This window comes from Saccoglossus kowalevskii, chromosome 3 (assembly GCF_978046115.1).
Source record: "Saccoglossus kowalevskii chromosome 3, keSacKowa6.1, whole genome shotgun sequence".
In the NCBI taxonomy this organism is placed as follows: domain Eukaryota; kingdom Metazoa; phylum Hemichordata; class Enteropneusta; family Harrimaniidae; genus Saccoglossus; species Saccoglossus kowalevskii.
Genome location: NC_140643.1, coordinates 18,511,205 through 18,747,790, shown reverse-complemented (window position 1 = coordinate 18,747,790; position 236,586 = coordinate 18,511,205). Strand labels below are relative to the sequence as shown.

Sequence of the window (236,586 nt, the reverse complement as noted above, 5' to 3'; positions counted from 1 at the left end):
TGATAAGACCCAATGATTATTCTAGCTAGAATATATACCAAATGATTATACTAGCTAGAATATATACCAAATGATTATACGAGCTAGAATATATACCAAATGATTATACTAGCTAGAATATATGCCAAATGATTATACGAGCTAGAATATATACCAAATGATTATACTAGCTAGAATATATACCAAATGATTATACGAGCTAGAATATATACCAAATGATTATACTAGCTAGAATATATACCAAATGATTATACGAGCTAGAATATATACCAAATGATTATACTAGCTAGAATATATACCAAATGATTATACGAGCTAGAATATATACCAAATGATTATACGAGCTAGAATATATACCAAATGATTATACGAGCTAGAATATATACCAAATGATTATACTAGCTAGAATATATACCAAATGATTATACTAGCTAGAATATATGCCAAATGATTATACTAGCTAGAATATATACCAAATGATTATACTAGCTAGAATATATACCAAATGATTATACTAGCTAGAATATATGCCAAATGATTATACTAGCTAGAATATATACCAAATGATTATACTAGCTAGAATATATGCCAAATGATTATACTAGCTAGAATATATGCCAAATGATTATACTAGCTAGAATATATGCCAAATGATTATACTAGCTAGAATATATGCCAAATGATTATACTAGCTAGAATATATACCAAATGATTATACTAGCTAGAATATATGCCAAATGATTATACTAGCTAGAATATATGCCAAATGATTATACTAGCTAGAATATATACCAAATGATTATACTAGCTAGAATATATGCCAAATGATTATACTAGCTAGAATATATACCAAATGATTATACTAGCTAGAATATATACCAGATGATTATACTAGCTAGAATATATACCAAATGATTATACTAGCTAGAGTATATGCCAAATGATTATACTAGCTAGAATATATACCAATTGATTATACTAGCTAGAATATATACCAGATGATTATACTAGCTAGAATATATACCAAATGATTATACTAGCTAGAATATATGCCAAATGATTATACTAGCTAGAATATATACCAGATGATTATACTAGCTAGAATATATACCAAATGATTATACTAGCTAGAATATATGCCAAATGATTATACTAGCTAGAATATATACCAAATGATTATACTAGCTAGAATATATGCCAAATGATTATACTAGCTAGAATATATACCAAATGATTATACTAGCTAAAATATATACCAGATGATTTTACTACCTAGAATATATACCAAATGATTATACTAGCTAGAATATATGCCAAATGATTATACTAGCTAGAATATATACCAAATGATTATACTAGCTAGAATATATATCAAATGATTATACTAGCTAGAATATATACCAAATGATTATACGAGCTAGAATATATACCAAATGATTATACTAGCTAGAATATATACCAAATGATTATACTAGCTCTATAGACCCAATGAACTATTTTATTTAGCTCTGCTGTCTTTGGAATAAGTCAACTAAAAAATAACTCACAACGTGACATTACTCGTAAAAGATTGAAATAAGCACAAAAAAAACGTTTATATTGAATGTCATTTTGAGGTACATTTTTAAGAAACATCATAGAAGTTTTGTAGTGGGAGTCAAAAATATGAGTTATTGAACCAACGAAGACACAAATGTTCATTAAAAATAAATTTGATAATGATAAACGAGAATATTTGCATTAAATTTAAGGGAGAAATAACTATATCCCTGTCATCTAGTGCAATATTTTTACAGTTTGATGTGTTATTGGCGTCAACTTTAACATCCAGTGATGGTAGCTGACTATAACAATGTTCATTAGAATATTGGCCTGTCTTGAAAAGATTGACAATATCAAATTAATAGCTATTGAAATAGCATTTGCAAATTAATCAAAGAACAAATTGATTTTACTATGATGTAGACCCAATGATATAGCTAGCTCAAAAATACTCAACAAAAATTCAAAAGTTCTGTACATGACACAAGAGCAGATGCAGCTCGTGACCATAATCTCGTCATGGCCAAAGTGAGACTGAATTTAAACAAGATCGGACAAAAGAACAAAACTGCGTTTAGATACGAAGTGAACAAACTGAAAGTACCAGAAATCCAGCAGATGTTTGAATTGAGAAAAAAAAAACGAAGAAAGTGATGAGAAATTAGAAATCAGAGATGAAAAACATGAGTTAGAAACAAAGTGGGAGAATGTGAAGAGCTGTTACAACGAAACTACTAAAGGGGTGCGGTTAAATAGAGAGGATCTGGAGAGAATTGCAGAAATTGGTGAAGGGTAAGAGATTGTAGAGGACATAAATACAGAACCACTCACACAAGCTGAAATAAAGGAAGCATTACAAGATATGAAGACAGGAAAAGCACCAGGAATTGGCAGCATCAATGTTGGACTACTTAGGGTTATGAAGAAAACAGCTGGGAGAAATGGGATCAGATGGAACTTTATGGAGAAATCAGACGACCTAGACTTCACCGACGACATTGCTCTGCTATCCAACACAAGAAGCCAGATGCAAGAGCAACTAGATCATTTAAATATGCATGCAAAATCAACTGGGCTGAAAATTAACATAGACAAAACTAAAGTGATGAGACTGAATCCAAAGAGCAGGGAGCCAATTATCGTAGAGCAGAAGGAAATACAGGAGGTTGAAAAGTTCACTTACCTTGGAGCAACAGTCAGCAGAACTGGTGGTGCAGGAGAGGATATGAAACAAAAGATTGGAAAAGCCTGGGGTGCCGTAAACAAGCTATCAAAGATATGGAGGAGTGGACAATTAACACATAAAATCAAAAGCAAAATTTTCAAGAATATAGACCCAATGATTATACTAGTTAGGATATAGACCCAATGATTATTCTAGCTAGAATATAGACCTGATGATTAAACTAGATATGATATAGACCCAATGATTATACTAGTTAGGATATAGACCCAGTGATTACTCTAGCTAGAATATAGACCTGATGATTGAACTAGATATGATATAGACCCAATGATTATACTAGTTAGGATATAGACCCAATGATTATTCTAGCTATGATATAGACCCAATGATTATACTAGTTAGGATATAGACCCAATGATTATACTAGTTAGGATATAGACCCAATGATTATACTAGATATGATATAGACCCAATGATTACTGTATTCTAGCTATGATATAGACCCAATGCTTATACTAGCTAGAATATAGACCCAATGATCATTCTAGCTATGATATTGACCCACTGAATATACAAGCTAGAATATAACCCCAATTATATTACTAGCTAGAATGTAGACCAAGTGATTATACTAGATAGAATATAGACTCATTGATTATTCAAGCTATGATAAAAACCCAATGATTATACTAGCTAGGAAGTAGACCTATTACTTATACTAACTGGGATATAGACCCATTAATTATACTAGCTTGGATCTAGACCTAATGATTAAACTACGTGTAGCTAGGATATACACCCATTGTTTGTACTCTCTACAATTTAGATGCATTTTATAGTAGCCAAATATCGTTATGATTATATATATATATGGATCCGTTGAATATGCTATCTACAATGCATTGGAGCCTCACAAAGTGGTAAAACTGGCTTTAGATCTTGTTGACCTACGACGTTGGCCTCAGGTAACCCATTAGACACGTTGATGCGGTATATGCGCTAATGTGTTCGCCTATATCTAAGCTGTCAGATGTATACGTTGGTATAGTAGCATGTTTGATGACTTTTATTGTTAATTCCCATTATTCGGTTGTTGTCAATGCAATAATGGATGGCACATCAACTCATCAATATTGCCAGCTAATCGGTTAACCAATCAGCTGAGCGTTTGAATGCGCAATTCTCTGGTGACAGTGGCGGATCCAGCAAAATGTATTGGGGGGGGGGGGGGTTTCAAGCTACGCTTAAGATATACAGACCGTAAATCGCAGAGAAGCAATGCGTAATCAAGATGATACGAATCGTCATGCGTTTGGTGCCCCCCCCCCCCTCTGGATCCGCCACTGTCTGGTGAAGCAACATTGTGGAAGGAACACTTGGTTTGGTAGGAGCAATTGTTTACATATCAACATTCCAATTTTGTGTGGAATTCTATATTGATCATTTGAAACCAGTCGCTAGCTCATCTTGCAAGATGCCCGTCACAAGAAAACCTAAACCTAGTCAGGAAACTCATCCGTTCGTAATACTTTCCCCAAGCACCTCTGTCTAAAACAATATTTCGGTAAGATTTGGTCTTATGTGAATGTTTTTAAATAAACAAAAATTGATCGAAATTGCTTTAACAGACTGAATGCGTGTGATACATATCTTAATTTCGTTCATTTCCGTCAACGATCTGAAACCACAACCCTGAAAACAACAGATTTCACTGAATAAACGTAAGAAGATCTAATTATGAGTACATGTATGTTGTTTCTTAGAGTAACACTGTTAAATCGTTTCTCTATATTTTAGCTGAAACTGGTACGTAATGTCGGCTGAAGCCACTTTTGCATACACAGAACAGGGTGAGGAACTTTATCTATTTATTGTATCTAGACCATGTAGTCTATTACTGTACACGTGATTTTTTTATAAATGGAATAGAAAAAAAAGAAATTATAATAAAATTTAAGTATGAAATTTAAAAAAAAATAGAATGTTTCCCTCGCATAAATTATAAATGCTTCCTCTTGGTAATGACCCAAAATAGAATGGTGAGAAAATTAGCCGGCAATATAGCTGATGTATTGTTCCATACATTATTCGATGATAGTAACGCACTTGTAGGGGTACGATAACCGATAGTTCTGGGTGCGACTAGAATGCCGCTATTGTTAATTAATGGATCGTTTTGGGGCTATGGTCATAATAATAATATATTGCTGTGTGTTTATTTTTACACAATGTATCTATGATTTGCGTAAACTATTGAAAATGCATCACTAGAAACAGTAACATCAATGCACTGATGCTGATGTTTCGGCACATCGCGGCTTGGTGCGCCCTCTTTCGGTCATTTATTTGATTGTTTCGATGATATTTGTTGCCAGCAAAGTATAGCAAGAGCAACGTCATTGGACAAACTGTCAGTTGTGATTATAATACGATGAATGCTATAAAATATTCCACAACATGTGATATTGTAATCGGGTGGGAACCGGTGAATTTTACGAGGTATTGTCGGTCGTACCACATTGAGTATGTCTTGTACTGATATGGTGTTCACACAAACAACAGCTGGTCAAGACCAGGAATGAGTTCATTTTGTACCCACCCCTAATACTAACGCACCCCTCCGCAGCATTCCCTAATTTAATTGCATATGCCCCTCCCAACACCTATCTAGGGGAGACAGACAATTGAATTGTGGGGCTAGGAGAGATGGTTAAAGGGCGGTAACGTCTAATAAAGTTTGTATTCGTTGATCTTTGTTTATATGAGACCCACATTACTAGCGCATGCGCGGCGCGACGACTACCGCACTTTAAAGTTAGAGCACCGTCCCTCTGAGGGACAGTGGTTAGAGTTAAGGGTGGGGTTCAAAAAGAACCCAGTGATGTGAATGCAAATATTCACAACTAAAACATTGTGTTTTTTACTTTTTTTGCTTCGTTTTACAGAGATGCTGAATTGTGTGAGTTATGGACATCGAGTTACGAAAATGACCACGCCCTCGCTTACGGTCGGTTATTATCTCCTGCCAAATATGCTAATTTCCCCAGAGAAACTTTATATACGCCACTAAATACCCTCGCTTGCTGTTTATGACCTCTAAATCTAAAATGACGATGAGCCATCCCAAAATCTACAAACCTGGTAGTAGAGGGACTGTACAGAAGTAGTTGCACATTATTCAGTAGCATTTGTTTTTAACAGAATAAAACCGTATGTGTACTTACGTGTACTTCGTCTTGTCTAGGTTGGCGATAAGCCAAATCACCATATGTAGTTTAGTGTCATTTTTTTCATTACCAATGCTAATTTCCAGTTTAAAGGAATCACTCACAGTGAACGTCTTTTTACTTTACATGTTACTTATTTTTGTTTAATTACCTCGACCGACTTTCCCGTGAAAGAGGTATGATTATTAACCACAACAACAAAGTACGTAGCCTACGTGAGTGAATCTCTTAGATTGTTATTATTTTACGGTTTCAAAATCACAGCCCCCTTTGAGATTCAACAGATACTTGCCTTATTCACTCTTTTATATTACTATATTCTATTTATAATCTCAGTCAACATTTTCTTGGAAGTGCGCTCTTTTATACTACCACTACCGAGTATCCGGTGGCAGTATCCGGTACGTCTTTTTTTCGAAAGAAGACGCGCGCCATCTATTAATACTGTATTGATTTTCCTGGGGTGGCCATATCTACGCCATGGTGCTATATTTATTGAGCTGTGTATTGATGACAACACCGCGATGTGTTGATTGCATCATATCGCCAACGATTGAATTATGAAATCATTCATTACCAATAGGCGACGACGTTTTGAAAACAGGAAATGCGAAGTACGACAAAGCTGCGAACTGGGGCAAGGTATACGAGTGAACATTGACAGTTTCACAACTACTAGGTTACGGGTGTAGTATAGCCATTTACATCCGTGGTAACGGTAGCGCTCTTGAATCGGGGAAATCAATACTAAATAGTACTGATCGATTTATTTGAATGTTCAGCCCTCAGGTGGTTGTGTGCAGAATATATGACTGTCAGGAATATCATCGAAACTATTTGTACATTTATGCACCGAGTTTTGTAAATTATATGCCACGCGCAGTCGGGACCAGCAATTTTGAATAACTCGTACTGCGGTAATTATTCACCAATCACGGCAGTTGAATATGCAAATTAACTTGCAAACGATTACCGGAATCTGAACAGGGGATTTGCACAGTGACGTCATTGTTTTAGGTGTGCTACTTGTGAATTTCACTTCCGGCTGCAGTCCATTTTGACGATGGCGGCGAGTTTGAGCAGGTCCGCTCGCGACACAGGTGAGTGATAAGTTTGATTTTACCAACGATTTGCATCCCGAGTCCCACAGTCTTGCTACTTACAATATATCTTATAAGTTTAGTCCATGGCAGTGCCTGTCACTCGTCAGATATTGAAAACAAGGTAGGACTTGAAAAGTTTCAAAGTTCGATAGTCGTCGTGATGCGATGGTGACAATTGTGCCCGCAATCGCCGGATTATATGTGCGTTTCAGTGTAACTCTACTAGTCTTATTATTACTACTCTCTACATCAAGTCCATAGGTCATTTATTTTGATTGTCAATATTGGGTGTTGACATCCCGGTATTATTATTATATATAGGAGCTGTACACATTGCGATGTTTATTATTATTACACACACAGTCCCTCAGATAGACACAGTATCCTGTTTTCCGGGTAATGCCATCGGCACTCCTGTGTCCCATTTCTTTATTTACAAATACTCCTCGCGTTGCTTGAACAGATATGTCGTGAATAGAATCACGAATGCAATCTAATAGTCGCGATTCCACGCTTGATCGGAAAGTGTATAACCTAACAATCAGCGGCAACTTCATAGTACTAGTAATCCACATAACGCTCTCCCTCTCACTCTCCAGTGTGGATGTGAACGCCCGGGGTGTCTTCTGTGCTGATGACGTTTCCAAGGATACCGTTTCGGAATAGAGTATGACCCATATATATCAAAATATTATTTTTATTTCCTTGCTCTAGTGATTGCCATTAAACGGAATTGTGTATCGATCGTTAAATCAAATGATTCTTTGACACGTTTACTAGTGATGTGAAGTGAATTCAAGATAGTTTTTTTTATTGTGGGAGATCCTTCCTCAGTGTACACTGTTTTATCACAAGACCACGCAATTCGATAAAATTATAGACATTTACAAGCTGAGATTAAATGTAGTATTTCTATTTTATTCTATTCTATTCTATTCTATTCTATTCTATTCTATTCTATTCTATTCTATTCTATTCAAACATTTATTTATCTCTAATTTAGATGTCATGATTACTAATATCAAGGACTTATACTCTTGATATGTATTACTCGGTATGCAGTGGGGTTACAATGTAAATGCAATGAAAATATCTTGGGTGAATATTATATAAGGTCATACAAATTGTGAGATCATTAGACAAATGTACATTTCTAGAAATATTTTTGAAAATGAATGTTTCTGTGAAAAAAATGGGTAGTGTCCGTCCTGAGCTGTTTCTGCTAATGTCCTAGCTTGTTCGCATATATATAGCATCATGCATGCATTATATGTGATTTTCATAATCTAATGGCTAACATTTAGACTGATCATAAAATTGTGCTGTTTCTGGTTCTCCAAGATTTTGTTTTCACCTCAGATTTTTTGTTGTTGGTCCAATGGTTCCACACTATTATATAAATGAGATCAAACAAGTTGTATACCCTGGTTCCTTATTAATTAATTCTTGCTAATATCTTTGTTTTTACCACACAGGAAACTTTTGAATATTAAGCTGAATGGTGCTCTTTATTTTTGTATTCTATATTTTAAAACGAGGATCATGACGTTAAGTATGGTCAAATATCTGTTTGAACTTTTATTACTTGCGACTGCGCTGACGTTACAAAATATCTATGGACAGAGCTACATTCCGAGTTATGGAATATATAATTTCACTTCGCCAGAAGGATGGGAGCTTCAGCATCTGATAGTACATAACAACACGGGTGAAGTTTACGTAGGAGCGACCAACAACATTTATCATCTCACTCCCGAGCTGCAGATGAAGTTAGAGCATGTGACTGGTCCAGCAATTGACAATCCAAGATGCCTTCCAGAGGGCCAGTGCGATTACTACAAAGGACAAATACATAACAATAATAAAATATTGCTGATTGATTACCAGATCAATAAGCTGCTCACATGCGGGGATGCATATCAGGGGACTTGCGAGCTCCACAACATCAATCGAATATCACCGTCTGAGGGAAGAATATACGATTCTAGCAACGTCAATAATGACTTTGTCGCCACAACTGGTTCGACCGTTGCATTTTTCGCACCGGGTCCTCCAAATAATGCTACTGCTCTTTATGTTGGTGCTACTTATAACTCTGGGAGGCCAGAAAGCCTCGCAACGCAGTACGCGGTGTCTACAAAGCGATTTGAATTTCTGTTCGGTCAGTGGGCATTCCATTTAGCAGTCGATGACGATTATGATTATGAACGACACACCTCGATAAATATCAGGCACGAGTACAGAGACTCTTACAAAGTTAAATACATTTACGGATTCAGTAGCGGAGGCTTTAGTTATTTTGTAACGGTTCAAAGGATAAACGTTGATGTCGCCAGTTATCACACAAGACTTATAAGAATATGTAACCAAGACAAAGGTAAGAGACACAAAATTTGTGTTGAATCTAATAAAATAATTGTTCGATATACTAGGTGTAATTTCTCCTAAATGAAACTTACAATGACATACAACAATACACCCTTCCTGGGACTTAAAATACTAGAAACCTGACATGATGATCTTATAAGTAATTACCGGTATGCAAATTAGAGCTGATTTATTTGTGGTACATATTATTTGAAATAGAAAGGTAGAATTTCAAGAAAATTGATTCTTCCAAGTCGACTCTTATAACCCAATTAATACCCAAACCCAAGCATTTACGTTAACAACTAACAGGATTAAATACCAAGAACAAAACTGGATTTTTAATTCCATATTTTGCATTTTTCCAACTCTTCAATATTACACCTTGATTAATCGTTACAGTATAAGTGTCCCGGTAATTTGATAGCCATTGAATAATTATGAATGAAATTCACGCTGGTGTATAACATATACTATATTTAATCAAATTAAAAAAAAGCGCAGGTTACTGACTGGATGGTTGTATTGTTTTGTAATCTACTTTGATATAGCTATTTGATTGACAGAATCTTTGAATTTAATTAAATTGCTGAGTTTGTATTTGTCTTTACAATTCAGGAAGTTTTTAAATTAAATTTTTTTTTTATTTGGTACTATAATTAATTTAAAAGATATATCGTGTGCTAATTACTATTCACTGAAGTTAATGAACTCTTAATTAATTTTGCGGACTCTGTCTAGTCGCTGTTTCTGTGTGTAGTCAGTAGAAATAATACAGTAATGGTGAACAGTCCACAATGCTTACTTGACCCAGATTTCATAGTGTACATTTCATCAGCACGTGGATCAAATTAGTGATGGACTAAACATATCCCATATTATATCCATTTGTACTGGTTAAAAATACATAGTAAAATTACACACATATCCGGAAGATTATCAAATATCAGTTTTCCTGTTTGTATGATTTTTTTCCTTATAAGGAATAGACTTTTTGCTGTCCAGACCCACCTGTGTAAATGCCCCCTTAGTCAACTGAGTGGGTGGGTGTCATTTTGTTTTGGTAATCTCCACTACTTTACTAGGTTTGTCGATACTAAACACCGGAAGGTGATCAGAAATAGAAATACAGTCAGTGTAATCCTTGTAGTTGACGTCCAACACGGTTGTTATTCATGAACTTAAAAGGTTAAGTTTACAATGTGTGTGTGTGAAAGTGGGCGTGTCATCTTGCAGTATTGGTAACTACATGTATTGAAAGCGAAAATGTTGACGTGGGCTTGAGTACCTAACACCAAATAAACACTATTCTAAAATACAACAATTGGCTGTCCTCTACAATTGGCTGTTCCTGTGAAGGTAAAATTAATTGAAAATATATAAATACCAGGTGGCTTTGATAATTTCTATCAAAATTAAATGATTGTTGTTTCTTTCACTTAGTTTACAATTTAAAAAATAATCATACATATGCAAATGGGTCTTGTAAAATAATTAAATTCTCCTTATATGAAAAACTTAAAGCAGGGTTATTTCATAGATTTAGAACCAATAAGCTGAATTCCCTCTTTGAGAAAAAAAAAATAGCTATAGTAAACAGTGTCATCACTTCAGTTGAAAGTCCTAAAGATGGTGCCAATTCAACTTAGAACTACATGTACATGTACACTTTGTTCTGACAATACTATTAGAAAAGTTGGGTACTCCCTAAAAATGAGCCAGTTTTTGCTTAAATTTCATTCCCAAATAAAAAGTTTTGTTTTTTATCATGTATTTCAGCTTGCATTGTTTCACTGATTTAAAATTGCAATTTACTACATTGTAACAGTCTGAAAAACGCAAGTGAGATTTGTCTCCCATGAAACTGACGACGTTTGCATCATATGTATGTAACTAAATATAGGTACTTTTAATCTAAGTTTCGCAGATTTCATGAAGAAATTTTGAAATGATTTATAATCCATTTCAAGCAAGTAATAAATAAGAAATAACTAGCACAACACACTCATTGCATCAACCTATGATATTACAACATTACAATTTATTTTCTCTCCTTGTACCTTTTATTTCAAAAAATGAAAATGGCAAGCGATGAACTGTTTACTCAATAAACATGTAACCACTCAGAGACCTTATTTATTTATTCAATATTGTTGCTCTCATTTTACTGAAAGTTAAATCACACATGTGATCTGCACATGTAATTTTCAAATCTTTCTTGAGCATAGTCTTGCATGCAAGTTGTGATAGAGGTCAGTTTCTACTGACTCAGACAATATGTGGTGTACTTGTTCCAACCAGTATTGAGAATACATGTACTTGTTTTTTGTATTTGAGCGAAATTTGCTTCCGATATTCAATCATGTGTTACATCACGCATACTAAAAAAAACTGGTTGCATGAATTATATAGGTATATATTTTTTTAACTGTTTGACGTTGCCCTTGAGTAACCTCCAATTTTTATCCTTTGTACTGACCTGTCTCCTTAGAATTGTAACAGAACAGGAGCAAAATATGTAATAAGATAACAATGTTTCTATTATATTACCAGTATTTCAAGAAACAAAAAACTTCCAGCATGACAATTATCCATGTTTATGCATAATTATTAAATACAAAACCCAGTACAGAACACACAGAATCACAACCTGACTGATTTATGAAAATTGTCAACACTGATACATTATTAATGTTAGTCCATGAAGCGTGAAACACGCTCGATATCTGCACGATCACTATCTGAAAGTATAATTAACTATAACTGCTCGTCAGTCAGTTAGTCGTCTAGCAATGCATATGGATGTGATGACACTGGGAAACATTTAATGCTTGCTATTTGCCCAGCCAGAAAAAGAGACAAAATGTCCTATTTACTGCTATTTACTGTTAATATAATCAGACATTGTGTTAACTTCATCTGATGGTTACAAATTAATTTGTTATGTTTCAGTTACGCTCTTGCTAATCATTCTTGTGGGGTCCGATTATGTATAATTTAAAATTCACCCTAGAGTGCTTCGGGCATTAATCAAAAGGGCATTCAGGTTTTTATTCCGGCTTGCTAAATCCGGTGGATGGCAATTGTAAAATTGAATACTGTAGAAAAGATTTAAGGCATCAAACACTTTGATTGGCTGGATTCTTTACTATGATTACACAGTGTTCTCCGTGGTTTACTGGCTGGCAGTTTTAGTTTGATGTCTACTTGTTATGACCCCCTTTAGACTAGATAAATACTTGATTTACATGGCTTTTGTGTTTAACTGATGGGGATCAAGATACTGCGACCTTCTGTTTTTGTACCCAAATTGTGGACAATAGTTCAATGCATCTACCAGTATGGGTGCTTCATTACACTTAAAGATACACTGACTGTATGTTGGTGATAAAATCAAAAAGTATGAAGTCGCATAAGTCAATATAGTTTAAACGTTATATCACTATGGCAATTATGGAGCAATATCAATGCATGAATAAATTGAAAAAGCAGAAACTACTTCTGTCAATAATACAATGTTGCATCTTGTTATGTACTGTCTTTGCTTTATTTGTACCGGTAGTGCCAGTGCTTAGGAAATATTCTGTTATTCAAAATAAGTAATATCAGTATAAAACAAATGTTATTATTGGTTTATATGGGATTGTGTTGGAGATGCACATCTAATACATGACCATAATTTATTAATAAAATCATAGAATCTTTTTGAATTCAGAATCTCAATCCTTTGATCTAAACTTTGACCCACCATGAACTTCATAACCTTCCATTAGAATGTGAATGTTAATTGTCACTCAGCCGTGATTACTTAAGCTCATTGTAATTTAAATTAAATTAACAGTTTATAATTGTAATAGACATTATAGGTAAACAATTTTGTAGATGATGATGTCCCATGATGCAATGGGGGTAATCCCAGATCAATATGCAAAATTGGTAACTTGTGTTAAAAACATATTTATACGGTGCAAATTTTACACTTTTTAAATTGAATTGAAATTGAGCAAAGGAAAAGAAAATATCTTTTTGAAAGTTCACTCATAAAATTCAAAGTCTTGTGTAATATGTATTTAAAACCGGCATGGCATGGCTGTGAAAATTATGCACATATTACTGTACAGTGAATTTCTAATAATTCTTGTCAGAACTCCAACCAACCATACAATTCTTTTTATATATGTACATTTAGTGGTTATTCTGAACACTGGTAATACTTTAATTGCATAGAAATCATTGTACCCCATAGCAGTGAAAATTTCTTTAAGGTTGTAATCATTGCTTAGCAGCAAAACAACTGTTCATTGTCAAGTCAGTACAGTAACTGTAAACCCCTCCTCATACAGTGTAAAGGGTACATAGACATGTATCCTTCCTGATATCAATTCTATGACAACAAATATTGTATATTGTATTGAATATCATCCACCTGTAATTAAAGATTGAAAGCTCCATTCAGTATGGCGGAGATAAAGTAATTTGAACACTGGTAATACTTTAATTGCATAGAAATCATTGTACCATAGCAGTGAAAATTTCTTTAAGGTTGTAAAGAATGTCATTAAATCATTGCTTAGCAGCAAAACAACTGTTCATTGTCAAGTCAGTACAGTAACTGTAAACCCCTCCTCATACAGTGTAAAGGGTACATAGACGTGTATCCTTCCTGATATCAATTCTATGACAACAAATATTGTATATTGTATTGAATAGCATCCACCTGTAATTAAAGATTGAAAGCTCCATTCAGTATGGCGGACATAAAGTAATTTGAGTATTTAGTGTCTGCTTGGAAGAAAAAATCCATTGCTCTCCAGTTGTTGTAGCTTTTCTGACATTTGGATTTACAATCACAAGTACAGAAGGCAGAACAATGATATTTTATTTTTCATAGTTAATTAAACTTATTAATTAATAAATTAATTAATTTTAGATCCACTTAAATATTAATTTTCAAGATAAAAAATCACCATATATGCAAAGAGTTTTAATTTTTACTATACAACAATATACATTAACCTGCAAAAATTGGTGGATTGATATTTTCTAAAAATTCCCTCAATTTGGTCATTACAATTACACTCAATGGAGAGGATCAATTATCCTGTTATAATAATGCTTACACGGCTGGTTTGCACGGAAAATTAATGAATGAGTCATCAAGGAATGCTTACAGACTTACAGTAAATTGTTTAAACGTTTCCTGTGTGTATAAGGATGATAGCTCGTAATTTAAATAAACGAGATATCCAAGCTGTGTGTAGGTGAGAGTCATTGATAAGTAGGGAAATTCATTGACGGCTCTGAAACGTATTGCGAAAGCAGGCGTCTGGCACATGGCGTTAATGTCGTCTGATGTAAATTAATTGAAACTTCACGTTATAATAATGTTGGGAATCTCATCTGATATATTTATTACCGATTAAATATTCGGCATCGATATCCAAATTGATTGGCAGCTGCGCTAAATTGTTTTAATGTTGGCATTTGTTGCTGGACTTAACGCCGTTGAAAATACTAGGTCGGTAGAAGTTTGATGGGCATTATTGCCCGTTACACATCTGGGTGGTATATTTTAGTATCTGGTTAAATGGGTGCTCTTTTTATGAGAATTGTAAATTTTAAATTTTTTATCATCTGCAGAATTATTCTAATTTATTGCGTTATTTTTGATCTCAAATATGTAACCATAAAATTTCATTTTCTTGCAACATGTTTATGTTCAAATAATTTTGTGAGGGAAAATGCTTAATACAATGTATGTTATTGCTCAAATGTACATTTTTTTACTGTCATAACCTCATAAACAATTTAATATGCTCCATTGTGTAGAATTTTTTAAGCCTCACCTCCCTCAAATTTTCACATAAAACAAAATCAATAAGGAAATTTTGACAATATAAATTTAATATAGAAATTTGTGTCTCTGTCCGAATACTGCTGTGCTTCAGAACATGTCCCTCCAAAAAGCCAGAAACTTTCTGTAAATATCTGTTATTTAATTTTAAGGTCAAAAAAACATAAAGCACGGGCTTCTACAATAACATTTTTTCCTTCATTCAGATTTTCATAATTAATTTTTGTGGACACAATTTTAATGTACCGGTACACCAGTCCTTTGATCACCAAAGTCAACTGGTCACTTTTCACAAAATGTTAAGTCTATATGACTTCTTCTATATTTTATTTTCAAAAATGAGCCATTAGCACAATTTGATCTAAAATTAATAAAAAAATATTGTAAAATGTAAAATTTTACCATCATGAATTTTGAAAAAGTCTACATTATGGCATTCTGAGATTAATACTATTCTGAAATTAGGACAAGCAAGTCTGCGTGCTATTTCAAATTAAATTGATATTGAAACAGAATCTGACTGATTATTGTATCAGTGCATAGTTCTAATTTTGTAACGGTAATTGTTATGGAGATAAATAATGAATTCTAGTTATTTTAAGGTGAGGTGGGATCAGGTAACGTCATACAATTTAATAGTAAAGATTATTATCTGTACATAAAGGTCATACACTTGTAGGTCAAATGATATTAAATTTTTATTAATTCTGAGAACTCTCCTCATTTGGCCAGAAATTTACATTGAAAGTGCTCTGTACTGCTACTGCTAGATTTGTATATGGAGTTGTTAGTTAAAACTGTTGTCCACAGTTAATAATCATTTGATAAGTAATTCAAATGTTTTGTCAGCGTTTTCACTGTAGATGCATGCCACAACTACTGTGGCAGTTTATTGTGCACATTCGAACAGTTCTACAAAATGCAGTTATTGCGTTTGTGTATTGGTATTAAACGCAAGTGAAGAAACAAGGTAGGCTCTAATGGCTGTAACTTAATACGCCGTTAATTCGGTGCACTACAATGTAGTCAAGATACTACCGGTACAAAAGTACAAACATAACACACATTAAAAATAAAATATTTACCTGGAAGAAAACATGTGAACAAATTGTGATCAGGTCAGGTTTCACATTTACCTGAATAAAAAAGTTCCATCAAGGGTGGATGGAATTAACAAAAAAGGGTATGCAATTGTGGTGATACAAAATCTTACAGTATACCAATATTTTGTATACTATTCACGAAATATCTGACTCATCATTTTAGTTTCTACAATCAGAACTTAGTTTTCATATTTGTTGGTCGATCAGTTCAAGTTTGGTTGATGAATGTTGGACTTGCACTGAAGTATGAATTCCTTCGTATATTAGTGGGATTTCAATGGGATCTTCATCCCACCTCAGAACGCTCCATGCATGACAGTTGTGTATGCTCTTATCTCTTATATTACCCTGTGTGTTTTATAAGTAAAACCTGTCCAAAAACGCACACACCTAAGGGAATAAGTTAATTGTTTGGTTTATAGACTGATATCGAGAAGTGACTGAAAAGGTTAACTACTGTAAGTTGTTTCGCTGCTAAGAAATTGCAACCGCTACAAAATGTCATAGTTTTCAATGACTCACAAAATTTGTCTCCCATCAAAAAGCAGTAAACATTTTTTTTATATGATACTGTACCTTCAAGAAGGATTTTGGTTTTGATATGAAATTACCCGGACTGGTCTATTCTGCTGTGCCCCTCTAGTTGTGGCAAATGTTTACACGCAAGTATTTATGGTAATAATTAGCGAGATTGTCAGCTGCCGAACAATGAGAATGCCGCTTTGACGTGTTGGATTTTTTTGCAAAAACACACCTACTTTCCTCTTTCTAGCTCCGCTGTTGACGAAGTCAAGACAGCAGAGCTTATTCATATTACTGATTGTCCGTCGTCATCAACTTTACAATTTCAACTTCTTCTTCAAAACTGCAGGTCATAATGTTTTCAAATTTGATATGCAAGTACCTTGGATGTTTTATTCTCGGATTTTTTAATTTCATGTCAAAATCCCAAATTCTCTATTTTTCATGAATATTTTTGTTATTTTTGGTAAAAAGTGATATTTTCGACTTCTTGTTGAAAACTGCAGATTTGATTGCTTTGATACTATATATATATATATATATATATATATATATATATATATATATATATATATATATATATAGGTACTACAGGTCGACCTCTTTCAGATTTGTTCATTTTGTGATGATATTTTTAATTCTCTAATTTTGATGAATATTTTTGTCTTTTTTGGTAAAAAGTGATATTTTCGACTTGTTAAAAACCGAATGTCTGATGCTTTTAAGTTATGCATATAGGTACTACAGGTAGACCTCTCTCAGATTTGTTAATTTTGTGATGATATCTTCAATTCTCTAATTTTGATGAATATTTTTGTCATTTTTGGTAAAAAGTGATATTTTCGACTTCTTGTTAAAAAGTCTGATTGCTTTGAAATTACATATATAGGTACTACATGTGAACCTCTCTCAGATTTGTTCATTTCATGATGATATTTTCAATTATCTAATTTTGATGAATATTTTTGATATAAAGTTATATTTTCGAATTTTTGATGAAAACAGCAAGTCCAATTGCTTTGATACTATATATATTATTCATTTTCTAATGAGATCTTCAGTTTTTAATTGAAATGTGCATTGCTAACAGCAGAGCTATCTCAGCCAACAGGCTGCTAGTTTGGAATTATTGCAAACTTGAGTTCAATAATATCAGCATATATTATTATAGAGTAAAATAATTGACAAGTCGTTAAAATTTCGTGTCAAAACTGATAAAATACAAACAATAAAATGGCCACAGCTGGGCCAGTGTGTTAAATATTGCACAAACATTTTAGTGAGAAAAAAAAAGCCACCCAGTTGGGTGACACATAATAAAAATTTATGCTTCCACATGTACATTTTAGTACATGCCGTTGCTTTTCTACGAAAAATGCCCTATGGATAAACTGAAATGTTTGTCTTTGTCAAATTTTTTATAGTTCAATAGAAAAAACAGCTTTTCCTTAATTGTTGTTAGGAATGTGTAACCAAAATTTGTATACACGCTGTGTGTAATGTCAAATGTGCGATGTCGGATTGTTAAAGGGAAGACCAGCTACTTTGCCCGCTGTAACGTCATAAAGTCTTAGTTTTTAGTACATGTAATATGATATGGCACGATATGTGCCCATTAACGATAAACTTGGATAGTATCCAAATTGCTTTTGAACTTGAGGTGTTAATTTAAACCTGCCACACTCAATTTGATTTTAACACATGCTACAATAAAGTTTATCCAACTGGGAAATCGTCCATTAATTGTCAAATCGTGTATTTGACTTACGGCTTCAACCTCCCAGTAGATAACCTGAGGTTACTAATGGCCACTACGTAATTCTCTCGGTAGCCGTAAATTCACCGGATCAAGTACACTTCGAAATTCCCTGATGCCTACTACGACACATAATATTTATTCACTATTAGTTTACTTGAAATTGAATATTGCCTCCTCTTTAATTTACTCATTCACCTTTCAGCGTTATCTGATTACCCCCTGTGGAATTTGTAATTTCCAGAAAGTTTAGCTTTTGCACCTGCTTTTGAATAACATGGTCAAAATTGTTTCTCGCTCCCCTGAGATGCTTGTGTTCTTTTCAGCAAACCCATTTCTCTCAAATTGTTAAAAAAAAAGTGAATGAATACACAACTTAAGAGATTCTGTCAGTTATTGGAAAGTGCTTTGTTGAGTGATGTTTAAGTGTGGTTGTTCTGTCAGAATGGATCAAAATCTACACACAGTGATTTGTTTTGAAAATACTGTAATTTATTCAAATAAATCTGAGATTTTTATTTTAATATTTTAATACATTTACTTTGGCCTTAGAGAAATTCCTGATATATTAATTGCTTTATACTTTTATTCCTTCCTTCCGACTGAACCATGACATTATAAAAAATCTAATCTTTAACATACATTTTTGTAATCTGAGTTCTTGACATATCCATTTTACATAAAAATATCAATTACCAGGAGTATGCTTAATTCATAATTGTTTATATATAGACTCACTAATTAACTTCTAAAGATCACTCTACTAATGTACATTTGTAATTTAAATTTTTTACAAAATTTGAAATTGTTTAGAATTTGTCAAAAACACATTTATTTACATGTATTAATATTTTCTGTCTTAATTTGTGAATAATTTGTTTTAAATTTGAAATATGAATATGAACTCTATTGATGCTTTATAAATTTATTTTCCTATTAACATAGACAAAATCACTCATAATTTTCAAACTTGTAATGCAACATGAATGTAAAATGTAATATTTTTGTATAAAACTACAAAACAGTTTCATTTTTATGCCAGAAATTTCACAGCTGCACATCCTTTTTGTTTCATTTTCTGTCCAGGCCAGACTTAAAATAAATATAAGCGAAATGTACACATGTAAATGATGCAATGAGAGAAGTGATGCTTACAATTGTACGTTATGTCCTGTAATCAAATATTGTTGAAGTTTTAAATTAAAATGTGGTTTGTGTTGCAATATTTCCGCTTGATACATATGAAAACTTTTTTTTTTTTTAAATTCATTTATTTCTAATATTAGAAGTGCACCTCCAGTAGACACACATATCGTTCACCTCAAATTGCATTTATTAAATGGTAGATTATTAAAATACATGTTTGACTCATTTTCTCCATAGACATAAATGTACCTCTATAATTTATGTAAGCTTCTATGTGTGCTACTAAAAGAGCAAAGTTGCATGTGTTTACAAAATCAATAGACATTACCTGTAATAGTAATTGCACACTCTGAATTTTAAGATCTCACCTACATCATGATGTTATCAATAATGTAAAAAATAAAGCTACTTTCGAAAAGCATATCAGTACCGTCAATCTTTAAGCTGTCGGCATTCATTCAATATTAATAAACAAAATAAAAATCACAATAGTTGCGTTCACGCACAGCTCTTTTAGCAGGGGCTAAGAGGTCAAATTTCTTAGCCCTTGTGAAAGCTTAGCACGGGCTAAGGAATGCTAAGTAAAATCTGATCAGATTTTAAGACGCAGTCCAGACCCTAAGCATGGGCTAATGAAGTGTGCGCAAGCACTTAGCCAAGGGCTAAGAGCCCTCTTTGGCGACCTTTGGGTATGAATATTATGCACGTGATCAAATATATGCAACTTTTTCATTTCCAAATGACAACCGAGCTCAGACGTAACAAAGACACAACCTAGAAGACGAATGATTTGAAGAAAAAAAAAAAGTTCAAATCTAAGAACAAAAATTGATTAGTTAAACAAATCTGAAGTTTTAGAGGAATGTTGCTTTGTCCCATGTTCATATAACGACTCTATATTAGACTTTCCCGGAAGTAGCAAGACTAGGGTGCAAAAACCGTCAACCCCACCAGTCATTACTCCGCACACACTTCCACACTGATCAGGTCACTGTAGTAGAACATACAGCAGCTCCAACCGTAGACAAAATAAATTTGCATGTCGCCTCAAAATTAGAACAAAACATGTAAGCAGCAGAAATTTTGTGTTTGTAAACAGCGGCTTAACAAAGGTCACCGACTGTTGGCGCTCCTTAGTCTGTGCCAAGGACTGACCCTCCCAGTGTGTGGACATAATTGGGTCTAGCCAAAATGCAAACATGTGAGATAAGCCTAAATCAGCTTGAATCTTGACCTGTACTTGAACACTACTCATATTTATCAAAATCGAGATTGAAACTCATATTTGTGTGACAATCTAAGGATGAAATTCACATTGGTAAAATGAAAGTACGATAGTTTCAAAAATGATGTTTTATGATGATGAGTTGAGGGTCGTTGAGATGAAACTTTTAAGTTCAAGTGTAATCTGTTTTTTGTTTTTTCAATTTCTGTTTTATATAGTTGTCAGACTCACTAGTGACAATTTCAGACATTGAATATTTAAGCAATAACCCCCGCCGAAGGCGGGTATACCCTGAGATATTGCACAATTCACGACATGTATGCACGAGCCGCAGGCGAGTGCATATATGGAGTGAATTGTGCAATATCAAGTGGTATACCCAACTTTGGCGGGGGTTATTGCTATTATATTATACCAGTATATTGACAATTCGATAAAATTAGTAAAAAAAGAGTTTACTTTCATCTACTAAAAGATCATGATTATGGCCCTTGAACATGAATATTTATAAGAATAGTATGTAGTTGTACGCTGAATGCATACAAAAATTACATGCGCAACACAGTTCAAATTGAATACAAACTAATTTTTATTCCACATGAAAAAGAAACATATCGACGTTGATTAGAGCAGCGTAAACACACAAATTAGCGTAACAAAAAATAACCTTTCTGACCTTTTACTAACGCACAACGCGATTTGAAATACAGGGTCGTGTACAGTTTGGATCATTTAAACAACGGATTTTCCACGTTTTCATTCCGGTTTTTGTACAATTTGGACTGTAATTTGCCCATTGAAAGTACAGTTGTGAAATAAACCGGTTTTGTGACTCATCATACTACTTGTAACTGTGGATATTTGACGTTCAGCAGTACTTGGTTTGACCAAAATTTGAGACGCGGCGGGACGCGGTGTATCATGTACGGCGACCGGCACAGCGACCTCAGTTCCAACATCTGACGTGGATACCTTTGGTATAACCAAAGTTTTGTGACAGTATGACTGACAAGTTTTGTCGTTGTTCTGGAGTAAGTTTGATGGTGTAAGATCGGATTTTCGCATCGTTTTTGTGACACGTACATGATATGCCTTGTCTCAACTCCAGCCGAAAGACTTTGCACGCCGTTGCTCTAATACAGTGGTTGGTATACACTTGTCACAAATCTGTAGCTTTCGAAATTACCTTCATCATCTCCTGTATTTATTTATCCATAGTGGAGAATTACAATACCATATATCGTCGTCGAATCCTGCGTTGTCCTGTGTTTTTTTGAAACAGATGGCAATTACCCGGGTGCACTGCAATTTTGTCAGCTGCCGCTACCGGACACTGGTTGTTATTGGTGGCATACGTTTTTGCCTGTGACTCATAGTTTTTTGCATTTTTATGTCATTAAATCCCTCAATTATATCTTGTATTTAAAGATCATGTTTTCTTTGTTGGAAGTTCGCAATCCATCTCAAAGTAACAACACTGAGAACACAGCGTTCTGGCGTTCGTGTAGGCACCTCACGGTGTTGAGGGACGGTGGTTTAGGTTTGTGTGGCGAACGACAATCACCCAACAATCGACGCTCACAACTTGGATCCCACCATTAACAAAAAGCAATATTATATTTATATAACTTTTCAGATTTTTTAATTCAGTATTTTTAGCTCCGCTGTCGACTTTGTCGAGCGGAGCTTATCATATGAGTGATTGTCCGTCCGTCGTCGTCCGTGTCAATGTTTTACTTTTTCGACTTCTTCTTGAAAACTACAAGCCTAAATGCTTTGATACTTGGTGTATATGTACCTTGGGTAGACCTCTCTTAGGTTTGTTCATTTCATGTTGATATCTTTAATTCTCTAATTTTGGTGAATATTTTTGTCATTTTTGGTAAAAACTGATATTTTCGACTTCTTGTTAAAAACCGCAAGTGCAATTGCTTTGATATTACATCTATAGGTACTACATGTGGACCTCTCTCAGATTTGTTAATTTTGTAATGATATCTTTAATTCTTTAATTTTGGTGATTATTTTTGTCATTTTTGGTAAAAACTGATATTTTCGACTTCTTGTTAAAAACCGCAAGTCCAATTGCTTTGATACTACATATATAGGTACTACATGTGGACCTCTCTCAGATTTGTTCATTTCGTGATGATATCTTCAATTCTCTAATTTTGGTGAATATTTTTGTCATTTTTGGTAAAAACTGATATTTTCGACTTCTTGTTAAAAACCGCAAGTGCAATTGCTTTGATATTACATATATAGGTACTACATGTGGACCTCTCTCAGATTTGTTCATTTTGTAATGATATCTTTAATTCTCTAATTTTGGTGAATATTTTTGTAATTTTTGGTAAAAAGTGATATTTTCGACTTCTTGTTAAAAACCAATAGTTCAATTGCTTTGATATTACATATATAGATACTACATGTAGACCTTTCTCAGATTTGTTCATTTTGTGATGATATCTTCAGTTCTCTAATTTTGGTGAATATTTTTGTCATTTTTGGTAAAAAGTGATATTTTCGACTTCTTGTTGAAAACTGTAAGTCTGATTGCTTTGATATTACATATATAGGTACTACATGTGGACCTCTCTCAGATTTGTTCGTTTTGTGATGATATCTTCAATTCTCTAATTAATTTATTTTGGTGAATATTTTTGTAATTTTTTGGTAAAAAGTGATATTTTCGACTTCTTGTTAAAAACTGTAAGTCTGATTGCTTTGATACTATTCATATTGTTCATTTTCTAATCATGTCTTCAGTTCTTTAATTGAAATGTGCATTGCTAACAGCGGAGCTATCTCAGCCGATAGGCTGCTTGTTTTCAATATTCTTCCAAAATTCAACCACTATATTTCCCTAAAAATCAAATAATACCGGTTTTATGTATTTCCGTATTAAACCTGTAGTCAATTCATGTTCCAGGGCCACTTGGTTTAGCCGTGCATTATCAGCCAATATACCATGGATTGCATATGCAAATTTTGTGTTTGGACCAATCAAATCAATGGATTAACACCATCAATATACTGGTATAATATAATATTGAATATGCCTCTTGAATTTCTTATGTGCTATTTGCATGTACTAGTGCTGGCATTTAGTGCATTTTGCCCCAGAGACCATATTCCAGTTCTGGACTACTGTACAATCTGTATTAGAAGTCGCATTCCTGATATAAGTCGCACCCATCTTTTTGAACAATTGAGAACGAAAAATTCATTTCTCATATGTGTAAATGCTCTAATAGAGCTACATCCCCTCTGTTGCATTGTACCATTTTAATAGAAGCTGCAGTTTCTAATACAGATTTTACAGGACTGTGTGACCATCTTCCTATCATTATGGCATTATGGCTCATTGTGTGCTCTTCTGGTGTCAAACATTAATCACCTGCGGAACTTACTAGTAACCATGGTTCCCCCAAAGTTGCATTTGTTAGTGAATGAATCTTGGCCAGTGGATTTGGCCTTCCCATTGTGTAGATCTGCTGGCACACTCGCTCAGGGTAGGGAGTCAATCCTTCTTTTAGCTCCACTGTCGACTTAGTCAAGCCAAATGCTTTGATACTTTGTGTGTATGATGTACCTTGGGTAGACCTCTCTTAGATTTGTTCATTTCATGATGATATCTTCAATTCTCTAATTTTGGTGAATGTTTTTGTGATTTTTGGTAAAAAGTGATATTTTTCGACTTCTTTTAGAAAACCTGATTACTTTGATATTAGATATATAGGTAGGTACTACAGGTTGACCTCTCGCAAATTTGTTCATTTCGTGATGATATCTTCAGTTGTCTAATTTAAAGAATATTTTTGTTAACAGCCGAGAGGCTGCTTGTTTAACGTTCTACCTAAGCTTAACTGTTCATGTATCCAATGCAACAACCACTACATGTACCGTGACAAGTCAAGCTCCATTTGTGCTTTATGCACATGTTAGAATGGCTAATACCTTACACATACATTATACATGTATACTAGTATGTTGCACAAAGTGTGCTTTTATTCATTATGGGTTGGCAGATCGTCTGTTATGGTTCAAATAATAAATCACAATCGTATATCAACACAAGCTCTTTTAGGTACATAACAAAGTAGAAATCACCATGGTTTTTTTTTGCTGCATATTTGCAACTCGATATTGCACTACAAGAAATTTTGTACGCACATGTTGCTCAAACATTTAAATTGCATGTAATGTTCTTCAACTTAAGTATATTTGAGACATTTGTTTTTTTGAGAAAAATCTTATGTATTTTCAGTGGTTACCATCATTTGCATCTCATTAATCGTCCAAGACTATGAAATTACTAGACATTCTATGTAGTTCATTATATTTGCATGTTAAAATTTTTGGAAAATCTGTCAAACTTTGTTGCGAATGCTCAGGCTAAAGATGTAATAACATATAGTATTATACATCTGTCACTGTAACGCCATAAGTTACAGCATGCTGTAATTTTGCTGTATTTTCATCCTACCATATAAGAAAATGTGAATTCCAAATGTGGAATGATTATGCGCGTAAGCGTCCTCTAATAGTAAAAACAAACATGGCTGCCACCAGGGTTTGACCGGACTCCTGCAAAGAAGTTCGCTGATTCTGTTCTAAACTTTTTGAATTTCGGCATTCCTATGATGTATCTTTGGAAGGAAAAGATGTATAATAATAAGGTTTTTACGAGGATACCTCAAAGTATGCACTCAGACAGTATGCACTCAGATACTCAGGAAGTATTGACCTCCGCTACGCGTCTGTGGATACCTGCTGTACTGTCTTCATGCATATAAGATATATTGAGGTATTTTCGTAATAACATCATGATGTTATACATCTGTCACTCTGATGCCATAAATTACATTCCACCATATTAGGAAATGTAAGCGCCAAATATGGAATGATTACACATGGCAGCCTCTAGGGTTTGATCGGACTCCAAACAAAGAAGTACACTCAATCTGTTCTAAACTTTTCGAATCTCGGCATTCCCATGATGCATTCTTGGGAGACAAAGCATTATAATACATGTAATAATGTTATTACGAGAAAACCGCAAAGTGTTTACTCAGACAGTATGTGGTTGCATTGACCTCTTCTGCACATTGGTCTATACTCTCCCTGTACTGTCTTCGTGCATACTTTGAGTATCCACGTAATAATCTCATATTGTTTAATATTCTAGTTTACAAGTTGAACAATTTAAGTAGTAGACTTATTGTATATATGGTAAGGGCCACCTTAGTTGTTTGATACATCATACTGTATGTGATTTCTCATAAACTAATAATGTTGTGTTTGGACAACACATAACGGTATCCGTTGAATAAAAAAAAAAACCAAACCACCAATACCGTTATTGTAATCTCTGATAGAAAAAAATATATCACTGAAAAAAATACTACTGTTAAATTAAAATTTTGTGATACAAAATTTGTTTCATCCAATGTATCCTCTCATGTGTGCTCTAAAAACATTGTTTTCTGTTCATAATAAACCTTACTCCAATGTATTCATCAACATACAGTATGTACCTGGTAACTACAATATGAAAATGTGCATGTTCTCATCTAGATTGCACCTTCAAGGTTTCTGAGGTCAAAGGTTAATCATTTTTGTTTCATACAAATACCGGTAATCGCATTAAATGGATATTATGTACAATGTACCATCACATTTAAGTTTTTAAATCACCAGTCACCAGTCATCGGACTCATGATCGGTAAACCAAGTTCAAATCCTACCCAGGGCGAGTATGTGTGCCAACACAGACTCAATAGGGAAGACTAACTCATTCACTAATGAATGTGATTTTGGGAGAACCCTGGTTAAGGTTCATAGGTTAACACCAGGATAGTGCATTAAATTGCCATCATGTCATATAAGATATGAAGATGGTCACACTGCCCTGTCAAGAAGTCCCATACTGGAATATGTGGCAAAATGTACCGGTACTACTGTAAAATACTTTATTTTTGCTTGGAATTAATTTACGCTATTTGCGCTGAAGGAGTGATTCAGTGAAAATAAAATCCAGCGAATATACCTTTTTTTCCTATATTTTACATTCAACTCACCAAAAATCGGTGAAAATAAATTCTACACAAAATACCCGAAAAGTCTTTTCAGCTAAAATTAATTCCAGTGAAAAAAATTATTTCACAGTATATGTCAGCACTCACAAATTACACATGAAAACAAATTCAGAGGAGACAACAGTAACATTTGTCTGGCACTGTCACCTGATACAAAAAAAAATTAAAATTGCCGTAACTTTGTCTCACAAATTTCTATTCCAATAGTAGCATTTTTTTTTTCAGTGACATTATTTATAAATCCTTGATTTTTACAGTTTCTGCGGTACTTTGACTAAAAATTGGTAATGTTAAAATTTGGTGAAAACCACTTTGATGAACAAGAATTATTTTAAGAGATTCAATACTTGGATTGCTCTAGGACTAGTATAAATTATTTATTATATTACCATTTCAAGATTGTTTCAGACGTGCTTTTCCCTCATTGCTTCAATCTTCTCTGATTAAATTTTGCTTCTGTACATGTAACTCCTAATCATCATTGACTAGAGCTAACTTCAGTCTCATGTACAAATCATTGGTGGAAATAATTTTGTTTGTTCCCCTGGTTACCATTGACTGCCTCACTGACGACTGGCTGACATGATATTACAGGCACTTGTCTGTCACTGATGCGTGGGTTAAAGCACTTGGTGTAATCAGTAGTCGTATTTCACTGATTCTATTGCACCACAAAAATAATTTTTTTTATTGCTGTGCAGATTAATATATTTGATTTTACTGATTGCAAAGTATTTATGCCTGTGCCATACATATACACGACGTAATGCATTAAAAATACACCTGTATGTATTTCATGGGAAAAAAAGTAAGCGATTTGTAGGTATATAAAATGCTGCTCTTCATCAAGCACCCTCGGGCCCGGATAAATTTATTGCATGGTACAGTAAAACCGTGCACAGGGTCAAGATTCGTTAATTCCATTGCCAGCAGGTATGATAAACGACCATCAGAATCACTGCGGATAATTCGATGCAACTAGAATATTCCCACAATAAGATGTTTTATGACTGTCTGATCTTCTAAAATTTCTAGCTCATCGAAAAACATGGATTATTCGGTGACCGGGTACATGAGATTACCAACCATTAGGTAATTGGTCATTATCTTGAAATAAAAAAAAAACATCTTGGGGTAATAAAAGATTCATATACAATGTGTACATTGGACATTATATACAGATTGAATTAATTAACGAAACATGCAAATTTGAAATAAAATGTATGAATTAACTGTAGTAGGTTTTTTAGGTAATCGTCTTAATTGCAATAACATGTGCATACAGTACATTAAATTATTTCAGAGGATTATTTAGATTTATTGTGGCTTATTGCATGGACTTCTCATTCAGGTCTATGTTTTATTGTTCAATGAATGATTACTAAATACATATATATGTATCACTTAATGTAATTATTCATGATGTTATTCAGACTAACTGAATTACATATTTACTGCAGACTGGCTGCATCACCCATACATTGCAGACAGACTTGCATCACCTGTGGACTGCAGACTGACTGCATCACCCATGCACTGCCACTGACTGCATCAGCTGTGCACTGCCACTGACTGCATCACCAATGCACTGCAGACTGACTGCATCACCACACATTGCAAACTGACTGCTTGCTTCACCACACACTGCATACTGACTGCTTCACCACACACTGCAGACTGACTGCATCACCAACACACTGCAGACAGACTGCATCACCACACACTGCAGACTGACTGCATCACCACACATTGCAGACTGACTGCTTCACCACACACTGCAGACTGACTGCATCCCCACACACTGCAGACTGACTGCATCACCACACACTGCAGACTGACTGCATCACCACACACTGTAGACTGACTGCTTCACCACACACTGCAGACTGACTGCATCACCACACACTGCAGACTGACTGCATCACCCACACACACTGAAAACTGACTGCATCACCTGTGCACTACAGACTGACTGCATCACTCGCACTGTAGACTGATTGCATCACCCATGCACTGCAGACTGACTGCATCATCCACACACACTGCAGACTGATGGCATCACCCACACACACTGCAGACTGACTGCATCACCTGTGGACTGCAGGCTGACAGCATCACCCATGCGCGGCATACTGACTGCATCACCCGTACACTGCAGACTGACCGCATCACCCGTGCACTGCAGACTGACAGCATCACCCGTGCACTACAGACTGACAGCATCACCCGTGCACTACAGACTTACAGCATCACCTGTGGAGTGCAGGCTGACTGCATCACCCGTACACTGCACACTGGCTGCAGACTGACTGCATCCCCATACATACACTGCGGTCTGAGTGCATCATGGGTTGTGTACTCACTGTGCCATCCTGCATACTGTAACCTACATGAACTGCATACTCTGGAGTACACTGTACACATACACTGAGTGCAACACATTCACATACATCGACTGTACTGACTGTATTTCATTTTAAAGCCAGACTGTCTGGACACTGAGCAAGCACATTAATTCACAGGAATTCTTAAGCTTTCCTGCAAGGCTGTTACATGTACATCTACATGTAGATATGCTATCTCAGCAGAGGAACCACCCAGATTGACAGATCTGTATCAGCTGCTTCTACCTGACACATGTCTCCTTCAGATTGAGAAAAATAAAACACTTCACCACGCATGTATTTATTCAGTCAAATGTTTAATTTCAAAACCATCAATCACCTTGGTGAATAATTTGATGTGACAGCGATGTACACACTTCACAAGTATACATGTACATGTTTTCAACAATTGTTGACAGATAGAAAGTGATCTATTTCGACCTTAAATTCACTTTCCCATCCTAGCTGTATTGTTCAAAACTGCTTATATTATTTACCAAATTACCGAACTCATACAGCGGAATTTACAGAGAGGCTAGCATTACACTATTGCCCATTTGGTTTCTCAGGCATTATTTGCTAAAATATTACCCAGGAAGTGACCATATTGGAGGCTTGCTGGTGCGTATGTAAAGGGTCTATGATCTATAGCTCCAAAATATATGTATTATAATATTTATTTTGTATTTAAAGCTTATGAAAATACAGCAACTTTCTCTATGAATTATTCTGCATATTTGCCCAAGGCTCACCAACGATATTCTCAGTGGGTTCAGATTTTAAGGTCAACATTGTGCAGTACATCACACTGCTTATCAGGAATAATAATTCAGAAACATTGCAATTAGTTTGAGTGTTTTTTCCCAGAAGCTAAAAAAATATATACTTTTTAATTAACATTTATTAATTTGCTTGATAATATATGTCATAATGTGCATTATGAATATTTACAACCAGTTATTAATAATATGCTAATATGCATACATGTATTGAAAATAGATTTTACTGTGGAATATTTATATATTAAAAGCTCCAGCTTCAAATTAATATTGTTATAAGTGTATTATGTTCAATAACTAATATTTGTCAGTTTTCATTTACAAATTACTATTTTTATATATAATCCCAAGTTATTTTCTCTTACATGTAGGTTAAATATTATGTCGTCAGTGTTTTGTATTCAAGAATGTCCACAGGGACAGGCTTTCCTGAGAACCGCTGTGACTTCATTTCTTACTGACCCCAACGAAATGTTTCACTACCACAAAATGTTGCGTTTTTCCACTACCATGTACTCGCAAAATGTTGGCAAATTTGATCTCGCAAATTTGTTATCACAATTATTAGCATTTCATAGAAAAAATGTTGTGTTTTTCAATTCTGCAAAACTCAAAATGGAATTTGGATACATCTCTTTTCTCTGCAGCTCTTTTCTCAAACAAATCAAGTTATTTGAAATTAAATGAAAGCAGTGTAAAACAAAGAGTGGAATTAGTCACTGATGTTTTGCTCCATAGATACCAATTGATCATTTCTAAATGCCCTATGTAGTTACAACAATTAATATTTATGCCTATAGGGAATGATTTCCCATCAATCTTTAAAAATTGACAGTTCTAATCTAGTGAGTTTTGAAAATCTATATTTTGTATAATACCTTGTTAATTACTCATTACATTCTGCAGAAGACAATGTCATTAATGTGATCACAATTCCCAAATTTAATTTTTTACGATGATGATTTACGATTCTATGCCTTTGACCTTTTGCTGCCAAAGTCAAGTACATGTAAATGTACACCTTTTACATAATAATCCTGCTAAACTTGTTTGTATATATTTTTTTCCAAAATGGGAAATTACGTTTATTTAATGCCTAAATTAACAATAAAATTACATCTGGAATTTTTTAGTTTTTTGCTTTGTTCTATTTTTCTCATTTATAATCATTTTTATTCCTCTCGGAGGTTGTTATGCGATATTAGTTAAAGACAAAGTCATGTGCCTTAATGTTCCACCAAAATTTTGTTGGGAAAAATGATGGTGTTCAATTAGCAGTTTATAACACTGCTTTCCAACAACCTTACATGTACAAATGTACCTTCCTTGGATTATAATGTTACTTAGACTGCTCCTGAAAAAACTCGTAAAAAACTGTAATTTGGGATAGTTGTTGCAACTCCCCTGCACAGTGTAACTTGATTCACCATACATGTGCAACATATGTAAATTTGGTTGCTCAGGTTTCCTTCAAAGTTGAGTTTGTGCTGTGTCACCAGCGTTGAACATCAGCTCGCTCAGAGCCCATAAAAAAACATGGTATAGTGATGCACTTCTTGTACGTTCAGTGATATAGCTCCACCCCAAGAGTGTCTTATCGAGAGTACTCGATATATTAGATGATTATTCTTCATTGTAGCTTAAATTTACTATAATAAGTACATTTGTTTTGTTTCAGGATACTACTCCTATACTGAGCTTCCACTACGTTGTACCAACGACATGGGCATGGAATATAACCTCGCGCAAGACGCATACGTCAGCAAAGTTGGCGAAGACTTGTCTGAGACAATGGGCATTGGTTCCAAGGATGATGTTTTATTTGTAGTTTTTGCTAAAAGTAATAGAGACAGTACTGTACCGACCAATGAGTCTGCTTTGTGTTTCTATACTCTCAAGAAGATCATTAGGAAATTCACCAGCGGTATACAGCAGTGTTTCAATGGTGTTGGCACCCAGGGTCTCAGATTCATGTCCGACGATTTACCATGTTCCTACATAAATGTAAGTATTAAATGTTAAGCATTTCCTCACTATTAACATATTCAAAGGTTGATAAAAAGATAAGGGTTGGCACGCAACTGTTATAACCATGTATTGTAGTATGCAAAGAAGCTCAAACGATGCAAAATAATTCGTATACCTAATACACTATGTAATTTACATTTACGCACAATTCCCATGCAAGCGTTAATTGTTGTAACTTGCTCTGCCCAAAAGCATCTCAAGATACCATGGAAACTGTTGGTAACCATGAAAACCTTGATCGTGAAAACAAAAATTTATAAGTTTTCTGAATTGAAATGTGATTGTATTCTAGCCAGGCAAAAACATGTACTACATTGTCTGCGATTAGACAATGGCACATTCTTAGACTAAACTTATAAACATTTGTGCACAGACTGCCCACTTTAAATGCATTTACATGTATAAGTGGAAGGCACTCTTAGACAACCTCGGCCACAGCAGCAATATACTTATCTTTACTACCGGTAATACCTTTATTCTATTCTCTATTCTATATATATAAACACTTTTATCATATCGACATAAGCTTCCAATTCCTTTTTCAAAAGAAAAACCAAATTGAGTAAATGAATTAGATATGTACCCTACATTTGACAATGGTGAAGAATCCTTCGAAAATTGTCATCTCCATGGCATCCATCGCTTGGTTTATGTTAGCAGAAAAAGCTCTCAAAAATAAATTCACCATTAACTGTCCGGCAATGCATAATCATTGTAAACTGTCTTGTTTCCATGACAACACAATCCATCACCTGATTCGTCTTTGTTTCAACCCCTTCAAAGAATTTCATGAAAATTCATTCTCATTCATTCAAAAAATAATTAAAATGCTGCACCAATATTTTGGTGAAAAAAAAGTTTAAAAATTTGAAGGAATATTTGTTGAGTACCGATATTTTTCGTCTGAAATAGTGTAATGCACATTATATATGTTAATTGTTGATTAATTATGGAAATTTCGGTTTTGTGAATGAAATTTTCTCTATAAAATTATATCCTTGTCCTAGTTTAATCATTTGATAGTGGAACAAATAAAAAAAAAAGACAGATTAATTTCTTGCCAATTTGTTAATAGGTTTTAGATTTAATTCTGTGTGGTTGTTAATGGTTTTTTCTTCAAACCTGTCATGACATGTGTTACGGTTTAAGGTTTCTCAACTCTTTTGTCTCCCATGCATGCTTGTCGTTTCCCACGAGTGCACAGCGTTTCCCACGAGCGTACACATTGAGTGTCGCGTCAGCAGGTGTGAATTACTGATTGGGGATCATTAAAAAAAAATTCAATTCTTGAGAGAGTTATATCGTCAGTCCTGCACCACGTCAAATTGTTTGATTGCGCTGATAAAATATCAAATAATCATGACAGGTATTCCCGCTGTGATCAGCTAACTTACTCGATCACTTCCTGTATCCGTAATTATTGTCTTTCCTTTAACTGTCTAAGAAATATTCAGGGTGATTTTGAGGGATTTATAAAATGTCATATATACCTGTTTATCTTTTTTTATTACAGCAATTGTTTGTTTTTTTAATTTCTATTTAGAAATTTGTGTCTTTGTTTTGTGTGTTGTATTAATGGCTAGTCGTTATTGGTACATGTGAACGTAGTAAAAATGTACTTATAGTATTAAACTCTGTTTTTTCATGCTGAATTATTAATGCCTTGATTTTCACGCATGTACAATTTGTTTAAATTTATTGTCGCTGCCATTATTAGGAACAAGCGCTGAAAAAGGTAAGTATGATTGGCCGCGTAATGAGATTGCGTTGAATTATTTCAGTTCATTTCATGTCATTTCCCGTACTCCAGAAAATAAAAGTACTACTACCTGAGATTTATTTTTGCTTCAAGTAATAAACCACTGATACATGTATCGTTTGAAATTAGATCCCAGTTACTGTAAACACATTAATTATTCACTGGGTTTTAATTTGACTATATTTCCCGATAAATGAAATTCGCTAAATTAAATCTATGAAAACATGAAAAAAAAACAGTAGAACTCATTGTTTCCTAGCAAAGTTTGTGAAATTGCTGAAAACACCAAAATAGTGTAATGCGAGTGAAAATAAATGATTTTACAGTAATAATATGTTAACCATAGATTATACCGTACTGTTCCCTTCACAACACTGAATTGAAAAACCTATATTGAATTATTCCTGCAACATCAAATCTACTAAAAATTACACATACATACTTTTTGATGCAAACCCGCAACTGCATTTGGCCTGGCCAAATTAAAAAAATTGGCGGGTGAAATTTTTCACACACAGTAGAAAAGTCTGCGGTCAATAATTCATTATGGCTAACTGGCCTACAGATGTCTTCTAAGAAAACCCTTAAACAAACGGGTACTTACAAACATTAACAACAAATATAGTGGTATTACCGGATTAACCTCTTGAAATTCCAAAGTTAACTATTGGCATACAATGAAATTGCATCCATTTATCGCATTTCGTACTGTAGTCAATTGGGAATGTATCTTCATTTGATCCAAAAAATAAGGAATAAATTTATATACAGAGAAAAGTACACAAACACACAAAAATTGTGTATAACATAACCCACATTTTGGTTGGGACAAATAGTGATAAGTGATTATAAATTTTATATAAAAACATATACACTAGGGAAGTGCACGTTTGCTTACAATGATGAAGCACTTTGATGTGATCATCAGTTCAAATCTTGTGTACATGTATATACGATTGTTCATTATATTATGTCTGTACTGGTAATTTAATTATACTTAATGTCATTTCTTAAAAGAAAGATGCACATATATAAAGTGCATGTCTGCGTATATAATTCATGAGTTTAAATATAAAAATCGGTGGAAATAGAATACAGGGAAAAAAATGTTTTCTTAATAGACCATTTTCCGTTCACTGCGAGAATCACGCGTTATGCGTGAAATCGAACATAAAAACAGAACAAACAAAGGTCATAGCGTCGTAGTGACGTCAAACATTGCGTGGGATTCGACAAACGCAAAGTATTTTGGGGAACATTTCCATGCTTAATAATGTGCTGTCCACATTTGATGATAGGCAATTTTGATTAAGTAAGGGTATTCGGAAGCAATATTCCTCTGTCGAAGATCGGCCGGTCGATGTGAGTTACGAAATAAAGAAATTCTCGTTCAAAATCAAATCGTTCGATTTTTGTGGCAGACGTTCGACGTGCGTTTTTCATACATCTCGCGAGATCTCGCAATTGTACGGAAAATCCCCTATTAATATTCACCTTGACTTTATGACAATTTATATGTGTCAACCCAATTTATGGTTTTCAGAAAAAAATAAATTCTGGCTAAATTAAACCACCAGCAAACTACATTATTATACATCTGTCACCGTAACGTCATAGGTTACAGCGTGCCGTAATTTTGTGGTATTTTATGGGGGTGAATTCCAAATATGGAATGATTATGCGCGTAAGTGTCCTCTAATAATACAAACAAACATGGTTGCCACCAAAGTTTGACCGGGCTACACAGTCGGTCGATACTCCATCTGTACTGTCTTCGTGCATACTTTGAGGTATTCTCGTAATAACCTCATATTATTGGTGGGTTTAAAACATCTCTCTTGTCTGTTACATTTGAAAATATGTCAACACTAACCCTTTATGTGTTATAATTATTTCCTTCAAGATTTTAACGTAATATTTTCGGAAATTTTTCTATAGTTCCTTTGTTAAGTTAACAAACCTTTACTTTCCTATTCTAAGGTTTTGATATTCAAAGCGATGGACTTTTATCTTGTCAATTACAATGTATATTAATTATATATTAATTTACTTGTATGTTCATGCACTTGATGGGAAAACGTGTACTGTTTTATATAGGGCTTATTCAGACAAATTCGGGCTTCTTACTTAGAAACCATTGCTTGGGTGTATAAAATATATTTTAGATCAGAGGAGTACAGGCTAAGTTATACTGATTCTCTAAAATATGTTTTTGCTACCTCTGAAAATTAAGATGTTTTATTGTTTAAATCCTAGAAGATTTCCCAGAATCATCTCTACTGATTGCATTCACATCTTGTCTATATGTGTGTCACGGGTCACATGTGCCCTTTCACTCCTGTATGTCACGATAAAAACATGTAGGAACCAAGTCATTCTATGACTTGTCTTATTTGATTTCAGTTACACAGTGCTGTCATTTTGCAAGAAAAATACAAAACTTTCAAATATGCTTAATCTGAATAATTTCTTCGCTTGTTGTCTCTGCGCTTCAAAGAATAGATAAACTTGCTTTCGTGTCACTTGTTATACATACAGAACTCATTCATTTAATGTGTAAATATCGTCTGTGTAGTTTCATGGAGCCGAAAATGCATTAAATGCACAGTTTGGTTGACTGCATGGGAATTGACTCACAAGATTGGAATTCTCAATGATAGATAGCTTTCATCTACATCCTCATAAGTAGAAGTCCGGGAAGCCGAATTTTATGATGTAAATGTAATCATAGATGAGTTAATGAACTGGGAGTGCGATATATATCTGACTGGAGAAATACACATTCCTTGAAATGAGAAAATAGGCAAAAATATCGGGAGATTATAAGAATGTTGTGTGCAGCTTCATTAATAACCTACTAGTTACACACATATCAATCTTTTTTCAACTTTCTGCTTATCGCAGCATCCATCAAAGACTATAATGAGTTTTAAAACTACCATTTGAGTTTGCTATCATTGAATAAGGTCTTAATACCATGCTAGGTAATCATAATTTCCCGTTGCTGATATTCTAATCCCTATTGTCTCTTATAACCGCCGCCGTATTTATCACCGATAATATTCCATAAAGACTGATTGGCTCCTTCACTAATGATTCGTGGTACGGAGGTGGGGGGGGGGGTCATATATAAATAAATAAATAAGCTGGTTTTACAGAAATGCATTTATTTTTGTTATCTGTAGAGGCTTTTTTTGGATTACATCAAAGGTATAAAGTGGGCAACAATGTTCAATATTTGAGTGTCATTTGTTGTCATTTATAAACTTATTATCAGTACCGCAGGGTATCATATTCACTATAGTTGGTGGTAATGTGTTTCTCTGTAAAATGTTTTGCCAAAAATTGTGTTATTATGAGCATATCATGTGAAAACGTATATAATATCTTCAGTTGAAATATTATTGCAATGTACATATATGTAATGAATACACTAGGTGGGTGTAACTTTCTAAAATGCAATCAGGAATGTAATCCCATCGCTGTCAGCATTGTGAACTGCATTAAATGATGCAGATTCACAACTTTCACAATAATACAAAGCGTTTCCACTGCCACACAGTTACCATGTATACTACATACGTGTAACACTATTCAGTACAACAATGTATGGCCTATGATTGTCCTTAGGTTTCAATCTATTTCTCATGATTCTAAATTACATGTACAGTATTAGAGAGAATATTGATTTCGCCCTAGGCAATGTAGATAATTCTCTAATTACTCCAATCCCTTCCCCCTCTAGTGAATTGAAATGTAACGAGTATAAAGTGATGTCCATGCACCAATAGTGAAATGTGACATACGTCTTTACTCTAGATGGATATGCAAGCACTTGCACTGCTGTTGGTAATCAAGTAAAATTAGAGACGCACAGTGCTCGAAATGATTTCAAACTGGGATGGTGATTGACCCAATCAGGACATTGATGAGAGCATCTCATCAGTGTTCTGCCAGCGCACTCACAGACTGTCTGCTATGCTTGGCAGTTACATGTATATGCAATTTCATGTGATATCTTGTTTTTTACTTAATCTCTTTCATGGTATTTGCATTTAACATCATAAATAACCATTACTGCATGTTTATTTCTTTAAACCTCTTTTTTTTAAAGGTCGAGTCTAAAAATTCTTGATTGCAGTCGCCGTATAGACTCTTACTTAAGTTTCATAAAATTTATGGTCTTTGTTGATCCTTTACTCAGTTAATTCTCCAAAGTGCAGTATATTCTCTTTTATTTTTACTTTGGCTCGTTTCAATTTTATAGATTTTTACGATATCATGTAACATGCAGTACCATTCAATTTGTTACTATTACTGCTAGAAGTGCCTCTCCAATAGAAGCAATGCATACCCAAAATAACATTTGCTGATTTACGTAAGTCCATGCATGACTTAAGGAGCAAATACAGTGTTTATAAAATACTTAATGATTTTCAGTGTCTGTATCTTGCATACAGTGTATTACGTACCGTATACAATTTGGACAGAACAGAAATAATTCATAATTTGGGATATTTAAAGATCGTTTGAATTCTGATCAACCTTAGTTTATTCTAAAACTGCTTTAATTTCAGGAAAAAATATACATTTTTACAATTAATTAAAAAAGAAATGCTCAATATTGTAGCAGTTAGTGCATGTACATTTCACTGGCTGAGTATCATTTTTTAAACATCATGGAATCGCATGCTGTGACAGCTCCGTCAAATGCCCTTATAATGATAAAATCTGGAACATTGCATATTAAACAGCAGATTGTCCAGACTGCAGAAGTACTCATACTGTAGCAGTTTACAAAAATTATCCATTTCCCAGATGTGTTGCAAAAAAGTAATTTGCAAATGTGTGGTTCTGACACAGGTGTCTCGTATCTCAGCAACATCTAATGGTATTAAATAATCAATATTATGTGAACAAATGAAATACCTCTAAATCTTTCTATTATCTCTAATTTTATGACGTAAACAAAATCTGTTATCTTACTTGCATACTATAAGTAGATATTGAGAGATGAACGTCTGGGACTTGTTGTTAAACTATGACTAATTTAAATCGAGGGGAAATCAGATTGCTTGAATCAGTAAACTATTCAGAAAGTCAGATTAGGAAGATTCCGCTGCCTTTGGAGTACCATGGAGTTAAGATCGCTTAACTTCATACAGACAGGTGTCAAATTAAATACTCGACTGTGTAAAGAATCTCACTTGTTCATGTTTTTCGTGCATGTGCCCAGCGACTGGTTGGCGCGAACCAGTCCGGGGAACCAGTCGTTCGCACCTGAGGAAATAAAATATAGTGTCATTGGCTACTGTTGATGTTATCAAATATACATGTTCATATTAATAAAACAGCTTGTGGGCACAGCAGATCTGGAGTTTATATAGTGCTGATCAGCCAGCAGCAGTATTATTGTTGTTGTTATACCATATGGTATCACTGATGGTACAGTTGTGTAATAAAGATTATTTTGTTATCAGACATTCCCAGCCTGGTTGGCAAAAATGTAAACAAATCACCATGGAATGGTCTGTGCTCTTCAGTAGTATTTATATGTGAGATGCATCATACACATGTAGTGGTTACTGTACTTTCTATAAGTTCATTTAGTGTGATGTTGCATTTTACTGGCCTGTATGGTTAAAGCGATGGAGTCGACACCTGCGCATGCGTCAGATGGCCATAGCGTGTTATTGTTTACAAATAAGCATCTACCCATGAGCCTTTGCATTTTTAGCATGTGGTGTTAGCATGCGCAGGTGATGATCCTACCGCTTTAAATTGTACCTTCAGGTCGCAGATATGCATCAACATTGTTTCAAAGTATTATGGGCTCCTCATAATCCCTTTACCAGTTAAAAAGTTCTAAAGAGTATTCCTAATTAATTGATATATAAGTACAATTTGTAATATTTATGGTTTTTTACATTTATCCAAACAGTTTAGATGGGATGGATACATAATGTATATATATATATATATATATATATATATATCAAGTATTTGTATTTTTTGGAGTGTACTACATGTGTACTACCGTACTATGCGTCTCCTTTTAGAGTGTGTATAGGCATTTTGTTATTCAATAAATAGCAAACAGTTCACATGCTTCTTTGTAATGTTACACAATAGTACTAGGTCATTCACACTCAATTGTCCATCATTATTTATACCCAAGGCTATTTTACTGCTGTTTTTATTACCACAGCCCTCCTGGGGGGTCTATTGTGGTAAGAGATAGGATGTTCACAACAACAGTCACATTCTCTTTAAACGTGGTATCCTGACACATGGCAACATGTAGTTATTGGAAGTATTATTTGATCACAAATCTTTGAAACCATAATGCAGTTATGTAATTATAAGCAAGGAAATAAATAGCTATTTTTTATGTTATTATTATCGCTGTTGCCAAATGATGTCTCTCTTAACAAAATTAACTATATTCTGAATAATGCTTGTGGGAAAGAGATGTCTTTGTCTATTGCAGCCCATATGATTCTAAAAGTTAAAAATATAACAAATAGAATTGATTTATGTCAAAAGTTTAAACAACTTTGAGTGAAATTTCTAATTTAATTTATCCCCTTTTCAGTAAAAAAGGAAATAACTGTATAATTTCTTTTTTTTTTTCACTGCATATTAAACTTGCTGAATATCCACGTTCAGCGATGACAAAATAAATAACAGGTCAGCTGACCACAATTTATTATCACTACTCTGTGTGTGTGTAACTTATGAAAATTAAAACAAAATGGGCCACACAATCTTTGTTGTCATGCAAATTACTAAGGTCATCTGAGATCCAACGATGGCAAATTAGAATCAAAACGATACAAATAGTCTTTGACATTCTATTCCTGTCTTGTTTTCCTCCATAATAATATTTTTGTTCATATTTGTTTATATTTTACAAGTTTCAATCACTATTTTCGTCTTTAAAAACATTTTTTTTGAGACAGCTTGTGTCTCTTTAAAGAGTAACTGACTGACTGGTGGTTTGAATAAACCTTGTGATGTTTGATAACTTTGGTTAAAAAAAAAATATACAAGCTTTGTTTTCTAACAATATCCTATTGTAATTTTTTGTTTTCAGTACAGAGAAATACAAGATGACTTTTGTGGTTCAGGTATTCTTCATCCGATACAGATTCAGCGCTCACTAACGGCTCAGGATTTCTTATGGTATTCGGGTCATGGTAGTATCTTCACATCAGTGCTAGTGAATATTTATGATAGGCACACTATTGTGTTGATTGGTACAGATGCAGGCGTTCTCATGAAAGTAGGTATCTTTATAGTACTTAGTTTTGTTAGTTGTTAATTATTGACTCCCATGTGCGAAGCACAAAATGAGAGTCTTTGCAGTTAGTGTGTCTGTATGTGTGTGTGTGTGTGTGTGTGTGTGTGTGTGTATGTGTGTATGTGTGTCCGACTGTTCCACTGCTATCTCAAGAACCATACATCGGTTTTTGATGAAACTTGGTGCATAGATGCTCTGGGCCAATGCGCAGATTTGATTAGGTTTCGGTAAAATTCCATGCTCTTTAATTACCTAATTTGCATGATAATTAGCTAATTTTTAGCTGTTCTATGACTGTTCCACTGATATCTAAAGAACCACTCATTGGATTTTGATGAAACTTGGTACATAGATGCTCTGAACATATGCGCAGATTTGATTAGTTTTTGGTAAAATCTGTGCATATTAATTACCTAATTTGCATGATAATTAGCTATTTTTTAGTGGTTCCATGACAGTTCCACTGATATCTAAACAACCACTCATTGGATTTTGATGAAACTTGGTACATAGATGCTCTGAACTAATGCTAGGTTTTGATTAGTTTTTGGTAATAATCCGTGGATACTAATTACCTAATTTGCATAATGATTAGTCAATTTTCGGTTTTTCCACTGATATCTCAAGTACTAATCATCACATTTCAATGAAAATTGGTACATAGATGTCATATGACACTGCACAGACCTGATAGTTTTTATGGTAATATCAGTACATATAATTACCTAATTTGCATAATTAATTAATTTTCAGCTTTTGATATAAGTAGTGAGCATTACATTTCAATGAAACTTAGTACTTACATACTCAAGGACTATGGAGAGATTGATTTTTTCGGATAAATATTTGTGAATATTAATCACCTAATTTGCATAATTAGTTAATTTTCAGCTTTTCCACGGGTATCTCAAGTACTAATCATCGCATTTCAATGAAACTTGGTACATAGATCCTTTAGGACTATGCAGAGACCTGATTAGTTTCAGGGTAAATAATTGTGCATATTAATTACCTAATTTGCATAATTAATTTTCAGCTTTTCTACTGATATCTAAATTACTAATCATCACATTTCAATGAATCTAGAATTATGCAGAGACCCAATTAGTTTTTGGTAAATATTTGTGCATATTAATCACCTAATTTGCATAATTAACCAATTTCCAACTTTCACACTGATATCTCAGGTACTAATCATCACATATCAATGAATGTTTATACATGGATGCTGTAGGACAATAGACAGACCTGAATAATTGTGGGTTAAAATCTGTACATATTAATTACCCAATTTGCATAATTAACCAATTTTAAGCTTTCACACTGATATCTAAAGTACTAATTTCCATTTTAATGAAACTTAGTACAAAGATGCTCTAGGACAATGTACAAACCTAATTAGTTTGGGGTAAAACTCTGTTCATATTATTTCCCTAATTAGCATAATAATTCATAATTTTTTGGTTCTAATCGCATTTCAATTAAACTTGGTACATAGAGTTTTTGTTACATTGCGCAGACCTCATTAGTTTTACAATCAAATCTGTTCATGTTAATTTTCTGATTTGCATATTAATTAGTTTTCAGCTAAGTAATATCAAATTCTATTTAATGTGTCTCCAATACTCTCAGCACATGGGAGTTCTTTCTAAGCTTTCTTTGATTAAATCCATGGGAACATGCAAAATAGTGATAGAACTCACTGCCAAGTTCAGGAACCCAGTAAATTTGCTCAAAACATCAAAATAGTGAAATTAAATGCCAGTGTAAATAAATGGTTTAACATTAACTATTTTTCAAAAACCTATATAATATCGCATAATATGACTGAAGTGGAATTGTTGCTAGCTCTGAACTATATAGTCTAGTGCCTTTGGGCTTTTCCTGCCTTGCAGTGTTTTGAGGTGATGATCAACATCTCTGCATGGAGCTAAATACCGGTAATCATATTACCATGAAATACCAATAAATGTTTTTAGTCTGGGGACTATTTATTTGGGCTTCTTGTATACAGTGATATAGCATGCATTCTATTAAACTTGGTACAAAGGTACAGCATAGTATTATCGAGCTGATTATTATTTATGAGCTGGTCAAAAATCATCGACTTGTGGCCTACCGATACTTACGTATTCCTTTTGTTATAATATTTCTAGAGTTTTCTTTTATCTACCCAGTACTTCAATTCTGTAGATCAGGTAGCATTTCAAAGAGCATTAAAGGCTATATTTATGTACATCAGCCGATGAGTCATTTTGGGTAAAAATTGATATTTTGGACTTCTCTTCTAAAACCACTAATGAAAATGCTTTTCTCTCAGATTTGTTCATTTTGTGTCAATATTACAAATTTTGTATTTTTGGTGAATGTTTTGATTAATATTTAGTTAAAAATTGACTTCTTTAAAACTACAAGCCCAATTATTTTGATACTTGATAAGCAAGGACCTTGGATCTGTCAGATTTGGTTATTTTGTTTTTAATTTGCTATTTTTACTGAATATTTTCAGCATTTTGGTAAAGAAAAAATAACATTTTAAACTTCTCCATAAAAACCTCCAGCCCATTTGCTTTGATATCAGGCTTTGATATTTGATGTGTGCCTGTTTCTGATTGGGGGGTGGGGGGGGGGCATATGTGACACATTTGACCTTATTGTTCGATGAAGTTTGGTTGGCATGTCACTTTGAGCCAGAATCAGAATTTGTATTGTGGGTGTGTATTAGTTGGCTACCACATGTTCTGACAAGTCAGAACTGTTTCGACCATCAGGTAACAGGTTTTGATGACCTTTTACCAATTAGCAATTAGTGCCTATTTGCTTTACTTAATTGACTACATTATGTATATTTCTTTTGTCGATGTTTGTTTCTCTATTAAATACTTAAATGTACTACACCCACAACAATTTTCTGTGTGGACGGGACCAGTTTAAATTAAATTTTAGGGTGCTCACATTCATGCATTGAGTTACAGATGCACTATATCTATGTAATATGGTAAGATCCAATTCTGTATTTATACATAGACCCTCCAGTAGAGTCTGTGATTTATGTCAAAATTAGACTGTTTTAAACATATTTGATACATTTTTCAAAAATGATATATATGGCGATTGTGGACTTGTTAATGCACCCCAATGATTATACATAATATAACGTGATCCACTAACAGATGTCGCTGTGAACGTTTGTTCTATTTCCTTTAATGTTTGTGGCATTTGATTGTACCAGTACTTGTATTCTAGTGTCTAATGAGTAGATCACTGGCTATAAGGCAATCATTGCTGCTTGCAGCTATATTGTTAATTAGCAAGTCACCCTCTAGAATCAGTCTGTCTTACAGCATAAGAAACTGAGTGGCATATCTGGTTATACTGTCTCTCACCTTACAAATTTGATTGGACTGTTTGAACGTGTGACATTGTACATCGCACAATTGACTTTACCATTGTTAAGATGCCACCACAGTTAGTGGCGTATTTCTTAGAAAATTACTACGTGGCTAATTTTGATATTCACTGGCTCCGTATTCACCACACAATTCTGAATGTACCTAATAATTGCTGACCAAGTTCGTCTGATTACATAAGGCACAATCAGTGATTTGATTCAACAAACCGACTCTTCGTGCCCGCATATACTCCTCTCAATCGATGGAACAATTTTCAATTCCCTAGGGGAGGTAATCACTGACAATAGCCCCCAATTGGTAGAGAACAATATGACGCATGTGCATATGTACTGAGTGTGTACCAATTGTTGAAAGGTTGAATAAATTTATCTCTGCAGTGGGTCATATAAATGGTTTCTCTAATTTCTCAGATGTTTAAAGACAAATCTACAATACTCTCTCCAGACTTTAATGTGATTTATTTATTTCATGAATTATTCTTACTTTTAGAATCAGGCTTTGCTGCGTAATGGATTTAATCACTCAAAATGTCTCAATTTGAATTGTCATCATTTTATATAATACATGTAAAAGCAAAACTGATTAATTAAATGAAATATTGCTTAATTATCTCATTATGAATCTGTCTGAAGTAAAAGTAGAACCAAAAGAATTCTGGACTGTAACAGAGTCTTGAAGTCTGTCAGTTAACATTAATTAAGTTTTACTTTGTTTAGCATAAGGCATGTTGGAGATGCTATCATAGATAGGCAATTAGAGTGGATGTTCTGCAGTCATTTGTATTATACTTGCAACGATATTGCTACTTAAGGTAACTGTCTGTCATGTATGATACAGCATTGTGGGCTAGTGATTGATGTGCTTGAGGGTGGAGGGGCACATCGATTCTACAAATCTGTTGCAATGCATGCTGGGATTTTTAAAAGAAGTTAATTGTTTAAAACCAGACATTTTCTCTATGTCCAGATCTGTTACGTTCGTTTTATTAAAATTGACGTTCACTACTGGATTGTAAAAGTATGATTTTTGTTGTTAGCCGATTTCTGAATTGAATTTTATTTCTCTGTAGGTTATTGTTAATGCCGAGGGGGAAAATTCACCGCACGAATTGCGTAAGCCATATCAGAATATAACATTGACAAATAACTCACCAATTAAACAAGATATGGTAATGGACAACAGTAACCAGTACATATTTGTCATGTCAGACCAACAGGTACGATAAATAAAAAAAAAATAATTCATGTCTTTGTGTCAGCAACTCCTGAATCAATTGCGTCGCATAATTGTCAGCGAAAGACTGACTTGAGTCATTGTTCTTAATTCTATATTCTGACATGTTCATTTACACACTAAGGGTGTATGGCTCAAATCTCTTGGGATTTTTTTCTAACAGCCACATCGCTGCGGCATTTGTAGTGGGACCTGCTCGATGTGAGCTCATAAAAGTATTTAACGTTCAATACATGTAGTATGATATTTATGAGTGGTTGGGACGATTTTAAAATCTATTATCATTCAGTCTAAGTGATTTCCTTCTCTCCTTCAAGAATGAAGTAAATATAAAAAAAAACATATTTCGCCAATTTCATGCATGAACAGAGACAGATTTTGATCAAACATGGTACATGATTGGACTCAAAATGGCCGACTGGTGGCCATTTTTTTTAGTGCAGTTTTGGAGCCATAGCTCTGACATTCTCTTATTGTTCATTTTCAAACTTTATATATTTCTTAAACTTAAGAAGTCACAGGGACTGTGTAATGCAATTTATTCTCACTTTATATTTACTTTTGTAGGTTTTCAAAGTGCCGGTTCATACATGCAGTTTGTACACTGACTGTTCAGTGTGTGTTACAACTCCCGATCCGGTGGAGTGTGGTTGGTGTGAAGGAAAGTCAGAATGTTCAACCAGACAAGACTGTGTTGGTAACGGTGTTCTATGGGGCAGATCAACATGTCCGCCAACTATTCATACGGTAAGACTTGTACTCAACGGTGTGGTATATAAATAAGCCAGAATTTGATCCATTTTTGTAGATAGTATATTATGTTGATTTCATACATGTATTCAAGAGATTGTCTACAATATTGAATTCAGCTGAGAAGATTTGTGTAGATTTTTGTTTAAAACTTGTTTCATCAGCTTTAGTATTGGGAATTTATTATCGTTCTGATGTTGTACCATTCTGATGTTGATGGCAGTACAGCCATGCTTGAATTTTCAAGTAAACTGTAGAACTTATGTAAGATTAATGAGCATATACCATTCACTGTGAGATCCCACTTCATGCGTGAAATCGAGCGTAACGGCAAACAACGATCATAGCATTGGAACAGCATACTACCCAGTAGTAGTGGTATTTCAAAAAAATATTTTGGAGATATTTCAACACATAATAATTTCTTTTGATGATGATCAATTTTGATGAAGTAATAATAATAATAATAAACTTTATTGATATTGTTTCCTTTATAGGATCTTGAGTTAAATTACAATAAAGTGTGGATGAAAGAAAAAACAAGAAAGATAATAAAATAAAATAACATAAAAATGATGATAACAGAAAAAAAAAAAAAAAAAAAAAACTTGCAGATATGCCTTGATATAAATATTGTTGTTTATTTGGATGAGAATGAAGGCTTTTTCATGTTATTTTCTCTAATTTTGAAACATTCGTATATGTATTTAGCTAGTTTTATAATTGTTTTATTTTCATTGTTGTTCATCATAGCTATCATTTTTTCTTCATCTGTCATGTTTGGGAGTGACATTTTTGACTTAGTGTTTAGTTGGTTTCTTTCATTTTCATATAGTTTGCAGTTAAGCAGAAAAAGTAAGTGTATCTCAGCGCAATGTTTAAAATAAAATCATTTTTTGCAGCAGTCGTTCAGTTTGCACCTTTCACACAATACGCAGTGAATTGTAATAAAGATTATCATTCATACATATGCTGATTAGTCACTATTGATATGCAAATTAGCTGCACTGCTGGTAACACTGATGCATACTGGGAAATTTACATATCCACGATTCCTAATTATATGCTTACAATGGCTATAATTAACATTTGTTCTTTCCAAGAATTCAGCAGATACTGCCATGCTTAAAAGGATCAATGTACATGACCATTATTCATTTTGTCATACTGCAAACCACTTCAATTTCATGAGAAACACATTTTAACGAATCAGTGGAAATCACAGAATTTTAAATCAGCGGAAATTACTTTCACAAAATTTTATCATCAAATTGTGAAAATTTCTATCAGCAAAAATTATTCAGTTATCAATCTTGCATCATTTAGGGTCAGAATCACTTTAATATTAAAATTTCTTGAATGAAATAAAAATTTGTAAAATCTAAATTTGACACTTAGTAGCAGAAAAAAATGACAAGTGAAAATACATTATTGTGCAACATTCAGTTTGAGATGTGTTTCTAAATGAAAACATAATTGGTATCGAGCAGGGTCTGCAGTGAATTAAAATTAAATTCCTTGTGTTTAATGAAATCATATCAACACAGTCATCCGTGATGTCATGTCGTGAAACGTTGCAACATACATTGTATATGTATAATACAATTTGGTACTATAAGTATCACTGTTTTGGTGTTATGATCTTAAATATTATGCCAGCAGGCTTTCAGCCAACCCTCTGTCTACTTGTCATTTTATTAGCCTCTCAGAATTTTACACAGTCACAACTTTTATTATTATTAATTTCTACAAACCTGTCAACTTATGATTGTAAATTCTCAGTTTTACTAGGAAGATAGCCATAAATAATCAAAAACCAGCCAATTACTATTTCCATTTCAATATAGATTTTAGACATGCACTTTTCTGTTTCTTGCTTTAATATAACCCCACATGCAGTATAAAGAAAGCATGTGTAGGTTACATGAATTTAAAGTATTCAAAGAAAAGTAGCAAAAACATTAGAAGCTTTGTTGTGTTAACCATTTGTTTTTAATATTTCCTGCTAAATTTTTGGTTCAACATATTATACCAATTTTTATGAATTTTTCTACATTTTTTATGATATTTTTTGATAAAATGAAAATAATTTCCCTTTGGTTACATAGAAAATATGCTAAAATTTTGAATTTTACGTGATAGGTGACATTTTAGACATGGCTTTATTACTACATGTATCATTGACAGACAGGCATAGGTAATATTAAAGATGAAATTAAATGTTTAGTGATGTAATTTATTTATTAAAGATGATCTAGCTTCAAAAATGATATGGCAATGACTCTCCCTGGATACACTCTACAATTGTTTCAGAGTAATTGTGATAATTAAAAACAAACAAACAAAACAAGAAATGCAAACATTCCCCATAAACTTCATAATGTGATTTTACTAAATCATCTCAAGATATTTAGTAAATTTTGAAGAACAAATAAATCTCAATTTACTACTGATAGAGTTGGGAGAGCATCGGTTTTTCTACCTGCATGAATAGGTATGTTTTCTGCTTCATTATGCAATCTTCACTCAAGCAACATGTTGATTACAAAATTAGAATTTAATATCCTACCATAGTGGTAAAAAATCCAACGATAAATATGTTGAAAAAAAAATTATATTATCTATTTAGTGACAGAAAATAGTTTTCATGTAATGGAATGATATCATCAGAACTCCCGGTAATGTGATAAATTACTTTCTATCTTTATATCCCTTTATAAATAATTATACAGGTCTCCACTTGCTGCTCAGTATCGCCACACTGATGCATCAGTGATCTGACTTACTATATGCACTGATGTATTCATGCAACGAAGGCAGTCACATTTTGCTCACATCAAACGCAGAATGAGTGTAAAACAATTTTTAGAAGAGTTTTTATCTTTATGAAGTAAATAATCGGTTATACACATGTATCCGTAGATATGGTTTGCCTCTATGTTTCTGGAGATGATGACAGTTTAGATGAACTATCTCTTTGTATTTTGTGCTAGAAATGTTGCCTTATCGCATAATTAGACATCATCTTCTCGTACAATTATCAAACAACAGACGATAGGCAAGTTGTTTGTTGATTGGTTTGCAGGATGGGTATTTTTGTTGCTCAACCAGTGAATGCCTTTCTTAAAGATTCTTTCATGAATAGTATTAATTGGAAGACATTTCAAATATGTCATGTTTTATTTTTCTGTAGGTTGCCACTCGAGAAGGTCCAATTGAAGGTGGTACATTGGTCACTATCAGCGGCGATAACTTAGGAGTTGGCATTGGTCAGAATACGCATCAAGTGACGGTAGCAGGTCAGTTTTGTGAACCTCTACCAGAGCAAAGCAGTGTACATGAGTAAGTGTGGATTCTGACTAAGTCGCGTGTGATAGACTTCTAGGAATTTGCAATCGTTTTTCATTAAAGGGTCATTAGCTGTATTTTCTCTTGTAATCTTGTATTTAATCAGGGGTAAAGTTAAAGACAGGGTAATTTGTATATGTCAGCTTGTGCATGCCTTAATATATCTAGCAGCCTGTGCAAGTAACCACACCTGTGTTTCATTCAACTAATTATTTAATTACTGTGTGGGTTTTGATGCTGGTGAATGTATATGTCAAGTCTATACTTACTGTAAACCACTCACTTTTCACTGCCAGGAATATTCTCAGTTTGATGATTTCATGGTATTTGTGAAGAAAACATTTTTCGAAAGTCGTTGTCACTCTATGCTTCATCACAGTGAATTTTTCACTGCTACAAAAAAAAATTTCAAATATGCAGTTAACCCTTGCCACGCGTACCACATGACTTTCTTTGGCACAAATTTTTTCCCACTTTTTTCTTATAGTTCTTCAATATTTCTGGAAATTAATCCTAATTTTGAAGCCAACAGACAAAATTGGAGTAAATTTTTATTTTTTTATACTGAAAAAAAAAATGGCTCTGAAGGAAAGTGCAAACTATAAACAGGACTATTTTGTGAATTTATAATGAAATGAGGCAACTGGTGGTAAAAAGGTTAAAGCAGTCATGGACACTCCACCTTCAAGAGAAAGTTTCTGTCTAATTGTTCAGTAATAAGTACTACTGTAAAATCTGTATTAGAAACCGCGGCTTCTATTAAATTGGTGCAGGTACGGTTTCTATTAGAGCACCTACACATATGGGAAATGATGAATTTTTGGTTTTCAATTATTCAGAAATAATTGGTGCGAATAACAATATTGTGAATTTTTTATGTACATTGAGAAACAGCACACTGGTTCTAACAGCTTTACATTCCCATTTGACTGGATGACTTAATGCTGTGACTCTTGTTAGAGGGCAGAAATTCCTTTTTTTTTTGTGACTGTTAATTAAGCAGCAAATCTTGAGCTGGTACTCTTCCTGATGCTGGCAAAACATGTGTAACCATTGTGCTACCCATCAATTAGACGATTGTAAAACAAACCTGTTAATATAATACTGTAAAATGACTAATTTTCACTGGTTTTAAATTTCACTGATTTACCATTTCAGGCATATTCAGTGGGTTTTAAATTCACGGTTTTATCAATTAGAAAATGTGTTCTACGCTAAATTTTACATATTCACTGGGTTTTTAATTTAGCGCATTTTCCAGTCAGCGAAATAAGCAAAATTAAAAACCCAGTGAATAATTAACCCATTTACAGTAGATATTGGAGGAACTTGAATGCATATATATAATTTGTAATGTGTTTATACAGTGCCTAGTTTAGATCGATAAAAGTCCTAGATCAGAAGTAAAAATAACATTGCTGCCTGTCGGCCATCTTTGATCAGATAGCAAAAGAAAATTACATGTGCCTTAGGTTTTAATCCGATTTATCACTAAATATCTGAGCAAATGGAAGTGCACTTTCACGTAGACAGAATGTGTGAATTCTTTCATGGAACATAACCTCATAGAAAATCAGCCAAGGAATCCTAAATTGACTTGTACTGAAAGTGTTCTGTTATTAGCGAGACAAAGTACATAATATAGCACTGCTTGGCCTTTAAGCTTCTACTTTTCAGAATCTAGCTAATAAGTAGTATGGCTGATACAGACTAGATTGATTGTGTACATATTAATCAGTTTTGTAGAGTGTCTCACTACAAACCATGTTATTTTGTATAGGACAGCTGTGTACAGACTGCATCTGTCGCAATCTCAGTTTAACCTTTTTACCACTAAATCCCTCTTTTCATCACTATTTCAAAAATAATCCCATTTCTGCACTTTCCTTCTGAAGATTGGGACTAAAATAGCCAAATTTTTTGAGTAAAAACTCAAATTAGGGTTCATTTAAAGAAAAATTTAAGAATATAACAAAAAAGTTAATGCAGAGTGTGTTGTTTTTATTTTAGATTAGTATGTAGAACTAAACCTAATCCGCATGGACGTGGTCCCGTCTCGGTTACCATTCACCATGCTAGTGACGATGCATCACTGGGTTATATCGTAGATGGTACTACCGTGTCAAATTATGAAAACTCTTTTTCATACGTGGTAAGATTTTTGAAGTGATTTCATTGCATTTCTATATTAAAAAATAATTCTGTGAGGCACAAAAAAATACTGTGATGTTTTGTTGGTACTAGAATTCTAGCTGTAAGTAGTTTACTTGAATTGTCTGCATGTATTGAAACAACCTTCATTCATTACCAACAACAACAATTTTTTCAAGACTTTTTAGCAATGGAAGAATTATGATCATTTTACCGAAAATTAGCAAAACAAATTATACAATGAATGTGAGGTCCTTATGGAAGAAGTCACATGACTTTAATTAAATCAAGGCTATCATCCTCTCAAATGCTCTTATAATTGACCAATTCCATGAGGCCAGAGTTTCTGTTTTTTTAACAGTATTTGGTTGTCACTTTATCCCAAACTTTTTTTTTCTAGGATCCTGTTATAAACAATTTTACCCCCAAATTTGGTGCTCAGTCAGGCGGAACCAAAGTTGTTGTGACTGGGAAATATCTGGATGTTGGAACTGATAGAGCGGTTATGGTTGCCGGCGAACCATGTCAGATTACCAAGTAAGTAGAATGAAGTCTTTTAAAGTTATTTTGTCTTAATACTGCATATGCATAATTAATTTTGACTTCCTTGTTCACAGTTGGTTAACTTAAGATTATCCTCCAAATATCCATTTGATGTAACATCAAGGATTTACAGCTTACTCTTTTGAAATATGGTATTGCAAACTCCTTGAAGTGTACGGTCGCTTCATACAAATTTGGGTCAATATGAGCTAATGATGATGCGCGTCATGCACGAACTTTGAACGAGTCTGCAGCATTACTGATGTATCATGTGCACTTTCAACCTGTATGTCATTTATTGTTAAAAATGCTTAGATCTCCATTTCTGGACACTTTTTAGGATTTAGAAATTTGATATGGAATTCTGTATTGTTTTTGTCAATCTCAAGAGAGAAAAAGTGTGTTATTGATATATTCACATATAACCTCTCTCCACAGGGCTATGTTTGGTCAAGTTCACTGTACAACCTCGGCAACAGCTGAGATGTCATATGGACCACTTGTAATCACCATTGACAATGCTGTTAGAACTAGTGATGAGAACTACAATTATACGACTGATCCCCAGATTTACGATATCAACCCAAAAAAAGGCTTCCTCAGGTGAGCATGTGTGTTACCCAGAAAGCGATACGTGGAATTGTGTACAGTGGTTTGATTATATAGACTGGTGTTTTATATATGCAAGTCTATGATGAGATGGACTATAGCTGATTGCTTTACTGCCTGAGGATATCTTCTTTTTGAAAAATACTCAAAGAGCTTATATGTGTTGTTGTACGCGATTTTCTAGAAGTTGCCGTCATGAAAATTCAGATAATAGGTTATTCAAGACTCATATGTATCAAAAAATACTTGGTAAAATAAAAATTTGGTAATATAAGTGTTTCATTTTGCTTTAATTTTTAATACCTAAAATGATGATTTATTAATATTTCAAGATAACTAAAGTTTACTAGTGGAACTTATTTTGATTTTAACAGTGTATTAGTGACTGGAAGATTGCTCTTCAAATAGTCAGGTTGAGAATGTTATACCGTATCATGTATTGATTTCATTGTTGTCTGAGATACCCAATTCTAGTATTATTATTATTGTTAGGAGATATTACCCTGTTATTAGACTGAAATTGTGTAAAATTAAAGTTTACATATGATGGCTAAAAATGTTGAGTAACCTAAGAAAATGATAGAAAACTAAAGTTCCTGTCTTTTCACTATTCGTAGTGTTCAGGCCTGTTTACATTATTGTTTGACTCTATTGGGAATTGCCTGCTACCACAAATATACCATATTTGTCCTATTAGAAGCATATCTCTGATATAAATGCACAATAATCTAAACATTGCCATTATTTATATACTGGATCATTAAAAATAGTTATATGATGATTCTAGCCACACTTTTGGCAATTTCTAAGTACACATGCTACTATTAATCTAGCAAGTATGGAATTTAATGATTTTCAATTCAGTCTACACATTTTTTACAATTTATAATTATGTTTTATTTCAGTGGTGGGGCGATGCTGGTAGTCAAAGGTCATAATTTACATATTGTAACAGAGAGTATACTTGAAGCGACTGTCATGACAAGTAGTGGACCTGATACACTGAGAGAGGTTGGTATTATATATAATTGTATGAGTAGTCTTTCATCCCCTCTCACAATATTTTTAAAGTAGCATTCATCATGGACCAGTCTATGTATAAACTCACACAAACAATTATTATAACAATTCTTACTTATTTTTTTTTTCGCAAGTGCAATTTTTTCACAAAATTTGCAAATTCAGGGAAAGTATGAAGTTACTTTGAAAGGGAGTTTTATGCCGCAGATATGCATGTATTAAAATTGTTGACTTTTGACAAATTTCATCTAAATTCTAGTTTCAAATCACATCAAAGAAACCGACTATGATAATTGATAAACAAAAATGAAATGGATGAAGAAATCTTGACATATTTTAATATATTATCAATATTTAATAACCTTAGGGTATATTTTAAAATTTATGTACCAATCCGAAATGCCATCAATCACTTTTAAAAGGCTAGGTCTCGTTCATAGATGACAGATATGGTGTGATGGCAAAGTGGATATTTTCAAATTCCTTTCGACTGTTAATTTTTTTTTTTCGAATGTCTATGCATTCAGAATTGCCAACTAGTTTTACATTATGACTTTCTTTTTTATAGTTGAGTGCATGTACCGGTATCTTTACTGTGACATGTAATTTGATTGATTGTTCTTTTGTAGAATAGAATAGAATAGAATAAAATAGAATAGTATAGAATAGAATAGAATAGAATAGAATAGAATAGAATAGAATAGAATAGAATAGAATGGTTCAATTTTAGGAGAGACAAATTATAGAAAGTCAAGAAACTTCAGAAAATGTATCGTTGTGAATTTTGAAAAATTTGTAGTAAGTCTTGAATTGCAAAAACCTTGGATGGATAAAATACTTTATTTTCACTTGGAATTTATTTTCACTTTAACCCTGATGGAATGATTCAGTGACAATACTTTTTTCCTAAATTTTACATTCAACTCAACAAACAGTGAAGATAATCTCCATACAAAACATGCAAAATGTCTTTTCAGCAAAAATTTGTATTTTACAATAGTGAGAAATCAACATGAACATGAATAAAAACAAAATAGCCACCAGTCAGCCATTTTTTGTTTCGAATTTCGCATCCAATATGCATGATATGAACTATATTAAAAAAAAAAAGGTCACATTTTATGTAAACAATGCAATTTTGAGCACTTAATTCTACCTCTTTTTTTTGAAAGGTATGTGAAGCAGCAAAGGATGGTTTGTCAATGTCATGTAAAACACCAAACATTGGAGTTACTGGTTTAACTGCATCAAAGGATGAACCAGTTGAAGCCGTGATAGCATTTCATCTAGATGGTGTGGTGGCACCATTGGCTGATGAGAGTCCAAGCTGGGGAACTTTCTCTTATTATCCCGACCCAGTATATTTTAAGTTCCCAGAACCAAGTTATATCAGGCAGTTGACTGACGATAAGATTCCACTGTATATTGATGTGAGTATAGATCTTGGGTCACACATCCTGGTTCTTCTGGGGGTTTGTCAAATCATGGGTCACACATCTTGGTTCTTCTGGGGGTTTGTTAAATCATGGGTACCACATCCTGGTTCTTCTGGGGTTTGTTAAATCATGGGTCACACATCCTGATTTTTCTGTGGGATGTTAAAACTTGGATCACACATCCTGGTTCTTCTGGGGGTTTGTTAAAACTTGGGTCACACATCCTGGTTCTTCTGGGGGTTTGTTAAAACTTGGGTCACACATCCTGGTTCTTCTGGGGGTTGTTAAGATCTTAGGTCACACATACTGATTCTTCTGGGGGTTTGTTAAAACTTAGGTCACACATACTGATTCTTCTGGGGGTTTGTTAAAACTTGGGTCACACATCCTGGTTCTTTTGGGGGTTTGTTAAAACCTGGGTCACACATCCTGGTTCTTCTGGAGTTTGTTACATCTTTCTAAAACCTGCATACAATTTTCTCCTAATTTTAAATAATTGATTATATAAAATTGTGGTGTCAAATTCTTTTCCAATTGTGTTGTTTTGTATTAGAATATGCATCTTGCCTTAAAGTGCCTGTGAAATGGCTGCTATTTTCACGCCTACAATTATCAATTGATACATAAATATTATTAATTTTTATGTTTCTAAGCATGAATTATTTTTTTAAGTGAAAAAATGTGTTTTAAACCTAGTCTACGGCAACTTTATTTTTGTGTATTTTAAAACGAGGCTCCTCATTAGTTTCTCATTTGCATACAGAAATTCCCCTTATGACGTCAGAAGGGGAAGTCGCATGGCAGCTTGCATTGCCGATACGTGTAAATAAGGCAAAGTTCTTGTGCAGTTTTCTCGTCTTTGACTATATTGTCACTTATGTACTTGTTCGTCGAGGAAGAATGGACCATAATGAACACATAGTATCAATTTTTGTTGCATGGGGTTGAGTTAGATGCGAAATATGTCCGTTTTGGTGTAGCTGGTCACCGTGATCGTCACCGACACCGGCGCACGTTTGTACACTGTTGCTGTACAAAATAGAATTTGACGTCGGAATTATCTCATTATTTAGCAGGTTACTAGGCACGTCACTACACTGTTTTATTTCATCGATCGTCTGAGTAAAACTTTCAAATTAAAATAAAAGAGAACATATTTTGACATTCTAAACATAGTGATCACTATAAAATAATTAAAAAAACGACAAATCACAGTTACTAAATGAATGACAGCCGCGTGGAAATAAATTGACATTTTGTTGAAATAGGTGAACGCGTCGGGTCACGGCGAGGGCAAGTGCGTTAAAAGCGGCGTTTAATTGGATAACAAAAATAATCGATATCAACACACATACAGATAAATTCAGAGTGGATTCGAGTTACCTTGATCCATGGCGTGATTGTCATAATTATAACATCGTATTAAAACTTTATTTGGTGGAAAGACATTGACCAAGCCCGGATTCTTATTTCATAAATTATTACGCAGATCAAGCTGCAGGCATGGAGGTAAAAAAGAACAGAGGTGTGAATTCGACATTCAACACCAATCACCAAACAATTCAGAAACTTTTAGCCTTCGAAAATGAAAACAGTTAGCAGTGTGTAAGGGCTGTGTAATTTCCTGTTTGTCCGACGCTTCGCTTTCGTGTCACTGTCAAAATTATTGCTACCTTTTACTTAACAGGGACTAAATGGTCTCTATAAAACGATAATCAGGATCGCAAAAAAAGTCAACTGATTTGAAACACTTGCCGGATGTCTCTCTCTCTTCAGAAATCCGCCTCGGTGATCATGGGCTGGTCCGGAATCTATTTCTTTCAAAAGTGTTGCGCCAGGTTTACGTTGTCGGCGTTTCTCTTTAAACCTAGTCGTTTTTTTTATGGACGAGGACAGTTGAATGAATCTAAGGTTAAGTGATGTCGCACCTTCGGATCGATTAGAAACGTGTGAATACATACACTATGGCTATACGTGACACTGCAACTGCCTACAACACAACATCTAAAAACTCTCTCTCAAAAAAAAAAAATAGAAAAAAAAAAAACGCCGACCGAAAAATGTATATCGTTTAAAAGTATACTGAACGACCAGTGTTATTACGGCTCAGGCGTATGACTTCCTCTCACATTTTGTCATTTGGTGGCATACTTTCGGCGAGAGTCGGAAATCCGGAAACAGTCGACCATTTCACGATAGGTGGGCGTGGCTACAACACGAGAAATATCCCAAATTTACTTGGATACGAGTAATCATTTTCAGCAAAAAAATCAATAACTACCTTTTTCAGTGGGACACAGATCTAAAATGGGAAACGTGAGGGTGGGCATTGCACAGGCACTTTAATACAAAATTTTGTGTGTCTTTTCTTTTTATTTTAGCCATAATTCATTTTTTAATTTTTGCTATTTCAGGGAATTCATTTGAATTTATCAAGCACAGTTTCTGATGTGACGGTTGTCGTTGGTAACGATAACTGCAACGTGACCCACTTGCTGTATGATACATGTATCTGTATTCCACCACTGCGACAGAATGACACCAAGTTGAATGAGCCAAGGCGGAAAGTTGAGGTAGTTATCTGCCAACATAATATACTGATTTAAAGATGTATTAGTCTCAATTTATGTTATAGGTTAATTAATCTTTTAAAAACTAAACTTTTTTCATCTTTCACAAAATAATTTTAACAATTTTGATGATGGGCAAATGAGAAATTTTCGAAAAATTCTTAAAAATTTTGTTGCACCAACAAATTTATGGATTTTAATTTTAATAGGATTAAGGATAATTAACTTTTTGATAATTAAACATTCCTTTTTCCATTTTGAAAATTAGCAAAGTAAAAATACATAACCAAACTTGTTTCCATGTAAAAATCTGTTCCACTCCTTGCCTCCCATCATGCTTTGCTACACTTAGTTGAACCGTTGAGTTTAAACAAATACAGATTGAAAAAAAAAACTAAATGTTCTTTTTCTTCAGGTGTTTGTCGGAAACTTGGAGTTCTTCATTGGATATTTGCAGTACGTGGATAAGGTTGAGAAAAGTAGCAGCTGGAAACTCATTGTGTCGGTTATGATGGGCCTTTTACTTATCATCGTCCTTGGTATATTATACTGGCGATATCGACTGATGAAGAGGCAGAAAAAAAAGGATTTGTATGTGAAAGAGGATATTGAAAATGATTTCAGAGTGATATACCGAGCTCATAGTGGTTCGCCTTACCGTAGCAGTAGAGTGGCCCGAAATAGTAGGTGATATTGTTTTTAAACTCAGATTAATATGGTACATTGTACATAGTATTAAAGTTAGTAGATTTATATTATAACTACAGTGAAGAAGAATTTTGAAAATAGTAGATCAAATAAACCTAACCAAAGATGTATATATAATAGTGGTTTTAATACACTTACCTTAATACGATGTTTTATGCATAAACCTTATTAATCTCCCATGGTCGGATTTCTAAACAGATGTGTAGACTGTTTCTGTGGTATTAAAATTATAGTTGTATATGGATCAAAATTGTAAAATGCTTTATTTTCGCTTGGAATTTATTTGTGTTATTTTTTCTGAAGGGTTGATTCATTGAAAATAAAAGCTAGTGAATATACCTTTTATCCTATACTTTACATTCAACTTGTTAAAAATCAGTGAAAATAAATTCTATACACAACCACCAAAACCGTCTTTTCAGCGAAAATTAATTCCAGCTAAAATAAATTATTTTACTGTAGGCTGATTTATTTTTTCAGCTTATCTTTCTGACAATGGTGCTTGTGGAAGTGCCGAAGAACATGCTTCATTGTTATCTCAAATAGATAAAGATTTAGCTTTGAATATCAGCGACGTATTGATAGAAAGGCGAAATCTGGAATTGTGCGAATTGATTGGACGAGGTGAGATAAGGGTAAAACCTGCCATAATTGCCTTTTTCACATATCACTAATCCACTGTACTAAATTAATCTCAAGGGTGTATGTGAAGTTTCACTATTTTGGTGGAAGTGCGAACGTAAATCCGAATGTTCAGTCCATTTAAAGGCCCTAGAAAAAAAATGAATGAAATAAAAGATGATGTACCCAAACTCGTTTCCATGGAAATAATGACTTTGTGATTGCCTTTGTAGTGTTAAGCCATAGTCTGGTGACCATGTTGAATTTAAACAAAGATTTCTAAAAATAGTTTAGTTACCAGAAGTTTTCTCTTCTAAGTTTCGAAGAGCCACCAGTTCATTAGGAAATAACTTGATAAGATAAAGAAATTGTAGTGCCGTGTTAGCTGCATGTGAGAGAAAACCATGCGCAGAAAATAATCCCTCTTGTTTGGTTTTGAGTGTTTGTATTGAGTCGTAGTATCCTACTAGCACTGTGCCTTCTAACTGAACTGATTTTGTAGTATTCAGAAACAAAACAGAATCCCCAAAAATCAAGTTGAACCACTTTGTTGATTCTTCAAGAGAAAAAAAAAGAAAAATTGTATTTGAGGCACAAATAAAGATCCCATTTCTTTTGTCTTTAGACATATTTTGTTTGTAAAATGTGATTTACATTTTATTAATATATGTTACTATAGTAAGATGTTTTTCAAGATCATTTTTGTTATTTTATTTTATTTTGTCTGAAGATGGCATTTCATTTCATTCACTTGTTTCCATGGTAATATCATGTTGTGCATCGAATTTATATTTATTGAATAACTAATTAAAAAGATTTAAACCAATCTAAACTGAGCTCAGGGTATCCTGGAAATCTGTTTCTATTTGTTGCATTATAATAATTTGTCTTTACATGTTTTAACTATTCTATTCATATCTTTCATACTTACAAACTTTTCCTTTTCCTTCTTTTATTTTTTTTTTTTTTTTTTTTTATTTTAACCAGAGGCACATTTTTTTGATCATTATTGCTCTCTAGGTCATTTCGGTTTAGTCTATCGTGGCGTGTTGAAAACTGACGACGGTGTGGAAATGGAAGTGGCTATAAAAACACTACATGAGGGAAGTAGTATCAAGGACAGTATACCTTTTCTGAGAGAGGGTGTCTTCATGAAAGACTTCAAACATAAAAACGTTTTGCGTTTAATCGGTGTGTGTCTTCATCAGAAAGAATGTCCATTGGTTATTCTTCCGTATATGAAAAATGGCAATTTGTTGGGGTACATACGAAACCCTGAGAAGGTAAGGAGGCTGTAAACTTTCAGGTTAGATGATTGTCAGAAAACATGAATCTTTTTCAGTAGTTTTCTCTTTTCATGCTGAAAATCAATATTAAAATTGCAAAAGGGTTACCGTAGTGTTGCTTTTTTACCTCATTTGTAGACCATTATTTGTGAGTTTTCCAACTTACTCTGATCTCCAAGATAAGTGCTGTGAACTTATGTTATATGTTTTTTATATATAATTTTTATGAATATTGTACTTTTCTGCCAAATCTGGCTAGTATTTTTGTTGTTTATGTATATTAGTGCACTATTATTTTGGAACCTTATACAATTGATATTATATTATTCTATAATGGGCATTGAGATTAATATAGAATACAAGAACATAGTATTAATAAAGGAACATAAAAATTAATTAATTTTTTTTAAATGTTTAGATATATTAATTGTTATATTGTTTTGTTATGCAAAAAAAAGATTGTGCATCATTAGTTTGTATCCATCTATCCATTTGTTACTGTAGAATACTTTATTTTCGCTTGGAATTTATTTTCACTATTTTCACTGAAGGGATGATTCCGAGAAAATAAAATCCAGCGAATATATTTTTTCCCCTATATTTCACATTAAAATCAGTGAAAATAAATTCCATACAAAACACCCAAAAAACCTTTTCAGCGAAAATTAATTCCAGCGAAAATAAAGTATTTCACAGTATTTAATCTTGTTTCAATTCTCAGGCAAGGTTTTAATAGTTATGCTATGTTTTTGGAAATGTTTGACCGAAACCTTTAGCAGATAGGAAATTATCTCTTGTAATCCCAAAAAAACTATAATACATAAAATGTGATGATTGTATAATGCTTCAACAAAACTAATATTTAGCTCTACTTACTTGGATAAAATTTACAAACCTGCCTCGAGGTCACAGTAACCTAATTTTTTTATGACATTAAATCATGCTTGCGTATATGTATTTAAATAAATGAAATAGGTCAGCTAATACTCACCTGGAGTTCATTCAACGTATCAGTATGGTCGTTACTAACTAGCTGTCTGAAATGTAACATTATTTCATAATCAATCTTATTTCTTAATTATTTATATTATTATTCCTTTTGTAGGAGCCGACTGTTAGGGATCTCATTACGTTCGGTTTACAGGCCGCGGAGGGAATGAAATATTTATCTTCGTTAAAATTTGTGCATAGAGATTTAGCAGCTAGAAATTGTATGCTTGACGATGAACTGAATGTCATGGTGGCTGACTTTGGATTATCTCGAGATATTTATGAACAGGAATATTACAGTGCAAAAGACAAGCATACTAAATTACCTGTCAGATGGATGTCACTGGAATCACTAGAACGAAATATTTATAATACAAAAACAGATGTGGTAAGTATATATAGCAACATCCCCCTCTAGTGTAACAAATGCCCTCTAGAGTCACTTTTGTGCATATTTGTAGTAATGTTGTAATAGTGTGACAAGATTTTAGGATATGAAAAGATAATTTCAAAATGTGCAAAATGTACTATATTTCTCATGACATTTTAACCTGTCATAAAATAATTGTAAAATTTACCTGATAGCGTTATTATTTTTTTGGCCCATTTTCTGTATCAAAATGAAATGATATAGTCTTGAAATCAATCATAACCCTTCAAGCTCCATCATTTTTTTTTTACATATTGTATATTTTTATGTATTTTTTATTAATTTTTGACCAGGTTGAGATAAATTTTCCATTGGATACAGCTCTTGATCAAAAGTTTTTGAACAAAAATAATATGGATTTATTTTATGAAAGTAGACAATTTCTGTCAACATTAAATAGATATGTTGTGTTTGTATAATAATAATACCAATATATTTCAGTGGTCATTTGGTGTTGTCATATGGGAACTGATGACCCGTGGTGTGACACCGTATCCATCCGTAGATAATTGGGACATAGCAAAATATTTAAGGAAAGGGAAGAGGTTAATGAAACCACAGTACTGTTCAGATGAATTGTAAGTACATCTACTATCCAGTCCATTTACTGTTAAACATGTTGAAAAAGTGACATTGTGGTAAAATGAAATAATAGCGAAATGTTAATTTAGCGAATCTCTCTTGTCTTTGTTGATTTCCTGTTTTCATAGTACTTGTCTGTCAGCTGCCAAAACAAAGTTATCGCCTGCATAAAAACAAAGAAAAGCTGTCAAGTGTAATAAGGAAGTGCTCCAGATTATTACGTTTTCTGTGTTGTTTACAAAGTGTGTGTGTGGAGAAAAAGGCGTTGTTTGGCCGCCATTTTGAATTTATAATGAAGTCATTAGCGGCATCTTAAATTAGCGAATTATTTCTCTCGCTAAAAAGACGTGCTCGCGAAAAAGACATGTTTTACAGTATATCATTTCAGACATTGGATTTCTTCATAAAATATGCACTTTTCTGGAGCTACGTCTCTTCAGGTTTTACACCACTAATTAGATTTCCATAGCTGCCAGTGGTAGTGTTTGGGTGAATTTCTCCAAAAAAAAAACAGGTTTCAAAGATACAACTAATGTTCTGATTTGCTGAAAAACAATGTGTATCGGTATGTAATAAAATTTTGGCCAGAAATCAAAAATTCCCCATTTCAAACTCCTACATTGTACAAAATGGATATCAACAAAAACACACTTTGTATCTTCAATATTCTCAGAAAAAAAAAAGTCAGTTTTTAAGTGTTTAATCGACAGTTGCCAACATCCACAGGCCACGCATACTTATCTATGCATAGGAGTCTGTCAACTGAAGTGAAGTACACCCTCACATATTGCGTTTAGGATGAAGCTTGGATAAAAAACACAGCCATATGATTCGAGAGCTATGAATTCTGGTTGGCTAATCAGTGGTATTAGACCTTGACGTGTCGTCTGCTGACGTCGTTATATACCATTCATATCGGCTTTACATGGAGACTTTCGCCATGCGTTCTATCATGGTCTGACTTGTAGTCATTCTTGTTGTGGGAATATAGTCCACAAATCATATTAAATTCGTCAGTGGAGACTGGAGATAATGATGAAGATTTTGACTTTGATCGTGTTCCAACAGACTCTAATATATTTAATCTTGTAAATTTGGGTGGTACATAATTAATATTGTAATAAAATGTGCATTTTTTTTGTGACCATTTCTGTTTCTTCATTATAAAAGTCAATGATGATGCAACTAATTTTGTAATTTCATTTCCCCCCAAAGATGTAATATCCCCTCAATCTGTCACATGATGAATTCAAATTGTCATTTGCACTCTTTTCCAAGTGGGATGCTCGGGTTAGCGCCCATCCCTAAAAAATCATGATTTTCTGAGTTGAGGACACTGGGCGCTAACGCGGTCCACTACGGTACTAGTACTTTCCCGGCTGACATGAAGCAAACAAAACTTGCAAAATCACTGTACCATATTTTCTCTATTAGAAACACATCTATAGAAAGGTGCAATTATTAATATATAATTTATTTTGACCATCAACACACTTCTGACAGTTATGTAAGTATATACGCTACTAATACATAAAATACAGTATATGTACTGTAAATGCAATAATTATACACTGAGTTTTTATTTCGCTATTTTCACTGATAAGTAAATTTTTTTTAAATTAAATCTATGTGAACATGTAAAATAAAAATAAAACTCATTATTTCCATTGAAATTAAAACATAGTGAATGCGCTCAAAATAGTCAAATTAAATGTCAGTGAAAATGAATGTTTTTACAGTATGTTAAGTCGGCTATTTATTCCTTTTTTCCAGGTATGACATTATGTTAGATTGCTGGTCAATCGAGCCTGAAAAACGACCAACTTTTTCTGATTTGGTGTACCAGTTAAAAAAGCTGCTGGCGTCTTTTGGGAACTCTAAATTTCTGGATCAAGAAGCTGTTTATGTAAATGTGCCAAGGAGCGACTCTTACACAAAAGCTACCAGAGGAACACCATCAACTTTGACCCCATCCACCCCTTCATTGTCATCGCCAGAGTTGCCTGAAGCCAAATATATGAACACTTAATAAGTCAAGTTGTAAGTCAGAGGCCGCTTTGTATGTATGTTTCATGAAATATTGTTGTCGTGACAGCAAGGATTGCTAAGAAACCCATTAGAGTCATGATTGGTACCAGTATAATTTAACATCTTGCTCGACAATCAACGATTTTGATAGATATGTCTACTCCATTGTTCATCAAGAGCCGTTTTTGTGACATTGACATTGACAATGATTCTGCCACCAGGCAATTATTAAGTGGAACTGACATTCAGGATCATGGAGGATTTTCAGACAAAAATTGTTGTAATAGGTTTTCAAGAGCTGCTTTTTTTTTATTAGCATTTTCATAGGCATTATAATACTATATCTATGTATGGTATTTAATGATCCCATGCAGATGTTTCCTGTGTTGGTGAAATAAAGACTCATTAATTAACCCCAAAAAAAACATGTTTTTCAGCCCAATGCAGAGACAGTTGATAGAAGTGATTTATTAATTGCCAGTAAACTACATGAATGTATACCAAATACCGTAAAATCAGTATTAGAAGCCACATCCCTTATAGAAGTCGCACCCATTCTTTTTGAATAATTGAGAACCAAAAATTCATCATTTCTCATATGTGTAGACGCTCTAATAGAAGCCGCATCCCCTCTGTTGCACTGTACCATTTTAATAGAAGCTGCGGCTTTTAATACAGATTTTACAGTACTCATCAATGGATGACTTTAGCTTGATGTGAAAATTGGTTTCATGCCTATTTTTTTTTTTGTGCTGGTTTTGCCTTCTGCATTTATGGCAGAATACAGGATTGACGATGTTCTGCGTGGACAGATTTGAGAGAGAACGAGAAAAACAAAACAAGCTGCTTGGTCGCGCATTCCTTACCTAACCAAATAGTGGTTGATCTGTACGGATGGTACAGCATATAGCGTTAATATTTCACTTTCAATACTTTGCCCAAATTTGGTAGTTCATGATGTCAACATGAACTGAATTTCACTAAAAATAAACTCCTGAAACCTGACATTTTACTTCAGCTTTTACAAATTTTCAGGAGTTGCATAAGCGTTCATTTGGAGTGCCAACAATTGTTATTTTTACTTGGCAAAATAAAAAATTATATATATTTTTCCCCCTATTTCGCAAACCAAATGCAGTCTACGACAGTGTTTTTATAAATATACTTTTGCTGAAAATGATAAATGTTTTTATTTTTATTGATTTGTAAAAAATGTGTACTGTATTTGCTTTATTGGTAGCGCACATGAATAACAGGTCATATTTTAATTTTAATGTACATTTTTTTGGGACCAAATATTGTAAATTGAAAAAATAAATGTTCCCTGGATTTCATTTTCAGTGATCCCTTCAGCAAAATTAAATTCCAATATTGTACCCACTTTGCTATATTTTGACATTTATACTACTTAATTTAAGGTAGCAATGGGGGAAAAAAACGAGTTAAAAATTGATCCGTGGTTCAGAAAGCTTTGATATTGACCATTGAGACAAAAATAAATCATTGCTTTGAAATTTGGTTTCGATGGTGTTGATTTCTGAAACATTGACCATATTTCAAACTTTTATTGAACAAAACTGTATATATTGATAAGTCTTAAAATGAACAGAAATTATATTTTGGTGTTTTGGGATATTGTAAGATAATGAATATCAAAGAAACAATTCAAATTGCCGATATTAATTTTAATTTTTTGTAAATATTTTACTTCACAAGTTTCAATATTCTTTTTACCTTGTCTATATCATCTTAGATGAAGGTCAAGGTATATGAGGAGAAAATGTCTTTATTTACTGTCTTAAAAATTTTTCTTTGTTTTCTTATGGTCAGGATAACTCAAACAATTTTTATCCAATGTCTTTCAAATTTTGATATAATTATATTAACCAGTTAGAGATCTTGGCCAAGTTTTATTTTGAAACGTGTTCTATTCATATTTTTTTAAGATGTTTGTTAAATTTAACCTGAAAATTGTCATTTTCTTGTGGTTACAATAGCTCTAAAAATTTTTATCTGATCATTTTCAAATTTTATCAATCGCTATGAAATGTTATCAGAGTTCAATCTTGATGTAAATAGCAAGTGTATTTTTTACTCATGTGTGCAAAGCACACAATTGGAGCCTTTGGAATTACCCTGTCTGTGTCTGTGTGTGTGTGTGTATGCATGTCTGTTCCACAGATATCTCAAGAACCACAGGTTAGGTACATGCATGATGGTGCCTAGGGACAATGCATAGACCTGAATAGTGAAATCTGTACATCTTAATTACCTAATTTGCATAATATGAATAATCGTCATATTTCATTGAAATTTGGTACATAGATGTCTGGAGGGGATTAGTTACATGTTGAAAACCATGCTGATCTATTTATTATTACGGTAACCAATTTCTGATATTTCTAAAAATCAGATTTATAATTTAACTTGTGGTAGAGGTGCTCTGGAATAAACCAGACTGCAAAACACAGATGTACAATCAAATTCATTTTCTGTGAGTGATATAAAAATGCAAAATGATAATGAGAACCAGATGATAGTAATATGCTCTCCCAAGATTTGTCAATTAGATAGTGTAGTGTAATACCCTGTTGGTAATAGAAAATCAATATAAATCAAAAAAGTGACAAGTGCAGTGTTCTCCTGCCTTTTTTAGCTCCGCTGTCGAGCGGAGCTTTATCATATGAGTGATTGTTCGTCGTCGTCTGTGTCAATGTTTTATTTTTTCGACTTCTTCTCGAAAACTACAAGCCTGAATGCTTTGATATTTGGTGTATATGTACCTTGGGTAGACCTCTCTCAGATTTGTTCATTTCATGATGATATCTTCAATTCTCTAATTTTGGTGAATATTTTTGTAATTTTTGGTAAAAAGTGATATTTTCGACTTCTTGTTAAAAAACGCAAGTCCAATTGCTTTGATATTACATATATAGGTACTACATGTAGACCTCTCTCAGATTTGTTCATTTTGTAATGATATCTTTAATTCTCGAATTTTGGTGAATATTTTTGTCATTTTTGGTAAAAAGTGATATTTTCGACTTCTTGTTAAAAAACGCAAGTCCAATTGCTTTTATATTACATATATAGGTACTACATGTGGACCTCTCTCAGATTTGTTCATTTTGTGATGATATCTTTAATTCTCTAATTTTAGTGAATATTTTTGTCATTTTTGGTAAAAAGTGATATTTTCGACTTCTCGTTAAAAAACGCAAGTCCAATTGCTTTCATATTACATATATACGTACTACGTGTGGACTTCTTTCAGATTTGTCCCGTGCTTTTTATATATATATTGTTCATTTTCTAATGATATCTTCAGTTCTTTAATTGTAATGTGCATTGCCAACAGCAGAGCTATCTCAGCCGTGAGGCTGCTTGTCTTATATATATTACTGCACTATAATTTAGGAACTTTCATACAATTCATGCTATATTATTTTATAAGGGGTGTTGAGATTAATACAGTACATGTAGTATTAATAGAGGAAGATTAATACAGTACCATAGTATTATTTGAGAAACATTAGTAATTAATTGTTCCTACCTAAATTTTAGCCAGTATTTTCCACACAAAATTTTTAGATAAATTGTTGCATTGTTTCAGGATTTATAGTCACTTTTGTCATGCGAAGAAAAGATATTGCATAGTTAGTTTTTATCCTTCCGTCTATTTGTTATTTAATCTGGATTCTCAATGGACAAGGTTGTAATAATTACACTATGTTTTATTATATATACATGTATATTTGTTCAGTGAGAAAGGCTGGTCCTTGCACATTATTATTATTATACAGGCAGTCTAATTCTGTCAGTACCACACTTTTTAACCATTGATTGGTGAAAGTTTGTGGAAGTCTTTTTTTTTTTTTTTGTTTAAATTTGTTAACTCCACACAGAATTGCACATAGTACAGCCAGAGCACTACTTACCATTGAGTCGACTTAATCTTGCTTAGCATGCTTTCAAAACAAGCATAAATATTACAATGAAAAAATCTTTGCAAATTCTCAGTACCTATAATACAAAACTGCATGTCTTTTGTGACGTTGCAAACAAAAAAATCAAAGAACTGATTGACATTAGTTGTCTAGTGTATCAGGTATTTACTTAGGGGGGGGGGGGGGTGTCTGAAAAAAAAAATAATCTGCTTACAATCTGTGGTTTGGTCCCGGCTAGAAAATAAGGTAGATAAATATAATTGAATGCAATTGTATAGCTTGCAGTGTTACAAACGTCCTGTGCTATTCATAGGTCATTCGTGCGAGTGAAAGTATTTTAATAGTGGAACGGTTGTCAGATAAAATACCTCAAGACACATTAGTATGGCATATGCATATTCCATATTAACTTGCAATATATACGTTTTAGTAAATGTCTGAATCACAGATCAATTTTTTTTTAACCTTTTGCTACCTTGAATCATTTGAGCAAACAGGATTTTTATAAAGCACACTGAAAGGTATTAACAGTATGCAAATTAGCTTATTACTATGCACAAAGTATTGGTAGTTCTCACAGGAGCCAATAAAAATTAATGAGCCAAGTTTTTTAAAAAGTTGGGTTTATTCAAAGTAGACAAATCGGTACAATACAGTGTTAACAGTAATTAACCACTACAGAAAATTGCAATATCTAAATACATTGTGGAGAAGGTTGAAAAATATTGAGCAGAATTTCACCACCGCAGACAGAAAGATGTATATATATACATTATATAATATTCCAGAATGACATGGAACATTCAAGTTTTTGTTTACACCATATTGTCATGGTAAACAAAGAATCAAACTAAAACTATTAATTATATATCCATATTTTTTTGTCGAATTCCTGGACAAAATGAAAAAGGTAACTAAAATGTGTGTATAAAATATAGACACTGAAGCACTAAGAATGCAAGGTTGGGTAAAATTACTAATTATTCAACAGTGTGTTCGTATTTCAAAAGGCGTGCATTGAGAGAGTTCAACCTACAAGTTCAATTTACACAATACAATACATTTAAAGTACATAAACAAAATATCTCCCCTCCCACCCTATCATAATGAGGGTGAATATGACATTTTTACAATAAGTGCAAGCTATAAGAATATATATAGTTTTTTTAAGGTGAAATGCACAGTTCAGGATATCCAACTATGAGGGCAGGATATCAACCCAACCGAGCACTATTAGTTCTAAACTACAAAAGGACTTGCCGAGAAAAATAAAGAGACAACTGTTTCATTTCATAGGTGGTCAGCGCTACGAAAAATGTAGCAACAAGAAAAACACAAACTGACAATTGAAGTATTGCGGATTGAAAAGTGTTAACACATGCCTGGAAATGTATAACTTTAGAATTTAAATAAACTGAGGTCTGTAGGGAGAGCAATGAGCAACAGCGTACAAAGAAATTGATATTTTATGCTTTGTATTCCCTCCTTTCTTAACGAAGTAAGTTTTAATTAAAAACAATTACATTCAATACTGATTTCTTAAAAATCAAAATAACAAAAATTTAATGTACACTTTTGAAAAATAATAAGTCCAGTAATAAACTAAGTCTACATCATAAAACGAGAAAACACCAGAACAAATGGGATACAATTTACAATAATAACAGCTTTATCTACGTTTGTATTTACAATAAGTATAAGTTATGATTATCTTGGGATAGGTCTACGAGGGTAAAAAAAAATATGCATTATAATATATTGGGAATATCTATGTAGGATGGTAACTTATTTCCTACCGGAAAGGAAAGTTACTGAAAAGGGCTTGTGAAGTCTCAATCTCCTAAACTTGCATGGAATTCATATCCAGACTTGCATCGAAAAAAATACAAGCGTTAACGAAATGATCCAGTTTAAAACACAGTTCATTACAATCAAAAAATCTGAATTCAAAATTTTATACAATACAACGGTTGATAAAATCTGGATTGAATCCACAGCACAGAGAAGAAATGTAATTCCCCCAGTATAACAAAACGTATGGTCATTAATTCTTCAATGCAAACAAACTCAATCTCCCTGGGAGACTTTTTCTTTCTGAAAGTTTGATAATACTGCAATAAGAACACAAATCTCTCCCCAATCTGAACAAAATTCTAAAACTACAAGTGAAAATTAACCTTTTTTTTTTACAAAAACCTCTCTTCGTTTTTTTCCCCCTGTATCATAAAAATAACACAGAAGCTTACTTGTCAGCCAACCACTCTTAATGGGAGTCTTCAGCACAGATGAGGTGGCATCTCCGAATAAATTAGAAAAACTTGAAAGACATGTGACTGTCACATGATACTACACATCTAATTTGAATCAGTGGGGGCTTTCGGCTTCTTGGAGCTGGCACTTCTGTAGTGAGGAAAACATGATGGATTGATGCTCGTGTTTGCAAGTGAATGTACGCTACTTTATATTAAAGAGAACAAATTTGGCGAGTCAGAAAAAATTGAAAAATTCTGTAACCCTGAATATTGAAATAGGGTCCTCACAGACACACAATGATTTTGACTCTAGATAAAGAAAAAAGTTTCAGAGAAATTGTCTCATAATTCAGAATTAAATTTAAAATCAAGTAGGATATTTCTTTACATAATTTTTTTTTACACACTGCCAAAACAGGTACACAAATTTTAGATTACTGGTAAACAGAATTGTACTTACGTTTCTGGGGCAGACATCTGTCTTTTGACTGCAGCTTGTTTATTGGCCATGGTACTGTCTTTACTGGAATCTTGAAGCCACCTTACTTGAGTGGCTGGACCATACCTAGCAAGAGGGGACACAAATACACAGATGAGAACATAATTGAAATGACAAAATGTTTTTTATTTCTACTCTTAATAATGTTTTATATTATTTTTCACAAGATTTTAGCTAAAATTTAGTAATACTTTAATTTCTCAAGAGACAAATATCATAGTAGTGAACATTTCACAAGGGGTCCCTGTAACAGGAGAGTCACAGTGAACATTTCACAGGGGGTCCCTGTAACAAGAGAATCACAGTGAACATTTCACAAGGGGTCCCTGTAACAGGACAGTCACAGTGAACATTTCACAGGGGGTCCCTGTAACAGGACAGTCACAGTGAACATTTCACAGGGGGTCCCTGAAACAAGACAGTCACAGTGAACATTTCAGGGGGTCCTTGAAACAGGAGAGTCACAGTGAACATTTCACAGGGGTCCTTGAAACAAGACAGTCACAGTGAACATTTCAGGGGGGTCCTTGAAACAGGAGAGTCACAATGAACATTTCACAGGGGTCCTTGAAACAGAAGTCACTGTGAATAAAGATATCAAGTTTTAGTAACTGACAAAATGGGGTATTCCAAAGTTTCTAATATTCAGAAGATTGCTCTTAGAATTTTCAAGACTTGTGAAATGATGATGAGCCAAGAATTAAAATTTTATTTCAAACAATGTGTCTTAATTTATCTTGCCAGGAACAGGTACATCATCAATTAGGGCAGGAATTTTTATTCACCAACCTGTCCAATGAACACGGAACTTTTATTTTCAACTCCTATAAATATGACAAATGGCAACATAGGATAACACGTGCCAGCAACGAAGCCAGATTGTTAGCTTGTTTTTGTTTTTATTTCTACTTACCCTTTGTCGTTCCTGGCTGCTATCCTGAATATAATGGCAGGTTTGCTAGTGTAGTCAATATGTGCCGTAGCTAGATTGGCTGTACTAACTGTACATGACGGACTGGGCCCGCAATACACTCTCACAAACGCTAACTGTGCAGGCGTCAATGGCTTCTGGTCTCCACCGGCGGCAGCTGCATTCCGTACAGCAAGATAGACGGAATATTCCAATATTTTGCCGGCAGTGTTCGTCGGTGGCTCCCATGATAGATGTGCTCCTTCCGTGCTCTGGATCAAAAATTATATACATAATTCTATTATTATTTCTGTTGTTTGTGTACCCTCACAGGTTGAGAATGAACAGCAATTCCCCCAATTGTCAGTGAAAACACTGTTCATAGAGGTTACACAGTTTCCTTGATCATTAGATATGAACACCATACGAGAAAATAGAATTTACTTGAAAACCAGCAGGCCAACCACTGATCCTTACAATATTGTTGATTTCACATATATTCAGGGACTTGAGTGGAAAGTTGATTTGAACTAGAAATCCGAAAGCGCATAAAATTCCTACCTTACTAATCCTGATAGCAGACGGAGCGCCTGGAAATCCAGGCAGACACGTCTTGAAAGCAGACACTTCGCTAAATGAACCCCTTCCACATGCATTGATACCAGCAACTCGGAATTTATATGCTGTTCCAGGAAGTAATTCCTGCCTCTTTAGCACACTGTGGTCAGGCACACTTACTACGTCTATATCCTGTGTAAACAAAAATATACAAAGATGAAAATACATGCAATAATTTTGATTTAAATTATATTATAAATTGACAAAGCTTTCACAAGTAATGTAATAGACAAATGAAAGATTGCATACACTTTACATTACTGCATCTATAGTTTCAATATGGATACTGTAACCAAAGCAATGTTAAGCAGATACAAATTTTGTTAAATATTCAATACATTTACTAAACATTTTTTTGAGATTTAAAAATAAGAGGGCAGCGAAATTAGTAAAGAAGCCCACGGAAATTGACCATGACTTGTAAGAAATTTGTCATTTATAGAAGCCCTTTCTCAGCTTTGACAGTTAACTGATTTTGAACATGGATTGTTATGTCACTATTTTGATGTCATTAATGCCATCACACTGCACTTTATGTTTGTAAGAGGCTATAAACAATAGGAGAGAGTAAGAAGGATCTCACCACTAGAGGGCATAATCACACCTGAATTTTTTTTTACTAAAAATGCAGGTTGCAGTTTTATATAAATACTTACATCATCATTCCTTTGTCCAGCCTCTGAAGGTAAATGGTAATGTGATACAATGTTTGATGTACCCTTTATAATACCAACATCGTACCATTGGTTAGCCTCTCGTTTTACACTAATCTTCGTTGTCACCGGATTTTCCTGCAAAAGAAGTGAAATAAAATCATTATTTATCATAGGTGTTCATGGAAGTCTTCTATTTTACACAAATGGTGTAGTAATAGAATATATTATAAAACAATTGCACAGAATTGAAATGAATACCGAAAATGCATCTCTCATATCTGGAGTGATGACTTGATCATCCATAACTGGAAGGAATTGGGAACTTACAAGTTTAGTGTCGTCTGTTGGTTCTTTTTTAATCTGGGTAATTGTAGTCGTCATGCCATTAGTAGCAACTTGACTCGTACTAGATGCAGGCATTGAAGTAGCCAATGATGCCATTGTCATTGCTATAGATTTATTATCAAGATCTGCAAGAAACAAATTTGGCAATGAGCAATTTGATCCACAAAAGCATAATTATTTGTATGAGCAGTAGATGGCCTCGTCCAAAATTAGTGAAACGAAATTTGGTAATTGCCAGTACGATGCAGTGCAGTGATATACTCACACAGAGAGTAATGCAGAGAATCATGGATCTTACCTGCTGTGGATAATTTAGTAGGTGCAGCTAATGTTGTCAGCATGGGTAATGTAGTCGGTGTGGCTGACGTAGTTGATGTGGCAGATATAGGTATAGTACTGGTTGGTGTGATTGCAGTAGCTGTTGTTGGGTTACTGATAGTTGCACTAACACATGTAGAGGTGCTATCTTGAGCAGCTGTTGTTGCAGGTGGTACATCTTGACTGCTAGGATTTGAGAGATTTTCTGGCTTGCTTGGATTATGTGGATTTTCTGGGTTGCCTGGATTATGTGGATTTCCTGGATTTGAAGGATTTCCTGGGTTGCCTGGATTATGTGGATTTCCTGGGTTGCCTGGATTATGTGGATTTCCTGGATTATGTGGATTTCCGGGGTTGCCTGGATTTGAAGGATTTTCTGGGTTGCCTGGATTATGTGGATTTCCAGGGTTGCCTGGATTATGTGGATTTCCGGGGTTGCCTGGATTATGTGGATTTCCAGGGTTGCCTGGATTATGCGGATTTCCGGAGTTGCCTGGATTATGTGGATTTCCGGGGTTGCCTGGATTATGTGGATTTCCGGGGTTGCCTGGATTATGCGGATTTCCGGAGTTGCCTGGATTATGTGGATTTCCGGGGTTGCCTGGATTATGTGGATTTCCTGGGTTGCCTGGATTATGTGGATTTCCGGGATTGCCTGGATTATGTGGATTTCCAGGGTTGCCTGGATTATGTGGATTTCCAGGGTTGCCTGGATTATGTGGATTCCCGGGGTTGCCTGGATTATGTGGATTTCCAGGGTTTCCTGGATTATGTGGATTTCCTGAGTTGCCTGGATTACCAGGATTGTGAGGGTTTCCTGGATTATGTGGATTTCCTGGATTGCTGGGATTATGCGGATTCCCTGGATTATTTGGATTTCCTGGGTTATGCGGATTTCCTGGGTTTCCTGGATTATGAGGATTTCCAGGAGGATTTTGATTCCCTGCACCATCAGGCTGGTCTTCCCCTGGATTAGCTGGTGCATTATCAGGTACAACAGCAGGAGCTGCAGGTTGCACTTCTCCTGAGTTTTGTGGCAAAGATACAGCAATAGAAGATGATGTACTACTTGATGCACCTGAAGACTGTAATATAGAAACACCTTGAACTTGTGTGTTTATTGTTCCTGTATTCAGTGCAGTGGAAACTGGTGCAACTGCTGGCACCGTACTGGTAACCATTAACCTTCCCTGTGTGGGTGAAGATGTTGAACTGGCGGTCGAAGTTACCATTAATGTTGTAACAGGACTTTTGGCATAAACCACACTCGTCTGTGTTGCCGGCGAAACAGTAACCGTAGCCTTGTTCAACAACGATGTGCCCAAAACGGAGGTTCCACTTACAACAGTCGATGACGAGGCAAGGGTGACAGTAGTGGGCGAGCCAGAGGCTGACGCTACAGTCATCTGCACTGGTATTGCTGTGATTCCCGCAGCTTTTGCTGCCCCGGTAAATGAACTGGCAGCACTATTATTGCTGACCACAGTAACAATAGGTCTCTTTGGCAGTGATGATGTGGCTATGCTTGTAGCCCGTGTTGCACTTGCCTGTTGTGCAGGACTTGTAATTGTCTTAATGATTGTAATTGGTGACGTCGCAACAACAGTACCTGCTCGTGTAGTAGTGGTGCCAGCCTGGGTGGCAATGATGACTTGTTTTGGCATGGATGTGGTGATAATTTTAGTAGGGTTACCCGTCATACTAGACAACATTTTCGAAGTAACAGTCACATAAGTTGGGCCTTTGCCTGAACCAGTGTTTAAAGTAGTAAATCCTGGTTTAGAAACTGAAGATGATAAAGGAATGGTTCTTACAATAGAGGTGCCTGACTTAGACTGCTGGGCAATACTGCTCAAGCCAAGTATTGTTGCATTTTGTGTTTTCGTTACACCAGCTTGTGTTGTGGTAATTATGGTCGCTTGTCTGCCGCCGGATGACGAAGCTGACACCAGTTTCACAATAGTGGCTTGAGGTACTTGAGTTTTGCCAATCTGTATTCCTCCAGGTGTTAGAGACTTGACACCACTTTGCAGGGTGGTTATAGCTGGTTTGGTTTGAAGAACAGTCATTTTGGGTACCTGAAATGAACATACGAAAACAATGAACTTGTGATAAACTAGTAGCTCATTCTCAGTAATTGAGAATGTGAAAACAAAATTTGGAAATCACGATTAAATTTTGTGATTTTTCGCCTCTCTGAAATTAAAGCAGTTACAGTATGAAAGTAGGTCAGTGCACGAATCGATGACGTTCAGAAACTACAGGTCAACTCACCGCTGATGTCGGCAGTGTAGTTTTCACTAGTGTTACCGTCTTAGTTGTGCCCGCGACTACGCCGGATACATAATGTGTTTGAGGTGTGGTTGTTATGGATCCTGCTTTCTGTACTGTAATTATTGGCTTGGAAGTAGCTGCTGCAGCCACCGTCTTTAACATAGCACTGGCTGGTGTACTGACTACTGTCACAGGAGAGTTGAATTTCATTCCCGGAGTCAAAATGCTGGATACGGTAGTAACAGCACCCCCGATTGACTTCACAACAGTCGGGACCATTGATAGAGGGCTTCTGAGTTGAGTTACTGCGCCAGGAGACTGTACTCGTGCACCTGCTGGTATTTTTTGTGTCGCCGCGGCAGCAGCGGCTAATGCTGCTATTCCACTCATAGCTTGTTGGTTACTACCGACCAGTCCCTACAGAAGAAATGAAACACGATATGAAAGTGTTAGATGATATCCTGTACAACAACACTGATGTTAACAGACTAACAAACTTTTCTAAAATGATCAATTCATCACTTACTGATTTAGCTGATATCGTTGTTAAACCGCCAGTACCAAACCGTATCTGTCCTGTGCCAACTCCAAACGGAGCTTGTACTTTTACTGTAATGAACAAGAAAAACGTTGAAAGAAAACCACACATACACTCTTTACCCTAAATTACCCAGCATACAAAGAACAACTCGCGGATACTAGGGAGACCATACGATAATCTCATCTTTACCTGCTTTTGTGTTTTGAAACATGGCTGTTGTCGCAGTACCAACTGGCATCTTTACTTGTGTGACTGAAACAAAAACATAGAATATGTCTGATGTATGTACAATATGTGTATCAGAAACTTTTTGAAACAAAATGGCCACCAGTCTACCATTTTAAATCCAAATCTAAACAAAATGGCTACCATTCGGCCATTTTGAATCATTTGCATATGATATATGTGTGAAGCATACATGTACACGAGATATGGTCAATCCATAAGTCGCCATTTTTGGAAGTGATGTTCTACATATTTGCAACGCGGCCTTCAAGCCATTTTACATCGGGATAGAAAACAAATGACATGACTTAGAATAGAAAGTCTTGTCAATTGTTCAATGTACATTTTGAATGAACTTGACACAACAAATCAAAAAAAAAACTGTCAGTAATCGACAATCTTCTATGCTAAATTAACCATGCTAGTCTCTCCTAGGGCTGTCTTTGGGTTAAAGAAGGATTCAAATCCTCTGATGCATAGAAGACATAGTTCTACATCATGTAAATTTCTAACTTACCTGTTACAGGTGATTTTGCTGGGGCTGCCTGTGGCTGTGTTGTTCGGAGTGGGCTCACAAATCCCCCTGGTACAGTAGGTGTTGTGGGAGTTGGAGGCATGTCATATTTTTGTAGTTGTAGTAAAAAGGCATCGGCTACAAACAAAGAATATAAATAATTTGTATAAGGTTGTATCCAAGGTTACCAAAAAAAGTTACAAAAATGACTTGAAAAGGGGCAATTTTGTTTAAGAGCAACACAAACCTGTGGGAACAGCTCCCCAGCAAACTTCTAAAGTATTGGTACTTGCTCTGACGAGCTGTACACGCGAGGGCGCTGGTGGCTTCTCAGATTCTAAAAACCATAAATCTTTGCAACACACCTGAAATACAGAATACATTAGACATCAGAAACCAACATAGCACAAAAACAACTACAGGGGCACTATGGTGAATTTGTTCAATCAGAAGCAAACAGGAACAAAAAATTGAATTTGTTGTATACTGAATCATTAGATATTACCTATTTTGACCCAGGGTTCTCCTCAGGGCATTATAGAGTAGGGGTTCCTAAACTGTTAAATTTGGGATAAACAATACAACCAATTTAGCACAACAATGAACACACCAGAAGTCACTAACATACTCTATTGTTATGCAAATTGGTCAATACTGCATGCAATTTTTTGAGGGAAAACACTGACCACAGAAACACATCTGTAATTTAAAGTGTGTGAGCTACTAATAGAGCAAATACGGTACATAAATTTGTTTACCCAGGCAGCAATTACCTTCTCCAATACATTCACTCAAATGGAAATTCAATTTTTAGAAGCTGGAAAAAGTTTCCCAACTCCTAAGCAGCAGTGATGGAAAAAGAGAAAAAAAAAACAGGACCTGTTGAATAAAAGCATATACCTGATTATTCCATGCTTTCCTGTAGCCATCTCTACCACTCCACACATATAACCTTGTATTTACTGCCACTGAACAGTGGCCTGCTCTAGCCCTCGGCACTGCATCTTCAAACACTTCCATTGCCAATGGCTCCCAGGTCATAGATTCTAGAAGATATAATGATGAATGATGGTATTAGCAGTAATTCTGATAATATTCCTGTGCAACAAGCCCCACTGAAAACATGCAGAGAAATTGACAAAACAAGTGTCTGTGTTACAAATGAGCGACCCTGTCTTGACACAATATGAGGACACTCCAATATTGGAAACAGTAGAAGCAGCATTTAGGATCACGCAAAATGCTGCATTCAAATTTTAGCAGGAAAATTATGGCATTAAATAGACCTCAAAAAGTAGGTTGAGTTACTCAGCACGATACACTAAGCAATGTACAGCAAGGACTGGAACTTACCAAGATTCAGAGATGCTAGCGTATTTGTACATTTCCATTCTTTCTCGTGAGTAGCAACTTTTTGATCATCCATAACTAGCGGTACCCAGCCGCCAAACACAAACATCCTGAAACGGAAATACACTGATATTATAAAGTTCAGCCATACATAAGGGTATGCAAGTTTATTTATATAAAAGTGATGAATCGTAATCAGGTGATAACAAATTGAGTGTTTTGAGGGAATAGAACAAGAGTTGAGATCAAACAGGGTGCGACTAATATTCTACAATTACAGTAAAACCATCTTTACAGCAATGTGATAATACCCATGTTTTATATGCTAACAGCATACAGTAGCACACAACCGTGGAATGACAATTTGAATCTCCAGAAGTGACTTACCTGCATCCGATGTTTGTAGCAGAGTGAAGACTGCGCGGTAACGGGGGTATGCCGTGAACAAGTGGTTTATTCCACGTCATTGTGTTGATATCTAACTGCCACAAATCACCAAGCCTGCACCCGCTCATGCCGCCATATACAATCAATCGCTGTGCTTTTGTGTCTTTCTGGATGTACCCGCACGACGTGTGGGATTCTCTGGGTGGAGGAGGATCTCCATTTATGTCTGGGATTTCCCATCCCACAACACCCGAGCCTGGTTTTAAATCTAATACATACAAATCATTCAAGTACCTGTAAAATAGTATATTTTACAGTATAAGATAGCATCACAGTAAACAATAGAAAAAATTATCGTAATTGCTCAATTGGAAGTGCATGAACCAAGTCTGTATTTTGATAAAGCATTTATAACAGAACAGACAATAAAAGAATACATAGTTATTTTATTAAATACTGTTTCTTTCAAACTGAAAGGCATTTAAAATCAATATCATAAATTTACCTTGGTATGTTATTCTTTGGATCTTCACTGTCATTTGCCAAACCACCGAATAAATAAACTTTTTGAGCAATCAGGGTAAAACTATGGCCAAGCCTCGGACACGGCAGAGGGCCATTTTTTGGTGCTTTTGGTTTCAGCCGTTTCCATTCCCATCGACTGGCTTGTAATTCATATAATTCATTTGAGTATTTTCCATATTCTACCATTCCGCCAAAAACTAAAAGTCTGGTTCCATCACAAACAAAGCCATATGCAGCACATCCCGGTGGGATATCTCCCCGCACGGCTGGAACAAACCATTGATTGGTTGCTGGATTGAATGAAAAACACAAGAGAGAAGTTAAATCAATTTCAGACCTTTTTACAAACTGTTTTTGTTTTAGCAAGAAGTAGGCAAAAGTAAATGAATTAACTTTTTTGTTTGAGGAAGCTGAACACATCTATGTACAAAATTAAATACAGTGAAAATATATTCTTTCAGTTTTGCATCAAGCACATTTAAAGATCAGTGAAAAACTGAATGAGTTCTTTCCAAATATGAATTGTATCAGTTTTAATTTTAATACATAATAATTTTAGATGATACATGTAATTATAAGTAAAAAATTTCCATTTTTTAATTTAAAATATTCACATATTAATTATTACTACCTAAAAAATAACAAATAACAATTTTGTTAGAAAACGTACATTATATTTTCAATTTTCATTGAAAATTATTTTGATTTGCTGTCTGCTAACTTGTTTGCATTATACTAAATTTTTCGGGCAAGGAAAAAAATCAATACGAATAGTCACAAAAATAGACATACGTAAAAATGGATTTCAATTCGCATATTCTTTTTAGAAGTTCTTTGTGGTTAGTAACCAACATTCTAATGCTGTACGATTTCATAATCTGACGTTTGAGATATAAACAACCGGTCGCCATGTTGGAAATGCCAATACACTCATCGTTAAAAATGCGATTTACTGATGATCCACGCAACTAATCGTCAATCACTTTCACATAAAGTAACCTCAACTCATATGCCCTAAACTGTGATTTTTTGGTATCACGTATTGCAAAATGGGTGCCGAAAACTGTGCTATTTAAAATAGGCCATTTTGTCTTTCATGCCCAACCCTGGGCGCCGCCATATTGGATTTAAAAAAAAACTATTTTTTTTCACACAAGTCACTAAATTTTAAAGAAAATATTTAACAGGTGTTGTAAAATGAAAAATTACACTGTTCTTACTATTTTTTTCAACATTAACAATCGAACTTGATGAGTTTCACCGAGGGCGCCAAATGGTTGAAAAATAACAACAATAGAGGCCGCCATCTTGGAAAGCACCAAGCGCAACAACAAACACCGGGTTACCTGTGTTATAAACGTGAAGTTCGTCGACGATTCCTTCGTTACCACCTCCGAAGACAACCATCAGGTCTTTGATTGCTACAGCTCGATGTCCATGCCTCGGACGCGGGCAGGGACCGCTAGTATTACTCACACGCTTCCATTTCAATATGGGTGCCGCCATCTTGATTCCTACCCACAATGCTGGGGGTGCCGATCAAAAAGCCCGGATGGTGTCAACATTAATGTACCTCGTTCCCAATACACTATCCAATAACATAAACAATTTACACAAACAATTAATTATCAATATGATATCAACTATAAATATGTTATTAAATATATAATATTACTTAAAAATAAAACAATTTTAAAGTTACTACGATCTCCATTCAAAGGGACAGTCGGAGCGTTAATTAAATGTTGGAGAAAGAGGTCCCGGCTTTTCACGAACCTGGAGCCGAACTCTATTTTGAAAAATTGGTAGTTTACGTCATAGAAGATTAACTATTATAGATAAATATATTTATGGTAAAAATATGGATGAAATCTCTAAAAAAAATGTTTTTTGATGTTAGAGATAAGAAGAAATATCGAACTGTTCTGTTTATTATACTAAAGTACCCGGATTAAATTAACATTTTCAACATGGCGTCTCTCCAGGGTAGCACCATGTTGTCAAGTGGAATATTATTCGTCGTTGTTGCATTTATTAGATTAACCGAGCTTGACAAACAGCATCGTTAATTGCATTAGGACCACGATTATAAATACGAGTAGGTTAAATTGCAAGTGCAATACATTTTTTCTTTTAAACAGCAGTTTGTTTGTTGAATGAAAGGTGGGCGGACCAAATTTATTCCAAAGTGGGCGTGTCTACTGTTCCGAGCTGTGTTGACGAATGACATCACGTATACCTGCAGGCTCTCTGGGATCAGAGTACTAGTATTTGACTGACCTTCACGCCAAATTGCATCCCGAACCGATACCTGTCCATGATATAGGTATGATTTCTGAGTTGTTTTTTACAGTGAATCATCGTCTCGATTTGCACTAAACTGCGTGGTATAGTTTCATCGATAAAGGTTGCGAATTTCAAATTGACTAAACTGTGTATTCTAATTTGAAGTTAGAATAAAGTCGATATAGTGATTTACAGTAATACAATGTATACATGTAATTTGTGCAACCCTTGACCTAAATTGAACTATGGACCCACTATGATATCAATGAATGAACAGAACTGAGTTGATAACTTAAAATTTGGCGGAAGCTAATTTTTAGTCACTCTGACTAAAATAAATAAAACTTGAAATCATCACCAATAGCCTGTTCATTTACATAGAGAACAAAATATTTGCTCTGGAGGTACTCTGAGTACTTCAACTGGTGATGTGAAAAAATGTGAAAGTTAGTGAAGATGAGTCTATGTTGCACATTTTTTATTTGTTCCAAATATGGTTAAAATTTTAAATCAAGTTTAAACTTGTACTGTGATGCTTAAAACATTGTTGGCAAGCAGACTTTATTATAGTAAGTTTGTTATTAAATTCAATAGAGTTTGATATTTCAACACATGTTAAAATTTATTGAACACCTATTAAAACAAAGAAAATAAATAAAGCTCAAACTAGGATCAGATTGGATTTTTCACTAATTTCAGTTCAACGCAAATAATTTTTCAACCAATTGCTATTCATTTTATTGCAAGTATTGAAAGTTTTGTCAAGGAAGTGATTATTTTCTATTAATTTAAGCCTTTCATAATATTAGCAGTACATTTCATTTGTTAACCATTTCAATAATGGGAGTAGAGCTATGAAGCTTAGCTTGAGTTACTGACATGACTGATCTTATTTTTAACGTCTACCGGTAATACAGTTTAACACAGTTTAACATGAAGTTGTTCAAAATGTGTTCTTGTAATTAAACAATTTTGAGACTTATTTCGTTATTGACGTAACAGCTCCCTACATCTCAGATCCATATATTAAAATGGTTAGGATTGTAATGAAAAATAAATTGATAATATTTTGGGGGGAAAATATTTATTTATGCAGTGTTTGTTTTAATGCACCTTATCATTAGCAATTGTAAAATTATCACTACTTTGAAAAGTGATACTTAAGTAGATGTAAGTGGACTAGTACCTCTTGTACTTGTCCTGAACTTGTGTTTGACAAAATGACAGTGTTATTATCTTTCACTCCTTCTTTCCCTAATTTAAATAATATCCCATCACAAAAACACAATCAAAAGCTTTGTGTAAATCAACAAAGCAGGTATAAAGATATTTCTTGCCAATGCTATTTGTGCATTTATCGATAACTGACTTAACAATGCAAATGTTGTCTGTTGTTTTCTTATTCCTTCTAAATCTAAATTGAGTCTTGTAAGAAATCATTATGCTTAAGAACATTTTGAATTCTATTGTGAATAAGGCTTTTAACAATTTTCAATGAACATTTTGAAAGAGCTATCTGGGATTCCGCAAACTCTTTCATTTAGATTTGGCTACAATAAATTGTATCACCTTCGCCACCATTGGCTAAGAAGAATCTTAAACCATGAATTATTGTACAAAAAATTGTCATGTAAAAGCATGTAATCACCCACAGAATTCTAAATTAAACATCAAGACAACGTATTACATGATATAAAGTGTGTATTGGAGTAGCACATTTCAATTTCCAATATTCTGACAAAATCATGATTTTTCATTACTCCCACTTGCATTTAGTAGCTAATTAAATTTAAAATTGGCTTAGAAAAACAAGGTATTATTAGTCAATGTGACTAAATCTGCTTTTTCTTTAGCAGAAGCCTTTTCCTCTGTAATTATTGAAATCAGAAATGTTTTCAGATTTGTGAATTGGATTTACATAACTTGTGCTCAACTGTGCAGGAAAACATCCACTTGATAAAATCTGATTGAATATTTAATTAATATAAACTAATAATAATTAGCACTTGAACATTTCATTGATAATAAAATCAAGCCTGATTTACCAAGTTTAGTTTTTTTGATAGCTGTATGATTTTATTGTTACTAATTTGTTTATCAAGATCTGGATTACCATTAGATTTGTTTTCAAGCTGTTGATAAAATATTTAACTTCAGAATCAATTTCTGAATTAGAATTTAATAATTGAAAGTTAATGTTCAACAGCGCTGAGAAGTAGCCTGTCTAAATCACTATTTTGAATTGGTGGTATTAGCACTATTGAACTGTTCAATATTTTTGATAGCATTTTATAAGTATTTCAGGTTTTTATTTTTAAGATTCAATAAATTATGAAGTACCCTTTTTTCAATAATATAAACAATTTTCATATTGTTTTGTCTATACATTTCAAGTTTTGATAGAATGGAAACTTGTTCAAAAGTATTTTTGAGGCTTTTAAAAAAATAAAGTGTTTGTTACAGAAGCATATTTCACTCTCGCTATGTCTCACTGATTGAGAATGCACATGTGTTAAAAAATTGCATTTGAAATGAAATTTTGTGATTTTCATAATCATGGCTTCTCTGTTTTTGGTTTGAAGTGGATATGAACAAGTTGATAATTGAGTGAGAAAACCTTGTATTATTAGCCACCAACAGGGGAAATAAAAAACCGCCCAATACAAATGATATGGGTTTGAATCACACTAGATACACACTCACCAGAACCGAAGCAATCAGAAACCAGCAATCGTTTTGGCTTTTCCGTTCAACTCATCGGAACACTGGAGTAGTTAGAAAAATGAACACCACTCAACGACCAACGTAGTGGCGTGGTACACAAGCGTGCCATCAAAATAAAACAAAATTAGCTTGAAAAGACAGTGGGTTCAAGTCCCGCTCAGAGCTACCGTAAAAACGTAAATCAAATAAACTGAAATCCCTCAAACCATAACAAGTAAACAAAGAACGTTGCGAAAAAATAATAAACCTCAAAAAACTCCACCATGCAAAACTGAATGAATAAATAATAAAATAACTTACGTCTTAAACTGGACGACGCGCAATTTGTTCAACAGTTTCCAGATTGTGACAAGAGATAAACAAGACCCAAGTCAAGGTAAGTTTTGTTAAAGTGTCGATGGCGTTCCCTATATTACGAAAACAATTCTGGCAACAGACGAATATCTTCTGTGGTGTTGTGGAATTTACACTGTGTCTGCGGAATTGTTGATTGAGGGTTCGAAGCCAGCAGTTAACATTTTGTTAGAAAGTTTCACAATTAAATCAAATATCCAATGATACCAGTATATTTATTTCATTATTTTAACAACTTGCAATGGTGGAAGTTGATCAAACACGAGTTCTTACATCTAAATAAGTATCAAATATTTGTCGACACATTTATTCTCTCAATTTAACAACCTTGTAGAGGTGGAAATTAATTAAACGACAGGTATTTACTCACAAATATAATGGTTAATTAATATTTGTCCATACATTCATTCTCTCAATTTAAGAACTTGTAATTGTTGGAATTAATCAAACGAGAGTTGTCTACACCAAAATAAGTCTCAAATATTTGTCCACACATTTATTCTCTCAATTTAACCACTTGTTAGTACAGTGTAGTGGAAATTACTTAAACGTGACTTGTTTAATCAGTTGACATGAATGCAACTTGCCCACAGACAGTGCACAACAGAGTATCATTATTGAGCAATTATAAACGTGTTAGGGTTAGGGTCGGGTCAGGTATGGGCAACGGATTATTAACGGGAACGTGTCTTGGCATTAGGGTTAGGGTAGGGTCAGGTATGGGCAACGCAAATGGCAAACACCCAATTGGCAAGATGTACACTAACAGGTTATGGCACGCATATAGTTTACACAAGTAAAAACATAAAATTGGCAATTTTTTGAACAATTGTAACTCAATAATAGAAATATGTTGTATTTCTATATATATACACACTATATAGTCTTATCAAATGAAAACACATCCTGTTAATCAATTGTGGTCTTGTGGTTCAGTTGTCTACACAGTGATCAGGAGGACCTGGGTTCAATTCCTATGCCTGCCAGTCTTTTCTCGGCAATGTGAGAGATCGCTGGTTCGAATCCAGTACGGTTAGTACGATTTTTGAATGCTAGTGAAAACATTGCTCCTATAAGTAGGACTTAAAGTGCCTGTGAAATGGCTGCTATTTTCACGCCTAAAATTATCCATTGATACATAAATATTATTATTTTTTTAAGTTTCTAAGCATGAATTATTTTTTTGTGTGAAAAAATGTGTTTTAAACTCAATCTACGGCAACTATATTTTTGTGTATTTTAAAACGAGGCTCCTCATTAGCTTCTTATTTGCATACAGAAATTCCCCTTGTGACGTCAGAAGGGGAAGTCGCATGGCAGCTTGCATTGCCGATACGTGTAAATAAGGCAAACTTCTTCTGCAGTTTTCTCATCTTTGACTATATTTTCACTTATGTACTTGTGTACGTCGAGGAGGAATGGACCATAATGAACACATAGTATCAATTTTTGTTGCATGGGGTTGAGTTAGATGCGAAATATGTTCGTTCTGGTGTAGCTGGTCACCGTGATCGTCAGCGTCGCACGTTTGTACACTGTCACTGGACAAAATAGAATTTGACGTTGGAATTATCTCGTTATTTAGTAGGTTACTAGGCATGTCACTACACTGTTTTATTTCATCGATCGTCTGAGTAAAACTTTCAAAATTAAAATAAAAGAGAACATATTTTGACATTCTAAACATTAGACCATAGTGATCACTATAAAATAATTTAAAAAACAACAAATCACAGTTACTAAATAAATGACAGCCGCGTGGAAATAAATTATTGCTACCTTTTACTTAACAGGGACTAAATGGTCTCTATAAAACGATAATCAGGATCGCAAAAAAGTCAACTCATTTGAAACACTTGCCGGACGTCTCTCTCTCTTCTGAAATCCGCCTCGGTGATCATGGTCCGGAATCTATTTCTTTCAAAAGTGTTGCACCAGGTTTATGTTGTCTGCGTTTCTCTTTAAACCTAGTTGTTTTTTTCATGGACGAGGACAGTTTTTCAAAAAATTGAATCTGAGGTTAAGTGGCTTTCGTTCACTGATGTCGCACCTTCGGATCGATTAGAAACGTGTGAATACTTACACTATGACTATACGTTTCACTGCAACTGCCCACAACACATCTAAAAACTCTTTCTCTCTCAAAAAAAAAAGAAAATAGACAAAAAAAAAAGAAAAAAAAACGCCGACTGAAAAATGTATATCGTTTAAAAGTATACTGAATGACCAGTGTTATTGCGGCTCAGGGGTATGACTTCCTCTCATATTTTGGCATTTGGTGGCGCACTTTCGGCGAGAGTCGGAAATCCGGAAACAGTTGACCGTTTCAGGATAGGTGGACGTGGCTACAACACGAGAAATATCCCAAATTTACTTGGATACGAGTAATCATTTTCAGCAAAAAAAATCAATAACTGCCCATTTCAGTGGGATACAGATCTAAAATGGGAAACGTGAGGGTGGGCATTGCACAGGCACTTTAAATAATATCACTTGTGTAAAGACACTCGTGGTACAGTGGACAAGACAGTGCGCTAGGAACTCAAAGATTGCAAGTTCGAATCACGGAAACGACACTCCTACAAGACAAGATATGAAAGACGTTAAAAACATAAACAGCAACTTCTGTATATCAAGAACTCAAGTCAGAAAAACAAAACACAAGAATACTACCTCACATGGAAGCCAGTCGAAGTCGTCGACAGTTGACAGCTGCAGGTCACGTGCAACAACAGACACGAGGAGCAATGCTGCTCTCCAAATGGGTCCCTTCTTTTTTATTGACCCCCTAAGGATTGCTAATCCCCCTTTCTAACTCTTCCCCCCAAAATAATATATAGCCCCTTTTACAATGTATTGACCCACAAATTAATGTATATTCATGAACACAGAAACTGCTTTGTCATGAATAAATTAGCATAATTACAAAAAAAAATTGCATAAAGTGTAGGTACGTCTTCTGGAGTCCTGTCAAATACGGCATTATTAATATAGTCCAATGTTGTATTATCAGAGAACACAGGGTTTTTTCTTGAAAAAAACTGCAAGAGGGAGCACTGCAATTCAGTGGCGCCACCAAGTGAGGGAGATAGGGTTCTCCCTACCAGAGTGTGGAGTTTTTGATAATTCTAAGTTAAAATGAAGCATTCTATGACTTCTTTGAGTCCAAAATTTCTAACAGACAGGTCACAGTTGAAGAGTGTGGCCACATGTTATCCCTGGTCAATCAGAATTTTATGGTTGCCAGAGAATCTGCTCCCTAGGGTGAAGGGCTCATCCCTGGAACATACATCTTAGCTGAAAAAAAAAAAAGTTGTTAACATGTTTTTTGAGAGCAGTAACGTAAAGCCACATCTTAACCTGGCTACAACTGATGTAGCCGTCAAACTTTTTCCAGTTTTAAGCACAAATTCCTATTTGACAACATATTTTCATATTTTCAAAGTGGTTGTCCCAGGACAACCATGAATTTTTATTTAATGTTTACCCCTGGCTTTCTAAATGTATTGTTTTATCATGGGTAAAATGGATAACTGAGCGCTATGACATGCACCAGACACACCATTTTCCGATTAGCAAAGCGTCTGTAACCTGACATTTAATACTGTGTCAGTAAATATAATTTGTTTGCATAACATCTGCTGTTGAATTTAGTTTGATCCAACCAATCACATAATGATTTCCAGGCGCACATAGCAAAACAGTAGGCAACTTAGCTTTTAATGTTGATATTTTGGTGTTCGGAACAATATGGCAGTGACAGTAAGACTTGGTCTCACTTTTATTCTATGGTTGTATCTTTCAGAGCATGAAATACTTGTAAACTTGACGAATCATGGAATTACTGTTAAAATCATTTGTCAGCGTGTTTGTGGGAGCTGGTGTTCTTTACATTTTGGTATGGTGTGGATATTTTGATGCTGCAGCCACGGAAGATGGTTACAAGTATTATGCCGAGATGGAAAATCCAGACTGGGGTTTTATTCAGTTTCCTAAGTGGTTAAAAATGCCTGCAAATTCTGTTGTCAATGCGGGTTATACAATACTCGGATTCATCTGGATTTACATCGCTAGAGTGGACTCAACAAAGTGCCTCACTCAGATGGACAAATATATGTTTTATATTTTCTCTTGGAAAGCAGTTGTATACGGTCCGGCCCAGTATGCTAGAATTGCTACCCAAGCACACCGATGGGCCATACTGGATCAATGGTACACTTTTCCTTTCTTTGCATGGGTTACAGTGTGGGGTCAATACGTTCTCCATGGGTGGAACAGTTTCCGTACTGCAGTGGTTATGCTGTTATCCTGCTCAAGTTATATTCTCACTCTTGTTCACCACCGGGGATTTGAAGTTGCCCTAGGTATACATATACTCTTTGCAGTGGATACTGCAGTCAAAGTTCACTTGAAACATCCTGTCAAATCCAACATAATTGTCATAATCTGTGCCGTTCTCTCCTGTGCTGGATTTGTTTGCTTAAAACTATTAGACATATATTTAGCTCAGTACAAACCATTCCAATATTTAACAGGTCACTTTTGGTCTAAAGTATGTGATACTTTGCAAATTCATTTTGTTTGTAAATTTTTCCATAATATTTATAAGCATAATAATATGGATATCAAGCGAAAATGAACAATATATGACATTACTGTTATTCATTGCCTAATCTAAATTTTTTTTGGCCAAATGTTAATACTGTAGAATACTTTATTTTCGCTTGGAGTTAATTTTTCGCGATTTTCGCTGAAAGAATGATTCAGTGAAAATAAAATCCAGTGAATATACCTTTTTTTCTATATTTTACATCAAACTTTAATACCAAAAATCATACAAAATACCTAAAAAGTGTGTTCAGCGAAAATTAATTCCAGCTAAAATAAAGTATTTTACAGTAGAGCTAAATCACACAAGATTTTTGAAGTGCATATTATTGGATTTATTTACTTTTATTGAGTGTTATTTAATAAAAAAGAATAATTAAACAGAAAAAAAAAATGTTTTATGGTTGTGGTTTTTATAGTCTGTACTATTTTAGGAAAGTTGCAAGTTCCGCTACATGCACTGAGTAATTTACATATTTTGAAATATGTCAATCATAATTTGTTAAAAAAAAAACCAACCCTCTCTTGGGGATTTATTTGACGTCAAGGTAAGTTACAACATTTGTGTGGTCTATAATATTTCAAATACAGTTAATGGAATCCTAAAGTTGTCAAAATCTGTTTTTTTTCACCATTTTCCTAAAATGCTATGGAATCAAACGTGATAGGGATTCTAAACACATGCATGGTAGCAGTTAGGTTGTATGTTGAGCGTCGTTTTGGTAAATATTATGTGTTGACTACCATCGTGGAAGGTACCTTCCATTCTACCATAAACTCTAAACACAAGGCAAACTGGATAAAAAAAAAGCCAAATAATGCTTAAAACCTATTGAAGAATCTATTGAACCTTTTTGACATGTCTTGAATAGTAACTCAATGCACTCCTAGCATTCTTCTATTGTGTTTATTTATACTGCTTATTCAAATGAATCATTAATAATCTCAATAGAGAATATAGCCAATAAGTATCATTAGATTAACACATTGGATGAAATTCAGTAACTTGCTTGTGTTGATAAGTGTTGGGTTTTTTAGGAAGATAACCATGCCCTAAACATCAAGATATCTTTGAGCCATTTCCAATTGTCCAGTCATGCCATCACATACCTCCGTGATTCTCAATCGCTTTAATGTATTAGAGGTAGTTTCAATTTTTCATGTTTCTGAGTTTTTCATGACTACTTTCCGAAGACTTCTGTTCCTGGCAATTCCACCTGATGATTGTACCTAAATTTAACAACATTTGTTTGTGATCCCTACAACATACATAAGATCATGTACCGGTACTGCTTTCATTCCCACTTCATTGCATTTTAATAAACTATTCGAATGAAGATTCAACAAATGGATGTTAGCCAGGTCTAAGGAGAGTGTAGTTTTAATACACCTGCAGACAGGGAAAAGTTGAATGGTCCATGAGCAGTGAATCCCTTGATGCAGTACTGAGAGTGTACAATCTTTAGAAGACAACCATTCACAATAAAATTTATGTTTGGTATGGTAATCAATTGAGCACTGGAATAGAATCTGCATCAGCTAACTTTACTGTAAACTGTGCATTAGTCCTTGTTCCTCAAATACACTGTGCGTATGGATGTAGAGTTTCAAATATAACAGATGGGAGGGCATTAATTGTACTTGGTAATAACTACATCAACCTCAAAATTTAATCAACACTTACTAATAGAAGCACATCTCTAATAAGAGTACATCTAAAAGTACATCAAAATTGGCATGTGTTGTACCGATATACTGAATCATTAAAATGTGTTTTATTCTGACACATCTGTCATTTTGTGAACACGTGCTATTAATAAAACAAATACAGGATTATAACGAGTTCTGAATATATTTTGATCTTTGAAAAGGAGTTAAGTAGTTGATACAATTAATTCAACATCGCTCCCTAATAGATATGTGAATGAGCAGAATATTGCACTACACTATATCACTTCAATGTCCACTCTATTTCTAATGTACCCAATTATGATGCCTGAGTTATGCAATCGTCATACTCATTCCGAATAGGAATTTGAAAGTTCAAGTTTGTGCTGTCATTTAGTAGTTGAATGGCTTGTCCTTGTTAAAAAGGTCCAATTTTAATACCACTTTAAAATTGAGAATAAAATACACATGCATTATTTTGGAAAACCATAACTATGTCAGAATATTAATCCAATTCTGTTATTTATTACTGTAACACTTGCCACTGTAACAGCTGTATATGCATATTTGATGTGTGCGATATACCGGTATATACAATGTAGTTCAGCACAATGACATACTTGAAAGAAAAATCAATGGTGTAATAATTTTAGAAAATCTAGAAATGTGAGAATGATATTATTAAAAGAATATTTGTAAAAAAAATAACATTTTGATTTAAAATTAATGCTTATTGTGTACAGCAGCCTCCCAAAATAGAAAAGATTGCGACCTCACAATCACTATTGTGTAAATATTCTTTTGTCTACCTTAAGTACAGAGATATAGATAATCTATCTATTGTTTGCAGTAGCAATCCTATTGCACCATGGCAACACTCATTACAAATACAGCTGTATACTTTTTAAAGTGACCAGCAGGAGTTTTCGTGTGAGAACACATTCTATCGCACATGTGTTAATATCTTAAACTTAAAGCCCCCCCCCCCCCGCATTTTTTATTTTTCAAAAATGTTTCATAACCTTGAGTGTAAAAATATCTCAAAGATTGTTGTGTTTTATTTTCCTTCATTTCTTCTGTTACTACTGTGACTTAGCACTGGGAACACATATGCTGATACAAACTGATCTGACTGGCAGCCATTTTCTTTTAATGATTGCTGTTCCGAAGCCCCCTCTGACATTTCGTGACTGACAACGATACATAGTTTTAATCAGTAATGGTCACATACAGTTATATACTGGTGGGAGACTTTTGTTATTATACCAATTGAGTCAGTTTAATAATATACCAACATTTGTATAAAATTAGCATCCTCCACATTCAAGTTGGAACTGTTCACAATTCAAACTGCACTCCAGATCACCAGTTAATTTGGCCATGACCTATTTGTTTTAGTTTTCTTTTTTTTTATCATTCCCTCAGCCTACATGTATTTGCTTTAACCCCATTGTTCATTTGCCCACCTACCGTAGTTTGCATGTACAAACCCACTTATGATTACACTTGCACTGGATGCACACAAATACTTGACATATCTTTCAGGTTCAACCACAAGTAGCTATGTACGTATAGTTCATCTCGGATCACCGTGACCCGTAAAAAAAAAAATCACTCAGTGAACACTTAATCCAATCACCGTCCCTCAACACCCAATAAATGTCCTTGTTCCTACAACCCACCGTTCCTTTCCATAAAATTGATGTTTGTGTTTTATTTCATTTTCCCTCATTGGATTCTAAACCCTAAGCCAATTTTTTTGTCTCATTTGACCTTATCAAATATAGCATAAACAGATTGCTTTGTCGGCACCTTTACAGAAAATATGACATTTTTTGGGATTTCAAAAAGTGTAAGAAAACCAGAGTAATTCTAAAATGTATCTACACATATGAACTATCGGTACTTTAAAGCCAAAATAATGATGAACTTAAATTTGTATCTTTAGTTTTGAAATATATATTTACATGTATACAGTACATAACCATGTAAGGATTTTATGAGGACACTTCCCTCATATTACAACAATTAATACCAAAACAAAAAGGTCACATAAAAGTTCAGAATAAACACAAGGATATATATTGATGTTTTTACTGAGTGATAATAAAACTTACAATGACTATAAACGCGAATACTGGAATAATAAAGAGATGAAGTTGTAAATGTTGCAACCATTAAGCGATGGTTTCAGCTACCCTGTATTCATTGACACACTCTTTGCATTCCTGACAAAACAATGCTACAACATGCATCAGTAAACTCTGGTTATTCAGTACAGTAGAGCTGTACACATAAAGCTGTAGATGTCAAGACACTGGCATCTATTAAACGGTTTGTGCACAAAGTAGGAACTTAACTTTAAAGATCCATATTGCAATCTATACTACCATTGCCGTGAATGTTGTCAAGAGGTATGGAATTCAACGATAACAATGTCAAGATCCTGGGAAGTATTGGCGGTGCAGGTGGGAAGCCGTTTGTATTTTACTGTGATGGTCAGTCACTTGAGCGTCTTGATGTTTGGGCAGATGACGAGTGCATCAAAGGAATATGGGCAGCGCTCACTAACCACCAGCATAGATCGTTTGGAACTCACCATGGCGATTACAATTTGGAATACCGAACATACAAGTTTGAAACCGACGAACGACTTACGAATCTCAGCATCTGGAAAAACTGGAATGGAGAGAGAACGGGGAGGATCGAGTTCACGACTAATATAGGTGGGTCATTCATGATTGGACCAGGTGGAGGCAAGAAGTTTGAATTTGATGTACAGGAAAGTAAAGCTGTTGGACTGGCTGGGCGATTTGGTGCAGATATAGAGCAGTTTGCCTTGATGGTTACCAAAAACGACGTTACACAGTCACCGCGGTAAAGATCAATACTGAAGGTTTTAACTTTTGTACAAGAACGCAGGTTACCAAGAAATTTTAAGACAATCATAAACTTGCATTGAACCTATATAAAATTGCCATTGTTTACTTTCAAGGTATTTTGTTATGATTCAATTTATATTGTATTTTACTTAAGGTAGAGATGCAGTTTACCTGACAGGTATTTTAATTAGTTAATTAGGAAACCAAGATGACCTCCCTTGTCCACAAAACTATATATTTTCAGAAAGCTTATTGTATGAATTTTAAAAACGCAAAAAAAAAATGTCACTCCGAAGTGCCCACAAACCTGCAAATCTACCTTAAATGGACGTCACTATAAAATATTCAGGCTAACATTACTGAATGGTATCATTTTGATGAATTGGACATTAAGTTCTAGTTTTCACCTCACTATCACATGGAAAACTGTCAGGAGTAAAATTCAGTTTTAAATCACACGCTTATAATTGACCAGGTGATTGTATTGTACTAATTGTAATCGGTAATTGTTGTAGTGAAGCGGAAGAAACATAAAAGATTTTTGTCTTCTTGAGGTATATCTATTTAAATGTTTTGAATTGCTCTTTTAGAGCCATTGTTGAAAGTACAAGAGTTATATGCGCGATAGGATAACCCGATAACCTGCATGCTTTCAGACCATGATAAATGAAGAATAACCTTTGACCTTCCGTTTGACATTTCAAAAAGAATGTGTACCAAGTCATTAGGCGCCATACCACCAGGAGGATATAAGGCATTACTGGCACACATAAATTGTTCATGAAAAGAAAAACATCTACCGTACTGTAGCTGTGGGACAGCTTTGAAATGTACACATTACACAATTACTAATTCATCACCACAGGATATATTCATTAAATATAACATTATATTTATATTCTCAAAAAATGTACATATATGCATTTATTTCATAAAAAAATAGTGCTGTACAGTTTTTGGATAATTTAAATAATGGATACAATTTTGTGCTGCTTAGGGTAAAAAAATAACATAATTTTCACAGACTTCTGGAAATTTAATCTGTTTACAGCAATTTACAAATGATATGAAATTTTGTTTAAAAACCAACACATACAAATGTAATACATGTACATGAGTACATTAACTAATTAGACAAATCACCTCACTCACTTATTTGCTCTCACAGACACAATTTAATTTAAAGTACACATGTTACTAATAGAGCAAAATATGATATACATATTTGGTTAAAATTACCCTGGTATCTATGCGCTTTCAGAGTACAATAAATGCCTAGAAACAATGGTCGGTTTATCTTATTAGCCATGCAAAGGTATTCAAACCTAATCATATACATGTAATGAATTTGTATTTTTTCAAGTTGCAAAACAAAACAAGATACATGATGATCGACAAAAATTATTGGGCCATCTTGGTTTTTTCTTATGTACCAAACTTACAAAAAGTTACAGCAATATTGAATATAAATAAATTATACAAAAAATAAATAAACTTTATTAAAGCTGTAAGCAATGTTACGTGGGTCCAAGCATATTAACATGATGACTTCGTCAAGTGATCAACCATCATAAGAATTGTAAAATCAAAATGGCTGCCAAACCATGCGACTGATCAAAAGTATCTTATTTTTTTTCCATAAAAAGCCATTTTCAAATATGCTATATGCAAAATAAAAAGGTGATCAGTTAAAAACAAATGTCCAAAATGTTGGCCATTTTTGACAAATTCAAAATGGCAACCAAACCACACTGCCTACAAAAATTATTTTATTTTTTCTGTAAGAAGCTTTGTCCATATGTGCTTTGTACAAAATATATTATTCAGTTAAAACACTCATGAGAAACAACATGCCCAAGTTTTGATCTTGTGACTATTTTCTTGTCAGGAAGTTCGGAAAAACGTACAACAGGCAAAATATCTGGGTAATCGGTTGAAGTACTCACGAGTAACAAATGCTTAAATTTGTGTCTATTTTTGCCGAGAATCCAAAATGGCCAAATCACATAACTAATTTGAATTATTTATTTAGTGTTAGAAGGAGTTCAGTATAAAGATGCAACAAGGCAATTGGATGACTGACATCAGTATAAAACTACTTCCTGTTCAAGAGAATTCAAAAAGGCAATCAAACCTTGTGACCAATCATAAAGAGTTTTTCAAACTTTAATGTGCTTTATTCATAGATGCTAAACAGCAAAATTAAGAATAATGATCTATAAACATTAGAAAATAGTGGAAAAAAGTCAGGTGACTGCTAAAATTGTTATTAGTGAAATGGATGTGTATCAAAAAATCTGCTACAAAAAAAATTCAGAATGCCTTCAGAAAGGGTTCACTTCCAGTTCAACTTCAATTCAAAAATACAGGTGCACCAGTTCACAATTCAAAAATACAGGTGCACCAATTCACATTAGAGCCTATCATGGAAAATTTTAGACCATTGATTCTTATCAGCAGTTTTCTAGAAAATATTGCAAGAAGAAGACCAATCTGTGCAATAACAATAGTTCTCAAAGCCACACAAATTAACAAGAGGGTACATTTAGATTCAGAGAACGTGTATGAAGGGTCATTATCTATCTATGAAGTGGAACACCATCAGACATACCCAATTTAACACTATAAGGTCAAGATCAGTTTAGGTTTACTTTCAAGGTTTACTTTTTAAAATATGGCCAAATACAGTTCAGAATTTTGCAAAAGATTCTGCCCAAGACAAATCAGTGTAGGGTGTCAAATTGTATTCTTTCATCTGCAGTATTTAGAAAAGTTTACTGTAGGCGAGATGAGCAAATTCGCCTGTAACTGCCTTGGAGGGAACCCCGGCAGAGACATATGCATAGACCATTAAGCTGCTGAGAAATGGTAAATGTTTCTCATCAACAAGCAGCTGATTTGCATATTTGGAATCTGACCTATTTGGAACATATTGTGTCTATAGACATATGACCATATGCTTTGAGCAGTACAATACATTCATCAATTACAACACATTTAAACTGATTGATCTTTTGAAGTGAAATAACCAAACTTGAACACTATATTTCCTCTATTAGTAGCATATATATACATTTACGTAAATTACAGAGTAGTCTTTTGTCATATTAACATCATATGATCTTTTAGTTTACATGTGCTTATATTGGAGATGCACTACTAATAGAGCAAATATAAAGGTAGTTTTAAATACTGTAAAATACTTTATTTTAGCTTGAATTAACTTTCACTGAAAAGACTTTTTTGGTGTTATGTATGGAATTTATTTTCACTGTTTTCTGACGAGTTGAATATAAAAATAAAATCAAGCGAATATACCTTTTTTTCCAGATTTTACAAATCTGGGAAAAAAAGTATATTGGCTTGATTTTATTTTCACTGAATCATTCCTTCAGCGAACATAGCGAAAATTGATTCCAAGCGAAAATGAAGTATTTTACAGTAGCTTGTTTGAAATATAAAATAATGTGCATTGTTCATCCCTGAGGTATATGGCTTATTGCCATACAGACAAGATTCTGTGCATTACATACATATTTGGTGGTAAATGAACAAAATTATACACATGCTCAGTTTACAAATATAAGTATTTTTTATCAAACAGGTTAAAAAAATCATATGAGATACACTTCACTCACGTCTGTCCACATGTTACCATGAAATATGGAAATACACACACATGCACATACATGTCCTACCGTCGTTGCAACAACACACATTGAATTAACTTTTAATATAGTTCCTATATAGGGTTGCGTTTTAATTGGGGTTTATTTAAACTCAATTACAATGCAATTCAACATAGAATTGCGTTTTATTTAAGTTTGATTAAATGAAAGTTGAATATCCCGTGACTTAACATAGAAATGTTTGCAAAGCTTAGGTTTAGTAAACGGGGAAGGTATGGTACAATTATATTTATATTAATATAAATTGAACCACACCTTCCCTCTTTACTAAACCTAAGCTACGCAAACTTGACTTAAATTCAATTAAATATTAATATAAATTATGAAAATAGTGAGGGTCATTACAATGTAAGTCAATGAAAAGTTAAATTGAAGTCGTCACAATGTTGGTACCACACACACACACACCATAAATATAATTTTCTACATGTGAGTTTCATGTATAGTAATAGAAATATTGTCATCATGGGTAATACTTGAGTTTCTCCGAAGATCTGGTGTCAACCGTGGTGTTATCAATGGTGAGAGACTTTGACTCTGATTTCCCACAATGGCATGGATATGTGCTCTGAATGAACCCCTTGAACTATTGTGGATTAACACCTGGTAAGGAAGTAGACAAAATACAGCAATGTAAAACAGTACTATTTCAATATACAAATTTACAGTTGTGGCATGTGAATATACATATGAATATAGTCAAATGAAATGCATCTGTTATTTTAATATACCAACATCTCTGTAGCTTTGTATAGCAAATATACTGTCAATGGATTAATTCTGATTTTATAATATTAAAAAATGTGTGTGAATCTAAATTATGCCGGTGAAATCTTCACTTCAAGAATAATTGTGATTTTGCAAAATTAAAGTGGTTGAAGTGAGTACATAATTTCTTTCTGATACCAAACATAGCCTGTACAATGTGATCAGATAGATGTGCGTTATAAAACATATATTGGCTTTATTTGGGCATCAGCACTACTGTAAAATACTTTTGCTGGAACAAATTTTCACTTAAAAGACTTTTTGGCCGTTTTGTATGAATTTATTTTCACTGATTTTTGACGAGTTGAATGTAAAGTATAGAAAAAAAAGTTCATTCGCTGGATTTTATTTTCACTGAATCATTCCTTAAGCGAAAATTAATTCCGAATAAAAATAAAGTATGTTACAGTATTCTCCCCATACTGATACTAGTAGTCTTGAGTGAAACACCCTCTCTTGGAAAAAACAAATGTACCGGTATGTTGTTGTCTTCACAACCAGCCAATGCTTGCATACCATGGCTCACATGGCAGATCTGAATTTAATTTTTAAATGAGGAAAGAAATCACAAAGTTACCTCATCTGCATTGGCATAAGTGTTGACATCTACTGCATTCAGAACAGCATCATGAATTGTCACAAATAAACAACGGTCTACTTTACATGCAATATGCTCAAAAAAGTCTGCTTTTGCAAGATAATCACGAACACGCTCTGGAAGAAAACAAATTTGTTGGAAGAACTGATTACTGTGGTAGAGATCACTCGCGTATTTACTCAATTACAAGCCTTACCTGGTACATATACATACATGTATGCTTGATGACTACAAAATATAACTTTTAAGTTGCTATATTTTTATAAAGACAGCTAAAATCAGTTTTTTGTCTGTCTGTCTTAATCAACTACTGTATTTTCACTGATTTTTGAAAAAGGTATATTATCCCTCCAGCGAAAATAGCGAAAATAAATTTCAAGCGGAAATAAAGTATTTTACAGTATTTAAATGGCAATGGCAATTTTTGGCACATTTCACAGAATAAATCTATGTAATTTTTATGGGTGATTATTTGGTCAAAATTAACAAAGAAATTATAGAAAAATTTGTTGTGGGGGAAAATAATGGCATTCAAAAGGTAATTACCATAGAAAGTCTCCTGTCAGAAATATACATGTTTGTACACTGATAATGGGGAATAAATACAAGATTATGTAATTGCCTGCTGGAAGTCTTAACGAATAGCCCAGATAAATTAGAACAGGCAATGTGTTACATGTAAGTGTGTTTAGAATAGTCTACTCAAGCCAAGAAGATTGTGTGGACTATTTAGACATTAACCTGCATGTGTGTGTGTGTGCTACCACCACCACCAGATTGGTGTCAACACGAAGCTACCAGTACTTACAACATCATCTGATAGGCTACCTACCGTAAGATCTAACAGACCAATGAGAGAGCAGCTTATTTGTTGTAGGTATCATATTCTGCCTTGTATATATGCTTTGATTCAACTGCCAACTACAACTATTATTACAATACTATAAACTATAAACATTGGCTTTACATTGATATCTGGCACATGTCTACACAGATGTATCACTGCCAACATTGTGATGCAAAAGGCAAGAAAAAGAATTTGTCAAAGAATGAAGCAACAATGTTAATTTGTATCAAGTGAGTAGATACACATTCTGCACACTCTTTTTTCCATAATAATTTGTTTAGTTTTACATCAAACAGACATATTTTCCTATTGGCTGCATACTTGATAAATTTTTAGAAGAACAAATATGGTATAAATTATGTAGGTTTACTCTGTGAAAGGTGACGATGAAGTATGAATGACCAAGATCAACTTACTTTTACACTGTGCAAAAAAGATCTGTATTCCAAGTTTGTGATATTCATTAAACAGTTGGCGTAACCCAGTTAAACCTGTGGAGTCTATAAAGTTGATTGAAGAAAAGTCAATGATGATCGTGTGGATGCTTTCTTCTGGGCGTGAATCTGTGGTTAATTCATTATTCCTTTCAGGATCATCTTCTGCATCACTGGTGAAAGTGTTTTGCCTCGATAAAGGAACTTTGTGTCCAGGGGCGAATTCTTCAAATTCATGACCAACTATCCAGTCGTCGCTAACCACATGTTTGATAGGAGTGGAGCGTTGCTGTAAAGTACTTCGGGTTGGAGATTGTATGTCAGGCTGTGTTGAAAATCAATTGAAAAAAATAAATACCATATTTGCCCTATTAGAAGTCTATAGACTTGTGTACATGACAGAGATACAAGTCATGTTTTAATAACCAAGGATATAATAATAAATTCAAATTTATGTGCACTTCTATTGTGTCAAGATAGTTTTATTTTTATTTTTTATTAACAGCACATGTAAATGGCAATTTTTGAGTCATGGTTTCAAAAAGGCCTGTTTTTGCATATCATCTTATCATCCAAGAATAAATTTCATGAGGCAAAAACGTAACTTTTTTGAGATACATGGAAATGCGGGACTAAGTTGTTGATCAGATAATTCAACTAATTATGTATACTGTAAATATTTTATTTTTGCTGGAATTAATTTTCGCTGAAATTATTTTTTGGGTGTTTTGTACGGAATTTATTTTCACTGATTTCTGACAAGTTGAATGTGAAATATAGGAAAAAAGGTATATTTGCTAGATTTTATTTTATTCAGCAAAAATAGTAAAAATTATTTAATTAATTCCAAAGTGAAAATAGAGTATTTTACAGTACTCAAAAGTAACCATGGCCAATCAGTATTTTTCTAGTTATACTTGCCTCAACTGGTGACACCATTTCCTCATTTTCATCTATAATCACTGAAACTTCTCTTTGCTCACTTTCCTTTTTATCTTTCTCTTCATTTTTCTTTTTCTTAGCCTCAGACTGTAATATTTTTCTTGGATTAATCCCAGTCAGTTTATACACCTTTGACTTGAAATGTTCAGTATTGGCATAGTACAACGATGCCTGCATGCGGAAAATCTTGATACCAGGTGTTTCTATTGCCTGATTTAAAGGAATTAAAGCAAACAATCTTTTATTAAACAAAGTACCATAAGAATTACCTGACTTCGACCCTCTCCTGGCCATTCCTACAAATCACCAACAAGAATTCTTACCATGCCGAAAAAATCCAACCATACACACCATTGAAAATTAATAATTAATCTGTAGGTTTAGGATACCCAAACCCAGTTTTTGTTGAATAAAAAAAATTAAAGCATGTCTAAGCATGATACTGTATTAAAAAGACTGAAAAGACATCTTAGCTGTTTTGTATTAAGTTTATTCTCACTGATTTTTGATGAGTTGAGTGTAAAATATAGAAAACAAGGTATTTTTACTGAATTTTATTTTTTACAGATTCATCCCTTACGCAATAATACCGACAATAAACTGAAAGTGAAAATAAAGTGTTAAGCAATAAAAACAAATGTTCTACATATCAAACCAAAAAACATAGAGGGCGACACACATGTTTCTAAAACGATAAATCACATATGCTTGAGTATAGGCACACAAAGCTGCTGCTTGTACATGGCTCTAGAAATACGCCAGCTACTTTAGATGTAGATTGTTTTTGAAGTTTTAGCACGCTACCTATGTCAGAAATGTTGAAGCGACAGTAGCTGTGATTTTGAACATTTTATATGATCTTATGTACTAATGTTTTTAATAGTTTTAAATATGTTACCTTTTATTATGCATATGTAACAGTGTGGCAAACTATTCAATGTAAATCTTCTCCTCACTACCAGCTGTAAAGCATCCAGCTTAATTGTTTATTGGTATACATAATTTCAAGCCAATGCCAAGGCAGAATAAAGATTTCCGGCACCGGTTTATGAATAAAATTATGGACAGCAGTTCCTGACTGTCCAATTTTATTCTCCGTTTATAGTTTCTTTGATTTAGCCTAATTCTGACAGTACATTTAACAAATCTTACTATTATATTGTTTTAGACACAATTGCATGAGCATATAGGGTCAAGTAGTCATAATTTCATAGAAATAAGTCACGTGATGGGGACTGTAGAAAATTATGATGTACAATGAACACTATTAAAGGAAATTACTCATAAAATCATCAGCGAGAGGTTGTCAGAGAGAGACTTAGCCTTTCAAAATGGTGGTGTATTTGAAATTTCGCCCAAGGCCCATTAAATTGTCATCTTGCACTACCGTACTTATCCGGGTAAGAGCCCATGCCTGGGCAAACGCCCACCCCCCACTTTTGACACAATAAAGAAGTTGAGGTCATATTTGGGCACACGCCCAGAGGGTCTTTTTCTACACAAAAAATAAAAAAAAAACTATTTTCTATTCGTTGACTGTGGTTGCATTAACAGTTGACTTTCTTGAAGTCTGTCGCGATACTTATAAAAATTGTTAATTGCGTAAAACAAGGGGTGGACGCAAAATAGCTGTGACAGCTTTCTGTCTTCAGGGCAGTGCGTTCACCGCTGTTTTTTTTCAGAATCATAGCAGTCAGCAAGTCTATAAAAATATATATTTTAAAGCAGAAACGGTAGTTCTCTTTTTGAAATATGTCGTGGCCCTAAAAAGGGCCGGCCGTTTGGTTTGTGCTTCTTTGGAAACGATTCAAGCAAATTGTATAAGGAGAGCCGCTAAGCAAGTGTCGCACTCGTTCGGCTTTAGCGTCGTCGACAATGAAACCAATGTTGCAATATTGTAGCAACCCGTACCTAGGAGAGTGGTTGAAATCATGTTTTGTAGCAGCTTGCGAATCCATAACTGGGGCCAGCAATTTTGCAATGTCACGCCGAAGACTGCCAAATTTTTTACCATCTTTCATCACCGCTATTGCATTTCTGTCATGAAAACTATTCTTCTGTCGTTGGATAAAAAAAAAACTTCCTATTTCAAGTCCACCTCGATATCCATATAGTGAGACATTCCAACCGCCGGAACTTTCTGAATGATAACTTTCACCGTGATTGATAAGCGTCGAGTCTGATAAGAAAGCAACCTTTATGATGAAATACTAGTACCGGTAGTGATGTCATTCTTAGCCAATCAGTAAAGCAGATGCATAAAGACCAAAGATGATTGCTAGACTGTAAACAAAAGCATCGTGTGCCATCGCAGCAGAACGACCCCATTTTTCTTGTCTCTTTATTATGATTAGACATGAATGAAAAGTGCTAAGCTGACAGACTGCGAAATCTGTGGATTAAAAATGCTAAGTCCAAATTGTGTGGGACGATATCGACGAACTTCAGGAATAAGTTGTAGGGATTTTGTTCGACGGCTACAGTGACGCCGACTTGGACTTTGTGGGTTTTGAGTTTGACGAAGATGGCAATGAACGTACAAATAAAGATCTGAGAAGTTATTTCAAACAGCTATGAATCTTTATAATTTTTACAGTGTAAATTTGTAAATTATTATTGATCTTGTATGACGGTTGATTCGTAATTTGTCGAGACCGGAAATCATTTTACGCAGTTTAACCCCTAACATTTTAATTCATTTTGAGTTCACGCGTTTTGGGCGTGTTTGTCGGCGGAAAAATCCTAATTCAAATGATTCCTCACTGTCAATTTTTATTATTTCTGGTTTATTTGTCACATTATAATCAATACATTAATTTTGTTTTACTTCTAGTGTTGGATATTGTTCATTTATTTCCGTTGCATGTTTTCATTTACCGTTCTATTTCCTGCCGCAGTTCGATCTGCGTGTTGTCAATTTTCGTGAATTTTCGTTTTTTCTGCCGGGGATCTCCTGGCAAATACCCACCCCTTCTTTTTGGCAATTTTCCATGTTCAAGACCCTGGGCTTATACCCGGAAAAATATGGTATAATCCCCTGACAAAACTGGATTTCAATAGATGGCGCCCTCTGGAGACCCCCAGCCATATTTTTTTCCACTTTCAAGTGATTTAAAGCGAACCTAAATATGGCCTTAATTTATAAACTGTATTCGAAATAATATTGCAGTGGTTTAATTTTGTTTAAATTATAACTGTAGCTTGGATAGGCATTTGAAGTGCTTGCAATTAAACACCATGGAGGCCATTCGTGGAGGGGAATAAATAACGAACGAACATAGTTAACATCCAGGTTCTTTTCAAAGCTATGACGTTTTAGTATCTGATCGCATTCGTATATGCCATTGTACATAGCCGTTCATGCTGCCAAGCATTGTGTACTACTAGTATAAACTCAACTTTTATATGCTCAATGTGCTTTTTAAAACTTGGGTTAGAGCCTTATGCATTTGAACCTTAGTATTCTGAGAGTGGAAGCCCAATTGCGTTAAAGTACCGTATTTCCTTGATCGTAAGTCCCTCCCGAGTATGAAGCCCATCCCTATATATTTACTTGGTATTTATCGAGTTGAGAGCATTCACGATTATAAGCCCAGAGTGTTTTTACTGGGCGTCGACGATATTCTTTAAAATATGCGTGTAAAAGGTGTGTTTCATTTCATAATAATCGTTATTGGCATGGTAGTTTAGTTCGTGCTTTTAGTTTTTATGAGAAAACTCACATTAATTTCAGAGTGCATGGCGAACGTACACAACGTGGTTCGCATCCTTTCTATTCTGTCATTTACTCAGGATGAACCCCGATGTTGCAATACGACAGTATATGCTATGCTTTCAGTGTCCACCTCTCGACAATGGTCATTACAGGAGACGTTTTTTAAAACTAAAAATCTGAGAAAAAAGATTGCTGCTATTAAAAAGTTAATTGTGATGGACTATACTTACACTGGAATACCACTTAATATCTTTGTAAAGATCTGTTCCTGGTATTCTCCCCAGTAATGTACAATATGGTTCCTGTGTTCTCCAGACATGTACAAATATTGAAAATCCCACACCAATTAACAGACCTTGGTCTACATTGAACAGTACCACGGCTACACAGCTTACCCACCACACATGCTGAAATATATAGAAAACAATTTTAAGACAAAGACATTGACAGTCCCAGTAAATAACTATTTTAAACAATAAACCTCAACCCTTTGAGTGCCAGCATTTTGCATGATTTTGTTTATTTTTCTATAACTTTTATGTTTATCTTGGATTAAATGGGCATAATTTCAAATGTACTACAGGGTTTGAGCAAAATTTGTAAAAACAATAAGGACAAATTTATGTGGCTTTATTTTGTGAATGGGTAACAAAAGTTGACTTTAGCATTCAAAGGCTTAAAACCATTTCAGCAGTACATATACTTCTAATTTACTTACTACTGATATGTGCTGAGACTCAAGAGGTGTATTGATAATATAATAATGTGGATAGAAATAGACACAAAAAATTCAAATATTATTTAGACTAAGAGGTGTTTTATTTTCATATTTTCGGTTTGTACATGTAGGTAGCTTGAAACGAAACTAACCTAGGTTGCAAAACTTCAGTGCAAAATCTTCAACTAGTAAAAATTATTATCAAAACAGTCATCAATTGCTGATATTTGATAATAAAGTTAATCAAAGTTAAACTGTAAATAGCTCGTAAATGACGTGCATCAGGAACCCATAATGTCTAATGTATGTACCAAGTTTGAACGAAATCCATCCATAAATGCCAGAAATGCTTGATATTTGATGATTTTTTAGCACAAAAATGACCACTATTTGGCCATTTTGAATAGGATCGTCAAACCAATATATCTGTTTATCTATGACATGATGTATAATGAATATTTAAAATTTGAACATAATCAGTGAAAGCAAGTCAGAGATATGGCACGAGAACCACATTCATTAAAACAAAATGGCCGCCAGTCGGCCATTTTGAATCTTATCTGAAAAGGTTCCATAATGTCTAATGTATATACCAAGTTTGAACAAAATCAATCTGTAAATAGCCAAGAAATGCTTGATTTTTAGGATTTTTTAACACAAAATGGCCGCCATTCGGCCATCTTGAATCAGATTGTAAAACAAAATAATGTGCATCAAGGCCTTATAATGTCTAATGTATATACCAAGTTTGAACAAAATCCATCTGTAAACAGCTGAGAAATGCTTGATTTTGATGATTTTTAGCACAAAAATGGCCGCCATTCGGCCATCTTGAATCAGATCGTGAAACAAATTGACGTGCATATGTATAATATCATGTATGATGTATGTGTGAAGTTTGATTGTGATTGGTCCAGGCATTTCTAAGATACAGATACTGCGTCCAAACGGGGACTAATTAATGCAATAATTGACTAATTAATATGCATGGAATTGAACCAAAATCTAATCAGCGCATCTACTCATCATATATTAGCTGTGTGCCAAATTTCATTTGAATTGAAATTGTAGATCTTGAGTTATCAGTGGAACAAATTTTAGTCACAGAGTCGCAGAGTCACAGACACCGGTATCACATAAGCTCCGTTTCACGGGAGCTAAAAATGGTAACCCTAAATTGCAAATTATGCAGGCAGTAGCAAAATATGTATTTCACATGAAACAATCAAGACGAGATGAGGGCTACTCCGATAATGTAGTATATACTTACAAAGTCTATCATATCATACTTGAAGAGTTTTGGAAGATCAAGAACCTGCTTGAAGATTCCTTTTAAAGCAACAAGTACAATAGCAGAGAGTACTGCCTGAAATGAAATAAATTTGGAAGTTATTCCTGTGATCATTACAATTCTTTAATATGTCAATATGATATCAATAATGAAAGCTATAGCTAACTGTTGAATGTGTTATGTAATAAAATATAGAGATGAAAAGCACATTATATGATTCAGAGGTAAATCTACCAAACCTTACACTATAGTAGTGTTATGTGTCTGTAATTTTGTTTGTAATTATTCTAAAACTGTGAGTCATGGATTCAACTTTACCGTTGGAAGAGTCTCGAACAATGGTCCAATCCATAGTAGGACAATCAACATTAAGGCACTGTTCACAAATCCAGCAATCTGGAATGAAACAAGAATGATCAATTGATATCTACACAGCCAACAGAGAACTCCATGTCCATTTTTCTGTATTTTTTTATTAAATTTTCAATAATGTGGAACTAAGTGGACATAATTTCCTATGTGCTACACATTTTGATCAACATTTTGCAAAAAAAAAAAAGGATACATGATGAAGGGTGGGTACAAAACTATATTGTAGCATTTTGTTGAAAAAGACATATCACACTTGAAATAAATGTTTTCCCTATTCAATCAAAGCGATGAACAAAAGACATTTTGTTAAAATACTTATATAATGAGAATATGCCTAATACATGCATTAAAGCTATAATTGCAGGATCTGTATGCACAGTGAAATGAGAGGAAATCTTGACAGTCCTATAGAGTATTTTAAATGCATACCTGAGATGTTCCACCAGTACTTTCTTGAACTAAACTACGCCCCATAGAACCACTTGATGCATAGCATGAAAACATGGAACATATCACATTAGTACTTCCGTAAGCTATCAACTCCTACACCACAGCAACAAAACAAAAATGAGAAATTTAGAAGCATTATGCAAATAGGTACACAATGTAACAAACTGAATTTTACATATCGGTACTATTGTAGAATTCAGTCAGCTACAAATGATAATAATTTAAATACCTCATGGTAAAATATCCCTAGAATACTAAGATCTGTGTATTTAAACAAGCAGCCTCTCGGCTGAGATAGCTCCGTTATTAGCAATGCACATTTCAATTAAAAAATTGAAGATATCACAAAATGAAAAAATCTGAGAGAGGTCCATCTGTAGTACCAATATATATAATATCAAAGCAATGTGACTTGCAGATTTTAACAAGAAGTTGAATTTATCACTTTTTACCAAAATGACAAAAATATTCATCAAAATTAGAGAATTAAATATATCATCACGAAATTAACAAATGTGAGAGAGGTCCATCTGAGAACCTACATGTATAATATCAAAGCAATCGATCGGACTTGTGGTTTTTAACAATATCACTTTTTACCAAAAATTACAAAAATAAATATTCATTATGCTATAGAATTGAAGATATCATCATGTAATGAACAATCTAAGAGGTCTACTCAAGGTACATATACACCAAGTATAAAAGCAATCAGGCTTGTAGTTTTCAAGAAGGAATTAAAAAAGTAAAAACCAGACAATCACTCATGTGATAAGCTCTGCTCAACAAAGTCAACAGTTAAACGAATTTTTACCCAATACTAAGACATCATGACTGTATGGGATAGATGTTGATTTCTGTTAAATTGTTTTTCCATCTACATGAGCAAACATTTGTTGAGGCAATGATGCGAATGAAGCATATTAAAACATGAACCTGTCTTGCGAGCAGCATTAGTTAAATTTTTGACAAAATAAATTACCTGATTTGCATCTATCTTATAGTTCTTTTTTTGAGAAAATAATGATGCCAAGGCAACAGAAATTGAAAATGATACTAAAGCAATGGGGAAAGCAGCACCAATCAAGGATGTGAGATATGTCGTTGGTGGAAATCTTGGTGGAGGTAATCTGTCAATAAAAAATATAATAACATGAATGTTGACTGTTCTGAGATGAGATGCAAGTACAAAGGATGGCCATCTCATCATCTGACATCGTCTAATAGCAACTCAATTCACAGCGACAAATCAAAAGCTATTTTCTTGATGCCTAACAAATTTGGCCTTGAACTCCAAAATTTAAGCTCTGTGAAATTGTATCCTGTTAAGTTCATTTCTTTCAGGAGATACAAAATCAAAGACAAACCAGAAACATTATTCTATTGCTGGGACCTACATTGAATTGACTTGAAAAACAATTGAGATACGTGTGAATACCAATATGTCTTCAAACAACTTTGAACAAATTTGGTCTAAGAGTGTCATATTTTCTATTTCTGTTTTCAAACTAAATATTGAAAAAAATAGTATCCAGCATGGTGATAAAATCACACTGCACATATTTATGACTGCATAACTGAAGTCTCCGGGAAGATATGACCAGAGTTCATGTTATGCCTATCTGAATTAGAGAAAATACCCCCTGTAGTGTTGAGTGGGATATGTACTCACATAAATGACAGAATGTATGTCTGTGATATCTACCAGTAAGCCATATTTTAATAATCCACTATACAATGAATTTCTGCTGTATGTGCGTTTCTATTGGATATATGAATGCTATGCTTTATTTGTTTATATTAGTACCAACTAATGGTAGTATTACCACACTCGACCGCATTAGCGCCCAGGGTTCTACAAAAATTGTGATTTTTTTTTTAGGGGCGGGTGCTTACCCGAGCACCCTTCTCGGAAAGGAGTACAAATGACAATTTTAATTTACCATGTGACAGATTGAAGGGGATATTACGTCTTTGAGTAACTAGCAATTTTTGATAGGTAAACTATGGCATGAAATATTTACCGCATTTTACTTTTATTAACAGGTCATTGTCGAAGCGTAGTTTACACATGGTTACCATGGTCTAGGCATTCACAACATATTCACGGCGGTATCATATATTAAAAACGATTACCAGTATTCGTTAAGCAACCAATTTTTAAATTAGTGGCATGTTGAAGGGGTGGGCACTTTGCCGAATGTGACGCCGAATGGGCATGGGCGTGGTCGAGTACAGTAAATCAAATCACAGACTCAAACTGACACTCAAATTGTCAACCTACACTTCACGGCATGTCTTCCCTTCTGCCACCAGGGCAGTCCTCCAAAAAATACATAATAATAATAATACAGTAGTATAGTATTTATCTCAACGTTCACCGCGTTTTTACAATAATATGTAGTCTAGAAAGTAATAATCAAAACATGCATCACTTACCCTGCAGGTATATCACCATCACCAATAACATCAACATCATGATTCTCTTCCAAATTTAGAAAGTAGCTTGATAAGGTACCAACTACTACCTATAACAATATATAGCAGGTATTTCCAGGTGTTTAGTCATAGAGATTATTCAAAGAAATGCATTTCTTTGCAAACATTTAGTAAGATTACAGTCAAAGAGTGAAATGTGGGATGAATATTTTTAGTATTTAGCGTTTTTAATATTTTACTGTTCACAAATGAAAAACAATGTCAATTAGTATGCTACGAGTAATTACTAGTATGTACTTAGAATACATGTATACAGAAAATTGAAACTTTTTCAATGCTATTGAAGATGAAATTTTGCAGAAGTTATTGCGACTTCCTCACTGTGAGACTTTAAATGACAGTTCACACAGAATTAAAATAAATGTACTCACCACTATTAACTCAGACCCGAGTGGGTACCCATGTAGTCGTTTCTTACACCTGAATTCCACTTCTTTAATAACAACTAAAACCACAATACAACTAACTGAGAGCAATACAGTCACATAATTACACTCATGTAAACTTGTAAAAATGTCTCGATACACCTACAACAGTAAAGGAATATATATACAAATATTTTTATTTTTTTTCATATTTTTTAATTTGTCTATTTCAACTTGTAATCTTGTTTGAACATGTATATATGTCATATCTTATTTACCTACCATTGGGTCCCGATAGTTTGCTTAAATTATTAACACAGGCGATGGAATGTACTTCCAAATAATGCTACCCCAGTATTATTTTCAAACTGAGTATAATTTCCAATAATGAACACAAGGTGGCACTATATCATGTGCAAGGTAAATTTTGAGAAATATATACCATACTACATGTGTTGACTGGACTAAAATATCTTGGGTAATTGAAAGTAAACAATATTATATAGTCATCACTGGGTGAAGACGGGTTTCAGCATGTACCACATTTAAAATATATCATGCTACAAGCATGGTTTCTACCATGGAACCGAGTTATATTTGAATGTCAATGTGCAATATGACATAATAAATGCAAGAACATAAAGTATTTTAATTATCTACTTGGAAAACGTTTTCAAATCAGATACATAGATTTTAATACTTACATAGACTATTTTAAAAGCACCGGTATAACGTCCCACACTTATCCCTAGCATATCATCTATTTGACTGGTTAACACATAGACGGCAGCACCCGTAGTATATCCTCTAATAAATGGGTTGGATAGGTATATGGTAATCCAACCAAGGTGCACAATACCCATACATAACTGAATTAAAAGCATAATAGAAATATTGTTAATTACCAAATATCACTAAATTACCATCATCATTATATGTATTTCATGTCAATTTTTAAAAAAAAAATACTACCGTAAGTGTTACAGTCTTTGTGATGCCTATGGAAAACATATGGGGCAAAATTTAGTCTGTACAGGCTTCGCATATGTAAACAACACCCAGACATCTAGTGTTCTTTATTGCACATGATCATCAAATAACTAACCTGTATTATTCCAACCAGGAGTGCCAACACGACAGCAGCATCTACTAATTCCTGCTGCCTGTTCCATTCCAGTGGTGATACAGATGTTGTGTTTCTAGTATTGTTATCCATATAGTTATTCAGCAGGTCATCGCTACCGTCAGGATATAGGGGTACCACACTTTCAATCGCTGCACTTACCATTATACTGCTAACAGCGAATGTACCTGAGAAAACATTAACTTGGTGCATATCCTTTCATTCATGAATGAGTGCCATATACAATCAAATTTTTTTCTCGAAGTGTGAATGCAAGTTGATTGCCAAGAAACTAATTCATTTTAAAGTATTGGAAATTTTATTATTTGTGTTGTGGAACTTTATGTGACATACATGTATTTTATGATATGAATATGCATGAAGTCTGAATGTTAGCCATTGTTTTGGCATCCTATCTGATTTTTTGTTCGTGTCTGGATTCACAAAGATTCACCCATATTCTGAATTGTGGCCGAGGAAATTCAGAACATGGCTACTCCAAGTAAATCATCAATGATTTCCCACATTTAGCTCATATTCATATTCGATATACATCAAAAAATAGTACAAAAATACTAATATTAAAGTAGAATGAAATTTTAAAAGTAACATACCCATTGCTAATTCTTTACATGTACCAGTAACACCATATACTATAGGTGCAAAAAAACTCATGTATAGACCGTACACTGGAGGCAGTGATGCCAACATAGCATATGCCATACCTAAATAAAAATATATAAAGAGAGTATCATATTGAAACTGGCTTTCAGGCAAATTGAATTTAGAACCAATTCATTTCAAAGTACCACTTTAATTGAAAATTTATTATCACTGAAAAGCATACGGTAAGTCAATGTTAATAACAAGTTATCATTGCAATGCTATTGAAATGCTATTTTAATTTTATTTTTACTAGATTAACCCTGCAACAAAAATCATGAACAGGGAAAACACATTCTATACTTACCTTGTGGTATATTCATAACACAGACCGTTGCCCCGGATACCAAATCTCCTACCAGTTGATCTCGAACTTTATATTCTGATAACCACTTGGAGATAGGAAATGTGGACAACATGCAGCCTCTAGTACAAACAAGATTGCACTGACATTTCTTGATCTTCTGTTTAATTCTCTGTTTGTACGGTACATACTCCATGTCATTCTCCTTGTGGTAGTTTTTGAATTCTTCTTGCGAGTACAGGGGTCTTTCGATACGATAGCTTAGATGATGCTCTGATGGGTCCCCTTCACTGTGGTTGGACATTTGTTCTTGTACAGGTGGCTGATCAATGTTTGGTTTCTCCCTGTAGTGCACATTGTTCGGGTCATTTCTGTCTTTGTCCATGCTTTTTACTGAATTGTCCTTGACTTTGGATGCATCATGTTGCGACTGCTGGTCTAGATCAAGGTCATCTAATTGCCCTTGATTTGATGACATATTTGACTTTGTATCCTGACCTTGATGACTTTTATAGATACCAATAACACTTTGAGGCAAATACTGATGTAGTTGGTAATCCTCCCTCACTAACTCTACAAAAGACAATTTAGGGTTGATTAATAAAGATTCATGAAAGTCTTTTTTTATCATTATTTTTATTTTTATTTCACTGATAGAATGCTAATTAATGCTTCACAATGTCATATGCAAAAAATACTTGGGTCACAGTCACTGAATTAAATGAGATAAATGTGATACAGTGACCCCTCGCTAAGTCACGCTTCGGTAAGTCGCGATTCAGCCAAGTCGCGGGTACTTATTCTTATTCGAATACTGCCTGACACATGTGATGATACAACATATTATTTGAAAATATGTTTGTAACCTTTCAATTAACTTGTGTATTTATTAATTAAAATCATGATGCGTTTTAATAAAGAAGACACACTATTGATAAGTCACGGTTTTTGCTTGGATCCCGATACCCACGACTTAGTGAGGGGCCACTGTATTATTTTATGCGCATTACATGGAAATTTTATCATAGGGGTAAAACATGACTCGTTCAATTAGATAATTTCTTTCCTGTCCATTTTTTTTAAAACAATGTGTTCTAATGCAAGTTGAATGTGACCATGCCTTGACTACAGATGGGCCATGGGTGGGGTCAAATGCGCCTTAATATGTACAATCATTATTATCATTATCAATGTTTGAAAGTGATACAAGAAAATAGTATCTATACCCCCGGTACATGAAATCAGCTTAGCTGCTAGTACTCTTTCTTTATGATTTTGTACACAGAAGTGAATTATATATTTTCACCTCCAAGAATGATAACTCATAATTTGAACCTTGTATAAAAAATCTTGTCATCAACGAATATGAATCCAAGATGGATACAAACTAACAATGCACTCGCTTCCTGTAACAATCTTTTCCTTACAGGGCAAGAGTGAGAACAAACGTTCTGTACCAATACAATAATATATCTAAACAAAATTTTGCATCAAAAAAAAATACTGGCTAATATTTAGGTGCAAACATTTTGACCAAAAAATGATCAAGAACATTATGAGATCATTGTAATTAAATAAATAAATAATTAATATATGTGTTCCTCAATTAATACTACATGTACTGTATTAATCTCAATATCCCTTTTGAAATAGTGTAACATGAATCCTATGAAAGGTTCCCTAGATAGCAGTATATCTAAAAAAAAATTAGGGTAGAAAATCATGGGCACACTTTTTGGTGGAAAAAGTGATTGTCAATTTTTGGCAGGTTTTTACACTACATAATGAAAATAAATCAGGCTACAGACTAATCAGTAACAGATTATGGAAAGTATATTATTAACATGATCAGCAGTATATTTATTCACAAGACTGTGATTTATCCATATCTGTATATTTAGCCAAATCAAAACCCATATCATTAATCACAACAAAATTGAACTTGGTCAAGATCCCAAACTATAAAAGAAAAAAAAAAATTGCTTAAAATTATTGTAACCACGAGAAATAATTTATGCAGGAAACAGTTTCTCAACATGGATCTATTAATTGTATAAATTGCAAAAAGTCAAAGGAAGTATAAGTCTCACCCATCCCCACCACCCTTGGCTCAGTTCAGTTTTGAGTCCCTGTAATTTGTTATAGTTCAGTTTAAAACAGTTTCGTTGTATCTTATCTCATTCTCACTCTCAAAAATAATATGTGACGATGTAAACAAATAAATAAATAAGCAAGTATTTTATATACATTTTGAGTGGAACCATGTTGCTAAAATATAATATTGTAGCGCCGATTAGTGTATTATCAGTGCCGATGTGTAAGCAATACAACGCAATACTCTCTTTTCAATGTTATGGTGAAAATACGAACGTAACAGCTTACTATTACGTGCATCGCGTGCTTATAGCACTGAACTTGTGAAGGTCGGTCACTGACTGAGCCTGAGAGAGGTCAAGTCAGTGGAGTGACCGAGAATTATTAGATCGAAGACAGAGTTGAGTCGTAGAGTAGTCTGACAATGAATTAGTGAGAGTGAATTTAATAGTAATTGTAAAAAGCAGAAGGGTTTATGGCTATGATGTAGAGATTCATTCGATGTAGAACAACTCGTCACCGAATGTAGGCCAGAGATTTCGAGAGTAAGAGTGAAGTGAACAAATTTATAAAAAATATGACAGAAAAGCTGACAAATGTTTAATGGAAACGATAATACCCACCTAAAAAGAAAGTACGTACGGAGCACTGGTATTCGACGTAGAACACGGCGCGACCATATCAGTATGACGCACAAGAAAGCCGTCTGCTTTGTTATGATTTCTGCCTTTCGCCAGTTCTTGTGACACTTTATAGAGGTCAAGCAGTGCGCCCTCAATCGATCACGTTGTTTTATTTACAGAGAGCGCAAATCATAGTTTCGACTTTTTTTTCATCACAAGTGCACAATATTTTGTGTCAAAATCTGTCTGTAATTGTGTGGTTTAGTACTATTCAATAGCATGAAGATTTTTTAATCCACCGTAAATCTATTAACACTGTCAAATAATATCATAAGATGATACACCGGTCTACAACGAAAACACATTAAAATAATGTAAATGTTTCAGTACTTTTAAATACGAACAGGTACATAGTAGGACCCTATATATCATGTTTTTACAATCTCACCAACCACAAATATGAGTATATCTTTATCATAGGAACAATGTTAAAATGTCCTAAAACATTAAAAAAACGTGTCGTTTTCATTCAATTGTGTACACCGATTTTTTTTTTAAACTAAGTACTGTGGCCGCCTTATTTGAATTTTATTTTCTTCCATCTTGTAATAAGAAATGTCACATATGCAACAAGGAAAATAACATTGCTATTACCTTTGAGTAGGTTTCTATTAAATCACAGAAATGGGTATTTTATCGCAATTATTTCTCTATGTCAAAAACATGCGCAGAAATTAGTACTGGAATGTACGTAATAATAATATCTATTTTTTTTTTTGCGTTCTCATTACGAAGACACTAAATACGGATGTAGGTTGAGGTTATAACAATGAATTAGTGAGAGAGAAAATTAATAGTAATTGTAAAAATTGTTTCTGGTCGTGAAGTACAAAGTCATTCGGTGCAGAACAACTCGTCACCGAATATAGGTCAGGGATTTCGAGAGTAAGACGGAGTGAAGTGAATAAATTCAATAAAATTACGACAGAGAAGCTCAAAATGTGCAATGAAAACTATAATACCCACCCAAAAAGAAAGTACGTACGGGGCACTGATATTCGACATACAACATGGAGCGACCATATGAAGCACACGTTCAGAAAGCTGTCTGCTTTTGTTATGATTTTTGCCTTTCGCCAGTTCTTGTGATACTTTATAGAGGCCAAGTAGTGCGCCCTCAATTGGACACGTTGCTTTTATGTCATGCTAATATTTGCTATGAACGTCATTTCCTCCTCACGAGATGCCTTTCGGGTTACGAATATCGTGTTACGAAAACATCCAGTTTCAAAAATGACCACATCCGTAATTTAGAAAGCTTTACATACATTTTTGTTTTTGCTGAACGTCCACAATAACTTTACTTAACAGTTAACGATGGAACTTCGAGTTAATGAAGACAACATAATTTTGTTTGTTTTGTTTAACGTTGTATGTTTCCCCACAGTCACTCTACTAGTAGAGTGACTGTGGTTTCCTGTAACTCGAAGTTCGAGTAGTGTTAATTGAACACCGAGTTACAATTTGGGCGTGGTTTCATAAAAGTTGGCATGGTTTCTAAAATATGGGCGTGGTCACTTTTGTAACTCGATGTCCGTAACTCGATGTCTGTAACTCGATGTCCGTAACTCGATGTTTGTAACTCGATGTCCGTAACTCGATGTCTGTAACTCGATGTCCGTAACTCGATGTCTGTAACTCGAACAATTCAGCATCTCTTTCATCACGGGCCACTGGAGTTTGTACGTATTTGTGTTCGAACAAACAAATATTAAATTAATAGAACATAAATAAACACACACTTCTAAAAAGTTACTTGATAAACAGTTCTTTTGTAGTACCTGAGAAAGTGTAGCGAAACAAAATTGTGCATAACAAATTCTAAATAAGGCCACGCCTCCAAGTGTGCCGGTAAAACTGTACACACCGATATGACTTGATATAAATGTAGTCAGATTGTCTAGTTTTCTTATTGATTTATTCTACTAATATCGGTAAATATAAGTAAGGCGTTGGTGAAATTTGAAAGAGAAACTAACAATAATAATAACTTTCTTTCGTCTGTTTTTTTTAGTTCAAAAAGAAAGTGAGATGTTCGGCCCTAAACTCTTGAATTCGAGATGCTAAAACAACTATTAATTGCAAGAATCGGGGTATATAAAGGTTTGTCATCCCGATATGAGAATGAGTCCGAAAAGACAAATCTTAATATACCCTTCAGTTGCAGTTAATAATGGCTTATTATTTAAATGTAGCGACCCATGACGATAGGTTTTTAGAGGTGAGAATACACATTAATAAATCACATTCATTAGTATTATTATAAATATACAAAAGCATGTCGCCTTGCATTACGTCATATTACCATTCTCAAGCCGTTGCTATTGGTTGAAGCCGAAGGCTGAGGTCAATAACAGTCAATTGGGGTTGATAACTCTTGTTATTGGCACTGAGCGCGGCCAATAACTATTATACTATATATTTTCCCAAACGCCGTAAGCAAATTAAAACTGAGACGCAACTATCTAAGAATCTATGTGCCAAAATGTGATGACATCAGAGGCCAGTAACACACAAATGGCACCAGAGACGTACGTTCAGAGGTTAATATAAATATTTATGAAACGATCATGTGACCTTTTTGACAATATCATTAAATGTCTCGTACTTTAAGGATATTAACAAGTGATAACAGATGATAATTCGTAATGTTTAAGTCATACATAATCAGATGCCCAACTTGAATACACGACCTCGACCTTCTTTGTCTGGATTTGAAAATAAATATTCTGTCATATATCCCCATACCTATGTGTTTCAACTCCATAGCTAAATCCAATCCCGGCGTCTTCTGTCTAGGACGCCCTCACATAACAACATCCTTCCATTGTTTACCTTTGTTTTTACAGATTAATGCAGATCTACCCTGTCAGTGTAAAAATCATCTGCATCTGATTATAGGTCTGAGGTCAATTTCTGCATTTCCTAATTCTTGAATGTCTATGATTATACAGGGCATATAGTAAATTGAAATATACGCTATATACGCGTCGTATACCGCTTTCCCACCAAAAACCTCAAGAGCTGCCCAAAGTTCCCGATGACTATCTTCTTTTATTTGTAACGTTTGTGACAGCATACATAAAATCTACCTTGAGATGACGATTGTGGCAGAACATCCAGAAAGGCATCACGTGACAGGCGGGATAATGGTTAGAGTATTGACCTACAGTCGTTATTCACGTAGTAATTGCGTTGTTCACACCTGTTTCAATATCATTTGATTTTTTTTCTTTCTTGCTATTTTTAACTCTGAATTTATAGACAAATATTAAACACTCGTGGAAATAAGAGTTAACTACTGCTTCACTGACATTTATTATGATATGTTATACGTATTTAAACTTATTACGCGCATGCGTAATCAGACCAAATAAGTAACGTTCAATTGAAAACACGACTGAATAAAAAACTGCCTAAAACCTCAACAATGATTAATTACGTGCAGCATTTGACTTTTTTTTTACAATTTTAGCAGTTCAACTTTCTGTGACATGGCAACATTGTCGAAGTTAGGATAATGTCATATCATCTTAGTACCGGTAATATGTAAGATATAAATGTAATTGAATTTTACTTTAATATTGTGTTTTTTACTACAAAATCATGTTAAGAGGTAATGAGTAGTATTCTTGATGCTATAGTGTGATATTAATAAATAATATTATTCTACATCTGTCACCGTAACGTCATAAGTTACAGCGTGTCGTAATTTTGCGGTATTTTATGGGGTATTTTCATCCTACTATATCAGGAAACGCGGAACATGGAACGATTACGTGTGTAAGCGTCCTCTAATAATAAAAAAAAACATGGCCGTCCCAGGGTTTGACCGGACCCCACACAAAGAAGTTCGCTAAATCTGTTCTAAACTTGGATTTCGAAATACCCATGATGTATTCTTGGGAGAAAATGTATAATAATAAGGTCATTACGAGGATGCTGCGCGCTAGTCGATGCTCCGCTGTACTGTCTTCGTGCATACATTGCAGTATCTTCGTAATAACCTCAGATTATGTTCACTGCTTGTTGAAAACGTTGATTAAGCGTCTTGAAATGTGTGTTGCCTCTGGCTGATCATTTGTGTCAGCCTGAGTGGTCGAATTAGACGAAGCGTGACGTATAATGTTAGTGACGTCGTGATGCCCACAATACTGGTTATGCAATCACTTCCACAATTATTATCGCTATCTCGCGCAGTAGTTAATTACGCAACTAACTCTGAGTCACACTGAGAATTTTAGGGAATTAGGGTAACTATTAAACCAGTAATTCGCAAATTAGCGATTCTACATATTAAAATCCTCCCATGGTTTCATAATACGAACAAAGTCTCACAAATCTCGCCGTAAATGCTGCTCACAAAAATTATGTGAATTCAAAATCTAATCCACTTTCGTTAGAACATTATTGAAACGTATTCCAAAAAGTAATAAAAAATAATAAAAAACAGTCATATTTGTTTAACCTTTGACATACATCATATTCATAACTACGCATCGATTCGATTGATATATGACTTACCGAACAAACATCCTCAGCAATAAAAAAAGTGTCATTGGCGCAGTACACTTGTATGAAGAACAGCCTGGTGTCTATCATAAATCGCCCGAATATGACTTCATCCATGTCCCTAGAACATTTAGTTGGCGCGGACGAGGAAGAAGTAGACCTCGGGGTCGACCGACCACTGCAGGATGTCTTGTACAATCACAGCTACAAGCAGGACCACCACGACCAAGACGTTACTGCATACGTTGTGCAAGACGTCGCCGATCAAGATGACGCCGATCAAACTGACCCCTCCCTGATCTACCAAATAAATCGACCGATGTACACGGAGCGAGGTTTCCACACAGAATATAAAGAGAACGAGTTCGAATATGTGCCATGCCGTCAGAAAATTGAAACTATGGTTAAGAAGTGTCGATGCGGTTCTCGTTGTTGTAAAGGTTGCATGGTGTCAACGGCGCCAATCTTAGGTTGGCTACCCCGGTACGTGATTCGAACCCAGTTATTAGCAGATATTGTATCGGGCATAACAGTCTGCGTTATGAACATACCGCAAGGTTAGTGTAGAAAGTGTACCCACTCCAATATACTACAGCGATAAACTCTACGCTAACTTTCGTACGAATTGATAACAAGTAGGCGAGTTGAAAAAGTCAACGTCGTTAACACGAAGGCGAATGTATCCAATATGGATAAGTAGACTCTCTTGAGTGTTTTATAGCCTTTTTTTTAATAGATTTGTTGTTCAATATCGCACGTACGCGAATCACAACGCGAATTCCTTCGGTGTCGTTTCAAATTAATTGTCCCAAGTCTTCGGGACGTCCCCGCAACAGTTTTTGATTGTTGACAAGTTTAAAAGATGGAAGATGTTGTACATATAGTATAGTTTGCGTAGAATATTTTTTACATTTGAGTCTGCGTGTGTGGTGCGTAATGTCGTCTCCGAAATAAGCAATAACGATTGTATTGCCATGGTCTGTCTCTGAAGTATGCCAACGCTGTGCCTCGTGTCTAACGTGTTAGCAAATTTACACATTAACATCTTATCAACGCGTAGTCACATACATCAAAGCTCGATATATTTTGCCAGTAATTGCAATTAATCAGGCCAGCACAAAGAGGCATCGATGTGGTCGTGATAGCATAATATGTACACGGCCTTCCAAGATGAGATTTAATTTTATTCATTCAGTTTGTGTTCTTACCAATTTGTAAGCATCTGCTAGTTGGAGTTATTCGTATAATAATTCGACAGAACATTTTTTCTGTTTTCAGCTTTAATGCAACTATATATAATTAGAAAGTTTTGTTTTCGACAGTAATTTCAAAATCCTTGTTCATTTAATGTACGAAAGTATGATATTGCACTATTGCTGTTGAACCGATTTGAAAATATGTATATTTGCCATGCCGTTGTTAAGTTGATTTTTGTATAAGTTGGTAGATATATATTTGTCACGCAATTGCGAAATCGAGCCAAAGTATAAATCTGTGCTTTCAACGTAGAACTAACCACATGCGCTTGTGAAGCCTTACGTCACTAGCGGTTATGACCCTCTGAAAAGGTCACAATATATTTGAACAAGATCTAACACATTATTCGTAGTCGGGTTTTGTCTAAATAACAATGAGGGAATATAATTTCTTGCATAGTCACACTAATTGTACTTGTCTGTGTATAGGTATGGCATATGCTATGTTGGCATCATTACCTCCAGTACATGGTCTATATCTGGGTTTCTTTGCACCAATTATATATGCACTGACAGGCACATCTAAACAGCTAGCAATGGGTAAGACATATAAACAAAATACAGTATATATAACTTGGCAGGCTGATTTAGCTGTGGGTTCATATCACTTCTTGTGTCGGTCTTTAGTTTTTGTGATGGTATTTTAGTCATTTCTGATGTATTTTGTGTCATTATATTTTTTTTTATTTTCAGCTACTAGTATTGGGATTTTTTTCGACACAGAAGAGCTATAGTTCCTCCCATAGACTTGCGTAACACAAACGTGCGACGCCAAATGGCATCGCAAATAAAAGTCGACAAAAGCAGAATATTCAAAATCAAAACCGTGACAAAAACCATTATAAGTTTGAAGTTCTTTTTCCCGGGATTTAGTTTTCCGAGCCACACGTTACTCCGGTGGCAGCCATTTTCTGCAGGTCGATCGAGGACAATGTGACGTCACTGGAGAAGGTATCCCCGATAACTTGTTGAATACGCCCGTAAAGCGAACTACTCTTCGTCGTCTACTTTAGATGCATGCGTATACTGCCCACAGTTTTTTTAAGAGAAATATACAAATATATGTCTTTCCATGCATGTATAGGATTTAGAGAACATAGACAACAGTACCACGAAGTCTATAGCAAAATACTAATAGTAGCAGACGACCTGGCGTTTTTAGCTGTTCCACTTTCCGAGGTAAGTTCTAATACAGTGACGCCATTTAGCAAAGTAATCCTCGTTCGAACCTCACGAAAATGACTGTCACTAGATTTACGTAAGTTTTAGCAGCTAAATCCCGGGAAAAACAACTTCAAACAGACCATTTTTGTCACGGTTTTCTATGGGAGGTACCATATACTAATGTCTGAAAATAGCAGAATTAATGACACCAAATGTATCAGAAATGACTGAAATAACATCAAAAAGACTAAAGAGCTACACAAGAAGAGCTATGGATCTACAGTTAAAGCAGGGGAGTCGTCACCTGCGCATGCGTCAGATGGCTAGTGTGTCATTGTTTACAAACAAGCATCTACCCATTAGCCTTTGCGTTTTAGCGTGCGTTGTTATCGTCGCTTGGAACTCAATTCCCGCACGTGCGCAGGTGACGATCCTCCCGCTTTAAGGCTGATTATGCTGAGTGACAATGACAACCCCGATGTGTTCACCATATTCAAGAAAAACTCAACAACCTTTCTCCAGAGCAAAACGTTTTTTATTGACATCCACACTTATCTCCTAGGCGTGATATGTCACTTACTCGTGTCTGTTCTGTAGGTACTTATTCTGTTCTTAGCATACTGGTAGGCACAGCAATAGAAAGCGCCGTACCTCTATATCCCGACGATATGGAAGAACCACCTACCAACGGTATGTATTTCAATAATACAGAAGCAACCGCTATACCAGAGTGGGACAGACAACAAGAACTGATAGATGCTGCTATTATATTGGCACTCCTGGTTGGAATTATACAGGTTAGTATAGAATTAATAAAATGTGATTAAGTCCAGTATTTTTTTTTTTTTTTTTTTGCAATTCCAAGAACACATTCTTTTTTGAATGGATGGAGTTATCATCATATCATCCAGATATCTATTGATTAACGAATGTGTATGTTCTAGTGAAACTATTTACAGTACTTTCATTTATACTCAGTATGACTTGTAGTAATTGGTTCTCAGGGTTTAGTCGGTATTATGAGTCACGGTGATGAAAGTGGTGTGTGCGATTAAAAACTTTGTTCTAGCAGGCAAACGACAGTTTCACCCATTAAAACAGAAAATTCAATTTTGTCACACGCAACGTAATATTACCATAATTGGTATAGTACAGGTGTGATGGTTCAAATACCAAAATGGCAACAGTAACAGAAAGACTTCCCTGGCGGCGATGATAAAATACGAACACGGAGCCAACAGATGAGGTTTCAACTGGTACTGGTATTATTATACTCTGCAAACATCAAGTACAATAACGCGGTAAAACTCCACTTCTCCAATGACTAGATACTTAAACTCCAATACCATTCAACGAGATCTCCGATCTGAAATCAGTGCTGAACAACTCCCCTATATATACCCCCACTGTCTATAAATAGACCATTACATCAGCATACATAATGAGTCTGGAATTTACTACAAATTTCTAGAATGTTCCATTACCTTCTATTCTACAGTGTTCTATTACCTATTCAACCAGTTTCTAAAAAAAAATCTAGAATATTCCACCCAGACATAGTACGGTTCTAGAACATTCTCAGTAACACGGAAGTGGTAAACAAGTCGTATGCGACAAATTTGCTTTATTATTTTGCCAGATTTACCAGAAAACACCAATAACCAATATACATGTATCTAATGTCATAATAATTGTATTTATTGCACTTATACTGCACAAATCTAAAGTAACGTGTTAAAGTGTTGTATGTTTCAGTTGACATGAAGCGATTATCAAGATAATTGCAATTAATAACACTAGAAGTTGACATGCAATTGTCGCTCACTTTTATCACAAATCCTGTCGACTTTTACGAATAATCTTTTCAAAATATAATCTGACTTTGCTTGTTCTAGTTATCTATGGGTATTCTGCGCCTTGGCTGGGTTACTGTATATCTATCGGATCCCTTTATCAAGGGATATACTACAGGATCTGGTGTCCACGTGTTCACGAGCCAAATAGATAATATACTTGGAGTCAAAGTCGGTAGTTATGATGGCCTAGTGAAACTGTATTACGTAAGTAAATACTCCCTTTATATAATACTCAGAATACGTTAAATCATTATTACAATACAATTTAAAACATATATACATACATACTATTACAGGTGTATCGAGACATATTTACAGGGATAGAGGAATGGAATTGCGTGACTATACTTCTATCAATTAGCTGTATTCTTGTTTTAATATTCATCAAAGAAGTAGAGTCGAAATTTAAGAAGCACCTACATGGATTTCCTTTAGGGGGAGAGTTAGTTGTCGTAAGTAATTGCCATGGTGTAGGAGCCATGTCTCTGTCTGTTATCTCAATCAGATTGAACAGTATATATAAGTCCCCCAGGGCCTGCCTCATCCCTTTCACCAGGCCCCTACAGGTGTAATCAACTTCTACTATAATTGGTTAACCGATTCACTGATCACCAAAGGGATATGCTGGGCCCACCATAGCTCAAAATATGCTCATGTCTATTGCTGACATCTATTGCATGAACATTGTGCTGTAGAAGGAAATATCCTGACTCTTTCACATTGTACTTCAAGGCATTGACTGACACATCAAGACTATTATTCCTGATATGTACATGATGATCCGGCCGGAGATGACGTTTCATGGCATGGTCAAAGTTGTGCTTTCTTTCATGGATATCATACTGCTGCCACCTGATATGTCAAGGGTGACTGGCTGGCTATAGTTGAAACCCTTTTACATCATCATCATATACCAGAATTAATATTGTGTCATTGTTCCGTCGTTCTTTAGCCTTGTCAACCTGTCCAATGTCTTTACTCTCAGACAAACTGAGATTTAAGGTTTCCATTTAGTGCTAATCGGGATGAGGCATTTGAGAGTGATAGTATTGATGTCAATGTTTTTACTGTTCTTGTCATATTTAGCACCGCAGTTAGATTCATAACTGTCTTTAAATCAAACAACAGTACCCTGGGAGGTGACCTGAATGTTAATCAGGATATATGACTCCTGATAGTGCTATGGATTCATTCACCTGGTAGTAGAATGTAGTTATATTCATCAATGGATAGTTTGTATGCAGTCAATGACAATGCCCCCCCCCCCAAAAAAAAAACCGCTCAGTCATTCCCTGAGTTGTTGCCTCATTCAGCGGTGGTTTAAGCCAAGCCTTTTCTCTTCTGTATCGTAAAACATAGTTATTTTTACCAGTGGCGTAAAGATCTAGGATGTCCTTCTGGTAGTCCTAAGTTGATATAAAGTACAGGATTGGAGTCAAATTCCTTCTCCAAAATGATCTTTCTTTTCTCACCTTAGCTTTAAGAGGCGAGAGAGCAGGTCGATATCTCCAAAGCAGTAAGGGCTTTACAAGCACTTCTTCATTGCTTCTAGATTGATTCATCTAGGATGATGTGATTGACATTCTGGACTGGCTCCATTTGGTGGTTCCATTTGGTGCGCTAACAGCTGGTTGATGTATTTATCCATAGTCACCTTGCTGAATGAATGCAACCCTGTCTCTAAATTACAGTAAATGTCACATCAGATTTTTTTCATAAATACAATTGCATCAACTTTTTGCCAGGCACTAAGGTTGTGACCCTTCTCTTATTTGTACTCTCAGGTGTATGCACATATATAAATGCTTGACAAGCCTGAAAAATGAACTTAAATGCCCAATCATCTGTCATCTTGCTAATTGACCATTCCTATCATTAAGAGTTGATAACTGTTTTTCCAATTTAGGTCATACTTGGTACATTATCTAGCTACTTCCTAAATTTAGAAGCGAATCACAATGTCGATGTTGTTGGAGAGATACCTGCTGGGTAAGTGATTATGAAGTGGTCTTTATATAATAGAAAGTCGGATGTAATTTCAAAGAACACTATACAGTGTACTAAGTGTGTGATTATACGTTTTTATTCTATACTGATTGTGTTTTGAATATTCAAAAGGTTACCCGCACCGAGTCTCCAATCAACTAAATATCTCACCTCCATGATTGGTTCTGCTTTCCCGATTGCAATAGTATCATATTCAATTGCTGTTGCCATGGCGTCGTTATTTGCCCAGAAGAAAAATTATGAAATCGATGCAAACCAGGTATGTTGAAAAAGAAATTAACTGACATTTATAAATAATTCACCTGACAACATATTCCTGTTAACAAAACATTGGTCCCTAATCGAGTGACTCAAAAAACAGGGCACGGACAAACCAGGTTCCATGGTAAATATGGAAAAAGAGTCGCGCTCACTATACATATGGATAGATCAACAACCTCATTGACGAACCACTTTGTGACTTTCTCTGTTATGAATAATGGTATAAAAATAACATTGGTCATATTTAAAGTCGTTGTCATGGTTACACAATGGATGACACTGTTTTGTTGTCGCACTATGATAGCAATGTGAATTTATCAACTCACTCTGTGTCTGCATTTTCTTTTCTGAATACAGGAATTGTTGGCTTGTGGCACCACTAATGTGGTGTGTTCATTTTTTTCCTGCTACCCTGCCAGTGGCGCGATGGCTCGGAGTTTAGTCCAAGAAGGTTCAGGGGCGACTTCACAGGTCTGAACATTTTAAAATAACTGAAACACGTTGTATTCATAACCAGTACAGTATCAACAACTGAGTGTCAACAACAAAAACTAGAGATTCATATAATATAATATAACAAAACGTATTAATTATTACCAGCAATTTACTTCATATGTATGTATGTTGGTATTGGTATTGTACTTACGAATTAGCATCACGATGCATAACATAGGTTAAAGGTTAGATCATATAATAATTAGTAGTTTGGATTCACTCTTTAATTTCAGATTGCAGGATTAGTAAACAGTGCATTGATGTTGGTAGTGCTATTGTGGATTGGACCTTTATTTGAGACTCTTCCAACGGTAAATACAAATAATACTTTATTATCTCACTATAATTCGGCAATATATGTTGTCAAGTGATGTAAATGACAAATCGTATAGTGTATATAACCAGTCAATTAATAACATATCCGGCTCTGTATTATATATGACTAATAATCTAGTGTTTATTGCCAGTCTTGTAGTGTACATCATCAGTCATATACTAGTAGTCTTTATCGGTTCTGTAGTGTATATGACCAGCCATGGAGTGTATATAACCAGTCCTTTAGTGTACATGTCCAGTTATGTAGTGTTTATTTTAGTGTAATTGTATTCCGTTACAGGCTGTACTTGCTTCTATTATAATTGTGGCATTAAGAGGAATCTTCCGACAACTTCTTGATCTTCCGACACTCTACAAGTATGACGTCATTGACTTTGTAAGTATACACAGGGGGCATCGTTCCCGTTTATCACATTACGGGGTGATCATAGTTTGTATTTCAGCCTATAAATTAACTGAATAAAGATTCGGTCTAATCAAACCACTGGTCAATTTTCTAAAAATCAATGTATGTATTTCTGCCTATAAATTCACTGAATAAAGATTCTGTCTAATCGAACCACTAGTCAATTTCCTAAAAATCGATGTATGTATTTCAGCCTATAAATTCACTGAATAAAGATTCGGTCTAATCAAACCACTAGTCAATTTCCTAAAAATCGATGTATGTATTTCAGCCTATAAATTCACTGAATAAAGATTCAGTCTAATCAAACCACTAGTCAATTTCCTAAAAATCAATGTATGTGTTTCAGTGTTTTACAAAATATCTCGCCTTCTTGGATATCAATATCTTAATACTCACTTCTATATATACTGTCATCAGGCAATAAATAAACAATAAAATGAAAAATATGTGTCAGAAGTTTTGGTTTCAATTATATGTATTGCTGAAAATATCAGTTTAAGTTTGACAACTTCAATTATTTGGCAACATTTTATACAAGGGCGATATTAAAAGTGATATCCCCCCCAGGCTGTTTGGTGTGTTAGCTGCCTAGCGGTTATACTATCTAATGTGGATATAGGACTGTTAATTGGAGTGGGATTCACTATATTCGCACATGTCTGGAGAACACAAAGACCGCATTGTACATTACTGGGTAGAATACCAGGAACAGATCTTTACAAAGATATTAAGTGGTATTCCAGTGTAAGTATAGTCCATCACAATATGTGTACATGTCACAGAAACTACAGTGTACGTTACTTGGTAGAATACTAGGAACAGATGTGTACGAGGATACGTGTAGACTATGTAATGTAATGTAATGTAATGTAATGTAATGTAATGTAATGTAATGGACGACCCTGGTCAACTAACAAGTGTTTCACGTGAGATAACAAGTCACGTTCCGTGAAATTTCTTGATTCGGTTGTATAGCTTAAATTTGTCTGCACACGACATTTTACGCGTTCATTATTTTGTACACAAGACAATTACTTGAAAAATTGTAACGACGTGATCTTCGATGGTACAGAGGGAGAAGAGTTCGCCCGTGATCTCCACTGAGCCCGCAGTACTATCGAACATCAGTTCTCCAACAGGAATTATAACATACACGTAAATGAACTGAATTGTCAATTGTGTTCCAGGCAAGAGAGATTCCAGGAATCAAAATATTCTGTATGCAGGCATCGCTGTATTATGCAAATGTCGCTCATTTCAAGTCAAAGGTGTATAAACTGACAGGGTTAAATCCAAAGAAAACATTCCAGTTAAAGTCCAGACAGCAACAATATGAAAATTCGGGGAAAAAAGGAATCAAGGAAAGTGAAAATAAAATCGCACACGTAAATGAAAGTGAGGTAAGTGTTGAGAATATTATCAGAGTAACCGAGCGTAATATAAAGAGAAAACGCCCTCACGGTGGACCTATAAATACACGGAGTCTTCTATACATTTATAGCAGAAATACACACCTTCCCAGAAGGCTGAGCGCTCTCGTCAATTGTCCACCCCTGCCATAGATCACCTGATCAATATTGACCGGAAAACATCAAAGGACGACGGTGAACATGGCGATCACGTGACCAAGTTTGAAGATATCCAGTCGCCCGGATGTAACATCCACACGATTATTATCGACTGTTCTCCGGTTAGTTTTATAGATTCTACAGGGTTAAATGGACTAAGACAACTTGTCAACGAATTCCGACAAGTAGACATTACGGTGTTGCTGACACATTGCAGAAGTAAGTTTTGCTGCCGCGATGATTTTAATAGCATATGTACACACTAAAGTGGGGTCGTATATATGTAAACAGTTTAAAAAAAATAAGTTCAACGTTTGAAAATATATTTTTTACAACTTAAATTATTGAAAGTACAAGAATATTTGTTTTTTGAAGTTGGTATTCGAACAAACGAACAATGTGCCGTTTTGCAACCGATTTTTTTACAATTATATATTTAAATGATTTTCAATTATTCAACTATGTATGTATGTTAATTTCAAGTCAGCAGTTCAATTACAATACATCGGAAAATGTAACTTAAAAGTGTAAATGCACAAATCTACGTATATATTAATGCATGCAATCGTCGCACCGCGTCGTGTTCGATGTGGGTCCCATACGACGTGTACAACGCGTGTAAAATGCATTAACATCAAATTTGGACGCGCGATGCGTGACTACCGTAGCGCATTAATTTTAATTTATGCGCGTCGTTTTATCTGTTGAATTGTCTGCGTTTATACATAAACCGACTTGGCAATTATAGAAGTAGAAGTAGATGTACACACATTTCTACATGTGTGCACTTCAAATCGCTATTTTTTTTCTTCCAGAGAGCGTCCGTGATTTTCTTTCAAAAGGTAATTTTCATGAGAAAGTTGGAAGCAAAGGCGAGAGTTGTATATTTGTTACTATCCATGATGCTGTTCTATATTCTACGGCTGAGGTATGCTTTCATATTAGTATATGTCACAAATTCTCGTGGTTTCATTTACAGTGAGGGGCGTGGTCATTATATTTCAGTAAATATTAATTAGCTAATTTGCATTTCACTCTCCGTCGTCGTCTATTTACATAAATCTTAATTTTAACTAATTATCGAGACTTGTATACCCATATTACGTTACATCGCAGTTAGAAAGAGACGGCGAATTTTAAATAGTAAATAAATTAGTTAGTAGTTTTCACTGTAATGAATGGATTTGTATTTTTCTTCGCGGTATCAGTGTGCGTGCTGTTGCAGCCTAAGGCACATCCATTTCACAATGGCGTACTATGTTATACACAACAAACACTGAGATGTAGTCGATTCTTTGTTGACATCCAGTCAATCTGTACATCCCTCAAATTTGATCACTGTAATCGCGTACTCCGTGACCTGTTTACACCTGAACATGAAGTAACATTTTATGTAAATTTTTTCGATATCGATCTATGTGTATATAGCATTTTGTTCTTCCCTTCTCCGACAGAATAATGCGATTTTGCAGCGTCTTTTTTTAGACTAATGGCCATGTAAATGTAATAAAGATCAAATTTCAGTCGAAAATGTGAGCGCAAATTAGAAACACGTTTGCTGTATTGTTACCCGCCACACTCTCAGAGATGTGGCGACAAGTGTGACTGTAAAGGTAGAAGTACTCAGTCTGTATCAGTAAGTAACACATAACCAACCACGATGTAATTGTTGTGAATTGCAGGTTTTCAAAGCAAAGGCCAAAGAAAAGAAAATCCACTCAATGACGAGGAACGCTAATATGACAACACCTGCATCGACGACCGTTAATAGTTACCAGCCCGAGAACGCCGATGTTCAGATGACCAAACTGTAGAGAAGCGTTTTGTTCTGTGCTTGATACCCTGCTCAATATGAAAAATGTCCATACTAACTGGGATTACAGGTGTTTTTTCGTTCATTTTACCGTGTGAACTGATCAGCCAGCTGTTCGGTCTGGCGTTCAGAATCACAATATTGTTATTGATTCTCAATTGTACTGTTCGCGTCGAAATGTGACAGGAGGCACTTGATATATGTATATGTGGGACATAATAGTCGTACTGAAAAATTAACCTATTTCACTGAATTTCAAATTTGAAAATCAACCCCAACACTCTTCTTTGTTTTAAAGCTCTTCTTCTTTTTTTTTAAAACGAAACTGTATTAGAATTATTGGGTCACAGGCAGTTGGAATAACTTGTGTTAATTTTTAATAAAGAATGTTTCTTTAAATATATTTGTCTCATTTTCGCTACTCCCCCACTATTATAAACTAGACTTTTTCATGGTGTTGCCGGATTGCAACTCTCGACTCAAATTATAATCCTTTTTTACACATCTTGAATGGCCCCTGTCACTAATTAAATAACAAATAACAATAGTGGTGCGGGGGTAAAACCCACGATAACAGACATTGACCTCCTAGCCCGTGCTAAGAAGCTGTGCGTGAACGCTACTATTATCATGCTTAAATATCTTTTAGTGACTTTATAATGCCGTCTTCGTCAATTTCCTGCTCGGTCGACTGGTGCAACATCGTACTACATCCGGTTGACATAAATCAAAACCACCTCTCATCCAATCACATTCATGCATTTACATTCGTGACACACTGGTGAAACATAATTGATTTATTCGATTCCATGTGACCGGCTCTCCTCGATAGAATTATTTTGTGTGAATTTAATTCAACATGTTAATGAGATATAAACATATCTCGTTTTCGTTTTCTTTTCGACTTCATATCGTGTTCATTTTGATTAACGCAGTTAAAATATTCCTTTTTTCACTTGCGATATTAACACGAGTCGCGTATGTGGCGCCCTCAACCACACGCAGACAACATTTATTGTACTGTTAACACGTTACGGAACAAAATACGTAGAAAGAGCGCCACCCCAGGTTTTGTTATTACCACAATATGTTTTCTCTGGACGTTTTTTTTTCTTTACAAAAAAGTGGGTTATCCGCGTTCGTTTCATTTTCGCCAGTCAAACTCCGTTTATTCGTTCATCGCCTCACTACTATAACTTGGCAGATCCTGTTCTATGGGCTCGTGTCTCGTGTATTAAAAATGAGTTTTTTGTGTCAATTTTACATCCCGTCATTTTATTTGCGATTTCCATTGCATGGGCAACGCTAAATCTGATTGAACGCATGTTTTAGGGCGCAATCTATTTAGGGTCACCACTAGCGTTATTTCCGTGAAAATGATGGTTGTATTTCAGTGGATATTTGCCATTTTGGCAGTATTATAACCATACCATTACGCTATATCTTGACCTGTAGGCCGATGAAATATACGTATAGTAATAGTGTAGTCATTCGACAAAGAAATACTTTTTCCTGCTATATCATGTTCCCAAATCTGTAATTTCACACCTGGCCGCCAAGTTTTACCTCACAATAGAGCTCCCTTTCGCATACACGTGAACGATTTAATTAATTTTAAAAAAGAGTACGACAAATGATAAAAATACGTAATTTTACAATATGCACATTCCTAAAATTGGCCACGCAACTTTGAGCATACGTAGTACCATGACTACTACAATGTACTAGCTAAACTTGAACCATACACACTGTGTTCCATGGTCTGTTTTCCCTGGCGTGGGAAATCGATATAAGCTCTAACCAACATGTTATGCTATTTAAATGACACATTACAGAATGACAAACCTTTACATTCAATTGTATAATACACACATTGCTATTGGTATGTAATATATATTATTTAATCGAAAATAATTTGCCAAGAAGTTACAAAGTTTAGTGATTGTTATGCAAATTCCCTTTTCGCTGTGAGTAATAAATATTTTCAATTATCTTTTGTAAATACACTCTTTGTGTAAGAATTGGTAATCTGCACATTGAACAATTTGCTACGTTTACACGACAGCATTTTATCGGAGCCCTACGGCTCGAGTCAGCAAAAATTGCCGTGTAGCGTTCGGTTTGAGCCGGCTCAAGCCAAGTTCGGCTCCGATAAACACACGGGGTAGAACTCCGATAGGTTTGGGCCATCGGGGAACAACTATCGGACCGAAATCACGCCCTCAATCGTCTTCTTCAAGTAACCTCTCATTTCAATTACTAGTATGGCGGAGAAAACATCGTTTGTAATTTCGCGTAATTTCTGGCTTGACAAAGAAGTACGCGCCCTAATATCTATTTGGCAGAGTAAAGAAATACTGCGATATGAGATTGATAGCTCAACGGGAAACAGAAAAATGGCGTACGAAATTATGCGACAAAAACTTGAAAGGACGACTGAACAGATCCAATGAAAATTGAAGAAACTTTTTAAGACACCTAAGATAAAAATTGTAAAAGCAATCACAGTACGGCGACGTGATCCTACTAGGTTTAGGTTGACAATTGTTAAACATGTCACAACAGTCGAACAATTACAAGATGGTAAATGACAATAAATTTCGCGGTAACACATTTAGCGTATTTCAGTTTAGCTGCCGTGTATCCTGTTTTTCGAGATACCTAAATCACCAAATCACTAAAACTCCATATTGTCTCAGACTCATGACTGTTTGTTTTTTCTCTGAGCTCAACAGAATAATACTCTGACATGCATCGTGCCATGTAAAGAAACAACACAAGCACGACACCAAAATCGTTTACAGCCATGTTGTATTTATAAGTAATTGAGGACGATGTTACGTTCGGCTCTGTACGAACTCGGGAGGATATCGGCCCTCGTTCGGCCCGACCGTATAATCACATTGTTTCGGCTCCGATAGAATGTTGTCGTGTAAACGTAGCAATTGAACGCAGTCACACATACACATTGGGTGCTGAATCTATACACCGATATATGTTGTTAATTACTTGAAAACATCATGGAGATAATTCAAGTTTCACAAATGCATATAACGCCGTGACAAAGCGAGATGAACGAAGACATTGCATATGATTTATAATAAATCAAGAGGACGATGTCGCGTACACATCATGAACTATAGCTTCGTTGATTCAATAGAATTGGCATCGGTATGGTCATCGGTATGATTATTCGCACCTGGTGCGGGACTTTGTTTTGCCATAAATGTCGATGTGACATTTTTATTTGATATAACGGTACGTACTTTTGCTGATGTTATGTTGTTCTGTGAAAAAAAAATGAGAAAAATATGTTTAATACATAGGCAATCATAACCCAAACATACTTTAAATAAACATAACGATAGTAGTTGTATCGTAATCACAATAAGTAATCAGGACGTCCAAACTTGCAGGCAGACACGCATTACAATTTTTGGCTGCTCTCACCTCATCTGTGTCATCTTCAATTGCACTCATCACAGCGCCATGCACAGTTACAAACAAACAACGGTTTGCTTCGCAGCCAACAGTCTCATAAAAATCACACCTGGAGAAAAAATCCCGGACTCGCTCTGGAAAAGAAGAGAAAAATGACCGTTTTCAATTTCAAGTATGCTACCCACAATGCATCAAACTAATTCTAGTTCACGTTGTAAACTTTCGAATGAAAGAAAACTCTAAAATAACAAAAAAAGAAATTGTAATATCTGCGTAAATAATTTCCCAGCGAACCTATTAAACTCACATACGTTTAAATATATAACAAAAACATGTGACGACATTCACTGTATTGGAGAGTTCGATCGAGATCTGAGACAACTTCAACAATTCGATTTCCTTTTGGGGCACAACTGATGTTGGGAAACAGTGTGTTTTTGGTTTTACGGAAATACACTAGAGATGTTGTCAGGCGCCTCGCTTTTCTATGTGTACGTTCTACGAAATACAATATGGGGTGATTCATCTTCCGCCTAATATACACATGTTCCACATAGATTACTAGCTGGGACTAATACATAATATGAATATTCACTACATTGCGATTCAAATAACGTGTACTTACTTATACAGTGTGCGAGCAAAATTTTGATTCCAACCTGGTCATATTCTCTGAACAGTTGTCGTAGTCCATTCAGTCCCGTCGAATCAATGAAATTGAAAGATGAACAATCGAGGATAATTGTGTGGATGCTGTTTTCTGGTGACAAATCTGTAATTAACCCACTGTCTCCTGTAAAATCGTCGTCGAGTTCGACTATGTGTGCTCCATGTTCATTGGAGGTGAATTCGTCATTCCGGCCATTATATAATACTGGATTTGCAGGGGCAGACAACTGGCGAAAAATAAACAAAAAAATACTTTACGGATATATTTGTGACATCTATCCAATTATAATATTATATTATATACACGGACATACTTCGGAAAATGTAATTTTCGTCACGAATCACTTTGTTGCGTATGATGATTGTTTATTATTATTTTGGTATCAGAATACATACGAGTTGGCGTTAAGTCATAATCATATTCAATAAAATAATTATTAATTATTATTAATTAGCATCAAAATCGACTACTACACCGACACTGACCTTTGGCGTGCCATCGGCTGTTCTTTCATCTTCGATAACATTACCATTTTCTTTCACTCTTTTCTTCATTTCCTTGTTTTTCTTCTTTTCTTCTCTTCTCATCTCTAAATCTTGTAACTGCTGTTGTCTCGCCTTAATTTGTAATATCTTTCTTGGATTGACGCCAGTCAGTTTGTACACCTTGGATTTGAAATGAGCAGTGTTTGCGAAGTACAGAGACGAGTGCATACGGAATATCTTTATACCCGGAATTTCTGTGACCTGTACAAAGTCGAGAAGTTGAATAAAAATTTGAGATATATTACAGGACAAACTATGAGTTTTCTGGTTATTTCTGTGTTCATATAACTTAAATTATCAGTTGTCTATCATCTGATGGAAATGACAACATTGCACTATATCACAACATAATCTATGCACGATTATTCAGTACGGCCGATACCTTATTTTTTTCGGACTAGAATATTGTTTTATTTAAGCGAAACGCCCCTAGTGTACGTTCGCATATGCTTGCGCCGGTGTCGTGGTTTAAAAAGTCAAACTGCGTATCTCGTGTCAAACTGAGTTCAGTATTAATGACATTGTCCTTCGTGAGTGGGAGCAGGGCATACTCGCAGCGCTGTGACGGTATGTACTTACAACTGAATACCACTTAATATCCTTATAAATATCTGTTCCTGGTATTCTACCCAGTAATGTACAATATGGTTCCTGTGTTCTCCAGACATGTACAAATATTGCAAACCCCACACCGAGTAATAGTCCTATATCAACATCAAATAGTATAACGGCTACACAGCTTACCCACCACACATGCTGTAATATACAAATTATATTAAATAATCTCCATGTAAAGTTGGCAAACATGAAGTCAGCACAGGGTAAGATCAATGGTGGAGTTACCGTGTAATCAACACAATGTAAAATGCGACAGTTGCCACAAATATTCAATACGTCCGTCCGCGGTTAACAATGATGGGCTCTGCAGCTACGACTATTTTTGAAGCACTTGATTTGATTTCTAGTATGTTTACATTTAGTCTGTAGTCCTAAAACGAGTCCACTCGCAACAGGAATGTTTGAGATAAGTCTTATCTATTGATATTGGCGAGTGCATAACTACTTCTATCTTCCACGTGGAATCGGCTAATTTATGAAGCTGTTGCTCAAAAAGTGAGAGAGGAAGTTACTGAGTGAAATTCAATGCATCGAAAACATAAATTCACCCAATTGTGCCACGGGTAAATTGGAGGTGACAATTTCTGGTATCGACATTCACAAACAATCTACAAGTTATACGAGAGATGCGAGAAAATTATAAATATAACGTTAAACTCTACACATTAAAATCGTTTGAAAAACAAAAAAATATATGTGTGAATGGTGCGAAGTGCGGGCGTACTTACAAAGTCGGTGACGTCATACTTGTAAAGTCTCGGGAGATCCAGAAGTTGTCGGAATATTCCTCTTAAGGCAACCATTATAATGGCAGACAGCACACACTGCAACGAGCGAGTATTACTATTTTCACAACGGACTGGGTTATTATATATTTAATGCAAACATACATAAAGTTTTTTCTCAATGTGTCAAACGTGTCAAAATTATGTGGAAATAAATTTCATAGTTAATTAATCTAAACCTACTTGTTATCTGCGTATACAAACCATGCAACACGGAATTAAAAAAACAACAATACACTAAAAAAATAAATATGAAAAACATCTAGCTGATAGTTTTAGAGATGTAATCATTGGGCTAGTAGTCTCAGTCGCTGCTAAAATTATCTCAAGTGATAAGCAAATTGAATGTGATATGAATGTTACCGTTGGAAGAGTCTCAAATAAAGGACCAATCCACAATAGCACTACTAACATCAATGCACTGTTTACTAAGCCTGCAATCTGAAATTAAAATAAACCATACATTGTTAGTATTGCGAGGAGGCAATTTCGATCTGATCAAATTTCAAGGAAACGTATGTGTCCACCCACATACATAGTATTGGAGTAGACGAATCACACATTGATGCATTGATGGTATTATCGAAAAAAATATGGGAAATTATTATACGATGTACAGACCTGTGAAGTGGCCCCAGAACTGTCTTGGACTAAGCTACGAGCCATTGCACCACTGGCTGGGTAGCAGGAGAAAAATGAACACACAAAATTTGTGGTTCCAGCAGCAACCAGTTCCTGTATTCAAGAAAGCGACAACAGTAGCAAAATACATGCAAATATACTTATTGAATATGCACGACGAGTAACAACATATAGGCCAATCAGGTACGACTGTACACATTACATATGCATAATGAGTGTTAATATATGCAAAATCAAAATGGCATCAGTACATGTTTACAATATATTCGTGATAACAAGGAGTGCATATTTCACTTTTCAGATATTTAAAATATGTCTGCATTATACAAATAGTAAAGTCGGCATAGTGTAACTTGTAATAATTCAAATAGTTTTTATACACATATGCAATAATAAATCAACTCCACACATTTGCACCATATCCATACCTGATTTGAATCTATTTTGTAGTTCTTTTTCTGAGCGAATAGTGATGCCATGGCAACAGCGATTGCATAAGCAACAATTGCAATAGGAAAGGCAGCACCAATCAAGTCTGTGAGGTATGTAGTTGACGGTATACTTGGAGCGGGTATTCTGTGAAATGAACGAATCATTTTAAATCGCTATGTTTATAAAGTGAATGTCTAATTATCAATAATAATACGTAGTGATTCAGCAAAAGTCAGAAATTATCACCATATTTTAAAATATTAATTTATTAATGATTAATTAGCCTAAAATACGTACATCGTCAAGAATAATATGCATAACGAGAATTTAATAATGTTTAAAATCCAATAACAGGAAATAAATAAATACGATCTACGCACAATGTATAATGAAATCATTTCATAAAATCTTCTTACCCAGCAGGTATCTCACCAACAATCTCAACACCGTGGTTTTCTTCCAAGTTCAACAAGTAACTTGATAACGTAGCCAGTATTACCTAGGTATGGAATAAAATGTCAGTATATTATCAACTGCATATACTTATATTTACACATGTATTGCCATTCCAACTATTGGTTCAGTAACGATTACATTTTATTTCGCCATTATATGAAATAGACATCCATGACCACAATGTACCCATATATACATATATATATATCTCATAAGTATATGATATAAGCGGTACATACCACAACTAACTCGGCTCCTAAGGGGAATCCATGCAGTTGTTTCTTGTACCTGGTTTCTACTTCTTTAATAAGAATTAACACTACAACACAACTCATTGCGAGCAATATGGTTACATGGTTCCAATCATCGGCAGCGGCGAATAGGTCTCGGTAAACCTACAAAACGGTTGACATAAATAAATCAGAATACTAGTATCCAACTTTATCATTTTACATTGTTCTGAAAGGTCATTGAGTCCACTTATCGTAACACAAGTTTTGAAACTCTTGACTATAACATGTGACCGATGTACATATGCGAATATTAGTTGTTATACTCACGTAATATAGTTTAAATGCACCATCGTAGCTGGCAACATTTACACCTAATATCTCATCGACTTGACTGGTGAACACGTGGACACCAGAACCCGTAGTATACCCTCTAATGAATGGGTCAGATAGGTATATAGTAACCCAGCCGAGACGCAGTATACCCATTGCTAACTGAATTAGAATAAGCACTTCAATAGCCTTGTGTTCGTATATGTATTGAGTTCAACACTCTACTAGCATTAATTAATAAATTGATTAATTAAAACACATATAATTAATTAATTATCAATTCATTCAGCGAGATACTAGTACGTAATTACTATAGAATATACATATTATAAGATTATTACATGATCCCCAACAAGTTTATAGACAAACGACTTAATCTCTGAGTCAATGATTGCATTCTCTGAGAGTTTATTTCGTATTATTCTTTTGAAAATTGTTAAAACGGATTGTTCATTCAAATATGTGAGATGTTATCAACATTATGAACGAAAATAGATATTCACATTCAGTGAAAGCATTCTAAATAATACTAACCTGTATAATTCCAACTAGAAGTGCCAGTATAATAGCAGCGTCTATCAGTTCTTGCTGTCTGTCCCATTCCGGCATACTAGTAGCTGTTGTGTTTGTATTGTTAAAAAACCCAGTCGGCGGTGGTTGGTCGACGGGATATTGCGGTACCACTCCCTCTATAGCCGAGCTTACCATTATACTTATGACAGAATACGTACCTAGGGACGTAATTATTAAACATGGTTCTACGCCCTGGAACGCACGTGTAAGACTATTTTACGAGAAAACTCTTCCAATGTAAATGTGTATTTCTATAAAATGACTCACCCATGGCTAGCTCTCTAGATGTGCCTGTCAGTGCGTACACAATAGGTGCAAAGAAACCCAGGTATAGACCATATACTGCAGGTAATGACGCCAGCATGCCGTACGCCATGCCTAGATAAAACACAAATCAAATCATATCATATCATATCATAAATTTAAAAAAAATCAATAATATACATAATTAAACATATATATATAGTATTTAGAGACTAATACATAATATCGAGTCGTGTTTACGTATTGTCTCGGTATTTTACGTCCACGGCTGCCGATAAGATAGAAAAGTCCTCTCTCCCGTATTGTAACGACTGTTATAATGCACAAATGTTCGTTTCCACACTCACCCTCATCGTAATGCTTTTGATAATTCCCCCACTCTGCCCGTTTTTAATGATTTTAATATTCCCAGTATACGTAGATTCGTAGATATGTTTGCTAGTACCTATAATATCTACAATTGCGTCTAGTGACTCCCCAATTTCTGTGGAGTAGTATTCTGTATTATTTACCCTGCATTAGTGTGTATTCTCATTACGTAACACCCTGAGATGTGGCTTGAGCGTTGTGACCTAACCGACGCACAATTTTAAGACGAGTGAGTACTTTGCCATCTGAAAACTGGAATACGGTCAGTGGTCTTAACTTTGTTCGATGCATCGACATGCCTAGCACGTTTTATGGCTTTATTACAAACCGTAATACAGCCATAAAACGCGATTGTTGTCGAGAGCTGTAATAAAGCCATAATACTCGTGTTAACCACGTCGATGCATTGAACAATGTTGAGCACATAATTCTGTAGACATCAGATCATCTGTTTGGTTTTAGTTTGGTTAGTTTCGTGAACGTTGTTTATATAAATAAGGCATGATACACGAAAAGGGTGTATTTCTGTTCGATAACTACAAAATAACACTACTGATCTATGGTATCAACGGGCACACTTCACATAAAATATTATATAGTTAAATGTGTTGTTAATATAGAATATAATAATGAATACGTTGAAACATGTAGTTAAATCTGTAATAAATTATCTCAGTTTTTTGGATCATAGAAGAGACAGAACGTTTATTATTTACTCAATGGTTATTAAAGTGCGGAACAGAAAACTCAACGTTCTTTTCAAGGCTGTACTACATAAAGTGTCATGGATTTTTTGCGAGCTGATGGTTCTGTTTGGCATACGCGCTGTCATCAGATGATATCTAAACGGTAGCTTGAACTCGTGATAACCCCGGTGAACTTATAATAATTGGACGGCTCAATACTAAGAAATGAATTTCCATGCAATTGGCTAATTTAACGTTAGGGGGCGGGGTTTATGTCAGAAACTTTCTAACGCGCATTATTCCCTTTCGCTAAGTAGTCGAATAAACAATTTGACTTACATTAGTTTGGCGGTGGCTCTGGCTACTCTTCTGTTCAGAGAGACAATAGTCTTAACGTATTACTTTGCGTGGTTATTGACGTAAACGAGCATTTATCCCCGAGAAATATCCCCCAAAATTCGACATTGAAGAACCAATCAATCCCGACTGACTTGGTGATGAAGAAGTACGACATTCATTCTTTACTTCATCTATTTGGTGTACGGTGACTGTATGGGTCAGGGGTCAAGTTGTCCATAAACCCGAGGTTCATTCATGAATTCAAATCTAACAGAATGTGATCGATTGCGTGACATCCAAGTCTAGTCTGTTTACCAATGCAGTGTTTTAAATTGACAGAGATTTGAGAGTGTACAACTAGCAAGATAATGAAGTAAATGATTGGACAATTTGAAGAAATTGAAACGGTCATTGTGGGAGTGCGAAGTCTATCACGTGTGATGAACATGCACCATTTAAGGAACGGCGATTTAGAGGTGCATCTGACCTTGATTTGTGTCAGTAGTATTTGCGTTGATAAATATTGTTTCAAAGAGATTATTATAAACAGAATATGCTCAACACAAGACACATGAGATGTGGTCATCCTATAAAAATTATAGACAAAATAAATGAAATTACTGTCCTTTTTATTGAAACACCGCATTTCCATTGGTCGATCGGCACCTCGTGCGGTCTTGTTATCGATTGTTATCGCACTGGACTGTGCTTGAGGTAAATGCACGGACATACGAACAAGGTCGTGCAATTCGTCAATATTCGATGTTTTCCTACATTTACAGCTAAAAAATAGTTCGCATGTCGTGTGCTCTTCTACGCGTAAATGAAATACAAGCGTTCCCGGCACGCTAACTAACCACACTGTATATTTTTTCCTCGCAAGCTACCACCGCGCGTATATTCAATTTTTTGTTACAGTCCGTGGTATTTAAATTGAAATTAAGGACTCAGCAATGTCCAATATTGCGTGATAACAGGGCTCGGACGGGGATACTCGCTTTAATAATGGGCTCGAATGAGTCTCGCCGATTTTTGCTCACATCGTCGTTCCTGTCATGTTAATTTGTAACATGTTAATTATGTAATTTGTCTATTACCAAGGCAACTAGTCTTGATTGTAATCCAGCCATATTACTAATATGTGGTGTTTCTGTCATATTAAGGTCTTTAGCTTACATTTGCGCACTTTAGGAGTTAACCTATCTATTTAATGAAAGATGGCAAAAGTGTTCCTGCTTTTTTATGAGGATAGGTGGTTTGATATGAACAACTTTCGCCTCATATCAGCGTTAGCAGTTGTTATCAAGATCCTAGACCTTGCAGGTTATGTATACATGTTTGACTCAAAATATACTCATATGTGAAAATGAGTGGGGTTCCAGGACGTCACACTCTATTTACACCACACTCATAAATGTATGTAATTATATTCTCTCGAATACAGATAACGGGAAAATGACAGGCGCGATCTATATTGACTTATCAAATGCCTTTCTTACAGTCAATCGTGCTTTACTTCTAGATAAACTGTAAAAAATGGGATAAAAGGTGATAAGCTTGATTGAATGACAAATTATCTGAACGTACTTAGTGTACAAGTGTAAATGTCCACCTCAGCCCATGTCCAAATTGGCGTGCTCGATATTGGGACCTGTTTTCTTCATGTTTGTTAATGACCCCTTAAATTCTTTTTTTTTTTTTTTTTACAATTTTTATACTAACCTTGCGGTATGTTCATAACGCAGACTGTTATGCCCGATACGATATCTGCTAATAGCTGGGTTCGAATCACGTACCGGGGTAGCCAACCTAAAATTGGCACCGTTGACACCATGCAACCTTTACAACATTGAGGACCGCATCGGCACTTCTTCATTTTAGTTTTAATTCTCTGACCGTACGGTACGTACTCAAACTCGTTTTCCTTATATTGGTTTTGGAACTCCTGCTCGGTGGTGTACAGGGGCATATTTGCATGACGGTACGTCTGTAGACGTTCGATTTGACTTTCTTGGTCCGCATCGTAGGTGTGTGCGTCGTCATCGTTACTGTCTTGTTCCAATGAGATATGTACATTAGTAGCCGGCGTGATGACCTCGTCCGTTTCTTCATTGCCGTTAGAATATACGTGTGGGAACTGCGTCTCGTCTTGAAGCGGCTGATCCAGCCCAAGGTCCTGATCTATCTCGTTGTCGCTGACTAAGTTCTCAAGTGACACTGATGAAGTCATGTCCAGGCCAGGTGTCCAGCGGTTACCTGCTGGTAGCGCTCACAGTGGAGTTGTTACTACAAATGAACCCTGTATGCGTGACGAAGACGCTGGATTATTTCAATAATGTCAATATCAATGAATTAAATATATAACGCCGAGTCAACACAAAGGTAATATTTAACTGAACGCCATAAGCATAACGCATAGAGTCCACAACTATTTTAGTAATAAAATATGACTAAGAACAGTATGCGGAACCAATACAGTGGTTAAATTTATGGCTAAGGACTTTGATCAGATACGAGACTCAGAGTAATTAAAATAACATAATCTAACTTTCATGAGTAGTGCTACCTTTAACAATGTGTTAAAATATTTGCTTATTGTTGACACTGTATTTGGAACACCGACAACAAAAAAATGACCTATTGACCTAGACTCTCCCCAACCGCGGTAATTGTATTGTATTTTATTGTATTGTATTTTTATTTTTTTATTTCAAATCTTGGTTCGATGCGAAATTACCTGAAAAAGTTTTGCATCAACAATAACGTTGTCACGGCTGGACCAGTCTGCTATTGACCGTTTGCTATGCGTACCAGACATGTTTGCAAAACAAACTGAAACGTCTGACTTTAGAGGGCGTACTTTTTAGAGATTTGCGCATATTCATTGAGGGTAAGTCGGTGTTATAAAAGTCAAGGTTTTTTGTCCTTCTATTTTGCTCACTAAATATTTTCACACGTTTATGTTGGCAGAAAGGCAACGTTTAGTCACATTTGTATTCATTCTGTCGATGTTATACTGAAATATAAACGATAATTCAGTCGGCCATTTTGAATTCCAGCATTGCTTTTGTACTCACACTGCGACATTTATATTTCTCTGACTAAAAACAATCCTTCTTAGTTCAAGTCTGCTGTGTTGCGCATTTCCAGGTAAAGTGTATGTGGACACACTGTTAGCAGAGAACCAACTTTATCAACCAGAGTTTAAGTTCTTCAATTAGGTCTCCACGTCTTTGACGTCGTCGTAAAGTATACACTTTTTTTATTTTGTGCTGTATAATGCTGAATCTGTAGGTAGAGAAATTTTGGCTTGTGCTAACTTTGCCTTTTGATCCAAGAGAGCGTGCGCCACCAACGGCAACATAATCTCGCCTTGAGTCTTATATTTCGCGATTATTAAAAGAAATTGTACATCATATTTACAGATTAAAAAGAGAATTAAAAACGTTATATAAATACCAAGTTTCAAGTTGATACAGCAACGTCAACGAGTGTTAGTTGGCGATTTACAATAATCATGAGAATGTGTAATTAAGGTAGAGATGCATGTTTGTGGGCACTTGGGAGTGAAATTTTTTGTTGTTGCTTTTTATTATTCAAACAGTCTTGGCTATAGACTGTTAAAATTTTGTAGAATTGTGAATAGTGGAACATACTCAAAAAACGATTTTAAAATATAGATAACAGGTGCAAACATTCTTCTATTTGAATGCTTAGCAAGATTTAGCAAGGCTGTACATAAATAATAAAAAAGAAACATGATGAAAAAAAGAAATGACGGGATCTCCATATTATGCACTATATTTAACTTTCAACAAAACGATAATACATTTAAATTTGGAACTGTTACAGCCATTTTTATTATGAGCATTAGCAAACTTCTTACTGAGTGAATTGTTATGCAAATTAGCAATTATATCAGCTTCTTTTTAGTGCACATCCCAGAACTTTAAAAAAAATAGCTCCTAGACGCTCTGACCTTTTGTTTTGAAATTTTCACAAATGATTGACAATGTGTTTATCTTCAAAACGCCGTCGGAGCATTGATTTTGGTTGAACAGTGTTACAACAATCGTACAGACAACTAGTCTGGGTGTTAATTTATGCATAAACTTGAAGTAGTAAAATTTGGGCTGCTGCCCTGCAAAATTGATAACTGGTAGACAGTTTTCAAGACGGCGCTTTCTTCATAGTAAACAGATGTACCCATAAACCAATTTTGACAGAAGCATGGTTTAGGAGCTATTTTTTTTAATCACTTTTGACCAAAAAAGCACATTTTTGTGCATATTTCAAACTACAGTGTCCATAAAAAAATACTAAAAAATGTTTAAAATTCATACAATAAGCTTTCCGAAAATATATAGTTTTGTGGACAAGGGAGGTCATTTTGGTTTCCTAATTAACTAATTAAGCTACCTGTCAGGTAAACTGCATCTCTACCTTAATGTTGACACAAACTTCGCGAATTCATTGGTACTGAGCTAAGATAATCGCTGGAAAAGTGCTCTCGTTCTTTGCAATATAGTCCGGGTAACCCTATGCCTCGTTGGTAACTGAAGCCAAGGCGTTGTTGAGACACCACTGTGTAGTGTGAAAGTGTTAATAACTGAACGTGTTATAACATGGAAATGGTATTTGTTGTTGATTCTGGATTTCAACCGGGCTTTGAAACGTTGTAGAGCGCCTGTTTGAAGAAGACTTATCAGTTTCCTAATTCTGGTGATATTATTATTATGTCGACTTACCCCCTGGTGGTCGTAGTACGTAGTACGCTAATGGAATGTTGTCTTCCTCGAGCAGAGTGTAAATAGTGGTGTTCGTCTTGGACATTCAATACATATATGTGTTAGATCGTATTTTCGTGACGAAATGGGCAGTGATGATAATCCCGACTTGAAGCCTTTAACTGAAACCCATCTGTTGGCACAACAGCCACCACTGGAGGTCGCCATCTTTCTTTGTTGACAGTGAGATGTAGCAATCATCACAATTCTGTTTCTCATCAGAGTCCAGGGCTAGAATGTCGCATCATAGGGTGCACGTTGAGTCTTGGTTTTTGGCAACAGTGGTCCTTGGCATACATGACAGAAAACTTATATTTCTTCTTTTTGAATATACATAGGAAAGTTTAACAAAATTTCATTGACATCGTCTCTGTAGATGGGCTCCAGAATATACCATGGTGATAGGATCTGTGCATTCTGGGTTTTAGTCTGTATAATATCTTTGAACTGTATAGAGATTACGCTATGTATAATATCGAGAGCAATACTGAGTAATCACATTGAACAGACATGCACAGTCTGGCGCAAATAATAAACATTTACCAAAGTATTATTGAAGACAAGGTTTCTGATATTTGTTAACCCAGCCTCACAGAATTGTGTGGGATTCCGAGGCACCTGTTGCAATGGGTGTACTAATTTATTTTAAACAGTCGTCCTTGGTATACAATTCCGAACGTAGAGGGCGTGCTCTTCGCAATCGGTCATTCAGTTACAAAACCGTTTTGAAGATTTGCATTGCTGAATAAGTGAACTGACACACACTATTCACCCTGGCCCTCTGGAGTACTTGCTTTGGAAAGTGTTGGGTATGTGCCACGAGAACCTCCAGAATCCTATCTCTTTCCAGGCAACCAAAATGTGGCACATACCTATACAGCTTTCCAATGAAAGTTCTTCTCTGGGTAAAACACACAACGTGAAGGAGTCCCACGACTTCTAATCGGCGCCAAAGTTCTGCGCAATACAATATACAATAAATCAGTATGTTCATATGCATACTGCTAGATGACAGAGGGCGCACTTTTTACGGAACAGAAAAGTGGTCCAGTACCCGTGCGTTGAACACACAGTCACTCCGCCTAAAATGTAGAAGTGTTCATGTTATGTCCAATGCATTCATGTTTTTTTTATTTTATCCAGAGTTATGGGAACAAAAACTACAAATTGGCGAAGTTCACTGAAGTAGACATAGATTATTTAATATTCGTTGATTGTTTTTGATGGAAGAATGGATTGTGCCTTCAAGTTGGAGCAGGTAACAGCCACTGGTGGCGCTGTATACAATCGCAACCTATCTCGGCTTGCCTACACTCATGCAGACTTACAGTGTAAAGGCGAGGAACACTTGTCAAATTTGGTCGCCAGTTTAGTATGATAGAAAGCGTATACAGTCTTCAAATTTCCACAATAGTGGGGGTCAAGACCCAATATACGTGATTCCTGCGTTTCTTAATAAATGCTTTCTATTAATAATTTCACTTTTAAATACTATTATGAGAATGTCTACGTCATATCTTCATTAAAGGCTATTTGCAGCGTGTTCATGCTTCGGTTTCATTTTCCGTACTCCACAACAAATGCGTCCCCACAGTGAGGCCAATTGCAATTTACGTTTTATGTAAGTGACGTTCAGCACCCGTCGTAACTAAGGTTTATCAATCTCATTGAGAGTGTTGAACGCTGTGTTTGTATTCAAAGCCCACACATAAGCGACGCTACCAGATTTATACACAAGCTAACAAGCCACTCCAACACAGCTACTGCTGAGATTGCAAGGGATTTGTACACACTCCTATCATGTCAATTACAATTCTGGTTCCCCAATAACCCTGGAGGAAGGAGACAATGTAGATGTTTGTGGAGGGAGTTATGAAAAAAATGATGGTGATGCCATACTTCGCTACAGAGGGGAACCATTGAACATTAAGTTCAAAGGATCCTCTTACTAAGTAGAAGTGTATATATATATCCCAACATGTGTCATTGTCAACAACACTGGGAAAATGGCCCACAAATTACAGTGGGTATGTGGCATTACCCTTCCTAGATCGACGAACACTTAGTGTCAACTATACCACTGTGGAATATGAATGACCTAAAGCATGCACACTGCGTACACAATATGTTAATAACTTCAATGAGGTTCTGACATAATCACAACTCATGAATATTATTTTAAAGTGAAATTATTAATAGAAAGCATTTATAATGAAACGCAAGCGCATATTTTCGGCCTTGACCTTCACCCTGTCCATTGCCGCGGTTATTTGATGACTGTTTCCTTTTTCTACCACACTAAACTGGTTACATGCGTTAAAAAGTGCTTCTGCGTCTTTTGCTATAAGTCTAACTTTGCGAGCCACTGAACATTTCGAAAATGTACAGCGCCCTCAGTGGCTTTTCTAGTCCCATGCATCAAGTGCTAAGAACAATTTCGATAGAGTTCGTCGGGGAAGGGTGGCATTGATTGAGTGGCGTAAGTCTCACTTTCATCACAGAAAATAATAATATTTTTAATTAATAATGTTTTATCTTTATTCTCTCTTTAACAATTGAATTATATATTATAATTCAAATATCAAATTCATGTACTCCATGCTTTGATTGGAAAGGTAAAAAACTAATAATTGTTGCCTCCCTTCATAAATAATAAACTTATCAAGTATTCCGCCTGTTTTTGACCAAAAATATAACATTATCCTCAAAACGAACCGAACTGTATGTACGTGTCTCGAGAAATCTACATCAAATATAAATACAAATCACCTACATATTCTAGTAAAAATTATCAAGAGAAAAAAAAAACTAAATAAACTAGTTATATTTACAGTATTTCTCAGTATCTCGATTCGACAGCGATCATGTGACTTCTGAACATCCGGGTCCTGAGTTCTACAATGCGAAATGCTCTTTTTTTTACTAGAGAGTTATTGCCTTGTAAAGTAACCAAAAAAGACAGCAATCAGTACATAGGAATAGCATACAGTCAGGTACCATGCGAACTTTTGCCTTGTATTGCTTCAAGTTCATTGAAAATCTCATTAAAATTCAAAATGGCGGTCTGATTGTGAACTGGCTTATTGCAGGGAAGGTAATATTTGATGTTGTTATGTCTGTCTTGTGACTGTGGATTTGGTTCAGGTGGTGAAATATGGCCCGATTTACATTTTTTAACAAATGTCCTCTAGTACAAGAAAAAAAAAGTTGCACGCTTTTATAATAGTCGAGATACTGGAAATTACTGAATCTTATCGATGAACGGATTTTTTAATATTGGAGATTAAACATGTATGTTTTATGTAGTACCCATAAAGTCACATTATACTTTCCTACATATTCACTTTCTAATGTCATTGTTTTCTCAAAAATAATACAAAAAAAAAATATTGAAGTTACTAGTATTGCCGTTTCTCCCCTTAAAGCCCCTGACATACTCTGCAATATGAAAACGACACCAAACTATTTTTGCCACAAAAAAATGAAGAAAAAAGGAAAGCAATGTAATATCTTTAAAATTGTGATTGTTGAAAGGTTAAACGTATAAATTATTACTAGACACGGTATTCAGCGAGTCAGATGCATCTATCCAAATCACGCTCAGTTCTCGTTGGGTCAGCAACCAATCAGACCTCATGTTACAGACCGCTCTTCAATAAAGCGCTTTGTAATTGGTTGACAGAAGGAGCTGCCTGAATGCGATTTGAAATAACTATACATCGGCGACTAGAATAGACCTCATAGGCAAATAGTCGCCGAGATCTCGTTAAGAGAGAGAGAGTGTCATACGACTCTTGTTCCCCTCAATTTGTGTGCCAAAATCAATATTTTCAGTTTTCAATACACACAATTTCCGTATCAAGCAATATTATTAAACAATCACAGAAATATTAGAAATCGTGTAAATAAGAAGAATTAGCATAATAATAATTTATTTCACATTTTGTCTTGAAAACTAAACACACAGTTCGGACACATGATCGGACATCCCTCGGAAATAGGTCTAAATCGAGAATCCATCTCTATAGTCTCGTAATCTGAATACCATCCTCTGTGATAATTGTCTCTTCCGGTGGCATGCCATCATTCCTTGGCGAGATCCTGTTCTGGTGGGAAAAAGGGAAAAATAAACAATTGTTTTTTGTTGAGACGCATGTGATGACATCATGTAACATTCTTAGTTGCAATAGACATAAGTATATCGTGTATATTTCTGTATGAACACTATGAAACTAAAATGTCCGCCAATCAGCTTTATTGGGTCACATATGTGTATACGGTGTATCAGGTTAACTGCAATGACAATATGATTTACACGCTGTTTTGATTATCAAATAATGAAGGGGTTCTCCTCTGTGTAAAATAATTCTTAATCCCACAGACTGTGGCTAATTTTGGTCTGTTTAGGTGGTTTTGATGACCAACAATCAAAATGCGTGTATTGATATATTGATGGCTTCACCAGCAGTAACCTTCGCTCACGCACCCACCCACCCAACCACTAATAAGGTACAGTCAATTGAGCTGTTAATAAAAAAACGTTGTTCAAAGAAGATTATTGTCGAGGACAGGGAAATAATTTCCTGGGGGTTGGGGAAATTTAGAGTGTTTTTTTTTTTTTTTTTTTTTTTTTTGAGAAAAGGGGGAAATGTAGAACTTTGATGAGGGCTTATTATTTTCCTGGATTTTATTTTAAAAACAGGCGTTGTAAGTTTAAGTACACAGTTTCGAACTTGTGGCGTGAATATGCTATGTGGAACCTATTGGAGACTGGTCATAGGGCAAAGCTGTTAGAAAATACAGCATTAATTGGGAAAATGGATTTCTGCATCTATAATAAGAGAACACTATACAAATATCTGGGCGAAGAGACAAATTCAATCAATCATTCAATCAATCAATCAATCAAATAAATCAATCAATCAATATCTCAGTCATGGTATTCTTACTATACCTCAAGTTCTTTACGTCTAGTTACACTGACGACAGCATCGTGGACAGTAACGAACAGAGTGTCATGTTCCTCACATCCAGCGCTCTCGTAAAAATCACATCTAGAAAGGAAATCACGAACACGCTCTGGAACAAAAGGATAAATATGTGTGATATCGTTATATGGTTGATTGGTTGATTGATTAGTTGTGCACAATAAAACTTTGTGACATCCACGAAAAAATATTGTATGTTAAATCGACATTTCGTTGCTGAAAAAAATCTTCTAGGTAAATTAGGGGGAGGGCAGGAAACGCAGAACAACTTAAATCAAAACATACTTTTACAGTGAGCAAAGCATAGTTTGACTCCAACTTTGTGATATTGCCTGTACAGCTGCTGCAATCCACTCAGCCCGGTCGAATCGATGAAATTAAGGGGCGCAAAGTCGAAAACAATTGTGTGGATTTGGTTTTCGGGTAAAATCTCTACTCCGCCATTGTCACTATCATCGTCGCTATTTTCGTACTCAGGTATATATGCACCGGGCTCCTTGTCGATTTCTTTACCACTTTCCCATTTATCGCTCTTGACGCTACCAGCCGAGATAGAAGAACTCTTAGAATTTCCTCGTCTATGTCTCAGGTTATTGTTCTGTAGATCGAAGTTATATATTAAACTTGAATTTGTTTCGAGGAATTTGAAATTATTGAAACTTTTCAACAAATGATCAACTGTATTGACTTTAACAAATGATCAACTGTATTGGTGTGGGATATTTTAATTTCAAACGCAGTGACTGCGTCACGGAATTGTGAGTTCGGATGTTACAAATACTCGTTAGTTGCGAAGATATAATGATATAGTGAAAGCGTTCAGTGCGTAACTTACACATACCTGTGTTGATGTATCTCCTAATTCTTCTCCTATATTTTCAAGATCTCCATTTTTTTTCATTTGTTTTCTTCTTTTTCTCTCTTCCGCTTCTTCGATTGCCTGCTGCCGAGCTCTGGCCTGTAGTATCTTTCTTGGGTTGATCTTTGTTAGTTTAAACACTCTTGCCTTGAAATGAGCTGTATTCGCAAAGTACAGTGATGATTGCATGCAAAATATCTTGATACCCGGAATCTCATTGGCCTGTAATATATAAATCAATTATTTCAATTAAATAACTAATTAATTATGCAAAGATATGTTAGAAGGTGATACAAAAACAGATATATGCGATAGGTGTAATACAGGTAATCTTGATAGATTAGAATTAGTTATGTATGTACTTACATCTTCATACCACATTATGTCTTTGTATATATCTGTGTTTGGTATGTTTCCTAGTAAGGTACAATAGGGTTCTTGTGTTCTCCACACGTGCATGAATATAGCATATCCCACGCCCATCAAAAGTCCAACGTCGACGTCAAACACAATAACACAAACACACGTCACCCACCATACATGCTGAAATGGACATATATTTATGTACCAAATAAGTCACATAGTCCAGAAATACATTTGGAATTACAGGGCTTAAAGCAAAGATATTTAGGCTTTTTAAAATCCTCTATTCGCATTAATATGACTCCGGGGTGCATTTCTTCTTGTGATATGAGACTTTTAACCAATTATTATGCAGCTAACCTATAAAAATGGAGGGGGGTATTTTTGTTTTGTTTTAAGCTGCACTAAATACAAAATAATCTTCTCAGTAACAAAATTGGTAAAGCAATAATTAGTAATACTAAAAGTTGTAACAGTAACAATTATTAATAGCTAATATTGGAAAGGTGGAACTTGTATGTTACGTATGCCATTGAAAGGACAATGAGAAAATAGTTGTTAACAAATCAAACAGGAACATTTTTTATATGTTTAAAAGAATGAACAACTTGTACATTTTTTTTCAGCATTGCGACAATCTGTTCATTAAATAACGAATAACATCACTCCATGATCACATTTATGTATTTACCTCAAACGTTTTATTAAAATGTGATAATTATGTGGTTTATTTGTCAAATATTCACATAAGCAGGCAGATCTAATCTGCATTGTATGTGTCCAAACTTTATGCATATTATACAAACAAAAAAGTCAAATTATGCTGTCGTTCACACTGAAGTGGTGTATCCGGCCGTTATGGGACACAGTGATTGGTCGAACATTCACTTGGCCGACTTTTCAGGCATGCATTGCATTCAAGTAAACTCCGTTGGTGAGGTTAAGTGATGCGCAAATGTAACAGAAGATAAAAAGAAGGAAGAGACCTTTGACATAGTCACCCCCCATAAATATATCTATTATTCGGTAATGTATTAAGATGTTTTATTAAACCTGACCAGATTAGATTAGATTAGATAATTGGTATATGTTCATTGCACGTTTGATGATAATCTATGCGTAATATTTGATTTCAAAACAGATACCTGCGTTTATTGACCTCTCTCTCTGCGTCATATTTTTACAATGTGAATCTATCAGCGTAGAGTAATCGATCATAGTGTTTTTGTGATAATTATCAGACAAAACGTCAGCGCATGGACGACTTTTAGATTGATGTTTTAATAGTTTAGTCTGCCGTGTAAAACATGGCGATAGAACAAAAAAATCAACCACCGCAGCTCGCTTTTTAACAATTTCTCAGATTCACACTACAATCAGAATTTGTACCACAGCGTTGTGTATCATTGATTGTCACATATTAATTGCCATAGTAAACAAGCATTGAATTTGTGAGTGGAATTTTAGCAAAACCAAATGTTTTGGAATAGCAGGCTGATAAAAATATACCCTTTACATTTTTAAAAATTAAATTGTGGTTATTTTGGATTGTTAACATTGCTGTCACTGGGAGCATATATTGGTTATTGCTGTGTTAGACTCTTACGTTAATATCTGAGTCGCTGCATCACAGGATTCTTACTTGATCAGTCGTTCCTGAAAATCGCGCCCTCTAGGAATGGGATGCTTCTGTGACGACATACCGGTATGGCGTATGTGGGTGAAGGGAACGTCGTTCAATTCGGCCGTTGTGTTTGGTTGTGTAGTTGCATTTAAAAAATAGTAAAATTTTTCAAAAACATTATTTCTATTGATGATCGACTACAGATCAAAACGATATCGACGATATGAACGGCCACCGCGCCAATCATTTACGTTCAATCCGTCATTGGAAATGCTTCGTCACTAGGGGGCGCGATTTATATGAAAGGCATATTGTGTGTATAACCATTAGATCTCTCTTTACGTAATTACTGAGTATTTGTCTTCTCGAGAAAAATATGAAAAATGTCATTAGTTGAATACTTACAAAATCCAGCACATCGTATCTGTAGAGTCTGGGAAGATCGAGAAGTTGTCGGAATATTCCTCTCAACGCAACAACGATGATGCCGGCAAGTACGGCCTGAAATAGACAAGTAGTTGATCAACATTCAAGCCAATAATTGTATACAAGGGGAAACTGACATGTACTCAACTACGCATGCGTGACAACTATAAACACATTGATCAATGTATAGTTGTATGCATTGTGACGTAAATGTTGTGTCATGCAGCGTCACTATAATTAACAGGAACAGTTGGATATAATTTTGACTTTACCTCTGGGAGTGTCTCGAATAACGGTCCGATCCATAGCAACACTACCAACATCAACGCACTATTCACCAAGCCAGCAATCTAAAGTAAAAGTCCCGGATGTAAGTTTCGTTTTACCAGTGATTATTCAACTAAACCTACTACTCTACCTACTCTAGTACAAATTCTCAACAAAATTATAATACAAATTAAATAAAAATGACGCCATTTGTGTACCAGATAATCTTGCATACTAAATATTAAAAAGATTCCTCATATACGTACTTGTGATGTAGCTCCAGAGCCTTCCTGGACCATACTACGCGCCACAGAGGCACTAGCAGGGTAACAGGAGAAAAAACAGCAGATAAAATTGGTCGAGCCGAAAGCTATCAATTCCTATATAAACAATACAAAACACAAGAAAGGGAAATATGATATATAAGATATACATACACTTTACATGGCTTAGGTACAATAACAGTAGCAGTAGATTCGGAAACACAAAAGCTACTTGTATGTAAATTGACTAATTATACAAGCATGGTAGAAGCTATTATTTCATTCATGTTGGTAATTGACAACCAATGTATATGTATCTATTGAGTGTGCATTTATCTATGCTAGGCTTATCGAAACATTAATATAAGTCACGTGGTCACACGCAGCGGAAATACGCCATACTAAGTAGGGGAGAATATTAGGGCATTATCTAGCCGTTGAAGGTTTGGTTATAATGAATGCATCTCATTTAAAACTGAATCCTGATCGATATTTGTCCATACCTGGTTTGCATCTATCTTATAGCTATTCTTCTGAGAAAACAGTGACGCCAAGGCGATACCAATGGCGTAGGCTACAATGGCGATCGGGACGGCAGCACCAATCAGGTCAGTTAGGTATGTAGTGTCTGGAAGCTTCGGAGCGGGTATTCTGAGAAATTAAAGAAAAACCATACTTCAACCGTGTAAACAACTATAATTGCATGTTATTTGGTGATTATAGTGTCATTACTGGGGAGGGGGAGCATTCGACTTACCCGGCTGGAATTTCTCCAACGATATCAACATCGTAATTGCCTTCCAAGTCTAACAACCAACTAAATAGTGTACCAAGTATAACCTAAAAGAAATGAAAAATATATACTATGATACATGTATCACGGTTGATAAATAATTGCAATATATTAGCCCCTCCTGTTTACAGAATAGATGTCACCAGAACACTCGTGCATCTATTTTAGTTCCGTGCATTGTTGAATTTGTTAAATATTGTCTTGAAATTAGAACGCCATGACAGCAAAATATATTAGTTAATGTCATTTTCAAATTTATCGGAATGGAAAGCTATTAAACTAAGTGAAATCTACACAAAACCCAAAATAGATGTACACATGTTCCATGCCTCCATCTAAAGAACCACTGATATATCCTGTAGTCATAGTAACCTAAGAGAGCGACGAGATACGTATCAGTATTGCAATTGCAATGTTATCTTTCAATGTGTCTTCTATTAGTACTGCGTGATAGCTTCGTAATTATGATTTTCAAAATGAAAGAAAAAATTAAAAATCCCCCTTATGAGGAACGGTAATGTGTAATATTTCGAACAGTTCTACACATTATTTTTTCTGACAATAGTGGTAACAGTCCCACAAAACCATAGTTACTGATTGATCATTTAGGAGGGGTCAAATTGGTGACGATATATATGTTAAGACTACATTTCACAATAACAAAAATTAGGCATGGTCGAATGTATCCGATTGGCGGGGAGTATCATATTGGCCGAGAGGTTCCGATTAGCCGAGAGTTTTCGAATAGCCGAGAGTTTCCGATTGGCTGATAGTTCTTTTTTGACCGAGAGTTCCCTAATGGACGAGAGTTTCCGAAGAGCCGAGACTATCCGATTGGCGGAGAGTATCCAATTGGCAGAGAGTTCCCGATCGCTCGAGAATGTCTGATTGGCCCAGAGTTACCTAATTCCACTGCTACAAGGAATTCAAATCAAAAGCTAAATAAATTAATAAAGTACTTACCACAACCAATTCTGGTGCCAACGGAACACCGTGAAGCTGCTTCTTAAATTTGATTTCTAGTTCTTTAATAAGTATTAAAGTCAGAATAGTACTGAGTGAAAGCAATATAGTCACATAGTTCCATTCATCAATATTTTGGAATACATCTCGATATATCTGAAAAGGTTAATAATACAATAATTAATAAATAATGTAATACGTCATTAGTTTTTTTTTTTATATTTATTTATTTTTTAGTTATTTAGTTTGGTATTTCCTGTGCCGCGTAATAATACATCGCCATATTTCATTAGTAAGTATGACGAGTGTTGAAATACACTATACTCACGTAAAATAGCCCAAATGTACCAGAGTAACTACCAACACTAACACCGAGTAGATCGTCTACTTGACTGGTAAACACGTGGAACCCAGAACCCGTAGTATACCCTCTAATGAATGGGTCAGATAGGTATATAGTAACCCAGCCAAGACGGAGTATACCCAGTATTAACTGAAATGAAATACATAGAAATGATCGCAATAAGCATCTGTGGTATATTCCCTAATAGACTGAACAGATTGTATAGTCATGTTAGCGAGTCTTATATAAATGGGGTTTACTTAAATTTAAATACTGAAATAAATTGCTCATTAATTATAAAATGTACAACTAGTATTAGTCAGTCAGTTTCCTTTCGATGGATGTACGCCGCGCCGTTCAAGAATTCTGATATCAATTAAGTAAAGTATATTCAGAATAATATTTGGCTTATTGACTTTTTATTAACCAAGTCATGCTTCTGATAGAGACACCAGTCAGACTGGAAGTGTATTTAAATTTCGAGTCCATACAAAAACGCGACAAGTAAAGTCGTTTATCAAAAGTTCTTTATTGTGTGGAGATGTGCTGCCACGTGGTACGAAACGATCCGATGCGATATGTCAGCAAATAACACCGAATAAACGGCAAGGTAAAGACTATGTCTAATTATAGTAAATACGTACTGCGTGCGTGACTCGAACCGGCGCTCGCGTACGGCACCTAATCGCCTAGCTTCACGCCACTAATCGCCTAGCTTCACGCCACTACACGTCTTCCCCTTGTTTAGGTACAAGTTGTTAATCGCAACTCACAGTCGTGGTATTCCACTGAATAACACGAGTAGCCATGTTGTTTACTTATGGTCGGCTTCTAGTAAATGTTACACAGTGGAATACCACGACTGTGAGTTGCGATTAACAACTTGTACCTAAACAATTGATACACAAAACCACCTTGACTTAATGTTTTAGCTTGGGCAAAATTCACTTTCACTCAGCTCTAAAATTCTAAATTTGATACTTAGCAAATAGCTAAGTTACTAAGTGTGCGTAACACTAATCAACGAACCAAATTCATGAACTGCGAAGATTACTAATACTAACCTACATAGACTAAAAAGTGTGAAGTTTTAGAAATAACACACGACCAATGAGCCACGTGACATACGACTGATATAAATGCCGTTATCACAAAGGCACTGGGCAATACTAACCTGTATAATACCAACTAGAAGTGCCAGTATAATAGCAGCGTCTACTAATTCCTGTTCTCTGTCCCATTCCGGCATACTAGTAGCTGTTGTATTCGTATTGTTGAAAAAACCAGTCGGCGGTGGTTGGTCGACGGGATATAGCGGTACCACACTTTCTATAGCCGCACTCACCATTATACTTATTACAGAATACGTACCTTGAAAGGGTAGTTAAATTAAAAATATGATTACATGCCATTATTTCCCATCACCGTGGTCCCACTAACAACGTTTGAAATAACTTAAAGACACATACTATTAGTTCATTCACTTTTCCACTAAGTTACGCCCTCTAGCGAAAACAAGTTTATGTGCCGTCAATGGATAAATACCTTTCACTGCGACATTATTGTATGTATATCCGATAGTCGCTCGTCAATAAAAACATTGTCCTGAGGAGAGTTTATATTATATTCTAAACGACGATTTACTCAAATTACATCTACATAAAAACGTTGCTTTTCTCTACCTAGGTCCCGGCGCTAGAGGGCGTCATTGGTAGTTTTGCGAATTAATATACACAAGGTATCGCTGGTGCTACAGCAGAAGAACATGTTTATAAACGATACAGGTTACATCAAGTCAACGCTGAACAGCTTGACCTAGACTTACCTACGGCCAACTCTCTACATGTACCAGTGACAGCATACACGATGGGTGCAAAGAAACCCAGATACAGACCATATACCGGGGGCACTGATGCCAACATAGCATATGCCATACCTAAATAGACGTATATACGTATTAATAAGTACCAGTACTCATATATTCTGCTATTTAAAGTTCTAACTTTCCAAATTAATAATGCCACTGGGGTGAGGTCTTGTAGAATTTCATGAGACTCTGGACTCCGTTGTCCGTCAGCTTCAATGTACATTTCGACAAACAATTTTGGCCTGCCTGACTTGCTATTCTACTCCCCGTCGTTTTGGTTGTCATTGCCACAGAAGCCGTAATGATGATCCTGTGGCACACTCATCCAGGGTAGAAGGTCGTTACTTTTCGGTGTTCAGCCTAAGAAGGGATTTGAATCTGGGTCTACCTATCATGAGTTCGATGCAACAACAACCATGCTTCAAGTGACCTCTTCGGTTGTTTTTTTCTTGGGGGAGATTTGCTAACAACGAAAAATTGTTTACAAATGCTATTCTGTACTCAATTCAAATGATTAAAATGGCATTATGCAAGTTTTATTTGCACGGCGGGAATAAACAGCAATTCTGAAATATACATGAATAATATAAGCTGTGGTTGTACTTATCACACGTAAATACCCCTAAATAAAAATATACCAAATAGGACAATCCATATGTCACCCCAGGGGTCAGTCTTTCTATCAGCTTCTATTTGCAAAAATTGTACCTTTGCTCTACAAAGTAGATTACACAAGATTACTGGCTTAGCTATAAATGTTTCGTACAAAAAAGAAATTCCACAGTTGGTAGCATATATGACACGTTGATGTCACGTGATAATAAAGCCTAATTAAATAAACTTAGTGTCAAATATATGTAACTTTGGTCAAATGAAAACTATAGTTCAGTGTATTCTCCTTGATGGTTTTATTTTAATTGAAATATGATTATATTGAAGCATGTACATAGCTCCTTTGTCGATTACCACGCGTGTGTTACCAAGCAGACCTGGCTGGAAACGTACATGGGAACGCATAGCTACATTGTCAACGAAATAATTCGCACACATGCATAGTAATGTACATTTTTGGAGTCCTCTAAATCGACCCAAAAGCTTAAGAATTGTTTTCCCAGGCCAAATGTTGCAATTTTGAAATTTCGTCATGATAGATTTAAAATTACGTTAGATTTGGATTAACGTGCCATGTCTTAATCTGTTGTTAGATTTAATAACAAAAAATGGTGTTGGGATTTTTGTGTATGAAATTTCCACATGCTTTGGTATGTTGTATTCCTTTCGACAATCAAATATTCGGTGCTTGCCCTTACCTTGGGGTATATTCATAACGCAGACCGTTAAACCAGATATGACATCCGACAACAGTTGGTTTCTCACGACATAATGAGGCAACCACCCTGCTATCGGTATCGTAGCCACCACGCATCCTCTGCAGCACTTGGGACCGCAATTACACTTCTGTACCTTCTTTTTAATTCTTTGGCCGTACGGAACGTACTCAAACTCGTTTGCCTTGTATTCACTATGGAATATTTGCTCGCTGTACAGAGGTCGGTTTATTTGGTAACTCCGGAGCTGCCCAGTCTGATCCTCATTTCCTTGACCAGTGACGACCTGTATGCCGTCGTAGTCATTGTCTTTTCCAATTATGCTCCCATTTTTTGTTACGTTATCGTTGTTTTCGTAAAAGCCGTTTTGCACCGATTGGTTCTCTCTATTAGCCAGCTCGTCGCCAGTTACCAAGTATTCTAACGATGCCGAAGAAGCCATTTCTGGCCAGGAATTTGTGGTCGGAACACAATCTGTAGATAAAATATTGAATTATAGTATTGCAGAATAGATCATTCGTTTACATTACACAACTAACACATGCAACACTCACACATAGGTCAGGAGAGACTGGAGTTATGCAAACAGACAACATTTCATTTTTCTTGTTTTTTGTGTGTGTTTCTCATGATCTGATCAGTCATAAATCGGTTTGCTAGTCCAGAATACAAAAACCAAATTATTACAAAATGTTGTTGTTGTAATTGTAATTGTAGAGGTAGTTGTTTTGGACGGTTTATGACTGCCATAGCGTACTTGTCCGAACTCTGGTACGGTACGGCTAGATGCCCTCACGTCGTCACGATAGGGAAAAATATGTTTATAAGAGTACAGTGTGGTTACGTATTGTTCTCTTCGTACCCAGCTGAGGTTAGAAGATAACAGGAGGTATTATTTAACTAATCTGAACCCAGCACGAATCACCTAAAAGATAAACTAATCAGTGTCATAAAGCATGTTTGGAAGTATTCGTTATTGTACCACAGAAAAAAACTAATTTGAAAATTTATTTGGAATCTTGTCGTTTTCGCAAATTGCGTAATACGGCGTGGCTTATTTGTCTTTCTCGTGAAGTGATTTTGCATGACGTCGATCGGAAGATTTTTGTTAAAATGGCAAGAAATCTAGACGAGTCCAGGCTCAGTAGCAAACGCTAAATTCCACTATGGCGTTGGACACGAACAAGATTTTGAAGAAGGCGAAACAAATCTTCAGAATGTTTCTGTGAAATTACTTACTACAATGTATCTTTGATGAAAAGTTTAGAAATATTGTACTTACTGAAATTGGACGTTTGTTTTGGGTCCTAATATGTCTGCTTCATCTCTGACGCAGCGCACAGTACGGCTACCACCTAGTAAGGACCTCGGTGCATTCCGTCCCCGGGCATATGATGTATTATCTCAGGCACTTACTGAATATATAATGTTTAACTTCCACTACTTCTATATGCATGATTCTGTTAATCGCGTTCACGACATCCAGTGCGCCATCTAGCGTTACTACTGATACAGTGCGGTAGAAACTAACCAGAACTTGACGAACCTGGGAACCACGGGTGAAAGGAAACCATCAGTCTAACCCTTAAACAATAACAATAACAACGCCTTTTATTTCTATAGCGCTAAATGTGACATACAAATTGAAATTACAAGCAGAAAGATATAGCTATAGAAAAGGGGCAACAAGAAGCATTGCCACCTGTATACATTGTGACTATAGGGGATGTGATGATTTTGGTATGGCAAGGTCCTGGTAAATAATATACAATGAAATAAAAGTGAAATAATTGACAAAATAAATTAAACATTAAATAGCTACTAAGTTACTGCAGTTATTGGATATTGTATTTATCTAACAGACTCTTTACATAGAAGTGTTTCAACATTTTTTTACTATGGCAATATTTAATATCATTTTTGATATAATTCCAAAGATTGACTCCATAACATGACATACACGTTGACTTGAGATGAGAGTAGATCTTCTATATTTTATACAGAAATCTAAATGTTGTCTTGTACTATGGCTGTGTACTTCATGGGTATTTGTAAAGTACTTCAAGATTTTTTTCTGGGACTTTTTTTAATGATAAATAATATACATTACAAGCATGGTTCTTAATTCAATTAGGTCATATATATTTAACACATTTAGTTTATAAAATAATGGTTTTGTATGGCTAAATTATCCCTCTTTTGTAACAATTCTTATAGCTTTCTTTTGGAGTAAAAATAAACAAATTTAGAGTAGTTTATTATCATATTATTTGTCGCCTCTATGTGCATGACTATGTTACTCGCTTTAAACTAAATTCAGCGCGCCATCTAGCGTTTTAGATAGAAGAAGACCATGGATAGTTGTACATGGGAGCCGCGAGTTACGGAAAGCCCCAGCCGTGTAATTAATCCAATCTTTTCAATGTGACAGCACTATTTAGAATACAGAAGTGAGTGTTTTTTTGCTACATTCGTTGAAATCATTATCACGTGAACACTCTGTCAAATTTATTATACTGTCTATTTATTTATTTATTTATTTATTTATTTATTTATTTATTTATTTATTTATTTATTTATTTATTTATTTACTTATTTATTTATTTATTTATTTACTTATTTATTTATTTATTTATTCGGCGTATATTATTGAGACGTGTACCATACGTTATTTGTTCAATAATATACTAGTAACAGGAAAAAATTTGAAGAAAATTGTCAATTCTTTTCCCCCAACAAATTCCTGTGAAAAGCATACACTGAACAAATGGAATGAAGCGGGACTTCATTTATTTCAAATAATTCATTTCATTCATTTTAAATAATTTATAACTGTGCAATGTAGTATAATTAGTTTTATTTGTTTTGTTAGATGTGTCTATTGTGATTGATGATCTCCTACACATTCAATTCAAGTGGGCTGCAATAATTGTGTGTAGCTGCCATGTAAGCTTGAATGATTTTGTGATAATGCAGCGTGTTGGGTCATATTTTTCAGTATTCGTTTTGTAAAATTTGACTACACTTTGCCCTCCTTTAAATCTACCAAACCCTTACAGGGGAGGGAAATAACCTGATATTAGCGGCACATCAATTTATATGTAAAATGTTAAGTCAAGAGACTATCTACATTTGGGAATTTAACCTTGACTTAATCTTTAAATCAATGCTCTGCAAGGGAGATAAAAACTATTGGATCTCGGACAATTATTAGAAATTGGAGGAATTCCATCTAAGATAAAAGTCAGCCCATACAACCAGTTATTAATTAATGTTCCCGTGTAAAGTATTCACCTCCCGTGGAGAGGAAAGGGTTGTCATGGTTTTGATGTTTGGTTCCAATGTTCTGTAGCAGGTTGAACAATTTCAAGGTCACTTGGAGCTAGAATTTTGCAAAAATTTCATTTTTTTCTTCAGGTGCCAGTGATTAAAAGTAATTGTATTGTCAAAAGACCTTTAAATTTCTACGAGTCATGAAACGTATCTCACATAATGTAGATCATATAAAGTTGATTTCACCGGGAATGCCGCCGTTTTTATCCCCGACTAGCTCTTGAATCCTACTGTGAGCTTCAAGAGAGCTCGCGATAACTCCGTGACGTCTAATTGTACTTATTTTGTCTTACGGTTCATTGTCGCTTCAGTTAATTCTATACCCACTCCGAATTTATAGATTTTTGAAGCAATAAATCCGTTATATGTGACAGATGCTTTGTACAGCGTCGTCATCAACTGATTTGAGTCGTCATACTACATTCAGTGAATGTGATGTTAAAATGTGTTATCTGTTCTAGCGTATGATCGACAAATGGTCAATTGTTGCCATGACGTTTATGACGATATAAGATGCGTATACAATACATGGTAAGTGCAGTTCACGGGGATAACAAATAAAACACTTCTTACTATCAGGCAGGTTATTGAAAATCTTATAACACATTTTACTGAAATTAAAACAAAACACTTGTAATAAAGAAAACAATTGTAATATTTATATATTTATTACATTACTGCAAAATCATTACTATTATATATAATAAAAGAATAACTTTTAATAATTGTGATGGATTAATTATCCTGTATATGATCAGTAATATATATGATAAATCCATGCGATTTAAATAATTCCTAGGCAAGCCATATAAATCTACTAAACCGATTAACGCCTGCGTACATTATACATTAGACAGATTGCTGCTCCGTCTAAATTATGGAGACACAGTATTTATTATTATTACTGAATGTTCACATAGACACAAATGTTACATTTACAAATTCTAAACATTCAATTATTATTACGGAATATTGTCAATAAAAACTAAAATGAAAAATAATATTTTTTATCGTAGACAACTACTAGTATAATGTCGGGTATAATTACGATGCAGGATATATCGACAACAAAACAACAAACAAATGTCACATGGTAGTGAAAAAGCAGAAATGCTCCTTAAATATATAATAAACACTCCTAAACTGTTGTCATACATACAATAAAAACGAGCAAAATAACGTGATTGAAGGGGCACATCATGATTAAAGCGAGAGGGTCGTCATCTGCGCACGCGCGGGAATTGAGTCCCAAGCGACGATAACAACACATGCTCAAAAACACAAAGGCCCATGGGTAGGCGCTTGTTTGTAAACAATGACACGCTAAGACTATCTGACGCATGCGCAGGTGATGACTCCCCCGTTTTAATGGCAACATCTGTAAAATTAATCACGATGTTAACTAATGAAAAGATTATACGAAAACATTTTTTTTAAAGAATATTGACAATATATTGAAATTTAGTATTCGGAAATCACGTGGATATATAGCACATTTCACACGATTTAGAAATGTTATAAGTGTTCCAAATTAGTAGATCGCGATTTTTTCTGCAGAAATTGTTTATTTTAATCTGCGAGAAAGATTGGAATTTGTCAGTTTATCTTGGTCATTTCAACAGTATTGTCATCAGCGTATTCAATGTCACTAATGTCATCCAAAGAGAATGATTTTCTAACATCACTTGCTGACGTCATTCCATTATCAGGATTTTCTACTGACAAAATGTTATTCTGGAAGATAAATATAAAATGAATAATAAAAATATTGTTGAATTATATAGTCCACATTTAATAAATATACAATTAGGTGTGTACGTAAATCGTTATATAAGGTGATTGGCCTATCATATATAAAATTTTTACACAATTACGAATTTCTGCAGATAAGAGTTCCTATATTAATCCTAGAGAATCGCAGAATAATGCGTAAATTAGTATTTTCATAATCGCTGACCCCCCCCCCCCAATCTTTGTAGTTTCATCGATTGCATAATGGAGACAGATTTCCATTCATATTTCAAGTTTGTATTTAAGTCGGGTACAATTATATGTCTCTTTAGGTATAAATTGTTAATTAGTAATGGAAAGTTTTAAAGAATTGTAAACTTATTGCGTACGTGAAAGAAATCTCTATATTTGCGATGGCAGTAATGGCACACCGAGTATCACACCGAGTCCAACATTTAAACCCACTAAACGCAAAGAAATACGTTTCTGTGTTATCGCTTACTTACCATATTTGCGGTTTCATTCGTTGTACTTACAACGGCATCGTGGTTGGTTACAAATAAACACGACTCTGCGTCAATTGGAACAGTATCAAAGAAATTGCATCTGAATAGAAAATCACGAACACGTTCTGAAAGGGGAAAATATAATAAGTCGGTCGATCAAATATGCAAAACTGTAGTTATACAGTGGCCACAAATGCTTGATTTACAACAGAACTTAGATGTGTTTCATCGACAACTCAGAACATTTGGATAAAACGAACCAATATTATGACACGTTGCACACCATCCATGGTGTATTTTCTTTTTCAATTATGTAGTAATTGGTATTTTACAAAGGTGATTACTGTTTATATTTCATGTAAATTCTATTTGGATCCGCCTTTTTGTGAAGGGATGGGGGGGTACTGTGGCATGGTGAGGTGGGTGTCTGCTTGAAGTGGCAAGGTGCATGCGGAAACTCGATAACTCAAAAATCCAAATGAATGTTCAATACTACTAAGGTTAAAACAGTGCAAAAATGCCTAGTGGATAACAAATACAATACTACTGCCCATAATACAATATATGAACGATATATAGACGTTTATCCAAGGCTGTCTAGTAATTCACTGGACGTATACCTGACACTGCAGTTTTTGTTACCCACTTCTCTCCATACGGTTTACCAATTTGATTTTCGATTGGCATGGTAATTTTTGCTTTCAGAAACTCACGAAACACGGAATTACAAAGTGGACACTGTGGCATGTTTATGTTATATTGAAGGAAGGAACACAAAGGAACAAAAGCTTACTTCTACAGTGTGTAAGTAATATCTTGACTCCAACTTTATTGTATTCATTGAAAACCAGTCTTAGTCCATTCAACCCCGTAGAATCGATGAAGTTTACCGTGGATAAGTCAATAATAATTGTGTGCGTTAAGGCGTCTGCGGAATCGGTAGTTAATCCTTCCATTTCGGATACGTTCTCAGCGTTCTGTGATGGAAAAAAAGAAAATTGACTGTATATCGACAATTTCTAAAATAAAGCTTTTTTTTTTACTAATTTTTAAGTTATGCTATGTCTCACGTGTGGTGACGATTTCACCCGCTGCTTACAGTATATTAATGCCAAACGAAATTATTCTTACACGATACCGATATTTTCTACGAACACACTATAAATACCAAAGGAGAGTTAGGAAGTCTGAATGAAACAGACAATCCAAATTACCCAGTATAAAGTATCACTGTATTATTCAGACACTTCTCGTCAAACAATATACAATTAAACCAAAGTAAACGTTTAGGTCTAGCAAACATGTGGGTGGATTGTTATAATGTAACTGGCACTACACACTATCAAAGATAGTGCACACACTACTATTGCTATATCTTCACTGTGCGTATTTTGGGGTCTTACTATAGTCGCAATTATAGCCTAACATTTTCTTAGGAGTTTTGTCGTAATGTGATACATTTTTCACGTTAGTAACAATAGTAAATGGAGACATGATTGTAACACACACATATTTTCTTTCGACCACTAAAGGTAGAATTTAGATTAGGTTTACAATCAACACAGATTTATACGATTGACACATTCAAGTGTTCGGTAATGGCGAAGGTGATTTATACGATTGACACGTTCAAGTGTTCGGTAATGGCGAAGGTGATTTATACGATTGACACATTCAAGTGTTCGGTAATGGCGAAGGTGATTTATACGATTGACACATTCAAGTGTTCGGTAATGGCGAAGGTATTTATACGATTGACACATTCAAGTGTTCGGTAATGGCGAAGGTGATTTATACGATTGACACATTCAAGTGTTCGGTAATGGCGAAGGTATTTATACGATTGACACATTCAAGTGTTCGGTAATGGCGAAGGTGATTTATACGATTGACACATTCAAGTGTTCGGTAATGGCGAAGGTGATTTATACGATTGACACATTCAAGTGTTCGGTAATGGCGAAGGTGATTTATACGATTGACACATTCAAGTGTTCGGTAATGGCGAAGGTGATTTATACGATTGACACATTCAAGTGTTCGGTAATGGCGAAGGTATTTATACGATTGACACATTCAAGTGTTCGGTAATGGCGAAGGTGATTTATACGATTGACACATTCAAGTGTTCGGTAATGGCGAAGGTGATTTATACGATTGACACATTCAAGTGTTCGGTAATGGCGAAGGTGATTTATACGATTGACACATTCAAGTGTTCGGTAATGGCGAAGGTATTTATACGATTGACACATTCAAGTGTTCGGTAATGGCGAAGGTGATTTATACGATTGACACATTCAAGTGTTCGGTAATGGCGAAGGTGATTTATACGATTGACACATTCAAGTGTTCGGTAATGGCGAAGGTGATTTATACGATTGACACATTCAAGTGTTCGGTAATGGCGAAGGTGATTTATACGATTGACACATTCAAGTGTTCGGTAATGGCGAAGGTGATTTATACGATTGACACATTCAAGTGTTCGGTAATGGCGAAGGTATTTATACGATTGACACATTCAAGTGTTCGGTAATGGCGAAGGTATTTATACGATTGACACATTCAAGTGTTCGGTAATGGCGAAGGTGATTTATACGATTGACACATTCAAGTGTTCGGTAATGGCGAAGGTATTTATACGATTGACACATTCAAGTGTTCGGTAATGGCGAAGGTATTTATACGATTGACACATTCAAGTGTTCGGTAATGGCGAAGGTATTTGCGTACTTGCCCATATACTTTGGATCACATATCCACATGGGAACAATCGGAGGTACTAACACAAGCGTTAAAACAAATAGTTCTTAATCAAGATGCGCTTATAACCAAGTGCGGGAAGACATTTCCTTATAGTTCGCAAACTTGCAGACTAGTTCACATGAACACATAAAGCCTTGGGGAAACACGTAGATTATTAATATCGCCCCTCTCCATTATAACTAACCTGTGACATGGCTTCCTTTGTCTCCACAACATCAACCACGTGAACGTTCTTGTTCTTGTCTTTTTTCTTTTTGTCTTTCTTTTTCTTTTCTTTATTTTTCTTCTTTTCCTCGTTTTCCTTTATCAGTTCCTGCTTAGCCTTAAACTGTAATATCTTTCTTGGGTTGACCCCTGTCAGTTTGTACACCATTTTCTTGAACTGCGCAGTATTTGCGAAATACAGCGCCGCCTGCATGCGGAATATCTTGATACCGGGAATTTCAGTGGCCTGTATAATAAATACACGGTGAATATATATTCTTGAGGTAATCATGGCAATAAATATAACATAACAGCATATGTACAGTTATCATAAAATTGATATATGGTCAAATATATGTTTAACATTTAGACAAAATACACTTATCGAGTCTACGCTTTTAATATACCGGGATATGCAAATACATGTACTACCCAAATTGATCCGATATATTATGATGTTAAAATAGTACAACGTTGCAAATTTTAGTTTGATGCCGATTTATACTTACATCTTCATACCACTTTATGTCCTTGTAGATATCCGTACCAGGTATTCTACCTAGTAACGTGCAATACGGTTCCTGCGTTCTCCAGACATATGCAAATATAGAAAAGGCTACACCGATGACAATTCCAATATCCACGTCCAATAGTACTACAGATAGGCAGCTCACCATCCATACATGCTGAAATAGACAATATAATACAAACGTATCAACGAAGTGACTCTCTCTCAGGTACTTGTGTTCGATCATGATCATGATTATGAGACATGGATCGGGTCATGAGACTAGAGGACAATGGAAGGGAAGTTTAGGATCAATTAATCTGTTGAATTTTCGTGGAAAATGATCTGCATAAACACTTAATTCATTGCAGTACTGATCTTCTCGTCGCCGAGTTATGTTACCTCTCAAAAGATAAAATATGTTATGATAATAATATTGTCTAACGTGTGTATATAATTTAGCGTTGTATTGTGTATCGCTTCAGATTGGAACAGTCCTAACAGTGAATAGCGTACTTGTATGAATTGAAATACTGGCATAAAAATTAAGTAATACTAATACGAAGATAACTAAACGTTTATTTGCAATTTAAAACAATGAAAAGCCACTAATTGATTCAGTGTAAAATAACATATCTGGGTTGGGAAATAGATTTAGGTTTTTGATTCTGGATCAGCAGAATAACACGCAAATGTTTGGTTGTTTGTATATGATAAGAACGTGCAACGGAACCCGAATAGATGTTCTGCTTTATGGGGGGTAGAATGTTCGTGTGAATGTGTGCATTTTGAATCCGCATCGCTGTCAAGTAATGATGTGCCTCCGCATATTCAATATAGTTAAAATTACAAGCCTCTCCAACTGGTTGCCCTTTGAACGCGTTGGTAGCATCACGCGAAGTTGGCCTATCTCACAAATTCTTATCATAACACAACGATAGCAACTACTTGAATAAACCATGCCATATTTATCTAACAACTTATCTAGAATGACAAGAGTTATCTTGTTTTACTAGGCGATAGTTCGTTCGAGCACACCTGTGAATACACGCGTCTCAATCAGACCGCGTACATTTTTCAGTAACCTGGGGATCTCCAACTGCCGAACAAATATTGTACTATTATAATTTTCAGATTTTAAATCCCTTCGTGTGGAGTTTGGAACATGTTACTTCATATATAAGTGTCGATCATTTACCGGGGAAATACATGGCGGAATTGAACATTTTCTATGTAATGATGTTTCATCCGAGCTCTAAGATTGGTTATATAAAAATACATTCATGCAAATAATGGACGTAAAAATTGAATATTCGATCAAAATCCCACCGAAACCTCCAACAAAACAAACAACAACACACTTTTTCAAATAACTATTAATCCATAATTTCTACTGAAGTATACAGTAAATGCCAGTATCAATATAGCAAGAATAATTAAGATACCCAAAGGAGGGATGGACGGGTCATAAAATTGTCTAAACCCATACAACTACAAAGGTATGTGACCGAGTGCTACACTAATATACTCCAATCAGTGTACATGCAATGCGCAATCGACTCGACCATTTATTAAAATAAATGCACAGGCAGATGTGGAATTGTGGAATCCCAGACCACGTCCCGAAGGGGAATTTATTGCTGATAATATCACCACAAGGCAAAAAACTCTTTATATATTGAACCGGATATCCAAAAGGAACCATGTAGCCATTTTTTTCATCTTGGCTGTCACACAATGATCCGGGGATACAACCGGCACTCACTATCAGTGTTCCAGAATATGTACAACGTACGGCGAGTTACCCGCATCATTTGTAACATCAATGTTAATTTAGAGTTTTTGCTACTCGGCTCAGTAATCAGACACAAATAACTTATCGCCATGTGCCAAGACTTGAGATAATGTTACTGCGATAGTTAATCATCGAAATACCTCTGCGATGTGTGCTAGTTTTGTTCGATTGGTAGATAGCATTAATTGTACAGCCCCTCGAAAGATATAGTTTTGAGCAAATAAAGCATGGTAGGAAAGCATTAACCTAATTTTGATCTTCAGTATAAATCCTGATTTAACAACCTATATATAACTATCTTACCTCGAAAATAAATCAGTGTATGATTTTTTAACAAATATTAAGTAATTTGAGAAATATTATGATGCCTTCATACATTTCCTGTGGAAATTATACATTCCGTAAGGCACCCTGCATATTTATACGAACTAAAACAACTGTTTTTAACTGAATATAATACAAGTATTTCATGTAACACATCATGTTTGAAGGGAGAGTGCAGATGGTATTAATTCAATAACGGTGAGTGTGTTATAAAGATCTAGTGAGTTGTATAAACTCATTCAACTACCAAGAAATATTTATAGTATGGATGGTGTTGGAATGACTTGTATAAATTAACACGGGCAATGTTATACAAACATGTGTACATTTAGTAACATGTCTCTGTATTGCAAATAAATTAACGTCAAATGATAGTGTATAATTGCTACTTTGTCAAAAGAGTTTGCTGCAGTATCCAATATACATTTGGACGTTTAACTGACCCGTCTTCTCAAATTGGAGTAGCACGCCTCCGTCGGCAACGCTTGATAGTAACTTATCACCGGATTCGACGTTCTGCGATAAATTCCATTTCGTTAGTTAATCCCCCAAATATCTATGCGATACAGCTGCAGAAGGTGTGAGTTTAGTTAGATAGCGGCATATTTGAGATAAGTGCATACTCTATATACGTGATGTACAATCTCCGGAGAAGATTATTTCACATAGATAACGCATCGGAAGAAACATTGTGAATCCCTTTTGCTTAGTCACCTAGTTATTAATGTACACCCTGTCCTATTAAATAAACTTGTGAATTAAAATTAGAAAACTATTATTGATGTATATTGATTAAAGATGTTACAATTTATTTATTTACTTACGCTTACACATTTGTTCGTGAGGGTACATGAAAATTAACTTTGGAAATAATGTAATGCTACTATAGCGTTGCTGGCAAAAAAACATATACCCGAAAACTATGACTGACAAGAAGCCAAGCATCAGTCCATTAAGCATGCTTCAATTTATATAAAATTAAATTAAATTTAATTAATGTTATATAAACTATATCAACATGTGTAATAGTTTTTTGTATCCTATTAATGATTTCCATGTACTAAAAAATGATGTGATCACAGACATGGCTTTTAGAAGTCATTCCTATTTATCATTTGCACTTACGTGTGCTTTCATAGTAACCATACAAATGAGCTCTTTTTATTTTTCTGCAAATTAGCTATATCACACACCCTCTAATTTTGTATGACTGTGCAACTCCAAAAATAAGTTGTTTCAAGATTTAGCCCATAGGCTATAATTACATCATATAAAATGCAATGTTTTAACTGAATATGCACACAACGCAACAGCTTTAACTATGCCCGACAATTTGCATAACTGTGAGATAACTAATAAACATTCGAGCTTTATTATGAAAGCTATAAATAAGTTTTAATAAGTGTGTTCACTGACTGACTAAATTACGTTTTTAGAAAGGATAATTAAAACTTTTTATTGTGTTACGAATTTAAGGGAAACGATTGAAAACAAAATGATGTTGTTTTATTTATTTATTTATTTATTTATTTACTAATTTATTTATTAATTTGCTGAACAGTTCTAAATTATAACGAAACATTACGTTAATTCTATAACATATAGAATTAACTATTACGTATTTTTAGAAAGGATCTAATCGTACATCAGTTGATATTTCTCCTTTATAAATATCCTCATTGGATTGTACACCAAATACACATAAAATGTAAGTGTCAAATCAACAAAGATAATCGAGTTATAAAGAGGTAGATATTGGATGAACAGGTTGTAAATCTATTCAAACCCGTTCAACTGCCAGGACTGATTTATGGCTATATGGCTGTGACAATAGTGAATCCCGTATATTTAAAAACACATTCGTAAAACTATTTAACAAGGCAAATATAACATATTATTGGAAAATTATCGCTATGTGAAAACATTACCCTAGAACGCTACGTGTCACATAAAGGCTGTACCGTACTGGTTGATATACGAGCAAAGTTCAATCTATTTGGTTGTACCGCATAAGATTTCACTAGTCCGTTTTGGGGTCTCTGTGTCAGACAAACCTACCTTATCGGTAGAATCGACGTTTGATAAATTATATTGGGTTAGTTAATCGCGATGTAGCCACAGGAGATGGGACCATTTAGGTCGATAGTCGTACATGGTTAATTTTAGCCTCCACTTTATCTACATCATATATTATAATTACCTGACTAACGCTACATTTGCCTGAAAGTTAAAAAAATGATATATCTCGCCACTTGGGCGCAATAATTGGTCGTCATTCGTGAGATATTTTATGTAATAATTAAAATCGTTAAAATTTCATTTTGATTTGACAGTCATTTAAACTATTTTAACTTCAGAGTGGTGTAGTTTTCCAACTTATTTGTAAACTACTACGTCTTCCAGTGTTTTGTATATGTATGTTCTCTCGTGTTTTGAAGGGAAAGTGTGTGAAGAATTTCATTGTGAATAATTGGTATTTTTCATCCATTATCAAACTCTAATTATTTTAATTTAAACGCTTGTTATCTGATGTGTTTTGTGGCAGTGTGTTTGTTATTTGGTGCATAAATTCGATGTATTGCTCGTGTAATATCATATTTTAGTAGAATTGTCATTATGTGTTTCAGTGAGTGATTAAAATGTGTTTCTGTCTCGACTACTTGATGTTTGAACAGTCGTTGTCTTATGTGTTTGAGAGATCGACTTCTATGTAAATATAACCAGTTTAGCATGATGGGATAGGAATGGCCAATCCCTTTATCAGAGTGACCCACATCCACAAGTGTTCTGATAAGTGTAATGTCACGTAACCATGGAAACATAAAGTAATTGACCATTTGTCCAGTCTGTTCATATTACTATGTTAAAGGTACAATGCGTGCCCCAGGGACGAAAATGGCCAAGACCTTTAGCGTATTAACCTAGTCAAATTTAAACCAGGCTAGGGTGACCGTGTTCTGGTTCCAGAACGCAAACATCAAATATGTTGTCTAAAGACACACGTTATTTTCAATTTTTTTTTTTGTATTTTTTAAATTTCATCGAAGCAAACATTGCTAGCAGTGATGTATATACGTTTGAACAATGGCGCACCCTCTTAACCATTGCATTTTGTTGAACACTAGTGACATGACGTTTAGGCGATAAAAAAAAACTTTCATAAGACCATTACATAGTTACATAGTAAGGATTCTGTATTAGCCGAAGCGTCTACAATTAAGTTAAAGAAAAGAGTTGAGAACAGTATGCCCAGGGATATTAGAAAGCGCTTGGAGAACACAAATCAAAACAAAACAAAACGAAAAATAGACCGTATTAATATAGAGAATAAAATACAAGCCGCCTGGACTCAGTACGTGTGATGTGTAGCTGGGAGCTCAACACGTGAATTATCCAGACCCCAGACAATTTGCATAACTGTGACATAAAACGGGGTCAGTTTTTGATTAACATTTTCGTAATATATTAAACCATAGATAAATGTTTTCAACAATGCTACACACAAATAATAGTGTTTGGCATGCATCCGTACATAGTTCTGACGACTTTGACCCGTTAATGGAAAAGTACAAACTCAAACAATTAAATTAACAGCGGCTGTATGAGGTAACACCATTATAAAAGCATGTACACAGGAAAACGATTACAAGTACCTGTAAATGAAATACAAATCACACAAATATTTGAGGGATACTTACAAAGTCCATGAGATCATACTTGAAGAGCCTTGGGACATCCAAGATCTGTCGGAATATACCTCGTAGCGCAATTATAATAACAGCAGAAAGCACAGCCTGTGAGAGTAAAAATACATTCATTGTACTTTTGTCAAGATATTTGTTGGGGTTTATAAAAATGATAATAATGTTATGTTATGTTCCGTTATGTTCCGTTATGTTATGTTATGTTATGTTATGTTATGTTATGTTATGTTATGTTATGTTATGTTATGTTATGTTATGTTATGTTATGTTATGTTATGTTATGTTATGTTATGTTATGTTATGTTATGTTATGTTATGTTGTTATGTTATGTTATGTTATGTTATGTTATGTTATTGTCAAAACAAAAATTGTCAACTGAAAAACAAAATTGTCAACTGAAAAATGTGGAGATGGCGATGGTGTCCAAAAAATGCAGCAATACATTTGAATATAAAGTAAAATAATTACTCTGAAGGCCGAAGAATGTAATTAATAAAGCACCAATAAATTTGAAAGTAAAGTAACATAAGTATGTTTATTTGTCATTCCTAGTCATGATGTGTATAGATTTCTCTTTATCAGATAAAATGTTATTGATGAAAACATAGAATGTTCAAGTTGTTGCTCATCTGTGTAGTAGTTTACAATGCTCGATAATATTGATTTCATTTTAATGCACATTTTGGCGCATGTTCTTCTACAACATAATGCAGTATGAATGTGGGTGGAGATAACATTTTTGTTTCCAAACCACCGAAACCTCGTACTTTGCTACCTTAACGATTTCCATAGAAACATCGACTTTAATTATAGGGAATTTGTGTTTAGTATGCTGTGACTTACCGTTGGCACTTGCTCAAACAAAGGTCCAATCCATAGCAGTACTATCAACAACAAACCACTATTAACAAACCCGGCAACCTGCAACGATATATATATAATATATATATATATTCGAGTGATGTTAGCCACGAGTAACCAACAAATAAAGGCTGGTCAGATATTATTTGGTATAGAAGAAATGAAATCAACTACGCCATACTTGTAAATGTCGAATCGTGACACACCTGTGACGTGGCTCCGGAACCTTCTTGAACCAAGCTACGAGCCAACGATGTACTGGCGGGATAGCAGGAAAAAAATGAACACACCAGGTTAGTTGTACCATAGGCTATCATTTCCTGTATCGAGGTAAAGCGTATGTAAATAAATACATTGTATATGCACATCTGCTATACTAAAATAAACAGTCAGTAGTTTTAAACGCTACCTTTGTCGCGCAGCGCGTGTTCAAATTACACTTAAATAAACTTATAAATAAATAAACGCTTTAAGAGTCGTCATTGTGTGTTTGCGTAATTTTTGCACATAATATCGTATAACCAGGCATTGTAATATGTGATTTTCCGTTCAACTGCGAGATCTCGCGAGTTGCATGAAAGACGCGCGTCGAACGTCTGTCGCAAAAATCGAACGATCTTTATTTCGTAGCTCACATCGACCGGCCGATCTTCGACAGAGGATTATTGCTTTCGAATATCCTAACTTAATCGAAATTGTCTATCATCAAATGTGGCCAGCACATCATTAGGCATAGAACTTGAATATCTCCCAAAAATCTCGAATCCCACGCGATGTTTGACGCCACTGCGACGCTATGATCTTTGTTTGTCCTGTTTTTGCGTTCAATTTCACGCATAACGCGTGATTCTCGCAGTAAACGGAAAATGGTCTATTTATCGCCAGCATTAAAAAAACAAGAACAAGCAGAAAATCTATACCTGATTTCCATCTATCTTATAGCTATGTTTTTGGGAAAACAGCGACGCCAAGGCAATGCCAATGGCGTAGGCTACAATGGCGATCGGAAACGCGGACGCGATCAACGAAGTCAGGTATTTAGTTGATTGTAGAGTAGGTCGAGGCACCCTGTTAAATGAGAACAAATTGTCTTATAATCATGATAAATAAATCGTAATAGTGAAGTATTTTATTGCCTCCTCCACATGCCTAATCTTAGTAATCAATACCATGTAATATCACCTACCCTGCAGGTATATCTCCAACAACATCCACGTTGTAATTCTCTTCCAGGTTCAATAAATAACTGGCTAATGTACCAAATATTACCTGTGTCAGATAAAACATCGACCGAATGAACTGATGAACGATCAATCAAAAATGGCGACGCAAAAAATCTATATATAATATTTTAATTTATAATTTGATGTTGAAATAATCCTGAACAGGAAGTTCACTAACGATTATACAGAAGAACAACGATAACACGGTGAATATTAAAGCGGGAGGGTCGTCACTTGCGCATGTGCGGGAATTGAGTCCCAAGCGACGATAACAACACGCTCTAAAAATGCAAAGGCTCGTTGGTAGCCGCTTGTTTGTAAACAATGACACGCTATGGCTATCTGGCGCATGCGCAGGTGACGACTTCCCCCGCTTTAACTTGTAGATCACTATTTCTGAAATATGTTTGTAACCGATGTCTAAGAAATATTTTGCGCCGCCTAACTGAATTGCGGTTGAGCAAGTATACAAAGCTGAATTTGATACGTTGCCTACTGCAAACAAACAAGCTGTTCTCTGATTGGTCTAAATGTTGGGTGTTATAGGCTGGGCAGCCAATCAGGCTCAATCTTGTGAGTAACACTTACCACAACTAACTCCGGTGCCAATGGGATACCACGTAGTTGTTTTTTAAATCTACGTTCAGTGTCTTTAATTATTACCAACACAAGAACACAGCTAATCGATATGAGCATCGTCACATAGTTCCATTCATCGATTCTCGTAAGCATTTCTATATATTCCTACAGAGAACAATATTTATTTATCTACGCCATTATTCGCATACATAATAAGTCGGAGGTGAATATCAATAAAAAATACATTTAGTTGACGTATATTAGGTATGAATTTGATGTGTCGGTTGAAAATTCACTGAGAAGTTGCACATTATTCAACGTGACTAGTAATCGAATTCAACATATATCTGTTGAGTAGATTCGCACGATATCGCAATGATTCGTCACGTAGACGTAAAATGGTCGATCGTTTCAGGCGTCACGCAAACACGCATATAACACAGAAACATTGACACTCTATCGTTGGTTCAAATCATAATACGAAATACTTTTAAAGAAACAATAAAAAAAGAAGATAAATAAATAAATTAAGTAAAAAAATAATAATATGCATTAAACTTACGTAGAATAATTTGAACGCTCCGGAACGACCTCCAACTCTTATTCCTAACATATTGTCTATCTGACTCGTGAATACGTGAAATCCTGACCCCGTAGTATACCCTTTAATGAACGGATCCGATAGATATATGGTGATCCAACCGAGGCGTAGAATACCCATAGATAACTAAATTGAATTAGATAAATATATTAGTATATGAATTTATTAATCTTTTGTCGTGAAATAAATCGGTAAGATTAATTATGAAATTAAGAATGTATATATAATTGTATGTTATTACACGTAAAATACCGTTATGCATGCATATTGGTGATTAGAAGACTTCACGTTGTAATATCGTGTAAACACTTCTTTGTCACACACCTATCTACAGCATATATGTTTATGCCACATGCCCCCTCCCCCGGGGGGAATCACTTGTATTATTTATATACGGGTACGCGAGGCACAAGTGAAAATCACGCCACGGAAGGCCAAATTCCTCAAATTCCTTTTTCATGATTTTATTTTTTTCAACTCATTCTCAGTGTTATCATATACTGTATTTCATCTTCGGTTTTCTTCCAATTTCTCAGTAATAAATATCATTTATATATTTAATTCAGTGCATATTTTAACCATATTCACTACAGTTTCCAGTTGTGGTCATTTAGTAAGAGACTATGCCTAGCTCAATGGGGTAGGGGCATTTTAAATGAGTAAAAGAAATTGGTAATTTGGTTCAAAGAACGAATAAGAGTAACCGATCTGTTATTTGAATTTTGAAATAATAAATAATAATAATGAAATAATAAAAATGCTGCCTGAGTGGGGCTTGACGTTGTGGAGAAATCACAAAGTCGCCGTTTCCATGGAAACATGTTCGGATACCCTTCTTTTTATTTGCCCTATTTTTATGGATGGAACCTTTTCTTCGGAAAAATGTTTAATATTTTTAATATTTTAGCATGTTTATGAAATCCATCCCTAAGATAAGATTCATTTAAGTTACATTTTATCAGTTAGAAAATATCACCTAATAAAAGACTGTAGAACTTATATAAAATGGTCGGAATAATCAGACATCTGAGAGTCGAATCTGAGTGCTGTAAAATATTTCATCTGCCCTCGGGATATAGTTGCCTCAGAAACATCAATTTCGTCAATATATTTGTGGGGATATAATTATGATTATTTATCACAAATCTAAACTATATCTTAAAGCGGGAGGGTCGTCACCTGCGCACGCGCAAAAAACGCAAAGGCTCATGGGTAGACGCTTGTCTGTAAACAATGACACCCTATGGCCCATTCTCCTTCCCAGAGTTCCTTGCGGTTAGATCACCGAAAGTATAAATAGAACTCTGCCTGGGAGATTGCCTATGGCCATGTGACGCGTGCACAGTTGACGACTCCCCCGCTTTAACTTAAATCGAACACTTTTCTGATATTATATTAAGTTATTTCAGTGATCATTGTAAAAATCTACAAAAAAAAAAAAATCAGTTGACCACAAAATGTCTTACGAAGAAATTGCTAACCTGTATGATTCCAACAAGAAGAGTGAGTATAATAGCGGCATCTATCAGTTCTTGGTCCCTATTCCATTCCATGGGAGGCATACCCGTTGTGTTCGCGTTAGTAACATTATAATCCATATAATCATACGGCGGTTCTTCCATACCTTCAGGATATTGAGGTACTACCCCCTGTATTGCCGATCCCACCATGATACTCGTAACAGAATATGTACCTATTGACAACATGATTAATTGAAGTTATTTTATAGTAAATTGTGCAAACCATATATTGTGCAGCAACTTTATTTTTTTTTTCTCACAAAATAATTGTTTGCGCGAAGAATTAAAATAGAGAAAAGTGACGACTTGGCAACCGCGGGTATTGTCGTCTTTCAACTTGTATTCATATAGTGGCAAATCACCGAGTAAATCATAAACGTATTCGTTCGAAGACGTCCATCCACTGAACGTTCTACTAAAAACAATTATGTTCGTTCCCATGTGTTTTCCCTTCAATTACGTAGATTCGCACATGCAGTAGTACAATATATTTTCAAACATTTTGTTTATTACAACCTACAAACTCCCTCGAAAATCTACTCAGTGCATCCTAAATTTAACCACGTGATTCTTGTCTTTTATAGATATATCAATAAAGATATACACGTATAATAAGTCTTACCCAGTGCCAGCTCTCGGCACGTTCCTGTAATCCCATATACAATCGGTGCGAAGAATCCCAAATACAGACCAAACACAGGCGGTAACGTTGCCAACATAGCATATGCCATACCTAAATAGAAACAAGTAGAGTAACTACTAGAATATCTCTATCCATGAAGTAAATCGCAGTATAACTCGTGTTTGTAATTGTACTGCATGGTGTTTAGTAACGACAGTATCTTGACAGAGTAACACCAACCAACACTATTTACACATATATAGAGGATTAGATATTTAGTAAATACAAGTTTCAATCTATATTCTATATTCTCCAGTACGTTTTTGTTTTCGAAATCAGAATTAAGTTACCCCGAAGTTCATTTATTTTTCTAATTTTTCTGATAATACTAGAGATAATAAAAGAGATTTGTGAAAATGTTAATACAGGTGTGATTATTTACAATTTCCATGTTAACACAGGTTCGACTGTTTACAATTTCCATGTTAACACGGGTACGATTGTTTACAATTTCCATGTTAACACGGGTACGGCTGTTTACAATTTCCATGTTAACACAGGGCCGACTGTTTACAATTTCCATGTTAACACAGGTATTACTGTTTACAATCTCCATGTTAACACAGGTACGACTGTTTGCAATTTCCATATTAACACGGGTACGGCTGTTTACAATTTCCATGATAACACAAGTACGACTGTTTACAATATCCATGTTAACACAGGTACGACTGTTTGCAATTACCATGTTAACACAGGTACGACTGTTTACAATCTCCATGTTAACACAGGTATTACTGTTTACAATCTCAATGTTAACACAGGTACGGTTGTTTACAATTTCCATGTTAACACAGGTATGACTGTTTACAATCTCCATGTTGAAGCAGGTGTGACTGTTACACTATCTATGTTTACATATGTGTCACTGTTTACAATCTCAATGTTAACACAGGTGTGACTGTTTACAATTTCCATATTAATACAGGTGTGACTTTCATGTTAATGCAGGTGAGATTGTTTACAATCCACATGTTAATACAGATGTACTGTTTACAATTACCATGTTAACTCAGGTGTGAATGTTATAAATATCCGTGTTAACACAGGTTTTGCTGTTTACAATCTCCATGTTAACATAGGTGTGACTGTTTGAAATCTCCATGTTAAAACAGGTGTTGCTGTTTACAATCTCCATGTTAACACAAATGTGACTGTTTACTATCTCCATGTTAACACAGGTGTGACTGTTTACAATTTTCATGTTGACATATGTGTGACTGTTTGAAATCTCCATGTTAGACAGGTATTGCTGTTTACAATCTCCATATTAACACGCGTGTGACTGTTTACAGCTTCCATATTAACACAGGTGTGACTGTTTACAATATTCGTGTTAACACAGGTGTGACTGTTTACAATTCCCATATTAATACAGGTGTAACTGTTTACAATCTCTCCACGTTAACATGGGTGTGACTGTTTACAATTTCCATGTTAACACAGGTGTGACAGTTTACAATTTCTATGTTAACTAGGGTGTGGCTGTTGTAAATCTCCGTGTTAATACAGATGTGACTATTTAAAATCTTAATGTTAACGCAGGTTAGACTGTTTACAATTTCTATGTTAACACGTGTGTGACTGTTTAAAATCTCATATTAACACGTTTGTGACTATTTACAATCTCCATGTATTTATACGCTATTTTAGGAACGAATGTATGAGGGAAAATAACGATACAAAAAGATTATGCTTATTATGACATCACGATTGTTACTTCTGACATCTCGATTGATGATTAATTCTCGTTTATTCTACTTTACAAAACAGGAAGTTGAGGCACGGTACGCAGCAAGGTTTTCACCCAGGATTTCAATAAATCGAATCGATAAAGACTAACAGAACCGAGAGCTTATTCACATGAAAATTGCAATTAGTGGTTTCGGCTTGCACAGAGGATTAAGACTGGACTGAAATCTTGGTGTGTGATTTGGGGGGCGTGGAGATACAAAAACGAGTGAAATAATAATGTATATATCAAATATGGAAATAGCATGGCATAGTATCATTATTACATATATATTGTACGACAATAGAATATTGTAATCGTTGTCACGTGATATTTCTGAACTTACCTTGTGGTATATTTACAATACACACTGTAATGCCTGAGATGACATCCGTTAACAGTTGTTTTCGAACTACATAAGCAGGTAGCCATGATAAGATAGGGAGTACAGACACCATACACCCTTTACAACAGCGAGGACCGCATTGACACTTCCTAAACTTGTTCCCAATCCTCTCACTGTACGGCACGTACTCGAATTCATTCGCCTTATACGCACTGTGAAAGTTGTGGTCAGTATACAGGGGTCTGTTTATTTGGTAGCTTTGAGGGGGTCCCAGTATATCGTCGTCATCGTCGTCCTCCGTGTGCTGTAAATTATTGAGTGCGACGTATTCGCTGTTTGATGTACTAGTGTAATCAGTCATGTTTCTGATGAAAAAATAAAATTGAATTAAAATTAAGAGTATGTGTTCGAGTGGCGTTTTCTTTAATTCAGAGTTAAACTGTAATGTAGGGTCAATTACTAGTACTTACATAAAACCATTGAAAGGACGCGAGCATTTATCATTTCCCCGGTCCTGTCTTAACTTGTACACATATTACCCACAACGCAACGTGTTAATAATATTATTGGTGTAGTGGGTCTCACCATATACCTTAACAATACATTTTTAAATTATTTTAATGACTATGGTCCCACGACCACTGTCACCACTAGGGACCCTACATTAGTTACAATCACCCCTTACCAAATTACAAGCCTATAAGAATGTGCGTTACGTAACGGGCAACGACGGTCAAGTTGTATATATCCGGGTGGCACCATAACAATACTCTTTCACAGTGATGCATTCCCACTAGTTTTATCTACGTGTATACGGTGAGGTGCAGGACACTTTCACCCGAAGGATTCATGCAACCAGAAACAATAAACACATTGAAAGCCCATAGTGTAACTTACACCTATAGGTCTGTATGATGTAGTCAGAATAGGGCACAAGAACTAAATACCACCAGCAAAACACATTCAATAAAGACGGCAAAAGTTCAACCATACATATGGTGTCCCACTTCAACTCAACTTAATTAGTTAAAATTGAATAAGTTAAATATGTAATCTTTTGTCTGAGCTTAAAACTTTTTATTAAAAAAAAATCAACAAACATTAATTTTATTTGATATACTATATACTGAACTTTTCCGTGTTTAATTAATTCTATAATGATTTGAAAATGATTGTTTATGAAAAAAAATAGTAGTAATTGGCCGAGGCAATAGTTCCGTCCAATCAATTGATGGCGATAGTTCAGTTCAGTCATTTGGTCAACAGTATTAGACACTAACATGCCTACACAAAGTTATCTCTCTCAACTCCCGACCTCGCATCGCATGTTGATTTATGTTCAGATGTCATCGTGAAAAACAGACCAAAGGTGACTTATGCATAACACACATTGACCAGGAGTAGGAAATTCATATTAAAAATAAAAGAAAATTTATGAAAAAACAAACACTTATCATAGGATCGTGGTGATTTTTGATTATCTTTTTAAGTGTTTTAAAGCGATATGTTGGTATTATATTCGAGGAGATTTTAACATATTCATTCAATCATATGTCTGCTCTATATTATGCGTTAAAGTATACTGTAGAACACGTTGATTTGATTCTTGGCATGAATTAACAGAGTCATAATTTATCTAAAGTGTCGACTATCTCCCTGTGAGAATAGACTTTCTGTTAATTTAGCTGTATCTTGAATTGACGAAATTACAGATTAGCTAAATTAGCTAAAATGACATGCTAGCTAAAAAGACATGCGCATTTAATTAGTATTACGTATCAGTAATCCAAACACATGCGCATTCAATTAATAGTACGTATCAGGAATTCAAACGCATTATGTACAGTATATGCACAATACATTTTTTCATCAAATGAACTTATTTTCATTTGTTCGATGCAGGAAAAAAGCAAAAGTTCCCGTTTATGGTAATTAATATTTCAGTGTGTGGATCAACAATGCAATTTATTAGACATGCGCAGTATGGGTGTTCCTATCCAGTAACTGTTCGTCCATATAGATTGCGTGTACCTGAACAGGTGTTTTAAAGCGAATTTGTTGTTATTGTATTCGATGAGATTTTAACATATTGCCTTAGTTTATATCTGATATATGGGTGTCAATTAATTATGGGTTTTGTCATACTAGGTCGGAAAATTGAACTTCTGTGCAAGGTACAGTGCCCCACCCCCAACTATACCATCGCCATCACAGGCACCAACACACGAGGGTATACAGGTCAAAGAACATAGACGCATTTTAACATGTCCCACTGCACCTTAAACTCAGATCCAGATATAAAGATAGGAACTCGACATATACGTTATTAATTAGGAACACAGTACACTGTCATGGATGGTTGCTAGATAACCTCCATCCATCTATTCAATCGTATTTCTGCTATGTATAACCGCGCTTACGTTGAATTAGTATTACCTATCAGTAATTTAGGCGCATACACATCCAATTAATAGTACGCATGCGCATAAAATGCAGTACATCCATAATACATCGTTTCACCAAACGAAAATATTTTGTTTAATGCAAAAAAGAAAAATCAGTTTATGCTAAATAATATTTCAGTGTATCAACATTTTAATATATTGAACATGCGCAGTGTGAGCGTACCTACTCGGTAACTATTCGGTCATATAGATTGCGTGTACCTGAACAGATCATAAGAAATGACCGCTCGGTTCGCGGTCCGGGTTCTTGGCAATACAGGAAGATTAAAGTGAGTCATTGACATACTAGTAGTTTAAATGCTAACGTTCTCCAGGTACGAAACAGAAATAAATTACACCACCACAACGTCTTAAATAACTGACCACAATCTCCCTGCATGGAACACGATGTTTGAGGTCTCACTTCAATTTAGGTGATTTGGTGTAGTTTATACCGTGTACTGGATTGTAACCGAGGAAGACGCCCGTGTATTTTTGGTTTACAGTTAACCTGACACTTCTCACCTGGCTATTATTGGATTTATTCCCCAAAATGGTGACAATTAAAACCATATTTTGTACATCGTTCAATGCTTTGCTATATTAATATATCCGAACTTAGGCATTAATTAGACAGCAGTTGTATGCGTGAAATGTGAATCCACTGTTTTTAATTATGCTGTACGCTAAAACTGAACGGGACAAGTACAGTCACGTGTGGGATTGTTTTTTTCTCTTTTGATCCATACCATTAGACACCAACATGACTATAGAGACTTATCTCTCAACCCCCGACCTCACACGCATCGTGGTTAAAAAATGACGACGGTCACATAATGTCCGGTATGAACTGAAAACTGACTGGGACAGAACACAGACTGATAATGTCCGCTGAATTCACGCAACGATTTGCAAAACAAAAACAGCAATAACTTTTCCTTAAATCATTCAAACGAGAACTTGAATTGGATGAATCATCCTTTAAATCGTGTTCAACGCAATGAGAAATTTTGTTATATCCGACGAATTCAAAGCATGGTATCGGCGAAGAAAAGTTGAAAACGTATTGTACTCACTGAAATCGGACGTTTGTTTTGATTCTTAATGTTCCAGGTTCATATCTGACGCAGTACAAAGTATGATAGCTACCAGTAGATATGCACCTCAATGGATTCCGTCTCGGGGCATATGACGCGTTATCACGGGGACGACTACATATATATAATCACGTTGCTCCCCGCAAGCTGCCGGTGTGTTAGTCAGTCCCGGCAAATAAGTGCGCCCTCGCGTGGTTTGGAAAGTGGGTTACACTTACAACAACCCACCTATACTAGTATACATGTATAGGGAATAGAAACGGTCAACAACCCTGAATTTTTCGGCAAAAAAATGACAGGAACGGGAATTATTTAACTATTATATTTTGCAACAAAGCTCAGAGAAGTTCATGTTCATTCCTTTGCTGTTGCCGATAATTTTGCTTTTCAAAACAATTCACGTGCTGTGCTGATTAGCATTTAAATTGTTAAAAATTAAATAAATTCGCAATCAGTAACGCCGCCATAGTCACCTATTTCTCTTTTAAGGCTGGTGACCGCGGCTAACAAACCTTTGGGACAGAAATTTTCTGAAATTTAAAGCTAAATGATTCTATGTGATTGATTTTTTTACATTCAGATGAAATGATATATATGGGGTAACTGTTTGTCAAAGTAGGGTTAACAATATTGAGAAATTGTGAGGTCGTTGTTTCCCACGATTTTTTTTTTGGCATTTATTTAATGGAACCTTACACTCGAAAAATGATAAGACTTAAAATTTAAAAGTTTCACATTTCTTTTCTAGTTAGCTGGTGTTTCGATAATGTGTCCTCAAACCATGATTGCAGTGACAAATACACTGTGGCGATAGAACCGACGAGTTTTGTCTTACTGTAAACATTCAATACAATGCCTGGTTACCCATAATGCCCGGATACCCACAATGCATTGTTACCTCCATTTTTCTAATCATAATTTTACACTTCAACATCCAATCTATAACATTATTTCACGTTTCAGTGTGTTCCACACGCTCAAAGTTGTGTTTTTGTGTGAATAAAAAAAATGATTAGATCTGTTTGATGGGGTTTACTCTGCATCACGGTATATTTGCTGTAATCAATTATCATATTGTATTTGATTTTACTGTTGCCGTTCTTGGAATCTTTAATAACAGCATTCATCTTCTATATTGGTGTACTATGATGAAATTGTTTACACGTATCTGTTAATCGACTTAATTAGCTGATTACGAGCGAATGGCTGTGTTATGCCTGTCATCGTTTCGGCCCATTTGAGGTTCTGGACGGAACTTGGTTCAGTTATTTGGAACTAATTACGATATAACCGTCGCTATTCGGACTACTATTTCTGACAGTTATTAATATAGTGAACGATTAATCAATTGTATTATGACGTGTTCAGTACTTAGTATGATTGGCTGTATGATTGAAGGCCACGCCTTAGAGTCTTTTAACTGCTTTGTAATTGGTTAAGGTTTTGAAAATGAATAAAGTTGTTTTAGTTGGTCTTGGCGGTAACACAAAGAGAGACGCAGACTAGAGAGAGTCTTGGGGCAAGTCTTGACGCAGTCTAGAGAGAGTCTTGAGTCAGTCTTGCGATAGTCTTGGGGACTTTTCCCCAGGGAGCTGTGTCTTACAGAGTGCTCGACTGACCGACTAAGACGAGAGTTGAAACGTATTTCGTTGTGTGTGTCTTATTTGACTGTAAAGCTTAAGTGACTTTCCCGATCCCGTACCTCAAGGGGACGCGATATAGAGACGAGACGATATTCCCCCCTGACACGCGTGGAGAACCCAGAGGAGAAGAATTTCCCCCTCATATCATAGTACACAATCAAAATGAAGTACATGCATAAATGGTACATTTGAAGTCAACAAAAGAACTTTTCTATATTTCTTGAAATTAGGTCATAACTATGGTGCTTCATGTGTCACAGATAAGATGGACATGGCGAAAATATTGTTACAACTGTGGCGCTCGTTTGTAGGTGAAGGTCCCGCCCTCAACGTTCAGAAATTGTATGTATCATGGTAGCTGGTATACGCGGTATACTGTAAAACATGTCCACAATTTCGCTATTCCGGATTTCGCTAATTTAAAATAAATCATGTTCTTTAACGACTTCAAGATTTGCATCATCGGCTCGGGAATGATGTTTTTACATAATCAATCGTCCTGGAGTTGAATCATGGATGGCGAACGATCTGTTCAATTTGAATAGACCATTTTCCCTTCACTGCGAGAATCACGCGTTATGCGTGAAATCGAACGTAGAAACAGGACAAACAAAGGTCATAGCGTCGTAGTCGCGTCAAACATCGCGTGGGATTCGACAAACGCTAAGTATTTTGGGGTCATTTCCATGCTTAATAATGTGCTGTTCACATTTGATGATAGGCAATTTTGATTAAGTAAGGGTATTCGGAAGCAATATTCCTCTGTCGAAGATCGGCCGGTCGATGTGAGTTACGAAATAAAGAAATTCGAGTTCAAAATCAAATCGTTCGATTTTTGCGGCAGACGTTCGACGCGCGTTTTTCATACATCTCACGAGATCTCGCAATTGTACGGAAAATCCCCTATTGGAGTGTGGTTTGTTTTGAATTGTTGAACGGAAACTCAACAATAATGGCGAGATCTGACACTAGAACGAGACAAAATTGATGGACACAAATGATTGTTAGGACTTGGAAAACAAATCGTTGGTTGTTGTTGTCAACTATCGTCCATAAGTTCCTTCTCACTTGTCCATATAAGATTAATGATTTTATTTCCTCGCAGGTGAAATGGACTCCTCTTACTTGTTGCGATTGTGATTGTTACTGCGAACGTATTACTTAATCTGGCGCTTATTCATGCTATAGTTTTTTTGTTTGTTTTTTTGTTTTGTTTTTTTTAAATATTTTTTGTGCCAGGCGACAGTTCTGGACATTGAGTATCACTGTTGTCTCACCTGACATTTTTTTGTATGTGCTATAGTTAGGCGGCCTAACTTGGGGATTAAAATTAGGGCCCCCTACCCGGTATTTCACCAATAGATGTTACCGCGCTATTATTCACCGTGACAGCGCGAGAAGGCCTTGCACGGCGTTGTAAAGTTGAAAAGTGTGACGTTATTTCAGGCATAGTTGTGCCACTAGCATCCAGAATAGGGGTTTTATCTGATTGTTCTGTGAAAATTACTCTGATCTTTGAATCGTACCTTCAACGTATTAATTGTTGAATAAGTCAACGAACAACGTTCGTAAAAGTATAAAAAATACTTGCCAAATAATGTAATGCACTTGTCGAATAGCCCACCTTGAATGTTCAAGGTAGAATGTTCCAGCTTTCGTTCGTGGAAGGGGGGGGGGGGTGAAACCTACTCACGCTGATGAGCGGATGATGCCTAGCCGGGATTTGCATACTACTATATACTAGTATCTAAATATTTTGTTTTATTTGCCAGAACATGATCGTTCGTAGGTGAAGGCCCGCCCTCAACGTTAAGATATTGTATGTATCATGGTAGTTACTCAGACAAATTATGCGCGGTATTTTGTCATACTATTTATCACTGTGACTATAAGATGACGTCACATTACTACTAAAAATAACGATGTTGATTATATGGCAGAAACTTGGAAGTATGTTTAGAAATGTACATGTGTTTTGATAATTCTTGACCGGAGGGGGGGGGACATCCGGTCTGTTTTGGTCCAGTTTTTAACGGAGCACTGCCACCGGGTTAATACCCCCCCCCCTCTTCCGAGCGTACAACGAGCAACTGAACAACGACGTGCCTGTGTTTTTTTTCAGAACACAGCATTCGTGAACACTGTTAACAAATATCTGTGTTGAAAAGTATGGTCTCAGTCCCTTGGAGTAATTTCAGGTTCAGTTGCGCCCTCTATCATCGAGAATACGGGTCTTATCTGATCGTTCTGTGAAAAGTACTTAGAAACTTGAATCACTTCGTCAGCGCATTAACTGTTCATTCAACCCCCGTCCCTCAACGATGGTGATTCAACGCTCAAAATTATTAAAAAATAGAACAAAGTACAATGCACTTGCCTAATTTTCTGGGCATAATGCACCAACTTCGTAGAAAGAGGGGCGAACAGAGGGCTTCGCTTCCAGAGGTCACCAGTAACCTGGCTACCCATCTGTGTTGCAAATACCTATACCAATAATATTTACCCGTATTATATCGAAATGTGTGCTTTGTTGACTCCATTGACAACTTTTTAGCTTCTCAATGACACTGTTGACCTGGTATTTATATATTTAGTTATTTAATGTCCAGAGGGGGAAATTAAAAGCTTCCTTCACCCCACCATCCTTACATCAGAACACCCTTTCATAAAGAGATGATAATTTTCACACGTGTCCAACACTATTTAGAAATTGTGTTTTGAATATTGGCTACTGTCCATATATTTGCTCTGCTTGTCAGACTGGAAATCTATGAAAAGTGAAATGCTTGAAAAACCAAAGACTATAGAGAAGATATATAGTCTTTAGAAAAACGAGTGGTCTGAATGATTGGAGAGATTTGGCGTTACATGAAGAGCGCCGCTTATGGCGAATCATTGCATGGAAATACGAGTGACCGTGAAACTGTAGACCACCACATTTCAAACGCATTTATCTTATCGACGCTGTGGCGACTTCCATTTAACTTTACACCTACCAAGTGACGACAAACCTATCAAGTGAAAACCCTCCCTATTTTTCATGATCGCTATTAATACTTAATCGAATTTAAGCCAAGTTTGCGTAGCTTATAGGGTTCGTAAAGAGGGAAGGTATAGTACAATAATTGTATCATACCTACCCCTTTACTTTAGGGTTAGTAACCCTAATCTTCTCAAAAAATTTTATGTAAAGTTACAGGATGTATGATGTTATTTATACTTTATTTAATTAAAATTGAATTAAAACGCAGCCCTATATAGAGTCGCGTTTTAATCGTGTTCATATCGCAACTAACAGTTAATTCAATGTGTGTCGTCATAACGATGGTAAGACGTGTATGTGTGAGCTGTAAAATTTCAACCTCCCATATTTAGCCGTTTATCTTAAACCATAGACCTTAAATTTCAAGGTCTATGCGTAAACAAATCTCAGTTGTGACCAAAGCTAGAATCTTTATATAGGTCTTCTGCTCTGCATCGTGTCACAGAGACGTTCACAAAAAAATAAGTGAAAAGAGTTTCTACTGAGTATTTCTTGAATCTTGTAGAAAGCATTCAAGAATATGAACAAACAAAAAACCAAAATATGCTAACTTTTCACAAAATGAGCAAATCTGAGAGAGAACAAATACGAGTACTTCCACGATACATATAGATGCAATGGGTTCTACGGAACGTTGGCTTAGGTTGAATTCAAAACATTGGCGTATGAGTTATGATACGTTGTCACATGATTGGTCCATGTCGTGATTTTATTCGGAGCCATTGTCGTGATTTGTAATCACAACGGCGAATGAAGGGATTCTATTTATATTCAGTGTCTTCAGTTTACATTGTATCACGTGCGACGTCACTTGCGACAGATGCCACGCGAGACAGCAAACGTCACACGAGATGTACGTCACGCGAGAGGGATGACGTCACACGAACGTGCTGAGTTAAGGGAGATGTCACTTGACTTTTGCAATGTTGTTTTATTTTGTGTTGTTATCCATAAAAAAAAAATAGATAAAACATAAGGTCACTGTCTAAAGTACCCTTTGCATAAAAAGGTTAAACATCCACGACAATGGCAATTTTTTGACTATTTATGATTGGGTAATTTGGTGGTCATATAATATAGGTAGGGACTTGTGGTTGTCACAAACTATGACAAATATTATCCCTTTTTTTTGAAACAACTCAAATAGATTCTGATTTCATATTTTTGTAGGTCTGTTCCAAGCTCAGTTTAGCTCAGATATTTTGACTACTTTGTCTAACTAGCACTTATGATAATCATTATGGCACACTTAAGCTGCTCATAATTAGTTTCTCTACCTGGATGCCTGCAGAGAATAACATGGGATTCACTTTGTGAGTATTCTTTCCCCCGTATAAATTCTGAGGCAAACAACCTCTGAGGTAATGTGCTAATATCATGCAGTCTTTCCAGCGGTCCAGGTGCAATCATACTGTTAACAAGTTAATTTTTGTTGTGATGAATTTTCGCAATTTGACTGTTTTATGCCATCCATGAAGACAAAATTTAATGTTGTAGGACTTCAGAGAAACTGGCACTGCTACAAAACTTTATAATTTTCACAGACTTTCAAAATTAAAGTGGTTTACAGTATTTTATCTAGCTTGTGAATCCCAACATGATATTACATCAGGGTCCATAGCACCAAAAGCTAAATGATTTCCAAGACTTTTCCAGACCTTTTCCCAAACTTTCTTGCACCCTCCCAAGACATTTTGACCCTTAATTCAGGCCAGCATCATCACCAAAGCTCATCAAAGTTCTGAGAATATGGTAGTCCCCTGGAGAAAACGAGCCATTCTAAAATGAATTAATAGCTATGAAGAAATTTAAAGACTTTTCAAATTTTTTTTTATTTTTCCTGCAATTTAAAGACTTCCAGTCCTTCAAAAACTTTCTAAGGATATTCCTCCACGCTATAGACATTATACATGTGTTTTTATTCGTAAACATTAGGAATTTTAGCTCAGCATCTGAGAGATCATCAAAAGACTCACTTTATACGAATGTCGTAACAAAAAGAAGCAGAGACTGAATAAAATAAAATATGTGATACTGTAGTTTATTATAAAAACAGGCCTCAACTTGTTGGCCCATAAAATACAATGTGGTTGGAAAGATTAAAACATTTCCGTAAAAATCATTATTAGTAAAGAAAAATAAAATACCCTGATTATCTAACATCACCGTTAGATTCAATTAATCTAATTCATGAAAAAGAAAAAATAGTTAAACATCCTGAATATTTTTGTTTCTGGACATTGATAATTCCTTGTTTCTAGATTATTATGAACATGGAAAGGCACTGACTGATTCAAAGAATTTTGTCAAAATCGAAAAATTTCTTCAACCTGAAGAAAAAAAGCACTGGACAATACTCAACAACAGAACAGAACAAAGGCACTCCCTTTATTTTTGTTAATATTTATAAATTTCAATGGCAGTTGATTCCAACCAATGTTCCAGTGCTATTCAATCAGCCAATGAAAACCTCTTGTTTAAGTTTGAATTATTGAAATCCATATTTATAAAGATGTTTTTTTTTGAGGTGAGAGTAACTAAAATATGAACATTAATATAACCAAAAACTGAGTTTAAAAATAAAATAAGGTGTAAACATCAGAGTTACTAATTATACTTGGTATAAATACTGGTCAAGTTCAGCCCAGATATGGGTACACTGCTTTAAGGATGACAATTGTTGTGGCAGCGCCATTCGTAAAACGCTAAAAGAATTTACATGATGAAAACCAGCAGAAATCATACAGTTTTGTAAAATAATTTCAAAGCAGAAAAAGTTTTCAAAAGGATAATTAAAATATGGAAAAAAAAATATGAAAACTGATAATGTGGCCCCAGTGAATTACACAATTATGTAGAAGTAATGCATGTATGTATTATTTTTAGAGAGGATGTTCTAGTTTATTTGCTTGATTGAAAGCACAACTTCAATATGTGTATTTCTTTACATTTACTGCACTATTGTCTGTAAAATACGAATTATTTTGGACATAGATACCGTTTCATCATTTACAAATGTGCTACTAATAGAGCAAATACAGTATCATGATTTTAATATTATGGTGGGTAACAGATTTAGAGTGTTATCACTTTGCAAGTATATCACATGAGGTGTTACACGGGACAGACAATGTCCACGAGACAGACAATGTCACACAAGCAACAGTAGATAAACACAAAAGAAAACATGACACAGACATCGCTACTGAAAATAACAACAATTATCAATAAAAAAAGTAATTAAAAGCAGCCAATCCTAGTACTTGATGAGAATAAAAGATTTAACGTTAAAAAACAACCACCGCTTCCTTTAAAAATATTTATGCAAATGTGTTTCATAGATTTGCATGCATGCAAAAGGTCATACTTGCATATAAAGGTCAAAATTAGAAATTGCATACATATCCCACCCATAATGCATTGCACTCGCTCTAAGTACATGTACACTGATATTTTGATAGCAGTCACGAGTTTGGTGTTACAAATACCACTCACATGAATGTGACCGTGGAGTGGGGATCAGTTCTTATGTTTAATATTGAAAAAAAAAGGGTCGTAGAATACAACAATGAAGCAGAGAGACTCCTGAGATGAAAGTGCTGGTTGTATTCATTCGTTGGATAATTAGAATTTTGTTTCAACTGAGCTTTCATTCTTAATATCCATAGGCTCATTTTGATTCTGGAAAATAAAAAATAAAACAAGTTTTAACATGTTATTGTATTTTTAAATCAGAATTCAGCAAGCATGTTTTAGACATTTCAGAAAATACAAAATTATGAAGCACAAGTCAAACAAATTTACTGGAAAACTTATTAAAAATTACTTTAAGCAAAATACGTCTACTAATAGTCATCCAGAAAGTTTAGTCATTCTATTTTTTTTATTAGCCTTCTGGTTGTTTTTATAAACCATAAAAGGTGAGCAGTGTTTTGTGATCAGGCTGCTACAAAATTAAGACTCAAACAAACTGGTATGTAAATATCTCAAAATCGTCAATGATGTTAAAATAATGATATTTGGTTTGCTTACCTCAGAATTGACAGAAGTGGCATAGAGTATTGCATCATGTACTGTGACAAACAAACACTCAGGTATCTCAATCTTTTCCATCTTGACAAAGTAGTCACAGCGGTTCAATGTTTCTTTGACATTGCCTAAAAGAATTGGGAAAACAAGAACAAAAGATGAAACATTTGGTAACAGCTTTCTAAGTCAAGTGCACTTTTCTTTTTTTTGAGCTGAAGGTGCAATCGTCAATAGTTAATACAAATTATAGCCAGACCGAGAACTGCCCTCTTAAGCACATACCACCATCAACATATGTTTAACAATGTAGTTCTAGGAGTTTTAGATTTTTTTTTTTTAGGCCACAGCCAGTTCACAATAGAAATTCCCAGTAACTATGATGTGAACTTGTTCTTGAAGATTTTTTTATTTATAAATGGGGGTAGCATTTTGTAACCAAAAAGGAGATTTTAGGGAAATTTTTGAAATTTGAAGTTTTGAAAGAAAATTTTATAAAAAAAAAAAAAAAAAGACTCTTTGTCTTAAGGGCCTTGATGAAATGCTTCAAAATAAATTATCCTGGTTTGCAAGTTTATATGAAACACACAAAATCTTCAAGACAAAATCTTCACTGTGATTACCATAACAATTCAATTAACAATTCGTGGTCTCTATTAATTCGCTTACCCATAACAGGTCGCAGTTTAATTTATGTACAATATATAAAAGCATCAAAATAACACAACCTGGATAGCAAAGTGGCTTGAATAACACACCTGTATTTAGCTGTCACCAGTTGCGTTAAATAAATCAGACAATACTGAAATATTTCACTGAGCATTCAATCTGTGTACCATGGATTTTGATGTGACCCCGATCAAGCCCCCAAGGTTTGAAACCAGACACATGTGACTAACCTCCTGAGACCCTATTTTGTTTTCTGATTGAGGAGGTGTCGATAATAGTCTCATAAATACAAGTTGACAACGCGGTGATCTGTTTTCAGACATCAATTGATAAAAAATTGCATTTGTGTTTTAAATACTTTTCCACTGAAAAATTTCTTTCCATTCCACTCTATTCCATGCATACATGGTAATTACTGGTACAATATGTGGACCTTTACTAAAACTTATTAAGCACGACTGCTTAGATGTCTCAACACATCACTGTGAAATACTTTATTTTCGCTTAGAATTTATTTTCACTAAAGGGATGATTCATTGAAAAAAAAACCCCAGCAAATATACCTTTTTTTCCTATATTTTTTATTCAACTTGTCAAAAATCAGTAAAAATAAATTCTATACAAAACACCAAAAAAGTATTTCCAGCTAAAATAAAGTGTTTTACAGTATATTTTAACCTTGTTATAACGAACGCCTTTACAATCAAAATTTTAATGTATGTATGTCTTCAAAAGAGTTTGTTATAACAAGATAATGTACAACTACTGTGGATTACTTTATTTTTGCTAGAATTTATTTTCTCTGAAATCGCTTTTTGGGCGTTTTGCTTGGAATTTATTTTCACTGATTTTTGATGAGATTAATGTAAAATATAGGAAAAAATGTATATTCACTGGATTTTATTTTCACGGAATCATCCCTTCAGCGAAAATAGCGAAAATAAATTCCAAGCGAAAATAAAGTATTCTACAGTATACATAAGATGAACTGACAATTTTTTTTCCCTTGAAAACTCAAACTGAGAACAATAAAATACCTTGACAATCAGCTAACAACACCCGGATCCCGATCTTCTTGTAATCCATAGCCAAATTAGTCAATACAGTCACTCCATTAACGTCGATAAAATTGAACGTGCCACAGTCGATGATGATGGTATGTAAATGAGGTAATTGTGGCATACTCAGTGCGACTTCTTCACTGGCATCATGGTTTGGCACAAAGTCAACCTGCTCTTTGTCACTGATAGTTGTCTGCAAGAACCAAGTTACTTATGGTTAAGTCTTGTAAATGTACAGCAGATGGCAAGGAAAATCAAAAACAGGATGATGCATTGCGAGATAGTTTTACAAATAATAACCAATGTTTTTGAGAATCATTTTTGGTCACAGGTATGCAGTGATAACTGTAGACGCAATTACCATTTACTGGTTTTTTTTGTGTTATTTCCTTTACCACTGATAAATTTGTTTTATGTGAAATAGCAAAAACGCATTGTTTTACAACAAATCAGTGAATTGTTGTTGGACTAACGCCAGTTAATGAGCGAGTATTAATTTTACATTATTGAACTCCGGTTGCTAATTTTTAGTAACCTTGGCAACAGTTTAAAATAAAATAACAACCTGAGTGAATTCTTATTTTGGTAAAGATTGCCTGTTCCATAAATTCAAATAAACTGAAGAAAAAATTCCACAATCCATAATGCATTACTAAATATCTTTTATTAAGTGATATTATTGAAGTAGTTTAACACTATGCCTCCTGCACCAGTCAATATACTCACTCCATTCTCCTTTGCTTTCTTTTTGTTCTGCTTCTGTCTTTCAATTTCCTGTTGTTTCATTTTTTTCTCAATTTCTGCCTTGGCAGCCATGACAGTTGTTGGATTAACACCAGTTAGCTTGTACACCTGGTTTTTGAAATATTCACAGTTCACATAATACAGCGTAGATCCACTGGATATTACTTTGATACCATTCACTTCTTTGGCCTAAAAATAAAAAGGAATAATGAGTAAGTCACATGTTTACCGAACTCCCAAACTAGCTGTGCCTGACATCACAAAAAAACTTCAGGCAACTGTAAAACCCAATGTCTAACTTCACAAATATTTTTGCCTAACTGTAGAACATTTTGTGCCTAACTTCACAATAATTTCTTTGCTCTATTGAAGGCACATTTCCAATAAAAATACATATAAACCAAATATTGCATTTTTTATATACAAAGCATTAAAATAATATTTATTTAAATATAAAAACACCTCTAATTTTACATAAGCAGACTTATTAAACTATGTCTTTTTTACAATGAAAACATCAGTAGACTGAAGTCCAAACTAAGATGAAATATTTTAAAATATTACAATATCTGAACTAATAAACAATTCATATTTAATTAATAATAGTTTTATTTATTTATTTTTTGTAGACTGTATATTTTGAATATTTGGCCAATACAATACTACAGTTGCATATTTTTATATAGTTGTTACTATTGATATTACATGCAGGCAGAAGGAGAAAGTGGTAGAAGTGAATTTGGCATTGTAGATATTCACTGGGTTTTAAATTAACTGATTATATTATGAAATTAAACATTCTATTGTTAAGTGTGAATATTTCTTGAGTTTTAATTTACTGTTTACAACTATCAGTGAAAAAAAGTGAAATTAAAAACAAGTACCTGACTCAGTTTACATAAAGTGCTTATTATAAACCACCATGCACAGAGGCACTAGGTGACAAAAATAGATAAACTGCATCTGACCTGAACGGTAACGCCTATTTGCATATAGAAAGTCAACACGGCAATCAATACCCTGATAAGTGACACATGTAGCAATAAACGAGAATTTGTCAGTGTCAGACTGAAAACAATTCATTTCAACATCTGTCTTACTGTACTTTTTGGTACGGTCGTAATGATTCACATCACGATGGCCGATTCATTGTACAAATTAAAATGCCAACTCATACATGTACGACATTTTGGAATGATTGCAGCATGAGCTAACATGCACAGCAACATTGTGTTGAAAATAAATAATTTTTATAGCATTTTATGGTTAACTGAAATTTGTTCTTATTTTTGCTTTCAATGTTATCAGAAACACAATATTTTATTTGGTCTTATTCAGGTTTAACAGCTTAATTATTATTAGAATATCAAAACCAATTTTTTTTGCAACATTTCACAATTTAAATCTGCATAATTCCGTCCACATTATGGTCTACCTGATTCAAATAGACATTAAATGTCATTAAAATTTGGTAATCAATGGTTTAACAGCATTGGAGAATGTGAAACGGTAAGATATGTAGTTTAGTGAACACTGAACTTGAACTTTTTTATCGGTAATCTATAATAAATGAAATGCAAAAGTGGTCAAAAACATTATAATTCTGCAATCTGTACTTTCTGAATTCCCTTTGATGTTGTTTTATAACCACGGAACTAAGATCTAACCAATTCTGGTTATTGTACCGAGCAACCATAGAACTAACCGATAGACAAACATACAAGATTAGCTTAAATATTAGCCTTCAATTTATGTATCCTGAACATGACTACTACCGTAAAATCTGTATTAGAAGCCGCATCCCTAATAGAAGTCGCACCCATTTTTTTTGAATAATTGAGAACCAAAAATTCATCATTTCTCATATGTGTAGATGCTCTATTAGAAGCCGCATCCCCTCTGTTGCATTGTACCATTTTAATAGAAGCCGCGGTTTCTAATACAGATTTTACAGTAATGGAGCTATTCACAGTATCTATATACTAGTGTAACAAATGAACTACAACCGAGGAGTTAGTAAAAGTATTATTTTCGTGTATAACCTAGTGAATAATCCTTGAACATCAGCATAGATGTATAGTCTTTATATAAAAGTAGTATATAAATTAATAAACGCTGCTCGGACTGATAAATATGATATATAGTAGATAATATTTGGTAATCGTAGTCCTAAATAACTATTAAAAATAGCTAGCTACATTTTCTTCTATGCCATCGATAAAGGGCCATTGCTCGAAACGTCTAGCTATTTTTAATAGTTATTTAGGACTACGATTACCAAATATTATCTACTATATAGTCTTTATATAGACAGGTCTTTATACAAGGGTTTTTACTACATACCTTGTATGCTTTCATATCCCGATAGAGATCAGTGTTTGGAATATTGCCAACAACGCTGATCTTGGGTCGCTGTGTTCTAAGAACTACCATGAACATGGAGAAAATGATGCCTATGCCAAGACCAATATCAACTCCCAGTAAGCATACACTGACCAGTGTCACTACCCAAACCATCTGAAAAATGTAAATAAGTTTAATAAAAATGATGAATGCGACTTTGAAAACTGTTTACAGTTGTTTTCATGTATTGAAGAGACAAAAAAAGGGATTTTGGTTTAGACAGATTAGAAACCTGGATTTAGAATGGAGAGGTTTTTAGGTGACAAGGATTGGCGTGGAGAGTATTGTGGGTTATACTGGGTTTAGTAACAAGAGACTTCTGGGTGACAGGGATTGGTGTAGAGAGTATTGTGGGTTATACTGGGTTTAGTAACAAGAGGTTTCTGGGTGACAGGGATTGGTGTAGAGAGTATTGTGGGTTATACTGGGTTTAGTAACAAGAGGTTTCTGGGTGACAGGGATTGGTGTAGAGAGTATTGTGGGTTATACTGGGTTTAGTAACAAGAGGTTTCTGGGTGACAGGGATTGGTGTAGAGAGTATTGTGGGTTATACTGGGTTTAGTAACAAGAGGTTTCTGGGTGACAGGGATTGGTGTAGAGAGTATTGTGGGTTATACTGGGTTTAGAGTAACAAGAGGTTTCTGGGTGACAGGGATTGGTGTAGAGAGTATTCTGAGTCATACTGGGTTCAGTATGGACAGGTTTTTGGGGGTGTGAAGAGGTTTTTTGGGTTACTCGTATACCAGGTTTGGAGTGGACAGGTAGGCGAATGAGGCATGAAAAGGTATAAACACCAATATAATGTAAACCACCACAACATATGAACATAACGCAGTTTCAGGCCACTGTTAAGGAATATTTACAAAGCTCTTTGTCACCAAGGCTTTATAAACATACTATGAATTATGAGTACACCTGGTCTGAAACCCATGTTCAGTCGGAATATCTTGCAGTTACAGGTGTTATCTACAGAATCTTGATGTTGTTGTGACAACATCAAATATTTGTCTTGTTTAAATAATCACAATCATCAAGGACAAATATTTTAAAGTATAATAAAACTTGAAAAAAAAAAACTTACAAAATCAATCTTGGAAGTTCTCCATAAGATTGGTAAATCAGCGCACTGTTTAAACATTCCTTGTAACGCTACAACTATAATGGCACCCAGAACAGCCTAGATAACAGATAAATGATATAGATCAATATACAGAGAACATCATGTTAATGTTTACATCTTCAGCATTAAATTTAATGGCATTTACATTATTTTTAATCCTCTGATTCAACTTTTGTCGGATAATATCCCAATTTGGTCTAAAACACACAATACAGAATGTTGCAGAGTAATTTTGACCACTCAGGAAAGAGCCAAAATATACAAACCATGCTTATATTAATAAAGGATTGTAAGATACAAGGTAATAAACTTGTGTGATATGGAATGTACATCTAATTTGCAAAATTTGAATTGATTGCAAGATTTCTTGAAATACTGATGCTGAAAAACAATACCTCAGGATGTTTTTTTTAATGTCGTTGAAAATAAATATATATTTATTTGTGCCTTATTCAATTCAACAATTTAAACTAATTTCAGCTTAGATGATCATAGCTTTCTGAGGACCCATTGAACTCTGTAATGCCATTATTTGATCAGACCAAGTTTGATTGACATGTGCATTGAACTCAGACAGAAAATATCACACGTACGTCACCCTATATGGATATCAAAGTTACATCCTATAAATCCTTGATAACGCATGTTCACACTCACCTTTGGCAGTGCTTCAAACAGAGGTCCAAGTGCCAATAACACAATGAGAATTATTATACAATTCACAATAGCAGCAAACTAAAGTGATAGAAGGAAAAACACAGTGAAATTATTCAAGTATTGCCCACATTAGTATAAGGTAGTATTTAGACTTGAATACATTTTAGCCACAATAAGTGTTTTCCGAATAATTAATGTCAAATTCGAAAGCATTCTTTTGTGTACAATGAAAACAGAGGCACCAAAAATCATGTTTTGAAATAGCATTTGGTCACTAAATATAAATATTTGAACAGTGGAAAACATTCTTTTTCGGCATTTGGAACTGTTATTTCTCATTATTAATTATTACTACAACACACTAAAAATACCACAAAGCATGTACTATGAAATGACAGAGACCTCAGGCAGATTTTGTAAGCGATGTAATTCTCAATGTACTCAAAATTGTGTTTTTGCTAAAATAAGCTTCAGTTATCTGAAAGTACCACTGTCAAGTTGAACCGTAAAAGCAATGAATAAAATAAATTGTAAAGCTTTACATGTCCACAGGGATCTGACTCGATTAGCTTTGTAGCTATTTCAGGTTCCTTTTACCCATGAAATTTTTTATTACAGCAGTGTTTGTAAATATTTATATGTGTAACAATCATGGGTAAAAAAATAAATTATTATATTTATGAACTCACCTGAGTTTTGCCACCTGCACTGTCGTAGACCAACATACGAGCCAATGAACATGCAGATACAAAGCACGAGAAGAAACCAGCAACAAAATTGGAAATACCATAGGCAAACATTTCCTGCAGAAAACATTTCAGACAACTTAAGAAGAAAGCAGTAATATTTCCATTTGAATTGTGTACACAAACAATAAATTTAAATATTGTAGAAATTACATGGTCACAACTTGACATGCAATGAACTCACCTGATTAGCATCAATCTCATAGTTATTCTTCTTGGCAAAAGTAGTTGCCATGGAAACCGACACAGCAAACCCCACAATGGCAATTGAAATGGCATCACCAATCATAGATAACCCATAATGTATGGGTGGTACAAATGGAGCTGGAAGTCTGAAGAAAATAAAATAAAATCACTTTAATGAAAACCATTCAATTTTCAATGATCAAATTGTCCCAAACTGATAGTTTATGGGAATGTGTGATTACATGCAAGTCATGATGACTTGTTTACCACAGCAAAATTTTCACAAATTAAATTAACTTACAGTATATGCTAATTATATACTGTAAAAGGGTTAATTATTCGCTGGGTTTTAATTTCGCTTATTTCGCTGACTGGAAAATGCGCTAAATTAAAACCCAGGGAATATGTAAAAATAAGCATAGAACACATTATCTAAATGATAAAACCGTGAATTTAAAACCCACTGAATATGACTGAAATGCTAAATCAGTGAAATTTAAACCCAGTGAATATTAGTCATTTTACAGTAATTTGCAACAAACTGGATATGTAAATTAGGTGTCAGTTGTATGCAAATTACCCAGCATTCAGCTTAGGAATACACTACAATGCAATATAAATAAGTTCAAAACTCGTATCCTATCCTTGTTGCTTTTATAGGAAACACAACATCTGTACTCACCCTTGTGGAATCTCGCCGGCAATATCCACACGGTGTTTGCCTTCCAGCTCGAGTAAATAAGACACCGCTGTACCGATGATGATAGCAAAAAGTTCCACAGGCATGGTAAATTTGATCTTGTTTCGATACTTGTCGGCAAGATATTTCCCGCCGGCTACGAATATTAATACACAAACCGAGAGTATGACTTCTATATAATTGGAATGATGTATATTCTTGAAAATGTCAATGTACGTCTAGAAAACAAAAAAGAAATTAGAATATCAGTGGTATTTATATTTTATTACGCATTTAGCAAACGTTTCGATTAAAGCCATCTCAGCACACATTTTAAAGTGTATCAGCACTCAATCAAACATTCAAATTTATTCCTATGTTTACATTGAACGCAGACGCACTAACACACGATGAAAATATATTTCTGTTAATCACACAAACGTTAGCACAGCACAAAGTGATTGTTTGCTGTCATTTTGAGCTATAATCTTTCAATAAATTATTCCTATAAGCAGAAGAAAAATGTATAACAAGGTTATTGAGAGAATATCGCAAAGTATGTACTCAGGCAGTACAAGTTGAATCTACTGTCGCTCAGTGACTAATCAATCTAAAGCAAAATAAGAAAAGAAAGGACAACTCTTGTTCATGATTACTGGAATGACCTCTAAGGTTTTATCTAGACATTTGACAAAGAGGTAAAAAAAGTTTTACATAATTATGGAAATAACCATGAATTTTTTAAGTATTTTATCTAGTAAATAAAAACGAAACTGTGATTAATTTTTTTGGATTATCCACCCCGTGCTTTGCGTGAGAAGTATATCACTTTGGTGACCATATATTTTTTTCCAAGGTTTTGTGAACAACACCATGCCATAAATAAAACCACATTGTAAAAGTTGAAGAAGTTTGATGATTTGTTTAATTGTATTCAGAGACCCTGAAGTCACATGATGTAGATTTATAATGGATCTTTACAAGTGTAGCTGTTTTTTTATTGGTTTATTGGATATATATCACTATGAATATTAATTACAGCAGTAATTGTGTGGAGATTTCATTCATGAAAGGTCAAATTACACAAAACAAGGATGAGAATTTTGGTACAAACATCGGTACACACAAACTACAGGTACCGGTAGTAATACACGCAGACAACAAACACAAAAAAGATAACATGCAAACAGCGTCTGCATGATATGTGCAGTAAATATCTGTAAAATTTCATACAACAACACATGATAATATATATAAATGCAATCACACTGAATTTTATGTAGGATTTTATGTTGAATAAAAATTCAACACAAACACAAATCAAAGAAAGCTTAGAAAGAACTCCCATGTGCTGAGAGTATTGGAGTCACATTAAATATAATTCGAAATTACTTAGCTGTAAACTAATTATGCAAATCAGAAAATTAATATGAACAGATTTGAGTGTAAAACTAATGAGGTCTGCGCAATGTAACAGAAAATCTATGTTTCCAAGTTTAATTGAAATGTGATTAGAACCAAAAGAATATGAATTATTATGCTTATTAGGGAATTAATATGAACAGATTTTTACCCCAAACTAATTAGGTTTGTACATTGTCCTAGAGCATCTTTGTACTAAGTTTCATTGAAATGGAATAATCAGTACTTTAGATATCAATGCGAAAGCTTAAAATTGGTTAATTATGCAAATTAGGTAATTAATATGTACAGATTTTAACCCACAATTATCCAGGTCTGTCTATTGTCCTACAGCATCCATGTACATTCATTGATATGTGATGATTAGTACTTTAGATATCAAAAGCTGAAAATTAATTAATTATGCAAATTAGGTAATTAATATGTACTGATATTACCACAAAAACTATCAGGTCTGTGCAGTGTCATATGACATCTATGTACCAAGTTTCATTGAAATGTTATGATTAGTACTTATATCAAATGCTGAAAATTAATTAATTATGCAAATTAGGTAATTAATATGTACTGATATTACCATAAAAACTATCAGGTCTGTGCAGTGTCATATGACATCTATGTACCAAGTTTCATTGAAATGTCATGATTAGTACTTGAGATATCAGTGGAAAAACCGAAAATTGACTAATCATTATGCAAATTAGGTGATTAATATGCAAAAATATTTATCGGAAACAATCAATCTCTGTATAGTCCTTGAGTATGTAAGTACCAAGTTTCATTGAAATGTAATGCTCACTACTTATATCAAATGCTGAAAATTAATTAATTATGCAAATTAGGTAATTAATATGTACTGATATTACCATAAAAACTATCAGGTCTGTGCAGTGTCATATGACATCTATGTACCAAGTTTCATTGAAATGTGATTAGTACTTGAGATATCAGTGGAAAAACCGAAAATTGACTAATCATTATGCAAATTAGGTAATTAGTATCCACGGATTATTACCAAAAACTAATCAAAACCTAGCATTAGTTCAGAGCATGTATGTACAAAGTTTCATCAAAATCCAATGAGTAGTTTTTTAGATATCAGTGGAACAATCATGGAACAGCTAAAAATCAGCTAATTATCATGCAAATTAGGTAATTAATATGCACGGATTTTTACCAAAAACTAATCAAATTTGCGCATATGTTCAGAGCATCTATGTACCAAGTTTCATCAAAATCCAATGAGTGGTTGTTTAGATATCAGTGGAACAATCATGGAACAGCTAAAAATCAGCTAATTATCATGCAAATTAGGTAATTAATTTACACGGATTTTTACCAAAAACTAATCAAATTTGCACATATGTTCAGAGCATCTATGTACCAAGTTTCATCAAAATCCAATGAGTGGTTGTTTAGATATCAGTGGAACAATCATGGAACAGCTAAATATCAGCTAATTATCATGCAAATTAGGTAATTAATATGCACGGATTTTTACCAAAAACTAATCAAATTTGCGCATATGTTCAGAGCATCTATGTACCAAGTTTCATCAAAATCCAATGAGTGGTTGTTTAGATATCAGTGGAACAATCATGGAACAGCTAAAAATCAGCTAATTATCATGCAAATTAGGTAATTAATATGCACGGATTTTTACCAAAAACTAATCAAATTTGCGCATATGTTCAGAGCATCTATGTACCAAGTTTCATCAAAATCCAATGAGTGGTTCTTTAGATATCAGTGGAACAGTCATAGAACAGCTAAAAATCAGCTAATTATCATGCAAATTAGGTAATTAACGAGCATGGATTTTTACCAAAACCTAATCAAATCTGCGCATTGGCCCAGAGCATCTATGCACCAAGTTTCATCAAAATCCAATGAGTGGTTCTTTAGATATCAGTGGAACAGTCATAGAACAGCTAAAAATCAGCTAATTATCATGCAAATTAGGTAATTAACGAGCATGGATTTTTACCAAAACCTAATCAAATCTGCGCATTGGCCCAGAGCATCTATGCACCAAGTTTCATCAAAATCCAATGAGTGGTTCTTTAGATATCAGTGGAACAGTCATAGAACAGCTAATTATCATGCAAATTAGGTAATTAACGAGCATGGATTTTTACCAAAACCTAATCAAATCTGCGCATTGGCCCAGAGCATCTATGCACCAAGTTTCATCAAAAACTGATGTATGGTTCTTGAGATAGCAGTGGAACAGTCGGACACACATACACACACACAGACACACTAACTGCAAAGACTCCCATTATGTGCTTCGCACATGGGAGTCAAAAATTCCAAAATCAAATTTTGTTTTTCCAATTTGCTTTCAATCAGGAAAAATAACAGGACATGCGTGGACACAACTGAATCTCTGAAAAGGATGCAGGCAGTATTAAGGAATTATGCGGTTATTTTAATATCGCCATACATAGAACAAATCATACATGAATTCCTTGTTTGTCCTGCCATGTCGGTAAAAAACAAGCAGAAGTACGAAAAGTGACTATGTTTATATTCAAATAGAAGTATAATATAGTATAATAACGATATTGAAAATAAAAGTCCTTAGTGGCACGGTACATGACATTCGTCTATGCACTGTAAAGAGTCAATAAACAATATGGCTTCACAGTGACCTACTCACATGCGTAGGTGATAACAACCTTGAATATGTAATGAAAATAAAATTGAAAATTATATTGAACTATTGTTTAATTGTTTATCAAAAATTAATGAATTTACTGTGGTGTTCCCAAGATCCAAAAATGAGAAGGGTTGGCTCCTCATTCAGAAAGACAAAAGTATGTTCAGATAAATGTGTTTTGCTCAGCACATAAAATCAGAGAGATACCCCATAGGGTTAGCATACTGTAAAATGTTATTACAAAAGTAGCAACAGTTTGAGATGCATCATGGGAGCACCACCAGAATGTAGGGCTTCATTACTATAGCGATAGCGATAAATTTATTTACAGCATTTAAATATTCTATTATATGTAGGCTGCAATCATCACACACAAGGTACAGTAACCATCATCAGTATAGAAATACTCTTTTAACCCCCTGCACTTTGAAAAAAGTCAATGCAACTGTTTTTTTAGACACACAAAATTCAAAAAAAAAATTTCTTTCACAAAAAATAAAGCTGTTTGTGGTTCCTGTCCATGGATTGATGCAAAGTACTTTAACAAACTGACTCAAATCTATAACCGATAAAAAATACATATGCTTATACTACGAAAGCCATGTCTCAATTGATCAAATGGAGTGTATCATTTCAATACTGACTCATCTCTCCCCTTTAAATAGAATGGTTCATTCCATTACATGTACTTACATAGACCAGTGAGAAGGGTCCTGTGTAGAGTGGAATATACTTTGACAATCCAAATAAAAATTTAATTTGACTTGTAAAGATGTAACAGGCAGCTCCAGTAGTGAAACCTCTTACGAGCGGTGTTGATAAATACACCGTCACAAAGCCCATATGAAAAACAGACAGGAGAATCTAATGAGAAAACAAATAAATGATATATTAAAATTTTGACAGGATTGTAGTGACTTTATTTTCTGGGGTTCTATAACTTTGTCAATTATTTTTCAAATGGATATAAATTTAAACTGATTGTATTGGACTGATTCAAGATATACCAATACATATATATTTTTTCTCCAGACCATTCTTATGTTAAACTAAGTGTTTCTCATTGTTAAAGTTTCAACAAACCTACATACCCGGTACTGTAAAATACTTTATTTTAGCTGGAATTAATTTTCGCTGAAATCACTTTTTGGTTGTTTTGTATGGAATTTATTTTTACTGACTTTTGACAAAGTGAATGTAAAATATATGAATAAAGAAATATTCGCTAGATTTTATTTTCACTGAATTATTCCTTAAGCAAAAATTTATTCCAAGGAAAATAAAGTATTCTACAGTAAAATAGTAACTAGCAACTTAAATTTGGTTGTTCTGTGCTCACATGAAAGCTATGCCCACAGAAATGAATTATGACTGATTTGTTTAAATGCTGTCAAAAAAATTGTGGTCAATGACTGACATTCTAAAATAATGTACATACCTGTACCAAACCTATCATCAATGTTAAACTGGTCATGGCTAACAGTTTCTGATACTCGTAATCATTAATAGCGTCATCTGTGATATTAGAACCGCTACTGTTAAGAAAATTATATATGGCTTCTGTATCATTGGCATCTGCTAATGGTGCAGGCGCTTCCGGCGGTGGTCCTAGAACTTTAGCCACGGCTGATCCAGCCATCAGGCTGACCACACCAAATGAACCTGAAATGCATGCAAAAAAAAATGTTTATTAGCAAAAGAACATATGCCACATGACAAGGACCTGCAATCAAATAGAACTGACATGCACATGAAATGAACACTATCAAATCAACAATTATTACAAAATCATATGCACTGCTAACACAGCAAATCCAATTATTCAGTCCAGGATGTATGTATACTAGTAATAAACATGTTTACTACTTACCAAATGCCATTTGTCGGGAAGTACCGAAGAAGGCATAAACGAGAATCGGAAAGAACGCAACATATAAACCATAGATAGGTGGCATGGTTGCCAACAGAGCGAAGGCCAGACCTAAAGGCAAAAAAAAAAACATGATTATGAGACTTTAGCTTTCCGAGATCACTGGCAACATATAGTACACAAGTAAAATTATGCTCTGGTTTGGGGAAATATTTTGTTAACTATAATATTATTATATAATAATATAACTATGATATCCATCAAATAGATATCATTCATAAATAGCAACTCACTTTGTGGTATATTGAGTACGCATACAGTAATGCCAGCTAAGATATCTCCGACGAGGTCTTCCCGTATTGAATACTTTGGCATCCAGTCTAGTATGGGGATCTTAGCCAGCACAAACTCCTTCAAACACTTGGGTGAACATGAGCACTGTTTTTGGAAGTATTTTTTGATCTTCTGTGGCACTGTCTCTTTGGATACATCAGCTACCTGATGGCCAAGGTGGAATTCATCTTCAGTATAAACTGGTCGGTTGACATTGTAGTTGGTGCGCTGACGTAGATCGGTGGCAGATAAGTCCACTTTTTCATCCATGGTGAAATGTCCTGGAAAAGGGAAAAAAAAATTTTTAAATAATCAATTTTAAAATCATATCAATTTATCTTTTTTGTTTTAAATTAGAATTGGCAAATTCAAATCAAATTTGTTGGTTACTAGTAAGTCAAAAATAGACGACAAATCAAAATACAGCAGTTCACAGCTTTTATAATAAACCGTTTCATACATATACAATGTACAGGCATAAGAATTTCAGGTCTATGGTACAATTAAGCCCAGCAAGTCTTACACGGTATTTGATTTTTATTTACTTTGGCACATTGCATTTATTCATAAACTATCTTTTAAGAACAATTGCGCGTACTGTAAATCATTAAATTTTTGTCACTAGGAATTTATTTACAATTTGAAGACTTTATGGTTATCGTGGATATAAAATTATGCAAGTGGTATTACAATAGTTCACCTTGAGTACTAGCAACTAGTCAGCTGCTATACAAGTAGTTATTTATCACCAACATAACTTTGGTGGCAAGTACGCACAAGCAGACGTTTTTGAGTGACAGTATGTGATTGAAGATTACAAGTACGGTGCATACTGTCAAAAGTACATAACCACCGGGGCATGCCATGACAATCACACATGATATATTAGTCTTTGGTTCATGGGATTCATCATGGCACAAAATACTATAAAGCTTGTTGAAATATCTATGTGCAAATTTAGTGAATTTGACACAATGTAAGAACTAACAGAATCTTAATTGTGAGAATATACTATTTAAAACAGGGGGGGTAGTCACCTGCGTATGCGTCATACAGCCATAGCCTGGCGTTGTTTACATACAAGCGTCTGCCCATGAGCCTTTGCGTTTTAGCTTGTGTTGTTTTCATTGCTTGGGACTCAATTTTCGCTTGTGTGCAGGTGACGATCCATCTGCTTTAAATTATCTACATTAGCCAAATTAGCTAAAAATACCATGCCATCTAAAAAGACACGTTTTTAAGTAATTACTGTAAAATGATTAATTTTCACTGGGTTTAAATTTTGCAGATTTAGCATTTCAGGCATATTCAGTGGGTTTTAAATTTACGGTTTTATTATTTAGATAATGTCTTCTATGCTAAAGTTGACATATTTATTGGGTTTTAATTTAGCGCATTTTCCAGTCAGCGAAATAAGCAAAACTAACCCCCAGTGAATAATTAACCCTATTACAGTATTTTTTTTTCAATTACTAGAAGTGTTTTTGATTTGCTTATTTCCTATCTATTATGCACATAAAAGAATAGCATAGCGTCATATCTAATCTGCATAACAACATCGTACGTTAATCACCCAACATATACTGTATTCATTAGATCACAGACGAAGCTACGTCACGATTCGTCAAACGTTGCCAGGATCAATCACAAACAGAAAAGGACAATGAATTTTCGAAATAACACCTCTGTTTTCTCCCACGCTAACGAAAACATTTTTTGTTTTCTACCGACTTCTTGTTCTGGTTTGTCTATGAGAATTGTTATACCTTATGAGATCTATCAAAAATTACAGCATAAATATATACTGTATAATACTTTATTTTTGCTGGAATTAATTTTCTCTGATTTTTGACTTGTTGAATGTAAAATATAGGAAAAAGGGTATATTCGCTGTATTTTATTTTCAATGAATAATTCCTTCCAAGCGAAAATTAAGTATTTTACATTTAATGTCTATATCTGCATTAGGTAATATTTTAAGTTTATTGTAAATTAGCTTCTAGTAAGGATCGCACAGTTTCTTCCATATTTTTTTAATTCTTGTTACCGGTACATACAGCACTGAAGCAAGTTGAACATAACATTGTTGTATTTACAGACATATAGGCAATGTAACTATGCCATATGCCAAAATTGTTAATAAAACTTGTTCTATCAAAGAAAATGGAAAGAATCAGTTGTAGCACTGGACATTTAAAGGCACAACATCAGTGCAGTGGGGCCACTATTGCCTGGCATTGAAGTGAGCTTTCAGGAAAGATGCTACCATCGTTTCTTTTAGGAATTACATACAATGATAATTATGTAAGGAACACAAGACTGGATTTTTAATAATCCAGAGTGACAGTAGAATAGACCTTCAATAGATGCGTTAATTATTCAGTTCTACAACAGACTCTCTGAGTTTTGAAAACGTTTTACGAAACAATTTTAAAATATATGTAGTTTCATTGGTCATGTGTTTGTTTCTGCCTCAATTTTTAGGTGTACAACTTCTATTTGCACTTGAACAAAGAAAGATAACACCTCAAATCTGCTGCATAAACATTCTATTATTTTTCTAATCAGGGAGATAATTCCTTTTTTGTTAATGTTAATTTACAACTTAGCCTGCATCTGTGAACTTAAAGTCAAATGTGCATACAAACTAAAATTCTGTTTGCATTTAGATTTTAAGATTCAGGTGTAGAAATAGAAAGATAGAGACCTGATTTCAGTATGCAAATCACATGTACTCCATGATGGTATTCTCTGCTTGTCAAAATCGCTGTTTTTAGAAGATCCAAATGAATGGAGTATTTTATATATTTCTAGTATTAGGAATATATAATACTGTAAAAAACTTTATTTTAGCTGGAATTAATTTTAACTGAACAGACTTTTTGAGTGTTTTGTTATGGAATTAATTTTTTGATGAGTTGAATATAGAAAATATAGAAAAAAAGAGATACATTTGCATGATTTTATTTTTACTGGATCATCCCTGCAGTGAGAAATAAATTTCAAGCTAACAAAATAGCGACATCACCTAAAGTTATGCTATAGGAAACAAATGCTACATTGTGAGAAATCTAAATATATTATTATCAAAACAGTGTCTCATACTGCAATATTGGTGTTTCATTCTTTCTGTCACTCACAGTGAGAACAAGTCTCATCTAAAAGTTGTCATGAGGCTGCATGTTCTAAACAGCCATGTAAGTATCTAAAATGAATGTCAATCACAGGGGTATTCAAATCAAAATTGTTGATAACAACACATTGTGTACAAAATGCTTTGTTTTTCTTTCTGATCATGGGCATGGGGTTAAGCTCAAACACAAACAAAATTACCATTTTAATAGTAATTTTTAATAAACTAACAGCAGTTAAAGAGAATAATCTGATTAAGACCTGGCCATGGCTAAATAGAATTGAAGATATAGAAAGAAATATAAAGATAAACAAAAGTCAATTCACTAATCTGTCTGAAAGAAATATTAAAAATTTGATTGTAAAAAGTGACGAGATTCAATGGAAACAAAAAATGGCAGAGAAATCAAGTCTCGTTCATTATAGAAAATTTAAAACAAATTTAAAATATTGAGAGAAATATTTAAATTCTTTATCCAACTTCAAGGGCACCCAATTAAAATTCAAGGCAAGATCCTGCACTCTTGGTTTGGCATATGAGAAAAGGAAATGGGCAAACTTGGATAATAATGATTGTATCTGTCCATGTTGCAAAAAGGAACCTGAAACACTGGAGCATTTCATATTACATTGTGAATGTTTCTCAGCACAGAGAAAAACTCTAATGGAAGGGATTGAAATGCTCCTATGTAACAAAAATGAAATAAATTTACATAAAGACTTCATAGCAAACAAAGAAGTGCTATGTTTAATCCTGGGTGACAGTACAAGGCAGTATGATTCAGTCCTGTGTGACGAAATTGATACTTTTACAAAAAAATTCTTAGTTGATGCCATGGACAGTAGAAAGAGGTATACAGATAATATTTAATACTTTTCCAGTGTACTTCTTATATTTTAGTTTTCTTATTTTTTTTTTTTGTTGTTGCTACTTTTAGATGTCTTTTGTTGTTGTTATATTTTGTTATCTTAGTTCATGTAACTTAATTTCTTTTTGTCTATCAAAAGTTTTTTTTTTTTTTTTTATCCATAAGTCTTTGAGTGAAATGTATTTTTTATTTGGTGCAGCTCCTAGTTTACATAGTGAGCCCCTGTTACAAATGGGAAGCAATAAATAAATAAATAAATAAATAGTGACAAAAAATTCAATCTTTAAATACACCTAAACTATAACATTTTGCATTGAGATACTCGATAAGTATTGTGAATGAATATATGTACTATGTTTTTTGCATTATGTGTGTAATAAATTGTAGAAGTTTATGTTGAAGGGTGGATGGAAGACAATTTTAGCCACTCACTTTGGAGTTTATACACAGTTATCTAGAGAATACCCATGATGCTTTGGTTAATTTTATATTTTTTCTATTATGAACACTATAATGCAATTTTTTTATGTAGGAGATCTGTGAATGTATTCTTCCACTCCTGCATGTGAAAAGAACAGCGTTGGGTGGTTCATTAACTTATTTGGGAGGTGTACAAAATGTAGCAGACTTTGCAGTGAATGACTTAATTGTTTGTTCACAGTATTATAATGCTAGACATTTACTACGTTCACGTTACGGGATCTCGGCACGTGCCGAAATTTTTAATCGGTTGTGTTTGCAGAGGGATTACAGCAGTTGTGTTCACTTTATTCAGGACCCACTTAGGACCGACTGGGCTCGTGCCGAAATCACACTCTCATTCATCGATCTGTTGGCCCAAACATGGAAAACGATATGCATATGATGATAATAATTGTAATAGTGAAATTATATCCATTTGTTGCAATGGTGTTTATTACGAGCCATCGTGCACATGAACGGCAAAGAAGATTCGAAACAATTATTTTTTTCACGTCAATGTAAAATGTGCAAGAAAATAGAGGTTGTAGCAGCACATAAATATGCGTCGCTGATGACGGTTTGCATTCATTATTACAGCATCCGACCATCTACTAGTATATCCGAATTTCCTGTCATCGTCATTTCATGCTAGTATCAATCAACTTATGTTTTCTTAAATTTACCAGGCAGCGTTCAGGCAGCAAATCTCGGCACGTGCCGAGTTTCGGTCCCAAGCATCCATCGGGACCGAGATCGAGTTCTTTTCGGCATGTGCCGACTCGGTCCCGACCGTTCACACAAAATTTTCGGCACGTGCCGACTCGGCCCCGAGTCTCAGCACGTGCCGAGATCTCTAACGTGAACGCCACTATTGTCTTTAACAGCTTGACCCAATGGTGTTAGGACTCTTTTCCAACTCTTGCTTATAACACTTAGTTCAGCAAATGATGGTCAACTTCTTGTTTTCAAAATCTTTCTACATTCAAAAGTATGATACTTGTATTGTATCTGTCCATATTTATACGATTGCTATCTGATTCTTTGAACTTGAACTTAACACAGGCTACCTACAAGGCTTAGCGCTTTCATAACACCTTTTTTAGCTTTTGTTTAGCTCCATGATTATATTCTACACCTCTTTTCCTTAAGAGCCATTTTCTAAAACACTGTTTAGAATTTTAAAGATTTTTGCTGGGGATATATAATGGAGCCTAAACAATGAAGTAGTTTCTTAAAGTTTTACTGTAGTAAAATAACTCTATCAAATCTTTTTTTTATTTGTTCATGAGCATTTAGGTCACTTTATGAGAAAATGCACCACCAATATGAACATGAGCCAATCACAGAAGGTATTATGTACACAGATTGGATGTACAAACATGTATTGGTATGTACCTTCATGGGGGTGAAACATCAATCGATATTGCGATACCTAGATTTAACTTGAGATTGTGAGTTGTGTCTCTTTGTGTATAGATGTACAGTTCTATTAAAAAGCGGAAAAGTTTCGGGAATTAATTGAAAAAAAAATAGAATAAAGTTTTTTTCTTTACAACTTCTAATTAACGACTTACCTTACAAGTAATAGCTTCTGTAACTGGCTTACACAGCTGAGGCACTCTTGATGACCTGTACGGCTAGGGTTATCAGTCTGACAACGACACAGGGTGATGTGGTCTCACTGGAAGGCTTGCATACATGTGATCGCTTCAGCGTCTCAGAGATGACAAGACAGTGGTTATTTGCGGCCCAGGTTATATAACTACACAAGTTATTGTATAGATGACCTACGACATTTACAAAAAAGAAGAAAAGGGCTCATTTGCATATTAAAAAAATTAAAAATAGATAAACAATCAACGGATTTAAAATTGAAACAATGCAAGTAACATGGCTTCATGTGAAAATTAGGTAACCAATGGAACTCTCATGCCATGAGCGAAGATTTACATCTTTTTTTTGGACTTTGTGTTGTCGAATATTACTGTGTAGTGTAGTGTGTACAGCACTCAAGTCTGCTTCGCAACATTCTCTTCAGAGAAGACACGTGACAAAATCGAATGAATGAGTAAGAAGGAGGGCATCGAACATATGTGATTACATGGGACTCGTTTTTATGTGTGTGTTTTTTTGTGATGTAAATTTGACCTTTTGGTGAACTGGGACTGTGTAAACTGTAACAAAAGAGCGACGAATTGCACTTGTAGATCAATTAGCTGGCTGCCACTAGTACTCAGCTGATTCACGATATTTTTGACTGCTATTTGGTTGGTTGCTGAATGTAAAATTGTCGACCTTAGTTTGCAAAGGTGAATTACTATTACACAAACTAACAAACTATAGAAAAAAAGTACACACCGCCACACGTACAAGCTTGTCTTAGATTCGTGTTTCAGCGACGACCAGTCCCTCTCTGCGTACGTAACGTTGTGAGGTCTTGAAAGAGCTCAGTTTGGACTGCTTGGTCCACCCACTGTTTTCACAACAGTAGGTTAACTGGCCAGGTTATCGTATTTGCAAATAATCCAACATGTTCACGTGAGACAAAGAGAATACGTCACACAATACATGACTAGGCCGTGGTACGGCATGAATAAACTCAAAATAGGATCGTATTTTTCAGCATAGGTTCTTGTGAAGAAATTCTATCAGACTTCGATCTCGGGAAAATGCAATGAAAACGTTATCTTCCACCGCGGACAGACGGTAATCCAGCGATTTTTGCGAAATAGCAATGGACGAGTTTGATAGCGCCCTCAACGTGAAATATGCATGTTGGACATCGTTGTACAAACAACCGCTATCGATATCAGAATATTGAATAAATATCAAACTCAATCATCATCCTACCACAGTTCCAGTACCTCTATCATCAGACAAGTAATATATATTTTACTCGTCTGAGCTCAATCACTATAGAGAGACTGTATGAATCTCTGTACTGGATTACTAAACCACCTTTTCCATATTTGACGGACATTATTCTTAAATACCATTTCTATAACTAGGTCCACACAGCCTTGCTGAATTGAGCATACCACTTGCCATCACTTGATATGAGAAATTAAGTTGATTCCATTTATCTGGAGTTTAGCCCCGCACGTTTTAACAAAACTGCAATTTTATGACATTTCAGGTTTTATTATATATGGTTTTAATCATTTTAACAAAGAGTAGTTATTTATGGGAATGCATCAAAGTGGCACGACGTGACTTTCGGTGTACCGCGGAGTTCAGTCCTTGCTCCACTTCTCTTTGTCATGTATATGTATATATATATATGCATGACATATAAAACAAAAGTGCTCAATACAAAGTATATGTAGAGCGGATAGATACGGTAATAGAGGAATATTGTAACTCGACAGCACTGTACTGACCTCACTTATCAAGAGATTTATGTTTATGCTCCTGATGAGCGAGGTACTTGTACCTTACGAAACCGTGCTTTCGAGTTTTAATATTCAGGTACATTTGTAGTTGTCTTAATTCCTCTATTACTGTATCTCTCCCTCCTCTCTCTATTATTGTACCCGAACACAATTTTGAGATATGAAATACGAACCAATGGTAAATGATTCAAAAAATGCAATTTTCGTGGGATTTGACACATTTTTTAATGCGAAATATATTTGGCTGACCATATTTTTTTCTCTGGATTTTGTGAACAGGAGCATCAAATAAAGCTATATGGTAAAAGTCAAAACAAAAATCCGGTAATACGTTTTAATGGTAACCAACTAGCTAAAGTGATAAAAATTAACAATTAAACAATTGTCGAATATTTTTCGTTCTCAAAAAAAAAAAAATGAACTCAAGTTGCTTATTGGCGCCGATATAAATAGCCAAACATGTCTACACGAGACAAACGGCAAACGGAGTTGATCGGAGTCAAGAACACAATGGCTGCCCAGGTCGTGGTACGATACGAATCAACTTTCAAAAGAGGTTTGTATTTTAGTATAAGTTCTTCTGAACCCCTGTTTCACTGAACTGGGGGGGGGGGGGTGCAACAAATAAATCATTATCGTTTACTCCCGGTTTTTAAACCATAGATTACTGCGATGGATGGGGTAACCCGAAAGCGAAGTAACGGCAGTAGATATTTATTTATTCTGGGTATATACCGTTACTAGACAGTGCTTTTTCAAAGCCAAATTTTGTTGATCGAGTATATGGTTGGGCTTACGAAAGCCGAGTTCGGCCCAACGGAACAGCTCCACCAATCACTTGAGAACCAATATATTCCCAAAATGTGAGAATCTGTTTTGAATCTATACGGCAACACCTCCTAGATATTGACGGTCACCGGATGGTCGTCCTAATTCTGGGATTTTCTGTCAGGACATTTCTTGAGACACCGTTGATGCGTCCGGGAAGACAAGTAAGAATGTAGCAGACGATTTGTGCCAATTGCCGCCGACGAGTAACACTTATTTCGCGATCGAAGGGATGCAATTCGTTCGTCTACAATTTCCGATGTCGTTTGTAATAGACATAGACATTACAAACGATATCGACTCCTGAGATAATTCAATTGGAACGTAACTTGAAGAAGGCGATAGAGGGCGTAACTTCGACCCGATCCGTTTTACCTGGCCAGCGCCATGGTGTATCCCAGTCATATCAAAGCTCAACCCAAAGATTTATCGGAGCCGAGAGCGTCCAAACACAGAGAATTTTTCTGGTTCGAGCCGCTGGCTCCGATAAACTACTTTCATGTAAACGAGGTAATGGGTTTATTTATGGAAGTAAAGCATGTCTAGTACCTAGTATTATAAGTTTATTGAAACACGCACAAATCTTAGAAACATGACAAAGACAATTTATACTGGTACCCTAAATTCGACTGGATGAGTAAAAAAAGGGGCCGACTATTTACTGATTTGTCACCTCAGATTTTTCAAACATAAATAACCCGTTTCGAATAAACAAAGGGCAAAACATCTCAAAAACACAACAAAACTATAAATATCCTAGCAATACATTGACAAAAAGGTAAAAGATGTATTGTACTTCACCTTTTAGGAGTTGAATGTGAGACAATATTAATTGTTTTTGGAAAAACACATACCAAAAATGATTGACAGCAGAGACCTCAACAATTCCCAACATGCCAATAATCAAATCCAACGGGTCTTGGAGGCTTACTTTCAATAGATCGCAGCGAAGCGGCTGCTTTGCTAAGTAAATCTGGGGTAGTTTGTTGTACTACTGGGCGCTCATGAATATAATCCCCACATCTATATGCCCTCGTTATGAAAATCTTACCTCTATTTTATCAGTAAAAATCAGACACATGAACAATTTCTTCGTTTAATGATCCCACATTATGCTTGAAATCGAACGTAAAAAATTGAGGGGTGGCTCGATAAGGCGATGAACGTTTCTAAGTCATGTCGTCCACAGACCATCGTCAAAGCAACAACGTCCCTTTTACGAATAGATAAAACCATTTCATCATTGCTTTTTTTCACAGAATAAAACGAAACTTAGAAACATTGCACAGAAAATATAATTATGAGTGTTAATTGTAATTGTTCATTTAGATTAGCAAAATCTGTAATGTATTTTGTTGTTTCCGGGTCGTTGAGGTAGAATCCTATACTCATGATTTTAAATGCCCAGAATTTATTCATTTTTAATAAATTGTACTTCTCGGCAATATAAGAATATTGACTTAAAAAAGGTGGGGGTCGCCAGGGTTATTTTCGAGAAAATCATGGTGTATTTTAATGGATGGTGGCCATTTTTATCACTATTATAGTGCTTTTACCGTAGGTTCATATGGCAGAGATATTATATCAGATCTCAAATTATAGGCTGAAAAAAATAATATATTGTTAATGATGGGGTATTTTTGTTTTCCTGATTTCTTTTTCTTCAAAAATCTGGGTTTTAAAAAGTGTCGAAAAATGCAATTTTTGTTTAACATTGCGCTCTATGGAATTGTTCTAAAAAAAATATATTTTGAAAAATATTAGGACAAGTTTCTCAAAATACGTCACTGTAACACACAAAAGAAGGTTATTGTATTGTGCCATGAAACAATAGCTCCATAATTTTGCACAATAAACCAATGAACATTGTCATGCGATTTATAACCAACTTTCTCAAAAGTGTTGAGTAGGCTTCTACCTTAAATAAATCTCGTCTTATAAAGTAGTCTTGTGTTTTCATAAAGAGTACATGATATAACCCGTGTTCATACACCCGAAATAAGATTATATTTCAGGACTTTATAATTTTTGCAGGACTATTTCATTTTAATGACTGTCCAGTAAACTCTAGATCTGTGCGAACCCTATATAATAACATGTTGTTCGTTTTCTATTTTTTTCTGAACATATTTACTTTTTATTTTTCGGTGCCCCCCGTTATATTTTTCAAGTTATGATTACTCGGTCGAAACTTGATAATCGAAGATCTCCATTTTTTTAATTTATTTTCTCTATTTTCTCTCTGTATACATTGCAGGATCAGGATGAATGTTTCCACTTTCTTCTCAAGTAATAATCACGTGACTGTTATTAACGAATTATGCCAATTTCCCTGACAGATTTCAGTTCAACTATTTGTTCTCTAACCGACGTGGAACATTCATTTGAATTTAACCAGTTGTCCTTCGTTGCATGACGGTGCGAAATGACAATGGAGATGCAGTATATATAACCACGCTCTTGCTTATACATATCAATACAACACACGTCTCCGTTGCATGTACGACATCTTTCATACCTTCGCACCATAAGTGAAAACGGATGACTATGTGTATATAATAAACACAGGTGTCTCTAAATCGTGCTTCGTTTTGCCACAGAGAGTTAGAATATATTCAATTTGTATCAGAGATTTATCAAAGATGAAATAATATTCGTGACTGACCCCCGCGCGAGCCCCTGCCATATAGTATATTCTTGTAGCCATGAAGAAACGGAAGATGAGGGTTGGCTAACAAGCACTGACAGTTGTTCTGTTTTTTTTTTTTTAATTTTCTAATAAAACTACCCATACAGAAAGTCGTCTATTGATGCCGTCGGTGGGGGCGCAGCTTTATTGGTCTGATTGAAATTGTCGATGGGGGCGCCGCTCTATATTGGCCATAACGTTACCTTTCAAGGCTCATACCACTAATTGAATTTCCATAGACGACAATGTTAACATATGACGAGATTGATATATGAAAATGACGAAGAAAGTTGAAAATATGGCTCAAAAATGGGAAATCAACATGCCAGTAATCAACCATATGAAAAAAATTAACAAGTTGGCCAGCTCAAACTCTTGCAAATCTCAGGTAAACAAGACACACCTACTGTATTTGGATTGCACCAAGAGAAATCACTGGAAAAACACCAAGATTAGAACATCCATTAACACACAGAATAAACCCACAGGTACACAGCCGCTAAGTAGTAAACAAAAGACCACATGTTGGTCTCACCTCTGACCCAGGTGATTACGCCCTCAAACAGGGAGCACCTGAGACAAATAATATTTAAAAAATTTCATTGGTTCTTGCTGGGCATTTAAATTAATTAGTGGCATGAGACCTGCAACGACGTCCTAATTTGACTCGTGGTGTTTGGTGTAGCCCAAACCTTGGACTATATACATATGGCGTTCGAAATTATATAAGCAGCTATCACAGTATATGTCCGACCAGAACATATCACAGCTTACCTTATATGAAAAATTGATGATATATCTGCCCCGGTGGGTTATTTAGAGGATTCTTTAAATATTTGGGTCCCATGTTCAAACATTAGTTTTCATCAAATATTTGAATCCGACAATTTTGCAACAGCCAGAGGAAAAGCAATTATTATCGCAGAAAACAAAATGGAAAGTTTGGATACCCGGTAAATTATAGAACAATTTAGCTGCTTGGTAAAATATTTACATTAATTTTAAATAATCAACCGAGTTAGGAGAGAAAAGCACCTGAAAAAATTACTTTTTCATGTCAATAATAAAAAAATACATTACATGAAACGGAGCAAATTCTGCTATGCTCTTGTCGATTTCTCCAAGGCGTTTGATACAATGAGATGGCGACGGTATATTAAAGGAGTGTAAACGCGAACATTTTGGCCGAGCATGTGTTAAATCTTGTATCCTTACTGCTGTAGAATACACTACATGATTGTCTCTTTGTAATTCGCCAAGGCTGTACTATTATGTAAAGCCCTGTTTTATTTTCATTTCTCATAAATGAATTGTCAAGCGAACTACAGCAACGTGACGACCGTGTTAGCCAGCTTTTCCTATACCTCATTGAACTTTTCTGTCTATGTTGTGCTGATAATGTAGCTTTGTTTTCTGATACTATAATTGGGTTACAAATTAAATGTCTTTTCCCAAACTAAGTATTGTATTATTTGGAAAAAGTCTTGGTCAGTAAAATGGCTACTCAATAAGGAAGATGGCTGTATGAAGATAAACTCATTCAACGCCACAAGTTTTTTTGTTTTTTAGCCAATCAGAATTCATCTTCCGAGCCAGTGCAGATCAGCCGGGGCCTCGTAGAAGTAATAAAATTATTACACATTACAAATTCATGTATATTGCAGTAGTCTTTTCTTGTAGACGTCTGTATCCATCGGCAAACAAAAATCGTTAAAGGGGCACCTTCCAGTTAGGCTTAATTTCACAACAAATTTACTTTCTGGATTAAAATAACAATGGATAACAAAAGATAGATTAACATTGTAAACAACATAAACAATAGTGTCCCATGATTCTTTGGTGCAATCCATGGGATTGAGCGGTTCCCCTTTAAATGCTTTGTTTGCGATCATGAAAACTATGAATGAAATAGGTCATTTGAACAATGATGTATTCTTTAGAATTTTTGACTCAAAGATTTAGCCAATTATCGGATTATGGCAAGCTACGTAGATTGTCTGTCCCAGACAACGTGGAAATAACCACTTTCACAGTCCGTGCACCGACCACAACAACTTGAACTTTGTCATAATTACAACGTCCCTTCGATGAGGGTCGGCAAGGGGTATTTTCCTAAGCTGTAATCAATTGTTTTTATTTTCGTAATAATGTAATTTAAATAAATAAAAAAACGTAAATTCGTAGACATGAGCAAGGTGTAAAATGTAATCAGCTATTTTATTCATCCGCAATTATTACCCACGAACGGATCGTTGGGTTGTGAAAGTTTGTTATTTTTTCCTAATTTGTAGGAATCTGAAAAACGCGTTTTTCAACTTGTCTCTTTATTTGGTTTCAAGCCGTATTCAAGATGGCTACCCCATATAGTAAATATTGGTATTCATATTCCATGACCCGTCGACAGAAACCGCTATATCCACTGGATTTTCATCGGTGTTGCCACTATCGTCTGCCAATTCTGTTTTGAGTTTTCTTATTTCATCGGCGGCATCTTGAAATTCTTGCTCTAATAGTCTTTTAGCAACGTCTAAAACTTTCCGAGTGTTTTCTCTGAATGTGGTTCCAGATAGAGGAGGCGGTAATCCCATATAGCTACTAAATTTACGCATTGCGCGACGACCCTTTCCAAAGCCACGAGCCGCGATCACCAACTTATGATTCACATCAAAAGAATGTTCACTCTTTTTTGAAACAGGAAAAATGTCAGTCACGGAGTTACATTTTTTATTCGTGCACTTATAGTAAAGATGCCCCCCCCCCCCCCACAGCCATGTCGGATGTTCGTGTTTTCTGCCAAAACGACATTCCCTTTTTTACAACAACGACACATCAATATGTCACTGCCATTTTTGTTTACAGACTTTAACTCTACCATGATGAGTGAACCAGCATCTGTACCCAGATTTCCAACTCGTTGTCGTCGCCGTCGTCATCTTAACTGTAGGTGTCACAATCAAATTTTTTTGCGCAGAACTTTTGTTGTTACTGTCGATAGACTTGTCTTCAAACCACTCTTCGGGCTGACTATAATATGAGCCCAGGTCGCTTTCATTTAGATATCTTTTAACGGCGTCGGACATTTTTTCGGCCGCCAGTTTTGTTCATCTCAGAACTCCTTCACATGATATATTAGGTTATTCATGAAACTATGAATAGTTCCATGGGCTATTAAAACACTGTGAAAAGCTTGAAAGACTATAGTGTAATGTTTGTTTGTGCTTCGATCGCGATCGCGTAACGGATACTACTACAAGATATAATAAAGCCGGATGGTCAACAAATCAGTATGCAAATTAAATCCTCTGTCTTCAGTCCGACACTCAACATATGTAAATGCATGAAGGACGTGTTCACCTACAACTACGCTTCCGGGTATGAATCCAAATTACTCAACAAATTCATCGCGCACTGTAAATTCGGACCAAAGATAAAGAAAGTACACAATATAAGGTTGCATAATGCGTGATTTTCAGAAAAATGTTTTTTTCTTTTCTAGTTTTTCCCCACTGTTATCATCACGTGTACGATAGCTAACTTCGGTGATACCCAGCTGTATACAACGCCACAAACACGCTTTTTTTTACAGTAAGACAAGTACAATTAAAAAACGGAATAACCATAATAACACGCTTTATTCTCCCTAAGATTCACAAAATTACAACGCAATATTAGCATGCACGTCGTCATGACAAATAGACAAGTCTAACAGGTCTGCGTCAGTTGCTGCAATATCGCCAAAACATACCGTACGAGGGCGCAGTATACTCACGTCGATGATGTTCAAACTCGCTATTATTGTAATATATTTTCCTTTGAGCTTGGCAAGATAAACTCACTACTGAAGCTTACAATCAGAACTACTTACAATGTCTAACTTAAATGCCTTAAAAACTAAAATCTTAAATGTCTGTTATATATAGCACCATTATCGTCGAAACTTTAAAAAATGTCATAAAAAGATAACATAATAATTCATGAAAGACTTAAAATGAAGAATTTTCTCGAATACATAAATTACAACAAAGAATTGATTATGTCATTGCACATAATTAGCATAATTCCATTGTTACAGCCCATCGGAGAATATTTCAGAAATGTAATAATATGTTATATTAAATCCGGTTTACACTGGTAAATAACTGGTTTAGACTGGTACAAAGTCGTTTAGTCTACAAGTAAATGTTCAAAATTATCCTGATATATATATATAAAGTATTATACATAGAAATTAAAACTTGATTACCAATTTAATATAATATGATATGAATATATTAAACTACGTTTGATGCGTTACGAATTGCATTATTGAAGCATAACGTGCAGTTATTTCATTGTAAGTTGCAACTCAGATTACTTCGATTAGCGATAAAGCAAACGTACAATTTCTCGTGTTTTAAAGCCAATTACATAAATTTAGAAGCGAAAAAAGAAGATTAACGTTTAAATATTTGCCTTATATAAGAACTATTTGTCAAATAATATCATGTGACAAAATTGCCTGATATTATTACCATAAGATGTATAATACAATTCAAATGCGCATGCCCCGCGGCCATTGACGCTACGACCACGATGAATTAATTATTGATGCATTTTTCGCAGTAAGGCTTGTCGTCTTTCTTGTAGAATGAGCCAGCTTGCAGAGGAAGTTTACACCCCTAAAAAATATAAATTAAATTAAAAAAATGAGTATACATTGTAAAAAAAAGGTTGAAAAACTGTTGTTTGTCTGTTCCCTTTCTTATCATGACTACCCAGAATTATAAATACATGATTTTCGATGGGAGGTGAGCGATGCGGATGGACGCTACGTGGCCGGAATTCAGGCTCCAATTAGTAACTATAATTCTCGGTTCAGGCTCTGGGTATTCTGCCCTCAGCGGTCGACAATCGACATTGATTTTGCACTCACCTTGCAAGCGAAGCATCCAGGGTGCCATGTATGCCCCATGGCTTCCACCCATTGAGTCTCAATCTTGTCCTTGCAACCCTTGCACTTTTCAGGCTTCTTTTTACCGCCTAGAAACTTCTTCTCATAATCTGCAAAAATGATAAATTGTTCGTTTTTGTGTGAAAGTGCAAGTTGAATCGTTTACATTGCCGTCTTCGTGTTAAAGTGATGATGACGATGACAATAAATCTTGACATCACAAGTTATGGTGTTGATATGTGATCCAGCAAATATTGTACATTTCCTCGGAATGAAAACGGACTGGAGTAGGCGTATGGATAGACTGACATAACTACGCTCGTCGTTCTCATTTGCGTGCTTCGCGATATACCCCGGATGTAGCACTATTTTTACAATGTGCCTCACCTTTCTTGCAGTAGGGTTTGCCTTCGTTCACACTGAAGCTGCCATCTTTGAAGGACTTCTTGCATTCAGTGCAGACAAAGCACTTTGGGTGCCATTTCCCTCCTAAAGCGGACACGATCTCCTAAATAAGGCGAATAACACAGACAAATTCAAAAAATATTAAAAATCAGGGTCAAATACTTAAGAGTGCACGAACGGCAGAACTGACGAGGCAATGAAATATTACTTACACCAACTACTGGTTGCTTGCAGGCTTCACATCTGGCGGCCTCAAGTTTCTTATAGTCTTTATCGCACAACGGTTGTCCGTCTTTGCCTTGAAAGAAGGTCTTGCCTCTCAATTCCTCTTTGCATTCACTGCACGTGAAGCATTCTGGGTGCCACTTCTGATCCAATGCGGTAATCGTAGTAGAACTGAAAAGGTTCAAATGAAAATAATAAATCATAGAAACGTTTTTCTATGCAACAGAGGTCATTGGGTTCGAGTCGCTCGGAAGGTGAAGTGCGTAAATTACTTTGTTTTTATATTTACTCACGTGATGTCCTTCTTGCACTTCGCACAGACTGCCATTTTGTCTGAGGAGGAAAAAAGAGAAAACAATTGCTGTACGTGAAATGTGACGATGAGACATTTTACTGTTCTGATCAACCTACCAATGAATCGATTAATTGAATGACGTACTCCTGGAGTGGTATTTCCTAATTAGAAGTATGATTTATTATTATTTGTTTCGACTTAAACGTGAAAATATACCCACATTTCCCCCCATTTGTTGGCACTGCGTCAATTGGTTGTCGATGTCTCCGCTCACCAATTTAACATTTTAATTTGATAACGGCCACACTATTGTCACCCACTGATTACAATTGGAGTGACAGACAACTCACATTAGCTTCTACTCGTACAGTAATTTGTTTGGCAACGTTTTCCCTTTTCAGCGTATCATGGACAACCCGTGACACGCACTTCAACAATTACGTTGAACTTAAACATGAACTGTCATTACACTGTGCACGAATGGTTGCCAGGCAACTCGCGTTATTGGGCGGAGATCGCGATATTATACCGTATTGACGAGATATACCAGCAACTGTTACAGACCTGGGTCACATCGTATCATTATATTATTTTCTATATCCATTAACTAGCTAATTTGCATATGGTCGGTGTAAAGTACGGAGGTGTTACACAATGGAAAACAAAAATATCTGTATTTTTATCATAACGCATATAAACAATGTAAAACGACAATTCCGAAATAGTTGAAAGAACACAATTGTATTATTTCGTTATATTTACAATGTTAGTAGCATAGTAGCGGATTTTTTGCTGTTTTGAGGTAGTACGTCGGTCCTTGCCATGAAAGCTATGGTTCCAGTTTTAATGCCTAGCGTAGTAACACCGGGGTCGGAGTTGTTTCAAGGTCTGTCATTGGGTGTTGTCAGGAATGTGTGACATGTAGTTACAAGTGGCACTCTAAATCACGACTCAGGCCTCTTATATTTCAACACACCTACACATTGTTGACCCCCTCTTTACAGATTCGCGTCAATTATATCCCACGCACCGATTTGATGTTAATTTTACAATAGAATTGATTACATAAATCAGAGCTTATTATCAGTTGTAAATTTTTATGCCAGAAAAGAATTTCGCCATTTTCGAACAAATACAATCGAAGTATTGTAACGATGAATAGTACATGACTGTCTAATCCGATTGGCTATAAGTTTGAAAGAAAAAGTTGGCGGAGTCGAGACGTAATTGGACGAAAATGTTATACTGAAAACTGCCTATAGGGAAGTTGATCTCGTGACGCATAACTTTACACGTCGAGTATCCAGGCTATATTTTCACGATGCTAATAAATATGCATATGTGTCAATACTGTAAACAGTGTTTACAGAGGACGTTGATCCCGTTACGCATACCTGTATACCACAAGAGTGCTGCAGGTTTTATTTTCCCGACGCTAACAAATGTGCATATTATGCTTATTAAGCTTGGTATGTTTTTAAACCCCCCCCCCCCAGCTGTCAGTCTCCGAAAACTTTTCTTATTTGATAAGTAAATGCGTAAATACTAGTAGTTGTAGCATCATTTGACTAATTCAACGCGGGGGGTTGCGCGACCCCATTTGACACAACACCCCATTTTTAATCCGACATTGCCGCCACCTGTTGCCATGGATGGTATACCGTGGGGTTAAACGTTGGTGAGTCACCGGTACAAGTCATTGCAAAGTATACTGGGGTTGTCGGAGTTCTTTGCACCGATTACTTATCAGCCAAAACAGCCAATCAGCGTAAAGTGAGTTCACGCGAGAGTATCACAACCACACAGAGTCTGTTGACATATTGCAATGTAACCTTACATTTGGTGCCAAGCGACGTAGTCTGACAAGAACATATTCACATCGGTAGAATATTTCGGTTGCAGTGCATATGGCATTGACAGACATGGATATGCTGATGGAAACATATGTAATAATATTAAATGCATATCATATCAGAATGTCATTCAACGCAGTTACCAACGAAACTGACGTGTGATTGTTTTCTCCATCGCTGCTTAGTGACTGATAAAAACCATACAACCCGCGTTATATTTATTATTATGCGATAAAAGTCGAGTACTTCCCGAATGCCAATATGAGTAGTGATACTAGCATTTGTTGACTTGCCAGGGCTCGCCGCGCGGTGGGTGGGTGTGGTCACAAAATTCGCTTCATAAAAATAGAATTGAATATTAAATATGTACCATTTTTTGTCTTCGTCCATGTTTGTCGAAACATGTTTGTTTGTCTGTGGTATGTTGATTTAGTAAAAATGGCTGCAATGTGAACTGTGTGTGTTTGATACCGTACTTGTGTACCGACTATCCCAGGAGACATACCTTCCCGATGCCGTGTTTTGCGGCCCTGAGTGTAAAACGTGTGGAATTGTTTTTGGTTTGTCTGTTTGATCACAAATTATACAGTGAAAGTACTGGTTTGAGAATCTAGTGTGTCCGGGTGTAGCGTTTTTAACTTGAATATCTGTTATTACTCTGCTTTCCACCATCCAAGCAAACGACGGAGACGCCACTCTGCCCAAAATACCCGTTCTCCTTGGTGCCGCAAAATCACAGACTACGACGTGTCTAAATGAATGTATCTTCTTACAAGGGGGCACAACCATGATCGTTACGTTACAACACACCCTTTGTGGAGGGTGTACGTTCGTATTGTTAATTTAATACCTGCTACTCACACGTCACATTTACAATGAACATACAGGTCAACAGATGACACCACGCTATTCGCTATACTCATTTTGTGTATGACGTTTACACTGTGAGTGTATCGATACTGCAGTATGGTATACTCACCTGAATGAATCTAACGGTAGCCGCGCCTATTTTTTTTTCAGGAGATGCTTCTTCTTGCCCAGGTGCTCGGTCAATGCAACAGGTGGGCCTGCTTTAAAAGTTCTTGTATTTGTACACTTGCTAAGAACAAGGTGGGAGTTTGGTGACGAGTGCAAAAAACACACCACAGGAACCAACCCCTGGACGTGAAGGTAGCGTCCTCCATGACAAGTTAGTGTAAAATGGTGTGGTGTGCAAAATGCTAATCATGGCGTAGAGTTGCGGCATGTGAAGGAGAGGCCAATGCCGCGAATGCCAGTGTGATACACACGTACTGGTACCCACTGCAGATTTGAAGAGTTGTTCCATAATTCTCAATTTCTCCTCAAAATACATTTTCATTGGGCACCATACACTACCAAAAATAAGAACTGTCAACAACATTATTCCTAACGACATTGTCAAAAAAGGAGAACTAGTCCAATAAATGAAATAATTCGAAGTGTAAAACTATTATTAATACGTGTATATGTCAAAATACGAAGTCAGAGATTATCACATAACATACAGAACAAATATCAAGTTTCTAAAATTATTCTAATATTTTCCAGCACAGTATTCAGTGAAAAAAAATTGCTTGAAATTAGAATAGCCTCACCCATAAATATCAGCAAATGTAATTTACATAGACCCAATTGTCCAGTGTTGCGCCTCATACACACACGCACGTATGACGCGTATAACTTCCATGACGCATTGAAATGTGAAACGAGCAAATTTAGGTCAGTTAGTTGTTGAGTTGTGTCAACCATGTACGGTTTACTTGATATTGACAGGTTTAGGATGTGACCACTTGACCCAGATCTAGATCTAACCCATCCTCCAACTCGTTTGGAGGGGGCGATTCGCTTATCCGAAGGTCAATACATGACACCACGTTTTTTTTTTTTTTTATTTACCAACTCCGACAAATGTATACACTTTTATGAAAGACAATACATAATTACAGATCAAAAGTTAAAAGTTGTAAATAACGAGAGAATCACTGATACTGATAAATAATCAATAATATTACTCATGATAAAAAATCGTAAACAGAAAAATGTGTGTTTAGGCATAACACATATTCCTATATTACTAACCACTTTCTAGGCAATCCATATGAAATGAACGAATTCGTCGATGAGTTTTATTGTTTCAGTTACTAGTATTATCTGCGACGCGGCTTTTCATCGTTCAAACGTTCCTGCCGGCCAACAAAGGTATTCAGACATGCGCATACATGATCACACATTCGTGTCAATAACGTTGGGTTTGCTTGGCAATAATATAACATACCACTGTTATCAGTTGTAGACTCATTAATGTTGACGTGACAAGGGTGGTTACAATCATCGATAGCATAGCCTCAAGGTAGCGACTGTATAGATTTGGAGGTCAGATGCCAGTCGATGAGTTAATAGGTAACAAAAACGGACCTCGCCTTTACATATCACAATAATATACTACCACATCAAAAATACCTGGTTGGTAAAGTTGAGCGGGTCCAACTAAAGTTTTGGATCATCACAGTATCATGAATTAAGCCTTCGTTATAATTTATCGTCACTTGAGAATCGTAGAAATTTCCTTGACTCCGTCTTTTTGTATAAATGCCTTAATAATATTTTTGATTCTCCCTACACTATTTACAACATTCCTTTTCATGCTCTCTCCAGAAATCTCCGCTCCGTATATCCCTTCAAACTACCTCTTTGTCACAGTAATCTCAGAAAATATTGTTTTATCCCTCGTTGTCTTGACTTTTCAAATTGTATTTATATTGCTGGTTCAGTAGACATTTTTACGAGTCTATCTTCTTTTAAGACGTCTGTTTTAAATGCTATAAGTTGAGCTTTGGGTTTTTATTTTTATTAATAAATAAATAAATAAATAATATATATACATAAATTTATTTACTACACATTTCGCAATATGTGGCTATCGCAATCACAATATTCCGTTATTTCGGTCTTTTTTGTCCTAATTCCATTAGCATTGAGGTTGGCACATACACTAAAATTTTCATATTTATTAAAATACCAGTGGAAAAAAATGTTGAGGGGCGTCGTTGAGAACCCTTTGTGTTAGCAAAATTTGCCCTTCGAAATGCAGCCGGAAATAGCGTTTCATAGAGTCTAGGGAAACATGCCCCAGGACCCCCTAGTAAGGTCGCGACTTCGGCGCAAGGTTGATGAGCAGATCTCGCCTTTCATGCAAAATTTTGTGCCGCCGCCTCTGAATACAATTCATATGCCATCACGTTACTTTTTGAAATATGGAGTATTAAATATACATGACATTTGTAATGTTATCATTTTATCAAAACAAAACAAAAACATGTCTTGCAATTACAATAATGACCTCTCACACAAATATATGAGTTACTATGTATCATGTTTTATGTAGGATCAAAAAAGAAAGAAAAAAACGATGAAAACCCTTCATTAGAAAATGAAGAACCTGAATATGTGTTCCCGGTGATTCTTTTTTTCGTTTTCCGTTTTTCTGAATGAAATTTTCTAAGCTGCCTACCCCCTACACAAATGGTTTAGCCTAGCGAATCGTTCAGTGCAATTAGTGACATCCTTGTAAAAAAAAAAAAAAACATTTTACGCAATCTGTAAAGTCCGAAGAACTAAACAAAGTAGTGGATTACTTAAAATAGCATTCAGAGAAGACGGATACCAAAAAAAAAAACATATCTCAAAAGTGAATTGTATTATTAACGCGACAGGAGTCGTCGAGTAAATGAATAACAAGCACTCAGAGCGTTTGCATTAATTCTGGAATTATATTATTAGCAATATATTACCAATCGTAACCAAATATGTACACAACGGATCATGTTTTAAACTTTGCATTGTATTGTTTATAAGGTCTAATGAAACGATAAACGAACTATTTCTGCACACAGGTGCGGGTATATGTATATATATGTATATGAAAACAAAACCAAACTATTATCGAACACTAGTACAACATTGTGTTGTTTTTAATGTCTCGCATATGTCTAATTATAAACAATATATTATATTGCGCTATTTTGAAAGTGATTATCCAATATATATTGCTGTTTTGACAATATACTAGTAGGTATCTTTTCAGAGCAGAAGAATCGCTATGATTGGAAACCTTTTCCCGAACGCAGTTGATGTTATAATTCCTATACCTGCTGTAATTTAGTAACTGGGCTACTAACGTACAAACTACTTTTGTATTCAGTAGCATTGACATCTCACCCACATACACAGCAGAATTATACGACATTATTTTATCTGAGGCAAACAGCTCGAGCGTGTACAGGCAAGCAAAAAATAAACGCGTTCAGCTCGATCCGATTCGATCCGAGTTCGACGGACTCCAATATCGGGGTCGAACTCCGATAAGACTGAACCCGACATGGCCCGATAAACGATAACCCTGAGGCAAAATCACTATTCCAGCTCGGCTCTGGAATTGAACGGGATGAACTTCGGTCTGCATTTAGTCATAACCATATAAACGCACAATAGGTAAATATATATTTGACGTCATGATAAACATGGTATGCACCATACCTTTTACATCTACTTGTCACAGACACTCCTAAAAACGATCTGCCAACTATGTACAACTTGTGAGAATAGATTATCTACACCCACTCACCGTCCATAACAGCGTCCAGGCTTCTTCGTAACAAAAAGACTGTGTCATATTCTCCGCCGTACCTTACGTATTAACATTGTCATTATATTATTTTCTTAACTGGTATTAACCACGGCTTCCCACTTGTAAGTCCATAGACGCAACATTTCACCAAGTTAATATTATTCACCATGCAATTTCAATATTTAGATATGATATGATAATATATCTAATATTTTACTTTTCAATAATGGGCGAAATTGTATTGGTTAACCCCCGATGTTGATAATTTAACTGAATAAAGCAGTAAATGAATTAACCTTTTCACCGCCAGGCTCTTTTCATCACAAATTCACAAAATACTCTGCACTTTCCTTCAGATGATTCGAACAAAAATAGCCAAAGTTTTTGGAAATAATAAATAATATAAGAAAAAAGTGCGGAAAATTTTGGTTGAGAAAGTCTGATGGCGAAAAAGGTTAATTCTGTTGCTGCGCATATAACTCACCATTGCATTGTGTTGTGATTTTATATTACTAGTACTTTATAGAAGTTTCATAATTGTAATTCGTGTAACATTACCATTTGTAACATTGCCAAAACCAGCACGCATGTACCTTTTCTCATCCGTGGAATCACGATTCATCTTTAGTAACCAAGGACCCCTTAACTCAGTACGCGTTTATACCAAGTCACAGACAATCTAAGACGGATACACAACGCCCAATTTGGTCTACACTTTAACTCGTTCTCGGTTTCTAAATATACACATACTAGCCAGGCTACCTGTAGTCTTCCGCCAGGCACCCCACTATATTCCGGGCATTCTAGTAAGATGTCGCCTTCACGGACCGTGATTGGCTGATAAAATAATTTGAATATATGCTAATTTTCTGAACAATTCATGATCGAAACACGTTCCCACCACCGTGCCACATCAAGGAATTTGCGGTCTCCATATTCTTCACGACGCTGCAAAAAAATTCCAAGTTACAACGGAAACCATTGGAACGTCTATGTTTATACATTTACCATGGCATTTTTCTAGCTTCGTGATAAACCACGGTGATATTCAACACACCAAAATATAATAATAACACAGATTCCCCGTTACAAATACAATATTTATTGCTTAGCCTATCCCAATAAACAAAAATATACAATGTGCTCAACTTGTGCCGAAAACAAGAAATGCCAGCAAATAAAAAAAATCAAGGTGTTCATGCAGGCCAAAGGTGACATCGTTTGAATTTTTTTAAGGAAATAGCTTTTATCGAATCATGCAATCTATATATATATTTATTATATACTTATTTATTCTTATTTTATATATAGCCTATAGAGTCATATTGTGACAGACCCATCGCCAAGAATCCACCTTCTAACCTCGACTACCCAGGCCTACTCATTATAGGTCTTCCCGACCGACGGTCGCCGAGGGCGCACTCACGTCGTCAGAGGTATAGTCAGACGGTGACACTCTTGGCGCCAGGGGATCACATGTACTAAGACTCGCTCATTAAAATATAAACTGTTGTAAATTTGTTTTCCTATAAATAATTTGTATAATCTAATTAACCGTGAGTTTAATTGAAAGGCGCCGACACAGAAACACTTTTATTGATAATAGTACATAAGACAGTCCGGTAAGCTCATAATACGTATTCGTGCAGCAGCGTCTGTGCAGCAAATGCACATTATTTCCAAGGCTGACAAACTGTTGACTTTAAAATCAAACTCATAATATCGTAAAAATGTCATTATTAGTATTTCGTAAATATTGAAATGAGGATATATTATCTCTCAAGTGCTCAACAGTCAATAAAAAGGCCCAATACAATGTCTTGCAGTCGCCTTCGAAAACGACATTGACTGTACCTAATGGTTACCACGCACAAGACTGGGCTAAAAATGAGCAAATATGCCACACGGTTACATATATTATATTTTTATGAATGTTTTTCAACTTACGATATCATAATAATGCGTAAAGTCCTTTACTCCGGAGAATTTTGGAGAAAAAAACATGTCTAGGAGACTGTTGTTTTAAAAATTGTTTTAAAAATATCTTGACATCGTTACCTTATATCTCCATAACTTAGAAGTTTCACGAGTTTGGCACAAAGTAGTAAGTACGAATTACTACAGTTAGAAAATTGAGAGAGCAACTCGATAACTGTTACTCC

The 236,586-nt window shown here is 35.0% G+C and overlaps 11 protein-coding genes across 12 annotated transcripts; 4 read left to right on the top strand and 7 right to left on the bottom strand.

Annotated features, from left to right (window-relative positions):
- Positions 1-6,989: 6,989 nt before the first annotated feature.
- On the top strand, positions 6,990-68,633 carry LOC100375385 (hepatocyte growth factor receptor-like). Its single transcript, XM_006820892.3, has 19 exons — positions 6,990-7,055; positions 8,534-9,435; positions 31,974-32,299; positions 41,179-41,367; positions 45,868-46,014; positions 46,599-46,778; positions 49,975-50,123; positions 52,140-52,281; positions 52,681-52,817; positions 53,262-53,426; positions 54,338-54,443; positions 55,625-55,882; positions 58,303-58,461; positions 58,874-59,141; positions 59,647-59,790; positions 60,808-61,070; positions 62,179-62,451; positions 62,935-63,071; positions 64,849-68,633. The coding sequence occupies exons 2-19, from the start codon at positions 8,601-8,603 to the stop codon at positions 65,102-65,104; spliced, it is 4,134 nt and encodes a 1,377-aa protein (XP_006820955.3). The 5' UTR covers positions 6,990-7,055; positions 8,534-8,600; the 3' UTR covers positions 65,105-68,633.
- Positions 68,634-69,712: 1,079 nt separating this feature from the next.
- LOC102805020 (host cell factor 1-like) lies at positions 69,713-81,986 on the bottom strand. Its single transcript, XM_085496850.1, has 17 exons — positions 81,811-81,986; positions 80,445-80,754; positions 79,940-80,233; positions 79,556-79,662; positions 79,103-79,248; positions 78,450-78,567; positions 78,206-78,340; positions 77,653-77,715; positions 77,449-77,531; positions 76,923-77,339; positions 74,629-76,726; positions 74,313-74,455; positions 73,986-74,120; positions 73,273-73,461; positions 72,715-72,983; positions 71,763-71,867; positions 69,713-71,450 (listed from the first exon to the last, which is right to left on the bottom strand). Exons 1-17 carry the CDS (start codon positions 81,968-81,970, stop codon positions 71,405-71,407), a joined length of 4,818 nt encoding a protein of 1,605 aa, XP_085352976.1. The 5' UTR covers positions 81,971-81,986; the 3' UTR covers positions 69,713-71,404.
- A 587-nt stretch (positions 81,987-82,573) lies between these two features.
- LOC100375233 (transmembrane protein 187-like) lies at positions 82,574-90,830 on the top strand. Its single transcript, XM_002738345.3, has 2 exons — positions 82,574-82,790; positions 89,634-90,830. Exon 2 carries the CDS (start codon positions 89,664-89,666, stop codon positions 90,465-90,467), a length of 804 nt encoding a protein of 267 aa, XP_002738391.2. The 5' UTR covers positions 82,574-82,790; positions 89,634-89,663; the 3' UTR covers positions 90,468-90,830.
- A 3,690-nt stretch (positions 90,831-94,520) lies between these two features.
- LOC102804787 (aerolysin-like protein) lies at positions 94,521-94,985 on the top strand. Its single transcript, XM_006820937.1, has one exon. It carries the CDS (start codon positions 94,521-94,523, stop codon positions 94,983-94,985), a length of 465 nt encoding a protein of 154 aa, XP_006821000.1.
- An 888-nt stretch (positions 94,986-95,873) lies between these two features.
- Positions 95,874-116,524, bottom strand: LOC102804672 (prestin-like). Its single transcript, XM_085496846.1, has 16 exons — positions 116,501-116,524; positions 113,768-114,337; positions 113,412-113,522; positions 112,780-112,985; positions 112,379-112,543; positions 111,681-111,836; positions 111,250-111,338; positions 109,793-109,940; positions 108,790-108,903; positions 108,307-108,384; positions 107,968-108,063; positions 106,210-106,386; positions 102,244-102,474; positions 101,305-101,647; positions 100,021-100,157; positions 95,874-99,278 (listed from the first exon to the last, which is right to left on the bottom strand). Exons 2-16 carry the CDS (start codon positions 114,240-114,242, stop codon positions 99,099-99,101), a joined length of 2,706 nt encoding a protein of 901 aa, XP_085352972.1. The 5' UTR covers positions 114,243-114,337; positions 116,501-116,524; the 3' UTR covers positions 95,874-99,098.
- Positions 116,525-121,156: 4,632 nt separating this feature from the next.
- LOC102804561 (prestin-like) lies at positions 121,157-132,219 on the top strand. The gene is made up of 15 exons (XM_078012327.1): positions 121,157-121,610; positions 122,739-122,849; positions 124,071-124,270; positions 125,369-125,533; positions 125,626-125,781; positions 127,236-127,318; positions 127,448-127,595; positions 127,955-128,068; positions 128,326-128,403; positions 128,709-128,804; positions 129,405-129,581; positions 130,025-130,237; positions 130,339-130,624; positions 131,221-131,333; positions 132,088-132,219. Exons 1-15 carry the CDS (start codon positions 121,157-121,159, stop codon positions 132,217-132,219), a joined length of 2,526 nt encoding a protein of 841 aa, XP_077868453.1.
- Positions 132,220-135,355: 3,136 nt separating this feature from the next.
- Positions 135,356-144,831, bottom strand: LOC102804454 (prestin-like). Its single transcript, XM_078012326.1, has 15 exons — positions 144,324-144,831; positions 141,211-141,321; positions 140,905-141,101; positions 140,368-140,532; positions 140,047-140,202; positions 139,768-139,850; positions 139,348-139,495; positions 138,899-139,012; positions 138,641-138,718; positions 138,221-138,316; positions 137,454-137,630; positions 136,811-137,075; positions 136,285-136,431; positions 135,669-135,793; positions 135,356-135,505 (listed from the first exon to the last, which is right to left on the bottom strand). Exons 1-15 carry the CDS (start codon positions 144,829-144,831, stop codon positions 135,356-135,358), a joined length of 2,520 nt encoding a protein of 839 aa, XP_077868452.1.
- Positions 144,832-151,303: 6,472 nt separating this feature from the next.
- LOC102804343 (prestin-like) lies at positions 151,304-161,940 on the bottom strand. The gene is made up of 15 exons (XM_085496847.1): positions 161,455-161,940; positions 160,103-160,213; positions 159,452-159,648; positions 158,263-158,427; positions 157,935-158,090; positions 156,936-157,018; positions 156,682-156,829; positions 156,182-156,295; positions 155,921-155,998; positions 155,628-155,723; positions 153,602-153,778; positions 153,218-153,457; positions 152,662-152,974; positions 152,343-152,467; positions 151,304-151,494 (listed from the first exon to the last, which is right to left on the bottom strand). The coding sequence occupies exons 1-15, from the start codon at positions 161,912-161,914 to the stop codon at positions 151,411-151,413; spliced, it is 2,547 nt and encodes an 848-aa protein (XP_085352973.1). The 5' UTR covers positions 161,915-161,940; the 3' UTR covers positions 151,304-151,410.
- A 4,461-nt stretch (positions 161,941-166,401) lies between these two features.
- On the bottom strand, positions 166,402-184,252 carry LOC100375088 (prestin-like). The gene is made up of 15 exons (XM_078012325.1): positions 183,892-184,252; positions 181,754-181,864; positions 181,093-181,304; positions 179,573-179,737; positions 179,020-179,175; positions 178,395-178,477; positions 178,129-178,276; positions 177,415-177,528; positions 177,191-177,268; positions 176,341-176,436; positions 170,525-170,701; positions 169,996-170,262; positions 167,836-168,019; positions 167,043-167,167; positions 166,402-166,539 (listed from the first exon to the last, which is right to left on the bottom strand). The coding sequence occupies exons 1-15, from the start codon at positions 184,250-184,252 to the stop codon at positions 166,402-166,404; spliced, it is 2,415 nt and encodes an 804-aa protein (XP_077868451.1).
- Positions 184,253-194,133: 9,881 nt separating this feature from the next.
- On the bottom strand, positions 194,134-217,710 carry LOC102804098 (prestin-like). 2 transcript variants are annotated; one of them, XM_085496849.1, is made up of 16 exons: positions 217,518-217,710; positions 216,734-216,946; positions 210,657-210,977; positions 210,364-210,474; positions 209,932-210,155; positions 209,187-209,357; positions 204,413-204,648; positions 203,729-203,876; positions 203,488-203,601; positions 202,799-202,876; positions 202,103-202,198; positions 200,962-201,135; positions 198,601-198,807; positions 197,851-198,067; positions 196,151-196,275; positions 194,134-195,799 (listed from the first exon to the last, which is right to left on the bottom strand). In XM_085496849.1, exons 3-16 carry the CDS (start codon positions 210,964-210,966, stop codon positions 195,743-195,745), a joined length of 2,268 nt encoding a protein of 755 aa, XP_085352975.1. In that variant the 5' UTR covers positions 210,967-210,977; positions 216,734-216,946; positions 217,518-217,710; the 3' UTR covers positions 194,134-195,742. The 2 variants fall into 2 exon arrangements, with proteins under 2 accessions (XP_085352975.1, XP_085352974.1); XM_085496848.1 differs by having other exon boundaries at positions 217,530-217,710.
- Positions 217,711-226,072: 8,362 nt separating this feature from the next.
- On the bottom strand, positions 226,073-230,968 carry LOC100369530 (paxillin-like). The gene is made up of 6 exons (XM_002738308.3): positions 230,756-230,968; positions 227,922-227,961; positions 227,616-227,799; positions 227,386-227,506; positions 226,981-227,108; positions 226,073-226,726 (listed from the first exon to the last, which is right to left on the bottom strand). The coding sequence occupies exons 2-6, from the start codon at positions 227,954-227,956 to the stop codon at positions 226,646-226,648; spliced, it is 549 nt and encodes a 182-aa protein (XP_002738354.1). The 5' UTR covers positions 227,957-227,961; positions 230,756-230,968; the 3' UTR covers positions 226,073-226,645.
- Positions 230,969-236,586: the final 5,618 nt, after the last annotated feature.

Excerpts from the sequence above, each read along its gene's own strand:
- LOC100375385 (XM_006820892.3), top strand. The coding sequence starts at position 8,601 with ATGACGTTAAGTATGGTCAAATATCTGTTTGAACTTTTATTACTTGCG. Across the intron at positions 50,124-52,139 it reads GAGCAAAGCAGTGTACATGA|ATTAGTATGTAGAACTAAAC; the intron begins GTAAGTGTGGAT and ends TTTTTATTTTAG. Across the intron at positions 62,452-62,934 it reads ATAATACAAAAACAGATGTG|TGGTCATTTGGTGTTGTCAT; the intron begins GTAAGTATATAT and ends AATATATTTCAG.
- LOC102805020 (XM_085496850.1), bottom strand. The coding sequence starts at position 81,970 with ATGGCGGCACCCATATTGAAATGGAAGCGTGTGAGTAATACTAGCGGT. Across the intron at positions 80,234-80,444 it reads CCAAAGAATAACATACCAAG|GTACTTGAATGATTTGTATG; the intron begins GTAAATTTATGA and ends ACTATTTTACAG. Across the intron at positions 79,249-79,555 it reads GCTAGCATCTCTGAATCTTG|AATCTATGACCTGGGAGCCA; the intron begins GTAAGTTCCAGT and ends TATATCTTCTAG.
- LOC100375233 (XM_002738345.3), top strand. The coding sequence starts at position 89,664 with ATGGAATTACTGTTAAAATCATTTGTCAGCGTGTTTGTGGGAGCTGGT.
- LOC102804787 (XM_006820937.1), top strand. The coding sequence starts at position 94,521 with ATGGAATTCAACGATAACAATGTCAAGATCCTGGGAAGTATTGGCGGT.
- LOC102804672 (XM_085496846.1), bottom strand. The coding sequence starts at position 114,242 with ATGTCATCAAATCAAGGGCAATTAGATGACCTTGATCTAGACCAGCAG. Across the intron at positions 112,544-112,779 it reads TCCTGGTTGGAATAATACAG|TTATGTATGGGTATTGTGCA; the intron begins GTTAGTTATTTG and ends CTTTTAATTCAG. Across the intron at positions 102,475-106,209 it reads ATATTAAGTGGTATTCCAGT|GCAATAGAAACACCTGGTAT; the intron begins GTAAGTATAGTC and ends CCTTTAAATCAG.
- LOC102804561 (XM_078012327.1), top strand. The coding sequence starts at position 121,157 with ATGACTTCATCCATGTCCCTAGAACATTTAGTTGGCGCGGACGAGGAA. Across the intron at positions 124,271-125,368 it reads TCCTGGTTGGAATTATACAG|TTATCTATGGGTATTCTGCG; the intron begins GTTAGTATAGAA and ends TGCTTGTTCTAG. Across the intron at positions 131,334-132,087 it reads TTCTATATTCTACGGCTGAG|GTTTTCAAAGCAAAGGCCAA; the intron begins GTATGCTTTCAT and ends TGTGAATTGCAG.
- LOC102804454 (XM_078012326.1), bottom strand. The coding sequence starts at position 144,831 with ATGACTTCATCAGTGTCACTTGAGAACTTAGTCAGCGACAACGAGATA. Across the intron at positions 141,322-144,323 it reads CGTTATGAACATACCGCAAG|GCATGGCGTACGGCATGCTG; the intron begins GTTAGTATAAAA and ends TGTTTTATCTAG. Across the intron at positions 141,102-141,210 it reads ATCTAGAGAGCTAGCCATGG|GTACGTATTCTGTCATAAGT; the intron begins GTGAGTCATTTT and ends TTACGTCCCTAG.
- LOC102804343 (XM_085496847.1), bottom strand. The coding sequence starts at position 161,914 with ATGGCTTCTTCGGCATCGTTAGAATACTTGGTAACTGGCGACGAGCTG. Across the intron at positions 158,091-158,262 it reads GTACATTTGGGCTATTTTAC|ATATATCGAGATGTATTCCA; the intron begins GTGAGTATAGTG and ends TAACCTTTTCAG. Across the intron at positions 156,296-156,681 it reads ATAAGATAGATGCAAACCAG|GAATTGATAGCTTTCGGCTC; the intron begins GTATGGACAAAT and ends TTGTTTATATAG.
- LOC100375088 (XM_078012325.1), bottom strand. The coding sequence starts at position 184,252 with ATGACTGATTACACTAGTACATCAAACAGCGAATACGTCGCACTCAAT. Across the intron at positions 179,738-181,092 it reads TTCTTGTTGGAATCATACAG|TTATCTATGGGTATTCTACG; the intron begins GTTAGCAATTTC and ends AATTCAATTTAG. Across the intron at positions 177,269-177,414 it reads GTTCCGGAGCCACGTCACAG|GTTGCCGGGTTTGTTAATAG; the intron begins GTGTGTCACGAT and ends ATATCGTTGCAG.
- LOC102804098 (XM_085496849.1), bottom strand. The coding sequence starts at position 210,966 with ATGGATGAAAAAGTGGACTTATCTGCCACCGATCTACGTCAGCGCACC. Across the intron at positions 210,475-210,656 it reads CGTACTCAATATACCACAAA|GTCTGGCCTTCGCTCTGTTG; the intron begins GTGAGTTGCTAT and ends TTTTGCCTTTAG. Across the intron at positions 202,877-203,487 it reads GTGCAGGTGGCAAAACTCAG|TTTGCTGCTATTGTGAATTG; the intron begins GTGAGTTCATAA and ends CTATCACTTTAG.
- LOC100369530 (XM_002738308.3), bottom strand. The coding sequence starts at position 227,956 with ATGGCAGTCTGTGCGAAGTGCAAGAAGGACATCAC. Across the intron at positions 227,109-227,385 it reads CAAACCCTACTGCAAGAAAG|ATTATGAGAAGAAGTTTCTA; the intron begins GTGAGGCACATT and ends TCATTTTTGCAG. Across the intron at positions 226,727-226,980 it reads CTGGATGCTTCGCTTGCAAG|GGGTGTAAACTTCCTCTGCA; the intron begins GTGAGTGCAAAA and ends TATATTTTTTAG.